This window comes from Dendropsophus ebraccatus, chromosome 12 (genome assembly GCF_027789765.1).
Source record: "Dendropsophus ebraccatus isolate aDenEbr1 chromosome 12, aDenEbr1.pat, whole genome shotgun sequence".
In the NCBI taxonomy this organism is placed as follows: domain Eukaryota; kingdom Metazoa; phylum Chordata; class Amphibia; order Anura; family Hylidae; genus Dendropsophus; species Dendropsophus ebraccatus.
Window position 1 is genome coordinate 38,158,286 of NC_091465.1, and position 220,896 is coordinate 38,379,181.

At 41.5% G+C, this 220,896-nt stretch overlaps 1 protein-coding gene and 1 long non-coding RNA gene across 2 annotated transcripts; one reads left to right on the forward strand and one right to left on the reverse strand.

Annotated features, from left to right (window-relative positions):
- The first annotated feature begins 49,698 nt into the window (after positions 1-49,698).
- SIK2 (salt inducible kinase 2) lies at positions 49,699-174,621 on the forward strand. The gene is made up of 15 exons (XM_069946971.1): positions 49,699-50,467; positions 94,121-94,237; positions 95,483-95,546; positions 126,766-126,927; positions 142,074-142,198; positions 144,054-144,177; positions 151,106-151,326; positions 152,975-153,127; positions 159,893-160,057; positions 166,206-166,449; positions 169,491-169,775; positions 169,928-170,079; positions 170,798-170,911; positions 171,816-171,907; positions 172,582-174,621. Exons 1-15 carry the CDS (start codon positions 50,333-50,335, stop codon positions 173,138-173,140), a joined length of 2,712 nt encoding a protein of 903 aa, XP_069803072.1. The 5' UTR covers positions 49,699-50,332; the 3' UTR covers positions 173,141-174,621.
- A 20,268-nt stretch (positions 174,622-194,889) lies between these two features.
- On the reverse strand, positions 194,890-206,096 carry LOC138769155 (uncharacterized). Its single transcript, XR_011359217.1, has 3 exons — positions 205,976-206,096; positions 198,133-198,203; positions 194,890-194,977 (listed from the first exon to the last, which is right to left on the reverse strand). It is a non-coding gene; the product is annotated as an uncharacterized lncRNA (long non-coding RNA).
- Between the last annotated feature and the right edge of the window lie 14,800 nt (positions 206,097-220,896).

Consider the following 220,896-nt stretch of genomic DNA (forward strand, 5'->3'; position numbering starts at 1 on the left):
CACTGGGTAGGATAATAATATTTAGGAGAAAAGCTAAATCGTACCACAATGTACAGGAGCACAGAGGAAACCTAATACTACATTGTGTCACAGAGGGGAGCTAATACAGTATAGGAGAACAGAAGAGCATAATAGTATATGAGGGAGTACAGGGGACATAACTACTGTATGGGAACAAAGAGGGGCCTAACTACCATATGGGAACATAGAAGGGGTCTATTATATGAGGGCACTAAGGGAGCATTATTACTGTTTAGGGCAATACAGATGGGGAGTTTGTATAGAAGTGAGGAGGGTGCTGGAGCGAAGGGTCTAAAATGTTTGTTCAGCACATTCTCCAGAGAAGATTAAAGAAGAAGTCCGGTGAAAATTTTTATTAAAGTATTGTATTGCCCCCCAAAAGTTATACAAATCACCAACATACACTTATTAAGGGAAATGCACATTAAGTGCTTTTTTCCCTGCATCAAGGCTTCACTTCCTGGATAAAATGGTGATGTCACGACCCAACTCCCAGAGCTTTGACCTCCCAGAGCTGTGTGGGCTGTGGCTGCTGGAGAGGATGATGGCAGAGGGACACTGAGGGACACAGGGCACTGGACGGACACTGAGCATCCCTCTGCCATCATCCTCTCCAGCAGCCATAACCCGCACAGCTCTGGGAGTCGGGTCGTGACATCACCATTTTATCCAGGAAGTGACATCACTATTTTATCCAGGAAGTGAAGCCTTGATGCAGTAGTAAGTGCAGGGAAAAAAGTCTTTTTTATGTTATTGGTGATTGGGGGGGGGGGCAATATAATACGTTAATAAAAAATTTCGCTGGACTTCTCCTTTAATGACCAGGAGAAGTCTTAATGATGGCCATGGTGAAGAAAAAGAAAAGTAAACTCTGATTAGAGTGTCACCTGTGAGACACCCAAAGAAGCATCCCCCCCCCCCATGAGTCACTGGATATAACTGCACTGTAATCCCTTATATCCCTGCTAACTAAGAAAAGTGAATTTTTGAATTTGGACTATTAAAATATAATGTTACTGATTCCACACAGTGATCGCATTCAAGAAAAAAATTGCAGGAAAAGGAGGAGGCTTAAAGCCTGGGTCTGCACGTCACACATTTTCTTGACCGGTTAAAGAGGTTATCTAATGACGTACATTCCTATCATGTCTCCAGGATGTGCCACATATGTCCATAGAGTGTTTGATGATAACATTTTGGTTATGAGCTCACCCTACTGCTAAAAGGCAATCAGAACCTAAACAACAATTATACTGTATGTCAATATGATTGGCTCTCTTACAGAATGGTTTGCAACACATCGCTCATGTCTATCATGTTTCCCATGACCCTGTTTGATCCCGAAACTCTGGTGTGAACAGAGCCTTAACATATTAGATGTAATGTGGCATACAACTAACAAAGCAGTGAGTAGGTATGCATTCTGTGCACATCCTCAATGACGTATTATCGCAGTGTTCTTCTCTTTAATGTCATGTGAATCAAAGGAAACCTCTCATACAAAGATAATCTAATAACAAAGGAATGTGCAGCGCTATCACCAAGTGCACAAACATCACATTCCTGATGGATTATTCCTGACATGTCTGCGCAAACACATGAACTTACCCCACTTCTGATACAGCCAAGCAATAAATCCATATTATTCCATAACATAAATATTTAGCTCTCCAAAGAAAACATTCCATGTATACTTGTTTTATTATGTGAACTAAATTACCAATGCATCATAATCCTTTAAGAGTTGCGGCTATTTGTATAAATATAAGTGTAAAATGGGCCAACTTAGAGCCGCAGTCATCCATCAAGATGGTTTGGCTTTTTTGCAGTCCATTTTTTTTTATCCGTTTCAAACAAAAAAAATTATCAAAAACGGATGAAAAAACTGATACATTTGTGAGCATCTGTTTTGAACCCTTTTTTTCCGTTGACTTCCATTTAAAAAAAAAAAAAAGAAGCAATCAAAAGGGTAGGGTACAAAAAAACGTGGTTGACCACATTTTTATGTACACTTAAAAAAATGGGAAGCATTTTGATCTGTTTTTCATCTGTTTTTTTTTGTTTTTTTTATAATGGAAGTCAATGGAAAAGGGACCTGAATGGATGCACACAAATGCATCCTCTTTTTCATCTGTTTTTCATACGTTTTTTGCTTAAAAAAATAAGATGGAAAATCAACTGATTACAAAAACGCAGTGTGAAGCCAGCCTTACAGATGTGGAGTGTGCTAGTATGCTATCTAAATGAGTCTTACAGACACACAGCGCTATTTTTCACTTGCACACCAGTACATAGAGTATATCTGACAACAGATGGCGCATTAGAGTTCTGTAATACCAGGATCTGAGTGGAAGTGCCTATGTATCTTCACAGCACACCAAGTGGCAAAGTCACATTCTAATGACTTATTCCCTTTAAGAAATTAAGATTTCAATCCTATCTTATTGTTATACATCCTACCTAAAGTAAATTTAGTAAAAAAAATCCAAGAAAATATTAAACACCAATGCTAGATCATCTTGTTTGTCATAAGGGTCTTCCTATGAGAGACATGTGATGGATGGGTGAAGTGATGGATTAATCATTAAATATGGAATAAAAGTTTAATAGTCGGTCCCATTGGACCCCCCCACAATTGCCTCCAGGAGAGGACATGGATTCAATATCCCCCTTAGATCCTAGCTACAAATGGAAAGACAACAAAACATAAATGTATATGACTGAAAAACCTTAATCTCTTTAGTGAACAGCCTGTTTGGGCCTTTAAGGGGTTATCCTAAGTTTAAAGCTTGTTGCTTTTAGGTTAGACTTTTTTTTTCTCAGCCTCTCGATATTGCTTGTGCGTTGTACTTGCAGTAGTGTCTATATTCCATGCATGTCAATCAGGCCAAACATCCTTTTTTAGCCATTTATATTACCCAATTTATGCGCACATTTTATAGATACCAATTTTTTGGTAACTTATCCTTCTGGAAGAGTTTCTGGCTTGGCCTATAATCCCCATACAATCCTTATAGGTGAAAAGATTTGAAGGGAAGCTACCTCCAGTAGGTGACAATTTTGGGGGAAGTCTTGTCCTCCTGGAGAGGAGCTACTCTGCCTATTTTTTTCCATGGTGCATTGTATCTCTTCAAGTAGACACATAACTCCCTTGGTGCCCTGCTTGGTCACTGTAATTTCTATAAATGATCGTATTTTCCGGCGTATAAGACGACCCCCAACTTTTCCAGTTAAAGTATACAGTTTGGGATATACTCACTGTATAAGACTACCCCTCTTCCAACACACACCAAATAAAAATTAATAAAAAAACATCAGAAAGCAGTGAGATCTGAGAGGCAGAGAAGGAGGTACAGTAATAACGGTAGGATACGTGTCAGGAACCAGACAGCAGGACAATACAAGACAGTGACCCCTGACGCTGAACCCCGCCCACTGTCCCTACCTGCTTGCCGCAATCCGCCCTGAGATGGTGGCGGGCAACTTGGCGGCGGTCCCTGTACTGGCTTGGTGGGACACAAAGACAAGACAGACAGACAAAACACAATAAAGAATGATCGACATTCCGGGTCACAACAATCGGGCAGCGCAGTACAAAAACACAATCCAAAAAGCAAGGTCAATAAACAGGCAATATGGTCAGGGGCAGGCAGCTAGCAGGAATTGTCACAAATACAGGCAAAAGGGTCAGAATAAATATAGCAAGAGTAACAGCACCAGGCAGAGACAAGCTCAATATCCGGCACTAGACTGAGCCTCAGCCAAATACTTATAGGGAACAAGGAGACAGTTCCAGACCCCTGTTGGACAAGGCTCCTGGTTCCAAACAGAATCACCTGTGGATCAGAACTGGTAGCAGTGTAACTCCTTAATAGCCAGAGCACACAGCAAACGGGTGGGGCTGAACACAATACTAGAAATAGGCCAGTGTTCAGACAGGGTTCAGGTTACTGCACAAGACATACAAAACACAGCGCCATCTCAGCCGCGCAGCACGAGCTGAGGGGCGCACGGAGTTCATCCCAGGCACATTCATGACAATACGGGTGGATAAGACAAGATAGATAGGGTAGCCAGATGGTAGAAAGTGCTGTGTTTTTATGGGCACAGTGCTGCTTTACCATATCTCTTTTTTCCATACCCAGGACGCCTGCAGCTCGCTCTACCTTTCATGCGGTTGCTGCATACAGTGGAGATGTGGCCATTTTTGAACTCCCCACACCGTATGCGGCAACCACAAATTCTCCAGTCCAGTTCAGAAGTTTTTCAGCACCCGCCCTATAAGATGACACCTGGCATATAAGATGACCCCTGATTTTTGAGAAGATTTTCCTGGGTTAAAAAGTAGCCTTATATGTAGGAAAATAAAGTAGATGTTTGTGGACATATTGTGCACTGTAATCCTGCGCACCTCCAATGCCCATCAGCGTTGTTGTTTTCTTTTTCCATACTGTATGGACTCATTTTTACATATCTGTACAAGCATACACAATTTTAACTATACTTGTATGGGGATTTTCACTACTTGTATGGAGATTTTTTCATTATTGGTGACCTGATTGCCCCTTGTGTTTTGAGCAGTACTACTATATATTAGAACACTTTATAGCAGCTATTATTATGTTAGAATTGGATTGAAGTCGAAAGAATAGAATGCTGGGATCGCATTGAACCATAGCCTGAGAAAAGGGTAGAGAATCTATAACTCCAGCAGAGGATACACCTGTATGTATTTTCTAATAACACTTCAAAGAGCAGCTTCCTAATCCTCTCTACCTAGAACACAGAGACTTTGCCCATTACTGTCTGGCCAAGACTTCAGAGAACATAATAGCAGAGCAGGTCTGGTCCCATCCTGGTAATTAATGTCTCTGCACATCATCTGTCCAGTGTCAACATTGGATTTTACCGCACTTCAGAGAGACGGAAGGATGAGAACTGCTAATGTAAAATGCAGGCGGAAAATCTAGACGTGTGCCTACTGAGCAGGCTGAGCGCAGCGACCAAGGGATTCATGAAGGAACAAAATATTTCCACAAGGTTGTTATGTGCACATTACTGACAAGTGATTAACAGATCACAAGTCGCTCCTATGTGAGTATTGGAATGCTGTTTTCTCAGTACATATCCAAAGAGTATGACCTCACCAACCATCTTCTATCTATCTATCTATCTATCATAAGGTTAATGTTTCACTCACTCAGAGGAGAGGCCACGGCTTTCCTCAATGCTGCCGTTATTATCCATCCTGCCTTTCACTGCTCTTCTCCGAGTGGGACCTCTGGTACTGAATAAAGCATGCATAGATGCATTTGCCTTCTCCCTAGACAAACCTTGTTAGCAGTCTTCTCCCATTGTTTCCTGTCCAACCAATAAGGATACAAGGTTTCTGTAAATAGAAGGGTGTTGTACTGAGTACCAAGTTTCTTTCCTTCCTATTTCCTGACCTTGTCTGTCTATTTGCAGCCTGTCCTGACCTCCTGACCATTTACTGTTCAGAGAGAATTCTGCCTGCCCCGACCTCGGGTTGCCTGACTTTGCTATTTGTCCTCAGCTTCTGCTAACAAAAACTTCAATAAACATGGGACCCAAAACATAGACTCTCACACTCGATGCTCATAACTAGTGTTGAGCGGACTTGCCCAACTGTTTGGGTTTGGCAACGTTCTCCAAACCCAAATGCTCAACATTTGACTCCCGATGACTGGAGAAGTTGGATGTTTATAGCTGTATCCATATTTTCAAGGACTTCCTAGGGCGACATCTAACTTCTTTAGCCATTAGGAGTCAAATGCCAAGCGTTCAGTTCCGGAGAACGTTGCCAAACCTGAAGAGTTCGACAAGTCCACTTAACACTACTCACAATGCATGAGACCTGTTCTACTGATGCCGGTGAAGGACCCCGCTGTACCAGAGTCCAACGACCTTTCCCCATACTTAATCTAGACTTCTAGAATTTAGCTAAAATTCTTAACAATCAACTTAGCAAAGTAGTTTTATTAGAGATGAGTGAACTTTTGAAAAGTTTGGTTCATCCGGTTTGCAAAATTTCAAGTTGCCGGTTTGGTTGAACAGGTTCCGGCCTGTTTAATTCTGTCCCTTGCTGTGTGCTTTTTCTTCATCTGATGCACTGGTGATGAGACAATGAGATGAGACCAGCTAGTGTAAAATAGTCAGTTGTACTGCACTCTTTGATGCTGTGAACACTAATCTTCCGAGCTAAAAATGGCCACTGCCAAGATTGCCATCAACCTATAGTCATCACGTCTATCCCCTTTGTGCCTCCTGAATGGTTATGGTGAGTTCCTGCTGGTACCTTGTAGTAATGCAAGATCCACCGCTCCAATGTAATAAAAGAATGAACTTTACATGCGCATGTTTTTATTATTTTGTATCATGTTTTAGACGTGGAAATAAAGTTCATTCTTTTATTACATTGAAGAGGTGGATCTTCCATTACTACAAGGTTCCTGTTACCACCTGTCGGCACCAGGTGTGTCACGCTACCTGCTCCTTTCCAGGATACCACTTCTTAAAAATGGGCCAAGTACAAGCTACAATGGTGAGCTGATTACACTTTGTTCCTGCTTCGTGTTCCTGCTGGTGCCAGACGTCCTGGTCATGTGACCTCCCCTTCTTCTCCCTGTTTTACGGCAAAAGTTTCAGTTCCATCCGAATCAGAACTTGACCCTTCTGACGGTTCAGTTTGCTCATCTGTCATCTCAAAATTTTATATTTGATCCATCCTGATCAGACAGGCTTCATGCCTAAAAAAACTTCCAATATTAACTTTGGGAGACACTTCCTCAATATAGGTGCCTCAAAATGTGATTCACAAACTGACCTTGTTGTCTCTAGAGATGATCGAACAGCGATGATGTTCAGGTTCGTTCGAACTCAAACCATTGGCATTTGACTCCCGCTGCCTTCCCGTTCCGTGGGGAAGGTGGAGACAGCCCCAGTACTGCCTGGAAAACCAAGCGGTACTCGGGCTGTCTCCACCTTCCCCGCGGAACGGGAAGGCAGCGGGAGTCAAATGCCAATGGTTTGACTTCGAACGAACCTGAACATCATCACTGTTTGATCATCTCTAGTTCTCTCCTTAGACACTTGTAAAGCATATTAACAATGGTAATAATCATTATTCCACCACCTCCGCTTACTTCACTATTTCTTTACATATGCCTACATTTGCTGCTGATCTTAAGTTCATCATAATTATGCAGAAAACATAAGCTCTATAAAACCATGTCATCTTGGCAGTGAAGTGCATCTGCCCTCATAGCATTGACTCTAATAAGCAAAGTTCATGTCTGTGTGTGGTCTCCACAGAGGAATCTCCTGGGCCTTAGTCCTCCTCTGCTAACGTCAGCCGTGTTTCACAAGGGCTGATCTGGAATTCCAATCATATTTCATTTGCTTCAAGGTAAATACTGATTGATTCCCTGCTTGTGGTGGCTGCTTTCCACCAATGACCTCGGATAAGGTTTCTGTTTCTTCATGGCATCTTTTATCTGTCTGCGCAATGTGAGAGGTATGATCTTTGATGGGATACAGATATCACCTAGTCAATATATCCTTGTTTTATCACATATGATTACATAAGTGGCTCCATTAAGTCCATGGCCATTGATGGAGATGGTTTTTTAGATACTCTGCAGAAACATGGTATTGGGTCACTTCCTCATTATAATGGTATGCTGGGCTGTATATACAGTATATAATGGTATGCTGGGCTGTATATATGTAATGGTATGCTGGGCTGTATATATGTAATGGTATGCTGGGCTGTATATATATAATGGTATGCTGGGCTGTATATATGTAATGGTATGCTGGGCTGTATATATGTAATGGTATGCTGGGCTGTATATATATATATATATATATATATAATGGCATGCTGGGCTGTATATATATAATGGTATGCTGGGCTGTATATGTATAATGGTATACTGGGTTGTATATATGTAATGGTATGCTGGGCTGTATATACAGTATATAATGGTATGCTGGGCTTTATATATATAATGGTATGCTGGGCTGTATATATATAATGGTATGCTGGGCTGTATATATGTAATGGTATGCTGGGCTGTATATATATAATGGTATGCTGGGCTGTATATATATAATGGTATGCTGGTCTGTATATATGTAATGGTATGCTGGGCTGTATATACAGTATATAATGGTATGCTAGGCTGTATAAATATATATATATATATATATATATATATAATGGTATGCTGGGCTGTATATATGTAATGGTATGCTGGGCTGTATATATATAATGGTATGCTGGGCTGTATATATGTAATGGTATGCTGGGCTGTATATATAATGGTATGCTGGGCTGTATATATATAATGGTATGCTGGGCTGTGTATATATATATATATATATATATATATATATATAATGGTATGCTGGGCTGTATATATGTAATGGTATGCTGGGCTGTATATATATAATGGTGTGCTGGGCTGTAATGATCATGATCATTATTTGCGACTGTCATTACGAAATAGACAGACATCTTTTACTGCTATATAGTGTCAACATAACACTACTATATACAGCCACATATGACCACCATATACTGCCAAGATAATACTGCCACATATTACCCACTACCATATAGTGCCACCTAATATGCAGTGTATGATAGCATGGTGCTACAGTATTGCTTAAAGTTACAAGAGCAGAAACTTACCAGCTATTGTAAGTAGGGTTGCTTCTGCCATGAGGCCAAATTTTTTTTTTTTTTTGCTCAGGTGGCAGATTTGAGACGCCACATGTTCTATAGAGTGGACATAAATTATACTCTTTACTACACACCACTGACTTCATTGACCCCATCACCTGCAAATAATAGACTAGACACAGACTAGAATGCTAGGAAGTCAGGACTGGTAACACTCTGCAGGTATTGTTATATGCTTCAACCATCACTGCACTACAAGTGATCACTACCCCTTTATATGGAGCACAAAGTGTAATGGTAGTATGACCATGAATAAGATCACCATGAGGAGTCACAATGCATTGACTCTTGTATATGTCAGGTACTTTTATTCTTGGAAAAGCAATAAAGATTAAAGAATTGGTTACACACTGGTGGAATTGGAAAGTTTGAAAGTCTTTGTCTTGTCCTTACTAAGGATGGAAGGTAATGATTTAACAGGTTGATTGTGTTTGCACTTATTATTATAAGCCACAGTTTATCTGCACACACACGCATTACTTATGATTTTCAATAGGCTTGGGGGGGGGGGCACCATTTCATGTTTCGTCTCAGACAGCAGAAAACCTGGAATCAGCCCTGCTTGTAAGACTAAGTGTTATCAGGTATTGTGTACATGTCCATCCCTTAATAAAAGTAATACCAACATATACTGTAGTGCACATCACTGGCACCCCCTCCCTTATCCTTGCAATACCTCTCATAAATTTTCACCTTCCTACTCCTAATGAATTATTTGTACATTTGCGGTATAAATGAGTAAAGACAAGTCAATGTTAAAATATGCTAAGAATAATCAACTCCGAAACACAGTCACTGAGATGATCTATGTCATTAGCTATGCAGTGCATGATTCAGTCATGAATTTATATCTGCAAGGTGACAATTTCATAGGTTTCAACATAGATTTTTTTATCACTTCAAAAATGCAACCAGCAGAGGGCGCACTTGTATTATAATAGATCTCAGATTACAGTGCAGATTACAATGCATGTATATTCATCACAGTGTATTTCTGTAGCCAGTACATCATTGTAATGGCCATCTCTGTGCCATACCAGAAACCTTTTTTTCCCGTTTTTCTTTTTTTTTTTTTCTTTTCTTAATTTGCTGTGAAAATGAGTAAACATGTGGTTTATGTGGCCTATTTCCGGTTGCTATGGAAACTATTAGAAATTTAAGTGGAGAAATGTGAAAGTTGTTACTGAACTGTATAGATTCATATCCTAAAATTCCACAGTTCAATGCATCGTTATATTATTGTTATCGCGTTTTAGAATAAAGTAAAAAAAAAATCTTATGTACATTAGAATTTTACTAAACATGAAGAATTTGCTTCTAAATGTTCCAGAATATATTCATTAGCCTATCCTCTAATTCTATTCTTCATACTGAAAAAAATCACTTTATAGCTGGTATACAATATATGAAGACCATGTACAATCGAATGGTCATGACCCTATAGACCTCCTCACTCTTCTCCTGCTCTGCATCTTGTATCCCATTATGTACATTGGATGGAGAGAGAGATAGAGAGGAGGTAATATAATCTATATACATAATATATACTAGGTCCTTTTCAGCAGAACCTTGATGGACTCTTTTCTTACACTCTTGGGCCACTGACGGCAGTATGACCAGTTCTACCCCAATGATAGCACAGCCTAAGGGAAATAGTAAAAGGTGCACAGACTCCTGACTTTAAGGTAAATGGTTCACTATTTGATTTTTTGGAAATTTGATATATTAGTCATGGATCTAGATATTGTACTATGATATCACAATATTAATAAGCCCAGCACTATGACATCACAATAATAATAAGCCCAGTACTATGCTATCACAATATTAATGAGCCCTGTACTATGACATCACAATATTAATGAGCCCTGTACTATGACATCACAATATTAATAAGCCCAGTACTATGCTATCACAATATTAATGAGCCCTGTACTATGACATCACAATATTAATGAGCCCTGTACTATGACATCACAATATTAATGAGCTCTGTACTATATAACAATATTAATAAGCCCAGCACTATGACATCACAATATTAATAAGCCCAGTACTATGCTATCACAATATTAATGAGCCCTGTACTATGACATCACAATATTAATGAGCCCTGTACTATGACATCACAATATTAATGAGCTCTGTACTATATAACAATATTAATAAGCCCAGTACTATGACATCACAATATTAAAGCGACTCTGTACCCACAATCTGACCCCCCAAACCACTTGTACCTTCGGATAGCTGCTTTAAATCCAAGATCTGTCCTGCGGTCCGTTCGGCAGGTGATGCAGTTATCGTCCTGTAAAAACAACTTTTAAACTTAGCCCCATGCTAAACGGGAGTATCTGTGCCCTAATTTTGCACCATCCCTCCTCCCCGCCCTCCTCATCATTAGGAATGCTCCAGGCAGATTGCCTCTTATTCCCCACTTGTGGCAGCCCGGCACATGGGCTGGATCGTGCAATGTTCAGCATGGAGAAAATGTTCCAGTCCCAGTACTATGATATCACAATATTAATGAACCCTGTACTATAACAAAACTCTATACAATATTCATGTATAGACTATTACCCAATGACATCACTATGGTCTTTAGTAAACAGTGACAACATTTCTTTTTTCATTGACATTATCATTGTCCTTTTCACTTTGCTCCCATGCTATCACAGCAGAAAATCTTTCGCCTATGACTAGAGATGAGCGAGTAGTGAAATATTCAAAGGGTTGAAATTCGATTCGAACAGACTGCTAAGTGTTTGACTATTCGATCAAATATCGAATCCCATTAAAGTCTATGGGAGAAAAATGCTTGTTTCTTGGAAACCAAAATTTGACCACTTGGAGGTCTCCAAGTCCACCATGACACCTCAGAAAATGATGTAAACACCTCTGGAGTGCAACTAGGACAGCAGGGGAAGTATGCCTGGGTGAATCTAACACGTCAAAGTCGCAGCATTACGCCACTATTACAGCCTCTCAACTATACACTGCAAAGACAACATATTTTTTCTATCTAAAGTGGAAAAAATACATGGAAACCTTCTTTCCTCTAAATTAGCGTGGACAGAAAGCCACATTTGTATATGCTATGCTGTGATGTATAGTAGCCCTAACAAGGGCTTTGGGGGTCTTTCCTGCCTACAATATATTAAGATGCTCACTGTCCCTAATGCAATGTCTCTATCCCTCACTACTTGTAACACATACTGTAGGCTGCATTCACACGTTACGTGAAGTTGTTCCTGATCACGAATCCGTGATCATGGGCAATTTTATAGCCCATTGCTTTCTATTGGGCCATTCACATGTTTTGTTTTGTTTTTTTACAGATCCGCAATCCGTTATGTGAAAAAATAGTCATAACTCAGATGAGATCACGGCACAGATTCCCCTATAAAAGTCTATGGGGGAGATTTATCAAAGAGTGTAAAATTTAGACTGGTGTAAACTGCCCAGAGCAACTAATCACAGCTCGGCTTCCAGCTCTGGTGAAAGGAAAGAGGAGCTGTGATTGGTCGCTGTGGACATTTTACACCCTTTGATAAATCTCCCCCTATGAGATGTGTTTTTCTCACAGATAGCACCGATCTGACTTCCGTGCAATCCATTAAAAAACACGGATGTGATGTAATCGGCGTAATTTAAAAAGGTTTAAACAGATCCTTGAAAAAGATGGAAACAGATGCAAAGCGGATACAAAACGGATGGTTTTTCACGGATGACGGAGGTAGCTAGCGGACTTCATCCATAGACCTTGAAAATCACTCAACGTGTGAATTCAGCCCTAGACTGTAGGAGCAATTAGATTAACTACAGCCAATTCTTCACAGTGAGGAGATGCCTGCTGGTCTGTGAGAATGAGCTGCAGATGCGGTGGTAGCCGGCCTATTCACAGGGAATCACTAGATATGTGCTGTGTACAATTGTAACCCTAACATGAGCTATTGTGGTCTTTCCTGCCCAGAATCGGCTAAATCCTCACTGTCCCTACTCCAGCCTCTCTCCCTCTCTAGGTCCAAGATGGCATCTGATGACAAGCAGGAAAAGCCAAGTTCTTATACCCTGGAGGTCACATGAGTAAGACAGCCAATAAATGTAGATGCTGTTCTCACAATACCAGTGTGCTCCTAGGGCCTGTCACACACCCCCTGCATAGTTATTGGCTAGAAAAAGGCGCCAGGCAAGGTGGGAGGGGAAATGAATTTTTACTGCGTGATACAATGTTAAACAGCCGGCCATCGGGCTGCAGGCACGTTCTTTTTTTCACAATTAATTTGCTTTCACCAGCAGCTGTGCCCGCAAATCAGTTAGCCATTCACTCCAAAGCAATGTGCGGCCGCGCTGCACATTGCGTTTTGTGAACAGCTGATGTTTCCAGATGTTCTAAGGATCGGGCGTTAGAATAATGATGTGAGAACACAGCAGGCGGCATTGCATTGACTTCAATGTAATGCCGCCCCTGCAGTAAAGAACTGACGCTGAGGCAATTGCAATCAGTGTCTGTTCTTTACTTAAACGCTGTGTGAACCTAGACATAGGCTAGGTTAACACAACGTCAAAAACGTCCGTTTTTATATTTGAAAAAAAAACGTCCGTTTTTCAATGCATTGTGTGCATTGGACGTCCGTCCTCCCATTCACTTCAATGCATTGCCATTGCAGTCAGTTAAATCGTGGCCATTTTTTTGACGTTGTGTGAACCTAGCCATACACAGTTAAATCAGTTTAACTATTGGGCGTCAATTACACATTAAATAATTTTTTTTTCAGAACTGTATGTCCACATTCGTCACCTTAAATCCACAGGAAATGTGTCTGTAGTGCGTCTGCAATCCGTATTTTTTTGCTGATCCACAAAAAAATGGGAAAATGATAGGTAAATTAAGGTGATCCCTAATTTTTGAGGACATTATGGATGTACGTATCTGTAACGCCCATAAAAAATGCAAGTCCCTTAGAAGTCTATTGGCTTATTGTTCCACAATTACGGTCCACACTAGGACATGTCCTATATTTTTGAGGAACAGTTTGCAGAGACATGGATAGCGGGAACAGGCCAATAAAGGAGAAGGAGAAGAAGGAGGCAAGTTTGCTAAACGAATGTGTTTGCAATGCCCTATTACACAGGCCGATATTAGGAGCAAGTGAGTGCCGACCTGTCAGGCTCCTCTTTCTCTGCTCGCTGTCGGTGCCTGGACGATCTTTTACATGGAACGACGGCCAGCAGACATCAATCATTGTCATTTCTATTCAACATGCTGAAAGACAACGATCAGCAAACACTGTGCATGTCAGCTGATCATTGCCTTTCAGCATGAACTATTACACTAAGCGATTATCGTCTGAAACGGTCAGTAATTGGCCAAATACGGCCAATAATTGTTTTGTGTGATAGGGCCTTAAGATGCATCTTCAGTGTAGAGAAGAACAAGGAGGTCCTGGAGGTAATGACATGGCCTCCACAGAGCCCCGATCTTATCATTGAGTCTCTCTGGAGTTCCTTCCAATAGTGATACTGTACTCAACACCAAATATTGATTTATTACATTTTTTTCTGTTCGTTCATCTTGGCTAATTACTAACGTATTAACACTTTGAGCATTTGTTACACCTGCCTAACACTTTTGCACAGCACTGTATATGTGTGAGATATTGGAGAAATTAGACAGGAATGAATATCAGTGAATGCCTCCTCCGTAGAGTCCTGGGGAGATGTCATCACTATATTAATAATGGATGATGAATAATCCAATTTTCAGAGAACACTCTTGTAGGGAAGTCTCTGGATGAGTTTCCTGATCATAACATCATATGGACTGATAGCCAGATGATTGCTAGAGAAGAACTCAAGATTAACTCTTTAATATCCAAACATACTTTGCCCTTATTTTTCAACAACAACATTTGTATCCTGATGGCATTATTTGGGGGTACTCTAGGGGTTTGAATGAGGAAGAAAAGGCTGAAAGAAATTGTATCTGCAAATTTGCAGCATAGTAAGGTTAGTTTGTTAAAGGGGTACTCAGGAGATTTTTTTTTTTTTTTAAATCAACTGGTTTCAGACAGTTACATTGACTTGTAAATTCTTTGTATTTAAAAATTCTTAGTACTTATCAGTTGCTGTATGTCCTGCAGAAATTGGTGGAGTCTGTCACAGTGCTCTCTGCTGACATCTCTGTTCGAGACGGGAACTGTCCAGAGAAGAAAAGGTTTTCTATGGGGATTTGCTGCAGCTCTGGACAGTTCCTCTCTCCGACAGAGGTGTCAGCAGAGAGCACTGTGTCATACTGAAAAGATAACGCCATTTCCTGCAGGACATACAGTAGCTGATAAGTACTAAAAACTGGATTTTTAAATAGAAGTAATTTACAAATCAGTATAACTGTCTAAAACCAGTTAATTTGAAAGAAAAAAAAATTGCTGCAGTACCCATTTAAAGGAATTTAATTCTCAGGTCTGGGCTATTAGCTATGACAATGATCTATTCCCTTAGAACGTCTGTGCAGGAACCGTGCATCCTGGGCAGAAGTCATCTACGTGGAAACCTAAAGGTAAATACTGGTAAATATTTATTTGGTTTATCACATGTGCAAAAAGTAAATACTGCGCATAGAAATATTTGGTGATTTAGACAAAGAACGCTGGAAGGAAGGTTTGTTTCAGGACACAACATCACAGCGACAACATGACGACTAAGGACGGCTTCACACCTGCTTTTGTCTCCTCTGCCTGCCATCTATTTGGCAACAGAAAGGAACTGATTCCATTAAATTCAATGTTTTTTTTTTTTTTCAGTAAAAAACTAAAGTACAGTTAAGTCTATGGGGATGAACAGGTTCATTTTAAACGGATGACACAAAACAGATATGAACATAGCCTAAGGCTGGAATCACTCGTACAGTTTTTTGAGTGGATGGAACAGGGTGGAGACGTAGAAGTCCATCCTTGGTATTTCTCATTGCTTTTGTACTTATTTTTACCTTTATTCTCCGAGTACTACAACAAGAACTACAAATTGTCCACATTGCTAGCTATTCTATGGCACCCTATGCCCCAGGCGAAGGTGCACACAGTGGAATCATAAGCATCTGAAAATACACAAGATCACAACATAATATCTATTCACTGTTTTAGAGTTTTATATAGCACATCTTACTTAATAGCATGTAATATAATTGCTAGTTCTGTTGAATGTTTCTTGTGTATAATGTCCTATATTGTATAGTGTTGTACTGTAGTGATTATATTGGGCACTTTCAATGTAATAAATGAGTATTGTAGGTAATTATTGGTGGCTGCTGCAACCAATTAAACACATTTACATTATTTCCTATGGGAAGACACTGCTCGGTTCTCAGACTGCCTTCCGGAACAAATTAAGTTTGGTACCACTGTAATTAGGCTGGGTTCACACTACGTATATTTCAGTCAGTATTGTGGTCCTCATATTGCAACCAAAACCAGGAGTGGATTGAAAACACAGAAAGGCTCTGTTCACACAATGTTGAAATTGAGTGGATGGCCGCCATATAATGGCAAATATTTGCTGGTATTTTAAAACAATGGCTGTTGTATTGAAATAATGGCCGTTATTTACTGTTATATGGCGGCCATCCACTCAATTTCAACATTGTGTGAACAGATCCTTTCTGTGTTTTCAATCCACTTCTGGTTTTGGTTGCAATATGAGGACCACAATACTGACTGAAATATACGTAGTGTGAACCCAGTTATGCTGTAAATAGCCTAATACTGTGTGTTACTCAGTACATAAGATGTGAAGCAAAATGGTAAAAGATTGTTCATATATGATCATGTAAAAACATCTGCAAAAGGGGAAACAACTCCATATTAATGCCTAATATGGATTAAAGGGAATTGATCACTTCAAAAATGCCCAGGAAGTTATACGTATGGTGTAATGAAGCCCCCTGTTTCCAGACATGTAACTGACACCTACAGTATGAGATACCCCCCAAAAATGAAGTTTGTAAATGTACAGCGCTGTATGCAAATTATCCTCAACTAGTCATGTGGGTGTTTCTGGTCACGGATGGCGCGCCCGAGTTTTCTGTAAATCTGCCTCTCTGGGAGTGCCAGTGCTCAGGGACGGCCTGTCTGTGACATGAAGCAGGCTCTTGCATTGAGAATCACACCCAAAAAGGGGCGGCAGTAAATTGAGCATGCCATCCTTGACTAGTTCAGTGCCGTGGAACACCCACATGACTGATTGAGGGTAATTTGTATAAGGCACCAGTCATTTACAAACTCCGTACTGATTGGTTCCCTTTAAAATGGGATGTTCTAAAAGTTTCTGTAGGTGTAATGTGTAGGTGTTCCAGTACCTTTGTCCATATAGAGTATAAGCATATAGGCATTTTTGTCTGTGGGAAAGCTTCAAACAATCATAACACCCCCTGCAGCTGCCATCTATGAACTTACTGATTCAGGAGAGGACCGAGAGACATAGCGTAATGTGTAACTAGGTATCTGCGAGTATCTGTGACTTTATTGATAGATCATGCTGATAATATTAACCAGGCTTCAGGTTATGGAGGAATTAACCATAATTGTCCTTCATCTCCTTTCCTGTTCCTTTCATGGTGCCCATCTGTTGTCTAAACAATGGCATGTTCTATCTGAGCTCCATCTCTATCTGAATCGAGATAACAGGATAGATATGAGGCTGGCTTATATTGTAATGGAAGGGTTGATTCATCCAAATGCAATATGAAGATGCAATCTACAGGTAATTTACTAGACAGTATATCATTATAGTGCTGCTTCATTTGCAAAAATATAAAAAACAGGAAGGGGTAAAAAAAAAAAAAGGGATTAGATTAAACCAGATCAGATTTCACTTTCCTGAATGTAATAATGTGGATGAATGAAATTTCAATGTGGTTCCCATCCGTAAAGCCCTGAATGGTTTATTCATTGATTCTCATTGCAGCCAATGATAAATACAGGTGTTACTATTGGTTACACCCTTCGCAAAAGTCTGTACTTATAAGTGTAAGTGGTAATGTAGCAGTACCAAGGTTTTACCACTAGATGTCGTTGTTCTAATTATTTGTATCCAGATATTGCACAGCTGTAAGAACTAAAGGGTTATTGTTTTGCTTATGTACCACATGGATCTGTACACCAATGAGAGTTCTTTCTTGTTCTAACCTATCACCTTTTTCTTTACTTCTTACACATGCACTCCTCACCCACTCACAGCACAGTTTACACATGCTGTAGGAAGGAAGTCACATGGGTAGAGGAAGTGTGAGGTCTTTTGCCTTGGATTCTATAGAGGAAGGACACAAGCTAGGACGCTCCCTACAGCAGTCAAGTTGGGCCCTGGCTGCTACCAGGTCCCCAGTGCAAAAGTTGTTGTGGTCTGGATATGTGAGACCTAGACACAGTTTTCCCTCAAGCAACCTTAGTACACACTATGCAGTGTTAAGTCACTACTAGAGAGGACAAGTCAGGGATTATCCAAACCCACGCCAGGGACAAGAGGAACACAGTGCAGGACAGTATCCACAAGCAGTAAAGGAAATGATCCAAATAGAGCAAAGTTGCTAGAAGCCTATGCACTCTATCTCAGCACGGGTGTAATCAGGGAACTCTGACCACTCTGCTGATCCCAGGTAACAAGGTCTGGGGCTTGTGTCACCCTCTAGGATGGGTCACCCGACACTGGTGGGCAAAAGTTGTTGTAAAGACCAAGGAGTCAAAACATGGGCACAAGTATTCTCTCTACTGTAAAGTATTCTACTTATTCCACCTCTAACGTTCTGGCAGAGCACTACTTGGGTTGGGACTCTCTTGACATCCTCCTCTCTACTCTTCTGATTTTTTTTACCTCTCAGCACGCAACCCAGCCAGCATGGCTGTATCACTCTTTTAACTCTCAGCACAGATCTGGACTCTCAAGTACTTATCAAGACGAAAGTATACTGTACTTTCCTGGATCAAGTATCTTCACAGTAAACAAAAATTATATTTATTTTAACGGGACTCTGTGGTTCTTCACCAAGCACCTACACAGTAATCACAGCTTCCTTGAGTTATCTCCCCTTTCTGTGGGTGGCAGTACCAATAGTCTGGGTGGGTCACTACTCTACTCCGGACCACCGTGATAACTGCCCAAGAGACCTCCGAACAGCCCGGCAGGTTACTGTCCACAGGGGAAAAAGGTATAGCCAGCCCACTCAAAATAAAAGAAGGTTTGCCAGCATACCTCTGTGCCCAACCGGCACTGGTGTCACGACAAATTACCAATGGGCAGGGCTATACCTCGGACAACCACTGCACCAATGGAGTCACGATATTCCATTTAACTTGTGATCGGCCATCTGACCCTGCTCACCGGCAGAGCGGTCACCACACTATTCCATTGGAGTGACTGTGTAGTGGGGTTATGTAGCCATTTGCATACCTGCTTTGCTTTTATTGCAGTTAATTAAAGGAAAACTATCAGCAGGTTAGAAGCATCTAACCTGCTGATATGTCCCTATAGTGCACAGGGCACTGGGGATAAAGGTAAGTTTTCTACCTTCATCCTCCACTCAGGTTTCATGATATTCGGAGTACATTCCCTATGCTAATGAGGCATTTTGGTGCACTGGGGGTGTACACTGACTGGCTTTGCTGATATTCATTAGATGAGGTGAGTCAATTAGAGGTGGATCAGTGCACTAGGGGAGACTTATTAGCATACGCCTAATATTGCAGAAACTACGTCAAGGATGAAGGTAAGAAACACCACATGCGCTATAGGGAGATATTAGCAGGTTAGATACTTCTAACCTGCTGTTTTCCTTTAACAAGACAACATACCTACTGCCCTTGTCCAATGCAGACACAGACTCTGCCTATCATTCAGGCCGATAGAGAACAACAGACAGGAAATAAAATGGGGTCAGAGTAAGGCTAGGTTCACACAATGTTTAACAGTGTCCGTTGCAGCCGTTAAACAGCCGGCCGTCGGGCTGCACTCAGCCTGTTCCTGCAGCCGATACCTCTGTATCGGCTGCAGGCACGTTCTTTTTTCACAATTGATTTGCGGGCACCGGCGGCTGTGCCGGCAAATCAATTAGCCATTCACTCCAGTGCAATGTGCGGCCGCACTGCACCTTGCGTTGTGTGAACAGCTGATGTTCACAGCTGATCAAATAATTGATAGGCACATTATTTTAACGCCCGTTCTAAAGATCGGGCGTTAGAATAACGATGTGAGAACACACTTCAATGCAATGCCGCTCCTGCAGTAAAGAACAGACGCTGAGGCAATTGCAATCAGCTTCCGTTCTTTACTTAAAAAGAACTTTGTGCGAACATAGCCTAATGGAATAGAATATAGAGCAGGGGTAGGGAACCTTGGCCCTCCAGCTGTTGCAAAACTACAATTCCCATCATGCCTGGACAGCCAAAGCTTTAGTTTTGCTACAGCTGAAGAGCCAAGGTTCCCTACCCCTGATATAGAGGAACAGAACACCTCTGCAGGAACTAGCATGCTAGGCATCTGACTGCTCACACAGCTTAGGAAAGTGGAGCTGCCCAATAATGATTAATAAATGATTGGTAAAAGAAGGATTTGGATGTATGTGCTGGCCCTTTAGGGTGCGTTCACACGTACAGGATCTGCAGCAGATTTGATGGCGCAGATTCAAAGCAAATCAATTCTGGGCCATCAAATCTTCTGCAGATCCTGTACGTGTGAACGCACCCGGGGGCTCGATTCACACGTTGTAACAGTGCGGCTGTATTTGCGGCTGTAATTGTGCGGCGGTATTTTTGGTGGTTCGTGTGTATGCTTGGAAGTATAGGATATACGGCTGCACAGTGCACACTATGTATGAATCTACGGCCCTATCGTAAACGGACCCGTAAAAAATGAACAAGACCATTGTTTGCGGCTGAATATGCGGCCGTGGATTGACAGGCGGTCCGTACGGAGTACTTCAAAAATAGCCGGCAATGATGCCGAATGCCGATGCCTCTAATAGTTAATATATTAAATTAATCAAACACATTTTCTTTGTAATCAAGACACTTTCGTTGATCAATAATTTATTTCTAACGAATCCATCATTTTGCAATTAAATATACTGTTAAAAAAAATATATATATAAATAAATGTATATTTATATATATATTTATTTTTTGACAGTATATTGAATTGCACAATGATGGATTCGTTAGAAATAAATTATTGACCAACGAAACTGTATTTATTTCCACGAAATTGTGTTTTATTCATTAAATATTAATTAGTACAGGAAGCTCTATAAGCCGTTAATTCATATGCCGGCAAAAGAGCATTCTGTACTAATCATCACTTTACTTTAATGAAAACATCAAATGTTTCTTCTAATTATGTTGTGACAATAACATTGTTAGAAGAAACATTTAGAATTATATGTGCGCTCAGCTGATTGGCTGTTCGGCTGAGCGCACATATAATAAGCCGGTCCGCAGTACAGTGACTTCATTGTGCTGCGGACCAGCGAAGAGGACACATCGGGGTGAGTATAGAGCTCTCCCCACCCCCTCCCCGGCACTGCACCCCTCCCAGCAAGGAAGGGGGGGTCACTTAACCCCTTCCTTGCTGGGATGGGTGCAGTCTGACATCAGTCTGGCCCCAAGGGGGTTAAGGGGGATGCAATACATCCTCCCTTAACCCCTTGGGGGTCAGACTGTAAGCAGCGATCTGTAAAAATGCTGCATACTGTAAGGAGCACAACACCGCTCACAATGATGGGTGTTGTGCTCCTGTTTGTGTGTTTTTGTGTGTTTCTCCCTTTTTGTTTTTCAGATATCGGTATCCTGGGGATTACGTCGGATTCCATGGACTACGTCGATGACCAGCGTTTTTTTAATGTTTTTTTTAATAAAATGGTCAATGAGGGGTGTGGGGGTGTTTTTATTTGAATAAAAAAATTTGTAAACTTGTGTCTTGTCTTTATTTCTTTACTTTATAGACTTAGTAGTGGAAGCCGTCTAATAGACGGAATCCATTACTAAGTCGGGGCCTAGTGTTAGCCGGTATAAAATGGCTAACACTAACCCCCTATTATTACCCCAGTACCCAATGCCACCAGGGGTACTGGGAAGAGCCGGGTGCCAGTGGTCCCGGAGCGTCAAAATTGGCACTCCTGGACCGGGCGGCAGCAGGCTGGTAAGATTTAGGCTGGGGAGGGCCTAAACCAATGGCTCTTCCCACCCTGGTGTTACCAGGCTGCTGTCGTTTGGTTTTTAACCCGGCTGGTTATAAAAATAGGGGGGACCCTATGCGTTTTTTTTTTTAAATAAATAAATAATTAAAAAAAAACGCATAGGGTCCCCCCTATTTTTATAACCAGCCGGGTTAAAAACCAAACGACAGCAGCCTGGTAACACCAGGGTGGGAAGAGCCATTGGTTTAGGCCCTCCCCAGCCTAAATCTTACCAGCCTGCTGCCGCCCGGTCCAGGAGCGCCAATTTTGACGCTCCGGGACCACTGGCACCCGGCTCTTCCCAGTACCCCTGGTGGCATTGGGTACTGGGGTAATAATAGGGGGTTAGTGTTAGCCATTTTATACCGGCTAACACTAGGCCCCGACTTAGTAATGGATTCCGTCTATTAGACGGCTTCCACTACTAAGTCTATAAAGTAAAGAAATAAAGACAAGACACAAGTTTACAAATTTTTTTATTCAAATAAAAACACCCCCACACCCCTCATTGACCATTTTATTAAAAAAAACATTAAAAAAACGCTGGTCATCGACGTAGTCCATGGAATCCGACGTAATCCCCAGGATACCGATATCTGAAAAACAAAAAGGGAGAAACACACAAAAACACACAAACAGGAGCACAACACCCATCATTGTGAGCGGTGTTGTGCACCTTACAGTATGCAGCATCTTTACAGATCGCTGCTTACAGTCTGACCCCCAAGGGGTTAAGGGAGGATGTATTGCATCCCCCTTAACCCCCTGGGGGCCAGACTGATGTCAGACTGCACCCATCCCAGCAAGGAAGGGGTTAAGTGACCCCCCCTTCCTTGCTGGGAGGGGTGCAGTGCTGGGGAGGGGGTGGGGAGAGCTCTATACTCACCCCGATGTTGTCTCTTCGCTGGTCCGCAGCACAATGAAGTCACTGTACTGCGGACCGGCTCATTATATGTGCGCTGAGCCGATCAGCCAATCAGCTGAGCGCACATATAATTCTAAATGTTTCTTCTAATAATGCTATTGTGATAACATAATTAGAAGAAACATTTGATGTTTTCATTAAAGTTAAGTGATGATTAGTACAGAAAGCTCTATTGCCGGCATATGAATTAACGGCTTATAGGGCTTCCTGTACTAATTAATATTTAATTAAGAAAACAAATTTTCGTTTAAATAAATTCAGTTTCGTTGGTCAATAATTTAATTCTAACGAATCCATCATTGTGCAATTAAATATACTGTCAAAAAATAAATATATATATAAATATACATTTATTTATATATATATTTATTTTAACAGTATATTTAATTGCAAAATGATGGAATCGTTTACATTTAATTATTGAACAATAAAAGGGACTTTATTAGACAGAAAATGTGTTTTATTAATTCAATATATTAACCATGAGAGACATCGGCTATAGTGCAGAGGATCGCAAACCCCGGTAATAGCAATTCATGTAAACTGTTTCCCTGCTTTCCCAGATGCATCCAGAGGTGTTTCCATCACTTTCTTAACATTTTATTTGTTATTTTTAGTTGAACCAGATTTCCAAGTAAATGACCGTATGTTTTGAGCCGCATGTCTATTTTTTCCCACGGCCGGAGTTTCACCCGCACATTTACAGCCGCATAAAAAATAGAGCCGCACAGTTACAGCGTGTGAATCCAGCCTTAAGAGGCAGGAAGGCAGCGCACGCACACTATAGGCAGAGCAGAAAACAGCAGCACAGAGGAGGCATGACAGCCGGGGGGTATATGGCCTGGAGTGTGAACAGTTAAAGGATCGTAGCATTACAGCGCACACATCATTGGCAGGACTAGTGTGCTGGCCTCATCCTTATAATAACACGTTTATTTTACTACTGCAAGAAAAAAAGTAAGGAATATAGTGCTACAAATGGAGTCTCTGCTGCTAATGTATGCTGTCCGGCACAGCCAGGCATCACATTTGGCTGTAATATATAGCAGAATATTGTTGCACAGTCCCAGCCAGCTCCCTCAGCAGCCTTCCTCCCCATGCCCCTCCTTGGGCGCTCTCTCCTCATTCCCTGTGTACCCAATTAACATATTAATACACATAAATTACATATTAATTCACACTGTTCAGTTTATTCCTCATTTTCCCTCAAGCAGACGTTCTTCCCCCGGGGTCTCCTGTAGGCACAGGCGTACTTTGCTTTTAGGTAATTTCAGATATTTTTAGTAGAAGAAGTAGAAAGACAAGTAGTTGAAATCCACAGCCAAGACAGAAAAATCTCCAGCGTGTTTGAGGCCTATATAGCCCATGCTCCCAGCATCAGTAAGATTCCTTATACAGTGGTGCCTTGGATTACGAGTATAATTCATTTCAGGGCCGTGCTTGTAATCCAAATCCACTCTTAAACCAAAACTAATTTTTCCACTAGAAATCATTAAAATGCAGACAATTGGTTCCACACCCCAAAAATATGATTTTTGTATTCTGAATAACATGTAAAACAAATTAGACATTTAGAAACAGCTGAATATTTCATATTATAAGTTACTGTACAGTATAGCAATCAGCATTTGGTGTATAATGTATACTGTGTGGATAAACCTCTAAAAACAGCATCAGTTTGTCAGAGGTCTGTGTGGTCACATGACAGCAATGGGTAAGGGGTGTGTTCAGCATGGACCAATCAGGAAGTGAGAATCAAAGAGCTGTGCAGGAGGACAGTGACGGAAACTTTTCTATACAGCAGTGTGAATGGCTGAGTGTAAGTGCAGGCACATTATAGCAGCAGTGTGTATAGCCGAGTGTGAGTGCAGGCACATTATAGCAGGAATGGAGATGATGGGAAACACAAGGGCTGACAGAGACTGCAGGGAGCTTGAAGGAATGAGCAGGGCAGATGTGGGCACATACATGCAGAACTCTGTCCAGGGAGAGAGGGGTTACAGCAATGGAGAGATTATCTCCACAGTCCTGTCCCCTGATGCAAGCCCCTGCCTGAAGTGGATCGGCTATGATTTGGAAGGTGAGGGAAACTTCCTGGGTCAGAGTACAGTGCTGTAGACCCCGCTATGCAGACCATTCCCCTTCCCCACTCCCCCTCCCACCCAGTACAGGGAGCTCTTACACCAAAGCAATGCTCTTAAACCAAGTTACAATTTTGAAAAACTGTGGGCTCTTCTTGCAAAACGCTCTCAATCCAAGTTACTCTCAAACCAAGGTACCACTGTGTATGTTAAGTTGCTGATCATTCTGCCTTTTGCCTATGGTAGAGGCTCTACAATATATAATAATGGATTAGGCCTCTACAATATAAGCTGATACTGTTCATAGCACACCCATGTTCTCAGAAGGAGAAACATTGGCAATGGGCTGAAACGCGCTGGCTTATTAGACAAGCGTCTCTGGAAATGATTTTAATATGCTGGCATGTATGATATCCAGCTTGTCTTGCAGTTATCATTGTGAAGTAATAAACCGCTGGCCTCTCCTCACCATTAGCTTGTTAACCTTCTTCCCGCCGCTGATTACGCCTCTTTGAGTTCGGTAATTGGTGATGACTAGTTTGTCCTCAGAGTTTGATTTTTCATGATGGCATTTGTTTGTGGGAAAGCAGATGTTCAGCATATTCTTCTCCTCTATGATATTGATGGCAATTGTCTTCATTTTCAGCTTTGTTCATTGTTTGTGTTATTGTTACTATGATGAGCTTGTGCCATTACTATATCATTTCCTGCATTAAGCCGCCGTCACTTTGTGTTCTTGTACTGGTGATTTGTCACTTTTGCTTCACTTCGTGTACAACCCAAAATAATGCTCTTGTGATTTCCTGTGATATCTATCATGTAACACTGGATTGTTTCCTGCAATTCTGTTACTACACACACATAATATTGGTTTCTAATTCTTACTTATGATAGTTTCAATACGGATAACCCCCACCCATTTTTTGTCCTTATTTGCCATTCCATTTACACACCTTTCACACACGCACACAATAAATTACTTTGGCTAATAAATATACACATTAAAGGGGTACTCTGGACAGCAGCTGCTGGTGTCTTGCAGGAAGTGCAGTATTCTTTCCAGCTAGTACTCTCTGCTGCCACCGCTGTCTGTGTCAGGAACTGTCCAGAGCAGTAGCAAATCCCCATAGAAAACCTCTCCTGCTCTGGACAGTTTCTGTCATGGACAGAGGTGGCAGCAGAGAGCACTGTGTCAAAATGGAAAGAATACGCCACTCCTTTATTCCCTTACTATGGGCAGCCATCAGGGCAGTACTGGCTGTCAAGGGACTGGGCCCAGACTAGAATCAGGGGAGCCTGGCCAACCCAGTCCTCCCTGCATAGAAGCCCCTGACAGCTGTACCCACATACACCGCACCTTCCTGCCTGCCATCCAGCTCACTGTCTCTATGCAGTAAGCGAGTAGACAGCAGCTGACTATATAGAGACAGGGATCAGGGCAAAAGGCAGGGAGGTGTAGACACAAACAGGGCCCCCCTTCTCACTGCCCCCGGCCCCTCACCCCTTCACTTCCTTCTCTGTCTGCAAAGGGGGGAAGGGGCACAGAGCCGACTGTAAAGAAAAGAGCTGAAGCTGAGCTCTGCAGGACATGGACCCCACTGGAGCTTTCCTGCAAACAAAGTTAGTGTCCTGGTGTGTGCATGTGTGTCCATGCAATGTGCATCTGTGTGTATGTTAACAGTATGGATGTATATATGTAATGTGTTTACTGTGTGTGTGTGTATGATGCATGTAATGTGCACAGCATGTATGTTGTGTGGGTATGTATGATGCATGCAGTGTGCACAGTATGTGTGTTGTGTGTATGTATAATGCATATTACATCAGATTTTCCCCTCGATGGCAGAAGCAGGTGTGATGTCCCACTGCGGGTGTTTTTGTCTCTCCTGTGCACCTCTCAACAAGCTTCTCACTTTAGGTTAAGTGGTGATGAAGGGTACTTTGAAGTTTCACCACTGGGTGCCAGTATTTCTTATATGTCTATGTAGTCCTATGTATTGCACAGGTAAGAAGGTTCATGGGTTAATGTTTACTGTGTACCATGTGCTTTTATTGACCTATGGGAGGTACTTTCTACTTCTAATCAATCTCTTTTCTTTTCTCTTATGCACACACTCATCCCCACCACTCACAGGATAGATTACTTAGCCTCTGTAGGAAGTTAGTTACTTGTTGGAGGAAGTTTAGTCAGTCTTATCCAGATTCTCGTGGAAGAAAGACACACAGAGAAAGCGTACCTGCTGTAACCAAGACAGGACCTGGCTTGCGCCAGGAACCTTGTCCAGGACCAATAGTGCAGTCAAGTCTAAGATACAAGTGTGTACAGAGGTGGCTAGATAAAACCAGTTCTTGTACTATTTCTACAAAAGCTAATATGCAGTGCTAAGCACCTTAAGGGAGAAGTGTCTAGGAACATCCTAGCCCATGCCGAGAACCAGTCTAAAAAGTGCAGGGCAGAGGAACTAGCCTGGATAGGACAAAGCTACCAAGGAAGGTCTACGTATCCTGTCTCACAGTGCAGGTAACTGGGACACCCCCAGGAACTTAGCTTCACCCAGATAACCACGACTGGGGCTTGTATCACCCTAATAGGACGGGTAACTCGACACTGTAGGGCAGAAGGTGGTCAGACTGAAGTCTATACATGGGTAAAAGTAACTTTTCACTGCAAAGTATTCTCTACAAGTTCTGGCAGAGTACATGGCTACATTGGGTTAGGACTACCCCTGCAAACTTTTCTCCTCTACTCTCTACTACTCTCAACTTTCCAAGCACTGCTACAACTACGTCTCTGCTACTCAACTTCTCCAGCACCTCCTCAAGCACAAACAATTTTTAAGCACTAAAGTCTACGTGAAGATTTATCCATCTTGCTAAAGTATTGTACTACTGAGAGACTTTACAATTAAGTTGTTCTATTTATGATAGCACTGGGACTCTGTCATCTTTCCTATGCACCAGCACCCACACACACCAACCGCACACCTTGGGTTATTTTTCCCTGGACTGTGGGTGGCGGTACCGATAGTCTGGGTGGGTCAATTGCCACTCAGGATTACCATGACAAGAACCCAAGGAACCCGAACAAGCCTGGCAACACAAAGCAGGTACCAACATCACACCTGTGTGTTGGACAAGCACTGGCGTCACAACAATACAATTTTTGGCTGAGCTGTAACAGCAACACCTGTACCTCATCACACAGGCCCGTGGCTATTTGGGGCTAAACTTTTACATATTGCACAAGCATGTCAAAAAGTTAATTATAATTTCTGCAATGCGTAAAGGTAGAGGTGAGCAAATTTAGCTTGTTATTACTGTAAATTCGCTCATCTCTTCTTAAAGGGTACCTGTCATAAAGTTGATGTCTCCGGAGCGGCATGCAAATGCAGCTGCTGCTGGGAGATGGGTTAAAAAAAATTATTTTAATTAATGAAACTGGTGCATGGAACTCAGCTGGCGTGGGACGTATCCAAAGCACCCCAATCGTCTAGCGGCATCTGCTTCTCCATGCCTCTCCATAGACATCAGTCAAACATTTGTCCCACATTTTTGGGATTATTGCTGTTAATGGGGGGCCCAGACACTTTGGCTGTATAGGCCCCCAATATTCCAAATGGCTGCCCTGCCTTTACCATACATTGTACTGTATTTTGTCACAGAGTTCCAGCACAGATTGTACACGTAAAATTTTACAAAAAAAAAAAAAAAAGTATTGGTTGTTTAACCGCAGCTTGAAAACTTAAAACTACTTTAGTTATTATTAAAGGAGAAGTCGGGCCTTTTTTTAAATCTGGCAGCTGGCAGGGGCAGGGGGGAATCCGATCAGGAGTATAAACTTACCTTTCCCCGTGCCTGTGGTGAGCTGCGTGTCCAGCCTTGGAACCTCCACTGGGCTCCGGGATCTGATGGACTGGCTGCTCAGCCAGTCAGTGACTGTGGTGGGATGCTGCTCCAGTCACCGATTGGCTGAGTGCCCAGTTCATCAGCTGGGACAGGCAAGGCCAGTCCCGCCGCTCACTGCGGGCACGGGGAGGTAAGTTCATACTCCTGATCAAATTCCCCCTGGCCACTACCGACTGCCAGATTTTAAAAACGGCCAGCCTTTTCCTTTAACCTCTTAACGACCCATGACGGGTATACCCGTCATGCGGTCGTTAAGAGTAAACAGAGAGGGCTCCCAGCGTGAGCCCTCTCTGCAGCGCGCGGTCCCCGGTTGCTAAGTGCAGCCAGTGACCGCGTGTAGTAGCCGGCGCGGCCGATCGCCACGGCCGGCTAATTAACTATTCAAATGCCGCAGTCAAAGCTGACAGCTGCATTTGAATAGCAGCTGTGCCCCCTCTCCCTGGTGTCCAGTGGGGGATCTCCCCCCCGCGATGCGATTGCGGAGGGGAGATCCGTTCTAATGAGCCGGCCGGGGCTCAGCGTCAGAATGACGCTGATCCCAGCTCGGCAATCTATTCAGATGGTCTGCAGCAGACCATTATAATAGAGCACCGATCTGATGGATCATTGCTCTATTATATACACAGGATTGATCTCAATGGGAGATCAGTTCTGTGTATATAGAAGTCCCCCAGGGGGCTTCATATTACTGTGAGTGAAAGTGAAAAAAAGTGTTTTTATTAATAAAAAATCCCCTCCCCTAATAAAAGTCTGAATCACCCCCCTTTTCCCATTTTACAAATAAAAATAAATAAATAAATAAACATGTTTTTTATCACCGCGTGCGTAATTGCCGAACTAATAATTAATCACATTTCTGATCTCGTACAGTAAACGGTGTAAGCGCAAAAAAAAATCCCAAAGTGCAAAATTGCGCATTTTTGGTCGCATCAAATCCAAAAAATTTTTAATATAAAGCGATCAAAAAGTCGCATATGCGCAATCAAGGTACCGATAGAAAGATCACATCATGGCGCAAAAAATTACACCTGACACAGCCCCATAGACCAAAGGATAAAAGCGCTATAAGCCTGGGAATGGAGCGGTTTTAAGGAACGTATATTTGTTAACAATGGTTTTAATTTTTTACAGGCCATCAGATACAATAAAAATTATACATGTTACATATCGTTTTAATCGTAATGACTTGAGGAACATATATAACAACTACGTTTTTCCATAGGACACACGGCGTAAAAATGAAGCCCCCCCAAAGAAAAATAATTGCGGGGTTTTTTTCAATTTCACTGCGCATATAATTTTTTTCTGGTTTCGCAGCATATTTTATGGAAAAATTCAGCCTGTCATTGCGAAGTACAATTAGTGACGCAAAAAATAAGGGCTCATGTGGGTCTGTAGGTGTAAAATGCAAGTGCTATGGCCTTTTAAGCACATGGAGGAAAAAACGAAAACACAAAAACGAAAGTTAGCACGGTCCTTAAAGGGTTAAGGCATTTCACTGAAACAACAAAAACAGGCTGGTAATCAATATTTAAAGGGCCAAAAGCAGGTAACCGACAAATAGAAAACAGACAAAAGTGAGACAATAAATTTGCAGATGTAAAATAATAATTGTTACATAAGAAAGGCCGACATTTATCCCATTCTGGTTATTGTAAGTTCTCGTTCATTCTACCATCTCATGGTCCTGTATTGTACAACTTGTACAGAGCCATAAAACAACAACCTTAGAAGTCTGTGTTTCACCATTGTACTTCCATATAAATCTGGCAGGAAAAATAAACAGTGACATGTTTCAGTGGATGCCATATTTCAGAGATATTCCTCCCTAGAGGCGACGCTTTGTGTGCCGCCATACAAGCTTTGTGCACACGGCTCTGGAACGAAAGAACAACATTAGACTGTGCAAGCGTCATACATAAAATATAAAGAGGAATCATATTTAATAAATGTAAAGTTTAGCTTTCTATTGTACACTTTATACTATGAAGGGACTTTATCATTCCATGTAGTATATTGTTATTCTTAGATAAAAACATGGATATGTCCGGCTGATTTATCAAAGTAATGCACCATCTATAATAAATCCTTATCTAAAATGATTGTCTGTCTAATGTGCGCAGCAATTTAAAAAAAAAAAAAAGTCACGTGGAAAATTTTGCTTGAATGCAAAGATATACAGTATATAAAAGTGAAGAACAGTCATGGGAACGTATTCATTCTATAAGTCACTAATGTGGCCAGACAGTGGAAATCCCACATGCCTGACTTTTCTCTCCCCCAACATAATCTATTGGGGAGAGTAGGGAGACCCCCATATACTTTAGAAAGTTTGCTGAACCTGCTGAAGTAAATGGGTTCAGCTGAATTTTGTCGAAAGTCTATTGGTACTTCAGAGAAAACTACGTTTTCAGATCAACTGGTGTCAAAAAGTTATACAGATTTGTAAATAAATTCTATTTAAAAAAAAAAAGTCTTCCAGTACTTATCAGCTGCTGTATGTCCTGCATGAAGTGGTGTTTATTCCAGTCTGACACAGTGCTCTCTGCAGCTTCCTCTGCCCATGACAGGAACTGTCCAGAGCAATAACAAATCCCCATAAAAAAATCTCTCTTGCTCTAGACAGTTCTTGACATAGACAGAGGTGGCAGCTGATAGCACTGTGTCAGAATGGAAAGAATACACCACTTCATGCAGGACATATAGCAGCTGCTAAGTACTGGAAGGTTTGATTTTTTTAAGTAATTTACTAAACTGTATTACTTTCTGAGAACAGTTCATTTAAAACTATATTTTTTTCTCCAGAGTACCCCTTTAAAGGGAACCAATCACCTCCAAAATGCATATATAGCTTTTAAATTTTCTGTGCTGTTAGAGCCCACAGCACACTTTCCATACATGTTTCTATATACTCCCTGCCTCCCCCATGTAATCCATAAAGTAACTTTATAAAACTGGCGCCCGGTATGCAAATTACATCAGGTAGTCACCTGGGCGGTGTTCGGCTAGATGGTAGTCACAGTCAGTCCGGGTCCCCTGGGCGTTCTTCGGTGGTAATCACACCCCTCTGGGCATGATTCAAATCACCCAGTAGCTCCGACGTCACTCGGGAGCGCGCCGGGCGCGACGTCGGCGCGCCTACGTTCTTACGCTGCCGCACATGCACAGTACAGCCGCTTCCATTCAGGCTGTACTGTGCCTGTGCAGAATAGCCTCAAACTCAGTGTGAGCCGGAGTTCAAGGCTATTCTGCACAGGCGCAGTACAGCCAGAATGGGAGCGGCTGTACTGCGCATGCGCGTCGGCGTAAGAACGTAGTGATGTCAGAGCTACTGGGTGATTTGAATAACGCCTAGAGGGGCGTGATTACCACCGAGGAACGCCCAGGGGACCCGGACTGACTGTGACTACCATCTAGCCGAACACCGCCCAGGTGACTACCTGATGTAATTTGCATACCGGGCGCCAGTTTTATAAAGTTACTTTATGGATTACACGGGAGAGGCAGGGAGTATATAGAAACATGTATGGAAAGTGTGCTGTGTGCTCTAACAGCACATTTAAAAAGCTATATATGCGTTTTGGAGGTGATTGGTTCCCTTTAAGACTTCTATTGTCCATAGAGAACATTATTGTGACCCTCAAGCTATACAGAACACTTACATAGACATTATTATTAGAAAAACAAACCTTGGTGGTAGTGCATTTTACTCCCTAGCTCACAGTGATCTCTGTCCAGGCAGCTCCTTTTATAAGTCAATGGGGCTGCTGGGCCATGTGATTGACAGCACTGAGGGTCTCAGCAGTGAAACCCTGACTGATCACAAGTTTTGACATGTTCCTATAAGATGTCAGAACTAATGACAGGTAAGTATGCTTTAAACATCCACTTTCCATCATATCATCAGCAAGTTATTTGTAAATCATTTCTAAATGGGATTTTCTTCTTCTAGTCATCTGGGGCCATCTTTTGTGTCAGAACAGATGAAGTGCTCAGCAGATGAAACACTGAGCAGTCTCTCTGATGCTAAGTGTCTATTTAAAGTGACAGGCAACTATTTACAAAGGCTCCTGCACTGGAGAATATAAAGTTACCAGTGCTGCCATCAGATGGAAGTATATATAACATAGCTGTCTCTACTGACAGATAGCTCATTTCACTCCGCCATGAAAATGTCTGTTTTTCTTGGCTGAGCGGGCATGTTGTGATACTTAGTACTGCTGCTTGTTTCTCGGGATACGAGATATGAGCTGTGATTTCCATTGAAAATGAGACCCACAGAAAAATATCTAATGTATAGGGTCAGCATATACATGCCTGTCCAGAGAAGTGGCAAATCCCCATAGAAAACCTCTCCTGCTATGGACAGTTCCTGTCTCAAACTGAGGTGGCAGCAGAGAGCAGACTGGAAAGAATACATCACTTCCTGCAGAACATACAGCAGCTGATAAGTACTGGAAGGACTGAGATTTTTTTTAAACAGAAGTTATTTACTCATAGCTTTCTGATACCAGTTAATTTTAATACTGTTTGCTATTTCTCTCTTCAAGGGCTCACAAAATATCCAAGGGAAGAATGAATAAGATGTATTAAAGACTTAGATAAATACACATTGCATATGCTACTTCTTGATACTAGAATGTCTTCAGTTTATTAAATGGATGGGAGCATCTACCAGAGTTTTTGCTTTCCCATGATTTTCCAGCCATATGTGATAGCTGTGGCCTCACTTCTGGTAAAGGCTTTGGAATCACTAAATAACTGCTTTAGTGAGTGGAGCAGAAGGACAAGAGCTGTGATAGTATTATCTGTGGCATGTTGTGACGTGAGAGTGTGCTGGAGATAAGGATGGCTAAGGAATAATTCTTCTTTTTATCACAGATAAAATAGTACATTACTCTAGCTTACCGCTTGGATGACAGAGAAGACATTTTAGCATGCATTAATACCTGCTACAATAAGCCTATGATTTCCTAATGAATTCTTTTGACTTCAGAGCTGAAATCTCACACCAATTTAACAGCTATAAACTCTATTTTTTCCTTCAACGTGTAATACCTATAAGGCATACCTCCCAACTTTTGCAAACAGCAAAGAGGGACATGTGCGCCACGGTCCCCATAGCCACGCCCCCATAGTGACCCTCCATAGCCACGCCCCCATAGCGACTCTCCATAGCCACGCCCCCATAGCGACCCTCCATAGCCACGCCCCTACAGTCACCACATGCTGCTGACTGAATAGTGCCCTATACAGTATCCAATCCCCCCAAAAATGCCCTATATAGTATCCAATCCCCCATATAGCGCCCCACATAGTATCCAATCCCCCATTATAGTGCCCCACATAGTATCCAATCCCCCATAATAGTGCCCCACATAGTATCCAATCCCCCACATAGTGCCCCACATAGTATCCAATGCCCCCATATAATGCCCCTCATAGTATCCAATGCCCCATATAGTGCCCCACATAGTATCCAATGCCCCATATAGTGCCCCACATAGTAGCCTATGCCCCCATATAGTGCCCCACATAGTATCCAATCCTCCACATAGTATCCAATGCCCCCATATAGTGCCCCACATAGTAGCCAATCCCCATATAGTGCCCCACATAGTAGCCAATCCCCCCATATATGCTCCACATAGTATCCAATGCCCCCATATAGTGCCCCACATAGTAGCCAATGCCCCCATATATGCCCCACTTAGTAGCCAATGCCCCCCATATAGTGCCCCACATAGTAGCCAATCCCCCATATAGTGCCCACATAGTAGCCAATGCCCCCATATAGTGCCCCACATAGTAGCCAATGCCCCCATATAGTGCCCACATAGTAGCCAATCCCCCATATAGTGCCCCACATAGTAGCCAATCCCCCATATAGCGCCCCTACATAGTAGCCAATCCCCCATATAGTGCCCCACATAGTTGCCACTCCCCATATAGTGCCCCACATAGTAGCCACTCCCCATATAGTGCCCCACATAGTAGCCAATCCCCATATAGTGCCCCACATAGTAGCCAATCCCACCATATATGCCCCACATAGTATCCAGTGCCCCATATAGTGCCCACATAGTAGCCAATGCCCCCATATATGCCCCACTTAGTAGCCAATGCCCCCCATATAGTGCCCCACATAGTAGCCAATCCCCCATATAGTGCCCTACATAGTAGCCAATCCCCCATATAGTGCCCCACATAGTAGCCCATCCCCCATATAGTGCCCCACATAGTAGCCCATCCCCCATATAGTGCCCCACATAGTAGCCAATCCCCCATATAGTGCCCCACATAGTAGCCCATCCCCCATATAGTGCCCACTTAGTAGCCAATGCCCCCCATATAGTGCCCCACATAGTAGCCAATCCCCCATATAGTGCCCACTTAGTAGCCAATGCCCCCCATATAGTGCCCCACATAGTAGCCAATCCCCCATATAGCGCCCCACATAGTAGCCAATGCCTCCATTTGTGTGGCCCGACCAGAAAAACAATAAACCAGTAACTCACCTGTCCTCCGGTCCCAGCAGCTCCTCTCCCGGCAGAGCGCGCACTCCCGTCATCCTCCGGGGCGGGCAGCGGGGTACAGAGGCATTGACTGTACCGGAAGTGATTCATGATGAAGGCTGCAGGTCACTTCCGGCCCAGTCAGTGTCTCTGTACCCCGCTGCCCGCCCCGGAGGATGACGGGAGTGCGCGCTCTGCCGGGAGAGGAGCTGCTGGGACCGGCGGACAGGTGAGTTACTGGTTTATTGTTTTTTTGGTCGGGCCACATATAATGCGGGACACTGGATGCCGTTCCGGGACTGCGGGACAGAACCCCGAAAACGGGACTGTCCCGCGGAATCCGGGACGGTTGGGAGGTATGATCTAAGGAGTTAAATAATCTCTGATCCCAGCTGGATACCGCTCTGATCCCAGCTGGATGCCGCTGCATACCATCCTCACATTGAAACTGTACTTTAAAGGGTGGAAGGTTCCTTTGAAAAGGGTTAAAAAACTTGTCTGAGGTATGTCTATAGATAAGGACTTTATTGCACAGCCTGAGCCCAGTCTAATGGAAGTGCTGATCTCCTAGATCAGGGATGGGGAACCTTTGGCCCTCCAGCTGTTTTAAAACTAGTTGTGCAGAAGCTGGAGGTTCCCCATCCCTGATCTAGGAGGGCCGAAGGTTCCCCAGCTGGAGGGCCGAAGATTCCCGATCCATGTCCTAAATTCATGCTCTAATATTGAGCTACATGGCTCATTATCGGACATTCATAGCTGAAAGAACAATAGCTGGATTGTTTGTGCGGCCCTTTACTTCTATCACTTGTCATCCGCACCTTCCTTCTTACAATAGAGGGATGTGCAACAGATGAACAAGGTTTTTTTTAACAGGTAAAACCTACGCAATCAGCAATGCAAGTCTATGGGATTACCAGTAAATCTATACAGCACTAACTTTAGCCAAGTGAAGAGAATAAAGGAAAAACAGCGTTCACCCACCAGGCCGGCCGAAAAGTGCACACACAAGCATTCCCCGCTTATCACGCTATAGCTTGTAGGATGAATAGAGACTGAATTTGTTCACAGGTGAGTGCCGCTTTTCTTTTATTCTCTTCACTTGTATGTTACTGAAGCAGAGCACCACCCAGTAATGCCTGAGCCTGCCGTATCCAGAGGATTATCTCTGTTAGCTGGGCAGAATGCACGTAAGCTAGGGCAGTGCTGGGAGTGCTACTTGGACCACCTTGATCAAGAGATCAGAGACTGAACACCCAGACCCTGACTAATCAAAACTTTTTACATGTCTCTGCCCATTGTGTTTCCAATTGTTCCAATTCACCCTGCAGTGTAACTAACATGTTACCTTTCTTTTATGTGTCAGTAGGCTAAAGGCAATACCTAATATGTACAGTATATACATTTTTTATGTTTTTCTATTGATGTAGCTATAGGTAGGCCTATTTTCTGCTAGACAAAACAGGGGATAAGTGATAACTATATATATGTTTTGGTTTTTAACCCTTACAAAATAAATCAGTTTCTACAGGGAAAAAAAAATTGTGAGCACATTTTTACATGTTATTAAACCTTATTTAATTATTTTTTGATCTCACTATGTGGTTTTACATTCAGTATGAGTATAGTAAAACATAATTGCCTGTATTCTTTAAGGAAATGTATATGGTATATGTGTCTATTGTGACCAGCTTATGATGTGATTTGATGTCAAGATATTGTATTGAATTGGTAATATGGGATATTGAAGTTCTTAAAGCATTACTGTCACTTATACTTTACATACTTTTATTTGGTATATACTGTAGGTACTCCTGAGGAAGAGGACAGATGGGCCTGAAAATGTGTTGTGCTTTTTAAGTTTATAGAATAAATGTATTGTTTTATATGATACTTATGTACCTGTCCGTATTGTGACCTGTGCCTCTGCTTACCTGCAAAGTGGAAGGAAGCTTTGCTTGGTCTATATCCTAATTTGCACATAGACTGTACAAACGGGCCAAAACCACTCCATTCTCAAGAAGAGCACTCAGGCTCATGATAGTCTATGGACATTGTTGAAGTCTATGGACTTTGTGAAAGAAGTGGTTACACCTGCTCTCAATGGTGTGAAAAATTGAAAACTAATCAGTTTTGACCTCCTAGTTTACAGTCTGCCCCTGGATGATGTAGAAATATGTAGAAGACGGCACTTCCGTGGCGGTGGTGCTCGAGGTGAGAAAAATGTTCAGATGTTAGGAAGAGCCCGGCACTCACCAAGTAAATTATGCTTCTTTATTGTAGTGTAGCAAACATATGGTACAAGGACGCGTTTCGGCCAAGCATGGCCTTCATCAGTTTAGGGGTGTATAATTTGTTCCGGGACCATGCTTTTAATCCAAATCACTCTTAACCAAAGCAAATTTTCCTATAAGAAATCATTGAAATGCAGACAATTGGTTCCACACCCCAAAATAATGTTTTTTAATAATGTTTTTTTAATAATGTTTTTTGGCAAAGCAAATAGAAAAAACATTCAGAAATAGCTGAATGTCATACTATAAGTTACTGTACAGCATAGCAATCAGCATGAGGAGTATAATGTATAGTAAGTGCATAAACCTGAAACAACAGCAGCAGTTTGTAGATACAGGATGGAACTGCAGATCTCTATAATGCAGGAGCATAGTACAATGCAGGCTGCAGGGACTGCAGACTACAGGGAGCATGAAGGAATCAGCAGGGCAGATGTGGGCACATACATGCAGCACTCTCTGTCCAGGGAGAGAGGGATTAAAGCTTTAAAGAGATTATCTACACAGTCCTGTCCTCTGATGTAAGCCCCAGCCTGAAGTGGATCTATGATTTGGAAGGTGATGGAGACTTCCTGGGTCAGAGTACAGGGCTGTAGACCCCGCTATGCAGACCATGCCCCTCCTCCACTCGCGCTCCCACCCAGTACAGGGAGCTCTTAAACCAAAGCAATGCTCTTAAACCAAGTTACAATTTTGCAAAACCCTCTTAATCCAAGTTACCTCTAAACCAGGGTACCACTGTATTCTGTTAGGGCTGCAAAGGACAAATTTATGCTTTAGAAACCTTTAAAAACTTGATACTGGATATCAGATGCCTTTCATATTTGATGTGGTGTAATAAAAAGAAAATCTGCCATTAAACTAACAGGATTCACAGAAAATTGTAAATTAATATCATTACATTTATAACCAACAACAAATTAGCATTTTAGCCAAGGACCTGTTGATGTATAGTATAATGTGTGGATTAAAATACTGGGTCACTAACACCCATCAGGAGCCACTCCTTTGGGTGTTGGCAATTGAACTTCTACTGATGCTTCATATTCTGTAAACTTTTTAGAAAGGTCACAGTTATAAATATCCTCCTGTGTATATTCACCGACAGCTATGCTGGGAGGTCTGATAAACTACCTGTCCTATGTGATAAATCATTACATGCTAACAAATATAAATATATCTATATCTATCTATCTATCTATCTATCTATCTATCTATCTATCTATCTATCTATCTATCTATCTATCTATCTATATTACAATAATAGGATTATTGTATCTCCATTTTTAATCATCTATCTATCATTCTTTATGTCTGTCTTTTTACATTCTATCTGTACTAAATGGGGCTGACAGGTCACAGGGTTTGGAGGGCAATGCTATTGTTTCCCTCACCATTTCTCCTTGCCACATACAGTTGACTTTAGGAACTGGGCCTTCCATTACACACATATACATTTGTATAGGGCATGCTCGGTTGCTCTGCCCTTGGCCGGAGGTGTTATATCAGTGTACCTCAGATGGTAATGTCCAGGAAACAGGAAGTTTTAGGTTAACAGCTCGATGACTTTACTTGTGCAGAATGCTTGGTGGTTACATCTTCTGTATCCACAGAGGCCCAGTCTTCTAACACAACAGGGCTGTACTGGTGGGGACGTTAGCCAGGTTAATCCTCAATACTTGCTAGCATGCTCGCTAGATAAGTCACTAGTAGTTGGTAATAATTAAAAGGGGCTGGTCCTTGGGGGGGCTGGCCCTTGAGACACCTGAACTGAATTGATAGGCAGACTACCGCTCCATTCATTATCTATAAGAGTGCCAAAAAAAAACTATGTTGCAGCGCCCCTCTCTATACTGTTTCTCAGATGGGGATAATATCACTTACTATATTGCTTTATTCAATAAATAGGGTTTGAACGCTAGGCTCAGGGGGTTCTGAGAAGGTCACATAGCAAACACAATAAAAGTTTTATATCTCAGGAATAGGGTGCTTAATAGCCCAGATGTATCAAGGTGTGTGAAATAGAAACTGTTATATCTGGTAAAATGATTGTTTGCTGTGGGCAGTTCCCACCAGTTTCCACACTTTGATGTGACTTGGCCTATAGTGTTTGAAGCATTGGGACAGACTTATGAAATTGTGTAAAATAGAAACGGGTGTGAACTTTCCTTAATAACAAGCCTAATCCTAGGCCAAATAAGCCCCCTAGATTGCCCACAAGTCGTCCTGTGTAATAGGAATTGCTGATGAATAAAGGAAGCAACTGAGCCAGTTTCACTTTACACCATGTTTAATAAATCTCCCCCATAGACTCTGAATTACCTGTTTTAATCTATCTATCTATCTATCTTTATTTATTATCTATCAATTTTATATGTATGAATGTTTGTCTCTTTATCAGTCTGTCCGCCTGCCCTTTTTCATTATAGGGTTACGTGTTTGGGTTATCTTCAGTCTTTTACGATGTCTTTTTGTCTTGCCCTCAGATGTCGCCTTTGAGTACCCAACTGTACTCTGTCCCCATGCCTACTGAGAAGCGTGAGGGATTACAGAGTAATATAGAGACTTCATTACACCACACTTCCTATGTTCATAACATTAAAGGTAACCATGCAAACCATACAATAAACATTGCCTGAAATCTTGCTCATTTTCTATTTGAAATGTTTGTATTTGGGAATTTGCTATAGTATATTTAAAGATCAGTATTTTCTGCATCTGATAACAAACACACAATAACATATGATTTATATGATACAGATGATAATATGTTTATACATTGTAAAGACAAGAAAGCCTTCATTTCTTATGATCAGGCTATGTCCCGGTTTAGTGCATGTACACCGTTCCAACATAATATCAATTTAAAGCAAATGTACCATCAGGTATATCGCTTTGGGTTTTATGGTGGTGGTGTGGTCCTGTTTTTGGACCACCGCCCGGTTTCCACGCATGGCGCTGTTTTTTTCGGAAGTACTGGCTCACCGGCCCCCAGTGTGACTAAACCCCCTCTCTGACACAGCCCCATTGATTCTATTGCAGAGATCGTCACATTGGGGGCTGATGGGCAGGAACTGTATAATCATCATCAGTAACTGTAATGGTAGTTTCTGTCTCTGCCCTTTTGCAGATATCATTCCACAGGGAGGGGAAGACTGAGCTGTGAGCTTATTCTTATAATCACAGACAAAACAGGAAGTTTCAGATTAGTTTTAGGCTTAGTGGTCAGATGAAAAACTTCCAGATATCAGGAAAATAAAAAAATATTTATTAAAAATGACTTAAAAATAGGTTTAACATATAGGGCTTACTCTGGACTGGAGCACCCTAAAAACACTGTGCTCTAGCCTAAGGCCTCAATGACTTGTCCAGTGATTTTTAAGGACTGTGACTTAAGTAATTGCATCAGTTTTTTAATCCGTGTTCATTTTTTTTCACTGATGTACATCCTATGACCCTAGTATGTATTCCACTATGTGTAGGCTTCCCACTTCACCCCCCCCCAAACACCAATCAATAGAGTTGTATTAGGGAATGTGACAAAGTATAAATATTCAATTTCTAAGACAATGTACCAACAATATTCCAAATCCCCCTTGAGCCTGAGGGACTGTACATGTCTCTGGTAATGGGCCATGTGGTCTTATGCTCTTGCTATACAGACACAGATACGATCAGATAGCTGCCTGCCTAGACAGCCATGTGATGAAAGATCAGATGGGTCAGGAGGAAAGATGTCTGTGTATCTCATAATCTCAGAAATAAATATTTATCTGATGTTTCATTCTTCTCTATAAAATGATCTCAGTGCTACTATTCGCCCATAGTGAAGGGTATTAAAATGTTATGGGGGCATGATCTCCCAGTACTTGATCAATAAAATCAGTAAAAGACATGACAAATAACGCAGATTACCGAGAGATCCCATTGACCCGTGTACAACCACAGCAACATGCTACTACAATGGTGCTCGGCTTAATCCAGCTAATTGGCCAAAAGGTATCAATATCCTGATTTCCACCGAAAGCTAGAGACCTGGGTTATGTCAGTCACTAGAATCCGGATTCCTTAAAATATTCTAACACTGGTGTTAATGGTGACTAAATAAATGATGAATGCTCGCAAACCTGTGATATTTATTTATGAGCTTCCTTAGTGTAGCATTTGCCTTGTAGACATTCGTCACCAAGCTACCTCCGTGCCACCAAATAATCTCCTGCAGAGATCAGGGAAAGTACAAATATTAAGCATTCCCTTCAACCAGAATACGGCTCAAGGACGTTTTACAGATTGTAAAATATCTTTTCTGTAATTCCTTTTGTGTTGTTATTGGATCCAATGAAGCCCAAGCAGACAACACACAGTGGGGATCAACTATTTATCATATGTATCAATTAAATTAAAATATACATTTTGGCAGATGATACTAAATGCTGTAAAGTAGGTAACAAAAAAAAAAAGGACGGTATACTGTTACACATGGATCTGGAGACAAATGAGGTTAAATGTAAGGTTATGCACATGGGACAGGGGACATCTTACTAAAGATTACTTACTAAATGAGGAAACACAAAGAAAAAATGTCAATGGAAAAAGACTTTGGAGTTTTAGTTGTCAGGAAAATTAACCGTAGTAACCAGCGTCAGGCAGCTGCCACCAAGGCCCATAAGATAACAGTGTGCGTCAAATGGGGCATAGATGCACATGAAGAGGATTGCTCTACCACTGTACACTACTCAGAGCACACATGGAAAATTTTTCACTGTAAAAATCCCAATACATCTTATACCTTTGGTGGCCACACCCTTGCTTATTGGTATAAGGTGTATGGGGTTCTCTTTACTGTCTATCAACAGATGATGTTGATAGGGGTTGGCCGTGATGGAAAATCACTGCTTGGCCCCTTTGCTCTAAGAGAAATAACCTGCAGTCAGAGCACTTTGCCTGCGGCTTAAAGGGGTACTCTGGTGAAATATAATTAAAGAGGACCTGTCACCCCCCCGTGCCGGGGTGAAAGGCTCCCCACCCCCCGTTACAGCCCCCTATACTCACCTCATCCCGCCGGGTCCTGCTTCCTGATCCGGTCGGGTCACGGAGATATGAGCGCCCGAAGCCCGGCGCGCTCACAGGAGAGTCCGATGCCCATAGAGAATAACGGAGCATCGGACTCCCCATTCGGGGGGTCGGGAGCCTCTCACCCCAGGGTGACAGGTCTCCTTTAACCTTAAATGAAAGGGTTAAGTCAAGTTATATAACTTTATAATATTCTTACATAATGGGTTCCTGCAGTTTGTTCTTATTTTTGGTCCCTACTCTACCCCACCAGAAGTTGCATATTGGAAGCCACCATTGCATATTTTGTCCACCATTTTGTGATGTGATGTCACTAACTGAGTTCCTCTGTCACTGGTTTGCAGATTCATTTGTCCCGGCTGCCCTCTGATTGGCGGCGGACAAATCACGCCATGGCTGTGCACACACTCACAGTCTCCCACATGCAGAGATGATAGCTGGAAGGGAGAAGGATGTTTATCGGCGCATGCGCGGGTAAGCAACGGCCCGGAGCTATCAGCTCTAGGCTGATTCCTTACCTGTGAATGTGGGAAAGTCAAAGCTGCTACTGAGTCACACTGTGAGAGGCAGTGAGGACAAGATCAGCTGTGTGCTCCGGGCCGACTTCCTACCAACACATGCAACAATCAACATCTATGACCCTTGCAGCTGTCATCTTTCATGGGAATGACAGCTGCAAGGGACAAAGATGTTGCTCAACACATGGACGGCTAAGAAATTGACCTGGAGCTGATAGCTTATAGCTCTGAGCCGATTCCTTACCTGTACTGGTATCCATCTCCCTTCCAGCTATCATCTGTGCATGTCGGAGACTGTGACTGTGTGAGAGATGAGCAAATTTGCCAAAGTTCGGGTTCGTATGAACCTGAACTATCGGCTTCTCATTCCCGATGTCTGCAGCCTCCGTGAACAGGGTGGATACAGCCTAAGGACCGCCTGGAAAACTGGGATACAGCCTATGCCAATGTGTGTATCCCAGTTTTCCAGGCGGTCCGTAAGGCTGTATCCACACTGTTCACGGAGCGAGCAGACAGCGGGAATCAGAAGCCTATAGTTCAGGTTCATACGAACCCGAACTTCGGCAAATTAGCTCATCTCTAGTGTGTGCACAGGGACAGCACTGATTGGTCCACAGTAATAGCCAATCAAAGGGCAGCTGCGACAAAAAACTCAGCACAAACAAAAATCACTAAAGCCAGTAACGGAGGAACTCGGTTAGTGACATCACATCACAAAATGTTGGACAAACAGGGGAGTTTCTACTGGTTTGTCTTTTATGTTAGCTTGTGAGTTTCCCCTTGAACATAACCTTCTCCACTGACGCCATCCTTAACATGGGTTTGTGCAACGGTGCTTTCATGTCACATTTGTGGCATTCTTCCATTATACAAGTAGATCACCGAGACAGCTTAGCACTGGGATCTCTGTTCTTTATTTTATATCATGACCCATGGTAAACTCTTTAACTTTACGTTGTGGATGGCGAGTTTCAGATCATTCACCCAGTATGAGTACCTGTTTTACTATGAGTACTTAACTGTTTCTTATCGGTTATTGTCTTCCGACTTTATATGTTTATAAACCAAAAAAACGTTAAATAAATAATGTAAAAAAGAAACGGGGGTTGACAGTTGAGTGGAGGGCTTCAAATATGCAACCTCTGGTGAGGTGGAGTAGAGGCCAAAAATAAGGACAAGCTACAGGAACCCATTATATGAGTATATTGTAAAGTCATATAACTTGACTTAACCCTTAGAGGACCGGGCCAATTTCAATTTTTGCGGTTTCTTTTTTGTGCTTAAAAAAACCATAGCAGTTGCATTTTTTCACCTAGAAACCCACATGAGCCCTTATTTTTTGTGCCACTAATTGTACTTTGCAATGGCAGGCTGAATTTTTTTATAAGTACACTGCGTAACCAGAAAAAAATTCAATGTGAGGTGAAATTGAAAAAAAAAACACATTTCTTTTATTTATTTATTTATTTATTTTTTTTTGGGGGGGGGTCGTTTTTACGCCGTTCGCCCTGGGGTAGAACTGACTTGTTATATATGTTCCTAAAGTTACGATTACAACAATATATAACATGTATAACTTTTATTGTATCTGATGGCCTGTAAAAAATTCAAACCATTGTTAACAAATATATGTTCCTTAAAATCGCTCTATTCCCAGGCTTATAGCGCTTTTATCCTTTAGTCTAAGGGGCTGTGTGAGGTGTCATTTTTTGCGCCATGATGTGTTCTTTCTATCGGTACCTTAATTGCACATATGCAACTTTTTGATAGCTTTTTATTACAATTTTTCTGGATTTGATGCGACCAAAAATGTGCAATTTTGAACTTTTTTTACGCTTACGCCATTTACCGTGCGAGATCAGGAATATAATAAATTAATAGTTTGGGCAATTACACACGCGGCGATACCAAACATGTTTATTTATTTATTTTTATTTATAACATGGGAAAAGGGGAGTGATTCTGACTTTTATTAGGGGAGGGGGCTTTTTAGTGATAATAACCCTTTTTTTTTTTTTTTTTTACACTTATACTAGAAGCCCCCCTGGGGGACTTCTAGTATAAGCACACTGATCTCTCATTGAGATCTATGCTGCATAGATATGCAGCATAGATCAATGAGATCTGCTGCTGCAGCCGGAAGCAATCGAGTGCCAAGCCAGGATCAGAGCCATTACGGCGCAGACCCGGACGGAGTAAGATGTGTGGATGTGTGGATGTTGGACGTTGTCCCGGAGGAGCAATCCACCCCACTAGACACCAGGGATGGCTGCATTCAAGTAATCGGATGCAGCTGTCAACTTTGACAGCTGCATCCGATTACTTTATTAGCAGGCACGGCGATTAAACCGCGCCCACTAATAGCCACGGTCCCAGGCTACGAGCGGCGACGGGGACCGTGGTGGTTTAGAGCGTGGCCCCGCTCTGAACACATGGAGGCGGCCCTGGACGTACGGGTACGTCCAGGGTCGCCTAAGGTTTAAAGTATCACTGTTGCATTTTGTTGCAAGAAACTTTGTAATTGGGTTTATTAGGCAAATATGCCATTATCTGCATTCAAAAAGACTTTCCCCAGGTCCTCCCCCCCCTCCTCTCTCTCATTTACTGCTTATTATCAGGAAATCTCGACTCTTTTACATCAGTCGGGCCCTGTGTAACCTATGGAGAGGGGATGTTGGAGGTGGAAGATTAGTCGCCAGCAGAGAGCAGAGAACAAAGGATTACATAGTGGGAGCTGTGTGAAAGCCGGTATTCAGAGGTCAGAGAGGTCAGTGCTGATTTCAGAGGAGATAGCCCGGTGATGTAGCTGTAAATTAACTCTTTGTTGCCCTGTTTTGGTGCCTCATCGTCCTCCAACTTGTCCCCTCTCCTCTCCATAGAAAACCTTAAAGACAGGGGGAAAGCTTCAAACTGCTTTTTCATTATAAAAATGCAATTTTCGGCTAATAAACCTTATTACAAAGTTTCTTAAAATCGCCTTTACTATTGATTTCTGCAAAAAAAATGTAAATGACAGTAACACTTTAATCAATTCATTGAAGGTTAATTTTATTTTGCCTTGCCTTGCCTCTCCCCTCAGCCATGCTGAATATTCCTGTGTATAGGGCGGACAGGAAAGATAACGAATGGCTGAACGATTGTTCAACTGTCCGTTATTGAAAGTGTATGGTCACCTTAAAGTGTACCTGTCACCATGGGGGCTTCCGGATTAGAGGTGAAACCCTCTGCCAAACTGGAAGTTCAGGTCTCCATGGATATGGAGATGCAGTCAGAGAATAATGCGCACAACCCCCATTAGATCTAATGGGGGTTGTGCACATTATAGTCTGATTGCGACTATTAGACATCGAGCTGTAAACAATAAGAAGGCTAGGGCAGCATATCAGGAGTAGGAGACAAGTTTGTTAAATGAATGTATTTCTTTATGCATTAAAGGAAGCCTGTCATACTGCCAAAATTGTGGGTCCATAACAGGTGTAATATGCAGACATGCTCCCTTACAGAACTAATTTTCATTATATGGAAAGGCACTATCCAAATGATGACCATAAAGCAATAAAATAAAATATGTATTACCACTACTATGATGGAAGTTTAAAAAGAAGACAGAAGCTTCCTGGTATCAACACAATGCATTATCATAAGGGATTTGCAAGGCTTGCTATAGACTATACAGTGAATAGGTGTTTGGCCCCCCTCAGGGACGTCTAGACGACCCTCGATATTGCATCTTTGTCACAATGACTAGTTGTGTACCTTGCTCGAACCGCTAGGAGACTTACCGTTGTTTCCATGTTTTCCAGGCATCGCTAGGGCTGTCTCTATCTTCCTCAGCCAGTGGGATTTGACAGCTAAGTGATCAGGTTACGTGCAATCCTGAACTTACTTTTAGTTCGCTCATCTCTAGAGATAACCAGTAACACAATGTATAGAGCATACACCTAGAGGTAAATGATAAGTGGTTTTGTCCCTGTATATTGTATACATAGTTGGATTATAATGAGGGCAATCTGGGCTACCGCCTGGGTCCCTGAGCTCAAGGGAGGCCCAATGAGAAAGCCCCCATTAAAGCGCAGCTGCTAGTTAACAGCCACTTGTCCCGCCGCATAGTTACATTATGCAGTGGGAGAAGTAACAACACCGCCACTGCCCTGTGTTCTGGCCCTTTAACTGTGAGCGTTCTTAATGGCCGCTCACAACTAAATGATGCGTCTGCGGCACCCTGACTGGCAGATAGAAGAGCCATTGGCTCCCCATTCTGGAAGTCACTCTTGTGGCCAGAGGCAGCATTACCACCTTAACATTGGCCACAAGAGGCGGCTCCCTCCCCCAGCTCCCCGGTGCATGAGTTACATGCAGGCAGAGCGGAGAGAGGAAGATGATGCGACGACCTGCTGGCTCAGAAGACTGGTAAGTATATGTCTGAAAATCATAGCTTCTGTACAAGAGTAAGCGCTCTTCTAGGATATGGTAGCGTGATTGGATAACAATTTGATTTTGTGCATGAATTAAAGGAAAAGCCTAAAAATAATGAATACTCTCGGTGGGGAAGGTAAGAACATAAGAACAATGTTATTCTTACCTTCCTTTGCTCCCAGATTTAGCCGTGGCACGGGGGAATCCCACCTAAGACTTTTTTATTTTTGGCTCTGTGCTAAAATGTCATTGGGGGTCACCATGCACGACAGCCAATCACTGACAGGGTGCTGGTGCCGGACAGCGCCCCCATCAGTGATTGGCTGCCTTGCGTGATGGCGCGTTTGACTAATGACATCCTGGCATGGCGCCACATATAAAAAAAAAATGCCTCGGCCAGGATTCTCCCGTGCTGCAGCTAAATACGTGAGCCAGGGAAGGTAAGAATAACATCGTTCTCATGTTCTTACCTCCCCTGACTCCCTCCGAGAGGATCAATTATTTTTGGGCTTGTCCTTTAATCTGGAAAAATGTTTTCTTTGAGGTCTGAATTTCCAGTATTTTTTAGATTCTTCTATATCTAAGACAAATGAGAGAAATAAATTAAAATGAGCCGGGTTTTCAGGCATAACAAATTATGTCACAAGAAAGAGCAACTAATCATGTAAATAAAGAGCTCTCCCATCGCCATACTGACCAGAACATGAAAGAGTTAGGAAGTAAAAAGGCAATAAAAAAACAAAACAAAGATGAAAAAAAAAGTCCCTGTCCTAAAGGGGTTAAAAGTGTATGAAGGAAGCTAAAAACATTTATTTTGTTATAGGTGAAAATTAAAATTTTATGATTGTTCTACATATAGTTAGAAAAACAATAAAATGGTCCCGGATCTGAGGGGGTTAACAGCGGATGAACTAAAGTGTTGTGGATCTGAAGGGGTTAACAGTGGGTGAATTAAATAGTTGTGGATCTGAAGGGGTTAACAGTGGAGGAATGAAAGTGTCCAGGATCGGAAGGGGTTAAGAGTTGACATTTTTAGTTAGTTTAAGGGTCCATTTACACAGAAAGATTATCTGACAGATTATCTGCCAAAGATTTGAAGCCAAAGCCAGAAACAGACTATTCACAGAGATCAGGTCATAAAGGAAAACCTGAGATTTCTCCTCTTTTCAAATCCATTCCTGGCTTTGGCTTCAAATCTTTGGCAGATAATCTTTCTGTGTAAATGGACCCTACATGTAGATGTCCCCCTATGGTCTTCCTGGTACATTCTGAAGCCTGGAACTAACTAGTCCTGGCTATTACCGTAAAACATGGTATATAAGATCACTGCAATTCCTAGTGCTGATGGTGTGACTCCATTTTAGTGAAGCTCCCTGTACAGCGCTTCTCTCCTCAGCAGGCAGATAGCGGTGGGCGTTCCTGTAGTAGAGACACGCCCTGTTTGTCTGCCACTTTATTACTGTGCACATGGTAAGGTTTGGTACTATATATACATACAGGTGATTTCCATGACTGGTGTATGTGTAATGACTGTAGCGTTGTGCCTCCAGTAGATGGCGCTGTGGCGTTGGACTTGCTGATATTTCTACCTCGTCGTCTGTGTATTTTGCCCACATTGTACTTTTTCTATACTATAGTGTGCCTGTGCCGGTGTGAGGAGCAGCAGCCGCAGCCGTCCCCCCTGCCCCTGAGTGTGACCTCTGCGCTGCTGCCGGCTGCGGCTCCCTGCTCGCGCGCGCACTCCCTCTCCCGCTCCGCTCTTGATTGACAGCCTGTGCAGAAGGGCTCTTGACGTCAGAGCTGGCTCCGGTTGCTAGGGGCAACCCATTTGGCAAGCGAACTGTGAAGAAGGTAAAAAAAAAAAACCCGAAGCCCCGCCCAGGAGACCTCCTGCAGCTCTGACGTCAATGGACATCAACCCTGAGAACATGATGCCTTGTGCAAGCAGCAGAGCCTGGTAGAGGCGCACACTGGCTTCCTGCACAGCTGCTGCCTCCTCCTCCTCCTCTCCCCGAGTGTGGTGACCCTGTGCCCGGCAGCACACAACTCCTCATGCACAATGCCTGCTGCTGCTGTACACTCCTGTCCTCCTCCTCCATGCCACTGCCTGCAGCAAGTTCAGTGAGTGACTACTTGTGCTCCAGCCTGAGCTCTGCCCCCCATACCCCCTTGCTGCCCCTCATACCCCCCTGCTGCTGCTGCCCCCCATACCACCCTGCTGCTGCTGGATGGGTAATGGACCTGGTCTATTCTGGATAATCCTGCAAACTACAGGACAATGACACCTCCAAGGTCTCTGTGCATGCTCCCTGGGATTTTCCTGCTGGACTCCTGAGCTTCCCCCCATCAGACAATTGGCAGGGGCTTCTCTGTATATTTTTGGACAATGCATTGTAATCACTAACTGGAAATTGTTTCTTTGTATCAGCAGCAGCAGCCCCCCTCTACCTGCAGAGCCCCCCTATATACTGATGGGCACCCTGTGTGGCTGGCATCTGCTGCAGAGTCTTCTGGTGCCCGGCCTCATCCAGGGGGTGTGATCGCTGCCAGTTGATGTCTTTTGCCCCTTTGTCATTTGCCTCTCTGGCCCGGGTCCCAGCATGGTCATGGCGGATTGTCAGAGGCATGTACAGAGGGGTCCTGTCCGGGTTGGATTCTATGACATAGAACGCACTTTAGGGAAAGGGAATTTCGCTGTGGTGAAGCTGGCCAGACACCGCATTACCAAAACCGAGGCAAGTACCCCAGAATCTCAGGGGGGCACTATATGGTCACCCACCTCTGTCGTGCCTTATTGCCCTGAGAGCCACAGGTGGCAGTCATGTCTTCTCTTTGTCTTCGGATACGTCACTGTTTTTCTTAAATGTTCGGTGTATTTCACCTTTTATTTATTTTTTTCTTCTCGAATTGACAACCATATGGTGATCAGCCATGTATTTATATGCTTGGTGTAGGAAAAGAGAATCCGGCTGCTGTTTCCTTACTCTTCTTGCTACCTACAAATGGGCGGCGAACCTCAACAGTGGTTATTTTTTATCACTTCTATAGAGCCAACATATTCTGCATCGCTGTACGCACAATGCCCTTCTATTGGTTTCATATTCACACATGCACTTATATCACTTTTATACGCACTTGCAATTACATCTGTTACATATGCACATGTGGACCTAGAATGGTTACTTATATGCACACTTATTATGGTTACTTATATGTACATTGCACTCATCAGTTACATATACACACATGCATCTATAATGGTTACTTATACGCACATGCACTTATAATAGTTACCTATATGCACACTTATAATGGTTACTTATATGCACACTTATAATTGTTACTTATATGCACATTGCACTCATCAGTTACATATACACACATGCATCTATAATGGTTACTTATACGCACATGCACTTATAATAGTTACCTATATGCACACTTATATCGTTTACTTATACACACACTTATGATGGTTACCTATATGCACATGCACTTATAATAGTTACCCATATGCACACTTATAATTGTTACTTATATGCACATTGCACTCATTAGTTACATATATGCACATGCACCTATAATGGTTACTTATACGCACATGCACTTATAATAGTTACAGTACCTATATGCACACTTATAATGGTTACTTATATGCACATGCACTTATAATAGTTACCTATATGCACAGTTATAATTGTTACTTATATGCACATGCACTTATATTGGTTACTTATATGCACATGCACTTATATCGGTTGCTCATATGCACATGCACTTATAATGGTTACTTATATGCACATTGCACTTATTAGTTACATATATGCACATGCACCTATAATGGTTACTTATATGCACATGCACTTATATTGGTTACTTATATGCACATGCACTTATATCAGTTGCTCATATGCACATGCACTTATAATGGTTACTTATATGCACACTTATATGGTTACTTATATGCGTATGCATTTATGTTGGTTACATATACCCACATGCACTTGTATCACCTATGCACGTAAATTGGTTATCTGCATGCACATGCGGTTATATAGGGTACTTATATGCACTTATATTGGATATGCACACACACTTAATTGGTTAGGTATACACAGTTACACACATGTATGTCACATATAGACTTATAGACTCATGCTAGACTGTCTTGAACTTAGCATTAAACTAGCCAACTTTATGGCAGGAGCCCTCTGTGCGATAAGTGTAGTGAGTGCATTTTACTAGATATGTTCTACACTATTCCTTATGCCAGCTCTTGGCTTACTTTACTCCAATATTTAGCGCCGAAGGAATGGTGCCCGCCAGTAATAAATGTGGCACATGGTTCGTCTCCACAAGACATTTAGAAAGTGTCTAAAACACATAATAAATTTGGCGCATGGCATGCACTCCAGTATATCTACTCTTGGCATGTCATCAGCATGTTGTGAGTGTGGGAGAAATTGATAGTAAGCTCAGAAGAACATATGAGCCAGACATGCACCCATGGTAGTGCCCAAAAACATTGATAATATTCTTGCCACCCTTAACCAGCAGAGTATACCCATGTGTGGATATAAATATTTTCCATCTTCACCCCTATAGAACCATGTAATACTCACTTCTTTAGTCCAACTCTAATGTGATACTGGTGCCATCGGTGCCCAGGTGGTGGTAGCGTTTCTTGATCCCACGGCCTGGCTGGCACAACATGGTATCATACTAATGTCTGTCTCTCCGGCCCAGTTGCACAGTCAGGGATGTACTAACACATTTAATTCTGCTTTATTTCCCAATTTCTAGGTCACGGTGTGTCTGTGACACGCTGAGGCTGAGCATTCCATTCATAATTGTATCTACACCAGAAAAAGTCCCTCTAAATGGGCATCTCTGTATACCACCAGCCCAGGAGGGTATGCTAACAAACAGTGTATAACATACACCTCTATATATCATAGGCACATTGTCTTCTGGAATAGTGGTTATGTGCTATTTCCTCATTTTATGGTTTCTTTTTCATTTTTATTTTCACACTTGTAAGTCACTTTAACCCCTTTAATACCTGAGGTATATTTAGCTATTTTAGATTGACAGAGCACACAAGAAAAAAAGTAAAAATTATATAAATATGTTATTTGTTATAAAACAGATATTGGAGCACAATAGGCCCTCCCATATGTGCTGCATTTTATCCATTGAATTGTTATATATATTTTAGTAAAGTCTCTTCTTTTTATAATTCAGTATCCAGTTTCTCCAGAGTCAATAATTTATCACCAGTTCACATGTCTAATGCTGATCATGACACCTATCTATCTATCTATCTATCTATCTATCTATCTATCTATCTATCTATCTATCTATCTATCTATCTATCTATGTAATCATCTAGTCCAGAGGCTAACCTTGGCTCTTCAGTTGTTGCAAAATTACAACTCTCATCATGCCTGGGCAGCCTATTAGCTTTGGCTGTCTATGCATGATGTGAGTTGTAGTTTTGCAACAGCTGAAGAGCCAGGGTTCCCTACCCCTGATCTAGTCTCTATTAATGTAAGGCAGTGATCTCCAACCTGTGGCTTTCTAGTTTTGGCAGAACTACAACACCCAGTATGTCTTACCCAACTTGCAGCTCTCTAACATGCTGGGAGTTGTAATCCTGCCACAGACATAATATAGTTTCTATGTCTTATATCATCTGTGTATGAATTGTTGTCTTATCTAACCACCCATAGACCCCAATAACATAAGTCTGCCTGGTGGTTGTATAGGGGAGTGTTTTATAGATGGATGGCGTTACATGAGTGCAGCATTGCCCCTGTACCCCCAGAGTGTTCAGTACAGATAGCAGAGCAGGTTGTTCTTCTAGCTTCCAGTAAGAACCATAGCGAGAGGCCAGTCTGTACATTAATTTCCTGTTGGGAGACAAGAAGTGTTGCTTTTTTCACATTGCGCAAGTTTACATGACCCTGAATTCAGGTCACGTTGGGTTTCTCTTTTTTTAGTTGCGCATATATCTTAAAGGTTTTTTTGGAAAGACTTTCTGTATCCGCTGCTGTGCTTCACTTAATCCTTATTCATGGTTTATATCCATGTCTACATTGGAATGTGTACAGAAAATATATTGCACATGTGCGTAGTCTCAGAGAGTTTTATGCACTTTTTTTTTTTTTTTTATTATTATTATTATTGCATGCTGCATACTTTCTAGTTCTAGTTTTGCGCCATTTACTCTGTATTATCAGATAGGGCTCCTATGATGAAGATGCTGTTACAAACTCATTTTGCATTAAGAGTAATTCAATGGGTCTTTCTGCGCTTCTATGTGAAACGACAAAGAATACATTGTGAGCTCTGCTACATTTAGAAACGTAGGCAGAAAGTGCAAGGATCTTCTTAATGTTCAAATCAATATTATCTGTTATTTATATTGCGGTAACCTATTCCCCCTCAATTTACATAGGATGTAATTTCTATAGTACAGGTGTAGGGAACCTTGGCTCTCCAGCTGTTTCAAAACTACAACTCCCATCATGCCTGGACAGCCATAGCTAAAGCTTTGTTGCAAAACTACAACTCCCATCATGCCTGGACAGCCAAAGCTAAAGCTTTGGCTGTCCAGGCATGATGGGAGTTGTAGTTTTGCTACAGCTGGAGGGCCAAGGTCCCCAACCCCTGCTATAGTGTTTCCATCCTTTATATGACAATGTTCTGCAGTCTACAAGGAGATTAAATGCCTTGTAATGTCCTCCCACAAAGCTTATAAGTTTGGTTCATTTGACCGACTAGACGTGTAGGACATGAGCCTCTCGCATTGAGATAGTTTCCGAGCCATTTGGTTTAGTATCACTTTTCATTTCCTACATTGCCGGTGAGTTGTGAGCCATTAGGATGATCACTCCTATGTGAACAAAGAGACTCTGTGCTGCTGCTTCTTCTTAACTTCTGTGATAAGGTTGTGCTGCTCTGTTCCGGTATTATATTTCTACATGTTTAATGATTATTCTGTATCGCTAGATCAGAACTAAGTATCCGAGAGGTAATCTTTATTTAGGTGGCACGTGTAGTAATAGTGGGCCAGGCTTAGAACAACATGGCCAGTTTCTTCTACAAATAGTGCCACTCTAGTTCTTAGTTTGAGTGCTGGTTTGCAGCTCAGTGCTATTCACTTGAATAAACTTCAACTGCAATACCACACACAACCTAAGGACAGGGGTGGCGCTGTTTTTGCAAGAAAGTAGCTGTGTTTTTTCTAATTATGGACAACCCCTTTAAAGTCTATCTATCTACATAGAGATTGTATACAATTATCTTATAATAATAAAATTTCCAAGTTTGTTTGATTATGGTACATAGGAATGAATTATATTATGATGGCTAAACAATGCAAAGTTTGGTGTAGTTTATAGTGCGAGTCGCCATAGTATCTAAAACTGATAATGGATGTGGTACAAGTCTGTGTTACAAGTCATGCCAGAATTCTGGTACAGCTAATCTGCCCCAGTGCGTCTCCTCCCCTCTATTGCAGCAGACAAGATGGTACTTTCTTACTTCTCCTGCAGAAGTGCCATGCTACTGCTGAACTTCTTTTCCGTTTGTGACAAGCAAGTAAAAAGCTACAGTATTTAACAGCCAATCACTATGCAGTGACCTGACAGTGACTTGGCATGTGCGTCCACCAACCTAATAGGTGGACATGCACGTCACTGTACACTTTGAACACTAGGTGGTGCTATAGAGTGCAAGATGTTACAACATGGAAATGTAAAACTTTATCAATACTTATGATTGGAAATGAGTGACCCGAACCATCAACTTTTGAATCCCGCTGTCTTCCCTGTCCTTAGGAAAGGTGGAGAAAGCCCCAGTCCCTCCTGGAAAACAAGGATACAGCCTAGATCATAGGCTGTATCTCTGTTTTCTAGGTGGGACTCTGGCTGTCTCCATTTTCTGCAAGAACCAGGAAGACAGAGGGATTCAAAAGCCGATAATTTGGGTTTGTAAGAACAGGAGCTTCGTCGGGCCAAGACTTTTAAATATTGATAAAGCATATATTTGGATACCTAGTTTACAGCTTATTTAAAACGGATACATAATTCACTCAACTACAATATAGATACCTGATAAATATAATTGTCCAACATGAGTAATACAATGACGACAGTGTATTAACACCTTTCTATAGATCACTGTATTGTCATCCTCACTATGTAGGTGTATATTGCACATACGCTATGACTCCACAGATAATAGTGGCTCATAGTTGTAATGTATACATAGTGATAGTGTTTGGATGTTGGATTTGATTTATGAACCAGATCTGATCTGCGGTATCATATAAGTTAAGCCATCCATGATGCAGTATAGTAGAGCCTTATATGAACAGGATGGAGGCCACTTTTCTCATAGGTATACATGCAGAATATAATTTAATAGACTGTACTATGTGTATACAGCAGTATAGCGTATGTATGTGTCATCAATAATCTGTGTGTTCAGCATGTAGTGTATCAGGGATGGGCAGTATGCACATTTCTATGTGCGCTTCATGGAGCTTAGACAAAGAACAATGTACTATTACTTATAGTAGGGGATGGAGTATAATACAGCTGCTCTTATGACATAAGTCAGTGAAGTGGTTAAATGCTATTTCTACATTGGGCAATCGAGTGTCTCCGCTACCTGACTACCTACATCTTCATACCAGTCATAGCTGTCTATTGCTCTGACGTATTCCAGCAATGCCCAAGAGGAAGACAGATTGCATTACACCCAGCTGCTGCTACAATGTAACGTATCTTGATCTTCCTTTGTTTCTGCTTCCTTTGGTAGACGGTGGCGGTTCTCAGTAAGATAACGGATAACCTTTCAGAGAGCGGGCAGTGCCCTTATATAAGGAGGAAAAGCTGAACCTATGGCTTAAATTTGACATAAATGAATAGTACAGGAAACTTTGTAATATATATTGTCATTGAGAAGTGCTTATCAAGCTTTTTTCCGCTCTTCAGATTAAACTTACATTCCCTCTGAAAAAAAATCAGCTCAGTTCCTTCCTGTATTTACCTGATTACCATTTTACTGAGGGATTATGTTACATGCTGCACATACAAGTCTATGGAGGGAGATGGGGGGGGGGGGGTGATTGGGGAGAGACAGAGGCAAACAGACTTAAAAGACTACACCAAAAGCTTACTGTGAGTATTGGACCCCGGGGTATGATTCACAGCTTAGACTTTTTAGTACGGCTCTTTAATGTTTTCTATGCTGCTGCTTCTTAAAGGGATTTTCCAAGCAAAGTTTCTTGATGACCTATCCTCAACATGGTTCATCAATATTAGATGGGTGGAGTGCCAACAACTGGAACCCCTGTGGTCATCTGGTTGCCAGAGTTCTGACATATGTATGCACAGTGAAAACAGCAGGAATGAGACAGCTCTGTACACTGTGTAGTGGTCCGGCTGGGTTACTGCATCACAGCTGCCATTGAAGTGAATGAGGATGGATCTGAAGTAACTCAGCTTGGCCATTACACAATGTACAGAGCTGTTTGCTCCCGACTCTGTTTCACTGTGTATACGTCTGTTTGATTTGCTGCATCTGGATACGTTGGATGTGGCATCCAACTTCTCCAAATGTCAAGCGTTCAGGTTCGGAGAAGTTGCCGGACCTGGACAGTTTCTTCACGTCCGCTTAACACTAATAAGCACCCCACCCATCTGCTATTGATAACCTATCATGAGGATAGGTCATCAATGCATTTTGCCTGGAAACCGCCTTTAGGCTGCATTCACACTACGTATATTTCAGTCAGTATTGCAACCAAAACCTGTGGATTAAAAACACAGAAAGGATCTGTTCACACAATGGTGAAATTGAGTGGATGGCCGCCATATAACAGTAAATAACGGCCATTATTTCAATATAACAGCCGTTGTTCTAAAATAACAGCACATATTTGCCATTAAATGGCGGCCATCCACTCAATTTCACCATTGTGTGAACAGATCCTTTATGTGTTTTTAATCCACTCCTCGTTTTGGTTGCAATACTGACTGAAATATACATATACTGACTGAAATATACATATACTGACTGAAATATACGTAGTGTGAACCCAGCCTTAAGGTGTGTATAGAGACTATCTCCATCCAGTAGCCCAAAGTCAACAGAAAATTAGAGATGAAGCCTGCAGAGGGAAAAAGTAATGAAAACACCATATACTAGTAATATAATAGTCATACATTGTGCTACTACTTGCGCTGTTTCTGGAATAAAATATTCTTTTATTTGTACCCAAGACATATGCTGTCCCCCCCCCCCCCCCCCCCCAACCATGCACTAATGTCACTTGAAATTGGGTTGCTTGTAATTTTCATATGATGGCTGTCCAGACTGAAGATTGCTAGAGGTGCTGCACTTCCTTGTGGTTAGATGGAAAATTCATGCAAAGTACATCAATAGATCAAGTTTAATTTAGTCATTGCTGACAGTGGATTGTGATAGGGTCACCGCCTGCTTTTTTGTTGTGTGTTAAGAACAGTGCGAAACCCAGCAACAGGCAGACACAAGTGATAGTAATTGTATCAGTGGCTAGTAAATAAAAGATATACTCCTATACGTCATACAGGCTTGATTTATTTTACCTGGCTAGTGCATAGACCTTGGGCATTGGACAGCCATTTTTTTTCCCCGCCGTTAAAGAGCCGTAAGGGCTGCTGTTTTGCAGGAGGGGTTGTGTTTTTAATGGCACCATTAAAGGAGAAGTCTTATAAAATAAAAAAAAATACAGGAAGGCTGGGGGTGCAGTAACATAATAAAATATACTTACCTATCTTTGCTAGACTCCTGCAGCTCCTGGTGCTGGAACATCACATATCCCGCAGATGGATTGCCTGCTCGACCAATCAATGACTGGGGCATGACACAGTGGCTGAGCAGGCAATCCATTAGCAGGGCTCAGGGCCATGATGTATGGAGAAGCCGGCCAAAGAAGACCACTGGTGTCTGTTCCAAAGACACGAAAGTCACAGGGATGGCTCAGTATACTTTATAAGGTTCATGTCCCCCCTGCCTTCCTGTATTTTATGGGAGTCCCTCTTTAATTTTACCAAATAACACACAGGGAAATGTTTAAGGCTATGTTAACAAAACTTTTTTTTTTAGTTTTTGTGGTAATTATGACCATGGTTTGTTTTTTTTTTTTTGTTTTTTTATAATTACGTCTGTAAACAATAATTATGATCATTTTTTACGGCCGTTTTGTCGGGCCAAAAAAAGAAGTGTGAACATAGCCTAATCATTTATTTGTGGTTTAGAAAGTAAAAAAAACAATTCCACCAAGTTAAAAACCTCTTCATTACATGCGTAGGTACGATTACAGCAATGCCAAATTTACAATTTTTAAAATTTAATATTTTACTACTTTAATAAAAGTAGTTTTTTACTGTCATATACTGACATTCTTAACTTTTTTTTTTTTTTACAGATGAACTGTAATTTTATTGGTAATGTTTTAGGACATGTACAATTTAAAACAAATATATATAATTGTATTTTTTTTGGGGGGGGGAATAATTTTTTTCGCATGATTGATTAATTTAATTAAATTCTTGATTAATTCTTACATTTTTTACATGATAAATGGAAACAAAGAAGTGTTATGATTTTTAAAAAATATTTGCTTATTTTATATATTTATTTAAAAACTATATATTTGAAAAATTATTTAAAACATTTTCTAAACTTAAATGACTTGCTGACTGAAAGAGCCGTGTAATATTGCCAGCATCTGCTGCATATGGAACCATCTCTGCTCCTAAGCCTGTTCTGTATTCTTTGCACACATCCTCCATAAATGTACAGCTCATGCCGTTGAGTAAATGTAGAATAATAGTAGAGGAGGTCTGTACTTCTGTTGACATGTAGGCTGTGCGAACAGATGTAAAAAAAAAAGAAGAAAAGGCTGTATTTTGCAAAAACTGTTGATAAATAATGAGCATGTTCATTATTTGAATGGTTGTAGTTGGCAACAGCAGTTATTCAATAGTGTGTGCACTGTCAGACAATTTCCCATTGACTTTAATGTAGCGAGTTATTAGGCCATGTTCCCACTGCGTAACACACCAGCTGTTCTGTGACCCAGCCGGTGTTTGTGAAGATCATCCCGGCCGGTACTGCAGTACCGGCCAGATTATCTTCCTTTGTGCTGAATTATGTGCGCTCGCATCCCAATTCACCATAGCCAACAATGGGGCATGCAGGCGGAGCCGCACGCTTCATTTTGTGACTTGTCAGGCTTGTGCAGCCGCTATTTAATGAATAGCGGGCGCACTAAACTGACATGTCAGTTATAAGTGCGGCCGCTAGGGATCCCGGCCTAAGTGTATACTATGTGTATAAACTCCGGCCAGTATTCCCTCTAACTACACTGCACATGAGTTTTGAATTAATCGCGTCCATTGTTGCAAATCGGCAACCGTGGCCATGATTAATTCAAAACTTACGTCGTGTGAACATGGCCTTGCATTGGAAATATGGCCATATTTTACGATGTGTGAACATAGTCTTAGGAAATTTTTTAATTATTAACACAAATAGTCTTGTGTATTAAACAGCAATGCCACAAAAATGTCTGATTATTATTGGTGCCCTTATTTATTGGTAAAACCATAAGTCATTCTGCTCCTTTCTCAATTGATAATTGATAATTGAACTTGAAGTTCTCCGCATTTACCTTTGACCATCATTCTCTTAGCAAAAAAGTCCCTTAGTGAAGTGCAGGCATTATATGTACATATGTCTACAGCAATAGCTGCATTGTTCATGCCATGTGCCATACGTGAGCAAGACCCACGTGTATCCATACAGCAAAGATTGCATTGTGTAAACTGATCCGACAATTGCTATCTTTAAGCTTAGTCCCAACTACGTGCTGTTGCCTAGTCATCTGGAGCTCTAGCATCTTGACAGGTGGTTGTGTCTGCTTTAGGATATCGAAAACCTGTTTGGCTCATTAGTAAGTGGTACTTGATGTACAGAAATCTAAAGGAAAGACACAGAAACAGAGACCTTAGCAAACTGGTTCTCCCAATAGATGACAGAATGTTCGTAGAACACATGATAAGTTAAGATTGTTCACCCCCCAAAAATGTTCTTTCAAATTAACTGATGCCAGAGACTTTTAATTTACTTCTATTAAAAATCTCAAGTCTTCCATTACTTATTAGCTGTTGTATGTCCTGCAAGAAGTGGTGTATTCTTTCAAGTCTAGAGAGCAGGAGAGGTTTTCTATGGGGATTTTATACTGCTCTGGGCAGTTCCTGTCACTGTCAGGCTGGAAAGAATACATAAATTCCTGCAGGACATACAGCCGCTGATAAGTACTTGAAGTATTTTTTAAATAGAAGTAAATTACAAATCGCTGGCACTTACTGGCACCAGTTGATTTAAAAGATTTATTTTTTGTGAACAACCCCTCATTTATGTCATGCATGGTAGCTGTCATTACCTTTTTTCCTCCTCTTTCCTTAATTGAAAAAAGGAAACCTATATTTTTAATCAATAAGGGTTGAGAGCGGCGTGCACAATATCCTGAAATCACCTGTATGGGAGCGGGGTAGAGCTGCATGGAATTAGGAACACTTCATAGGCCCAGAATTTATTTAATAACCTCGCCGTTTTTATAATTAGCGATTTTGATTTGCGATTAAATTACCTTTAATTAGCAGCTGATAGAATTTTCCGATCTGCCTAAAATTCTTCTTTTTTGAGCATCAGGAATGATGTGTGTTGGGTTCTTAGACAGTCGGTAAGTCTCATGTTCACACCGTGATCTGTGGTATTCGTCAAGTTACCATTTAAGCATGATGTATGCCGGGCAGTGCGGTCATTCAGTTTGATAGGCTGAAAATAGACTACTAGTAACTACATTCTGTCCATTTCCCAAATGTATACATTGATTTTGCGAGACTCATAATCACAGTAGACCATGCTTTTAGGTTCTGCAAAATAAAGGTTTATGTACGGGAAAATACCCCTATCGAAAAGACTTGTGAAAGGATAGTTCCAGCTTCCAGTAACCACCATGGGTTATAGTCAGTGGCAGAATGTGAAAGACTCAAGATTACAGTAAATAGAATTCATCTGGAAAGATGTGAATTTGTGTTGATTTGCAGTGTTTTACCATTGAGGAGCAATAGCGGAATCCTCTTATCACCTTTTATACTACTACTTTATCCTAATCATGGTGGAACATCATGTTCCTAGTGAATAAAAAGCACGGACAGGAGAAGCAAGCAGCATTTCTTGGTTACCGGAGTGCTTGGCCATTAAAGTGAATGTATCACCTAGATTATTATTATTATTATTATTATTATTATTATTATTATTATTATTATTTTAATTTTATTTTATATGTATACATTAGTCAGTTATTTAAAATTGTTCCTTTTTTCCTGTTCCTTTGTTTGGTTGTGACCTAACTTAATTTGAAGTACATTGTTATTACGGCATCCATATTAGTTCTTCTTTATAGCCATTAGAAATGGCTGTGGATTAAGACAAAATGGTCTGGCGCTGATACTATTAAAGGGGAACTATCAGCAGGTTAGACAAATCTAACCAGCTGAAAGCTCCCTAGTAGACACAGGGTGCTGAGGACGAAAGTATGTCTGTTACCTTCCTTCCTCCTCAACGCTGTTCCCATGCTGATTATTCTGAAATCCTCTGGGGGCTGGGCTCGGGGGTGGTAGCCCCCAATGCTCCTAATGGCTTACCAGAAGGAAGCAGCGCAGGAATGGTGCAGAGGATAAAGGTAACAGACATACCTTCATCCTCAGAGCCCTGTGCCCACCAGATTGCATTAGATGCGTCTCACCTGCTGATTGTTCCCCTTTAACTGCAATGGGAGAGTTTTCAGGGCATGCTCTGTGACCTGTGCAGAGGTCATCCACACTTATTACAATACCAGAAAACAGAACAAAATTTTATGCCCATTGATGTTACACAACATTAATGGGCATGTCGGACTCAACATCAATATCCTGTTTGATACGTATAATGTAGAGCACAGCAGATGATGCATATATTTCCCTGTTTTCCTTGTCATTGCTGCTCTCTGTTCTCAGTCTCGATAAATTGTTTAGGAGCAATGTATAGTTCTTGCACAAGTGTCATGTCTGTCCACCATCGCTATGCACTGGCACAAATCCAACAAACTTTACAAAACGAGACTAATTCCAAAATGACATTGTATTGATGGCCCTTTGTGTATTGTCTGCTGTGTAGTACTTGAGGTATGCAAGGCCGAAAAGGTAAGCTAAACTATGGTTGCTATGGACAACAAGGACACCATTGTTCTAAGACAGCTTTGTTTTAATGTAGAGAAATGTGCAATGCCAGTTTGTAAAATCATATTAGAAAATACTCATTGTATAAAAGGAGTGGGCAAAACTATGGACAGGAGTCCAATAACTGAGCTCTGCACACAGTGGGCCATTTTATTCTTGGATCTGTAGTTATGGGGGGTTCTGGGACTTAAAGGGGTCTCCCTTTATGCTTGATACACCATTAAGGTGGTAAGTGTCTGATCTCTAGAAACCCCCCCCCCAGCAATCACAAGAATAGGAATCCCACATCCCTCATTTGATTAACACTGGAGTTGTACTTGGGAATGTCCTCAACACAAATACATACAATGCCCATGAAATAACAACTATGCATACCTAGTTATATAGCTTTATGATGTGTTTTCCCTCTCTTATTCTTACTAGAAATGTATGATTCAGTAACCAACTGGGTATTACCAAATGGCGGCATGTCCCTAATCTGGCAGCATCCAATCAGAGCTGATACGCCCCCAATTGGTAACACCAGGTTGTTTATTTAGTCATAAAGTTCCCACCCACCTGACTACAGTGAAATCCCTGTGTCTCGTGAACAATGGGGCATAGCAACAAAACTAAACATTGTTGGAATCTGGCAACAAATCTAAAAAATATATATTTATTTTATTTAACCCTTAGGCGACCCTGGACGTACCCGTACGTCCAGGGCCGCCTCCCCCCATTCAGAGCGGGGCCGCGCTCTTAACCGCCGCGATCCCGGGTGCCGCATGTAGCCCGGGATCGCGGCTATTAGCGGGCATGGTGTGATCGCCGTGCCCGCTAATCAGGTAATCGGAGGCAGCTGTCAAAGATGACATCTGCCTCTGATTACCGGCTGCAGCACTTCCCTGGTGTCTAGTGGGTGAGACAACGTCCCGGAGGAGCGATCCCTGTACCTGATGCCAGCCGGGGACCTCTCCAAGATGGCACCGTCCCCGACTCGGCTGCAGCAGCCAAAAGCAAACGAGTGCCGATCTCATTGATCTTTGCTGTATAACTATACAGCAAAGATCTTAATGAGAGATCAAAGTGTATATACTAGAAGTCCCCCAGGGGGGGCTTCTAGTATATGTGTAAAAGTAAAAATAAAAGTGATGTTATAAGTAAAAAGCCCCCTCCCCTAATAAGTCAGAATCACCCCCCTTTTCCTATGTTATAAATAAAAATAAATAAATAAACATGTTTGCTATCACCGCGTCCGTAATCGCCCGAACTATTAATTAATTACATTCCTGATCTCGCATGGTAAATGGCGTAAGCGCAAAAAAATCCCAACGTGCAAAATTGCGCATTTTTGGTCGCATCCAATCCAGAAAAATTGTAATAAAAAAAGCGATCAAAAAGTCGCATATGCGCAATCAAGGTACCGATAGAAAGAACACATCATGGTGCAAAAATTGACACCTCACACAGCCCCATAGACCAAAGGATAAAAGTGCTATAAGCCTGGGAATGGAGCGATTTTAAGTGACATATATTTGTTAACAATGGTTTGAATTTTTTACAGGCCATCAGACATGTTATATATCATTTTAATCGTAACGACTTGAGGAACATATATGACAAGTCAGTTTTACCCCAGGGCGAATGGCGTAAAAACACAAACCCCCCAAATAAAAGAAATGCGTTTTCTTTTTTTTCAATTTCACCACACTTTGAATTTTTTTCTGGTTTCGCAATGTACTTTATGCAAAAATTCAGCCTGTCATTGCAAAGTACAATTAGTGGCGCAAAAAATAAGGGGTCATGTGGGTTTCTAGGTGAAAAAATGCAACTGCTATGGCCTTTTAAACACAAGGAGGAAAAAACGAAAATGCAAAAATTTAAATTGGCCGGGTCCTCTAAGGGTTAACCAACCACAGGTCCTGCCCCATAATCCTTTTATACTGTATTGGACTCCACCACGTAAACAGTGATTTCCCATGTATAGGCCATCATCACGGAGGGGCTGGAAGTAAATATTTTGTTGTCCCTAATAATCTTCAGGTTGAGTTCCTCTCCTTCGGCCCGCAGACCTGTCAGTAGGCAGCAGTTCCTCTAATGTTATCTGTTCATTTTCATTTTTAATTCCTTTGTCACTTGACAGACGTCACTTGATGAGACGTAATCCTCCCGTGATTGAAAGCGTGTTAAATACACAGATTAAATCATGTCTGTTCTGACAGAACAGAGAGGACTCCTGTGTGCAATGATATAGCAGCGGTTATTAGACAGGATCTTCATCTGTCCATCACAGTAAGAGACCGCCCTGTCAGAAAAATAAATTATGCATTTATATCTTTTATGAGTTTCCTTAATGTCGCTCAGTAAAATTCTTTGAATCTGACATTTAAATAATTTGAAAGGTCTGGTAATTTGGCACAAGACTGCATTTTTCAAGCCCAAAAAAAATTAAAAATAACTTAAAGGACCAAATGTAAAATTTCTTGTAAACTATACAAGTGGTTTCATCTACTTTAGCATGATCATCCAGTAATCCAGCATATTCAATATGTTGACGGATTAATGGAATATTGTTGTTCTCATTCTGAGCTATTCTAGTCCCCCTGGTCCCTAGCCTAGCGGCCTATAAATATAAAACTGGAAGTCCAAACGTGAAGTGGTTAATACTTCCCATTTCTGGAGCTATTTATACCCACAGTAACAAGTACTACTGGAAAAGTCTTTGCTGCGAAAAAAGGAAAAAATTCTGAAAAGAACATTATTCACTTTAAAAATAACCACTGAGTCATGGAATTTCTTTTTGCACCTCTTCACGTTTGTGTTCCATTGTTTTACAGCCGATAATATCAGTTCATCCGATACCTCCTTTACATAGCGGACGGAAGAAACCTGAGGTGTTTAATACCTCTTTTATGTTTTATCTTAACATTGCAGATTCTCATTGTGCTTTCTGATTTTTATTGGCCCCATGGTCTAATGGCAAAGTACATGCTACTGTGCTAGTCAATAATAATAATGTAAAATTCTAAAGTATATGTTGCCCCTACTGGAATATGAATGTATATAATATATACAGGGTGGTCCAAAAGTAGGTGGACAGTATGTGTAATAGAGTTGCCCCTAGCAACTAATCAGATTCCACTTTTTATTCCACACAGACTCTTTGGAAAATGAAAGGTGGAATCTGGTTGGTTGCTAGGGGCAACTGAGACAGTTTCACTGTACACCATGTTTGATAAATCTCCCCCTTCATAATCCTATTAGACATACTGTCCACCTACTTTTGGACCCCCGTGTGTGTGTGTGTGTGTGTGTATATGTATATATATATATATATATATATATATATATATATATATATATATATATATATATATATATATATATTGTTGTGAGAGCTTAAAGGAGCTTTAAATGATGGCATATTTCTATTATATGATTGATGCCTATGTTTATATTTCAGTAGCCACAATATTCTGGGTACATATCACATGTATATGGTCATATATTACACATTAAGTATTATTAGTTTTATGCAACATGTGGACTGTACAATAGGTAAGCTACATGATATTGTAAATATCTTTTCATGTACTAGTCTATGTTATCCATACCTTCTCATGGTGTAGTGACTTACGATTTGATATGGATTGGTTGTATTTTTTTTTTTTTACTAGCAGTTGCAATAAAGGATAGATATAATTATGTGTGGTTTCCTTCTGCTTGTTACAAGAATTGATCTATTTTGAGAACCTGATGCTCACTTCGGAATATGTGAAATCCTTAGGGCTATTGTTTATACCATTCTTTGGCTTATTACACAGTATTGCCTTCCTTTTGGGAATATCTCCGTACTGTAGGATTACATACAGGACACTCCTCAGATGCTGTGCTAGGATTGTCTAATAATCTAGAATTTTACATCGTTCTGGACATACAAAAACTATGTTCAAATGAAAATATTGAATATTAAAATAAATATTTATTAAAAGAGTTCACTATGGCCACAATAAGCAATAACCAACTCACTTCTACAGCATGTTATGCGGATAGCACTTTGATTTAAATTTGAACAGTGTAATTCTTCATTTTTCCTGCAGTGAAATTGAACACTTTTTTTTATTTGTTTACTGAATAAAGCTAAGCATTTCAGGGACCTTACGAACCTGGATTTTCTATAGACATCCACTTTAATAATCTTTTAAATTAATTTTAAAACCTTGAATGTTCATATTCAGCCCTATAATTACCGGGCTTGTCATTCCCTGTGTGTGCTTATCTACTGGTGAAGTGCTGAGTTTTGTACCAGTGTGTTCAGTGTTTTTATGTTCTTAGTACATTCACAATGAAGTAAGAAAACATCATTGCCAGTTTGGCCTGGAGCAAGCAAAGTTTTTTTTTTTGCTTTTTTTTTTCTACATTCCTAGTGGATTATGTGAAGTTATGGAAATTAGGCAGAGGGTGAAGCGAGGCCTTAAAACCCCTGTCCTATATTGCAGCGCATGGTGTGTTTTTTTTTTAGTCTGGGGGGAGAGCATGCTGGAATGTAACACTAAATGTCATGTTGTAGAAAGAGAGATTCCACTTGGCTTTCAAATTGTAGCAAATAATCAAAACCAGCATTCAGTCTATTAGAGGCCGTGTCAGCGCTGTTTAGCATAAATAGATACATTATTTTAGGGCTACAATGGCGCCTTCTCTGTATGTATTATTGAGAAAGTTTCCACGCGTACAGGAAACGCTGAATGATTTTATATACATTAAGCTCTGCTCAAGAGTTTTGGACCATAGAGCTCTTTCATTACAGAATACAGATGGATTGGAATATATCCTGATTAAAATTGGTCTGTTACTGTATTTACTTTTCTTCATTAAGTCCTAATGTTTTTACAGTTTTGCACAATAAAATAAAAACAAATGACCCTTTAGCCAATCACTGATGGAGGCGGGAGACAACTTCAGTCAGTGATTGGCTGAGCAGGCAGTTTCTACCAAATCAAGTAGGTAGTAGCAGGGTAAGTGCGGGGACTTGATGATGTCAATCTGGGAGATGGTCCTGGTAAATTACTTCCATGAGATGTCTACACCTCGAGAAACATCCCAAAAAAATGCTTTTTTCTGTCTGAATTGCATCGAATTCAATAGGTAAATAGTTTGCATGTAGTTTCATTCTACGTTAACAGCTACATAATGCTACGTTTTCATGTATGTTTAAAAAAAAAACTGCTGCGTTTTTTTCATTCGTTTTTCCATCCATGTTTTGCAAAAATGAGAGGTTTTTTTTCATCCATTTTTGAAAAAAAAAACGATGGAAAAACAAATGGAATTGTGTGCATCCGTTTTTTTGCAAAAATGGATGAAAAAAGACTGATTGCAAAAACGTAGTGTGAACCCAGCCTAAGACAGGGGACATAATTTGGGCCATTTGTGTTGTAAAAAATCTGCCATTTCTTTTTTGCTCAGTTCATGGTGCATAAAACATCTGGTTTTGCCATAGCCCATCCCGTCTTGATATTAAATTGGCCCGCTGCACCTAATCTCAAATTGAGGATAAAAATTTTGCTAAGATTGGGACTTCTTTTTCCCATGGTAATAATTGCAACCATTATGTTGCCCGCATAAGAGACTTTTTTTTTCAAAAAAAATAAAAATAATATATAGGATCACACATTAGCCACATTTTTGCAAACAGGTCCTATAAATTTTTGAACCTGTGGAACTGGGATGCAGAAATTATTTTTCCGACCACTAAATTATGGTCCAGTTCCTAACTTGTGGTCATATTTCTCTATAACCACATTTTGGGCAGCGTGAGCTATCTTAGTTGTAGAGAACTAAGTAAACTGGATAGAGTGCATTAAAATATTCAATACACAAAAATTCTAAACCCTGCAGGTATGATTTATGGAGACAGCCATTATACTCATGTTAATGCCCATATTTGTTACCAATCAGTCCAGTTCATTCGAAGTATTATATGTTAACAGTGCTCATTGTGTAGCTGTTAAACAATTACCGATTCTCTGTTTTGTCCCCTATGTGGATCACTGTGTAATAAATTCAGGTGTCTGAGGAGTTACTGTTAAAAGCACAACATGCTGAATTTTTCCCCTGAGGAAGAATGAGCTCAGCAGTGGAATCTGTCCCTAGTAATTTGCTGTATGCGTGTTGAAATGAGACCAAAGATAACAAGAGGGCGGTTGGCTATTCCCAGAGAGGATTCACAATGTAGGGTAATATTACTGTGCTTTTCTTTTTATTTTCCTGACCGGCTCGAAATGCTAGTTATTTTGCAATAATCTTGCAAATGGAGGCTGTTATTTGACGAAAATCTGAGCAGTGTTTAGTAGGTTTGGATAGTTCACCTTCTGTGTAAGTGTTGGGTACGCTTGTTGTTGTCTTCAATTTAAACTATAATTGGTGCAAAGAATTTTAAAGGGGCTTTCCACTTTAAAAAAAATAAATAAATAAATTGATGTTTGAGTATAAAATCAGTCAGGGCTGTAGAATGTCTTACTACCGGCCTAGGGTCCTTATGTGCCTTATGCTCTACCCCTAGGCTTAAAACGAAACTATATTATATATTATATTATAAGCTTTAGCTTATCATCTGTTAATCAAAAACAAAAACAGATTTTTTTTTTTTTTGTCTTGGGCAAATATGAAAAAAAGGTATATACGTGTCTTGTGCATATACTTTGACCCAGCTCTGGCAGATGTGACATAGTGCCCTTTGATGGAATAGGGTGCCATACTTGAGGCCACCGCAGTTGTGTTGTTGAAAACCATTGGTCTACATCAGAGATGGGAAATCTTCAGCACTGCAATGGTTACAAAATTACAATCCTCATCATGGGAATTGTCATTTTGCAAAAGCTCGAGGTCCAAAGGTTTCGATATCTTTGGGTAAAACAAAATTCTTCTGTAATACATCATGGATACACTTTGGGTCTGGCCACACAGGATGGAAACATCTGCTGGTAAGTCCATAGCAGCAAATCCATGTATATAAAAAAATTCAGACAAAAATCCAGGTGCCAATTTTGCTTAGGAGCCGCATTGCTTGTGTAGAAAAATCCACAACACTTCTGATAGAGCCAGCCATGCATTGTCCTTTCCTATACCAAGCCACACACAGTTAATAGTGATGCAGTGCTGCCTCATTCTCCGGGAATCAGGGAATTATTCGCACAGGCTGGGAAAGTTCTAGCAGAGAAAATTCTTTAATAGTTTTGTGACATCATGATTAGGAAATCTGTTCTTCTAATCCTTCACCTCATCTGAACCTTTCACAATGACATAACAAAAAGTGCATTAAGCATTTCCACTTTGAAAACAGATCCTGTATAAACAGGTTGAGTATTTGCAAATAGGAGAGGTGTATCCGGAAACCCAGTGCGGTGTACTGTAAATGTCAGCTGACGTCAAATGTTATGATGCATTCTTTCTCCTGAACACATTTATTCTGAGTGAGCTGTCATCACTGAGCTATGGCACTGAGGTGGTGTCTCTAGCTGTCTATCAAACCAAACTACCAGGCCCTATTCACTCATAGGAATAAAAGGTCCAGTTGTTCACCACCTCCATCTTATTACCCAATGGGGAAAAATACCACAGCAGTGAGAAACTGAGCTTATAGTCTTTAGGACAATGGCCCAGATTTACTAATACCGGATTTACTCATTCTTAGACCATGCAACCTTAGACTAGACAGACTAAAAATGCACCAGACTTTTTACAGTGGCTCAGGCTCTTGGATAAAGCTTTCATGTCTTTTAGGCTGTCTATGCTAAGTTTAGACCAACTATTAACTGGATTAATTTACTCCAAAATATAACACGCTACTAAGTCCTTGTCTGACTCCATGGCATCCCTGTCCAATGAAGGGTTGTTACCTGAAACTACACTCTACTATTTTGATCACCCCAACTGAACTGCTAACTCTTCTTCTACTGTACAGTATTATTGGTGGATTGGGGGTTGGTCACCTAGAAGGGCATTGTACTGTACAGTGCTTCCTAATGCCCTGTTACTGTACATTTCTGGCGAAGTTTTGGGTGTAAAGTCACACACATCCCTTTCTAGAGAAATCATGTCTCTCAATCAAGCCATGTCCCCTTGGCAAGCAACTATACACCATGATGAAGGCGAATTGTGCTTTGTGTCTTGGACCCCTTTTTCAATACTGCAATATAGTTTACTGATAAATCGGTTAATAGCAACAAGCTAAGGAACGTTTCCTATGTTGCTCTTTGGGCCCCTATGCTCTTAGGAGTCCCTGTGAATCTGTAGGGAGCATTGCTTTTTCTGCCATTTCTTCTGTATTTTGTATGCTTCTGCATTCTCAATTGTAATTATCAGATTTTAAGAGCAAGTTCAGAAAACCCTTATAGTCTACAGGGAAATGACGGTTACAAAGCCTGTTACTATAGTCTGCTGGAATCTAAACTGAGGGCCGGTGATGGAGCACTTGTCTGTTACTGCTATGTAAAAGATTTTGTAGCCATTAATATTGTTCCACTGGATTATGTATATGCGGCTATTGGTCTCATCTTTATATACGCCCAGTGCACCTATATAGCTTTACTACCTCCAATTCTTTTAATGTAGCCTCCTACTCATTTAACAAAAATAATGTTAGAAATTTTGAGCTATGTTGTGGACTTAGATTAGTTATTACAAAAAAATAGATGAGGTATTAGGCCCTTTACACTCATCCGCATAATAAAGTTTCCTTTCATAATCTGTATCAGTCTGTCAGCTAATATATCTATATATCTATTTCATCAGTATATATGTGTGTGCATGTGTTATTGCTATTAACTTTTCACAGTATGAGACTATAAAGAGATACCATATGGCAGCACCCTGCGTGCCTATGGTGCCGTACTATGAAGCCACAAGGACTCCACATTTCTCTCTACAAGCTGCTTGTTGAGCTATAACATAAGGATCCAGGAAAATATAATAAAAGCTGTATATACACTAGAAAAAAAAGATAAAAAAAAAACCAATATACACACATAAAATTTTCATCTAAAGCCTTGTCACATTTTTGGAGGACAGGTTGACCTACAATGGGCTCTGCATAGGAATACATTGTAAACTGCAGCATGTATTTTTAGGTGCTTATTTCATGTCGCTTAATTTGGCTGAAAATGCCTCAAAAATTCAGGATGTAGATTGGTCTTATTGGGACTAAACTGCACCCAAAACTACATGATCCAATAAAGATAAAATACATGATAGAAATACAAGGCTGACCTTGAAATTTCTGCTGCATATTTTCCCAAAAGGAAAGATACACTGTGTGAATATAACCTTAGAAATATTGGCGTTTACACAAAACCTATTTTTTGTTAAATACTATTTAATAACTTTTTAGGCCATGTTTTTATTGAACGCCACATCTTCAGCTGCACTCCTGCCTGTAGAGCAGAGCTAACCAACCTGTGACTTTCCAGCTGTTGCAGAACTACAACTCCCATCATGCCGGGACAGCCAACTTGTAGTTTTTCAACAGCTGTAGAGCCACAGGTTGGGCAGCTCTGCTGTAGAATCACATTAGTGTTGCAGTATTGAACAGGTAGGAACGCAAGGAACCAATGAAGAATCGATTGTGACATTGAAAGCCCAGACAGAGCACAGTCGGAGGTTGAGCCTTGTTAATCTTGGCAGGACGGACTGTGGCAGAATAAAAGCTGTTTACTTTGTGCAAATATTTCTCATTTTTTTATAGGCATCTCAAACTCCACGTTTATTTGCTCGCCCTTATTTTATCTACTTTCATCAGCAATTACATAAAGCGCATGTTATGTGGCCAGCGCTAGGCTTTCAACATTAACTCCATGGATACCTGGGGCCCGCTCAGTGTTGTCCGAGCAACATGCCTAAGTACCTTCTTCATGGAGATCTTCGCAAAGTAGGTTGGGGGCTTTTTAGTTGCACAAAATTATTTAGAGAAAAATTTTTGGGAAATTTATGATAACAATAAAAAAGGTCAAGTTATGGCCTTGTGGCTGCAGAACGAGCAGTATTAATGTTACCTATATTATAGAATGGGTATAAGAAAAGATGTGTTCATCACCTTCTCTACGCAATATTAAATTACACTTTTGGTATACAGCCCTGCCCAAAATAGTCAAAGGCAAAGATTGGAATTGGCCTTGTGACGTAACCGAAATATAAAGATTATTTCTGAATTTATTTATGTATAATTATAGTTTGGTTCAGCCATGCAGTACCCTTCCCAAATTGTACAGTGATGCAGTGCACTGTGTGCAGGGAGCCTGTATTTCATCACTGTAGTGTACACTAAAGTGCTGTTAGTTGCATATTACAGAGCCACGTGCTTCTAGAACAGTCATGTCAAACTCTGGCCCGTGGTGCCATTATTTTTGACCCGCCGCGCAATTCAGAGTTTGGATTATATCTGGCCCGCCATGGCTACATCATGGCATATCCTAGTGATTAACTACCACTTTGAGAGATTGTAATATCCCTTTGGTGCTTACTGTATAGTTTACACATGAAAGTTCGGGTCACACTAGGTAAAAATGACGTCTGTCTTTCAGAATAACAGCCGTCGTTCAGCAAATAATTTTCAATATTTCAAAAACATGTTATATACACAATGACGGCCATTGTTATGTAAGAAGGCCGTCATTTTTACGTAGTGTGAACCTAGACATAAAATGCAGTCTTTTTTTAAAATACATGACTAATAACTGGTTGTGCCAAGAATGCATGTCCTCGGCTAAAGGGGTTATCTGGGGTTAAAAAAATTATATGTCTAAGGTTAGTTAAAAAAAAACAAAAAAAACTCTTTCCATTTGCCTGCTTTTAATGTACCTCCATTATTTAACAAATTTTTACAAATTTTATATGCTTTTTTATGGTTTTGTTTTTGTTTTTTTACTCATTTGGTAACATGTTTCACAGTGTGGTCAGTGTTGTAATATTTTTTTTTTTATTTTTTATTTTTTTTTTATACCGCTCCTGTGTATATACACAGTATACTAGGTTGGTTTACGGATAAGAGTGTGAGGCGTCTCTCCAAAACAGTTTTGTGTCACGAAGAAGGTCATTGCCAAAGAACATTAGATGACAGGAAAGGATTTGTCTGGGTCAAGAACTGCTTGTCTGTGTAATATAGAAGCTTCTCAGTGTCTGGAGCATCCTGGATTTAGAGCGACAAGCTCACGTAAACAGGTTCTAGTAATAAGAGGCTGAAAGCGTCTAAGTTCTAGGTCACTGTGTCTTTAGTTTAAGAGCGACCGCGGCTTGGTTGCCTGTGACGTGATACATTAAGGCAATGGCATGACTTAACGCTTACTTTAATCATTTGTCTGAGCTAGGAGAGATCTACAGATAGTGAAGGGCAATAGTGTGAAAAAACTCAACTAAATAAGGTATTTGGGGGATAGCAAAAATGCTTTTATACAACCAAACTAAGGATAACATTTTTTAGGACATATGGGGGAGATTTATCAAACTGGTGTAAAGTGGAACTGGCTTAGTTGCCCCTAGCAACCAATCAGATTCCACTTTACATTCCTCACAAATTCTTTGGAAAATGAAAGGTGGAATCTGATTGGTTGCTAGGGGCAATTGAGGCAATTCTACTTTACACCATGTTTGATAAATCTCCCCCATAATGCTAATATTTTGTGACCTCGGACGTGTCGGAATGGGGACTATGCCTACAGTGTTTGTTTTAAACGTAGTCCACATGTACTGCTAATATATGTTCATATACCCTTCTGTGATCTGTATAGGAGGAATGGGGAACCTTTGGCCCTCCAGATGTTGCAAAACTACAATTCCCATCATGCCTGGACAGCCTTTGGCTGTCCAGGCATGATGGGAATTGAAGTTTTGCGAAAGCTAAAAGGACGAAAGTTTCCCCATCTCTGCTATATAGGCACGAGATGCACCCATAGTGTGAACTTATATCTGTCTGGACAGGTATATGTAAAATAAAACGCTTACTACCTTGAAGCCACAATGTCTAAGATGACCCAGCCTTACAGTCATATGCAGCAAGCTGTATGGTGGCACATGGAGTCCCCTGCAGTTATGTATGCAGAACCACAGACTCTTAAGAGTACAACCGTATGGTATGCCCCAGGGTGTCATGTGTCCAAGATACTCTGTCCTAAAGGCAATGCTTCCAGGGTGTCTGGAACGTTTTCGTTGGATGTAAATATTTCTTTCCTGTTAGGTCATATGAAAAAAAAAAAAAAATGAATTCTAAAGCCATATGGAAACTTTGGAAGTTGTATGGAGCTGTGAAATGGCCTTGTAAGTCAGACCTGAGGGTAAATTTATTATTATTATTATTATTATTATTATTATTATTATTATTATTAGTTATATTTTTTATTAAAAAATATATAATAAGAATATATTTTTTAATAATAATATTTTTTTATTACTTTATGGTAATTTTTGCTGTCAACCGCAGCTGTGTATACTTCGATCCTCTGTGTATACTTCTATCAGTTACAACAAGCTCTTATCTAATAAGCGCATACACAGTCTTTGCTGTTTTCTAGCATTCTAGGCTCACTTATGTCATAGCAACTCTTATAACAATAAAACACCAATAAAGTACCGCCTGTCAGGGTTGTCGTTTTATTGACAGACGTCAAATGTGCATTGAAAGGTTTCCCTTTACTGTTCCAAGTAAATGCAGCTGAAGAAATACTATTGTATCACAGTCTGGGCCAAATGTCAGGTTTGCTTTGAAATGGCGTCTGTATAGTCACATTTCACCATCGAGAACCCTTCAGAGGGTGCGTTCCCCGTGCCTCTGTCTGCTAAACAGATCGTCAAGAAAGTGATACCTACATCTTGCATCACTGAGTCATGTGGTAAATCAAAAGTTATGTAATGTTACCCCAAGTGTCCGCGATAACAGAAGTGCTCTCTATAGGCTGAAGAGTGGTGGTTAGACATTGGCAGCTATGCAGGGTATATAGATGGCATGCTGTCGTTTAAGAATTGTGACCTTTTGTAGCAGTCTATTAGCGTTCCTTTTGTTGTCATTTATAGTTGACGTTATACTGTAGTTATATGGAGTCTTTCTTGTTTATCTATGTTACATGGTAAAGTTTAGTTTTTCGTTTGTTATAGTTCCTATAAACTAGAGCACTTTCCCCAATCCATAGCATACACAATAGATTTTAAGGGGAAGTATAGCTTAGAAAGCTTATTCTTATATACCCTACCAGGGACTTATGAGGTGTTAGAGGGCTGGGGACCCCTTTTTAGGATCCCCATCTCTTGACCATATTAGAGTTTGGTTATAAAGGGCGTCCGTACGTAAAGAGTAAAAAGTAGTATTTATGAACTGCTTACCTTGTCTGGTTGTGTAATACACAATATAAGCATGGACATAGAGATGAGTGTACAGTGCTGCTGTTTGTCCTGTACAAGGGTATCTGGAGGAGATACAAATACAAACATATCCTAGGACCTTTTGTTTTGCACACTACTTAAATCATACTTTAACCAGGTAATAACACATAGATTTTGTTTGGCATCCTTACAACACATTTCTACATCAGCCAGACTTCTTCATCAGATACATACTAATGTCAGTAACAACAACATTAATAATACACATAAAGTGTGTGGTCCGGCAGATATGAGTCATGTGTTTTAATGACACTAATGGGATCTAAGTACCCTTGTGTTTTGTGTATATAGAAAGTTGTTGTTACTTACATACCCGAGGAAGATGCCAGGCATAGAAACACGTTGTACAGATGCCAAATACAATGCCAAATCAAATTCTTTTTTGACCACATATCAACTGGTTGAAGCTAGGTTTATGCTATGAGAGCAGAACAAAAGAATTTGCTCACATTATAAATGGGCATTGTGTGATTTTACATTCCCCTGTAGTGGTGCTGCAGGGAAATGGAACAATGGCAACTAGGTGATACTTAGTCATCAGTTATTAAAGGATCTTTCTTCTCCACAGCGAATAACCCAATGTAAATGTCAGGGAAACAAGGATTTATTTTCAGTCAATGTCCAGTCCTTAGAATAGGCCATAAATATCTGATCGCCAGGGGTCCAACACTTGGCACTCCTGCTTATCACCTGTATGACAGAGCCAGGGCGTCCATTGAAAAGAATAGGAGCTGAGAAGTATGCGAATGCCACAGCACTGACGAGTTTCCAGTTGTCAGTCCCCCACCAATCAGATATTGATGGCCTACCTTGGGCATAGGTCTTAGGCCTTAGGGCATAGGTTTTTGCAAACCTCTTTAACACTTTTACAAACTTATTCGTTCTTGCCTGTCAGTCTGTACTTGTGGGGTCCCTTTTTTGAGTTGTTGTGCCATATTTTATTCTTTACTTTAAGATGTTTGTCTTAGCGTCAGGTTAGACTTATGTACATCACCAGGAATTATTTTTATAATTTTAGATGCCATTTTGTCTATATATGAGGCATGGCCACACCATTTTGGAGACTTCCAAAGAGAAAGGACAACTGGGTGATCTCCCAGCTGGGGACCCCCAGTGAGTAATAGTTGGAGCAAGCTCTACTAAACTTTTTCCCATTGAGGGGTGACTCCCATGTATACATAGAATGACGCTAAAAACTGTGCATTACTTTACCTATCAGTGTACTGAATGGAGATGTGATACAATTGTGTTGTAAGCGGTATGTAGGTCTAAGGAATTAACCTTGATGCTGAGTGATCTACATTGGATGATAATTAGGTTAAGAGGTGAGTAAGCTGTTAAGGATCCTTACCCCTTTTGACCGAGAACAGACAGATATCCAGACAGGGATAATAATGGATCAACAGAGGTTAGTGTCATCTGGAGCCGTCCTGTCTTCATGCAGATTACCATGTTAGAAATCAGGAGCGTATCATCCATTTATATTACATTATTCAGGTTAACCCTCTTTCAGCAGATAAGGAAATGTGTAATTTTTCAAAAAGCCGGTATAATAAAATCCTACAGCTGTAGCAGAAATCTGGCGACATCCCTCCACATGTTCTCAGTAGGTATATTCTCCTATAGCAGATTTGTTGTGGACACTTCTGCGACTGAAAATCTGTTCCATACATCTGAATGTTTTTTTTTTCTGCAGCATGTGCATGGATGTCTTTAATACCCACTGAGATTATATTTCTGCACATTTCTGCAATAATTTGCTGCATGTGAACAATAGAATTTGCAGTTGTGATAGGTAAATAGCGTCTTTGTTAGCATTTTCTTTTTCTTCCCTACTGCTATATCACCGCTTCAGTGGGCATCTAGCACCATGGGGTTCCAGCACCATGTTTGGTTCATGGTATGTACTTTGTCCTCAGTGTATTATTACACGGCCGTTGAAGGCCCGTTCAATAATATAAATGAGCACTGATCTGTTAGATCGGTGATCGTTTACTGGGCCTATTACACGACTCTACAAATGTTTAGCAAGGGCTGCACGGACATCATTAGCGATATCTGTGCAGCCCTTGTCCAAACAGTAAATATATTACCTGTCCACACTCCCGGTCTTCTGCACTCCACATGCTTCCCAGTCCCGTGGCTGCAGCTTCAAAGTGGCCTGTCTGAGCTGACAGGCCGCTCAGCCAATCACTGTCCGGGACTGCTTTGACCAGCATGCAGAGCGCCGGGAGTGTGGAGAGGTAATGTATTAACTGTTCGTTCAATGAGTTTTTCCATGATATTGGCGAATTATCGCTCCAAGTAATAGGGCAATTTTCTTGTCTTGTCTCCACGTTAACTATGCACAGGCCACAAAATGGACATAACGGAGATGCGTGCTCATGTACCTAACCCAACTTCCAAGTTGAATGTTCCAGGTTTGATCTTGTCATATTTTTCTTCTAGATGTGAGCTAGGTTTGTCCTGTGTTTGATGCAAGGCTTTCAGTCACGTATCAACCCCAGAAGGTTGGCAGGTTTCTCTGAAATGCACGAGGAGGAAAGGTTCTTCCTCAAGGGCATTTGTACATGATCCCAACCGTTCCCGTGCCAGTACACAAGCGTCACATTAGATATGTGACAACAGGGTGGGTTTCCATGAGAGAGGTTAAAGATTTGACAGATCTCCTTTACTGCTTTTCCATCTCTTTCAACGAATCTGGCCTCATACCGGTGAATAAGTACAAAAGATCCGAATGGGAAAGAGAAATGAGAAAACACAGCAGAGATTAAACAGGATGGTGTTTGAAATAAATATACAGTACTTTGTAAGTGACAACCCTTACGTGTCCTGTGATACTACCATTACTAGCATTTTTTTTTAGGGGTCATGCTCTTTAAATGCAGTCTTAAAAGATCCATGCTGTTTTCCTTAGAATAAGGTCAGGTGATTTTGCGTTTTATCTTAAAAAACTCTAAGTTAAAGGGAACCTGTTATCACTTTCATATTGTCTGAACCATGAGTCATTAAGATGATGCCTGGCATTTTTGTAATTGGGGAAGGTAAAAGCTACTGGGAACCATCCAGATGACTCACGATTAGATAGATAGATAGATAGACAATAGATCGCTCTCTTTCCAAGAAGCCAAAATGACAAAGCTGAAAATTCGTTGAATAAAAGAGATCATATTATTACATGGATTAAATGTTCTTGAACAAAGGTTTTCAATGTTTTATTAGTAGAGTCCTAAAATTTTCATTAACAATTATGGTAGAACACTGACAAAAAATTCATAGTTGGGGCCACAGGCCAAACACTGATGTTTGTGGTGAGGTTCCTGTCTTTTTGTACTGTTCTTGTCATGTTCTCTACATTTCTCTACAGTCAGCAATATGTTTCACAGCTAAGCATGAGTGACTTTGCTTCCTCAAATTTTACCTTTCTATATTGTAATTAATCAAGCCGACACCTATACAATTGCACTTTACCGTACCATGCAAGAAATGATGTTTAAAGGGGCTTTCTGCTTTTCAAATTGTTTAACATGTCTGGAGAGCAAGGAAACCCCCCTCCCTGCTGATTAAAAAAAACCCAGTATTAAAGGGGTTTTCCGAACATCTATTGCATGCCCTACTTCTGGGACCCTTCTTATTGTGACAAACTGTTAACATTGCTTCTCAATGAATTTTTGGGATATAAAACGTAGTTTTGGGCCTTTAGGGTACTATACGATAATAAATGTAAACGAGCGCTGATCTGCTAGATCGGCGCTCGTTTACTGGGCCTATTACACGGCCCGATAATCGTTTAACAAGGGCTGCAGGGACATGGTTACCGATGTCCTTGCAGCCCTTGTTTAAACATTATACATTACCTGTCCATGTTGCAGGGCTCCTCAACCTCTGTGCTTCTCCCCAGGTCCTGCACGCTCAAGCTTCAGAGTAGCCTGTCTCAGCTGACAGGCCACTCAGCCAATCACTGGCTGCGGTGGTCCCGGTCAGTGATTGGCTGAGCGGCCTGTCAGCTGACAGGCCACTCTGAAGCTGAAGCGCGCTGGCCCGGGGAGAAGTACAGAGGAAGATGAGCCCTGCAGCCTGGATAATGTAATGTATAACGTCAGCCGCCGGACGTGCACCGCTATTACACGTAGCAATGCGCAGTCGGTAGCCGTCAATTATAGGTCAGAACCTATATCAACGACCAGCCGATCATCGGCTGATCGTTGTCTTTATTACACAGAACGATAACGATTATCCTTCCGTGTAATAGTACCCTTACACAGCCTGTGGTATTACCTTGGAACCTACTAACCACTAGTTTGTATATAGTAATGAGAGCTGATAGTGACTATGCAAGGAAACTAAAGGATGCCCTGTAAAGATATACACAGCATGGAGCTAGGAGATAAGGAGGAGCAGCCGCACCGTCTAAGCATCGGCCACTGAAGATAAATGGGCAGATTACTGCCGCATAGAACATCTGCCCACTTGTGAACTTTATCTAAAACTGGGTACCACCTAGACTTTCACATTGGAATGTGTTATTTTCCATTAATAAACCATAAAATATTCACAATTGAAATCAAATTAGGCAGTACATAAAGTCTCCGACTCAAGTCATATTTCACTTTCTTAATGTTATACCTTGGGATTTCATGGCTCCTTGAAACGTCTTATTATAGACTTTACAGTTCTGCCGTAGCTGGAAATGAATCTTCAGCCATTAACATATCAGTATGTTGCCATTACGACAAATTCCTCTAATCACAATGTTCTGTGTTATGTCCAAGAGGCAGCGGGTAGAGGGAATAAATAGGCGCCTATTACAAAGCATTGCGAATCATTAATGCACGGCCCTAGTATATAAATAACAGACATTGGATTGTTCATCACACCTCCATTCAGATACCCCTGCTGTGCTTGGCATTTCATACAGAATGAGACTGCTCGCCTGTGGAATGACTAATCCTCTATTTATTAAGAAAAAGCCTTTTTATTAACTCCACAATTAATAAAAATAAATCTCCTTTAAGCCAAGAACAACCATGGATATTCATTCAACTTTCCCTCCTGCTTTATTCTTTTATGTTCCCCCTCACTTCTCTAAAAGAAAAAAAAAAAAGAAAAAAAAAAATATATATATATATATATATATATATAAATTTTTGCCGGTTAAGCTGTGAATTACATTGCAATGACATTGGCATTTTTCAACATTATTCTATTAAGTATGGGTTAGAAGGTGAACGTTTCATACTAATACATGCTTGGTAGGTTAATGGTGGTATTGGTAAAGCTCACGCAGAAGACTCGTATTTATCTTTTTAAATGGCCATTTACTGGAATAGGCATAGGCCTAAGATGATGGCTGTATGCAAAGTTCTGTCTTAGAGGCCTGTGCTAAGCTGCTGTATGCATTCCTTCTTCGTCCTCTGCATGATTGAGATACAAGGGTCAGTGTCTTATAAATCAATCATGCAGATGTGGGGGAGGCATGAATGCTGCAGCTCAGCACAGCATCTATTACACTTAAGCTGAGAAATAAAACCTTATTTTACTACTGTACAAACAGCAGACAGTTATTTGTTTTATCTTCCTATTAGTTCTGGGCATAATACAGAGCTGACAGATTTCTTATTAGCTGGCCTGCATGATCATCTGAGGAGGGGCCTCCTGCCTCTTCAGTTGTTAGCGGGAGAAAAGGGCCCCAACATGTCCGATTCTTTCATTCTCCAGGAGATAAGACGCTGCCACCATAGTTGCCTGGCAGTGACTTTTTCCTCTCTCCCAATTCAGAATACATGCACAAAGCCAAGTTACAGACTTCTGTTTGAAGTGTCTTGTAGAAGTGTTCAATATTGATTCAGTATGATCACCTTTTTAGAGAAATAGTTACAACCCCTAGCAAAGAACTTTGCCTTTATGGCTCCAGATTGTGTGTGTGTGTGTGTGTGTGTGTGTGTGTGTGTGCTACCATGTGGTCAATGAGAGTGGGATAAATAGAAGAAAATCAGACGGTAGGATTCATTTTGGATTCTGATGTGCCCTAATTTCCCTTTGATTACCCATGCAAAGTATATACAAGAGCAGGGACTCCTGTCAAAGGGCCCTATTCCACAGTAACGATAATCGGCCGGATCGGCCCCATTTGGCCCGATTCGGCCGATTATCGTTCGGTGAAATAGAGAGAACGATCAGCCGATGATCGTGTCATCGGCTGATTGTTCATTTAGGGCCAGACCTAAAATCATCGTTCCCCCACCGCGCATCATTACGGTTGAATAGCGGTGCGCGGCGGATGACCGACGATTTGAGAAGAAACAGCAGCAGCATCATCATACATTACCTAACTGCAGGGCTTCTTCTCTGCGCTGTCTTCATCCCCGGGTCCCACGCGCTCTATCTTCTGAATGGACGGTCAGCTGACAGAGCGCTCAGCCAATCACAGGCCGGGACCGCCGCGGCCTGTGATTGGCTGAGTGTGGCCTGTCAGCTGACCGGCCATTCAGAAGATAGAGCGCGGGGGAGGAGACGGAGCGGAGGACAAGCCCTGCGGCCAGGTAATGTATGATGCTGCAAGGGCTGCAAGGACATCGGTAACTATGTCCTTGCAGCCCTCGCTCAACGATCATCGGGCCGTGGAATAGGCCCAGTAAACGAGCAGCGATCTAGAAGATTGCCGCTCGTTTACATCGTTGATCGGGCCCTCCTCGGCCCGTGGAGTAGGACCCAAAGACAGAAGTCCCTGCTCCTGTACAGTAAACTGATTGGCTGGATGCAAAGTGCTCAATCAGATGAATAAAGTGAGCGGCAGCTGGTATGCATACAGCATCGCCACTCGGTGAACAGGAGCAGGGACAAAGCAAATCTTAAAGTGGGTTCTGTCCAAATATAAAAAAAAAAAGAAAAAGTTCGGAATCATTAGAATCCACATTTTATTTTATCCTTTTTGTGCAAAATCTTTTTACTCCTCTAGTTTGGACAGAGAATTAGCATGCCCATTTATAAGTACATTTCCATTTTGATATTTGAGGGGAGAAGCCCTTTAAAAAAATTTTATTGAATACATTTGGGACCTGCTTCAGTAATGTTTCCCACCAAATTTTGAAAAAATAAATTTTATATATATAAATACACCGACCTATTCTCTACCTAGGGTGTATAAACAGGCAGATGTCACACTGTAAAGTCGTGTTATGCCACACGCTCCAACTGAATTGGATCAAAAAATAGCTTTTATGTGTATAATTTCAAAACTGTAGAAATTCCATGTAAGCTATAATATAACTGTATGGACCAGGGGTGCGGTGTGCATTACAGCTATAGTGACAGGTTATCTTCTGCTTTTTACTGCATCTTTATGATTCACCCTAGAATCTGCATAAAATGAATTCTCCTGAATTCTCAATAGCTCCTGGGGAGTATTTCTAAAGCCGACTCCTAGACAGCTCGTCACACTACTGCTAGTGAGTAATGTTCTTCCTGCAGCTTGGCTATCGCCGCTGTGGATCTTGAAAACAAATTCTAAAGGAGTCCAGAATTAGGTTTTAAAAAATAAAATTTAATAATAGAGATAAACAAAACTGCTTTATACACACGTCCCATAATCTACGGATCCGTATTTTCGTATTGGAGTTAATGCACATAGACAACAATGTGCACTAATTCGAATACGGAAATACGAATCAGTAGATTACGGGACGTGTGAATAAGGCCTTACAGTAAGTTACACAAACCCGAACTCTCTGCTTTTGAATCCCGCAGCCTGAGGAAGATGGATGCAGCCCTAGGCCGTGTGAATGGTGTTCTGTAAGTTGCAGTATTAGTATTGAGGTCTGGCTCCTATGGTCTATGTGCCTATGTATTTTATTTATTTATTTTTTTTACGTATGACATTCCTGACAAGATGAAAATATATATTTCCCACGTTTCCTGTTCCCTCACAATGAAACAGCTCCGAACAGATGCTTTGCATTAGGAATGGTTAATAATATCTCTTTGTTGGTTATTTTAGTTTTATGGCCTCTTATTTCTGGACGCAACAGAATACGTTGTCCACTCCATTAATGATCTGCCCGGGATGACGAAATGTTTATTCCCATTTTAGGCCTCTATCTCATCTCTGCTGTAACCTACTGAGGTCACAGGAAGTCATCATTTTCCCAACACTGACTTGTTAGCATTTCACAACAGTGGAACTTGGAATTCGGCGCTCATTTGTTTTCCTTTACAATAAACTGCTGGAAGTTGGAATCATTTTATTGCCTATATCTACATTTTGCATAGTTACGTGTTATCAAAGACAACTTCAAAGACAAAAGTAGGGAGGAAATTAAAGGGATTGTCCAGAATTAGAAAAAAACATGAGTGCTTTCTTACAGTGAACACCACATCTGTCCACAGGTTGTCTGTGGTATTGCAGCTCAGCCACATTCAAATTAAAACAGGGATGGCCATTCGGCCCACCAGCCCGGACAGCCAAAGCCATAGATTTGGTGGTCCAGGCATGATTGGAAATTTTAGTTTAGCAACAGCAGGAGGAGTGTATGGATAATTTGATGAAATAACAATACCCCGTATTTTTTTTTTAGTACAGATCCATTTTTTTTTCAATTTATTATTATCATTATTTAATTGTTAAGCCCCAAAAGATTACAGACTAACACACTTCTATTTTTTTCTGACAATGAACTAAAAAATGGAATTCGCAGCTCAAAAAGAGCAAAAAAAAACAAACCATATATATATATATATATATATATATATATATATATTTTTATTTATTTTTTTTTAGCTTCTTTTTGCTGTTAGATCATTTTTGACCCTTTGGGGGAGATTTATCAAACATGGTGTAAAGTGAAACTGGCTCAGTTGCCCCTAGCAACCAATCAGATTCCATGTTTCATTCCTTACAGACTCTTTGGAAAATGAAAGGTGGAATCTGATTGGTTGCTAGGGGCAACTGAGCCAGATTCACTTTACACCATGTTTGATAAATCTCCCCCTTTGTTTTAGCTGTTGTTTCAGCCTTATATCATGCCCTTGTTAGTACACCTTTACGGAGTACAGCAAAAACTACAGCTCCAAAACAGCTGTTTTAATTATGGCAATATTTTTGGCTGTTTGTGGACCAAAATATAGGCCAAGTTATTAAAAAAACACTTGAACAGAAGAGCATTTACTATTAATTTCAGTAGAGCTTAATAGTACAAAATACAGAATCCTTTGCCCATTGTTGTGCCGTAAAGCAGACTATTGTATAGCCCCCAAAAATAAACGGGCAACAAAACTGCATGCAAACATAGCCTTATCATTTTGCCCTTCTGGTTCACATAAACAATACTTTTATGCCTGGTATATTTTGATGTATTATATTCATGACCCATTGGTAATGGGGTAACATATAATACCAGTTCCCTTTAGTTGTATGCTATACTTTGCCAACAGTACATGGTAAGTGAATGTGCAGCTTTAGTTACTAAGGTCATTAGAAGTATAGCAATGTCATCATGTGAGCCCAGCAAAACCAACATAAAGGAGCCAAAGCAAGTCCTAACAAAGCCCTGTTGTTTGTTTTATTATTATTTATTAACCCTCATTATTTAACCACAAGGCCTTTTCTCCTGCTTTTGGCTGGCTGCTCATTTCGTTTTGGAAGCAGCCGTACCGAGAGCGTGAATGAGCTGGAATGTAATGATTGCAAGGCCGGCTTAGCTCCAGACTCGGAATCAAACCATTGGGACACGTCCTTGCTGTAGTCACTGTGCCAGGACTTTAATGTACTGGAGCAAACAGGCTTCATTTCTGCAACAACGTAGGACATGTATTTAGGCAACATGCTGCTGATTACTGGCAAACATTCCCACTGCAGGAAATGAATTCATTTGGTCTTATTGTTCCTCTGTTCTCATTGGTATATTCATAGGTAGTTGCTGCAAACCTTGAATGCAGATCTTCAAAACTATAAAAAAAAAATATATAATTTTTTTTCAGTATTCCTACTACTTTACATATTGGGCAATGACTTATAAGAAGGAGGCCCAACAGTACCGGAAAGCATCTAACATCAGAACCGGTATAAGGTGCATGTAAAATGCCTCGTGGTGCAGTAAAAAAATAAAGGCATACTCACCTGTTCTGATGCCTCTATTGTGTCATGGCCCGATTCCCGCTTCTCTTTTTTTTTTTTTTTTTCTGGTTCCTTTAGACGTTTTGTTGGGGCAGGGAACCACAGCTCAGTCCAGTGATTTGTTAAGCAGAATTTCCCTGCACGAACAGAATGTTAAAGGGACCAGAAAGAAAAGAACAACAGCAGGGACTGGAACCTGACAGAACAGCATTAGGCAGAGGATTGGGGCAGGTGAGTATTCATCTTATTTATTTTCACTGTACCTCAAGACATTTTTCTATAAACAAACAACCTGGAAAACCCCTTTAAATATTAGGGGACAGTTGAATGATTGATTATCCATTTGGCAATTATCATGCTAAAATTTAGGGACAAAGGGTGTAATAGAAACATTTGAAAACCACAGAACATTTTCTGGTTGGATACCAATGACCATGTTTTTACCATTTTTAACCGCTTTAATGTATATGTATTGCCACTCATTTAGTTTACTTCTGCAGTTGAAGTACTGTGTCACCTACAGTATTAATCCCCATGACCACATTGTATTAGAACATAACTGAATGCTTCTTGAGGTTCGTCTGGTTTCTTTTTTTTTTTTTTTTTTTTTTATGTTGTCATAAGAAATGCACTTTGTCACATAAACCTTCCTTATAAAGTTGCATGATGGTACGATACATGGGGGTCATCTGTTTTATAGTATATACAGCAATTTACCTTGACAGTATCCCAGAGTTTGCAGACAACACAGAAAGATGTATTGATTTTTGTGGCAAACGAAGATGGTTTATTTTGTTCTATAAGGAATGACTGGTAAAGACAGACCTTTAATAGCAGAGCCGAAACCAAGATGTCACCTAAGTTGTAGCAGATATGGATGGGCATGCCAGATAGATGGATAGCGGCATTGGATGGTAGATGTCAGGATAATAAAGAATTGAACATAAAATGGCTGTGTATACTAGGTGTGTGTGTGCCAAGAACAAAATCATTCCATCTTCCGTCATTGAGACTGAGACAGTGATACTCTCTAGATAACAAGGACGCGGAGTGTAAGATTAGAATCGGCAGCCAACCTTCAACACAAGTTGGGGAGGGGGAGGGGGCTTAAAAAGGAAGCAGAACTGGGGGTACACCAGATAGCATGCAGATATATGTATGTGAATGTATTTATGTATGCATGCATGTAGATATATGTATGTGAACGTATAAATATGTATGTATGCACGTATGTGGCCTAAAATGTGTAGCAAACAAGGCTTTGTGGTGTTAGAACACTTCTCCCTTTTTGGGTGGCTTGTATAAAATATTTATAAAAACCAAAAAGTTAGTTGTTCCTGGTGCCTCGTGGCCATTTAATGCTTATGATCTGTGGTCGTTCAAACATTGTGTATCCTAAGTGGTTGTCTGGCTCCTTTACTGACAGATGACAATTCTGGAAGCTTAGATAAGGTAGACTATACTGTATAGGAAAGGATGTGTGCCCCTCAAATATGGCTGCCTTCAGAAAAGTGTGTGTGGGGGGGAGGGGAATAATTAAATAAAATATTTAAACAAAACTTGGGCCCAGATATGTTTAAACTTCTTCTTCGTCTTAGAATGCGGCAGATTTTTCAAGTGTATCATGCTGTTTAATAGGTCACTTTTAAGTTAAGCAAACCTCGAGCATGCTTAGGTTTGTCTGAACCCAAACAGTCGGCATTTGATTACCCGTGGCTAAAGAAGTTTAATGCAGTCCTAAGGCTGCCTGGAAAATATGGATACAGCCCCCTGCAGAAATAAAAAACTGAGAAAAAAAACAGAACTTGGTGTTAGGGTTTAATTTATGTTTAGACTATTAGCTAACTTTAACTGCAAACCAGTTTCGGACCGTTTTTGGCATGTGTTGCATATTGAAGGGGTATTCGCCAATGCATTTAAACTTGTCGGGCTTGTGGAGTGAAATATTTTTACAAATACATTCATTTCCCAAACTTGTTGTTGTCTAGGTTACCGACCACTTCTCTGTTCTAAAGGCAGTGGCTATTGTTGGACATACTGTAACTAATGTCATGTGGGGCAGTTCTTTGTGGGGTTCAAATTACACCAGAATTCTTTCAGATAATGTATAATAATGTATAATATTACATTTAATTAACTTCATTAAGGAAATTAAAAAAAATTCCCAAGAGATTCTATTTCAATGGATTATATTATCCGCTGTTTTTCTTTGCATTTAGTTTGCATAATAGTTTTCATTTGTTCTTTTTTCTCTTCCATCTTCCACACCTCTAAGTAAATATCCGATGAAAGTCAGTGTACTTCTATATGCTTTATGAAAGGGTAATTGCAGAAATAAAAACAAAAAGAGCGGGCGCTCCCTAGAGCAGGAACATCTGGAACCACAAATATTGGCACAGCAGGCACTTCACAAGTGGTCTTTAACCTTGTAAAGTTGTGCAATGAAGGCACAACAATGTAGAACACTCCGTAAACAGTAAAGTTCAGCACAACTCCGATGTCACCCAGAGACTTGAACTCTGGATGGTGGGAGTAAATCCTCCGTTCCAGACAAAATTCCAAAAAAAAATAAAAAATTGCTTCCTTGTTGGGTATCGTGTCCTTCAATGTTAGAAGTATAAGCTGGGAATGCTCCTCACTTGTTCTTTATTGCTCATGAAAGAGTAATTGTACTTTCTAACCACATTCTAATGAGAAATTTGCTTAACCAGAGTTTAATTAGACATTTAGAGGACGACGAGAGGGAGTGGCCAAGGAAGCAAATGAACAAGAAAAAAACCCTACCTTCTTCTCTGTCTTGTAACTAGGTGTTTAGCCAACCTGGCCACATTTGGTGATCTGTTTGCCAACTGGGCTATGAACAATATTTGACTCCCTCTGATTTTCACTATGCTGCGCTCATTCTACAGCCAAAAAAAATCACCATCTTTAATTCTATTCTTAACTAGCGTTGAACGGACCTGTCAAACTGTTTGGGTTCAGCAACGTTCTCCAAACCGAAACACTTGGCATTTGATTCCCCCACAGCTTCTTACATTAGGCGCCACCTAGGGCTGGCAGGAAAATACGGATAAAGCCTATGGCTGTATCCATGTTTTCCAGGTCTCCTTAGGGCGGCATCCAACTTCTGCAGCTGCGGGGACTCAAACGCTTAGTGTTTGGGTTTGGAGAACGTTGCCAAACCTAAAGAGGTTTTTTTTGTTTTTAAAAAGAGGAAAGTATAACAGTACAGGTATGCAATACAGATTGTTACAAAAACAACTGAGCACACAGTTATATTATGAAGATATGCATCTCTGATAGCCATGCAAATTCAGTTCTCCTAAATACCTGTTAAGGAGTGGGTTAGGGACGGCATGTTGAAGTAGGAGGGTTACGGAGGATAGGGGTCAATGGAAAGGGAGATGAACCCAAAGAATTTGACATGTCTGCTTAACACTATTCTTAAATTCTAAATTCACATTATCTGCTGCCCAGCATGTGAAACACAATCCCCTCTGACACAGGAAGGGAAAGGGGTAAGCAGTTGAGGTGAATGGTATATGAAGTGTCCCACACTTTATAAGGGGGAAATACCCACCTATTTAGAGTACACAAGCAGGAAATAAATACTAAGAGCTTGGTTGTGTGGCTGCATGTGAGATTTCATTACAGAGTAGTCTAAATGATATGCCTTACGCCAGCTAAACCATGTGCCCAGAAGTTTTAGACCAGAAAGCCCCTTTATTTGGAAACTTTTAGGATTCATAATTGGAAATGTTTAGTCCTGACTTGGCATGACTTAGTAAACTGCTCTACCTCAGTATATGGTTATTAGTCATTAGGTCACACTAAGTAGAAGAAACGTCAAAGAAGAAGGATCTGATCTGTATGCATTAGAAATGAGGGCCTGACGTCAAATGGATTGTTGCTCTCTGATGACTTCAGTCTTGTAGCTTGTTATTTTCACATCATAAAATAATTTATATAATTTTTTTTATTCTGTGAGCTCTATTTGGGGTGTTATGCATCGGTTGGTTTTATAACATGAAGTGTGTTGAACGTCTATGCTTTCTCGATTCTCAAAGAGCTAAAAAATGAATGCTAGCTGGCCTTACTCCCCCTAAGTATTTTGAGCCATCTGCTGTCTTTCTAGCAGCTGCCATTCCTGAGTTACAAGTTTTTCTAAAAGCCTGTCTATATCCAAGATGGTGCCAGCCAGGAAACTACATTTCCCATCATGCATCTCCTTGATTGTTCCATTTGTGTACTTGCCCCCTTTGCTTTCTTTCCTGCCCATTGCTTTCATTACTATTGCACAGTAAACACAGGATTGTTTTTTTCACAGATTTTGCATCACATCACCCCAGTATATCTTTCATACTGGCTGATGATGTAGCAGAGCTGATGCGTGCATGGTCTAGATATGTGCTGCATAATAGGCATCTGTTTACCGGAGGTGTAGTGTAGGTTTAGATCTCTGCCTGCGGACTGTGAATAATAATATTCTAATTCCAGCCAGACTCTTAAGAACATCCATAACACTTACAATATAGAGAGCTGAGACACAAAGACCAGTACATATGCCTTTGTTCACTGACAGCAAGCAGAGATAGGACTATACTTTTTCATATTACAGAAAACTAGGCTCAGGGACACATGTAAGTCTATGGAAGTAGCACAGGTGCATGGGGGTCATGCAGATAATGTCTCCTGGGGATTGGGTTACCAAGTTAATAGACAGCTAACCTGACCTTTAGAGAGGAGATCACACGTCCTGTGTCTGCAAAGGGAGAGCGGAAGAGGAAGCAGCGTGTTGTCAGAGTAGACACAGAGAAGGATCGTTTAAAATATTGTTTTTGTTAGCCGGATAACCCCTTTAAAAAGGTAGAGGTATAGCTACATTTTAAAGCCAAAGTATATGGAAAAGGTAAATGCTATATGAACCTTCAGTCAATCGAAATTATTGCATTAGGATGCACGGAAGCTTGGTCACTCCAAGGACTTCTAAGAACTTTTTATGATACAATGTATTTCAGATGGGTTTTTATTATTCTGTTTCTTTGCATACTGTGACTTCTGAAAACATTGAAGGATATGACTTTATAGGATTTGGGGCAAAATCTTTCTCAACGTACCAGATTGAGACTAGTACCGCAGGGTTAAGAAGAAACTCACTAGGGATAAAGAGTGAGTCCTGGAGGAATAGTGAGGGAGTAATCAGGTGGTCTCTGTGGCAATCCCTCTGCTGTCCCTGCCAGCTGTCACTGCATCCCCGAGGAGATGAATATAATTCTGAGAAAGAGCTTGAATCATGAAATGTCAGCAGCTTTATTCATTGTGAATGTGCGCGGCAGCCCAGGCTCATTGGATGCTCAGCGAGTCAGCTAGGCTTCCATACAGCTAGAGGAGGTTGTTATTCTCGCTTGTAGGGGCTTATATGCAGCTATAGGAATCCGTGCAGGATTGTGGTTGCACAATATAGTTAGAATCTATATAGATGGATGTATAGTTACAGTCAATGGAAATCTATATGACTTTGTAGATATAAGATTATGTATTCTTGGGTAAAAGTGACTATAGAGGTCCATGTCCAGCTAGAGGAGGCTATTCAGCAATGAGAAACGAGATGTATGTGCAAGCAGAGGAGGCAGTGATTCCTTCTGTATATGAGGCTATGGATACTCACCTGGACATAGTGCAGGTTGGTCAACTTTGTATATAGGGCTACAAAATGTCCTTAAAGTGAATCGTTCAGCTTTATTTTATGCTCAGAACTGCAGACATGGGCAGATGGCTGATAAAACAGATTATACCTTTCCATTAGCTGATGGCTGTTTTTAAAATTACGCACTCAAGTTTTCCTTCTTAGTCTTAGAGGCCGGGCTGAGTTGCAACATGGTTCAGTGCCGGAAATCATATCCTGTATATCAGTCATGCAAGGTAGGGAGGGGTGGAGGAGGAAGGAGGTATGCATGCTGCAGCTTTTAACAATTAGCCATTAACGATAAACGTTTGCAAACAAGATTGTTTAACCATATTACACAGAACGATCGTTGTTAGTTACGATCGCTACAACGAACGTTTACTCCATCTGATCCCAGCAAAAGGAGGAACAAGTAGTGAACGAATGCCGAATTACAGAGAACGATCACCGATGATTTTAAAGTCCGATCTAAATGAACGATCAACGACACACAAACGATTTTTCGCTCATTGCCTGCAATTACACAGGACGATTATCGTTTAAATTCTAATTTAACAATAATCGTCCCATGTAATAGGGCCTTTAGTTTATGAAGCCAAAAAACTGTATATATATATATGTTCCTGCACTGATGGGGCTTCTGTATATAGTGAGGGCAATCCCGCACACATAAGTGTGCGGGACTGGAGGTAATGAGAGGCAGCTGTGATCCCGCAGCTGCGTTTCATTAACCCCTTAAACGCCGTGATCTATAGCAATCGCGGCATTTAAGGTACTCAGTGACAGAACAAGCATCTGTCACTGAGTGATGGGGACTGAGTGCAGCGGTCCCGATCACTTGTGCCGACAGGCAGGGGTAAGCCTCTTACCTCCGTCCTGTCAGATGGGCGATCCATGTATAGAGTCTGCTCTCAGGCAGGCTCTATACATAGATTGCCGATAACACTGATCTATGCTATGGCATAGCATAGATCAGTACATGCAATCTAATGATTGCATGTGTTACAGTGATAAAAAGTGTAATAAAAAAGTTTTTAAAAGTATTTAAAAAAACCTTATAAACCCCCTACCCATAAAAGTTTAAAATACCCACTTACCCATTATAAAAATAAAAAGATTATAAAATAAACATATTACATATCGTAGCGTGCAGAATTGTCCGATCTATAAAAATATAACATTATTCTTCCCGCATGGTGGGTAGCGTAAACGGGGAAAAAAAACACACCAGGATTGCTGATTTTAATAAATTATATATCAGAAAAAAAACAATAAAAAGCGATCAAAAATTTTCTGTGACACCAATATGATATTATTAAAAACTAGAGATCATGACACAAAAAAATTACACCCCAACCAGCCCTGTAGGTGGAAAAATAAAAGCGCTCTAGAAGGCGGGGAGGAACATTGCATTAATCTGACCAGGACTTTAGTGCATCAAAGGGCTCTGTCTTGAAGGGGTTAATCACAGTGGAGTACAGTCATTTTTACTTATTGGGAAGTTGTATGGAATTACATTTTACCTGCTGCTTCTCTCTATCGGTGTATATATAATAAAGTATATACTTTCTATACTGTTACTAATATAAGGTATTATAAAGTACATTTTATGTAAATATTTTGACTAGTTCTCCTAATATTGGTACTCCTCTGTTTATATTAATAGTAAGAAAAAAAAAATATATGAATGTCAGAGGACGTCTCATGCATGGCCGGTCAGTGTCTTACGCAAGTGAAGATCCATGTCAGGGTGTGATTTGCAGGCACATTTTGTGATGCTGTTAGAATTAGATTAAGCATGAATCTCGTCAGCCGGATAACACTCGCTATTCTGTCCAATCTGCAGGTGGCAATAAAGATTATTGACAAGTCTCAGCTGGATGCTGTAAACTTGGAAAAAATCTACAGAGAAGTACAAATAATGAAGATGCTGGATCATCCCCATATTATCAAGCTTTACCAGGTAAGAAGAAAACATGGCACATAATGCGGGACAGCGTCTTATTTAAAGGGGACCTGTCGTGTTGGAAATGCAGTGCAATCTGCAGGCTATAGAACAGGAGGAGCTGAGTAGACTGATACATCATTTCTTGGGAAAAGTTTCAGGATAACTTGCCATATATCCATGAAAATCTCTGCTCATTCTGGGCTAATTAGTCAAGTGGGCAGTCCTAATCAATGATTGACAGCTTCCTGTGTATAATTGTGCGTGTAAAGTCGGTCACATCAACCTGCTCAGCTCCTCTTGAATTTTAATGGCGACAGGTTCACATTAAAGTACTATGGGAAAAAGGGGAAAAAACAAGGCAGAGCGCCTCATAGGGTGACACAGTATAGCACCTCAAAGGTAAATGCAACACACATCCAGGTTTCAGCTCACCTGGTCTCAGCTCACTATATAGACGTATGATAAACCAAGGAAATATTGGCCGCTGATGGAGGTCATCCACCATAGCCCAACTGGGTACAGATATCCAAATGCACAATCCAAGTGAAAAAGAACTGAAAGTTTCAGAAAGTTATATAGATTTGTAATTTACTTCTATTAAAAATCTCAAGTCTTACCATACTTAACAGCTGCTGTATGTCCTGCAGGAAGTAGTGTATTCTTTCCAGTCTGACACAGTGCTTTCTGCTGCCACCTCTGTCCGAGACAGGAATTGTCCAGAGCTGTAATAAATCCCCATATAACCTCTCCTGCTCTGGACAGTTCCTGTCTCGGACAGAGGTGGCAGCAGAGAGCACTGTGTCATACTGAAAAAAAATAAATCACTTCCTGCAGGACATACAGCAGCTGATAAATACTGGAAGGTTTGACTTTTTTAAATAGAAGTGAATGACAAATCTGTATAACTTTCTGAAACCAGTTGATTTGAAAGAACAATATTTTTGCCGAAGTGCCCCTTTAATTCCCTTGTAACGCCACAATCTGTAGGTACTCACACATTATAGTATTCACTTAGAACCATGTAATACTGATTATCTCCTCCATAAAAGGAGACGCTTGTCCCCCCTCTAGGGACTGTGGGGGCTCTCTATGACATCTCTTTGCCGTAATACAGTATATTAACTGATGCCCTTATGAGACAACTCCTTATGATTTTTTTTTTTTTTTTTTATGTTTTTAGTATTCCATTTTACTAATTAACTACTTTATTGCATTATATGATTATAAATCTTATTATTATAAATTTATTTGCTTTATTAGGTTATGGAAACCAAAAACATGCTTTATCTTGTAACGGAATATGCCAAAAATGGAGAGATTTTCGGTAAGTGAACTGACTGCTTGGCTGTATATTCCATGCTTATTATTGACATCAGAGTGTATAGAAATATATACATACAATTACTGTAATGGCGACATAGCTGTATGTAATGAAGATAATAGGGATCATCCTTAGAAGCGGCTATGCTTTATAGATCCGTGTGCACTTAGAGTATAGTCTTTGTACTCCGACAGTGAGCAGTTTATATTACTATTTAGACATTTAACATTTCACACATTTTTAATCCCTAGAGTTTGCTTGCTCCCTCATTGGATATCACAGTAATCTGATGCTTATAGAATGTAGTGACTTTTAATGCAGTCCATCTGCCACCCTATATATAACCATTGTAGACCAATCTAGAGTACAGCTGCATGTTTTACATCTCTAGCAAATACAAAAAAAAAAAAAAAATTTTTTTTTTTCCGTATTTGGGTCACCTGTGTCATAGCTAATGCTAAGAAATAACCACAATCACAGTGACAATATTGAAACAGAACGTTATGGAGATACAATTTGGAGAAAATACAATTGTCTAGATCAGTCTGGGTTGTGTATTTCACCACTCTCTATTGGTAACTAGCACCACATTATTCCAGCATTCAGGTTTTCTCTTGGACCCCTTTAACAAAAGCTTGGGTGCCCTATGCAGAAACAACCTGGGCCTGCCCCCCAACCCCCATTGATGACACTGGCTACCAGGTCTGCGCAGAATTGAGACCCAGGTCTGCACCTTTTCTTCATGCTGCATACAGCAAAGATGATTTTTATTATTTGTACACGAGTTCGAGGTTATTTCTTAAAGGGAACCTGTCCTGCTGTCCTCTATATGTTGGCGCCATTTTATAGACAGGAGGAGCGGAGCAGATTGATATCTAGTTTTGTAGGCAAAGATTATTTTTTTGTATTATGTATTTTGTATTTTTTTTTTCTTTCAAATTACCTGGTGTCAGAAAGTGCCAGAAATTTGTAACTTGCTTATATTAAAAAAAAATCTCCAGTCTTCCAGTATTAATAAGCTGCTGTATGTCCTGCATAAAGTGGTGTATTCTTTCCAGTCTGACACAGTGCTCTCTGCTGAAACTGTCGTAAGCAATAGTGAATCAGTTCTCCAGACTGGAAAGAGTACACCACTTCCTGCAAGCGTACAGCAGCTGATAAGTACTGGAAGAAGGCTTGAGATTTTTTAATAGAAGTAAATTACACATTTCTGGCACCAATTGACTTGAAAGAATTTTTATTTTGCTGGAGTACACCTTTAAGTAAAGATCAGGCACAACCGATCCAGGCAACACCCCAGATTAAAGAACAACTGAACAATATCATTCTGATGTTCAGAAAACAATACTTGGTAAATATAGCAATATTAACCCCTTCACGTCAGCCATATGGCTATATATGTTTCTGCTGCAATAGTCGGGGAGCAGAAATGTATATAAACGTTCCTGACTGTGAAGAGGTTTTAATGTGTGTAGGGCTGTTTCAATGCGATTGGACCTACACACATTACAGCCCTCAGACCCAGGAATGACAGGCAGCCGCAGTCCCACAGCTGCCTGTCATTAACCCCCTTAAATGCTGTGATGCACAGCGATCACAGCATTTACGGTAATCAGTGACAGGACAAGGACAACATGTGCCACTTACCTTCATCCTGTCGGATCGGCGATCTGTAGATTGAGTCTGCTCTCAGGCAGACTCTATAAACAGATTGCTGATAATACTGATGAATGCTATTCTATGGCATAGCATTCAAGCATTCATCAGTATACAATCAGAGCATTGCATATCTAAGTCCTTTTTATATGCCTTTTATATGCCTAAGTCCTTTATAAGACTTTTATATGCAATGCAAAATGTGTAAAAACAAAAATAAAAATTTTTTAAGACATATTAAATAAAAAAACCTAATAAAACACTCCAATAAACATTTATATTACCCATTTTCCCATTATACAAATAAAAATATTTTTTTTAAAAATTAAAAAATAAACATATTACATATAGTAGCGTGCAGAATTGTCCGATCTATTAAACTATTTTTAATATTGTTCCCACAAATAGCATAAATGAAAAGTGGGGAAAAAAAAACCACCATGATTCCTAATTTTAAAAATTATATATTAGAAAAATTTTGGCCCAACAATGTATGCAACTCAGACGTGAAGAAGTCGTGTCAATGTACAGAGTAACAGTCAAGAAAATGAACGAGTGACGACTTTCATTGCAGAGGTAGATGTCAATCACCAATAAGACCGCCCACTGGACTCTTAGAGTCCAGTCACACTGAACCTTTGACTACAAAACTATGTATCTGTCAGCTCTATAATATAATGATAAGATACCATGTTCAACGTGACAAGTTTTTTTCCAGGATTAGAAAAACATAGCTGCCTTCTTTAAAAAAAAAGTGTCACCCCTGTCCTCCGGCCGTGTGCGGTGTTACAATGTGATTAAGCCTATAAGCCTACTATAACTGAGTTACTTGGCTGTCATCTTGTTATCATCATCCCCTGTGGGAAGAGTTACATGTACACTAGCTGTAAGCCCTAGGACTGTGCACACTATCATAGTATCAGTTTTTATGATGGGGACGCAATCTATCTTCGCTTGAATTCTCTATTACTGTTTATTGCACAAACTGAAATGGAAACTTTTTTTTTTTTCTTGGTTATTTCCCAAGAAGTACTAGCCTACTCTATGCCAAGAAATAGAATGTCATTTTCCATGTCTAGGAGCCCCCTGAAAGGCGTTCTGTTTGTTTTCTACCACGATTCTGCTTCATTTGAGGGATCCAGGAAGTCCTACTGACGTTGCTCCCTACCTGACTAATTCATTCCGGCTTAATTGTTTTAACATTTGCTTCCTGTACATCTGAGCTTGGAAACAGGGATTTTCTTCTGTGCTTGACCTTAAATGCTCAGTGTGTCTTTATTCCACTGGAGATTCCCGACCATTTCCATTTGTTTATGCCGTTTTAATGTAAGGACACTCCTGAGACTGTCAATGATAATAGGCGAGCTGCCGCCACACCACTCATATATTTTATTTTTTTTTCACTTTGATAGGATTTTTTATTATTATTACCATTATTTCCTTTGCTATAACGGCATTTAGATTCCTTTTTTTTCTACGTGTCAGTTCTCTATTGAATAAAGGTTACGCCTTTCACTGTGCCCCTTCTTGATGTCCCCTATTACTGCAAAGTTGTGAAAGAATGTTTCTATTGTATTAATCTAAAACAATTCCTGTAACCTAAGGCCTACAAAACCTGATCGCACAGGGATTAAGCAATATATAACACACAAGTTACGGTAACCCTCGGGAAGAGTGTCCAATGAAAATGTAGTAATAATAATTATCATAGTAGTGGTAATAATATTACAAATATTAGTTATTATTAGTAATAATAATGATAATAAATATTATGTTATGTGTTTTGTTTAATAATTTGTTTAGGGAAAATTTTAGAAAAATTACCCTTGGATACGTTGCCACTCCCCGATTTACAGAAATTGACATGTGACTAGGCAGCGATCTGACAGTGTGCATATTGTTTCACCTCTACCATCAATATAAATGTACGAGATACAATACAGGGATTATATATATATACTGTTTATATGTACAGTGGGTGGTGCTGATAACAACACTTCTCTGTGTAGGCCTCCTCACTAGGATGAAAGCCAAGACATGGTGTGATCCTCCACATCACATGGAGCTCACTAAGTAGGATTTTGTGGATAGGAATTTGACCCTAACCTTTTGAAGAAGTTTCAGTTTTTGCCTGAAGTTACGCTTTAATTGCTATTAGGACATTCTGTAAAGCTAGCCATAGTCAGTTCTTATATAGATATCAGCTAAATGCTCTATTGGCCAACACCTCTCCTATTCTCCCCCATACACATACATGCATGGCTTGGGTGAGTTCCTATGTGTACTTAATGGAGGGTGCGTGCGAGAGCTGCTGTCCCTGTTCAGATGGAGTTCAGCATATACCTCTACTATATCTAATTTGAGATGGCCAGCTTTAGTACTGGGAAAATTTGTTTCTACAATAAAGTAGCACAACAAAGCCATTTTTCACTTTTGCGACTTTTTGTGACACCAATTATACTTTGCAATGGCAGACTTAATTTTTCCATAAAATATGCTGTGAAATCAGGAAAAAATTAATTGTGCTGTGAAATTAAAAATAAAGACTATTTTTATTTTATTTTCCTATAACCAACTTGTTATCTATGTTCCTCAGGTCCGTACCATTACAAAGATATGTAACTTGTATAACTTTAATTTTATCTGACTGCTTTTAAAAAATTAAAACTTAGAAAAAAAATCGAAATGTTCCTTAAAATTGCTCTATTACCATCTTTTTAACACTTTTATTTGTTGGTCTATGGGCTGTATGAGGCATAATTTTTTGCGCCATGATCTGTTCTTACTATCGGTACCTTGCTTGCATATATGCCACTTTTTGATCACTTTTTATGACAATTTTTCTGGATTTGATGTCAGCAAAAGTCTGCAATTTTGCGCTTTGGCATTTTTCCGTGCTTACGCCGTTTACCTTGCAAGATCAGGAATGTGATAATTTAATAGTTTGGGCGAATACACGATATCAAATATGTTTGTTTATTTATTTTTATTTATAAAATGGCAAAGGCAGGTGATTCAAAGTTTTATTAGGGAAGGGGATTTTTTTAATGAAAGAAACTTTTTTTTTTAAACACATACATTAATTTGAAGCCCCCTGGGGGACTTCAACTGTACTGATCTAACAGAGATCAGTGCAGTATGCATATACAACACTGATCTCATGCTGCAGCCCAGAGGTATGGATCGCCGAGTCGGGATCAGTGTCAGTGTGACGCTGAGGCCCAGCCGCATAGGTTGAAAGGATCAACCCTCCTCTATCGCACAGAGTGCGGGCAGGGGGGGGGGGGGGTTGATCTGTCCACTAGACCACCACGGAGGGGCTATAGGAGGCATTTAAATGCATGTTGTCAACTTTGACAGCCACATTTAACTGACTTATTTAGCGATCTCGGTGATCAGCCTGCCCCTGCTAATAGCTGCAGTCCCTGGCTGCTGATAGCAACCGATAGTGGCGAGATTCAGAGCGGTTTCATGGCGCGACCCCTCTCTGAATCCCTCTAGCAGACACATGACGCATGCATAATTTTTTTCATATTAACCAGTTGTTCAAATTAAAATAAATGAATACCTAGATTTATATATTTAGTCATTCAATGTGTAGTATTAGCATTGAGACGCTGTGTGCAGTTTCAGATTGCAATAAGGAAAAACAGGGATACCATTCAGTGATCAAACAAATTTTGGGAATGGTTGCTATGGCAGCTGCTGTGGTCATAAAGGTTTTAATAAGAGTTAAAATTAATTTGGGGGGGGGGGGGGGGAGTCTTTTAGCGAACCAGAAAAACAAACATTTGTAATTAAAAACTTGCTAGTTCATTAATTACCATGAAAAGACAATGAGACTGGTGGTACAGAATATTCTTATACGTGTAACTGAAAAAACAAATGAGAAAATATGTAAGGGAGATTTTTTCTTCATGTGGAAATCTGGCTCATAAAATGTGGAAAATGGCACCTGTGAGCTGTGACCATTTCAGTAATAGTAGAGAGGGCAAATTCTCAATGCAGAAGGGTATCCAGCACTCAAAAAAAGTGCAAGATTAAATTGTCTTCATATAGTTATCCATTAAAAGTAATGGCATGCTGAAAAAAACATACAGATACAGATAAAGATAAAGAAAAACAAAAAGATAAAGATGTCTTAACGTGTCTTAGGCTGTATTTGTAACTTTGAATAAAAGCGATGTCTGTGCAGCCCTTGCATTGTAGTAAAAATAATAAAGATTTGTACTTACCTCTCCACGCTCCCCCAGTGTCCTCCAGCCTTGTTCCTGTGTTCCCTGCTCACAGCAACCGCCTGATCCCATCTCTGAAGTGACAGGCCGTTCAGCTGGCTGAGTCGGGGGATGTCTCATCCAGTGATTAGCTGAGCTTCCTGTCAATTAGGGTTAGGATGGGTTCAGAATGCCAGAGGTGGCTGCGGTGAGCGGGGAACACAGGAACAAGGCTCGAGGACACTGGGAGAGCCTGGACAGGTACAGTAACTATACTCTTTATTTTTCCTTTACCCTAGCATCAACCGGCGGCCGCACATCACTATTACATGGAGCAGTGCACGGCCGGCTGCTGCTGATTTTTAAACAGATTATGCGTCCATGTAGGGGTGCCCTTACAGCTTGAGTCTGGGTTCACACACAGTATATTTCAGGCAGTATTTGGTCCTCATATCAGGTCCTCAAAGCAACCAAAACCAGGAGTGGATTAAAAACACAGAAAGGATCTGTTCACACAATGGTGAAATTGAGTGGATAGCCGCCATATAACAGTAATTAACTGCCATTATTTCAATACAACAGCCGTTGTTTTAAGATAACAGCAAATATTTGCCATTAAATGGCGGCCATCCACTCAATTTCAACATTGTGTGAACAGATCCTTTCTGTGCTTTCAATCCACTCCTGGTTTTGGTTGCTATGAGGACCTGACATGAGGACCAAATACTGCCTGAAATATACTGTGTGTGAACCCAGCCTGAAACTTATTTGTGTGTCTTTTCTGTGTTCTGTGTCTTCTTTGAATGCTGCAATGCACAACCTCCTCTCCCACACATAGGTTGGGAAGGCGCAGATCTCAGGTGGACAAAAAATAAGTCATAAAAATTGCTCAATGCGTTTCTGGCCAGTCTGGCCTCTTCCTCAGGAGATTGATATCTGACAACAGATTCACATTATATAGACTTGGTGTAAGAAAGCCTGACTTCCTCTAACATTATTATTCTAGTTATATGCATACTAGAGATGAGCAAAACCGAGCTTGTGGCGTTGTCTCAGCCTGTATGTGCGAGAGGAGGTTGTGCATCGCTATATCATGACTGCACTTGACATGCCAATTCTTTGGGTGAACGGCGGAATTCATGGCAAATATCTTTGAGTCTATGGGACGGGCGGAACTTCAAGTGGAGGCCTCACGGCGGAATCTGCTTGAAGTCTTCACGCATATTCTGTAGAGTCTTGGGCTGAACACGATGGGTTGTTCTAAGAGACCCTAAATTGTGTGGTTCTATTGTGGATGTTAGAGTCTGGTGCCGTAGAACCACAGGGGTGGGGGTAGCTGCATGTTCCATGTGTAACCTATAAGCAATAAAGGCAGCTGTATTATAATCATCTAAAACTAAAAACCTGCAGTTACATAAAAAAAAAAAAGTTAAGTGCTCCTATAAGTCTGAAGTTAAATAGGTCAATTTACCCTACAAAAACATCCACAAAATGTCTACCTTCAACACATTACATTCCCTCACATTACAGGTTATGTTTTCACAAATTGACATAAAAGGCTGGAAGCCATTTAATTCACATTACGGCAAATAGGAGTTTTCTCTGAACCTCGTCGAGGCTGGTTTCGATTTTTAGCTACCCACAGCATGCCGTTTTACTTATTGCTTCCATCATTTTAGCGTGAAAAATATGCCGAAGCTTTTCCCTTATATGTTCAGCGACTTTTGCTGTCTACAGCTAAGCCGGTCACCGTAACAAACTCAAGATGTTGTAATGCACAGTCTACAGCTGGAAGTATTGTCTATCGATAGTTACGGGATATTTTACAGGTTTATCAATCAGCTTTGTGTGTTCTTTAGAGCAAGCTGATTTATTCTATGTCATCTAAACGTCATTGTAAATTATATTTTCCTACATAATATGTGATAAAGTAACATAATAAACAGCAGATATGCCAATAAACAGGTGTCTGAAGGATAAAAAGTTTGTGCCTAAAACGCGTGGTAATTGCCCTTTAAGTGCGGCATGATTCGTTGGAGGCGATCTAATTGCTGTTTGATCGGCGTATACCACAAATTGCCAGCTTACGCTCCCCAGAGTAAATATGGGCACTGCGGTTTTGTTGCTTTGTTTGAGTTGTTGAGTCATTTTCTGGCGCTACGTCCGATCAACATCTGGAACAGACGTTTACATGTATACATGTAGCTGCCCCCAAAATGCCAAGAATGATGTCTTAACCCCCCTTCTTGTAAAAATATAATTTAGCCGCAGTGTAACATGCAACGTCACAAGCTCTGTGGGTGGAAGGAATGGGTTAAACATCACATTTTGGCCCATTGGAGTTGCATGTGTACCTCCGCTTCCAGTGTTCTTTCAGGCTGACAAAGAACAGATCCATCATGATATCACTACCTTTCCCACGTGTGCACTAGATCAACAGCTGTCAAACTTAAGAAACAATTTCCTCCTCTTTCCGAGTAGTTCCTGCCAGTTGCTACAAACTTGCTCTTTTTCTTTCTTCGGCTGGGTTCTACATGTTTATCTTATATTGTAACATTGGATCCTGTTATCCTCCAGTACAAAGTGGAGGAGGAAAAGGCTTCTGGAACACCTCAAACGCCTCTCACATTTCTTTCACAGGTTTGTAACAATTTATACCGTTTTGCGGTAGAACAGACGAGTATTATAAAGCATTTTGCAGTTGTAATTCTCTTATCCCATTGACCTTAGTGTAATGCCAAGAGATTACAGCCTGTGCCGGGGGAAGGGGAGGGGGCTTACTTGTTCCAATGACTTTAATTTATTGACTTCTATTTGCTTTTTCTCTCTGATTTTATTTCTCAGCCGGTTAGCCTTGCATTAATGTAATGTAGGACTAGCGAGGATTGGGATTTCAGCCAGCCCTGATGGGTTTTGTATACTGGATGTGGTTATATGTTGATAGGATAGCACTTTGCACATATCGCTTCCTTATATGAAAAGACTGACGCTACAAAGCAGGGATGCTGCTATCTACATGGAAGGTCCATTTACTGACCCCCATCTATCAGGCATTACAAAGATGAACCACAAATTTCTTAGGTCACCATACATTTATATATATATATATATATATATATATATATATATATATATATATATATATATATACACACACAGATCTGTTGGATCCCCAATTTTAATTAATTTTATTAGAATCGGTTTAGTAGGAGCAGCCCTTTAAAGGGGCACTCCAGAGGTTAAAAAAATTGTTTTCAATTCAGCTGGTTTCAGAAAGTTATACAGATTTGTAAATTACTTTAAAAAAATATCTCCTGGCTTCCAGTACTTATCAGCTGCTATAGGTCCTGCAGGAAGTGGCTTATTCTTTTCAGACTGACACAGTGCTCTTTGCTGCCACCTCTGTCCATGTCAGGAACTGTCCTGAGCAGTGGCAAAATCTCTCCTGCTTTCGACAGTTCCTGCCATGGACAGAGGTGGCAGCAAAGAGCACAATGTACTCTGTGGAGTACCCCTTTAAGAAGAAACTTTCATGGTTTGAATATATTTCTTATATTCTTTGTAGCATGTACAACAACCTGGACTCTGCAGCCCCATATCTATATTTTTGCACAACTTAAGTTTTTGATGTCTACAGATATACAAGCATTGTGCTTGGCAGTTTGAATAGATGGCAGCTGGCAGGTGACTACCCAGTACTTTCTCCTTTGTAGACCAACATAGTGACCCAGTTCTCTCTCCTAAATTTTTTCAGAGAACTGTTTTCTTTTGTAACTTTTTTTTTTAATCTGTGGTTTGTAAGTGCGAGAAGTAAAAGGAACTCACTTTGGAGTTTTTTTTTTTATAAATGGTAATATTAGAATTGTACTTTTTGTTGTTATTTTTGACATTGGCTCAGGGAACGTTCAGGATGTAAAGTGAAACGCTTTTCTTTTGACTCTTACTAATAAAATGTACTTGTTTCACATAGAAGCTACAACTGTTCTGGAACACCCCATTCTTGCTGTTTTTCATTGCAAAATGTTATGTAATCATATTTGTTAGTAACTTCATGTTCTGGATTAAAGTAGCAGCGTTGGCATATAATCCACTCGCTTGTCCAATCGTATTTCTAAACTGTTCACACTTGGCCATCACTCAGGATATTACTCGTACTGCAGGCTAACCACTAATGAAGTATTTCTGCTTTCAGCAGAGGCTTGGTCAGCTGCAGGGAGGGTTTTCTTCTTATGGTTCAACTTCTGTGTTCACTCTTAACCACCGGCCTGACAGAAGTTAGATGGGACTTGACATGATAATGATGTACAAAAGTTAGTGCAGCTACAGAATAGTGGAGCAACCTTCACCATTTGCATGAGTGCACTTTTGCATCTTAACTTCTTCTGCTCATTGTTTCAGAAGACCACATTATAAGTTTAGGTATAAAATAACATCACCATGGCCGCATTAGTGTGTTGGCTCCTATTCTGCCCATATGGAATGGATGCTGGACATGGGTCCAATGTTATTATAGAGCAGAAGTTACATCTCTGAAGATGTACAAGAGTGCTTTACGGATCATACTGTGCAGCACTCCAAATAGAATCTCCAAGGTAGAAATATAGGGCACCAAGTTTATGGTTGTATAGAACTTCTCAGTCTGATTCTATGCATACTTTGATTGTGGTTGTTGTTGTTGTTAAAGAGTTCCAAAAGCCCAGCAAGTGTTCCCCCTTGATTCAAAAGCCCAGCCATGTAAATTTCAGCACTTGCCTGCAATACCCCTGTGCTTACTTCTATCTGCCTCCAGCTACTTGGTTAAAATCTAGGGATGGTACGAACCGAGTTAACCCTCGGTAATTCGGGCGGATCCAGCGGGAGGACCGCCATAGGCTGTATCCCAGTTTTTCAGGCGTTCCTCCCGCTGTATCCGCCCGCTCCACGGAGCGGGCAGACAGCGGGAATCTGCTGCCGAGCGTTCGGGTTCATACGAACCCGAACCTCGGCAGGTTCGGACCATCCCTATTAAAATCCACTGGGCTTTACTCTCAAATTTACCTACTGAGATGAAATTCTGTGGGAGTGCACTCAGCACATGTACGGTTCTTTCGGCATCTTTCACCTGCCTCTAGGGCTAGTCTGATCTGTAAAAAGCCCAAGTACAGACCAGTCATTGAGGCTGCTGGTAGAAACTCTGCTCTCTGTAGGTGAAAGTAAAGGCTAGTGGATGTCAGTCAGGCTGCTGGAGGCAGATAGAAGTGAGTACAGGTGCGTTGCAGGCAAGCCATTGAAATTTATATAGTTGGGCTTTTGCATGCAGAGGGAACACCCCCTGGGCTTTTGGAACATATTTCCATGTTAATAAAACACATAAAACAGCTATCGCGACACTGGAGGACTCACTCTGTAAAAGCAAGGTATGTGTGAAATTAGACTTAAGTCCAGTATAACCACTGACAGGTCCTCTTTAAGTATTGCTACTTTTGCTGGTGTTTCACTTACCTATCATGAAGTTGTGAGTCCCTTTCATTTTGCTGTGTAGCCCAATGAATTCTAACTGTGACCCTGAGTATCTTTTTTTCCTGACTGATGCGCCAGAAGATTAGGGATGAAAACTGATACTCGTACAGAGGTTACTCATGAGGTTACTGACGGTACTTTGCCTTTGGCCTCTAAATAGAGTTCCTTACCTTTAAAGCCTGAATTCATATGACATTTTATGGAACACAGACTGCATAGAATGTATATCTAGAGGCATAACAAACTCCATGGAATAACAGAAGCACCATATTTTTCTACAGATTTGTTATATTGTCGTACACACGAGTTCTAAGGCTTTAGGCATGATGAAGTGTCAAACAAAGTTCAGAATTTCAAGTTTCATCAATTTCCTAGAAATTTGTGGTTTCCAAGATATTAAGACATCAATGAATCAACGAGCTGACTATGATTATAGATGTATGGCTGCCTCTTGCGAGCAGCTTTCAGGTGCACTGTCAGCAGTACACATTTACGAGCGGTTCCAGGGAAATTAATGGAACGTTAGCAGAACTAATTCAGGATGGGTTTGCATTGTGTTTCGTCGAGCAGTCGAAGGCTTCTGCTGTATTGTGTTCCAGAAGGCACACTATGGGAGTTGAAGCTGTCAGTCCTGTTGCTTGGTGGTGATTTGTTCTTGGAAATTTTCAGTGTTCTGTTTTGAGGTGACGCACATGCATTGGCAGGTCTAATACCCATGTGTGTTAAAAAATAACTTGATGTGGTAGGAAGGAGCCTGTTATTTTTAAATAGGCAGCTCCTCCTAGGATAGATCTGAGTTCTCTGCATTGGCATGTGTAAACAGTCGAGATCTGGATAGTCTCCAGGGGTAAAATAGGGACTTTTTTTGCCCGGTAGTATTCATACACGTAACATAAATCCGTTCGATGATAAATAATAGAAAATTTATTGCAACGATCCAGAAAGGTATTGAAATTCTGAAGATATTTTTCCTTTCCTATTAGGCTCCATTGCAGATCCCTTTATGCTGGCATTTTCTGGTGAAACAATGGGCACACTTGATAGAACATGACAGATCTCATTATAGGTCTGTGCTGGTCTGATGGGTACTGTTATAGGGCTTGTGCATCTGTAAGCACCAGCCCTATATGAACCATGATAGGGGAACAAGCTCTGAAACTCAGATTGACTTCAATGTGTACAAAGCCATGTTATTGGGGGCCCTAAGGGTACTATTACATTGCCCGATGGGGGCCCGATAATAACTGTAAACGAGCGCCCATCACCGACCCCGGGTCCCGTGCACTGCAGCTTCAGAGCGGTCCAGGCCAGTGATTGGCTGAGCGGCCTGTCAGCTAAGACAGGACGCTCTGAAGCTGCAGCACGGGACCCGAGGAGAAGCAGAGTGCAGGAGGAGCCCTGGACCATGGATAGGTAATGCATGCACTTTTCAAATCGTCAGCCGCCGGCCGCGCACCGCTATTGCACGTAGCGATATGCGGTCGGTGCCCGATAATTATAGGGTCCGAACTTATATCAACGATCAGCCGATGATCTTTGTCATCGGCTGATCATTGTGTTAATTACACGGAACATACACGGAACATAAATCGGACGATTATCGTTGCGTGTAATAGTACCCTAAGACTGTGTTCGCACATGCAGTAGCACAATGTAAATGTGTCATTTAATTGCCGTTCTGCATAATTTCATTGCCTTACTGCATCGCTTCATTGCCATTCAGCCATTCTACATTGCATTAACGCAATCAATGTGTGTGAACATACCCTAAAGATCAAGGTCCAGATTTATTAATATGTTCCAAATAGAGACCAACGCAGTGATCACTGATCAGACAATGTTAGACTTTAGAGACTCCCGCAAATTTATTCATAACAGAGGAAGGCAGAGTTCTAAGAAAAGATCCAGAATTGTAATTTCATGGAAAATACACTTATATACTAAAATAGACATAACAGGAGAGATAATAGTCTCTATAAGTAGAGGTAATTATATAACTATCTCTAGTAACAGAGCTAGTATAATGGCCGTTCTATAAGCGGCCAGTGTGCTGTCCTGCTTTAATAGCTGGAGTACTCTCATCTACTCTAAACAACCATCCTCTCATCTAGGGGCACATAAGCTTCAGCATCACGCAGTGATCAGATGATATGTTATTACTCACTACCAGACTGACAAAACAGAACTGAGCAAACCTGGAAGTCGTGCTGAAACATGCCCCTTACCCAACCGTGTTTAATGGAATCAGCAGCAAGTGAGCAAATCCAGTAACTCTGTGTTCTTGGCACCAGTCGCCACAGCTGGGCTGATGTCATTATTCATGCCGGTCCTTAATGACTCCAAGATGAGTGCGCCAATAAGGCGCTTATTTCGTGCCGCAGCATTACTGCCATAAAGATAGTGATTTTTTAACAGAGGGGAAGCCACTTGATGTCATGACTTAATGTTAAAAATAGTTGTACAAAAATTGTTCAGATCTAAACTGTATTTATGTTTTATGAGTGATCATTTCTAGGAACAGTTCTCCTGGTGGGGTTACGAGCACTTTTTACAGAGCACAACATCGGAATATTCTAAAAGTGAAGGTCACCTACTATTACTACACTATGGCAAAACTACATGTACTCGTCTTGCTGCAGTTGGAGATTCATGACCAAATAAAAGCTTCTGGCTAATATATAAGAGCATGTGCAGGATTTACTGTAGGTAAGGGATGGGGGTAAAAAAAAAAACTGCTGCCACACCCGGACCACAGTAGTTAACGTTATACTGTTACTAAATAAAGCTGACCATTCACAGACCACAGAGGGGAGGGAATTCTCTCCCACTGTGGGCAGGCCGGACTACCTCCAGTGCTTGAGCACCGTCCGGTAACCGTGGAAAGAACGGTGCCGTACAGGGGAACCGTGATTCGAAAAACGGACTGTGGCACCGGCTTCCCCATGACGGCGCCGTTCTATCCCTGTGTCAGGTTAAAGAGGACGTACCTGGTGGTACATCCGCTTTAAGCAAACAAAGCTATCAACATTACATTAAGAATTTATTCAGCACAGAATTTTGAATTAATTTAGATTTAAAGGCGCTCACAATATGTGGTATGTTGGCGGTACCTGAGGGCTGGTGATAAGAACATATTCAGTAATTTAGAGCACAAAGCATTCTGACTGACCTCACTCTAAACTTCTTCTTGCAGACATTGAATGGGTTTTGTGCCAGTTTGGCATGTATACCTTAATTGTGTTAGGAGATTTAGTGGCCAACAATAATACTGCACCCATGACTCGCTCTGTTCATGTTGATCGCCTCCATTACCGACATGTGTCACCGATAAAGTTTCTTTAAGCGGAACAAGAACTGATGTATGTGACTCAACCTGTTGGCTCACAACTTCAGCCTAAGCGGACCCTTCAAAATGACTTAAGAATCCGAGAGATGGAAAAATATGACATGTACAGTAGCAATTATTAGTCTGAGAATGTGGTATATTCCATTTAAGATATTTATTATAGCGCTTTACTTTCCTACTTAAAGAGACTATGTCAGTAGGTTTATAGTGTCCTATCTCAAGGGTAGCATAAAATAGTGACAGAGAAGCTGAACAGAATGTTGTACCACTTACATTGTTCTCTGCAGCTGATCCAAAGATATCCCCCTGAACAACATGGACCATAAGTAGTCATCTCTATTATGTGCACGAGCTTAGTAGTCCTCAATATTCATGAGAAGCAGAACTCCACCCACCAGCTGCTGATTGGCAGTTATCTATCCATGCTGTGTATAGGCAGTCAACTGTCAATCAGCAGCTGGAGGAGGGGTGTGGCAGAAATAAAATTTTCCTGCATATTAGGAGAACGGATGAACAAAATCATGTAAGTAATACACCGATCTGTTCAGCATTTCTGTTACTAGTTTATGCTGCCCTCATTTAAGGACACATAAACCTTATGACAGAAGAGGTTTCTGTATTCATGTTGCTAAATCTACATAGCCTAGAAGTGCTGCCCCCTGTGTAGTGAATAAGGGTGACTAATGCCCTTATGTTGTCTAGTGACGGTTTGCGTTCATGGAACTATACCTAATTTTTCGCAAATTATTTTTTGCATACACGATTATCTGTATTTGCCCTAAAGGGTAAAAAAAAACACTGAGTTAGTTCATTGATACATTACCTAGTTTGATTTCCCCCTCCGGTTTCCATGATGAGTATACGCTCTCTACTTGCCTTATATAATATTGTGTTGATTAGATCATTGAACGCTATGTTTCCCAGTAAGCTGGGAATGGCCTCAGGAAGTGGGGTATTGAACAATTTCCAGGAAAACAGAGTCATCCGTGTTCTGCCGGACTTGTCATAGATTGTATAAGAGGTATTGGCACAGTTTCTATGACTACCTACTACTTCAAGATGCAATAAGCTTTTTTTTTTTTTTTTTTAGTTAAAATTACAGGAGCTGTAACATAAACACATAAACAACCATTTTACTATATGAATCCTAAAAAATGTGTGTTTAAAAACAAAATAGGCTTCATTAAGGGGTTCTTCCATTGATCCACTAAGCACCTCTAATGGCTAGTTCACATATATATATATTGGCACACAGTATTTTCTTCACTGCTGTGTACTACAAAAGCACCAGAGGGAAACTGATGACACAACTAATCCTATAGTTTCTCTGCCCGACTAGTGGACAGTGAACAGCGGACTGTGCACAAAAAGGTTGTTCAGGCAGCTGGTTAAGCAACTGTTATGTATCGGACCCTTAAAGTGAGTGCTCCATGGGAGAAAAAGTGTTTTCAAAGCATGTTGTATTATGGAGGTATGTAAAAGCAGTCATATGGCACATCATAAATGTTGTCCATATAAAACATGGCTCCTACATGGAAAACACTACAGAAAAATGCTGAACTACCTATAGTTTTTTTTTCCTCTCAGTTACTTATTATTTTTATATATACATATGGTCATACCAAAAACCATCAAAGTGACTTGAAACTTAAGTAAGACCACAAATCTGCCTAAAATTTAAGAAAGTAGTTCAGAGAGTATCACAAAGACCACATGGAGGAAGATGAGTGTAGGGCCACGCTTGCCACAATCAGGGGCCTACCCTGTGTTCCGAAGGGTCACAAACACAGCCTCACACTTCTCTGTATGTGAGGCTTTTTAGACTATTTTTCCAGGATGGGAGATATTGTTTTTCCTTATTTGTAAATAACTTAATTTACCAAAAGTGACTCCTTTCCCAAGTAAAACCTGCTCTAAAGTCTTGGCCACTAGGTGTCTCACTTCTCTGCAGTCTGATGTCCACTGTCTGTTGTTAGGGGAAATCTGTCTCAGGGCAGTTGTCCCTTGTATAAATATGAATACCTACTGCTGTGTGTCCACAGTTTTCACCGGAGCCTGTGTGCCAGACCACGTACAATCAGAGAGGTGGTAAAGGTTTCTGTTTTATTTTATTACATTTTTTTTTTATTGTGGCTAACCCTTATAAAGACGCAATTGTAGGTGGTGGAACTAGGAGACTGTGTATTGTCACATTTAAGCAGGGTTTTCCTTATGTTATTGTAAATCTTTACTGACTCAATACTTACTTGACATCTTCACGTCACAAATACTTCTGCGTAACTCTTCCTCCCTAAGCAATCCGGATGGCTCCTTCGTTTGACGCCCGGTTTATTAATTACACCACAATTTTAAAAAACAACTTGACTTCTTGCTTAAACGCTCTTCTTCACACATAATTCTGCTGGCAGCAGGGTGGGGTTACCAGCCAGTTTTGAGTTGTGGCCAACTGTGAACAAGCAAACAGAAATGTAATTTCCCATTGACTGAACATAGTCCTGGCAGTACATCTGAACTGTTTTTGATTTTACTTCATCCCTGTGTCATTATTCCTTTCTGCTTTGTATCCATCTTCCCGTGCCTGTCAACAGCATCTAACTCACCCTGACATGGATGGCTTACAATGCTATACAAAAGTTAGAACACTAAGTAATAGTCGACTGAACGGTATGAAAACAATGCAATTCTAGGAATATGCAGGAGACCTTTTCCATAGATGTTGCTTGGTCTTTAATTAGTTGTGTTGCTGATAACTCCATGCCATAGGGGTAGACAGAAAATTCAACTGGTGTCAGAAATGTATACAGATTTGTAAATTACTTCTATTTAAAAAAAAAAAAAAAAAAATCTGTTGTATTCCAGTACTTATTAGCTGCTGTATGCCCTACAGGAAGTGGAGTATTCTTTCCAGTCTGAGGCAGTGCTCTCAGCCGCCACCTCTGCCCATCTCAGGAACTGTCCAAAGCAGATGTTTTCTATGAGGATTTTCTACTGCTTTGGACAGTTCCTGTCATGGACAGAGGTGGTATCAGAGAGCATGTCAGACTGTAATAAATATACCACTTCTTGCAGAGCATACAGCAGCTGGTAAGTACTGGACGATTATAGACTAGAGATAATAAAAAAGAAGTAATGTAGAGATCTATAATAACTTTCTTTCTTATTATTAAGGCAATATAATGGTTGCAAAAAAGGTCATGGTGTAAGCAACCAGATTCTTGGCATAACCTGTTTATTTTCCTAAGTTGGAAACTTGCAAAAATTTTTCAAAACTAGTATTTCCTAGGGGTTCTAAAAAATTTTTTTTAAGGATCCCTTTTAGTTATAACTTTCAAAATCTAAATGAACAATATGTGATATAAAGTAAGTTTTCAATTTACATTTGTTATTTTTTTTTTTTGTTATCATGCTGTAACACAAAGCTGAACTTACCAGAAATCCAGGAGACTAAACTAAAAGGAGACTAAACACATGAAGTCCTGGTCAGTACAGAGAGTCACTGCTCAATATCCATCAATCACATGACCGCCTTTTCTCTGAATGCAGATGATCTGGGAAACACAGGACTTCCTGTTTTTAGTCTTTTTTAAAAAAAGAGACTAAAATACAGGAAGTGTCGTATTTTCAATAATAACTAAAAAAAATAATGAATGTAAATTGTGAACTTGCTTTATTTTGCATATACTGCTGATTTAGATTTTGAAAGCTATAACGACAGTGACACTTTAAGTGGATTCCATAACTTGGCTATGTATTTCCTATATTTGTATATGGGCAAAATCTTTACATAGTCCCCTGGCCCAGGATTGGTGATCCAGGCAGTGGCCCTGAAAGCGCAAAACTCTATGAATTTGTGGTTTATTAAGCAGCACAATCTTCTAACACTTTCTTTTGATGACCTGCTGGCTTGACAGCGGAAAGTCAAACACTCCTAGCACACTGCTATATTCATTTTTCTGGTCGTGCATCTGTATGCCTAAACCTGCTCAAGTCAAGTAAGGATTTCCTGTGCTTGCAAACATAAAAGTTTTTTTTTTCTTATTAGCACAAAGACAGCGCTGTCTCCCATTGGGTATGGCTTGTACAGGTCAGACCGTTAATGCTTAGTCACCAAAGTTTTCAGACCGTAAGCTTTTAGCCAGAAGTGTGTCTCATTGCTTTACGAACCAGGTTGAATGTAGAGTTTCCTAAAGCCTTGTGTACCGTTCTTTGATAGAGCCCTTTATTAACGGAATCTCATTCAGGGAGCCTCTGAAGTCTTTGAAAACTTTGTTACGTAAAGAAGTTGTGGCTCATTAGTTTCTGTACCAAGCCTCCTAATCTCCGTTATTTATCTGTTTCCTGGCCAAAATCTATACTGTGCTCCATTATAGTCTTTTCACAATGAATACAGACTGCTAATCTTTACAATCTCTTGCCCCTTTTATCACGCTACTATGATGGTGATGAAAATAACTTTGAGAGTCTGCTTTACTTTCCAATCTCACAGATCCATTTCAGCAGTACACAAAGTCTATGGCTGCATCCACTTCTTCTTCTTCAGCCACCAGGAATCAAATGCAGAGAGTTCGGATTAACCCGGGTGTGCTCGATCGTCTCTAATTGTCACTAGAGATGAGCGAACCTGGTTCGGGTTAGAGTCCATCCGAACCCGAACGTTCGGTATTTGATTAGCGGGGGCTGCTGAACTTGGATAAAGCTCTAAGGTTGTCTGGAAAACATGGATACAGCCAATGACTATATCCATGTTTTTCACATAGCCTAAGGGCTTTATCCAACTTCAGCAGCCACCGCTAATCAAATGCTGAACGTTGGGGTTCTGATGGACTCAAACCTGAACCCGGTTCGCTCATCTCTAATTGTCACCTGTCAGGGTTCAGTCAGTCATGTAGCCAGGCCATCTTTAGCCATCGGGTAGCCCTTTAATTTCGTCAAAGCCAACTAGCGGAGTTTTTATTGACTGGACATCGGCTGATCACTGGCCCTTTTACACAGGCTGATTATTGCCAATGAGTAGAGATAAGTGCACTCAAGCATGCTCAAGTCGGATCACTCAGAAGTTTAAAACTGGTGGCTAAAGAAGCTGGATGCAGCCCTAGGGAGTCCTGGAAAACATGCATGCAGCATATGGGGTGCTTATAAATCATGCTTATCTCTACCAATGAGCATTCCTACCAGGCGATAATCTGCCCATGTTAAGGGACTTTAAAGCATACAAAGTCCTCTGATCCGATCGTCTGTGAATTCCGCTCTGCGGCCAGAAGCTCCGATATCCATGAATACAACCAGGCTATGATTGTAATGTGTGTGACCCTCATTCTTATCCAGTTGGGGTTCATGGATACCCAAACTTCTGTCTCCAGAGGGGAATTTGCTGCCAATCGGACGAGCTGACTTAGAGACAGGTATGCTTTAAGCAGTGTCTACCAAGGTCCATTCTCTGTAAGTGCTGGCATAGGTTCCAGCAAATTCCTTTAATGAATCTATAGACCCCCATTTACCCTACCAAAGTGTCATTTTGGCCTCTGTTTGTGAGCATGGAATAGCACAGACTTATTCCATTTAGCTGGATCCCCAAAATGAAAGGATTCTACATGGTATATTACGGTATTTAATGTATGACTTTATGTATGATGGATACCAATAAGTGGCTGTATGCATTATATAATGTATACATATGGCGGACACTGCCCACACTTTGGCCAAATTGTAAATTATCATTTTATTCTGAAATAAAAATCTAGAATGTTTCTGGGATTGTCATGACTTTTTGTAATTCATGACTATTGTGAGTTGTAGTCCTTATGTTAGCTGTATAAAGGCAATCGGCACATATCACATAAGCAAACCATTAGTTACACAGCAAGAAGTGAAATGCAGTATATAGGAAGCGCTCTAGGACTTGGTTCGGGCGTTCTTTACTATATAAGGTTGGTGCTCATTTTTCTTTTTAAACTTCAAATTGTAATCTCTAGTGTGACTTCAGTGTTCTCCCTCCCTCAATTGCTAAATTCCCCTGCCGGACGAAGAATAAGTATCACAAGCAGATGCCAAGAGCTTGCCTGCGTCATCCACAGCACTTTGTAAATATTCTGTTCATAGGACTGCTAACAAGCCATCATTTATCACCTCCCTGGTGAAGTGTAACATGAGAGCAGTCCTAGCTGCGGAAAGTCACGTTCAACCCCTTCCAGTGTCACAGAGGCCAGTAGCACATTACTCACTAATTCTAGGGGTCCGAGTGATCAGCCCATTGTCCTGACCTTTAGGGGCAAATCGGGCAGTGGGGTTGAGTGGTTGTGTGGGCAAATTTTACTGTTTTTTTTTTTTAAGTAAGATGTTAACTGTAGATATGCTAATCCATAATAGTCCTGAATGCCTCTCCAGGTATCAGTAAAGTTGATTGTGTATTACTGTAGAGGATACAAGAGTTGTGTCTGGACACTGATCAGCCATTACATTAATACCACCTTTCTAATTTTTCTAGATTCTGTCAAAATAATTTTGATCCATATAGGCCTGATCTCCATAAGACTTCTGAAGGTGTCCAGTGGTCCTGTAGGTAGTAAGGCGCAGCCTCCATTAGTTGGGCTAAATTTTCCAGCACATCTCACTAGTTCTTGATCAGGTTATGATCTGGGAAGGTGGAGGTTAAGTCATCACCTTCAACTCTTTGTCATGTTCCTCAAACAACTTCTGAACAATTTTTACAGTGTGGCTGGAGGCATTATACTGCTGTACTTAGTCAATATTTAGGAAGGTCATACATGTCAAAGTAACATCCACATAAATATCAGGACTAGAGATAAGCGAAATTGCTGAAAGTTGGGGTTCGCACAAACCCGAAGGAAGAAAAGTTGAATCCCGCTGCCTGGAGAAGGCGGATGCACCCCAAGGACTGCCTGGAAAACATGGAAACAGCCTGGATTCAAATGCCGATTGTCCGGATTTGTGCAAATCTGAACTTTCGGCACGTACACTCATCTCTAGTCAGAACCCAGGGCTTCCCAACGTTGCTCGGAGTGTTAAAGGGGTTAGCCCCCCTACAAAAACATGGCCACTTTCTTCCAGAGACAGCCCCACTCTTGTCTCCAGCTTGGGTGGGGTTTTGCTGCTCAGTTCTATTGAAGTGAATGGAGCTTAATTGCAAACAGCACCTGAACTGTAGACAAGAGTCGTGTTGTTTCTGAAAGAAAGTGGCCATGTTTTTGCACTGGATAACCCCTTTAACCTATACGGCTGTGTTTTCAAAGTAATATTGTGCTCCATTGAAATTGATGGGAAATTGACCGGCAGTGCACAAACAGTATAGAATAACAGCCGTAATTCATTACAACTGTCAATATAATAAACATCTCCATTGCTGATTTTGCAAACAATGGCTTTTGCATTGCTTTTGCAAACATTTTTATTTAATACAGCCGTATCTTGATATTATTTTACTGTGTGAACATAGCCTTATACTGCCTACACCAACTTGCCTTGCCGTCTGTTTCGAACATGCTCTGACCCCAGTCGCCTAGCCACCACTCAGATCCGTACACTTGTCCAGTTTTCCTGCTTTCAACACCTCACGTTCAAGAACAGACTGTTCACTTACTTCCCAATATATCCCAACCCTTGACAGATGGCATTGTAAGGAGATAGTTGAACCTAAACAGGGCACATTGTGTGTCACTACATCAAAATACGCCACCTAAAACCAGTTTCAGATTTCTGGTCCTATCAAGCACTCCCACTAAACTGGACTTACTGTAGATCCCATAGGGTTTTGTGGTGGTGATAATGTGATAGACAGTGCTACATAGCAATGTGGATTGTAAGAATATTATCCGTGCAATATAAAAAATCAGTATGTGGTTTTTTATGTAGAAATTGAGTTGCGGAACAGATCTTAAAAGGGGTAGTGCGGTAATTTTTTTTTTTTTTTGCTTAATTAACACACATTACAAAGTTATTTAACTTTGTAATCAGTGTTAATGAGCTGTCTGTCCCCGCCCCCCCCCCTTTCCCCCTCAACGAACACCCCCCCCCCCCTCCCAAAAAAATAAATAAATAAAGAATACATACCAAGTCAGTGTTGACCCGTTCTCTTCTCCCGGGCTCCATCTTGGGTCGATGTCGTCACAGCAGTGGGGGTGGGGGCGTTCCTGGTCTCCTTCCTCTTCGCTGTCTTCCACACCAGTGAATGGGAGAGGAAAAGGCTGCTGGTGCACATGCGCACCAGCAGCCTTTTCATTGGCTGGAACGCATCACATGGCTTCCAGCTTGCTTAGATCTGATTGGCTGAGCTTGCTGGAAGCCGTGTGATGCGCTCCAGCCAATGACGGCGGGAAATTCAAATGGCGATCGTCACTGGAGGGATGGTAAGTATATATTCTGTGTGTGTGTGTGTTTTTTTTTTGTTTTTTTTTTGGGGGGGGGGGGGCGGGGCACCGGAGTACTCCTTTAATTCAGGATATGAATTTTGGTTTCAGTAATGTAGATATATTTTCCCCCACTGACTTCACAGGGGAAGTCAATATCCCCAAAAAGGCCACTGGCTAGGTACCAGTTTTGAATGAGAAGACAACAATGATTGTAGGGATGCTCAATATTTTGAGGGTCATTATCAATCATGGCCTTTATTCTATACGGTGTGTGTGCCTTGCCGTCCAATTTACTATTGACTTCAATAGATCACATTATTATATTGAAAATATGGACATATTTAAATCTCAAAATGACGTCTGTATTTTGGTATTATTTTACATGTGCTTCTATCTCATATATATGTCAACTTTACAAAATGATAACTTTTCTCAAAAGTAGACGTCGTAATCCTGTCTGCTTCTGACAACAGTAAAACCACATTAGCCCATGTATACACAGATTTATGGGCTGTTTTTTTCCAGCTGTAAAATGGACAGTTTATGGGTGAAAAATGAAAAAGTTATTTCTTAACTAATGGGCTCTATTGAACTCAATGGTAAAAACTGCGATTTGTTTACACATGTATTTATTTTACAGCTGTCATTTTTATGGCCGTAAAATAAACCTAACAGTCCCTTTTTTTTTTTTCTCGAGCCCCAATAAGACTTAAAAAAAAACAGAACCAGGAGAGTTTGGAATTTGAATGTTAGATTTTGGTGGATAATGTTACATAGGGCATTGCGTCATTATATGTTGCATACCTATATATATGAATAAAGACTGTCTGGGACTGATGCATTTGCACAATTGATACCTTAGAACCTTTAATATGGAGTTTTCCCCCGAAGCAGTAGGGTTAATGGCTCTGTGAAATCTGCTTTGTGTATGTGCTGCCTGTTAGCTGCAGGAATGCAGGTGCGTATACCCCTGGGTCTGAGTAATGACTCCAAAACATACTGGGACATTTAGCAGAGATTATTCCAGCGCTGACGTGGTTGCCTGTATCACTCAACCAGCTCATTAGGAACAGCTCAGAGGAGGCTTGAAGGTCAGCAGCCTCCAATAGGACTCTCTGTTAGAGAATGATTGTAATTAGGAGCTCTGCTGAAAGTAACATTAGCCTGAATCCCCGGTTCCTCTCAGAACGCTGCTAGTATTACTATTCCCCTTTTTTTGCAAATTGTGCTCTCAATCCAGACATGTTTTGTGAATTTCCACCCTCGCGTCTTGCTCTGTTTGTCTGTCTCCATCAGGAATCGCGAAAGGAATGTGAAGCTGCAAATGCAGTCTGTCCAATGTAGCCGCTTAACAGGGAAATAGAAATATTCCAAAACCTGTGCTGAGATGAATTCAATGAATGATCGTAGACTTATTCATCTACGGTAGCGTCTCACTATGCAGAAGCCAGGTGGTCGAGATGTATGATGGAGTTCACAAGATTTTCTAATTGTTGTTATTCTCCGCATGGTCTTGCAAGCTGGTTATTAGCACAGTCTTGAATAGATCCCATGTGTTTATATTTTATTATAAGATCTAGGATCCATGAACATTTCCTTAAAGCCCAATATATGGACGATCCCCCCCCCCCCCCCCCCTAAACTGCTAGTTACCGTTGCCTTGCCTGAGGCGATCGATGTTTGGTCCCGGCACTCGCTTCTCTCCTGGTGCCAGTATTTGGTTAAAAATGTGCTGTGTCAAAGGGGTGGGGCCCAGAGCATCCGTGCCCTAGGCCTGCAGCGCCTCTCTTCTTCTTTGCTGCCTTTCACCTTCTTAGCCATGTCCCTGGGATGGATTACCTTGAGCCGCTGGAGACAAGAGAGGCGCTGCAGTACTATGGCACAGATGCTCTAGGCCCTGGTCTTTCGACACTGTGCTGCCGAAATGTAATACCTTTTTTCACGCAAATACATGGATCCTGGGACCAGACATGGTTCGCCACTGGCAACGCAACTGTACCAGTAGTTTGGTTGGGGGGGGCTGAAATTAACAAATGTCTGTTCATCCAACCTACATGTGTAGGACGACCTTCATAGACTTTATATACACAACAAAGCCATGTACATTGAGCATTTGCCATGGTACGGAGTCATATACTTTCTACCTTTTGTATTGCACTATTTGTGTTTCTAGAGGCATCTGATGAAACATGTCCATATGAAACTTGAGTTATACTACTAGCCCATAGTTATGGGTCTGGGTTCTGCATTATGGATCTGTACAACACATATATGTAATACATTTCAGTCTTACTGAATAATACCATTTGGAAGGCTGTTCACAAGGCTGAAGTGTTAGCTTGCTTTAACACAACAAGGTCTTAGATGCAAGTCAATAAAACTATTATTTGTCATGGAACGTCAAGATCATTGATATGAAAAATCAGCTTTTTTCAGATTCTTTTATGGCCATGGAACACCACAGGACAGACACGTAAACATTAGCCCTGCACCCTCGCCATGTGGAGTCCATGTGATTTTACCATGCCCAGAGGGATGGGTGCAGTTCAGCATGTGGTTCCTTGGATGTCAAAACATTTCTCCTTGTCACTTATGAAATACAGTTATGAATAACACATACTTGAATGAATATTGTCAGTGAAAATATAAATATAATTATAATGGCAATATTCACTGTACACAAACTATAGAGATAATCGAGGTCTGGGAATACATATAATGCAGGCTTTAAAGGGAACCTTTCACCAAGACAATGCTATCTAATCTATAGACATCACATTATAGAGCTGGAAGAACTGAACAGATTGATATACACTCACCGGCCACTTTATTAGGTACACCTGTCCAACTGCACGTTACCACTTAATTTCTAATCAGCCAATCACATGGCGGCAACTCAGTGCATTTAGGCATGTAGACATGGTCAAGACAATCTCCTGCAGTTCAAACCGAGCATTAGTATGGGGAAGAAAGGTGATTTGAGGGCCTTTGAACGTGGCATGGTTGTTGGTGCCAGAAGGGCTGGTCTGAGTATTTCAGAAACTGCTGATCTACTAGGATTTTCACGCACAACCATCTCTAGGGTTTACAGAGAATGGTCCGAAAAAGAAAAAACATCCAGTGAGCGGCAGTTCTGTGGGCGGAAATGCCTTGTTGATGCCAGAGGTCAGAGGAGAATGGGCAGACTGGTTCGAGCTGATAGAAAGGCAACAGTGACTCAAATAGCCAACTGTTACAACCAAGGTAGGCAGAAGAGCTACCTGAGGCAGATGGGCTACAGCAGCAGAAGACCACAACGGGTGCCACTCCTTTCAGCTAAGAACAGGAAACTGAGGCTACAATTTGCACAAGCTCATCGAAATTGGACAGTAGAAGATTGGAAAAACGTTGCCTGGTCTGATGAGTCTCGATATCTGCTGCGACATTCGGATGGTAGGGTCAGAATTTGGCGTCAACAACATGAAAGCATGGATCCATCCTGCCTTGTATCAGCGGTTCAGGCTGGTGGTGGTGGTGTCATGGTGTGGGGAATATTTTCTTGACACTCTTTGGGCACCTTGGTACCAATTGAGCATTGTTGTCATAAAGCTAGAATCATCTCAGACTGGTTTCTTGAACATGACAATGAGTTCACTGTACTCAAATGGCCTCCACAGTCATGTGGTGGAACGGGAGATTCGCATCATGGATGTGCAGCCAACAAATCTGCGGCAACAGTGTGATGCCATCATGTCAATATGGACCAAAATCTCGGAGGAATGCTTCCAGCACCTTGTTGTATCTATGCCACCAAGAATTGAGGCAGTTCTGAAGGCAAAAGGGGGTCCAACCCGTTACTAGCATGGTGTACCTAATAAAGTGGCCGGTGAGTGTATATCTTTGTGGGTAAAGATTTGATATAACTTGTTACATCTTAATTAAAATCTCTGTTCATTATGTGTTTAGGAGTCCAGTAGGTGGTGTACCTCAATAGACTGGACACTTTAACATGAATACTGAATATTTTCCCATAAAGATCTATATTGATTTGCTCAGCTCCTTCTGCTCTATGACATGATGCCGATAGCTTAGGTTGCATTTTCATGGTGACAGGTTCCCTTTAAAGGAGAACTGTGGGAAAATCTAAAAATCCAGGGCCAGCAGGGAGTGGAGGAACATATATACATCCCGATGCACCCGTATCACAAGCTTACTGACAACCACCGGTCTCCAGTTTCCTCCAGCTTCCTGCATCATCACGTCCAGGCGAAAAGTACCCGCTCAGCCAGTCAGTGATTAGTCACTGACTAGCTGAGCGGGCATTTCTCAGCCGGGACGTAACGTTGCAAGAACTAGAGCTGCAGGACGCTGGCCTATTCTGATGATTCTGTGGGGGCGTCCCTTGCTGGAACTGGATTTTAAGATATTCCCGGAGTTCTCCTTTAAGAAGCCACAGCAGCATTTAATGGCAGTATTGAGCAATCTGAGCTGTGAATTAAGCCTTGGAGTAAGATTTAATACTTAGTGCATAAAAATGGACATACCAGGCGAGCATATTGCGGTTTAGAGTGTGTGTGTGTGTGTGTGTGTGTATATATATGTATATATATATATATATATATATATATATATATATATATATATATATAATAGGGATCCACTACCAGCAGGTTTATTGTATAAGGCAATCACGGTGCCAGACTGGATCTCTCTTTGTGCTATAAAATCTAATAATTAGCTTGTGTACTTTCTTTTTTTTAACATTCTGCTCCCCATCTCTATATCTTGGGCAGTTTATGATACCGTCAATGCCTGTATGTAGTAGTGCCATGAAATAGCTGATCACCTGTCTGCTTAGCTGCTACTCCAGCAAGGAGGGTATATCTCTGCATACTGGTTAATGAAAAGTTATTGAGAATGCTGAGTGCATCTGTCATTTTCTATGGCATTGTCACGGGCAGTACAGTATAAATGGTTTTCTGTAGCTTACTTTCCTATGAAACTGCAATACAAAACTCAGACAGAGGGCCCCCTGGGTACAGAGAATAAACAGTTTAATTCTTTGTAAAGAATATCATCCCGTCCATCCAGTTCACCACTTACCATGGCCCAGAAACTGGACTAAAAAACACTGCTCCTGTATCTACAAATTCCAGCAGGCTTTGACAGATACCTATTCCCCATTGCCAATAAACTGTGTGACACCACCGCATATGTATACCTTTTAGAATTAGAATTATCTAATAGCTTTTATACCTGGCGGATCTATTAAAAGTAAATCCATCACCTGCTCAGAGCGAAGTTCTCATCTTCCAGGACCGAATTAAATTTTGTGAGACTGTGGCTAATATCCATTCTCTGAGAATTAATACTTCATGAATAAAAACCGGGTCTCATGAATATTAGCAGCGCAGCGCCTTATTTTATGGCTCTCATTATTTGAGAAGTGAGGACTATAGGGCCGCCGTCCCCGTGTAGGAGATAATTGCTCTGGAAGTTGTGGTGACGGCTGCATTATCTTTATATTATTTCAGTTTATGGTTTAATGAACTGTCTGTAATTATTATTGTAACCGGAGCAGCTCCCGATAATTCAGTCCCTAATTACCGATATTCAGCTGGCCAGGAGTTTGGATTACAAGGTATCTGTTTATGTAAATGGCTAAAAATGACTTTAATAATTGGTAACAATTAACCTGCCGGCCAAGAAGGGTTAAATATTTACAGCTTTGGTTTTGTCATCTGTTTTTTATAATCAAGGTCTATTTACACTGTCTCTCAAAAGGGATGTTGAAACATGCTATGGTGCACAGCAATGGGTCCAGTCACTTTAAGGGCCCAAATGTAGTCAGCTGGTGCCGTTCGGGCCACTTCCTGCTCCTACACGTTTAATAGCACAGCAGGTCAAGCTATATAGTACAGCAAAATAAACGTGTACATGTGGAAACTCACCCCCTGACATTGTTCAGGCCATTTAAGTGAATGGACATGCTCCTTTTTTGACAGTTTGCTGATGTATACCTCAAATGAACCCAGTATACCATATCTTTATGCATGACAAGGGTTTGTAAAAGGTCTTGTCCACTGTTTGGGAGACTTAATTGTTACAGTACGTGTACACTACTAGATTTTGATGCTCGTCCGCGCGCATCTCCAGCTGTGCCATAGACCCTATTCTATGCCCAGGCGTATTCTGCCGTCCGCCCAAAGAATTGACAAGGCAATTGTTTGGTTAGACGGTGGAATTCATCTATTCATAATATGGGGTCTGTGGCACGGGTAATGATGCGTGCGGTGGATTCCGTAGTGTGCACGTACCCTTAGACTTGTCCAAGAAAAATTCAGATTAGTGTCCGGAACCTTATGTAATCAACTGGAATCTAGAGATTACATGTCAGCAAATGTTTAGAGGGACTTCCATCTGGATGTTTGTGTCATATCCACTGATGGATGTAGGTTCCACCACGAAGACTTGCTTAAAGGGGTTATCCAGGCCTAGAAATACATGGCGCTTTCTTTTCAGAGAACACCGCTCTCCAGTTCGAGTGTGTTTTTGCAACTGCCATTGAAGCAAATGGAGCTTAATTGCAAAACCTCACTGAAACTAGACACAAGAGTGAAGTGGTGGTGTTTCTGGAAGAAGACCAAGCCAATCAAGATCACGCCAATCCCCCCCCCCCCCCCCCCCCAATCCAGTCTGGTTGTGGCCACTGAAGGTGGTTGTGAAACCAAAAGCAGAACATACCTACTGTATGAGCAAACGTTATCCTGGGGCCTGGTCCAGCCTGCATTCACTTCTCCTATTATACTTCTTCCTGTATTAGTCCTTATAATCACATTGATGTTGGACACTTCCCCATTGGTGGCCAAGTCTGAAACCTAATGTCTATTTAGCTCCAACACAAATAATAACCATTGTTAGTTCTGTACAATGTGTGGTTTTCAGAGCCTTCTGCTTATGTATGAATGAATGACGACTAACAGTATTCAGTGTAATAACACAAGCATGTAGATTACCAAGGTAAAATGGGTTGTCCCACCACCAACATTTATCCACTGTTCACTGACAGGATAGGTGATAAATTTATGATCATAAAAATCAGGGTCATGAGTTTTTTGCGTATTACTTGAGTGGCGGTGATTGCTGTGCAGTGCCACATCATTCACAGTCTATACAACTGCCAGAGATAGACAGGTATATTGTTGTGCCATCTCCGTTAGTCCTTTGACAGTGAATGGAGCAACTGTGCACTATGATGTGACCACAAGTTGGACAACCCCTTTAAGTATCCCTGTCATTTAAAAAAAAACCTTTTGGCCTGCCAAAATGGGGTGTTCAGACCCCCACCAGTCATTGGAATGAGCCAAGAGAAGTGTGTGGCTGAGCACTTTTCCCTCATCTTGCTGTGATCTCTGGTTCCCTGAGGGAGATGGGCTCCACGAGCTTCATGGCGAAAGCTCCTGAATGGTCCTCCAAGCAATGCAATAGTACATCACTATTTTGTTGCGTAACGTGCCCGATTTGGTGATAGATGTATCTCAAGGTGCCACAGGAATAATAATTATAAAAAAAGATTGAAGAGATATAAAACGTTTCACGTGTAGGCTTCAGCTTTGATTGAACCAATAGCCTCTGACCCCAGCATAACCCTTTAAACAAGTGACCCATACTTTGACATGTTCTACTAATAAGTTTTCTAGCAGAACTGTCTGTTGTGATAAGAATGTGAATCAGTCAGATTTCCTGGAATGAAGAAGCTCTTCTATTCCTGGAAGATTGCCAGAAATACACTTCTATTATGGAAGTCATCATTTCTACTAACCCTGTTATCCCAGTTCAGACTATTACAAATATGTTTTTGCAGTTCGTTTTACGTTCTTGTAAAAGTACCGTAGAATATACAAACCAAAAAAAAAGGATAGAACAAATCAACAAATACTGGTGACTGCTGTCCAGGCATGCTGGGATTTGTAGTTTTGCAGCAGCTAGAAAGCCACAGGTTGGAGACTACCGATATATATTATATACTGTACTATGTTTTCTGGCTACTGAGCAGCCAAGTCTTCAGTCATCAATGAATGTCTTGCCACTGTCATGTCTGAATACTATAAGGAATGTATAGCTTCATGTCACTTAAGGTATTTTAACTCTTTCCTCCACAGATTACTTGGCGAACCATGGACGTCTCAGCGAGTCAGAAGCAAGGAGAAAGTTTTGGCAGATCCTCTCTGCTGTGGAGTACTGCCACAGCCGCCATATTGTGCACCGAGATTTGAAAGCTGAAAATCTCCTACTAGATAATCACATGAACATCAAGATTGCAGGTAAACTCTTCCTTATACATTTGATCTTATATTGTATACACAGAGCTGAGATTTTAAATATTTTAGTATGAACTATACTCATTGACTGAAAAAACACATGGATGGCGAGCCAGCTTCCTAGAAGATCCCCAGCACATTTGCCCACAGATGCAGCAGCTGGGCCTTGTAGGTAGATCTTGTTGGTTGCTGAAGCTGGCTCATCATAAATTGGCACTAAATCTGGAGACGGGGCAGGCCAAGGAAGCGTTGTAATCTGGAGGAGACATTCCCGTGTGTGTGAGAATTATCCTGCTGAAAAATGTCATTTGGAAGCCCTTCCCATTATTACTATGGATGAAGACAATGACTCCCCAGATCATCACACCAGCAGGGGGCAGTATGTAGCTCCACCACAAGGCCTCCATACTCAAACCTGACCATAATCGCATCCCAAACAGAACCTACGTTCATCACTTAAGACAATATGGTACCAGTCTATAGCAGTCTAGATTTCTCGTTCACACCACCACAGCAGACAATGGCAATGTTGCCTGTCTGTCAATGGCAGAATATGTAATGGGAGCTGTAACACCAAAAAATTGGCCTGGGTAAAGATAGGTGTGTTTAATGAAGTGCCACCTGTGCCAAGATGGTGGACAAGGAAACTGGGATCTGTGATTGTCAGCTGATAAATGATTTTCTCTACGAGTGGTCCTGGTGAGCCTATTCCCGCTCCTAACCACTTCTCCCAACACCTCCTTACAGCTTACATATAATGGCATAGATAACGGGCAGTTCTTCTCTCAGTCCAATGATGCCGCCCTCCCTTGAAGTCTGTCAACTGGACAAAATGTCTTTGAGTGCATCCTAGAGATATGTCTAGCAGTCAACGATCTCTCATAAAGTAGTGTCTGCTCGGACCACGCCTGTAACCACTTACATATCTACTGAGACATAACTGCATGCCGAGTTCTATCTAGGTGCATATTGTAAGTGAGGGTATGTTTGAGTCGACCAGCTCAAATACACTAATAATACTAATACCATAATATTATAATACAGATGTGGCTGACCCGAGCTTGGTTATTGGCATAACACTTCACTTACCTGACGTAGTTTGCATGTAGCTGAGCCTCCATCAAAGCTGAGAACCACTTTCCCTATAAATGATTCAAGGAGACTTGTAAATGGATTTATGGATTGGTAAATGCACACAATGTTCTGTGATGTCACCTCTTAGCTTTTGATCTATGTAGGATCCCTGCAGCTCCGCATATTGTCTCGAATCTATGGGAACTAGCAGTGTAGAATGAGTTTATGAAGTGAACAAGAATATAAAAGGGATGAGAATGAACATAGATTTCTGCAGTTTGTCGAGTCTTCTTTTGGTCTTTCTCCGTTAACCTTGGGATCCTTCTCCCTTGTTTTGGGGTATTGTGTATTGTTCTCTTGGAGTCATCTTAAAGTGGTTATCCAGCATTAGTAAAAAAACAAAACAAAAAAAAACAGACAATTTATTTCACGAACAGCTCCTGAGTAGGGATGGTCCGAACCCTCCGAGGTTCGGGTTCGTATGAACCCGAACGCTCGGCATCAGATTCCCGCTGTCTGCCCACTCCGTGGAGCGGGCGGATACAGCGGGAGGACCGCCTGGAAAACTGGGATACAGCCTATGGCTATGGCTGTATCCCAGTTTTCCAGGCGGTCCTCCCGCTGGATCCGCCCGCTGCTTGGAGCGGGAAGTCAGCGGGAATCATTACCGAGAGTTTGGGTTTGTACAAACCCGAACCAAACTCGGTTCGGACCATCCTTACTCCTGAGTTTGTGGGCAGGTTTTGCAGCTCAGTTCTATTTAAGTGAATGGCGCTGAGTTGTAATACCATACACAACCTGGGGACAAGGGTGGTGCTTTTTTATGTAGAAAGCAAGTAGGTTTTGTCTTGTCTTGGATAACCCCTTTAACAGGACACCTGCTCCTTGGGTGAGGAAGAACAGTCCTTATTATTCTTTATTTATAGACAGTGGTGGAAATTTTTTAAGTCCATGTAGATTTGTGTATGGTTTACACCTTTTTCCAAGTGTAAACCATGATAAATAGTGCAGCACTCCCCAACCCCCACTCCCCCGTCCACCCATCAGGCAAGGGGGCCTACATCTGCTGTATGCCACGAAAAGGAAAAGCGTAAACTTCTGCGCCTTTTTTGTTACGTATGCCAGGGGCGCATGTTTGACAGATGTGTCCCAATTAGTCTAAACATGAATGGCGTACATCAAAATTGTTGACAATGTTTTCAAGCCCTTTTATACACATCAAATATAAAATATTTTACATGTTTAAACCATGACTATACGTGATAAATTGCACATGGCTTTGCCATGGAATTTCGCTAGGAAGGTGTGAACCTGGCCTTTTCGTGACTAAGATACCAGTCGGGCCATATTCTGTCTTTGTAACCCCAAAGGGGTCACTTACTTTTTCTTGTAACTGTTGGAGTAGTGTTCCTTTACCCTTTTTGTCTAGCATGGCAGAGACGTGTAGGTAGCAGCGAGTAGTTTGCATTTTCTGTATATTCCATGTATGAAATTTACAACCTGGAGGCTTCCAGTACATAAAACTGTAGCTGTAAGCAAACATTAGTGTCCTGGTGGGATTCCTGCAATTAGCTCAGTCAGTCCTATACATTCCACACCTATATGTAATAAGAATAATGTGTTCATGTCACTACATGAGACCTTGTGATAATGAGTCAGGGTCACCGAGATGTTCTGACGTGTAACATTATTGGGTAAGCGTGCAGCGCTGCCGCACACATGGGGGCGTAAAGTGAGAATCCAGCTTTGTCATGGGTGATGGTGTCTGCTCACTGTCTCATTACCTCTATGTGCTTTCGCTGAGGCGGCAGTTTCTCTATTCACTAGTGACTATAGATATATGTAGAGATATTACACATCTGAGTAGTCCCGCTGTTGGTTAGTTTTATCTATACAGTCTGCAGATATCCCTGTAATACAATACCATACATTGGCACCATACAATAGAAGGTGTTGTATCTATGGCATTGCCATGTGCCTCCAGATACTGATACAAGGTATTCATCTGTTCATGGACTGAATTAATCCAGTCAGGCCCCTTCAGAACAAAACTTTATTGTGCATTATACTTAAAGGGGAAGTCCAGTGTCGACCAATTTTTTTCAATAGAGCCGGACAGGAGTTGGCTGCACATAACAACATGCACCTGCCTCCCCGGCTACAGTGCAGGGGTCCGCTGGCCCCGCTTCGGTTCCTGTTCCCCTGGGCGCTTCTTGGTCTGAGCAGGGACCTGGGTTGTGATGTGTCAGTCTCGCTCAGCCAGTCAGCGTCCATAGTGGGGTCCCGCCTTATGTCCCTCCCTCCCCGGCTCTTTAAAAAAACGCCAGACTTCTGCTTTAATATGGACCTTTAATAATAAGTATTCCAGCTCTGTCAACAGCAGTTTGTCGATGGCGGCCATGTATTTTTCAGTCTAATGCTTATGATGAGGGAAGAGGTATGGGAATGGTTTGACCTGTTATTGAGGTCACAGTGATAGTCAATGCACTTAATGTACTTAGGCCTTTATCTTGGCTGCTGGTGGTGTTGAGTGAAGCTTTTCTCATGAGTACTCTTTATGCAGGCTTTGTACAGATGGATTTGTGTGTTACCGCAGTTTGTGTACACTGGCTTTCCTATTGTTAAAGGAAGGATCTTACCCGGCCTTTAGTCAAGCTTACAATTTCTAGATTGTAGTTGTATTAAGGATCATACATATGGGCACCGTGCCTGGGTGGTCCTTTAGTATATTATTATATAGAATATGTACAACAATGCAAAAATTATAGAAAAGTCATACAATGTATAATAGAGTTCCTCTGAAGTAGTGACCCCCCAATCTGTGGCTCTTCACTTATTGCAAAACTACAATTCTCAGCATGCCTTGATGGTCTATGGCTGTCTACTTTTGTAGTTTTGCAACAACTGGAGACCCACAGGTTGGAGGTCACTACACTAAAGAAACCCTAATAGGACTCCTAGGAAGCCTGTATACAGCTCCTAGTGATCTCCATAGGAAACAAAGATGGCAAGTTTACGTAGCAGCATCCGCCACGATTTTTGCTTTATTGGTCAGTCTAGTAGCTAGGATTCTGAGCTGACTGGTAATCAGACGTGCCTTAAGAAGCTATAGCCACTGAATAGTGAGCAAGTACAGAAGAGGGGAGGTATGAGAGTTATATATAAGACATTTAAGCCTTTCTCAAGCAGTGATACAAAAGTTGATTAAATATTGTATCACTGCTTGAGAAAGGCTACCCATTGAGCCGAAACGTTGCACTGCTGTGATTAAAAGTGGATTCTTCTTTTGGGAGTGCGGTCTCCTCCATCTTCTTCCATACTACATACGAACCTGGGTCCGGACCCGGACGTGCACCCATACCTTCTTACCTCTGGTGCTGCGGAAGATTTATTTTTGTAACAAATTTAAGGACTTAACCAAAAGACAAAATGGATATACTATTAGACAAAGATGGCGCTGGCCAAGATGAGGTGTGATCGAGCGGACATATGCCCAAGATGTAAAGAACAAGGAATAGACTACATTCACATGCTTTTAAAATGTAGGGAAGACCAGCTCTTTTGGAGGGATGTGGTGGATTATTTGGGGAAAGAAAAGGGTCGGTTTTACCATATAATGCACTGACTTTAATTTTGGGCTCTACGGTACAGACTATATCCAATGTTCAATCAATAGCAAAATTTACCTTTTTAGCTAGATTGCTGATTCTTCAGATTTGGATTAACTAGAAACCCCCTAATAGGAGGGAGTGGCTAGAACAGGTAGCGAGGGTTCAGGCTTTTGAGGAGATACACTCCCGGAATAATATTAGAAGTAAAAAAAAAATTTCAGAAAACCTGGGCACTGTGCCTCTCAGAATCTAGTATTATTTAAGGACAATTTTTTTTTTCCACTTTACCCTCTACCCCCCATGAGAGGGAAGATGGGTGGGCAGGGTGGGCGGAGGAGGAAAAATAGTGTGTATTTTTATTCAATTGTAACTTTGTATGAATCAGAATGTTTTGAAGAACAAAAAAAAAAAAAGAAAAAAAAAAGCTATAGCCACCATTTTTTGAGGGGCCATAACTCATTTATTATGTATATAGAATAGCAAACCCAGCAGAACGTCCTCACCCATGAATCACCGAGTTCTATTTTATTATACACAAATGAAAAACGTGGACAAAGGCACCTGGAATTCTCTGCTCTTGTGTGCCCTACAGAGCCATGAAGCATTTGCTTTTCCTATCTGTGCGTGCACCTCCTTATCTGACTCTTGGGTCACCTTTCTGATGTCTGGATAAGCACTCGAGGATTACTCTGATTCATCCAGCAGCTGCCTTCCCTCCACTTTCATTAGAGGAGTTTTTTGTAATTACGGCTTTATGCAACTCCTGATGCCCAGGGAGATACCAGCATACAGCTTCCAGAACCAGAGTTATATTACCTAACATCAAGCTGAAAAGGACATATAGGAGGAGCATGTCAAGATGCCGCCCACCTGTCAGTTATCTGCTCTTGGGCCAATCTAAAAGCTCACCATGCGCCTCCCAGATGTCCATTTTAGTAGGATGCTCAGCACAGCCCCTCTACATAGAGAAAACAGGAACATTTGACATTCAGAACATTCAAATTAAGATAGATAATGGCCGGCTGATGATTATTGAAGGTGTATAGGCCCAAAGAAGTGAGCGAACCTCAAGCATGCTGGAGTCCATCCGAACCCGAGCGTTCGGTATTTGATTAGCTGGGGCTGCTGAACTTGGATAAAGCTCTAAGGTTGTCTGGAAAACATGGATACAGCCAATGACTATATCCATGTTTTCCACAAAGCCTTAGGGCTTTATCCAACTTCAGCAGCCCCAGCTAATCAAATGCCGAACGCTCGGGTTCGGATGGACTCCAGCATGCTTGAGGTTCGCTCATCCCTAATAAGCACCTTTAGACTAGACAGTCTAAAAGGAACCAGAATTATCAGTTGGACCCAGACACGATAAATGGGGCCCAGTATAACGGGCCAATCACTTCACACCCAGCCTTGCTGATCTTCCCATCTTGTTACAGCAAAAGTGGACCCCAACTGATCAAAACAGCTCTGTGACTTGTCTGAAGCTTTTTAACGTGACCATAACACATTTTTAGTACACCATAAATAACAATTTACAGATGGCATATTAGATTACATATTAGTAGAGCGACTGAAGAAACAGCAGGCGTAGGATAGTGTCTTACAAGTGCCTCACAGCAGCAGTCTATACAGTCTTTTCCACTCTTCACTTGTGTCTCGTGTGTGAGCTGGAGGATGACAGCTGAATAGAGTCTCGTACGAGGATTACAGCGTCATCGTGTTCTCGTAGCTAAGAACAGAGGAGGTATGGAGCTGAGTGACTTTGCACTTTTAAATTGCATCCTGGCAACATGTTATCCAAGTGACAGTAGAAACCAAACAATGTCAATGTCTATTGAAAGACTAGCCAGCCTGATCTAGCCGCAAAGCTAACGGCAGAGATGGAAAATAGAAAGACGACCACATAATGAGAATGCAGTGCAAACTGTGCAATTGTCCAGGAGGAAGACATGTCATACAGGATATGGGTTTCTCCGCGTTCATACAGTGAAAGCTGGTAGCAATGCGTGCACATATTTAGGAGCATTCCTTTCATCTGGCATCCGATTATCCAGAAAGTCTGCTATTGCGGCATTTGATTATTGCCGTACAATACTGTATGAGAGAATCCAAAGAAATTCTAGTTAGATGATAACGTTAAAGTTTCTCTCCACAAGTGAGTTTTTTTATACTAGAATATACAGTGAAGATCCTTGCCTCTTCAAATTTTTTTGTAGTCCAATCTGTTTCTATCTGTATAGTCTATTCCATCTATTAGAACATATGCTATGGTTGGCTGTTAGAGTAGGAATCTTCTTGCAGAAGGATAAAATCACACGATGGCTTTGGGGATCGGAATGAATATGCTATTTTTCTTCTCCATATGTGATCTCATGAATTTGGGGAAGGATGGTGTGTGAGCACAGACATACTCAGTCCTGCTTTGTGCAGCTGCTCATGCATACAGCTGTGTGCGAGTGAATCAAGGTGAAAGTGACTGCTTTCCTCCAGCAGCTCCCCCGATAGCTGGCTCCCTCTCGCTGATGGACAGCTCACTCGGCATTGACGTCAAGAACAGCTCATTAACATTCACGGCATGAAATGGGTCAGATCTGACAATTAGCTGTCCCAATCTCTCTCCTACCTTCCCGTTATCAGCATCGTCTTCCCGCCCAATCATCCGCTACCTCCACATTACCATAATCACAAAGGGGAGCGCAGCACAGACTGCTGGTAATTAGGCGCCTAATAATTAATCCTACATGTCCTCCGCTGCTTCCCAAACCGGGGACTCTCCATAGATCATACATACAAATGCTAATTAGGCCTGTATAGGCCGCGTTAACCCTGTATGTGCTGAGTGCTTGCAAAATGAGACGTTTTTTTTCTTTTACTTTTTTTATTATATGAAACTGAGGCTGTCACATAACTCTACTTTAGGATACATTCACATTTACCGGATCCGCAGTGTATTTTCTGCAGCAGATCCGCAGCAGATTTCATTTAAATAACTGAACACAGCATCAAATCTGCACCATCAAATATGCTGCAGATCTGCTGCGGATCCTGTAGGTGTGAACGCACCCTAAAGAATAATGCTAAGTACCACCACATTTGTATAACAATTCGACGTATATTTTTCAGATTATTTTTGTAATTATAGAATTGGTCTGAAATGGAACCCTGGGATTTGTAGGGGAAAAAAAACAGGTTACGTTTCTCGCTGGTAGCCTACCTGTTTGGGATCAGCCTTGGCATCCCTTATGTGTAGGAGGGCTTTTCTACAGCCTTAGATGCCACATATTTGCTTTGCAGTTGTTGGTTGTTGTTTTTTTGGCCATTTTAGTTCTTATGCACCAGTAAAGTATACTTTTGCTCCTAGATATATGTATATGATGGTTGGGGTAATTTATCACTCCCCCACTAATCCATCTGTCATCTGTATAGCTAGTAATATTCTTGTACCCTGTAAATTTTATAGAGATACACTACCCCCTTCCCAAAAAAAATAAATAATAGTAACACTGAAATCACGTATCAGATCTTGATGACGGATCGAAGTTCAAAATCTTTGATATAAACTAATTTCTTGGGAACAAAATAACATAGGGTCAATGGAAATCAGAAACATCGTACAATTTTGGACTGGATCCTAGAAATAAACGTTTTTGAAATATTATATTACAGGCGGATCTATGTGGGTGAATTTCTTCAGTAGTGACTTGGTAACGTGTATGTACCCCCACAGGCCTGTATGTAGTACCAACAAACGTGTCCCTAATGTGACGTGTGTCCCTGATAAGACGGCAGATGTTTTCTTGGAGAATCTCCTCCTACACCTAGCTCAGGGTATCAGTGGGCTCCTGTATAGTCTGTGGCTCTACTTGGCAGCTATGGATAACGTCCCACAATATCTCAGTTGGATTCAGGTCTGGGGAACATTAGGGTCAGCCAATGACTTTGTCATCCATGACTTCCCTACACACCCATGTGAGGCCAGGAACATCTGTGACGTCCGTTAAAAAAAATTGATCTCATAGACTTCTATTGGTAATCTGTGGCGCAATCACAATCAGCACTAGCACATGTTTTTTTTTTTTGCTTTTTTTTTACGGAACCATTTACAGATCAAAATGAAAACAATGTGAACTAAGTTGAACCATGATCACGGACAGCTTTACTTGACATGTGAATAAGGCCTTAAGCACAAAAAAAACCTCCTTGTTCAGTCTAATGTATTCTCAAACATGAGAAATGCGGTATTCTCCATGTGACCAGACTTCTTGCCTTAGGTGAGGACGTTCTGTGTGATCATGAGTCACCACTCAGTTGAGAGAGATGTCAGCAAATTAAATTGACCCGTAAGCACGAGCCAAAGAACTTGCCAGGTTTCATTTGGCTGCTGGATGTGACGCAGTTTCATCATATTCTTGGACTCTGTTGTACATCTGGCTGACATGTCCAATAAACATGTGCATGCCAAGAAAAATCACAATGGTATGCACAAATCCTGTATGAAATCTGACCCAGAAGGTGCATAAGGTTAAAATATACGGGATTGATTGACAGCTTAAGACAATGTGATCCATCAGCCATGGTCCCGAACCTTAGATTGCTTACTGTAAAGATATTTCTATAGTGTAACATATGTAGTCAATTTATTCTAAGAAAGGCCCGTATTGTATGATTTGGACTATACATTGTACTACTATTGGTATGTAATATACGATGTATAATGAACAGGGGTTGGCTTATTTGTTCTCACGATTAGATTTTAGTGTATATACCCAGTCTTTCATGTCTTTTTTTTTTTTTTTTTTTTTTGACAGATGTGCTTTAATTTTTAGTAAAGATGAGCAAAACTACAGTAAGTGCCATTTAGAGAAACCCAGGATGGTTGGATTTGACTCCCAGTGGCTAGAAAAGATGGATGCAGCCCTAAGGCTGTCTGGAAAATGTGGATACAGCCTATGGCGAAACAGCATTTCTGCATCTCTAATTCTTAGACAGTCACTTACAGCAGGATACTCTTTCCACTGACTGTACAAGACAAAAAAACAACAACATATTTTAAGCCACAGGATTTAACACAATTTATTACATTGGCATCTTTCATTATTATAGTGTTCTCAGTGAATGCTGTCAGTGTCCTAGCTATTGATAAATTGGTAAATTATTGACTAACGTGTTTCTGATATCAAATTGTTTTTTCTTTTAACTAATTTTTTTGTCGGTTACTTGTTTCACCACGATTACTAACGTCTTCCGCCAAAAAAATCTGTAAAAACTGGCACACCCAATCATTTTGTGCTTTAAAACTGAAAAATGGGAGTGTCCTTTTAAAACCCTCAATAACCTCCATTATTGAACAAACCATCAGTTTTTGATGGCTTTTCTATTCTTAAAAACAGCCACTTTTAATGTGGTGGGAGGATCGGATTTTTGTTCTGTCATGTGAAAAACCCGACAAATTTACTAAGAGCCATTAGACACATTGATAAATCTGGCAGTTTGGGAAACTTAAAGGTTGATGTGTAGGGTTTTCAAAAACCTGACAATTTTAGGTAATCATTCATAATGGTTTTTCAACGCGTCCTTAAAAGTTGTTGATTGGTTGGTTGATTGATTGTTTGCCATTTGAATACCAGTGGCTGAAGAAGTTGTCACAGAACGGCTGGTGTTAGTAAAGATTATCCCAGCCAGTACTGCAGTACCAACCAGATGATCTTCATTTGTGCTGAATTGGGATGTGGGAGCACCCGTGTATACTAATTCACCATTGACCTGTCAGGCCAATGTCAGGCTTGTGCAGCCGCTATTCAATGCCTGTCAGGCTTGTGCAGCCGCTATTCAATGAATAGCAGCCGCACAAAACTGATATGTCAGTTGTTTGTACGGTCGCTAGCGATCCCGGCCAGACTGTATACTATGGGGGAGATTTATTAAACTGGTGTAATGTAGAATTGTCTTAGTTGCCTCTAGCAACCAATCAAATTGCACTTTTCATTCCTCACAGATTCTTTGAAAAATTAAAGGGGGAATCTGGTTGGCTGGTAGGGGCAACTAAGACAATTCTACATTACACCAGTTTGATAAATATCCCCCTATGTGTATACACTTAGGCCGGGATTTCCTCTTACTGCAGCACAATGTAAGTTTAAGAAAAAATCACGGCAGTTGTTGCAAATCGGCAACAACAGCCTTGATTAATACTAAACTTACGTTGTGTGAACATGACCATAGGCTGTAAGTTTTTTAGGCAGCCTTAGGGCTGCATCCAACTTCTTTAGCTACCGGTAATCAAATGCCAAACAATCGGACTCGACCATGCTTGAGTTGCGCTCATCTCTATTGACAACCCTTATGGGTCATCCAGTGCTTTCCCTCTATATAGGAAAACTCCATTGCAAACAAGGATTTGGTGCCTCACTCCTAAAAAGGAAATTATGAAGTATGATTGTATTGGGTTCGAATGGCGGTGGTAATGGTGTGAGCTTTATTATATTATATATATATATATATATATATATATATATATATATATATATATATATACGCTTGTAGAGCTGGTAAGTGCTCTTTCTCAAAGCAAGATGGATGCTTGTTGTAGAACATAGAGCAGAGCAGGAAGCTGTAATGTAAATTATACAGTATTGTGACTGCTGCACATACGGTTATATACTGTAGTTTCTTTGGAGATATTTTATTCCTTTTTATTATGTGATGTTTTTCATTAGGTGTTTGTCATGTGCCTATAGACGTGGTATGCTTGCTCGTTCTATAGCTTTCTGCCTGTGTTCCTGGGCTGACCTCCACGTCTGATGTAATGACTTGGAGCGGTTACAGCTACATTCATGTGAGGCTGCTAACCGCATGGCCTATGGTTAATCTTGTGACTGCTGGCAGGTCAGCAGCCTAATGTAAACAGCTCACCTACCTCACGCAGAGCTTGGTGCCAATGACGCTGACATCGTGGCTAGCATGGCACACATCAGCATTCATAAAGCCGACATAGGCCACATTGCAGTTTATTAGAGTGCATACGACAATGTGCGTCCTAATGTTTTTATAGCAAGATAAAAGGCTTGAAAAGCGACGTCAAGATTATTCGGCTACATGATGTCTCGCCATATGTTTTAGAAGGAAAGTTCAAGTTGAAATCTGCCGTAAACCATATAGTGAGCTGCAGTTTTTCTGACTAAAAGAGTGGATTTTTCTGGGTTCTCGTTTTAGTCGTACCCATGGTGAGATTGCAGATGGAATAGAGGGCCCCTTAGGAGCTCTAGAGTTTATGATGTCACAGTAACTAGATGGCAGGTTAACCAGGGCACTTTCCTCAACGGATGAAAAAAAGGATTGCAAAAACGCAGTGTGAATCTAGCCTTACTTATTCATTTAAGGTGTCCCTGTTAGTTCAGTATGTCTGTATATGTATATATAATATATCAATCTGCTCAGCTTCTCCAGCTTTATACCATGATATTCTGCAGCTAACCCTGAACCTTCAATGTGATGATTCCTGCGTGTGCTGCATAAGGTTTTGCACGGTTTAATGATATTATATACTTGCTTTTATGCCTATTTATTATATGTAAGAATAATCTTATATAGATGGGGCATGTGTTTGTTATCCTCCAGCAATTGTAGTATTAACATTTATTCTAATAAATTACCCTAACCTTAAGTATAGTTTTGCAGTGTTTTTACTCCCAGTGATGTTTTCTCTGTCAACAAAGTAGTCACTGTGCTCATTCTGGAGCGACGTCTGAGTGCTGGATGATAGGTGGAGAGATATAATGCCCTGCATTGTATTTCTATGAATAATACAGAGCCTCCCAAATGGCCCAGAATATTGTCCCCCTGACCCCTCAGGTAAAGTGTTTACAGTGTGCGGGATTGGTCCGAGCAGTGACGTTCCTGCCCAAGTTCGGGAACACTCTGTTCTCTGTGTAGCTTGTATTCCCCATCCCAGTAATTACAGATTCTTCTTATGTAACCTGAGTAATAGAGGGAGGTTGACTGGGTCAGTATTCTGCCCCTAGAAATGAGACGGCTCAGTGTGCGGGGAGGGGGAGACACATTTCTGTCAGTCTGTCCATCACAAAGCCTCTGCTGTAGATTAGCGTGCGACAGCTCCACAGAAGTAGAGGGATCCTGACCGCACACTTCATCAGGGCGTCTCTTCTGTTTGCTCGCAGGCCACATGGCATTCACATGTCTGTGAGCAAGCCAACAATGTTGATATGGTTCAGTCAGCACCCCCATCAGTCCACAGTAACACAGCTGCTTTTTCAGTTGCCGCAGGTCCCCGGTTCACCCCTGTCCGGTGATTACTTTTACCATACAATTGCTATTGAACAGATATATAACAAGTACATGTAGATTGTCGTTGTATTCGTGCAGTCCTACAGTCCATGACTAACTTATACGGACAGTAAGATAAAATAATTCAGAAGACATCAGCGTAGTGTTATCCGCCACCATTAGATTTCACATTACTGTAGTAAATTGGATGTAGTATTGCCGGATGAACATGAATTACCACTCTAACATGAGATACAAGTCTGTATTGATCTCATCACACACATTAGATTAGAGCCAGATTAAGCTGCCTTTTACATGGCAGACAGCTGATCGACTCTATACAAGCCGTACATCTATAAATTATCGGGAGTGGACGGCTGCCCGAACAAGCACTTGATCATTTATGTGGTTGTTTATTTCCATCCTTGTTGGCAGCTCATCCCCTATGTCCCCTGGGAGATGCGCTGCAGACAAATTATAATTTACGGGGTTGGACATTTGCTTGTTTGTCGACTAATCGCTAGGGTGCTCTTATACGTAGCGCTAGGTGGCCATGGCTAGTGTTTGCAATACAGATATATGCTGGCCAACACCTGGACTTGGCACTTGGAGCAGTGGTTATGCCCAGTGTAGCCCACAGTTATCTGTTAACCGCAAATTTAGCCATGGGACCTGGTGTAAGCGTAAGAATACCCATAGGCCACAAGGAAAACTTGTTTAGAAATTGATGCCGAAATGAAGCAGAAGGGACATGGAAACAGACTCGAAATGTTGCAGATTTGGGTGGAAATACAAAGTCCTGTGCACTTCAATGGGTAATCACCATGCGGGAACATAATTCTATTGAAATCCACGGAAGTCTGATTCCAGGTAGAACTAGAGGTGGAATATATACGTCAAAGTGGATTCTGCCTGAAAGTAGTATGGACCATATTGTATTTCAGCATGCCCAATCCTGAGGACAGGTGTGGCGCTGTGTTCTAATAATCCTTTAAAGGGGTTATCCAGTGCTACAAAAACATGGCCACTTGCTTCCAGAGACAATACGACTCTTGTCTCCAGTTCAGGTGTGGTTTGCAATCAAGCTCCATTCACTTCAATTGAACTAATTGGCAAACCCCACCCAAACTGGAGACACGAGTGGTGCTGTCACTGGAAGAAAGTGGGCATGTTTTTGAAGCGCTGGATAACCCCTTTAATTCCACACAACATAAATTGCTCACCACTAAAATAATCATGCATATAACCAGTCTGAGCATGCATGCTTGTGGAGGGCTTTGGATGGGTAGCTGTTGGTAAAGCATGGTCAATCTGTATCGTAGAACATCTCATCCATTTCCCAGGCCCAGTAATCTGTTGTTTGCCCAAATCCACAGGTAAAACCCATCCGTTGTGGACCATTCAAGGTGCATTTTGTGGGTCTTTACCCCTGTATAGAGATCTATGCTGCAGTCAGTTTGGGTCATTGAACCTGTAGTCGGGTCAGGTCGCCAGTGTGAAGCTAGAGACATCTACATTATTCCAGGCCTGACTGACTCCCATGACTATAGCGATACGATCACTATTCTAGGTTTATTAGGCAACAATGACATCACTGGTTCCCATGCACAATGTTATGTTGTCTGTATTAGGGCAAAGCTGAATTATCCATCTGTTTTTTGTAAAGGCAGGCTCCAGCTCTTAGTAAATGTTCCTTTCATATTTGCCTGTTACAGTACAACAATGTAGCCCTAAGGGCAGATGTCCAGACATAACGTCTATTGTATTGAAGGCTAATATGATTACGCCATAGGACTTGTCATTTGATTAGAAGACCCTTCTGTGTACATTGGCTGACCTTTACAGTACTTAACCGGGTTTAACATAAATAACTATACATTAAAACATCTAACTTTGTAATATTCTGCAAGTTCAAGGTATTGTCAGTGAATGGGAGCGCTCTTCATTCATAAACAGAAAACCACCTAGACTTAGTTCTGCTTACAGATGGCAGCGATCTGTAAGCTAGATACACCAGACCCTACACAATTATTAGGAATAATGTGATACAGCTTATCAGTCTAGGCTATTTAGCTTACAGAGCATTGCAAAAATAATTTATCTGTCAATAATTTATTCTTGTAGAGTAATAAGGATATTTCTTTGCAGTTGTGATAGTCTTGTTTTTCTTTTATATCCTTACAGACTTTGGTTTTGGCAACTTCTACAAGACTGGAGAACCCCTAGCCACATGGTGTGGTAGCCCACCGTATGCAGCCCCGGAAGTGTTTGAGGGACAGCAATATGAGGGACCTCAGCTGGATATATGGGTACTATATATGTGTGTGTGTGTTGTTATATGTTGTATGGACTTGTTAGAAATACTCTCCATGGATAGCTACAAGGCTATAAAACTATACCGTACCCCATGAAGGATATCTAGCATGTAAATATTTATCAAAAACGTAGGGCCCATTCATATCACGTTTTGCAGTGGTAAAAGACAATGGCTCATGGTAGAAGTATATTTTGGGACTGGGTTTAGTCTATTAAAGGGGTTATCCGATATTAGAAAAAATATGTCTACTTTCTTTTAAAAACAGCCCAACTCTTGTCTTCAGTTTGGGTGTTGATTTGCAGTTAAAGGAGAAGTCCGGCCTCCAGGGTTTTCTATTTAAAAAGACAGGGGCATGGGGGAAAGTACTCTCCAGCACTGCAGACGTCACGACCCAGCCGATGGACTGGCCGCATAGTCAGTTAGTCACTGGGGTGGGACGCCACTCCGGTCATTGATTGGCTAAGTGGGCTGTCCATCAGCCAGGACAGGCATTTTCCTCCAAGTCGTGAAGTCATCACAACACGGGCCTCCTGCGGAGGTCCTGGGCTTGTCGCATGACACAGAGGTAAACCATGCTTCACTGTTACTCTCTTTTCCTGCCCTTGCCACCTGTGAGAAGTTAGCCGGCCGGACTTCTCCTTTGAAGCTCCATTCACTTCAATGGAATCGAGTTGCAAAACCTACATCCAAACTGGAGACAAGACTCGTGCTGTTTCTGAAAGAAAGCGACCATGTTTTTTGTAATCCTGGATAAACCCTTTTGCAGGTGACCTAACATATACCAATTATGTACCATGAAAACAGGATATAAATAGAGCTTTAAAGAAGTTTCCTGAGGATAATTTTAGTACAGTTGCTGCAAAAATGATGAAGAAAAAAAATCTAAACAAAATATACATCATAGAAAGCAGGGAAAAGCAGAGAACACCACAAAGTTGCATTGGCAATAGGAATCGAGGAAGGTGAGTGTTTTTTTTTTTTTATTTCAGCAGAGTATTAGACTTTAAAACAAATGATATATATAGTCCCCAAAAAACCCTGTAATGTATCCATACCTGTACAGTATAAGGCTATGTTCACACAACGTATCAGACCGGCCGTTCCGTGATCCCGTTTCGTGATCATTAATAGCGGCCGTTATTTGTCCTTATTTTTACATTGTGGGAACATAGCTTAAAACTCTAAGAAGGTGCAACAATATATAAAAGGCCACATTCACATCATGGTAATGCACGCTGCAAGTATACATCAGGATACCATGCAAACATATGACGTAGCTAGGGGCTTCAGTAGTCTAAACATAGTCTACTCTTTTAGTCCGCTTTATTTCAGCATTTATTTTATTTGTAGCATCCACTTTTATATGCTATACATTAAACCTATACAGACCTACAGCTACTGTAATCATAGTAGACTTCAATTCAAATCCCCTTTTAATGGTATTCTGATGGTGGTGACCATTAATATGATGTGAATGGGCCTTAAATAAGTTACTTTGTTATAATTTATTTTTCAAAAAGAAAATAATAATGCAATTCCCACACAATATAAAGACACAACCCATTTGTTAACATCCTAACTATCCCTTCAAATTGTGCTAATGCTGGGTTCACACTGCTGCATTATACCACCTTGGATTAAGTTACTAATTCAACTTTGCCACATACTGAGCTCAGTGATCTTGGTAAAATCCAAAAAGTTATGTAACCGCGAACAGTTTTGAGTGAATCTGCGACGCAAGGCCCAACTCAGACACAGAGTAATAACATAGAGATAACAACAATGGTAAGATTTCTTCTCGAAGAGCCATGACTATACTGATGTCTACGGTGACTCTTCTCTTGCAGAGTATGGGTGTGGTGCTCTATGTCCTGGTGTGCGGTGCTTTACCATTCGACGGCCCTACGCTCCCCATCCTGAGACAGCGAGTGCTGGAGGGAAGATTCCGAATTCCATATTTCATGTCTGAAGGTACAGTTTGCCTTTCATGAATAATGTACGCTCAAACTACGGTGATTCATACCATGAAGACAGCGGTTGTTGTTGTTGATACGATTATGTAATGTAATAATATAAGTGCTCTGTTACTCCTGTAATAATATGTCTCACCCACCTCCGTACCTGCGCCACATCCCATAAGAGGATCCCTGTTCCGGTGATATGATTCCTGCTCCCATTGTCAATTAGACGCAAATGGCTGAGAACACTGAATGGTTAGGTGTGTGTTGTCTGGACAAAAGGAGTAATTTTACCAACACCAGCAATGTAATGGCACGTGTATGGCATGTCATGTATGTAATGCATACAATACTATACGCTAGGGTAGGGAAACTTGGCTCTACAGCTGTTGCAAAACAACAACTCCCATCGTGCCTAGACAGGTCCAGGCATGATGAAAATTGTAGTTTTGCAACAGCTGGAGAGCCAGGGTTCCCTACCTCGGCACTATGAGAAGCTTGGGTGTTCCATTTTGACAAGTGTGTCCAGCGGAAATGTAAGCGACATTTAGGTTATGTAACACACAAACCTCAGTATATGACACATGAAGATGCTTTGCGTTGCTGTTTTCATAGACAATAAAGAGATTTGTAGTTTTTCTTTTTTTTTTCTTTGCCCTCTTCTTTCTCTTATGTGTAGATTAAGGTCCTTAGAGACAGGTCTCTCAGAAATAAAACCACACCTTGCTGGGAAGATGCTTATAAGTAGTCTCCACTGCCCTCAGTAACCTGTAATGTGAGGTTGAGAACACGTGGTGTCTGTCTAAAGCCTTGATTCAGCAGTGTTTGTCTAGCCCAATATAATTACGAGGCAGACAAGATCTTCATATGCTTCATAATAAGAAGGCGGCTGCCGGGAACTAAGACGTGGGATGAGAAAACTCAGGTGTCGGAGAATACACAGGGTGGAAGTGTCAGGTGACTCCATGTTTGTTCTTCTTCTTAACTACTGCAAATTAAGATGATCAGTCACATCTTTGTCAGGATCTCACACCTGCATAGATTGTAGTTGTAGAGGATTATAGAAAAGAACTTACTGGGCCCCGACATTGTGGAGTCAAGTTCCCCAGTCAGCTGGACCTAATGTGCCACCACACTCCAAATACTAGTGTGTTCTATAAGGGTTAGGCGGCATTCACACGTTCAGTGTTTTTCCTGGTCCAGGAATATAGTCGGCTAGCTACCTCCGTGATCCATGCAAAACAATCTATGGTGACATCTGTTTTGCATCCGTGTCCGCTGTTTTCAAGGATCTGTTTAAAGCATTTTATATTACTGATTGATTATTGATAAATTATTGATTATATCACATCCGTGTTTTTCATGGATGAACACAGATGTCACATCCGTGTACATGTTTGAAAAACAAAAAAATCTCATTGATTTCTATGGGGAATCCATGCAGTGCTTCCGTTACTGGTTATGACATGTCCTATTTTTAAACTGAACAGATTGGAGATCCGTGAAAACACCGAACATGTGAACAGCCTAGTACAAAGCAATGGGCAATACATTTGTCCGTGTGCACGGACAACTTCACGGAACGTGTGAATGCAGCCTTAAAGAGGATGTACCATCAGGTACATCCTTTTTAATCTGACACAGGGATAGATCGGCGACGTCACGGGGAAGCCGTTACCACGGTCCATTTTTTGAACCGCGGCCCGATTCCCGTGTACGCCGCCGTTCTATCCACAGGTCCTGGGCCGGAGCTGAAGCACAGGAGCAGGCCGGCCCGCCCCCGGTGGGTGGAATCCCCCGCCCCTCTATGATGCGGCTCCATTGATTCTTATGAAGCCGCATCATAGAGGGGAGGGAATTCCCTCCCACTGGGGGAAGGCCAGCCGGCCTCCTGTGCTTCAGCTCCGGCATGGGATCCGTGGATAGAACAGTCTTCCCCGTGACGGCACTGTTCTATCCCTGGGTCAGATTAAAGAGGATGTACCTGATGGTACATCCTCTTCAAAGCGGCACTATCAGCAGGTTCGGACCAGTTAACCTGCTGACATGAGCCATCCGATCTATACCCCGGGATTCCCGGGCTGTACTTCTTATTGCTCTGGGGTTGCGGTATACTGGCGTATTCTGATAATTCCTGATATGATAATTAGCGGGTTCAGAGCATTTGGGGCATTCCCCAATGCATCCGAGCACCCGCTCATCCCGCCTAGCCTGCCCCCTCCTGGCCCGCCCACTATACATATTCATATATGCATAGGTAGGCCGCTTGTTATGCGGATGGGGAATTATCGGGAATTATTAGAAAACTCCATTATACCAGACCCCACAGCAATAAGAAGTACAGCCCGGGAATCCTGAGGTAAAGAGCGGCTGGCTCATATTAGCAGGTTCCCTGGCCTTAACCTGCTAATAGGCTTTTAAGGAAGGGCCATATGCAGGGTATATGCAATATTTACAGTGACAGAGAAGTCTCATCTACACACTGGAAAATATTCACATGAACATTGACTGGCCGTGTGTTTTTTCTATCTGCAGCATGTCCATTTTAGTGTCAGGTATGCTACAGATGTATAGTAGACAGTATCCATTGACTTTAATGGTAAAGTCAAGATGCACTGTATTGTGTCTACATGTAGCCATACCCTTAGAGATTTGTGTAGTAGGTATATAGAAACATACTTCTTCTTCAATTCCTTCTTCATTGTGGACTAACAAGCATACCTATAGCTTTCTGTAGCATTTCCCACAATGCTGTGCCCTTGTGATCTTAGTAACTGGATGAGCACTAGGGATTTCCCTCCTCCACATCCTCTCTTAAGCAGCACATTCCCGGGCGGACAAACCTTTCAGGCACCACCGTCTGGGCTCATCTGCTTGACGTTGCTGTAGATGAAATGTATCTTGACAATTAAAACACTGCCGCATCGATCCAGTCGTGTGTTCATATGTTTCTATCAATTTACAAAGCATCTTTACTTTGGTGTTTTGTTTCTGAACGTCATTTAATTAACTTTATGTTTGCAATCAAAATCTCCCTCCTGGGATTGTGTGTAATAATGCTGGCGGAATCACAATGATATCCTGACTTAGGAGCCTGACTTTCTATGGTGAACAATCAGGGATTTGATGTATGTATGTACACTCACCTGCCACTTTATTAGGTACACCTGTCCAACTGCACGTTACCACTTAATTTCTAATCAGCCAATCACATGGCGGCAACTCAGTGCATTTAGGCATGTAGACATGGTCAAGACAATCTCCTGCAGTTCAAATCGAGCATCAGTATGGGGAAGAAAGGTGATTTGAGTGCCTTTGAACGTGGCATGGTTGTTGGTGCCAGAAGGGCTGGTCTGAGTATTTCAGAAACTGCTGATCTACTGGGATTTTCACGCACAACCATCTCTAGGGTTTACAGAGAATGGTCCGAAAAAGAAAAAAACATCCAGTGAGCGGCAGTTCTGGGGGCGGAAATGCCTTGTTGCTGCCAGAGGTCAGAGGAGAATGGGCAGACTGGTTCGAGCTGATAGAAAGGCAACAGTGACTCAAATAGCCAACCGTTACAACCAAGGTAGGCAGAAGAGCATCTCTGAACGCACAGTACGTCCAACTTTGAGGCAGATGGGCTACAGCAGCAGAAGACCACACCGGGTGCCACTCCTTTCAGCTAAGAACAGGAAACTGAGGCAACAATTTGCACAAGCTCATCGAAATTGGACAGTAGAAGATTGGAAAAACATTGCCTGGTCTGATGAGTCTCGATTTCTGCTGCGACATTCGGATGGTAGGGTCAGAATTTGGCGTCAACAACATGAAAGCATGGATCCATCCTGCCTTGTATCAACGGTTCAGGCTGGTGGTGGTGGTGTCATGGTGTGGGGAATATTTTCTTGGCACTCTTTGGGCCCCTTGGTACTAATTGAGCATCGTTGCAACGCCACAGCCTACCTGAGTATTGTTGCTGACCATGTCCATCCCTTTATGACCTCAATGTACCCAACATCTGATGGCTACTTTCAGCAGGATAATGCGCCATGTCATAAAGCTAGAATCATCTCAGACTGGTTTCTTGAACATGACAATGAGTTCACTGTACTCAAATGGCCTCCACAGTCACCAGATCTCAATCCAATAGAGCATCTTTGGGATGTGGTGGAACGGGAGATTTGCATCATGGATGTGCAGCCGACAAATCTGCGGCAACTGTGTGGTGCCATCATGTCAATATGGACCAAAATCTCTGAGGAATGCTTCCAGCACCTTGTTGTATCTATGCCACCAAGAATTGAGGCAGTTCTGAAGGCAAAAGGGGGTCCAACCCGTTACTAGCATGGTGTACCTAATAAAGTGGCCGGTGAGTGTATGTATGTATGTACTCTCCTCAACATTGATATTGAAGTACCAAGAAGGGAAAATCACAGGATTGATAGACATGTAAATGATGATGAGGTTATAGCTGTCGGAGGAATGTTTTGCCATGTCGAATGCCCTTAAGGTTCTATTACACAAAGCGATTATTGGCCATATGGCCGATACAGCCAATAATCACTTTGTGTAATTGAAGACAACAATCAGCCGACATGCACGATGTCAGCTGATCGTTGTCTTTCAACAAATCATGGATCATGATAGCAGCGATCTGCTGCTGTCGCTTTGTGGAATAGGAGCGGCGGCAGCAGACCACCGCTATCTTTTATGGGCTGCCCAGATGATCCAGCGATTAAGCAAACAAATCATTATGGTCCACTGCTTTCAGCTCCCTCTGAAAATGCTGACCAATGATGTCTATAATGTGCTCAATGGGAGACAAGTCTGGAGAGACTGCTGGCCATGGTAGGCCACACAGGGTGCTCACAGTATTACGAACAACATGCGGCCTGGTATTGTCATGTTGCAAAATGGCTCCTGGGACACATTGGAGAAATGGCTATATCACTAGTTCATTGACCAAATCTATGTAACATTAGGCTTTTTTAGTGTAGCTCTGCTAGTGTGTCTTAAGGTGGCCCAATTCCCATTTTCCCCATACACAGAAATGTTCCTGTATTCTCTATGAGGAGTGTTAAGCAGCCCATTCTCCCTATAAATGGTTGAGCGTTCCTATATTCTCTATAGGGAGTGGAGGGGTAGAGAGCTCTCATTGCGGCTTATCCCTCTATGAACAAAGGGGTTGGGTGATGATTTTTCATCACACCAGACCCCTATCACCACTGACGTCATTTGTTGGTGGTTGCTTAGGAGAGCTAGATACACCTTAGAGCAGCGGGTACAGCAGACTAAAGTCTAAGGTCTATGGGGATCTTTAGTAGTCCAGACATTCTCTTATCTGGGTGGGATATATGTTCCTTATAGAATAGAATAATACAATGGGGGACATTTTGGGAAAAGCAGATTGTACCCAGTTGGATCTTGAAAAAGGTCATAGCACCATCTAAGATTCCTGTAGAGAATATTAATCAGCATCATCATGTATTAATAATAAGATAGAATTCTGTGAGATATGCCAACAATCCTAGCATGTATGGCTTCAGCCCATGCCCCATCCATTAAAGAAAGGCTTGTATTTTTACACCTACCCTATTGTGGTTTTCTACCCAACCGTAAATACTAATGGGACTGAGGGTGTTATAGCCCCCAGATGGTAGGTATCTACTGTCTTAGGTTAAAGGATCCTTGAGATAAGGCCATCAATATTAGATCAGTGGCTCTGACCCCCATCTAATATTGATAGCTTATCCTGAGGATTCCATTGACTATTATAATGTGGTCTGTCAGGGATATACAGGTTTCAAGTGTTATACTGTGCTGGCTTCCAGAGATACTAGAAACACGGTGGAACTGAACCTAATGTGAACATAGTTTAACATCCTAAAAAGCAGGTGCACCAATAACAAAGCCATAATGGTAAACTCATTGAAAGTAATAAAAAAGTGTTTACTGGGATTCCTATAGGTGTAACCAAATGTCTTATCCATCGTCTGTCATTGGACCTAAGGCGAGCCTTCTGAGCTCTGCTACATCTGCACGTCAGACTCTTGTGGTTTGGTGGCTTTCATCATTACCATTATTTCCTGTAGAATTTCGGGAAAGATTTTGGAAAAGTTTATTTTTTCTGCGTTCAGTAGAGTACGTGACTTTATTTTCGTATGCGTCTGCGATCTTACCACAGTCTCCCTCGTCATAGTATATGACAGACAGAACTGCTTCTAGGTCATTCTTATCCCTATCCACTTTCCCTCCTTCCTGTCCGAATGTTTACAAGTAAAGACTGACAGGATTAATAATGGAAACAAAGCCATAATCTTTCTCCAGATTCTTTGTGGTGGAAACAAAGACCTCAGGCTAAAGCTGTGACGTATGGAGATTCATTAAACTGTGATCCCCGGAGGCGCACTATCTCACATTTAACCCTTATTCTCATGTAGTAACATGTAGCCTGTCTGTCATGCTGTCTGATATCTACTCCAAGGTTAGGAACTGAATGTAGAAGTACAAGCATTACATGAATATCATTTATAATCTGTTAGTAATTGACAGAGCAGACCCATATAAAGCATCTGTCTACCACAGCAAAACACAAAATTTATAGTTGTGTCATCTAATGGACATTTGTGGACCACAGCACAGGTCTGTTGCTCCCAGAGGTGTAATATGAAGGTCTGAGGCCTCAATTCAAACAGCACCCCCCCCCCCCAACCATGTGCCATCTATAATACTAGTGCCCGCCATATGTGGCAGAGGGAGTATTGGGCAACCAGGGCACAGATGTGGTTGTCACCGCTACACCCCTATATCTATACTCACGGTAATAGAAGCAGCATTTATTTATCTCATAGTTTGATATGTGGGAATCCAGGGAACGTTCACGCAGACTTGAGCATGTACACGTTTTCCCATATGATGTTAACCTAAATGTTTTTCGTCTTTTTTTTTCTCTCTAGAATGTGAGCACTTGATTAGAAGGATGTTGGTGCTAGAACCTTCAAAACGTCTTTCAATTGCTCAAATCAAGGAGCACAAGTGGATGATGACGGAGGTTCCCGTGAACCGCCCTGTCCTCTATGCACAGACTCATGAGAAGGAAGCTTCTATTGGGGAACACAATGAACAAGTCCTAAGGCTCATGCACAGCTTGGGGATAGACCAGCAAAAGACCATCGAGGTACAGAAGTGCGATCATTGAATTCTGTGGCTAGACTTAGAATGGTCACGTAAAAAATTATATTTTATTTTAAGTTAAAAATAATGTCAATTTGTCTGTACAAAATTACTTAATAATACATAAATTAATGGGGATATCCATACATAACGTACTCCTTCCACTCAATTATTCTAAAATCTAGTTTGGCCAGCTGATATACATAATATTATTTCTGGTCATTTTGGTTTTCTTACCTAGTAAACTCTAGTCTCTACAGATTTCTCCGTATGTTTGGAGGATGACTGCACACAGTCCCATAGGGACTGTTGGTCTTCTGACAATTGCTTTTAGGCCCTTATCATGCTCTTCGTTTTGTGTAGACTATTTTTAGGGAATGGCTTTGTTGTCTTTTAAAGGCCCCCATACACTTTAATAAAAAAAAGTTGGCCAATTCAGCAAGACTAGACGACTCTCTAATATGTATCGGGCTTCATAACTCTCCAGTTAAAGATGATGTTGGGGGAAACAAGAGTCAGACATGTTGTTTTCTAGGAGATATACCACCACCAGAGCTATTTGGAAGCAGCATAGCATTCCCTCTCCTCATTCACAACTCATGCATGTTTGGCCTAGCTAAATGTTCATGTGAATAGGAGAGAGCTGTCAGCCAAATTAAAGTTCTGCCAACAGCTGTTAAAGCTATACGGGCACTGGGCACCTTAAAGGGGATCTGTCAGCTTTGTATCATGGCCAGTATGTTTATGTGAAGAAATCATGTTTTCCTTCTAAGCTTAAGTCTTTAAGGCCATGCTACAGCATGCCTCTTTCCACTTCTCCCTGCCTTGCATGATTCGTGTACAAGGCGCAGTGCTGGAAGCTAAACCCTGTATACCAATCATGCAGTGCAGGGATTGGTGGGGGAGGGAGTAAGCATGCATCCTTCAGTTCAGCCCAGCCTCTGATTTTATACCTTTTGCAAACAGCCACCAGGTAAGAGAAAGGTATCATTTGTCATTTCTCTGCCCATATATGCAGCTCTGAGCATTGTATACAGCTGACCGATTCCCTTTATGGCAAGGCTTAGCTGGTATACTCAGAAACCTCAGAGTGTGCCTCATATGATCCATTTAAAAGACTCCTAGGACTTTAGTGTGTAAATTTACATTTCTAATCTAGAAATAAAATAAAAATAGTGTTCTATGCTGTTTGGTTGGTGCATTCACTTGTAGGTTTCACAGTCCGTTTATTTCAGTATGATGGCAAATGAAAAGTGATCAATTACTTGAGTACTTTATCTTACCCAAACAGGGATTAAAGTTGATTTTATGTCTATAGATGCAACATGTTAGTTTACGAAGTCCTGTAATTACAGCAGCCTCTACCTTTAATGCAAGTATTGGGTAGGAGTCTACTACTAGGGAAGTAAAAAGGAAAGAAGAGTGACAAGTCCAACGTACAGTAATTAGGCAGTTCTGGGGCTTTTGGAGCCTAGTGGAGATGCACTTTAGTAATTGTCCATCCATCTTAGCAGGTCAATGCTACTAAATGTGCACTGATGAGCTTCTAAATAAACCACAACAGGTCTCTTCTTGGCGCTGTCATATACGTAACAACTAGTGGAATGAAACTTAAAGTTCAGCCCCTAAAATTATTGCATGTTTACTTGCAGTCTTTACAGGACCGAAGTTACAATCACTTTGCTGCCATATATTACCTCCTGGTGGAGAGACTAAAATCTCACAGAAGTAGCTTCCCCGTGGAGGCCAGAATCGACGCACGACAACGGCGACCAAGTACTGTTGCAGAGCAAACAGTTGCCAAGGTAACAATGTTTCTGTGCTTTGGGGTGGTTGACTGATTTGCTGCAAACTAGTATTAGGCTATGTTCACACACAATAAAATAAAAGCTTACTACGTCATTTCAAGTGGAAAAAAAAACACATAACAGCCATATTTTGTAAAAGCAGGTGGTAAATAATGAGCACGTCCATTATTTTATACGTTGTGTGCACTGCCGGCCAATTTCCCTTTGACTTCAATGGAGCGCATTATTATACTAATAATTCAGCCATATTTTGCTTTTATTTCACTTGTGTGAATATAGCTTAAAGGGCAAAAAAAAACATGTTTGTGGAGTTTCTGAAAAGTGGTACAAAAGACAGAAAGCAGAAGAGTTGCTTCATGTCCTTTCATAGGGGCTTCTGTAAAATTATGTCTGAGATGCGATGCACCGCCATGGGGATTGGCCCCAATTTACATGATGTAAATGAATGTTTTCTGGCATCCAAACTTGGTTTCTAAGCCTGTTCACAGAAAAATTGTATGTTGTGTTTTTTCATGGTGCTAGGTTTAGATATCTGTGTCACTGACATTTTACAGGCTAACCTGAAAGAAGCAGAAAGCAATGCTGTCACTCACTCTGTAACCCCACCCAGTGCAGTGCTTACCTTGTAAACTATGAGGACCAATAAAAAAAAAAAACGGCAGGCAGCTCTTCATGTATATGTATTATTTTATATCAGTCATCTTTTTAATTGTTATGCATTTCCTTGTACATTATACCTCCCTTACACAAAACGTCAACCTCAGTTTTAGAGAAGGCTCGGCGCTCCTGATCTGCAAGACGTTCATACTGTGTGAAGTCATTGTGGTCAGATATTTGTGGTAAATAGTAGCTATTATTGTCCTGTTCACTTGAGATGGAATAATGCTAATACCTGTTCTGGTTATGTAATGTCTGCCTGTATGGTAATATTAAAGGAACAATCCTGTGCATTGTTATTAAGGGGTGGGGCGTGATGGAAACTATTATAATTAGAACTGAGAGTGACAGATTTATCATATTATTGACTGCACTCTGTACAGGCTGACAATGGCGCTGATGTGTCACCGTACTGCCGGAATACCACACCACCGAGAAGAATGCGTGCTTTCTGTGCATTCCTGTGGATGAATGCAGTGCTTGTGCTTGTGTTCTTCAGAGAGAATGACCTAATGTATATGTCATCACCAATACCTGCATACTGATACCTACAATGCGGAAATATCTGTCATACATTCGGCCATTCACACTGCTATATGGAGCATTATGAAGTAATGTGGTCTGACAGATGATATAGCCAATGCAGGGGTGAAAGGTATAACATTGCCATCATCACGTTGCACATTGATATTCTCCAGAGCTATAGCCGTGTAAGACCTTGGATGGTTTTCGCAGTATAGCATCTCGGGATGGCCAGTTGATCTAATTGGTTTGATATCGGCACCGCTGATACGTTTTCCTGACATCTTTGCAGGCTCACACGGGAAGCAGCTTCATGGGTCTTGGATCTGATGATCCAGGTGTGGTCATTGATATTTTTTTTCTGGGCTGTGGGCCAACGTATCACATGTGGTGAATGATGTAAGATCGAGGTTGGGTACAACCTCACCCTACCTGCTATGTGAGAAGAAGCCAGGGCAGACGGGGACATGAGACGTAAAGACGTGTAGCCCTCGTAGACCAGTCGTTTTCTTATAAGAACCAGATGGCAGGATGTACGTTTCCTTGTCCATTGTAAACATAAGTGGAGCTAATGCCTCCGGTCAAGAAAAACATTGAGTAAGGGGTTTCTGTGAGGTAAATGACTCTTTAAATGCCCTCCTGTTTGGAATTTGTTCGTTGCCATGATGTCATTGGCATAGTTGGGTGGTTAACAAAAGATAGCCTTGTCTTAAATAGTCCATTCATATTGTTAATGTGGCACCAGTGGTTATTTTTAATGGAACCTGACTGCAGATTCATTCAGACTCCTCTTCACCACGTACAGTGCGAGTGTAAAGGGAGATGGGACACTGGACACCCATTCTAGTGATGGTGAGGGTCCAGCTGTGTAAACCCCCAATGATCACACATTTATCATATATCCATGTGCTTAGATGATAAATGTAATTGTAGAGAATTTTTTGGGGTGGAGGGGGGGTTGCACTAAATAGTGAAATATTCAGATCTTTCTAGAATACAGTGTCATATAATTTTATCCTGATGTTAAAATGGTTACCCTGTAAATACTTATAAACTATCCCCTGGGTTAGGCCACCAATATATTACATGGGATGGGTTCTGTTCCCCAGCACCCCCGTCAATTTGCTGTTTGAAAAAAAGTATATTCTTCAGATGTAGCCCATAAACTTGGTGTGAACAGACCCTTAGCCAAGGCATGATGGTACTGTGATTATCACAGCACAGGTTGTTATTATTTAGAGTTTATTCATTCATACAACCAAATTATAGAGTGTTAACATATTTATTTTATTCTTTAATTACCAGTGAAAGTTAATGAGTGACGCTGCCTCACACATTGGCCCCAGTACAATATAGATGTGCTGGACAATTTACCAACACCGTTCTCCTATGCTCCATGTGATGCCACATTTTCTTACATTGACTGGTTACTAGTCAGAGGAGATGTGTCTCTTTGAGTTTTATAAACCATACAATGCTCCATGGGAAAAAGAGTATGCAAACTAGCTATAATGGAGCTTGCACTACACTGCCACCTACTGGAGGCAGTTTCCCTTCAAATTAATGTTCAACCCTTAGGGTGCGTTCACACGTACAGGATCTGCTGCAGATTTGATAGCGCAGATTTGAAGCTGCAGATTCAAAGCAAATCAATTCTAGGCCGTCAACTCTGCTGTGGATCCTGTACATGTGAATGCACCCTAAGGGTAGCTTCACACACACCGTATCATAGCAGATTTTCTGCTGCAGATCTGCAGCAGATTTGATCTAAATAACTGGACACAGCATCAAATCTGCTGCAGATCTGCTGTGGACCCTGTACGTGTGAACACACCCTTAGGGTGCGTTCACACCTACAGGATCCGCAGCAGATTTGATGGTGCAGATTTGATGCTGTGTTCAGTTATTTAAATAAAATCTGCTGTGGATCCGCAGCAGAAAATCAGCTGCGGATCCGGTAAGTGTGAACGTACCCATAAAGGAATTATATGCCAATGTAGAGCACGTTCTCTTTCTTGCGGAGGAGAGCTGCTTTGTGTGCACCTTCAGAATAGCATTGTTATGCCATGTTTACACTGCAGTGCATGTTCCGCATACATGGCAAGAAAGATTCCAAACATATCTGGTTAGCGTATCCATAGATTTTGCTTTCCAATACAACAACGTCCAATAAAAGACTGAATACTATGCTGAAGAATGTATACTATGCAGAATATATGTTTTTACAATGGGAGTGGATGGCAGATGGATATAACTTGATAGTATACAATAAGCCATATGTTTGTCTATCTATTGGGATATCTCCCTGGGCCTGTAGCCTACAGATTAGTGTTCCCGAATTTCCCCATCCTGCAATGTAATCCAATTTGGTGACTTCACTGAAGTTTATACAAGCGTTTCTATAATAAGTTGCTTACTATTATTATATATTTTGGGGTGTAAATTAGGCATGACTTGGTAATAACCCGCATTCCCGGCACATCCGCAATACTACACGGCCTATTAACCATGCCAACAGGAGTTAATGCCCTGTCAATACCAATAATTACTGAGATATAACAGATAAGGCGCCGCTCGCATAGCATCCTGAACAAATCATCGCTGTCAGAGAGAAAGCAGTAGCCCAAGCTGTCGCTGCAGGACGCCATGTGACTGCCAGCGCCAGGATAAACTCAGCTATTTGCATAACAAGTTCGTTCTTGCCGTCCTGTCTCCAAACAATAGGGTTACGTAGGAGCTGCTGTCCCTTTTGTGCTCCTTAAGCCATTCATGAAATATTTTGGTCTTATCACTGTTTTGGTGCGGAGAGTCATTATGACCTTGGTGAAGGTCATTGTCAGATAGCGCTGTCTCTTCTATGGGGAACCAGCGCTCTTTATTGACGTAATATTCTAATTGTTTTGCATTTTTTTCTCTCTGCCAGGAAATCTTTTGCAATAATAATTATGTATTTATGTATAGTCACAAAATACCTTCTGTTCCACAGAACACCATTGATAGCGTAGAGCAATGTGTTAGACGACATACAATGGAGTAAATACGCCTTAGGCTATTATTTGTGCCTTATTTATGATGGGACAACTGCTGACAAGTCTGTAATTTTTCTCCTTTGTCATTACAAAAGGAGTTTGGTCTCGTAGTCGCGCTTAATGCTATGTATTTCTCATAATGATATACTGTACGGAGGAGCTGACTACAGTAACAACAGACCAGACCTGTCGCAGAGCTGGCTTATTTACATGCTGGTGCTGTATTTTCACTAATATAATAATATGACCATTGACGAAAGTGGAAGCTTTTATACAATATGCAATACATACTACCTGCCTCTTTTTTATTGGAGATTTTTTTTTCTATTATGTTAAAGGGAAACTGGAGAACAAAAAAATATTTTCAAATAAAGTGGTGTCAAAAGTTATACAGAAAATTACAGTAAATTAAAAAAATACTTGTCTTTCAGTACTTATCAGCTTCTGTATGCACTGCTGAATACTGTGTAGTCTATAGTCTGACACTGTGCTCTTTACTGCCACCTCTATTCATTTTAGGGACTGTCCACTGCAGGTTTTCTATGGGGATTTGCTACTGCTCTGGACAGTTCCCGTCACAGCCAGAGGTGGCAGCAGAGAGCACTGTGTCAGACTGGAAAGAATACACCACTTCCTGCAGGACATACTGGAAGTCTTGGAGAACTTAAAATTTTTAAATAGAATTAAATTTTAAATCTCTATAACTTTTTGACACCAGTTGCTTTAAAAGAAAAAGTAAATTTGCTGGAGTACCCCTTTAATTTCCAATGGGCACTTCATAGTATACATTAGAATACCTGTAGTCCGGCAACACAACCCTAAAACATGATGCAAGTGAGGCCTAACATATAAACATATACATATATATTCTCCTGGTTATGACTTTGTAACTTTGACTATGTCCTTGTTAGATACTTTGGGTTTTGCAAATCAATTATGAGGGTCTTTATACTGTGCATTCAATTTACTGGTAAATTTTGAGAGAAAATTCTTTAAAAAAAACAAACCCTAACCATGTTAGATGAGGGGATATAAATGGATGTATAGCTGATTTAGCACGGCAGATGCAGAATTTCACACATTTAGCTGATAATATCATGGCATGACTGACTTAATATAAGTTTGAATACTTGACCTTTAGTTATATGAGTCAAAGCTATTCCTGTTTACCAGCAAATGTTGCATGGAACGGGTCTGGATATATTCTGTAACATATGGAATGTACTTGGCATGTCATATGTTACAGCTTATGGCTATATGTCCTCATATACCTCCTCCTTACTAACTTTATTGAATTAGCCGTACAGATGATTTCATGAGAAAAGTTTTGCAGACAGTAAATTGCTGCAAAGTGGCAGTCTTTTATAATCATCTTGTTTATAAGTCCAGATTTATTTTTTATTACATGTTTAAAGTGCTCAGAGTTTTTGTGATTCAGAGCTCCATATCTTCTGCCTAGACAGAGAGTTAAAGGGGTTGCTCAGCAAAAATCTTTTTCTTTCAAATCAACTGGTGTCAGAAAGTTATATAGATTTGTCATTTACTTCTATTAAAAAATCTCAAGTCTTCCCATACTTATTAGCTGCTGTATGTCATGCAGGAAATGTTTTATTTTCAGTCTGACACAGTGCTCTCTGCTGACATCTCTGGCTGAGACAGGAACTGTCCAGAGCAGGAGAGGTTTTCTATGGGGATTCGGCCAGAGATGTTAGCAGAGAGCACGGTGTCTGACTGAAAATAAAACATTTCCTGCACGACATACAACAGCTGATAAGCATGGGAAGACTTGAGATTTTTCAATAGAAGTAAATTACAAATCTATATAACTTTCTGATATCAGTTGATTTGAAACTACTATACAGAAGCTTGTCTATATACAGCCGCCACTCAGGGAGAAAACATCTACATGAGACTTAATGGTAGAATAGTATACAAAAAACTCCTGAGCGCCCCTTAGTGGCAGCAATAGATAGGCAGTCTTTCATCATTAAAGCTGTGCATAGAAATAACATAATTGGAACACAGCTCCAAGCACTATAAAGTTATACATAAACTGATCAACACAGAAATGTGGACCCTGTTGGGCTGAAATAATAAGGTACTATTAACTGTTTCTGTATTAGCCATAAAGAAAAGTGTAAGTGCTTATAAAATAGACATAATTTCTTATTATTTAGTAATTCTTTATAGTAAAGCTCGGGCCTTATGGGTTATAAGGAAAGTTATAACCAGTTTATTTAAGTCTGGTCTGTCTTCCAAAAATTCTGACCGGCCCTTTGACCTTCTGTTGTTATTCAGCTTTCTCCTTCGCTATCCCGCTGGTAGGATGTTGTCTTCTTGACAACATGATGCGTGTAGGAAACAATGCGTGGCTTTAAATCGATCACAATAAATTTAGTATATCTTCTTGCAAACTGTGTTTTTTATGTTATTTAAAGTGATGGTACCATTTTAAAGTTATCAATAGCTTTTTCATACATCCTTTTGTCATGTCCTGTTAATTGTTATTAATACTGCTTGAAAATACTAAATGTGTCCACCTTTGTTTATACAGACCAGTACGGTGGTGTCTCCGGTGAACCTCTTGTCTCAAAATGTACGGATGATGAGGACACCAGTTCTCCCAGAAACCTCAGCGGTGGAGCCCTTCTCTTACCCTCAATCCAGCTGCCAGGCTGATACCACATTCCTAGAGGAGGAGGCTGTGAACACACCAACGGTAAGTACCTATCCTAATGTCAGGAGCGCACCATCTCATGCTGGGTACTACACTATTAGAAATTACTGAGCAATTTGAACAAGAATGTTTTGGTGTGAAATATCCAGTTTTGATGCAGGGGGTTGTATTTTTTAGACTTAACCCAATGGGTCAAGTTACTGTACAAAGCACTGTCCAGTCTTCCTACTCCTACATTGAGAGAAACAGATGGCTGACCTCAGGGAGACCAACCAAACGATAACACTGCTAGCTGCTAGTGAAAGCGCTCAATGCAGTGAAATCCTTGGTGCATTTCCCCCTGGGAAACATGAATATGCAAAAGGAGAGCCCGTGGAGCCTCAATGAAGAGTCTTGAAATACAGGACTAGCCAGATATGCTTCCAGGAAGGACCTAGCAAAGGGATAGCTCCCGTAAGGAAACCACCAAAACCACCATATTAAGTGGCCCTATAAGTCAATGTAATGACAAGGGAAAAACCAAGGCCAGGTGTCCATCCACATACAGCTGTTTCGGGGTGTTGCCCCTCATCAGTGTGGAGCAGGATTCTTGCTAGGTGGGAGCAATGCCCAGCAGAGCCATAAGAGAAACAAATTGCTGATCTCAGGGAGACCAGCCAAACAATAACACTGCCGGCTGCTAGTGAAAGCGCCCAATGCAGTGAAATCCTAGGTGCATTGCCCCCTGGGAAATATGAATATGCAAAAGAAGTGCCTGTGGAGCCTCATTGAAGAGTCTCGAAACACAGAACTAGCCAGATATCCCTCCTTCCCGGAGGGATATCTGGCTAGTCCTGTGTTTCAAGACTCTTCAGTGAGGCTCCACGGGCACTTCTTTTGCATATTCATACTCCTACATTGGACCTTGCTGGTTTGATCTTATAGAGTCCATACAAGAGCCAGCTCCCTGTTCTGCCTGCCTGTACATTAATACATTGCTGGTGGCTGAGAAACCTGGTGGATTCAATACTCATTGGTTACTCATTTATTGAGCAGTTAGTTGGGCTAGATTATCCCAGTGTCCTGTCTCCCCATCTAGTGGTTTTGCTTGGATGTCACATCTCCATTCCAAGAACCATCTTATGAAAGTTCACTCTCACGTTGGAACGTTGAAGGTGATTAACTGACTAGGGAGACAGAGTAAATTTGAAAGTGGAACTGTAATATCAGAAGGAGGAAATGTTGGCTATGTGAGTGAGGTATACAGGAAGAGATCTACCAGAAACCTCAAGAAATGACGGTGATATAACCGCATACAATAAAGGGTGATGGGCTAGGGATGCTGAATATTTTTGTGATAGTGTGCACAAATTCAGAAAGATGATGAACCCAAAATGAGAATATAAAGAACCAGCTGCAAGACCCCTATAACATTGGCATCAATGTGACCACCACAACAGTGCCAAACAGCACCCCCATGATAACAACAATAATAATTAAAAAATACATTTTTAGATTTTATTCTTTGAGTGGAAGAATGTCATGGTGACTTTTCCTCTCATAGGGAAACAGGTTTACACTGTACAACCAAATGTTACTTTTAACTCTTAGCTTTGTTCTAAACCACCACTGATCAATACAAAAGTCACCTCAGGATAGCATAGACCAATGTGTCATGAGGTAGAATCATCCCTCAGGTCAACAGTCTATACAGTATTTAAAGGGGTTATCCCAATAAAAGTTACCCTATCCACAGGGTGAGGGCTAACTAGCTGCTTGGTTGGCTCCTGACAACTGGCAGTCCCACTGATCATGAGAACAGAAGTCAGTTGTCTGTTAAGTGAATGGAGCTGTAGTGAGCATGCTCAGCCTCTACTCCATAGACAATGAATGGAGCTGTGGCCAAGCATGCGCACTGATCCTCCATTCTGGATTTTTGGTCTCCATTCTTGTTCAAGGGATCAGACCCCTACTGATCACCTAGTTATTCCTAACCTGTGGATAGGGAATCATACTAAGGGTGTCTTCACACGTACAGGATCCGCAGCAGATTTGATGTGCAGATTTAATGCTGTGTTCAGTTATTTAGATCACATCTGCTGCGGATCGGCTGCGATACTGTATATGTGAAGCTACCCAATAAGTGTATATGTATATACATGCGTACACACACATATAATATATATATATATATATATATATATATATATATAATATTTCTTGTGAAGAATTATTTTTATTATAGGCAATACGTGAAGGTGGCACATGCCATGAAATGTGCTTGTGTTAGTAAAGTGTTTTATTACACGCACATGTTCCAGCCTAGGCGAGGGGGAGGTTATGATAGGTGCATTAACGTTGCAGCGATGAACAATCACTTGAGGAGTCGTGATAGTTCAGCTTCAGAAAATCTCAGCCGAACCACTGAGAGCTGTAAAAACAATGTGTAATATCCTGTATTTTTAGCTTCACCGCGGGGATCCTCTCAGAAATGTGCTGCTGCTTCCACACACAGGGAACGGCAACATCTATTATAAGTGCACATGCACCAGAGGGATATTAAAAATCATTCTTTTTCATGTTAACAAGATTAGCGCCGTCTGGGGAGCCTATGGCTGAAGCAAAGATTACTGGGCAGATATATGTTGTTATGAACGGTTTAAAACCCCCATCATGTGTTCACGGGCATCTGTGACCCTCTACTACATATTGTGCATGTAGCCTGTGGGCATTATATACAACTTATTACTCTCCCATCGAAATAATAGCATTATGTTAGAGAATTATATATATAAATATATATATATATATATATATAGATATAGATATAGATGTATATGTTAGGTGGACAGTATGTGTAATAGGGTTATGAAGGGGGAGATTTATCATACATGGTGTAAAGTGAAACTGGCTCAGTTGCCCCTAGCAACCAGTGAGATTCCAAAAGTCTGTGAGGAATGAAAAGTGAAATCTGGTTGCTAGGGGCAACTAAGCCAGATTCACTTTACACCATCCTGTCCACTTACTTTTGGAATACCCTGTACAGTGTCAAACTATTATAGGAATATTAACGGTAGCAGCTACTTTAGGCCGGGTCAAGGTGTAGGCACTGAGTAGGACATGGACTGCAGCTGTCAGGCCATGCTGGGGGTTGTAGCTTTAGCTTTAAGTTATAATCCTAAATGCTTTGTCTAGCGCCGTGTACATTAGTGATGAGCGAACATGTCCGTAAATGTTCATATATTCGTACGAACATGACGCTAATTGCTGGTGTTTGCCGATCTTGAACAATTTGTTAGATGATCGGAATGATTATAACGATCATTTTCGAACATATCCGAACTTGCGAACGTACTGGACTGTGTAATTTACGTTTTATGCTTGATAATCTGTACGCATGTGTGTAACTCTAGACCGAAACGTATGCTTCGTTATTTGTTTGTGAATATTCGGCAAACACGGACCAATCACCATCTTTTCTTTTTTTTATGTTCATGTTCGGGATCTAAACCGAACATCCTGATGTTCGCTCATCACTAGTGTACATGTCTATCTAACCACACGCCTTCTGGCAATGGAAAAGTGACATTTGGAAATGGTTTCATCAGAAGACGCATACAATCTCGGTGCCATAAGGGACATTTTAGAGTTAATTGTTTAATTTATGTCCTCATAACATGCACATTCCTCCTGTGAGAACGACACAGCACGGACATCCAGTTAAAGGAGAAAGCAACGTGCACTGACATTATCACGGCCGGAAAGAAATTAAACTGCATAGGAGGCCCCCTCTGGTTTTGAAGTTCATAGGATCAGCTGCTCACAGATGCAGTTTTCCTCTGGAACGATTTCTTAGTCACATCCTGGAGAGGAATGATTAAATTCCCAAGTCTCTGCCACCATTTCCTGCATGGTTTTCTTTTAAGCTCCTTCCTTGCCAAAGGCATTGTTGTCATCTCACTGATTTGGGGCTGATCTGATGCAAATCAGGAATTTTCAGCGTAACATTTTTTCTTTCCCTTTTTTTTAATTATATGGCTATATACATTTGCATGGCTGAACAAGTTGACCTGGGGGCTCACACGATACCATCAAACGTCTTTGTGTCAAAGTCATTAGTCTTTGTTAGGAACACACAGCGCACGTCACATAGGCCACAGCCATTTTTGGAGGGACATATAGCAAGAACTCATAAAGCTTTAACATGCAGCGAACAATTGAGGCAGGGTTTATGTTCTTGAGAAAATTCTTGTACAGATGAACAATAGTAATGGATTCCAGCTCTTATCTTTAAGATTCAAAGACGTGCCTGCATTCACTCTGCTTTCTGCCGTTGACGTTGTCATGTTCTCAATTGATCTATATGGTGGCTTAATGCAGACAGACACATAGAAGTATTGTATGGTGGTTTATTTAGACACAGAACAGCATTATTGTGTTGGCTTTACATAAAAGTATTAGATGTGTATTTATTTACGTATTATGAAATGAAGTGAATGGTGACAATAACTGATCATTGCAAAGCATAGCCTCGAGCTATGCATGTAGCTTAAAGGGGTAGTCCAGAAAATAATCTTTCAAATCAACTGGTGCCAGAGATTTGTAATTTCCTTTTATTAAAAATGTAAAGTCTTCCAGTACTTATCAGCTGCTGTTTGTCCTGCAAGGAGTTCTATTCTTTCCAGTTTAAAGAACAGGAGAGGTTTTCTATGGGGATTTGCTACTGTTCTGGACAGTTCCTGACATGGACAGAGGTGGCAGCAGAGAATGCTGTGTCAGACTGGAAAGAATACACCACTTCTTGCAGGACATTCAGCAGCTGATAAGTACTGGAAGAGGTTTTTTTTTTTTAATAGAAGTAAATTACAAATCTCTAGCACTTTCTGGCACCAGTTTATCAGAAAGGAAAAAAAAATTGGTAAACAACCCCTTTAAAAAAAATAAAGCTTGGTGTTACCCTCCGACACTATACAGAATGCATAAACAAGGGTTAAGTTGCGCACAGAAAATTGGATATTAGGAACTTGCAATGCCAACATAACTAAGATTATCACATATTACATATATTGTTGGAGGATTTTACATTAGATCAGGGATGGGGAACCTTTGGCCCTCCAACTGTTGCAAAACTACAACTCCCATCATGCCTGGACACACTTCGGCTGTCCAGCCACCATGTTAGTTGTAGTTTTGCAACAGCTGGAGGGCCGGAGGTTTCCCCATCCTTGCATTAGATGGTGGCGTACACCAGTACACACCCATCACACAGTATCACCAGTATAAAAAACAGATCACAGCACAATTACAGAGAGATCAGTTACACAATATTACGTTACACTGTCTATATCACCTGTCAAATATATGAACACATCAGGACATGATGTGGTATATTCATTTATAATTCATCCATAAAAGCTGTAAATGGTCACTGTGGTTGCAAACAACCTCCCCGCATTTGATACACTGTGCAAAATTGTACCTCATTTACCAAAAAATAACTTCCTACCCCAGAAAACAAAAACCCCATAAGTCTTGACTTACTGGGTATTTTACTTCTCTGTTGTTCACTGCCTGTTAGGAGGATTCCATCTTTAGCAACAGAGAGACCAGGATGGAACATGGGAAGTGGGGGCAGGGCTTAGATAGGGTATATGTATGCATTCTGAGCCTGTCTGCATCCTTCAGAGGATCGGTGCTCCCCTCTTATCTCTGACCACCCATAAAGTTCTGGGCAGCTACCTCTTTTATAGCTTGTCATTATTGCCAACAGCACTTTACTGCTTAGACCAGGGCTGCTTTTGTGATGTATCCCTACCTTGCTATGATGCTTTTGCTCTAATTATTACTGCTAACATAGCTTTATGCATTGATAACTCAACTCTCTTCGACACCTATAGCACTCTACTGTGAAACATCTCTCAGTAAAAGTGCCAGCCAGACCACTTTTTCCAGAACTATGTTACAGTATAGCAGAGAGGAGTAAGTCCTGTGGTTTGATTTACCAGACATATAAAAATTCAAGTCAAGCTCTACTCCCATTCTATTGTTTTTAGGAAATAATAAGAAATAGTTTTGCACCATGTAGAGATTTTCCTGGAGAGCAATGAGAGCACTAACATCACCTTGTCACCACCCTAAACCATGTTTTTCAGTATGCTAAGATTTTATGAATATATCTGATTTTTCTTTTATTTTTTTGCTCTGTTAACAGGTTAATGGCTGCCTGATGGATCCTCTACCCCCCGTAGTAATGCGGAAGGGTTGCCAGTCTTTGCCAAGTAACATGATGGAGACCTCTATTGATGAAGGAATTGAGACAGAAGATGACTCTGAGGATGATCCGGCTACAGCATTTGCAGCATTTCAAGGCAGGCGTAGCGGGCAAAGACGACATACTCTGGCCGAGGTGACCAACCAGTTAGTGGTCTTGCCCAGTGTGGCACCAGACATGGAAGGTAAGGCTTTAAATTACTTATGGTTTTGAGAAATTTTGAACAGTAAGTTCAGTCGCTTAAGGCATCCCAAAAAATTAAAACAACCTTAAATGCTTATTGGATGGGGAATCAAATTACTGGCTCTTGGTACTTAGCAAATAATGTTATGGAGGTTGTCACATGATCCTTCTAGAAGAGTGTTCCCCACCCTGTGGCTCTCCAAATGTTGCAAAACTACAGCTCCCATCAGGCTCTGACCGCCTGACCCCCAAAAGATTAGCTTACCATAAGAGGAGCAGGTTCTTAGAAAGGGGATGATTATTTAAAAGGGCTCTCCGGACAATCCCTACTTGCTACAATGGTTCTTTAAAATCAGTAATCTGTAATCAGTATTTGTGCAGTAAGTGCTTAGTTTTCTTGTAGCACCACCACAAAGAAGTTAGTGCTGTTAGGGTATGTGCACACTACGGAATACCGACCGAACACCGGTGTGGATTCCGCAGCTCGCACCCGCTCGTGGCCTCTGCTGGCCGCGTGCATCTCCACGACTTCCATAGACTCCATTCTATGGTTTGACAAAACACAGATTGAAGCCTATGGGAGCCGCGGAGATGCTCGTGGCCTCCAAAATGGGGGCTGCGGAATCCACTTCGGGTGTTCCGTCAGGATTCCATAGTGTGCACGTACTCTTACACCATTTTCATTGGGCTGTCTGTGTAAAGGCTCCCACAGACCTTCAGTAACTGACGTCCGAACCCCCGTCCATCTGTCAGTTATCTCCTTATAGATGGCCGAGCATTCCTATGTTTTCTCTGGGGAGAGGAGGGGGAAGCTGCAGCCACAGAGCCCTGTCTCTCTGTCGATGGACAGTTGCCATAACCCCACACATCTTATACAGACTGCTGAACCCGCCGTGAGCAGCAGATAACTAAAGTATAAGGTGTATGGGCACCTTAATGTAAGACAGCTCCTCCAGAGCGTGAGACGCTCCTAGTAACCTCTATCCACTCTGAAAGAGAAATGAAGATTGTCATCAGGGGCCTTCCTCCTCTAAAAACTCAGAATTCCATCATATTTTGTATGAAAATGGGTTTTCTATGCACTTGCTGCATATCCAGTCTTTAGTGACCAATTCCAGGGAATCATATGACATCCGGAATTTTAACAGTGAGACTCTAAAATTGACAAGAATGGAAGCTTGTTGTTGGTGAGAGGCGTAGAGATATTCGTCACAGCTATTATAATATTTCAGGCTTCATTTACATTCAGCTTTTGTAGTAACCTTCAGCTTCGCATCCCTAGTCAAGGACTGCTTTATAAAAGTGCATCCTTTTACTGATTTGCCTTGGAAATCTTGTACAGACCTCCAGTCATATTTAAAGAATAGATTGCCTTCATTTGTCATAGACAACAAATTCATCTAAACATGTGCAATGAAAACAAAGTATGTTTGTGTGGAACATAAATCTTACAATAACTATGAAACACATTGAAAACTTTCTACAGTGGGACTTAAATAACAACCTCACATCCTGCCATGACAAGTAGTGCTGGTCATTTTAGTGTCATGTATTTCACGATGGACTGCCTACACAATTGTGCGATTGTACACAAATACTCAATAAAAGTAGAGAGGGACTGCAGAGCAAAACAATCCCTGGTTTGGATTTCAGTGGCTTTTTAAATGCTTCTTAAAGTTAGTTAGGGTGTTGTAAAAATAAAAATGAAAGCATACTCACCTGTCCTGATCCCCTGCTGCTGTTTTGATAGCTCCTAGTTTCTGCCACGTCACTGCTTTGTTTTGTCTGTAAAGCATCACCCCCACAGGAAGTAGTCACCCAGTCACTAGCCAAGCCAGGTCTCTCCTGCAGGCAGTTCCTGCAGGAACAACTCTTTACAGAAACCATGAAGCAGTATGGAATGGACTTAAAGCCATCACAGCAGCAGGGGATCTGGAGGAAGTGAGTATGCTATCTTTTTAAAGTGACTCTGTACCCACAATCTGCCCTCCCCAAACCTTCAGATAGCTGCTTTTAATCCAAGATCTGTCCTGTGGTTCATTCGGCAGGTGATGCAGTTATTGTCCTAAAAACAACTTTTAAACTTGCAGCCCTGTGCCAAACTGGTGTGGCCTAGAGTGACTATGCATTAGGCTGGCACAAACCTCTCTGTCCCTCCTCCCCACCCTCTTCACCATTAGGAATGCTCCAGGCAGATTTTTCCCTATTCATCAGCTGTGTGAATACTGAACATGGGCTGGATCGTTAAGGCACCAGTGCAGTGTTCACTGCAGAGGAATAGGAAAAATGCTGCCAGTGGCATTCCTAATGATAAAGAGTGTGGGGAGGAGGGATGGAGAGGTGGTGCAAGAAAAGGGCACAGACACTCTTGGCCCGGCAGTTTGGCACAGGGCTGCAAGTTTAAAAGTAGTTTTTTAGGACAATAACTGCATCACCTGCCGAACGGAGCCCAGGACAGATCTTGGATTAAAAGCAGCTATCCGAAGGTACAAGCTGTATTGGGGGGTCAGATTGTGGGTACAGAGTCGCTTTAAAGCTTCATAGCACCCTGACCCTTTTATTTTTTTCTGTGGCTAGAATACTCCTTTAGTATAGAAACCTTGGGAGAGATTTCTAATAATGTCTAGTACTTACACTGTGTAAGCCTAGACTAGAAAGATTTATAACACATGCATTTGGTGAATCTTCATACTGTTTAGTTTATGTTAAGACCACCTATTAGTTGTTTTTTTTAGTCTCAAATCTTATCACAAAAGACTAAAGCCACATATCTTTTCCCCTTTACGCCCCCTTGTTGAGCAAAGCACAAAAATATCCAATAGCCATAACAAATGTGATGAGAATTCTGCTGTGATTAAAATCATTTATGTGCCATGTTGTTTGCCACACTTGCTTTTATGTGCTTTTCGTAGGATGATGATACATTGGTAAACATATATTGGTTTAGTTGATTAGATATCACATTGGTATACAGGGACTATGATAATTCACCATTGAATTTTACCATTGTACACTGTGCACTCATCTTACCTTTTATTGCAGGCAAACTTTTTACTATTGGGAACAACCCATCTTTGGGAAGTGTTGACTGCGAATATGATATGGGATCTGTGCAGAGTGACCTCAACTTCCAGGAAGATGCTGGAGTTCTTCAGGAAGTGGCTATGGCTAACCAGTCCGTCACCAGGCTCACCCCACCATATATAGGTTTACGACCTACCAACTTGGCCATGCCAGCCATGTCTTCTCAAAAACGTGAAGCACACAATAGGTCTCCAGTCAGTTTCCGAGAAGGAAGACGAGCCTCCGACACCTCACTTACACAAGGTATTGCAGATTCTTAGTTCTGTTATCTCTACTTCATTAAGCTCTGGTAGACCTTGGTTGTACATGTTAGGAAACGCCGTCAAATATTTTCATCCTTTATTGGTATTCATTGATGGACTTTTCTATAACTATTCCTTATTATGTGACCTTAGGCATCGTGGCATTCCGGCAGCACCTTCAGAACTTGGCAAGAACCAAGGGTATCTTGGAGCTTAATAAGATCCAGATGCTGTATGAGCAAATGGGCCCTACTGAAGATCCAAATCTTACATCCCATAACCTACAAGATCTCAATGACCCCCAGGTATAATGGAAACCTTTTTTGGGAATGGCTAATAAATATGTATAGAAATCGTGTAATCGTATCATCCATACTTGGCCGATTACCGGCCTTTACAGACAATAATCACTTTGTGTAATAGCTAATGCAGAAAGACAATGATCAGCCGACATGCACGATAACGATAGTGACGGTCTGCTGGCCATGGCCCTGTGCAATAGTAGCGGCAGCAGATTGACGCTATATTCTATGGGCTACCTGGACGATCTAAAGATTGTCTGGGCAGCCCCTTCCACATGATTTCATAAATTGTAATTTATTTAGTAAGCTCATTAGCTGTAGTTAGCTCATTGTCTTAATAACTGCTTATCTGGGGCAGACAATTCCACTTAGCATAAAAACAGACTAGTAGATTGTAAGAAGGAAGAAAAGATCTTATTTTTCATTCCCGTAATTTTACATGGAACTTTTACTGTAAAGCCGTGTCTCTTGGGTGTTTGCCAGGTCTAGTGTGCCATTGGAGCATTAATGCAGCACCCATTGTCTTAAGCTTACGTAACCACTACAGGTGCTGTACACGCCTGGTACCTTTCCTACTGAATGATATGCAGTCTGTAAACACTATACACAGTATATCATAGACTCCTATTGAAAAAAAACATGATTCCTTCTATGTAGGTTTTAGGGTTTCTACTATAGTCTGTAATTTGTTTGTCACATTCATCTACTTTTGTTTCCGCAGCCTAATCTCTCTGCACAACTCCAAAATATTTCAACGTTCCCTAATAACCTGCAACCTCCACTACTGTCAAGGCGTCAGAGTTTGGAGACACAGTATTTACAGCACAGGCTGCAGGTAGGGGGTCACCTATATCTAGAACACAAGGGCCCAGACTGATCAAAGGGTGTAAAACATGGGTGTCCAAACTGCGGCCCTCCAGCTGTTGCAATACTACATTTCGCATCATGCCTGGACAGCAAAATCCAAAGCTTTAGGTTTCCGGGCATGATGGGAATTGTGGTTTTGCAACAGCTGGAGAGCCGCAGTTTGGAGACTCATGGTGTAAAATATACATGGGTATAAACTGCTCACAGCAACCAATCACAGCTCCTCTTCATTTTACTGCTGACAGCTGAGCTGTGATTGGCTGCTGCAGGCAGTTTACATTAGTGTATACTCTTTGATAAATCTGACCCATTGTGTTATGATTTGTCTCTTCTAAATGTTGCATCTCAAATTATCTAGGCAGGTTACTTACAGAAATTTGCTCTGATGGCTCCACAAGGGTGGATTCACACATTGCAGATTTTGTTGCTGAAAATCAGTTCCATTTACATTTAATAGGATTGTTTTAGTGGCAAGCTTGTTCTTTTTTTTTTTTTTTTAAGCAATTTCCATATAAATAAATAGGACAATGTTTAAAACCACCCTAATTTTGGTCACTTTGTGGCTCTAGAGTCATAGTTTGGTCAAGTACAGTTGGTGACCTGCTGTTTAACCATTGTAATTCTAGTTACTGACTGTGATTTAGGTTTCCTGGGTCTCTCTTCATATAGGGTATGTTCACATGAACTGTATACACCCCAGTTTTTATATAAAATAATTATAATAGTTGGATGAAGCATAAAATCTGCAGCATATATAGTACATGTGAACATAGTACCTATACTGTCATAGGGCCCTGCTCACCCTTTTCGGGTTCTTGTTGACCTGTCTGTGACTTATGACTACATCACATTTTGTCTTTCTTCTTTTACAGAAAGGGAGTCTGCTAGTAAAAGCTCAGAACAGCTGCCCGCTGTATTGTAAGGAAACACCCAGAAGTCTGGAGCAGCAACTTCAGGAACACAGGTGAGATCCAGTTATTAGCTCTTGCCTACGCCTGCTTTTTAGGCTGGGTTCACACATAGTTTTTTGGCATAAGCATATGCTTTAGAATTCTGCAATTGTTTCAGTGAAAATATATGCAACAGTTCACATGATAATTTATAGAACATATTTTTGGGGCATGCTATTCAGATATGTTGGAATAGGAGACATATCACATCCGACATGCCCAACACTTGTCCCACTTGACGTCACCTATGGGGGAGAGCAAGGAGGCCCCCATACATAAGAGTCTGCGTCTCCTGACGTTGGGTTCCTTATGTGTACTTATATTTAAAAATCTCAAGTCTTCCAGTATTTATCAGCAGCCGTATGTCCTGCAGGAAGTGGTGTATTCTTTTCAGTCTGACACAGTGCTCTCTGCTGCCACCTTTGTCCATGTCAGGAACTGTCCAGAGCAGTAGCAAATCCCCATAGAAAACCTTTGCTGCTTTGTACAGTCCCTGACATGGACAGAGGTGGCAGCAGAGAGCACTGTGTCAGACTGGAAAGAATACACCACTTCCTGCAGGACATACAGCAGCTGATAAAAGTATTTTACAAATCTGATTTGTAGTAGTTTATTGTTATATTGCTTTTGTATGTGTTTTTCTTTTGTTTTTCTCTAACAGTAATCCATTTTCCTTTCGATCACACAGGTTACATCAGAAGCGGCTCTTTTTGCAGAAGCAGCCACAGCTACAGGCTTATTTCAACCAGATGCAGATAGCAGAAAACACTTATCCAATGCAAGGGCAGCAGCTCCCATTGTCTCACCAGGAGTCGGTGCAGCAGAATCAGTTCAGCCTGTCCCAGCCACTGAGTCCAGTATTGGAGCCCGCATCGGATGAAATGCAATATGATCCATTCTTAAGTCAGTATCACAAGCTTCATTCCCAGCAGATGCAACACATGGTACAGCCCAACCAGCCACAGGTCCTAACCCAAGTTCATGTGCAGCAGCCCCCCTTACAGTATACCTACCAGTCCTGTGAATTACCTGGGGTGCCAACACTTGAATCAGAATATACAAACCAATGCCAGTATTCAGTAGACACAAGTCAACAAAGTGGAGTGGCATTGCATGAAACCCAAGTTAGTCCAACAGGACCCGATCCCCAAACATCTTACAAAACGTTGAACCTCAATGAGCCTTATGACTGTGAGATGATGGAAACTGTTGACTCCCAACACAGTGGCTACGTTTTGGTTAACTAGTCCTTCAAAAAATTACTGTATTGTGACAGTAGGTTTTAAGATGTAGGAGAAAGTTTACTTGTAACTACTTTTTTCTTTTGTCGGAACGAAGAAGTCTACTTGATAAGGAATCTAGCTTACGGAGCAGAGTTGCATCGATGGATTTCTCAAGTCTTTCATGTTACAAGTCCTGTACACTTGGAGAAAAAGGCGTCCTCCAAGGAAATAATGGGGAGAACATTTTATGGATCTTCTAGCAGGGAAGACACGGACCTCTCAAAAACACCAAACTTCTGCTACTAGATTAGCGTGCAGGTCCTCCAAGGACCTGCAATATGGAGCTGTCGTAAGACAAAGCCCCATTGAAAGCAATATAGTTTTGTTTTTGTTTCGTTTTCTTTTCTTCAGGAAGTGATCCTAATGTTGCAATCAAAAACTTCTTGTAAATGGATTCTAGAAAAACTTCTAATGTAAGCTACTGAGATAGGCAGCAAGCACCTTCCCAAAACAATATGGAGAAGCAAAGAACTAACTCTAGTGAGCAGATACTACACTACTGTTTGGAGGTACATGTCACAGATGGACCTCGGCAAAGCAAAGAGACTTGGTGCAATGACCTCAATAAGAGGCGGCACCACGTGGACTCCGTTTGCTCAAAGCGAAAATTGACTGAACAGAAAATAAGCTTCCCATATTTCTTGGACAACGTAGGTTTGAGATCTTAGATTTGGCAGTAGACCAGGCTGTGTCGTACATGGGTGGTAGAGACTTTCTGTAAACATATAGAAGGTTTCTCGAGATGACACAATTGTTACGAAACTGTCACTTTTTAGCATAATGAAGAAATAATAATCTTGACTGTGTTTTCAGGTCACAGTAATACCATATGTTGCTGTTTGTCGACAAAGCTTTGTACATTTGGTAAACTATTTAGATTTTAGTCAGGAAAACTCGAAATGAGCTACAAAAACTGTGTGATGTGTGATAGTTTTGTGCCTTTTATGGGTTCTTTTTCATAATAGAGTATACCTTTCTTTTTTTTTTTTTCTTTTTTTTTCCGGATGAAAACCGTTTTAGACCATCCTCCATTTCTATCAATGCTACATCCAAAGTCGATTCAGAGTTTGTGTGTATGTACGTCTGTTCCACTGTGTGGAAAGCAAAAAGCGTTTAATTCAATGTTTTGATTGCTCATTTGTAGAAAGAAAATGTTTTAAAAAAGTATTATAGCAATATTTAATTCTATTTAATGTCATGAACTGTTGATATTAACCGTGACAATTGATGTTTCATGAAGAAGCTGAATTGAGGGAGTCGTCGTACTTTAGCTACGCATTTATCAGATGAAAGTAGTATTCGATATAGGTTACACTAGCTATAGACGTAACCTAAGATTCAGTATACCTACCAGATCACATGTTGCACTTTCTATAGAGTTGAGGTTTAAGATAGCCATAATGTTCTAGATTGTTTCGTTATATTGCCACCTTTTTTTTTTTTTTTGGAAAAAGAAGACAGGACAGTAGTATTAACTTGCTTTCCCCCTCTCACATGTAGAGTATATAGGCTGTGTGCATTACGAACCACATAACACTAGCATATGTGTATACATCTTTGTGCAATTTTTTTAGAGACATGTCAAACATTTTGATCAGTCATGGTCTGGGTTCTGATCCATAGAATGAGCGTGAAGAAACCCTAGTGTTCCTTTCCCTGTCTCTCTCTCTCCTCATTGCATAGTCCTTCTATAGAATCTGACTGAGCACATTCTACCAATTTTTGGGGGTCTCAACCCTCAGGCCTAGACCGAGCAAAACTTTTGACATGTGTCTATGATATGTGAAAAGTTTTTTTTTTAAAAATGACAGCAACACTTTATTAAGCATAAAACTGGCCATACACACTGGATAAATTTCGGCCAAAGCTGCCAGTTTTGGCGGGACCAACCAACCATCTAATGTGTATGGGGTTCTCCTGACTCTCCACTAAAGGCAAATGTCAAAGGAAATAAAGGTTGGGCATTTGTATTTTAACTGCCCAGTCTTTTTTTTCTTGGGGAGATAAGCTACCAAGAGAGTTACATAGTTACATAGTTACATAGTAATACGGTTGAAAAAAGACACATGTCCATCAAGTTCAACCAAGAGTCTGTGAGCATCTTCTCCCTGCTCTCCGTAAAATATCTGAGCGTGCATGTGTTTGGGGATTGATTGAGAGAAAGAGAGCTTTTCACTGTCCACTATTTAATGTGCCTGGATAGCATATTACAAGAATGCATCTTTGGTTTTCTGGGTCCTAAGATCGCCACCAATTACTCGAATCTAAGAGCTAGGACTCAAAAGGATTACTCCTCTTGGTGGAGATCCCAGGACCCAGAGACTTATCGGTACCATCTTGTGTCATGTTCTGAGATGCATACAAATGTTGTAAGATACATATTGAAGGGGATGTTCCAAGTAAGAAGGAGAGGTCTGTATTTTTTTTCCTAGAAGCAATGCCAGCCTTCTCCATAGGCTTATGTCTACTATTGTAGCAAACTTAAAGGAAACCTGTCATCGCATTCATGCCGCCCAAGCAAGCCATCATGATGGTCCGCAGTGGCTTCTCCCCACTCCGCCAGCCTTAATTGATAGATATTTTCCTCTTTGGGTATAGGGAGAGATCTATCAATCAATGCCAACGGGGCAGACAGAAGCCACCAGGGACCACCTTAATAAATCGTGGTTTAGGCAGCAAGGTAATGATGGATTCCCTTTAAGTAAATTGGACTGAGCTGCAATACCAGATTACCCTTTTGTCTAATTCAACCTCTTTATACTAACCACAACCCTAGGCTTTCCTTTTATTACTGACATTGACATAAACAGGACATATATGTAAAGGGTAGCTATTCTTCAAACCTGATTCATTATTTTTTTTACAAAGGTTCTAAACCCAAAGTAATTACCTCTTTTGAGAAGGAGAATGGCATGGCCTGACTGCTGCTAAGCTACTTTCTCTTCTTTGCCGTCTGCACAGTGCCAATCCAGCTTGACTGGTTACTATCGCTACACTGCCGATAAGTGTCAGCCGTAATATAGAGTTGTCGGGTAGCATATTCCTTAGTAACCAGATGTTTTACTGTCTGTCAGCCTATACTGACACTGAGCTGAGGGCAAAGAGGCCTGGCAGCATTCACGTTCACAATCCTGTAAATGTAGAACATGGAGAGAATATTTAAGACAACCAAATGGTCAGAATCTTGCAAGGTACAAAGAACCAAGTTTAGGATTTTCTTCTTTATTTATGAAATCACACATTTGTTCACGTCTAATAATTGAATGTGTTTTATTTTTTTGTAAATAAATGACAACTTCTTGTAAACCTCGCCAACTAGGACTATTCTTATTATGGAAAGAATAAAGGTGCATCATTTCATTTTTCTTTTGTTTTATTTTATGTTTGTCACTTTAAATCCTTATATGTTTAAAGAGGACCTATTGGAATTGCAGATTTCATATATATATATATATACACACACACTGCAATTGGACTATGGAGTACTATTTGCCCAGGAGGCAACAATGAATCTTAAGCATTGGTAGTAGCTTCCTAGGAATGAGCATACGAAATGGAAAACAGGATTCCCCCCCCCCCCCCTTAAAGGGGTTGACAAGACTAAGGGTCCTATTCCATGGGCCGAGGAGGGCCCGATCAACGATGTAAACGAGGGGCGATCTGCTAGATCGCCCCTCGTTTACTGGGCCTATTCCAAGACCCGATGATCGTTGAGCGAGGGCTGCAAGGACATCGGCTGATCGTTCTCTCTATTTCACCATACGATAATCGGCCGAATCGGGCCAAATGGGGCCGATCCGGCCGATTATCGTTGCTGTGGAATAGGGCCCTTAGAAAAACATGCAATATAATTTTTCAATTGTGTTTAACAAATCTGTCCAAATAAATTTTTTTTACAATTAAAACAAAATTAAATTCTGGGCTGATAAATTGCTCAGTATATCTTTAGGGGGTGGAGCCTTGTATTTCTAATAAAGTCCCCTGCAGTTTCTTCTAGGGGGAGTTTGGGTGCTTACCACGTACTATGTATAAACAGAATGCTGTAAACACCTACTCTTCCTATAGTATTTTCTGTGGTTGCATTTTACTACTAGTTTAAGGTTTTGGTTGATGTAGGAAATTAATCCGCTCAAAAATTTGGACCTAAAATTACATGGTATTAAAATGTGGACGTTCAAAAGATACAAAATAGTCAAGTGCATCCCCCCCCCCCCCCCTTTTATTTAGCTTTCTTTTCTAAATGGCACAATAGTCCAACATTCTGGTGGTAGCAAAAATTTTTACACATAAAAGTTTCCTGTGGTGGGTGTCAGACTGGCAAATCAGGTCAAGGAATATCTAAGCTCAGTAGACCCTTGAAGAACAATAAAATGATGAAAATACATAATTGTTAGGTTTCAAGGTCATTGTTCCTAATGCTACTTAATGCCATTTAATACTGAAACAGCAAAGGATTGTACATAGGTTATGTTCACATTTGCATCTATTTTGTTTTTAACTCCATTGCACCTAAAATAAAATGCAAAATGTTATAGATTTAAAAATATATGCCGTTTTATGTACACAGCTGCTATCCAAACCTGTGTGCCTCCATGGTTATAAATAGAGATGAAAGAACCTACAGTAAGTTCGGGTTCACGCCTATGGCTGTAGCCATGTTTTCCAGGCTGCGGGATTGAAGCTAATTGATTGGGTTCTCATGATCCCGAACTTACTGTAAGTTCGCTTATCTTTAGTTATAAACTAAAAACAAACCCTCTATAGTCCATCCATATGATCATAAATTATTCTGTCTCCCCTCTGCTTCTTACTCACCTTCAATATAAGTCACCCTAAAGTGAATGTACCATCCAGTCATAATATCGGCATATAGAAGAAGCCTGTGGCAACACCACAGGTGGATGGTTTTTACCAAACTGTGTTTTTTTTCCTGATTTGGTGTTAGGTTGGTTTTTCTTTTTTGTCATATTCACTTTTGGGTGATCAGTTTTTAATACCATAATAAACGTTAAGTTTTAGTATATTCCCCAGGCAGTGAGCTTTTTTACATCGCTTTGGGTATTTTACATGAATGGATTGGAGTCTATAACCGAGCACTGGCCCGGCATGAAGCACTGGAGGTGGGCCCGGTGGCCCCCAGTGTGACGATTTCCCCTGTCCTCTGTGATGCGGCTCCATTAGAATCAATGGATTGACCCTAGTGCTTTATGCCGGGTCGGTGCTAGAGAATAGCCCGGTGTTGTGCGTTGGAACCGGACGGCAGTTCAAAAAAAGCACCGTGCCACCGGCATCCGTGTGCTGGCGCCAATCCATCCTTGTAAAAACACTCAAAGCTGTGTACCTAATGGTACATTGGCTTTAAAGTAGTGAATGCATGGAAGAAAGATTACCTGTAGGATCAGACTACACGAGAATTTTTTGTAGTCTGTTCCCATGGAGATGCAAAGGTCCGTAGAGAATCTGTATATACAAAGAGGTAGGACATTTTTAATCAATGCTACATCATTTTCTATTTTAGATGCTCCGGAGAAAGTAAAAACTTGGTGCACATACCCTTCAAGTCAAATATTTTGTACCAGCGATTAATTGACACATCTTCAATCTCTTAATATGATAGTGTTTTGTATTGTAAGCAATACAGTAAAATAACTTATTTATTTTACATTTCTTGGTGTATTCAGGGGAAGGTATCAAGTCATAAATACTTTTTTTTAATTTGTATGTAGGTTATTTTTCTTTCATTGGTTTTCATACATAATGTGAAATCAGTTCATTGATGCTTTTGCCCAAATGATTGGTGAATGAGAAATGTAACTTTAGTAAGGAGAAACATAAGCTCTTTTCCTTGTTTTAGAAAATAAACAAAAATAGTAAAATGTCATTTTATGAGCTCTGGACTTCTCATTATTAAAGTGTTGTCATTTCCTAGACAGAAAATCTGTTTTAAATTTCATTTTATAACAGTTTTTGGGAAGGAGGGCAGATCACAATCACTAATGCAATTGGGACTGTTCAATAAGAGGTTGGATACATTGGGTCCTACATATCCCAGTTGTCTCCAAGAAACAGTGGCTTTCTGACCCCACAGTACACGATTTGTATTGTTTATTCTGGGCTAAATAGTCATATGGGCGGTCTTATTCAATGATTGACAGCTTTTACTTATAAACACAGCTGTCACTAAGCAGGATTGCCCACATGCTACTTGAACCAGAATAAGCAACGATTTACATCTGTACATACCAAAACATTACCCCAAACTATATCAATCTGTTCAGCTCCTCCTGCTCTTGTCCAGGCATACAACATTGATTTCCTATTCACAGGCTATAATACTTATTTGTTAGCTGATCAGATCCTTATGCAGGTCAAAAAAGTAGACTTTATCGGCCACACATCATTGAATTGTAAACGAGGAAATTAAAGGGCCACATGAACGATCCGGTGATAGTACCTGAAGATTTCCTTCATCCCATAGATACAATTAGGGAGTCTAAGGGTACAAACCCACTTGACGTATTTGCTGCGTGAATCAGTCTTAAAAATAAGCAGGCAAAACGCAGGTTGGCTTTATACAATTGTTCTGCGTTAAAATACGCAATTGTGTATTTTTGAAGCGTGAAGCTACATGCGTTTTTCGCACAGGTTGTTAACAACTGATGCTTTGCTAACAACAAGCTTCACGCTTCAAAAATACGCAATTGCGTATTTTAACGCAGAACAATTGTATAAAGCCAACCTGCGTTTTGCCTGCTTATTTTTAAGACTGATTCACGCAGCAAATACGTCAAGTGGGTTTGTACCCTTATGGTGCGTTTACACAGGCAGATTTATCTGACAGATTTTTTTAAGCCAAAGCCAGGAACAGACCATAAACATGGAACGGGTCATAAAGGAAAGACTGAGATTTCTCTTCTTTTCAAATCCATTGCTGGCTTTGGCTTCCAAAATCTGTCAGATAAATCAGCCTGTGTAAACGCACCATAAAGGGTCCTTATAAATAATCATTGTCAAAACCTATCATTTCTACTGATATTGCCCTCGAAAGATACCCCCCCCCCCATAAGCAGTAATAAAATTAGATCCTCTTAGTCTTTTGTCCTACTATTGCCTTGTAAGCATAATAAAATATATCAATGTTAAAGGCTACATTTTCTACCACACAAGCATATTTTATTTTCACGTCTGTCTCTATAAAAAAATAGAAAATCATCGGAGAGGATAAGTTGCAATAATTTCTATTTTCATCTTTTATTTGTAGATATCTCTGGTGGTAACTGGGTCACAAGTGTCTTAAGGCTTCTGTCATCTCTAAGTACTCTTTTATTGTCACTTCCGGGGTAGTTTGTTGGAATGTCCTCATTACGGTGGTCATTTGACTGTTTTTGCTCTCAACGCACAAGGGACATTGTCAGTTACAGTATGTCTACATTATTGCAGCAGAAATGGATAATGTGGTTTGCATATTAATAAAGATGTTTCGGTATAAGACTATTGTGGTACTGTCTGTCATTGTAACAGTACTTTGTACGGACAATACAACTACATGGCCAGTACCTTACTGGTTCACTTTTTTTTTTTTCTAGAAAAACTAGTCTCCCATGATGGTGCCAGGATTTGCCATCCAGTACAGAAGAGTCCAGTCTTTCTTTTCCTTCATTCCTGTACCTCCAGTACAATACTTAAAATAAGAATAATTAATGGGATAATAATAAAAGTATCAACCACAATAGTAATATTACTGTTATAGTTCACCATACACCATTAAGAATAGGACAGGGAGTTGGCAAGGCAACATGGAGAACTAAACATACTGTAGCAGTAGATAAAGCCAATGGAAAGGGTTAATCTCTTTGGGGACATTTATTAAGACCGGCGTACTCGTACACCGGTTTTAAATTAGACCCTGTTCCCTTTTCCCTGGCCAATTCACTAAGAGGCGTGCGCCCGACCCTGTGCAACAAATTTACACCTGCTATTGACAGGTGTAGATTTGAATCATGAACTTGTACACAGATGGTTGAGGTTCTGATTCAGCTGGAATGGAGGCAGATTTTTACATGGCGAGTAATCGATAAGTTAGTGGTGATCTGGTAACAAGGTTATGTAAGGAAGAACAGAGCATGAACTATGCAGCTTGAATAAACTGGTTATACCATACACACATAGGTTATGCTAACATCAGGCAGAGACACTGTGCAATTTCTGCAGCAGATCCATTTTGTGTGAACATTTCCCAACACTCTATGGACAAAAGTATTGGGATAAAGCTCTTAATCATTAAATTCAGGGGTTTCATTCAGCCCCATCGCGTGTATTAAGGTGTATAAAATCATGCCCCTACCAATGCCATCTGCCTTTACAAACATTTGTGAGAGGATGGGTTGTTCTAAAGATGTGACCAATACCAAAGAGGTACAGTAATCGGCAACAAGTCAGTAAATGAAATGTCTTCCCTCCTAGATCTTCGTGGATACCAACTGTAAGGGGTATTATTTAAAAAGTGGAGGCATTTAGGTCCCACCGCGACTAAACCACCTATTGAAGACCATGTAACACTACAGGTTGCCAAATGCTATGGAGTATACTACCAAAAAGTTACCAACACTCTACTGACTCAAGAACTGCACATCTGATCTTAAAGTGTCCTTGTCACTATATAAAAAAAAAAACTTTTAAAATTCAGTGGACATGTGGAAAGTTTTAAGAAGTGTTCAGACCCCACCACCACCACCAATCAGTAGATATAGGCGGGAGGAGTGAATGGCTAAGCACTTGAATCCCTGTTATCTCCAAATCACTGCATGATATAAGCCTCAAAGACTTATATTGGTTATATCTCTTGTCTCTTGCAGGGTGCTCATGCCCATCTCCTTACTATATCTAGAGGGGTCTGAACCCTCAGACTGCAACAGACTAAAACTTTTGACATGTCTCTGCCTGACCACCAAGCACTAGAGATGATTGAACATCGGGAATTGTTAGGTTCGATCAAACTCTAACCTTTCGTCAATTAATTCCCGATGCCTTCCCGTTCCGTGGGGAAGGTGGAGCAAGCCCGAGTACCTCCTGGAAAACGGATACAGCTTATTACCTAGGCTGTATCCCTGTTTTCCAGGCGGTACTCGGGCTTGCTCCACCTTCCCCACGGAACGGGAAGGCATCGGGAATCAAATGACGAAGGTTAGAGTTTGATCGAACCTAACAATTCCCGATGTTCGATCATCTCTACCAAGCACAATGCCAAATGTCAGATGGAACAGTGTAATGCAAACTGCTACTGGACTCTGGAGCAGAGGAAAATGTTCTATAGAGTGGAGGATCACAGTTCTCTGTCTGGCAGGCCGCCAGTCTGGACCAGTCTGTGTTTGGTCAGTGCCAACAGAACATTACCTGCCAGACTACATTGGGCCAGCTGTAAAGTTTAATGGAGTAGGGGTTATGCTATGGGGGTGTTAGTTGGCTTTGGCCCTAGTCCCAGTTCCAGCCCTGCCTGGTTTATTTGTTCATATATTATGTGGTTGAGTTAAGCCCACCAGAATGAAAGACAATCTCCAAGAGAAGTCCTGAGCAGGGGGCCTTCCTTTATGACGCTTATATGCTCTAATATGGTACACGGACAGGAGCTTACACTGGTGTTAATAATAATGAAGCAGAAGTTACAGCAGGGCCAGAGTTTTGCCATTTATGACTTGTACGGAAACTTTACTGCAACAATACAAAAATGGCAGTAACAGGAAGTGCAGCCGTATTGGTTGCCACTTTGGAATTAGAATACTTAGGAATGACCTAGGAATTTGATAGTGTTGCTCTATCCAGGGATGGGGAACCTACCTACAATTTCCATCATGACTGCACAGCCAAAGCTTTAGCTAGAGGGCTGAAGGTTCTCCATCCCTGCTCTATATGAAGAAGGTGTTTAGTTTTAAGACTTTTTACCTGGATGGCACTAACCGATCACGCGATTCACTAAATGTATTAGGTGTCAACATAACAGTGGCACATGCAAGTTACCTGTAACATGACTTCTGCTTCTCCTCCTCCATTGTCTCCTGTGGTGTATCCTTTTACATTCCCAGTACATCCTACATCATCAGGTCATTCTGCCTTCATTACCAATTTATCACCTTTCACAACACAACCGACCATCTACACTAATGTTAACCGTAGTGTCAGACTCTAAACCTGACTAAATCCCACTAATACTCTACATAGGCCATATGTTTCCATGTCAACAATGGGGCATGCAGCACCATACAAAGCTGTGGAAACCAGCAAATTCTATACAAGCAAAGATGAAAAAAAAAAAACAGCAACTTAGTATGCTGCTTATGCTATCAATGTTACAATCCCAGAGAACCCCTTTAAATTGTAGTTTGCTCTGGAGGGTTGATTAACTTTGGGATAAGTTAAAGGAGAAGTCTGGGCAAAATCTATTTTTAATTATGTCATAGCCCAACAAATTATACAACTTCTCAGTATACACTAATTTTAGGAAATGCACATATAGGGGGAGATTTATCAAACATGTTGTAAAGTAAAACTGGCTCAGTTGCCCCTAGCAACCAATCAGATTCCACCTTTCATTTTCCAAATGTGTGAGGAATGAAAAGTGGAATCTGACGGGATCGTGAAGCAGGGTAAGCTTCAGTGCGGGACAGGAGAGAGACCACTGTGATGATGTGACATGTGAATTATCATCCCAGTGATCTGTCTCCCCTCCCTGCACCAGAGCTGTCATCATGCGGTAAGGCTAGGTCCACACTATGTTTTTGCAATCCTTTTTTTCCATCCGTTTTTGCAAAAAAAATGGATGGAAAAACCGATGCAGTTGTGTGCATCCGTTTAGATCTGTTTTTCCATTGACTTCCATTATAAAAGAAAAATGGATCAAAACGCATCCGTTTTTTTTCACCTACACAAAAGTAAGGTCAGCTACATTTTTGTGTACGTTATCAAAATGGATGCGTTTTGATTCGTTTTTTTGTATATAATGAAAGTCGATGGAAAAACGGATCAAAACGGATACATACAACTGCATCCGTTCTTTCCATCCATTTTTCGTCCGTTTATTTGCAAAAACGGATGAAAAAATGGATTGCAAGAATGTAGTGTGGACCCAGCCTGAGAGAAGATAAGGAGCAGCGATGAGGGACACTGGTGAGCGGAGTCACGTAAAGTGAAATGCACGGGAAATGCACATAAAGTGCTTTTTTCCCTGCACTTACTACTGCATCAAGGCTTCACTTCATGGATAAAATGGTGATGTCACGACTAGAGATGAGCAAACATTGGAAAATCTTAGGTTCTATAGAACTCAAACCTTGTCGAAACCTTCCGCATTTGATTCCTGATGCCTTCCTGGTCCGTGGGGAAGAAGGAGACAGCCCCGGTACCACCTGGAATTCTGGGATTCAGCCTAGGTAATAGGTAATAGGCTGTATCCCAGAATTCCAGGCGGTACTCCAGCTGTCTCCTCCTTCCCCACGGACCAGGAAGGCATCAGGAATCAAATGTGGAAGGTTCGACAAGGTTTGAGTTCTATAGAACCTAAGATTTTCCGATGTTTGATCATCTCTAGTCACGACCCGACTCCCAGAGCTGTGGGGGCTAAGGCTGCTGGAGAGGATGATGGCAGGGGGAACAGGGCACTGGAGGGACACTAAGGGACACAGGGCACTGGAGGGACACTGAGCATCCCTCTGCCATCATCCTATCCAGCAGCCACAGCCCGCACAGCTCTGGGAGTCGGGTCGTGACATCACCATGTTATCCAGGAAGTGACTTCACCGTGTTATTCAGGAAGTGACATCACTGTGTTATCCAGGAAGTGAAGCCTTGATGCAGTAGTAAGTGCAGGGAAAAAAGCACTTTATGTGCATTTCCCGTAATAAGTTAGTGATTTGTATACCTTTTGGGGGGCAATACAATACTTTAATAAAAATTTTGGCCAGACTTAGGCTATGGTAAACTAGGGGTAGTTAGAAGAGGGTGAAATTTGGTAAGACATAGAAGGTGCTTAGTCTTAAATTTGGGAAAGATATGGTAGAGGCTTAGACTAGAGGTGATATAGAGGGGACTTAAAGGGGTTATCCAGCTCTACAAAAACATGGCCACTTTCCCCCTACTGTTGTCTCCAGTTTGGGTGGGGTTTTGAAACTCAGTTCCATTGAAGTAAATGGAGCTTAATTGCAAACCACACCTGAACTGGAGACAACAGTAGAGGGAAAAGTGGCCATGTTTTTGTAGCGCTGGATAACCCCTTTAAGATTTGGGTGAGACATGTTATAGGCTGAAAAGGTGCTGATATTACAATCATTTTAATGGCATCAAGATAGGTATTCTTTGTCATGTATCCCTACTCAATGTTAGACTCCAAGTTGAAGTCTTATGGTGCATTTACACAGACAGATTTATCTGACAGATCTTTGAAGCCAAAACCAGGAACAGACTATAAACAGGGATCAGGTCATAAAGGAAAGACTGGGATCTATCCTATTTTTAAATCCATTCCTGGATTTGGCTTTCAAAATCTGTCAGATAAATCTTTCTGTGTAAACGCACCCTTAGGGTCCATTTACACAGAAAGATTATCTGACAGATTATCTGCCAGAGATTTGAAGCCAAAACCAGGAATGGATTTGAAAAGAGGAGAGGGCTTTCCTTTATGACCTGTTCTCTGTTTATAGTCTGTTTCTGGCTTTGGCTTCAAATCTTTGGCAGATAATCTGTCAGATAATCTTCCTGTGTAAATGGACCCTTAAGCCCCATTCACGCTATGGAATCGGCGCCAAGATTCAGTACGGAAACCCCCTGCACCAAATCCTGCCTTCTGTCTCTTTGAACGGGAGGGCTCCCATGCCCCCACTCTCCATGCCACTTCCCGTCCCCATTCAAAAAGGCAGGATTCGGCCGATTCTGTAGTGTGAATGGGGCCTAATAGAAAGTCACCTTTCCAAAGTGGTGTGAGAGCTATTTTGCATATTCTTTTTTTCCAGAATTCTTAAGGAGTATTAGTATTCCTTTGGTCCCACTTCAATGGCAATATCTTGTTTGTATTATTTCTTCTTATTTGTTAACAAAGATCATTGTGACCAATTATTATGTGAATGAGCTAAGCAGGAGGATGACTAGTGAGTGTCCATGGGCCTTTGCTGGAGGTGTAACCAGGCCTTGGGCAGTGTGACCTGGTCTAATGACGTCAGGAAATGTTTATGGAGTAAGAAATGTTCCAGAGATGTTCTAGAGAACTACAATAAAACTAACAGCTGAGCAGATCATAAGGATCTATATTTGTCTATATCTCTTTTCTGATGCCTTCACATGAACACGGACATGTCATTTCTGACCCTACAAAAGTAACTTTGAACACGTTACCAATAATATTTCATAGTTAAGTATTTTATTAGTTATAAAACAGACGTATCATATGATCTGCCCCAGAGGATCACGCTCTAACTAAATGAAAGCCTTGCTTGTTAATTTTTTTGTTTTGTTCTGTTTTTCAGAATTTCAAGGTCTGAGCTAGGGGAACCTGACTTTATGCTTCTAGTCTGGGTGAAAAGGGAGCCTCCTGTGCCAAGTAATACAGACATACAGGACATATGAGCTACTGAGCTGTCATTCACAATGAAAGGAAATTAATAGATGGGGCATACATGCCATATGGGATTGGAGAGCAGTAGAGCCCATCTGAACCATCTACACCCACATCCTGGCCTCAATTGTGATTTTAGCCCTTGTTTTGGGTTCACTATTCATTTACAGCTCAGACTCTTAGGCTGCATTCACACGTTCCGGAAAGTTGTCCGTGCTCACGGACAATTTTACAGCCCATTGCTTTCTATTGGGCTATTCAGATGTTCCGTGACTTCACGGATCCGTTAAAAAATAGGACAAGTCATTACTCGGAACGGATGCACGGAAAGGATTCCCCATAGAAATCAATGAGATCCGTGTTTTTCAAGGATGTACACGGATGTGACATCCGTGTTCATCCGTGAAAAACACGGATGTGATGTAATTAATGTAATTTAAAATGCTTTAACACAGATCCGTGAAAAAAACGGACACGGATGCAAAACGGATGCAAAACGGACTGTTTTGCACGGATCACGGAGGTAGCTGCCGGACCACTATCATGGACCGGGAAAAACACTGAACGTGTGAATGCAGCCTTAGGCTGCATTCACACATCCCATATCTGCGACCACAGCCAATTTTAGGGACCGTTTAAGTGAATGCAGCCATTCACATGATCTGTGCCACGACCTCACCATGATCCGCACTGCGAAAAAAAAAGGCAATGTCGCAGCACGGATCATCCCCCCCTCCCCCCGCCGCCCAGCAGCAGAGATGACAGGAGCGCATGAAGTAGGCTCCCGTCATCGCATCTGTTGCTCCCTCACCTTGTACTCTATATCTCCCATGGTTCCATACACTTTGTACCTGTACTGGCTCACCCAACACTTATAGGCACTTTTTTGATTCTTTGTACAATGAACTGCCTCTTGTGTCATCCCCAGTCCTAGTCTGTAAGCTCTGGCGAGTACTGGTACATAGGGAGAGACAACCGTGCCCCCTGCAAAGTTTGCCAGCTAACTGTGGTGTACTGTGATGTACCAGTTAGCTTTTTATATGTGATTGTGGACTGTATAAACAGTACCAGTGGCTGCAGTATGCTTACTTTCTTACTTTCCTCAGATGGCTTGGCGTACTCAGCTTGCCAGGCATCCTGAACACTTTACGAAGCATAGGGAGAGAAGCCAGAGGATTTATAAAGATGTCCAATTCAATTGTCAGCGTTCCCCAGAAGGTCCCTTTAAGTACAAGCTTCTTAGATGGAAATATTCCTTTAAACTCCTCTTGCCGTGCATATCTCCGTTACATTGCTGTGAAGTTTAATTCAGTATATAGTGGCTGTATGGAGTGATAAGTAAAGGCATTTTTCCAGCAGTCTCAGCGGGCACTTTTCAGAGGTCTGTTTGAAAACCGTGCCCTTGACGTAATCATTATTTGATGCCCTGACTGTTCCGGACACCCAGCTCCTACTGGGTTTCTTATTAATAATGCAGGGTCTGGTTTATTTTTGCTACAAGCCTGGTCAGTGGATAAGATTCCTGCATTGACGTCAGCCACGTTAATAATACCCTCAACTCTTGTAATCACCTGAATATGGTTAGAAGATAGAAATCTTTAAAACGGCGCCGCAAAGCGAACAACAGCCATTCTGTCAACCTGATATTCTTGTAAAAGAAGCAGCTTAACATGATGTGATTGCTGAGGAAATATTACATTTCTGAGCAAATACTTCTGGGCACTTAAGCAATACGGCCCAAAAAGGAAGAGTTTGTGTAAAAGTTTTGCACCAGTATAAATTTTAAAAAAAATCCTCAATTTTCCCTTTTTCCTATCCTAGTATATAAGCCTCCATTGTCTCAAAGAGTAAAAGTATGATCCCATAATAGGAAATTAACAGACTTTAAAAATAGCGTTTTTTTTTTACAATTTTTCTTATCTCTAAATATTACTTATTTTAGCATTAAAGATAAAAAATACCCCATTGACATTCTTACATATAGTATTTGCATAAACAGCACATATGGATGAGCGGGTGATACATAAGTGCTGCTTATCTCTTTCTGTCGAAAAGTTATGTCACAGATCAATTTTCTAGAAGGTTCCTTTTCCCAGGTCCCACTGTTGTTTAAGAAGAGGTTCTTCAGCAGCTGCAGCACAGGGTCTATTATATAATATGGTGCCCTGGCTGCAGCAGAAAAGGAGGGAGGATCATCTTAATACATTGCACCCCCCCCCCCCCCCAAACTTCCCTATCCTATAGAAATGCACTTGGTCTTGATAGTACTAATGTACATCTGTTGCACTCGTATGATTATTTATGGGGTGTGTCCAGAGTTAGGCATTTATAATGAAGGTTAGGCTATAAATCATAAAAAAAAAAAACTTTTGATGTCATAGGTTTTGGTCTAGGTGGTGGTCTAAGTGCTGAAACCACCAGTGATCGCTAAAATGAGGGGTCAGAAGCGCCCAGCGGGGCACTGTGCTCAGTTTTCCAGAGATGTGTGTGCAGTGTATGGATTAATCATAGTCACCTATGGTTCTGGACACCGCATGCTTGGTATGGAGCTTGGTGTATTGGTGCCCAGACCCCCACTGGTCAAAACTGATGACAAGTCAAGTTTTACAAATTATTCGAATTTGGCGTGTTGTGGATAGATTGATTGTGGGGCGTAAAGGCCCTATTACTCAGGGCAGATATCAGGTGGAAATTTCATCAAATGCTCGCTCGTTGTCTGATCGCTCCCTCAGAAATAATCTACTGTCAGCTGCACAGCTCCCCATGTCAGGCTGGGCTCACACTGCGTTTTCACTGGCCGTTTAACGGATTTGTTTAATGAATTAAAAAAAAATCAGATACAAAACACATGCATTTGTGTGCATCTGTTTGGATCCGTTTTCCTTCAATTCTAAAAAAAAAGATCAAAAAGCATGTTTTGTTTTGTTTTTTTCATGTACACAAAAACGTGGTCAACCACGGAAGACAATAGAATAAATGGATCTAAAGGGATGCACATAAATGCATCGTTTTGTTTTTTTTCATTCGTCTTTTTCTGTTAAATAAATCTGTTAAACGGAACGCAGTGTGAACCTAGTCTTATTGGGAATGCGCAGCTGATGGCTGATTAAAGCCATGAAATAGTCTTTGTCCTGTCACCACGTTAAAGTTTCCTCAGGGACATGGTCCTACTCTAGCATTTTCACACTAACAATGGCCTCTCCTGGGCTAACATTAAGCCTACAGATAGGATCCAAATAAGCTTGTTTATAGCACCCTTGGGACATGGGTGGGGTGCAAGCCAACAGAAGGTAGCCACACACCCCACATACAACAGAAAAAAAGGAAAAATTGACAGCACTCCTATGCCTCTGTTCACATTGCAGGCTGCACGCAGTATGTGGCTTAAGTACAGACACAAAAAAAACAGAAAGTGTAACAGCAACCTACAAGTGGAGGCAAATCCAGGTGCCACTCAGAATTAGTGAGCATTTACTGCAGCAATTAGCCAATCATTGCTAGTTACGGGCGGCACCTGGACTTGGCACTACTTAAAACGGCAAGGCCAGCTGCCGCCTGCGAGAAATGGCGGCCACAGGTTGTTATTGACGCATGTAAGAGCAGTAACATGAAGGAGCGCACAGTACAAACAAGGCCAATAAAGTGCAGTAGCCCTTAATCTATGCACAAGAACATAACACTAATGGACATAGCAGTGCATGGTCACAAGGGTCAGAGTTGGTCTAAACTTGGTCTTCAGATACAGCTATTTTATCAACCAGCCTGATACACCTTGGTAAACCTCACGCATTTGAGTACTGCCCAGCTGAGCTTGCATTGTCTAAACTGCGCTAAGTATTTGGATGGTATGGTATATACCATCCAACTACTTAGCGGTAGTCGTGGTAATAAACCACAATGTCACTGCGCCGTGTGAATAGACCCTTTGGATTCTGCAGTAACCTTCAAATTACTGTTTATATAACCCATTGCACCACCGCCTGAGTATTAACTTGTCTGCATAACAAAATGACTTTGGCAGATGTGAAATTGGTTACAGAGTCCATAGACAGACAGTGAAAGGTCTGTGTTTGTCTCTAATATTGCGAAGGACAGGAGCAGATGGCGCAGCCAGAACGGATTAATGATGACTTGTCATTAAGCGCATAATGAAGTAGCGTGGTCTATGCGGCTGTTGGGGAATCCCACAGTGACTTAATGCAGCGGCGTGAGAAGAGAAAGTCATAGGGAAAAGTGTTTACAGCCTTTAGCAATGGTTCAATGAGGCCGTCTCACTTTCAGCCTGTGAATAACAAACTAGTTCTAAAATGGGATTATTTCTAATTCATCGGTTCTCAAACCTGACCTTGGGTCTTGCAAACAGTCCTGTTCTGTGGATTCACTCACAGGAGCTAAGAATACTTGTGCCTCTATACGTCTTGTAAGCGTCAGATAAGGTGCGTAGGGTCAGTAGGCTGCCTAGAGGCATATTTCCTAGCCATTGAATGAAAACTGCTTGGAGCAATGGCCTAAATGTGAGATCCATAGTCTTGAAGAGACAGTGTAAGAACAGGGACTGTGTTTCCCAGATTTCTTTGGTGCTTCCATTGCTGAATCACATAGAAAGAGGAGTAGGCAAGCATACAGATGGGAGCAAATGCTGTCTTTTCACTGTCTGATCAGTGGGGGTAGTGGCATAGCGTGAGACCCTCATGCACCAGACCCAAAATTGTGAGGGGTACAAAATATGAGAAATATTAACAACTCCCAGATCTTAGGCCCCATGTACACATCAGGAAAATGTATCCAGATGTCTTATGAGGAAATATGGATACATTTTTGGGCCCATAGGGTTCAGGTCAGAAAATTATAGATCCTGTCCTATTTTCATCTGCAACTCTGGCATCAATGCTCCATAGAAGCCTATAAGAGCATCTGAAATTCAAGACAGCTCCGGGTGCACATCCGGAAACTGTCCAGAATTTCAGATAAGCTTCTAGCCAGTGCTGTGTGCTTCATCTGGCCCTTTAACTGTATGAGCTCCTAATCAAGAGCCCATACAATTAAATGTAGTGCTGTGTTTGACAGGACGAGGAGCCATTGGCTCCTCACGCTGTCAATGGCTCTTGGGCCAAATCAGCATTATGTCTCTGGCCACAAGAGCCTGCTCCCCCCCACCAGCGTTGCGGCACACAAGTGACAGCAGGTGAGTATGTTTTTTTTTTTCTTATCAGTTTTTATTGTCAGGAAATACTGATGGTTTCCTGGAGCCTCCTGAAAGACTTCCTGATCAGTTTTCCCTGCTTATAAAGTCTGACACAGCAAGAGACCTTATACAGTACTTGCTGGTAATGCATACACTGTATGCATGGCCACTCTCTTTACATTTGCTGGGCCAGGTTAGGGAGGTGCAGTGCTTTCTCTTCCCCATGCTACACCATTATTAAGCGGAGTACGGATACTAGACCCCCCATCTAACCAGAAGTTACAGATCTGCTTTAGTGCCGCATCCCCTACAGTCACTCTCTGTACGTAAGGTGCTCCCAGTAAAATAAGAAAAGGGTAGATAGAGAAGTTTCGTCTAAGCTTATCTACTCCCCGATTACAACTTTTATCAGCATATTGATGGTGTCCTTACACATACTGGCAGTAAAGAGCAAAATATGTGAACAGACTTTATTTTGTGGTTGTGGTAAAAAAAAAAATAGGGCCACATGCAGACACCACAGAGAAAACCTGGTACACTCCATTAAAGTAAATAGTGGCACCATTGGTGTCTTTCATCTATGCTGGAGCTGAACAATAGAAAAGGTAGCACTTTTTGACACCCAAAAGTTTTGCAATGTAAAAGAGTGAAAAAGCCTGATGACAATTGGTAACAATTCTGCGCCCGTATTGGAATAAATTCTGATCACAACAAAAAATCCTGATCCTATAATACTTGTATATTAATTGATTTACAAGGATTGGTGGAGCAACTTTTATTTCCTCTACCCAAGCTTCCTCTTTCTGGAAGTCCAAACACATTAGAGGGAGAATCAGCTGCAAGGAAAACTCTTCATTTCAGGGTATTGATGTTGTGCAGTGGCTCAGAGCTGAAAATGGAATGCAATTTGCATTGATCTGGATAGTCACCGAGGACAGGAAATCTGTAAATGCAGTATACATTTTCTGCTTACAGGAATGTCACTTGTATCTCTTGCCCTGCAAGATGTGATGTTAAGAGGTTTTCAGGGTTACAAAGTCAAAATGGACAAATGCTAAGTTGTCCTTCTATAACCTTTCCTTTGTACAATATGTTTTCTTTTGCACATTTACCCAAAAAGCACACAGCACTATTTCTGTATCCTGTATTTCTGTATTTCTGTATTCAGTCATTACACATCTGGCCGAAGACAATAATAAAGCAAATATTTTCTATATTTGGCAAGCTTACTGTGGCCTGTATTTTATATATATATATATATATATATATATATATATATAAATATATATATAGAGAGAGAGAGACAGAGAGAGAGAGAGAATCAGCAAAATATATCTTGACACACTACATTATTGCAGTCCGCTTTTTTCATCTGTTTTTGCAAAAATCGGATGGAAAAACGGATAGAAAAATAGATGCAATTGTGTGCAATCCGTTTTGATCCGTTTTTCCATTGACTTCCAATATATAAAAAGGATCAAAATGGATGTGTTTTTTTTTATCGCACACAAAAACATGGTCCACCCCGTTTTTGTATACGCTAAAAAAACTTGTTTTGATCCATTTTTTATATATATATATATATATATATATATATATATATATAAAATAGAACTCAATGGAAAATCGGATTACACACAATTTTTCTATCTGGTTTTTGCAAAAATAGATAAAAAAATGGACTGCAAAAATGTAGTGTGGCGTTAACCTTACTTTCCGGAACAACCAGCACGATTAACACTTTTTTAATGTAGCTCAAAGAGAGCAAAAAAAAAAAAAAAAAAAAAATATATATATATATATATATATATATATATAAGGCCTTTTTCACACATTACGTAAATTTATCCATAATTGCCGATCCGCAATTACGGACAAATTTAGGTCACATTGATTTCTATTGGGCTAACACACTGTCTGTAGTTTTACGGTGCTACATGTTACGCTCTGAATCCTGAGGACAGCAGTGCACATGTAGTCTTTCTGGTAGTTCTGCCTTGTCCATGGTATTATTGCTGTTTTCAGTACAGATCTCCATACTGTTAGATAGAAGGATTGCTTTTTGCTTAAACTAAAACAACTCGGGTGTTTTTTTAGATCAAAGTTGCTGCATGTGCTGTATAAAAAGTGCCATTGCTTTACATGGATTGCAGAGACCGTGCGCCATACAACACAACGATTCTCAGGCCTTCACCTGGATTCCCAGAAAAAAAAAAAACGAGGCAGCCTTTAGAAAGCGTCTGTAGCACAGGGCTACAAATAAGGGTACCGACAAGAGGCTCAGAGATGTTTCCCTTTTATATAGAGAAGTGGATGACTCAAATGTGCTGCATTCAATGAGAAGAAGATGACAATACAGTCTGAAGTACAGAAAGTATAAGAACAGCATGTGATGGATGAGAAATCTTACCTACTAGCTTTCTCTTTATTTTTCTGTACTCCTTGTGCATTTTACATATTCGAAGAAAAAGTATACCATTGTAAGCTGATAACATTTGGATCATACAAGTAACAAGAATAGGCATTAGTACCTACTACAGACAATTGCAAATTCTATGGTCTGTTTTGTGGCCAGAGCTCTTCAATTGAACTTCGATCACTCCATAGTTTAACTCTATATTGTCTCCCATTTACCACCATCTTAGAAAGGAATTATGAGATTCTAAGATGTGTGAATAAATAGGTCTGGACACAATAGCCAAGTGGAAAAAAAAAACAGTTTACTGTAGTAATAAAGACAAATACAAAGACAAAGCAAGAGGTCATAGAAAGAAGTATAATTTAGTTATACATACTGAATACAGCTGTCCAGGGGCAGACCCTCAGTTAGATGGATATCCAACACGCACCTGGTTGGAGAGAAGTGTCTTTCAAACTTGAGCAGCCACGTTACACACAAACTATGACGACCTTTCTGTCTTTTTAATGTACCTGGTTTTCTTCTCTCCACCCCTTCTCAAACTTTTCAAAAAGAACCTTCACATCCCCACTTTAGATTGGACACTTGAGAAATTGGTTCCTAAGCAGACAAGTAAAATAAATAAGTCATTAGAGATATCGAACTTCGGAAAAACTTAGGTTCGATCGAATTCGAACATTTTTGAACGTTCAGCATTTAAATTACCGATGCCTTTCCGGTCCGTGGGGAAGGAGGAGACAGCCCAGGGGGGCGTGGCCTGCAGCCTGAGGAGACAGTCGCACATCCCGAGTGCTCCCGCTCAACCCTCCGTTCATCAGCGACTTTGACCCTGACCCGCCTGCTTTCTTCTCCCTTTTTGGGCCCTACTTGACCGTGAGTGTTATCCACTGCCCGGACACTATGTCCTCTCGTCCGACTCAGCCGCAGAGACGGCAAAAGATCATATGGGATCCCCCTTACTTAAAACAAGATGGCGCTGGTTCCCGCATGAAGAAGACACTGACAGATCATGCCGATCTCCACTCTTCTCCTCCTCTTATCCAGTCCGCACCACCAAGGAGTGAAACTTCTGGCATCCCAGTCCCCACACTTCCCCCTTCACTCTCGGGGCTTAACTTTGAGCAACTAGCTGTCACTACCGACTCTATTGTGCCTGGAACTGTGCCGCTGACGGGGACAAAGTGCACTCTATCTGAATCTTCGGGTCCGACGCCAGCCATTGCGAGTCACTTGGGCTCTCCCAGCAAGGACTCCCCCAATACTTCAGAATTGCTGGCCAGGAACTTGCCTACGGATTACTCTGATCTCCAGGGTTACCCCACTTCTGACACGTTGCCGACTGCTTCTACTACCGTTACTAATCTCTCTCCAACGGCTCCGGTGTTTGTCAGCAGTAATGTTCAACATGGCCCTGGCGTTCCTCACCTGCTGTTTACTTCACCTTCAGGAGGTAACTTGTCACCCTCTACCGCTGCCTGGACTTCTATCCTCTCTGCTTCAGCACAAAATAGTGCATTTATGCCTTTTTCTACCCCCTTCAACTTTTCTACTCAAGGACTCAGCCATAAACTTAGATAAGTTACAACCATCTGATACACCGATGACTGAATCCTCTGTTAGGAAATTGTTACTGTCATTCAGGGACTCTCTCCTATCTGGAATTGACCATATCTTTCAGTCACTCTGCTCTTCCGTGAGAGCTGTGGAGGATAGAGCATTGGTGGCAGAATTGAAGCTGGGTGAGCTCCTTAATTCCCACAATCAGATGTCGGACTCTTGTAAGAGGTTGGAGGAAGAGTTACAACAACTAAAAAGCAAAACCATGTTTCTGGAGGACTACGTCAGACGAAACAATGTCAAACTTAGGGGAATACCCGAATCTATCCCAGCATCAGAATTGCCATCGTTCATCCAGAAGTTTATTAAAACTGTTATGCCTAAATGCGCAAATAAAGAACTGGTTATAGACTGGGTCCGCAGGGTTCCCAGACCCCGACATCTCCCGTTGGATGTCCCGAGAGACGTTATTACGCGCATTCATTTCCTTCATGTGAAAACAGCGTTTTTAAATGCGACTAGAACAGCGGATAAACTACCGGATGAATATCAGACCATATCGGTGTTTTCTGACTTGTCGCAAGGTACTTTAAATTGGCGCAAATCCTTTGCTCCCTTTACAAAAATATTGCGGGACAACCATATCTCATACAAATGGTTTTCTACTACCCATCTCATTGTGTCTAAAGGGAACTCCACATACAAACTTACTAGCCCTGAAGAGGGGATACAATTGTGGCACTCATGGCACCCGGGATCATCAACAACCACCAACTGACGGAGGAATTATTTTAACTATACCTGTCTCCTTCCCTCTGGCATGGGCTGGACTATGTACCCTCCACTGCGGCGTGGCTAACACCTGTTAGTCTTTGACGCTGCTCTGTTTTGCTACTTTTATATCATAGTCATGTGAATAATTACCTGCGATGATTATCTGAGACTTGTGGCTAATTATACATATTCAACATAGTTTCTAGCAATATTCTAACTTTTGAGGATTCAGCACCCTTTGAGCGGGATATAAGGTTAGTTTGTAGCACTACTAAACCATTGCTAAGGAGGCGTGGCCAAGTCTACTACTAGTATATTTATGTTAGTGTGAAATAGAACGGTTACGCTCTTTTTGTTTCATTGATATTTTGTAACTAGCACCTTTAGATGTATAGTATATGCAATATTATTTTTCCACAGTCACTTATGTTTCCTACAAACATGACGGACATTAGGAATAACTATGTTACATGTTTAACCTTAAGTGGTTATCAATCCTCTTGCTTTTTACTGCTTATTTTCTGGCATGTTTTTCACTGTAAACCTGCGTACTTATTCTCCTGCATTGTGTGTATAGCATATCCCTGCATTCTATAATTTTGCACTTTATCTTTATCTTTCTTGTTAAAACTTAAACTTTTAAAATCTCAAAAAAAATTTATTGAAACAGGAGGAGACAGCGCAAGTACCGCCTGAAATTCCGGGAAACAGCCTATTACCCGGAATTCCAGGTGGTACTCAGGCTTTCTCCTCCTTCCTCACGGACCGGGAAGGCATTGGGAATCAAATGCTCCCTACTGCAGTCAACAGTGGTTTGCTGCTGCCCCTACTATTACACGCGAGCTGGGAGCAGTAGAAGTGGCTGTCCAAACGATCCTTAAGATGTTTGGGCTGCCCACTGCAATCAACGGCGATCTTCTGAAGCCGCTCCTATTACATGGAGTGACGGGCAGCAGACCATGTCCTGTTACACCAAATGATTATCGGCCTGAACAGACAGTAATTGGTCAAGTAAAGCCAATAGTCATTTAATGTAATAGGGCTTTAAGAAAGCAAGCATAGTAAGAACACAAATAGCCCTTTACATTCCATCCATGGTTAGTGTGTAAGATAATTTAATGTGATAAAATAATTTGATTTTACTCTACTTTACAGGCCAGCAGCATATGGAGTGTGCACAGCTTCAGGTATCTTTATAGAGTATTCTCTATGGCACGGTATTAGTTATTCTGACCTAGAAGTACCTGAAAGTACAGCACCACTCCTGTCCTCAGGTTGTGGGTGGTATTGCAGTTCTGTATGGAACTGGGCTGTAACAAGAGTGGTGCTGTTTCAAGAAGAAGCTGGGCATGTTTTTCTAAGCCTGGGTAACCCCTTCAAATGAAATCTAGGCAAAATCTTAAAAAGATATCTTTAAGTCTTACCTTTTTGCTGAATTTGTCTTGTTATGTAGGAGTATATCTGTCTGGAGTGGCTTAGGGTATTTCCCTTCATTCTGTGGGCGGCAGAAAATACAGCTAAGTTCACACATTGCAGAGTTTCGATAATAACCTTGACACCTTGGTAGAAGTGTTGATGGGTTGAAGCTTTGTGTGGGAGTGTATAAAGCATTCACTTAAAATGTGCCTATAGCACTTGACTTTTATATCAGTACATGTGTCCCAGAGTTGTCTATCCCAGGCCCTCAACTATTATAGGACTTACACCATTCAACTAATCAATATGACTTCTACAAATCCGTTTTTCATAGATATATTGCTAAATACATCGGACTAAAAAGTTCGCCAAAATGTTTTTCTTTAAATCAACTGGTGCCAGAATGTGCCAGATATTTGTAATTTACTTCTATTAAAAATCTCAGCACTTTTCAGCTGCTGTATGTCCTGAAGAAAGTTTTATTCTTTCCAGTTTGGAGAGCAGGAGAGGATTTCTATGGGGATTCGCTGCTGCTTTGGACAGTTCCAAACATGGACAGAGGTGGCAGCAGAGAGTACTGTGTCAGACTGGAGAGAATACACCCCTTCCTGCAGGACATACAGCAGCTGATAAGTACTGGAAGACTTGAGATTTTTAATAAAAGTAAATAACAAATCTCTGGCACCAGTTTATTTGAAAAAATTTGGGGGGTGAACTATCCCTTTAAGCTTACTGTGCCTCTGTGCAAAAACAAAAAAAAAGCTTATTTTCAAACAGAAGGGGGGGGGCTTATTTCAGTTGAAGATCAGCATGTAAAATGACAAAACTAACACAAAACCAATATAAAAAAACAATGGGCCACATGTATCATCCGGCGTACGGATGATTTTTGGCGGAAAGTGCCGATTTGCGTATTTTTTATACGCAAATGGCCGATTTGCGAATAAAATATTCGCAAATCGGCACTTTCCGCCGAGTACGCCAGGGGGGTGGAAAGGGGGCGTGTAGTGGGCGGAACGGAGGGCGCGGACTCAGAGTCCGCGCGATTTACCATCCGTTCCGCCTAAATATACGCCGAAAACCTACTCCAGTCCTCAGCTGGCGTAGGTTTTCGGCGGTGCGCACCGGCGCGCACGGGATTTATGTAGAGGCAATCCGCCTCTACATAAATCTCCGTAGCGCCGGAGCTGCGGGGGCATTTTTTTTTAGTCCGGCGTAAAAAACGCCGGACTTAATAAATGCCCCCCAATATCTATATATAGCTGATAATACCAGCTACGCACAGATGCTCTACAGAGTATAATCAAGCTATGAATACACTACAATTACATCTAGTGACTCACAGGTGACTCGTTCACTTTCCCTTTTCTTCTCCATCTGATTTATTAGGCTGTCATGATAACATCTTCCGGCCATGACCTGTCTCTGCAGTGTCTGCTGCCCAGATATCATTAGCTCTTCACTTTATCTGCACAATGCCCATCTTATATACACAATGCCCACCTTATCCACACAATGCCCAACTTATCCACACAATGCCCACCTTATACACCCAATGCCCACCCTGCTGCCCTTTTCACAAGTGTCCTAAAGCTGCAAAAAAGTGACACACGGAAAGTGCCCCCCCAAAAGTAACAGTGGAAAAATGCTGGTGGGCATGATAACATATATGAACATTTTTATTTTTTTTTTAAAGGAGAAATATTTATACAGATTTATCAAACATGGTGTAAAGTGAAACTGGCTCAGTTGCTCCTGGCAACCAATCAGATTCCACCTTTCATTTTCCAAAGAGTCTGTGAGGAATAAAAAGTGGAATCTGATTGGTTTCTAGGGGCAACTGAGCCAGTTTCACTTTACACCATGTTTGATAAATCTCCCCCAATGATTGTGTTTTGTGAGAGTTAACAGATAAAAATGAATATCCATGGGACAATAAGCAGGTTAGACATATCAAATCTAACCTGCCAATAGCTTCCTATTGTGCATGGGTGGAGCTATGTCTCTTACCTTAATGCTTTGCGCCGTTCCCGTGCAGTTTTAATGAAACCCTGTGTTTGGTAAGGCCATATGGAGCACTGGGCAGATCGGTGCTCTGGGGCAGTGCTTCAAGCAGCCTTACTGGACACAAGAGTACATTAAACCTGCATGGGAACAGCGCCAAGGGTGAAGATAAGAGACATAGCTCCACCCACGCACAATAAGGAGCCATCAGCAGGTGAGATTCATGCAGTGGCGGATTATAATGTGGGCGGTTTGGGCGGCCGCCCGGGGCCCGGGGTGCCAATGCCACGCCACCCACATTATTATACTAATGCCCCTATTCCACGAGTCGTTTGGAGGAGCAAACGAGCGCTATTAGCGCTGGTTTGCTCCTTGTTCCCCGCTCGCTGCTGCCGCTATTCAACGCGGCTGCAGCGAGCGGGTAAGTGCGGGAGGGGGCGGCGGGGAGCTGCGGGGGGGCTGCCCGGGGGATCGCTGAACGTCCGGGCAGCCCATAGGATATAGCAGCGTCTGCTGCCGATGCTCCTATTCAACGGAGCGACGGCAGCAGATCGCTGCTATATCAGTCGCTTGTTTTTCAACATGTTGAAAAACAAGCGACTGCAACGATCAGCCGACATGAACGATGTCGGCTGATCGTTGCACTCTATTCCACGGGACGAATATCGTTCGTAGCGGCCGATATCGGCCAAATACGAACGATATTGCTCCTCTAAACTACCCGTGGAATAGGGCCTTAAGGATGTACTTACTACACAGCAAGGGCTCCTGATGATCATGTTCTGGCGCTGGCGGCGCACTATCCCTGGAGTCCACCGCGGCGCCACCCCTCTCCTCGATTCCCTGCCAGGCAGCGCCTGCCTGGTAGCTGAACTATGGGAACTCCCCCTCCGTCCCGGGCGTCACTTATCTCTCTGAGTCTTCTTCTCAACGCTGCGCTGTCTCAAGGCCCGCCCACCTGGAGCAGCATACAGCCGCAGCGTACGCACGCAGGGCAGGGGTCAGAGTGTCTGACCCCTGCACTGCGTGCGTACGCTGCGGCTGTATACTGCTCCAGGTGGGCGGGCCTTGAGACAGCGCAGCGTTGAGAAGAAGAAGCACGTCTGCCTGGCGTCAGCTGCCTGAGCACCGAGCACCGCCGCACATGCCGAAGACGACGAGCAGCGCAGAACAGCGTAGGAGCCGCCAGGCTCCGGTCCAGAGGAGCAGCCTGTGCTGTGCCCGTCTAACATGTAAGTTAGCTTTCTTAGGCACTGGGGTGGTGGGACCGGTCCGGAACATGGACCATTTAGGGCTGGGGGGAGGAGAGGCTGCCTGGCAGTGAAACCAGCGGACAATGATTATTGGGGCTGGCTACTTAGGGGGGCCAGATGGCCCCATATGTTAATAAAGGGCAATAAAAGAAAACCAACATGTTAGTTGGGGGGGGGGGGGGCTGTGACCTCCCTTATAAGATCAGCCCCCTCCTCTCCTGACATTCTCTGTGCTGCTGTGACCTCCCCTACAAGATCAGCACCCTCCCCTCCTGACATCTTCTGTGCTGCTGTGACCCTGTGACCTCCCCTATAAGATCAGCACCCTCCTCTCCTGACATCCTCTGTGCTGCTGTGACCCTGTGACCTCCCCTATAGGATCAGCACCCTCCTCTCCTGACATCCTCTGTACTGCTGTGACCTCCCCTATAAGACCAGCAGCCTCCTCTCCTGACATCCTCTGTGCTGCTGGGATCCTGTGACCTCCCCTATAAGATCAGCCCCCTCCTCTCCTGACATCCTCTGTGCTGCTGTGACACTGTGTCCTCTCCTATAGGATCAGCACCCTCCTCTCCTGACATCCTCTGTGCTGCTGTGACACTGTGTCCTCACCTATCGGATCAGCCCCCTCCTCTCCTGACATCCTCTGTGCTGCTGTGACCCTGTGACCTCCCCTATAAGATCAGCAACCCCTGCGGGGGGCCCAGGTTGGGTGGACAGCTCGGGGCCCAGGGTACATTTAATCCGCCACTGGATTCATCTTACCTGTTGACAGATCCCCTTTAATCACATTGAAATGATTGGCTTATAATACTGTAAAACAAATCTTATAGTAAGTGTATCTGTGGTGTCCCACTGCGGGTGTTTCTATCCTTTACACCCCCCTGTAAAAGTATGTACTTGTTTGTAGTCTTGTCACAGCTGTAGTATTACCAGACATGACCACTAGATGTCGCTGTATCGTATAACTAATGTCTAGAAGCTGCACAGCTGAAGTATCCTATATTGTTTGTGTCCCAGATTCTGTTATCAAGTAGTATTTCTCCTTTCTTCTCTCCTATCCTCTCTTTTCTATCCCGTTTCTCTATTGCACTCTTTCCACCCAACCACAGCGCATCTTGCACGCTGGTTGCGAAGTTAGTCCCTTGGGTGAAGGAGGAGTCTTAGCTGAGCTTTGGTGGAGAAAGGACGCAGCTCAGGTAGCTCTCCACAGTGGTTCTACCGGGGCCCTGGCCCTCTGCCAGGTCCCCTCTACAGTTCAGTCTTAGTCAGTACCCCGCATGGGTAGAATGCAGAACAGAGCGCTCTAACAAACCTTTTTTTTGAAGCACCACACACAAGCTGTGTGATGCACTGTTAAGCCCTTCAAGAGAGGACTAGCCAACAGATAACCTCAACCCACGCAGAGGACTAGGAGTCACTACAGTGTAGGACAGTATCCGCAAGAAAGCCAAAGAGCTAGGAACTGATCCGGGTTGAGCAAAGTTACTAAAAGTCTATGAACTCCATCTCGCAGCGCAGGTGTACTTAGAAAATCCTAACCATTCCGCTCATCCCAGGTAACAGGGTCTGGGGCCTGTGTCACCCATTGGTATGGTTCCGCCAAAGCTAGTGGGCATCAGGTGGTGTGAAGACTATAGGAAAGGTCAAAACACAGACACAGGTTGTTTCTTCTTCAAGTATTCTTCTATGCACTCCAACCTCCCGGCAGAGCACATTACTACTTGGGTTGAGACTCTCACGGCACTCTCCTCTCTACTACGCTACCTTAGTACAACCTTATCCACTCTACTACATCCTACTCAGCACTTATTACACAGAACCGGTGGTTCTATGTTCGTGTATTTATTGGAACTGTATCAAGTGCATTTCAGGATTCGTTGTATTCCCTGCTAGTAGTAAATCAAGTCAGTGTTATCACCTGAGTCTGTGATTACTGGCTACCACCTGTACAGCACTTGCACTGCAACCTTGGGACATCTCCCCTTTCTGTGGGTGGCGGGTCCTATCACTATTCGGAAGGGTTAATTACACTGCTCTGGCTATCTGTGACTTTATCATCCGTGACATAATCCCAAGGGACCCTGCAGCAACCCAGGCACTGGCATCACATGACAAAACCCTAATGACCGGCTGTATCACGGCCATCCGCCACAAGTAGTGGCGTCACACTTCCATCTAGCAAGTGACCGGCCGTCCCACCGCTACAACATCATCCGGGGGCTCACCACATATCAATCTACCCTACAGCTGCAATATTTTGTAAGGTGTAAGGCAATGGTTGACTGTCAGTATGCATTTTTTGACGTTTCTTTTACTTCAAGGTTTTTTTTTTCCTGTCCGTACTGATGTTGGGCCTGTAGCTTCAGTGACATATTAGTGAGATTGGCAATGGAATGAGAAATCAAATCTGAGTCAATGTTATCTGACAGGCCACTAATAGAGACTTCATGTATTTCAGGTAACTCATACCTTGGAGAGAGCTTTCAGATAATAGTAATTTAATTTGCATGTCAATTCGGGAGCCTGGTTAACGTATAAATTACCAGCTGCCACTTGTAAGTAATCCAGTAATCTTGCGATGTAGCCTACGAGCACACATCCCCACCTGATTATCAGCATTCACATTTATATGCTGCTAAGTGTTTGGCACATGCCTGCCTTCTAGGTCGAGTGTCTTGGCTGGGAACTTTTGGCATGCCTTACCCGCTCTCGGATACGTTTTCTCACTCTACCTCATTTCCTAAAAGAGTTGACAAGAACATTTTGATGCCAAAATTTAATTAGACCACTTCCTTGGGAATAAGGAAAATTTCACCCTATTTATTGGCACTTGCTAAAGACATATTAATGACACATCTAGTGCCTAGTGGCGGATCTCTTTACTGTAAACTACTAATTGCTTTATACCCAAATGCCCACGTTCTCATAAAACATAGATGAGGGCATCAATTGAGGGATTAGGCAGCCATTTTTTTTTCCAAAAAGATTGCTCTTCTGTTTTTCTTACTGGCTTACAGTACTTCGGGTTTTTTTTTATATATAGGCTTCATGGTTTGTTTGTTTTTTTGTTTTTTTTTTAGCAAATTGGCTTAAAATGTTACCTTTAAGCATTTCACATCCATAATTCCCATAAATGATTGTTAGATATCTAGACAAGGGCCGCACTAGGACTGTGAAAGAGCCTTTCTTTGCAAACTCCACCAGTTTATATCCAAAATGCTGTAACAGTCCTTGCTCCCCATCACTCTACTTCTGTGTCAATATCAACATGACAGCCGAGACTTTGTACCACAGTTGCTAGTAGAGTAATGTTGTACCATGTTAGCCATAGAAAGCAGTAGAATAGTGAAGAAATCAGGGGATACCTTATAGAGGCTGAATTAGCCTCGAAATGGTATCACCTGATTTTTTTTATTATTTCAGAGACCCCAGTGATGTGGCCTGTCCCATTAAGCATTTAGAAAGAATTTAGATCATTTCTCCACAGACATGGAAGTGAGCAAGGATAACCTTAAAGGGGTTGGCCATGTTAGAGCAAAATTGTTTAGTAAACAGTATTAGTAACTGTACTCACTGCACTTACTGACAACAGCTCCCTGTGTACCTCATAGAGCTGAAGCTAGACTTCCCTCCTTCAGGCTGGGCTGCCCTACTTTGTAGTGAGTCTGTCCATAAGATGGCCAACATAGAGAAGCATGTGACCATGCCCCGCCCCCCAGTGTCCACCACTGAGCCTGTATATGCCAATGGAGAACACTGTGGGTGGAGCATGGTCACATGCTTCTCCATGTCGGCCATCTTATGGACAGACTCACCTCAAAGCAGGACAGCACAGTCTGGAGGAGGGGAGTCTGATTTTAGCACTATGAGGTACACAGGGAGCTGCTGTCAGTATATACAGTGAGTACACTTATTAATATTGTACACTAAACAATTTTGCTATAAAGTGGGCAACACCTTTAACATTTCCCCCATCTAAGCTCTGGACTAGGGGTCATAGAAGAATCAGTGCTATATGTTCAAGGGAATAGTTTAGAAAAATAATGATCTCATACCTTTACCTACAGCAGCCCAAGGAGCGCCCACAAAGGCAAGCATCTCTTTGGATGGCCGTCTTTTCATAACATGATCATTATTTGCGGCGCTGTCAAAAGACGTCTCCAAACAATCATTATGTGAACATAGCCTAAATAAGATTTACCTATAAGGATAGGCTTTCTCACCAGTGTGCCAGTACAGTAGCATAAATATTTAAAGAGCACCCTGAGGTGCTTGGCCAAGCGTGGAGCTTAAACAAGCACTATGCTCAACCGAGCATACTCGCTCAACAGTCCTTGCCTCTGATTTCCGACATTGAAATATTATTTCATGTGAAGACAGCCTAAGAATAAGTGCTCTTATGTATGCCTTACTAGGTATAAGTTAGATGCAGTACACTTGTATGCTATACAATTACCCCCAGCATTATTATACTGTATATTAAATTCCTATTGTGTTCTGTATACTGCACATGGGGTCCTTCATTCCCGCCAGTACCCTACAGAAGTGTCTGCTGTAGAGGACATCTGTAATGCACCGTCTAACAAGTTACCTTTATCTCCAAGTTGAAACAATATGGTGTCACTGTGGCTGCAGCCGGCGTTGTCACAGAGATCTATGAATGACTCAGTTTAATTATTCAGCCAACAAAGCCGCTGTCTGATGCTGGGAATGCAGGCCGCTATTGTAATACAGGAATGATGGTTATTATAAGTATATGAAATAGGTATCCAAGGTGCAGCTGGGATTTCAACAAGCCTGTTTTGCATTGAATAATTCTGCTTTGTTGTACAAGTTAACCCCGCATTTCTCATACACTGTAGCCAAACATCATAACATAATTGTCTATTAGTAGTGAAAGGGTTAAGCGTATGACGTGCATGGGTTCGTTATTCATGCCCATCTAATTGAAGCTCTATGCCTTTTTTTGAAGCGTTGTCATATAGAGCCCATATGTTCAAAAATATACAAAAAGCGTGATTCACTGTGACCACTCATTCGTACGTCATTAGTAGGTAGAGTTGCCGAAAGCTGACATTTCTGCGCGGTTGCATAGCAACTAGGGCCTATGTACAGTTCATTGATCCCAATGCAGCAAGGCTGGAGTCTAAAGGGTCATCCACACTCGGCTTCAAAAAGATCTGATAGGATCCGGCTATTGTGGCCAAGCCCAAGAGAACCCTGTTAGTGGTTAGGAAAAAAGAATTGCAAACTTTTATCCATCTAGTGTAAACCATTGATACTGATATATATGGTTTACGCTAGGGGCCTGCAGGAACAGTCTGCTAATTGTTGCAGTAATCTGCTAATCTGTATGCTCCAATCCCCAGAAGAGCCAATAGTATAATAAATGGCAAGAATAAAAGACAATTACCATTGATAACTGGTGGGGGGGGGGGGCTCTTCAGGACCTATTAAAGGGGTTGTTCACAATTTTATTTTTCTTTCAAATCAACTGGTGTCTGAAAGTGCCGGAGATTTGTAATTTACTTCTATTAAAAAATCTGAAGTGTTTCAGTACTTATCAGTTGCTATATGTCCTGCAGGAAGTGGTGTATTCTTTCCAGTCCGGAGAGCAGGAGAGGTTTAATGTGGGGATTTGCTACTGCTCTGGACAGTTTTTGACATGGACAGCAGAGAGCACTGTGTCAGACTGGTGAGAATACACCACTTCCTTTTCTAGTAATCTTTTAACACCTAGGCCTGTAACCATGACAAGGGGGCATCTTCTACATCTAGAGGAAAGAAAGTTTCACCATTAGCACAGATGCGGATTCTTTACTGTAAGAGCAGTGGAACTCTCTGCCACATGATGTCATGGTTGATTCATTAAATACGTTCAAGGGAGGCCTGGATGCCTTTCTTGAAAAATATGATAAAACAAGTTATGGGCACTAGATTACATATAATAGGACGCTGATCCAGGGATTATACTGATATTTGGAGTCGGGAGGGAACTATTCTCTTGCTATGAGGCAATTGTCATGTGCCTTGAAAGGGTTTTTTTCGCCTTCCTCTAGATCAACACAGTAGGGTTAAAGGTTGAACTCTCGTCTTTTTTTTTCCAACCATAGGGTCTATTCACACATCATTTTTCACGTCACAAATTTGAGTCCGCTATTTTTCATCAGCAATTCGCAAATTTCCATCCGTATTGCATCTGTATTTTTTTTTTGCTGATCCGCAAAAAAGGAAAAAGTGTGGTTAATAAGAATCTAGTCACTATTTACATATCACAGATCCATATTTTTGCGGATGCGATCCCATAGGGTTCTGTTGGAGTGTCCGTGAAGGAATTTCAGTCTGCACTAGGGCCGGTCCTTTTTTTTTTTGCAGTACAGATCACAGCCCTGCACACAATGGATGTGTGAATGGGGTCATTGAAATACATTCTATCAATTTTCTGTTTGCAATTGTGGATCCGCCTATGATGACCTCTGCCGCCACTGATAGTGCCCAAACATGGCTTTAGGTTTGGCCTATTGGTGGGGTTGTAATAAAGTTTACCTGTCCTTATAAAAAAAAATTTGGACACGTTATAGAGACATGTCACAAGTTTTGATCGGTCCAGATCTGAGTGCTCAGACCCTTACCTATAGGAAAATGGTAAGCTGGAGCATATCCTTTCCCCACTATGAATCCAAAAAATAGGAGCCCATTATAAGTGGTCATGCTGCAGCACGTCTTCTCCTTGCTCTATCTCCCGATCGATACGTGTCTGAACACTCAGACCTTGACCGATCGAAACTTTTGACATGTACACTTTAAGTCTATGGAGCCAGATAATTTGTGCCTAACATGTAAATCCATACTGCTACTATTCCAAATGTGAATTGAAATATGAAATATATAATTTTCCTATACAGAGTAATTTATCCTTGTCTCTATTAAATTTATATCTTATTCTGCAAAAATTAAGTTATCAGAGGGAAGATAAATAACTAGTTGGTGGCCCAAGTATAATGGTAATATGACCATTGCATGTCAGCCGTGCAGCTCATTGGATCTGCCAAAGTTGTTCACAGATGCTCAGCCTGAGGATTTATCTGACCTGAAAGTACAATGACATGGCCCGTTTTGTGGTTAAGGGCTAGATTTCCCTACAAATAGACACTTAATGTTAATGGCCAATTTCACACTATCCTAAAACCTATAACTTCTTTAAAACCTTGTCAAACTTCCCATCCAAATTACAGATAATTGACTTAGCCCTCAGTAAGTCCGTGTAATTGAATAATCATCATCCCCTCTTATTTTACAGAGATTTGGTCTTAAAACCTCTCATAATCCTGATCAATGCTCAGCAAATTACTCCCTGAACAGTTGTTGCTTCTCCAAGTTTAAAATTTAATGTCTGGCCTGAATTTTGGCTTTCAGAGGCGGCTCTGTATAAATGAGGTTTTCTGATCTCTCCTCCCTCCGCCCTGCGGATTCTGGCGGCTTTTGTCGCTAGCTTCTGAGATGTAAACCACTACAGGGCCACCTACATATAATGTGTATTAGGGTGAGCAACAGTACCTACAAGGTTGATCTGTGATATCAGGGAGACCAGCCAATGAAGACACTGTTGGCTGCTGGTTAAAGCGCTCAATGCAGTGAAATCCTAGGTGCATTGCCCCCTGGGAAACATCAATATGCAAAAAGGTCCACCGAGCCTCAATTTCGAGTCCTAAAACACGGAACTAGCCAGCTATCCCTCCAGGGAAGGGCTTACCAAAGGGATGGGTCTTGTAGGTTGAGCAGATGAGGGGGACGGAGGGCCCCTCAAATATTTGTTGGTGACAGAGTACCCCTTTAAAGCCCTGTAGGCACAATGAAAGAAAGAGGTTACTTAGCAATAGATAAATTAAGCACTTAAAGGGGTTATCCAGCCTTCAGAAATGTTTTCTTCCATAGACAACACAACTCTTGTCTCCAGTTCAGGTGTGGTTCGCAATTAAAGTAAATGTACCACTAGGAATTACAAAATAAGATTTCTATACAACCTCATTTACGCCGCTGAGCAGATTCTAACTGTGACGTCTGTTCACTGGACCACTTCTAGAGATCTTCTCCGCTATGTAAGTATTCAAATGTGCTAGCTTGGTGCGCTGGAGGTGGGCCCGGGGCCCTGACAGCACAGATATCTAAAGGAGGTGTGTCACTGAGGGAAGGGATATCGGTGCAGTGAGGGTGCTGAGCCCGCCTACAGTGCACCAAACCAGCACATTTGCATACTTACATAACAGAATATTTCGGAAACCAGGCATCAATCAGATTGAAGGACATCGCCGTTAGAATCTGCTCAATGACCCTGATAAGGTGGTATAGAAGTCTTTTTTTTGTGATTCCTACTGGAACATTTACTTTAAGCTCCATTCACTTCCATGGACCTGAGTATCAAAACCCACCGAAACTGGAGTTGTGTTTGATTGAGCCCAGACTGCAAAAAGAAAAAAAATCTGATATGTCACTATATGGCCCATATTTACTGTCCAAGTTTCAAACACTTTTATAGGTCTCGCTTTCTATGGGTGCAGGTGCTTAACATTCCATGGGCCGTCCATGCATTTTGCTGTCTGCTTTTTCGGTGAATCTAAGGAGGCCTTAGAATAAAACATTTTGTAAAAAAAATCATGTTTAATGTGGTTTAATATCAGGTTTTGATTATGTCCACCCTAATGACTTGTGGTTCAGGCAGCATAAAAGTGATGACCACTTCCAGTCAAATATAATTGGTGGGGGTCCATAGAAAAGTAATAGAGCATTGTCCTGCACATACTGCATTTATTTGGAAACTATTTTCTTCCATTCCTATGATTGGTCTGGGCCCAGCAGTCAGACCCCCATGATCAGCGTGTTTTACTGTGAATAGCATGTGGAGATGAAGGGGGTATAGAAAATTGTATTTAAATAAAACACAAATCACCCCATGACATTCAACTTTCTAATACAGTGGTTTCTCAACATACAATATTAATTTGTTCCAGGAGACCAAAATGCCATACAAAACTTGTAATTGGTTCTGAAGCCCTAAAGTAGGACAAAGATGAAAATTTAAAGAAAAATAAGCAGATAAATAATATGGATAAAGCAAATCCTCACAGCAGTCAGAAGGAGTTACTGGAGACTGTAAATTATTTTCTATGTAGAGGACCAGAGCATTTTCAGGGTCCTGTACAGATCACACAGGGTCCCAGAAATATAAAATGAAGCAGCCCTAACCTGATGCCTAAAGGAGCAGCTCATCCTGGCACAGGTTCAAAGCAGTACAGGACATGTAATATCACACTATACTGTAGAGAGGAGATACTAGACACACACAGCAGTACAGGACATGTAGTATCACACTATACTGTAGAGAGGAGATACTAGACACACACAGCAGTACAGGACATGTAGTATCACACTGTACAGCAGAGAGGAGATACTAGACACACAGCAGTACAGGACATGTAGTATCACACTATACTGTAGAGAGGAGATACTAGACACACACAGCAGTACAGGACATGTAGTATCACACTATACTGTAGAGAGGAGATACCACACACACACACAGCAGTACAGGATATGAAGTATCACACTGTGCTGTAGAGAGAAGATACCACACACACACACAGCAGTACAGGACATGTAGTGTCACACTGTACTGTAGAGAGGAGATACTAGACACACAGCAGTACAAGACATGTAGTATCACACTGTACTGTAGAGAGGAGATACTAGACACACAGCAGTACAGGACATGTAGTATCACACTATACTGTAGAGAGGAAATACTAGACACACACAGCAGTACAGGACATGTAGTATCACACTATACTGTAGAGAGGAGATACTGGACACACACAGCAGTACAGTACATGTAGTATCACACTGTACTGTAGAGAGGAGATACTAGACACACAGCAGTACAGGACATGTAGTATCACACTATACTCTAGAGAGGAGATACTAGACACACACAGCAGTACAGGACATGTAGTATCACACTATACTGTAGAGAGGAGATACCACACACACACACAGCAGTACAGGACATGAAGTATCACACTGTGCTGTAGAGAGAAGATACCACACACACACAGCAGTACAGGACATGTAGTGTCACACTGTACTGTAGAGAGGAGATACTAGACACACACAGCAGTACAGGACATGTAGTATCACACTGTACTGTAGAGAGAAGATACTAGACACACACAGAAGTACAGGACATGTAGTATCACACTGTACTGTAGAGAGGAGATACCACACACACAGCAGTACAGGCTGTGCAGTATAACTCTATGCTGTAGAGAGGAGATACTAGACAGACACAGCAGTACAGGACATGTAGTATCACACTATACTGTAGAGAGGAGATACTAGACACACACAGCAGTACAGGACATGTAGTATCACACTGTACTGTAAAGAGGAGATACTAGACACACACAGCAGTACAGGACATGTAGTATCACACTGTACTGTAGAGAGGAGATACTAGACACACACAGCAGTACAGGACATGTAGTATCACACTGTACTGGAGAGAGGAGATACTAGACACACAGTGTGGTGAGTCGCTTATGACAGCTGCGACCAGTCACTCACTAGATGTTACTGTGTGACTCCACTAATGTGGTGGTTGGTCGGGGGAGTATAGCTCACCCAGGTGGTATGTTGTTGTGATGCCAGTTCTAACTCAGCACACAGGTATGGTGGCATACCTGCTTTCAGTTTTTTGTGACTGGCTATACTTTTCCCCAATGGTCGGTGACCTGCCGGGTTGTGATGGGTCCCTTGGGTGCTTATCACGATGGTCCGGAGTGGAGATATGACCCACCCAGACTGTCGGTACCACCACCCACAGAAAGGGGAGATGACACAAGGACGGTATAGCTTGTGTGTAGGTGCTGATGCAATAAACAATAGAATAAATAAACTTCCTTTTTACATAGAAATCTTCTGTGATACAGGTGAATAATACTTGACTGATACAGACTTTACTTCACTAGATCTGTACTGAGAGCTGTTGAGGCAGAGCGTAGAGTAGCAGCACTGACTTGGTTGCGTGCTAAGAAGAGTAGAGAGAGCTCAGAGGAGTGGAGAGGAGTAGGTTGTGAGAGCCCCAACCCAATTTAGTAATGTGCTCTGCCGGAACTTTAGAAAAAGTAGAATACTTGAAAAGAATACTTGAAAGAAGAAGAATACTTGTGCCCGTGTTTTGACCTTTGTCGCTATACCACCTTTTTCCCTGCAGTGTCGAGTTACCCGTCCTATCAGGGTGACACAAGCCCCAGTTCTAGTTACCTAAGTTGAGGTGAGTGTCCGAAGTTATCCGGTTTCACCTGCGCTGCGAGATAGAGTACGTAGGCTCTTGGCTACTTTGCTCTATCCGGATCAGTTCCTTTGCTTTAAGATACTGTTCTGCACTTTTAAAGATTCTCATGGCGTGGGTTGGGGTGATCTTGCTTTAAAGAAGAGAGTCTCTGTGTTCTCCATGCATGTCTGTACATTACAGGTGATCTGTCACGGATGGGGAACCTGGCGGAGCCAGGTCCCTGGCTATCTCAGCAAGGATGCCTGATCTGTGTGTCTTGCTCCACTGAAACAGAAGTGAACTGACTAAGTGTGGATGTACACTATCTCTCCCCATTTGACAACTTCCTACAGGGTGTAAGCAACAGCTCCTGTGAGTGGTGGAGAAGAGAGTGCGAGAAGAAAGGGGGATAGAGATAGGTAGAAGGGAAGAGTAACTCTCATTGGTGTGCAGATGACAAACAAAACAATAACCCTTACATGACTACCGCTATGCAACATCTATACATGAATATACATACTACTGACATCTAGTGGCAAAACTTATACATGACTTCATTACCACTTTACTTTTGAGCTACCAGGCTTTTGTGAGGGGTGTTAAAAGTAACAACACCCGTGGTGGGACACCACACCAGCAGTACAGGACATGTAGTATTACACTATACTGTAGGGAGGAGATACTGGACACAAACACAGCACTACAGGACATGTATCACACTGTACTGTAGGGGGGAGATACCAGACACACACAGCAGTACAGGACATGTAGTATCACACTATACTGTAGGGAGGAGATACTAGACAGACACAGCAGTACAGGACATGTATCACACTTTACTGTAGGGAGGAGATACCAGACACACACAGCAGTACAAAACATGTAGTATCACACTCAGGGGCGGGCTGGGCCGAGGGGCAAGGGGGCATGCGCCCCCGGGCCGGTCTTCCCCACCAATGAGTGGTCCGCGACCCGTGGCCGACCCTCTGCTATAATTGAGACTGAAAAAATAGCGAGGCCGGCCGCCGCGCTATTCCCTCAGTCTCTTCCGGGCCGCCTGATCCCCCCAGGAGCCGCAGACGTGCCGCGCGCAGGCACGTCTGCAGGCACCTACATCAGGTCCCCATCGGGGACGTCACTTCCCTGACGTAGCTTAGGGGGGCTATTCTATTAGGGGGTATGTACAGGGGGGCTATTCTATTAGGGGGGATGCACAGGGGGGCTATTCTATTAGGGAGGATGCACAAGGGGGCTATTCTATTAGGGGGGATGCACAGGGGGGCTATTCTATTAGGGGGGATGCACAGGGGGGCTATTCTATGAGGGGGGATGCACAGAGGGGCTATTCTATGAGGGGGATGCTTAGGGGGGCTGTTCTATGAGGGATGATGCACAGGGGGGCTATTCTATTAGGGGGGATGCACAGGGGGGCTATTCTATGAGGGGGGATGCTTAGGGGGGCTATTCTATTAGGGGGGATGCACAGGGGGGCTATTCTATAAAAGAGAATGCACAGGGGGGCTATTCTATGAGGGGGGATGCTTAGGGGGGCTGTTCTATGAGGGGGGATGCACAGGGGGGCTATTCTATGAGGGGGATGCTTAGGGGGGCTATTCTATTAGGGGGGATGTACAGGAGGGCTATTCTATATGGGGGGATTGCACAGGGGGGCTATTCTATTAGTGGGGATGCACAGGGGGGCTATTCTATAAGGGAGAATGCACAGGGGGCTATTCTATAAGGGAGAATGCACAGGAGGGGCTATTCTATAAGGGGGGATGCACAGGGGCTATTCTATATGGGGGGATGCATAGGGGGGGCTATTCTATATGGGGGGATGCACAGAGGGGCTATTCTATAAGGGGGGATGCACAGGGGGGCTATTCTATATGGGGGATGCACAGGGGGGCTATTCTATAAGGGAGAATGCACAGGGGGGGCTATTCTATAAGGGAGAATGCACAGGGGGGCTATTCTATAAGAGGGGATACACAGAGGGGCTATTCTAAATGGGGGGATGCACAGGGGGGGGCTATTCTATAAGGGGGGATGCACAGGGGGGGCTATTCTATATGGGGGGATGCACAGGGGGGCTATTCTATAAGCGAGAATGAACAGGGGGGCTATTCTATAAGGGAGAATGCACAGGGGGGCTATTCTATAAGGGGGGATGCACAGGGGGCTGTTCTATAAGGGGGGATGCACAGGGGGGGTATTCTATAAGGGGGGATGCACGGGGGGGCTATTCTATAAAGGAGAATGCACAGGGGGGCTATTCTATGAGGGGGGGATGCACAGGGGGGCTATTGTATGAGGAGGGGATGCACAGGGGGGCTATTCTATGAGGGGGGGATACACAGGGGGGCTATTCTATGAGGGGGGTAGCTTAGGGGGGCTGTTCTATTAGGGGGGATGTACAGGGGGGCTATTCTATTAGGGGGGATGTACAGGGGAGCTATTCTATTAGGGGGGATGCACAGGGGGGCTATTCTATTAGGGGGGATGCACAGGGGGGCTATTCTATAGGGGGGATGCAAAGGGGGGCTAATCTATAAGAGAGAATGCACAGGGGGGCTATTCTATGAGGGGGGATGCTTAGGGGGGCTGTTCTATGAGGGGGGATGCACAGGGGGGCTATTCTATGAGGGGGGATGCTTAGGGGGGCTATTCTATTAGGGGGATGTACAGGGGGGCTATTCTATTAGGGGGATGCACAGGGGGGGTATTCTATTAGGGGGGATGCACAGGGGAGCTATTCTATAAGGGAGAATGCACAGGGGGGGCTATTCTATAAGGGGGATGCACAGGGGGCTATTCTATATGGTAAATGCACAGGGGGGCTATTCTATATGGGGGATGCACAGGGGGGCTATTCTATAGGGGGGATGCACAGGGGGGGTATTCTATAAGGGGGGATGCACAGGGGGGCTATTCTATAAGGGAGAATGCACAGGGGGGCTATTTTATAAGGGAGAATGAACAGGGGGGCTATTCTATAAGGGAGAATGAACAGGGGGCTATTCTATGAGGGGGGATGCACAGGGGGGCTATTCTATAAGGGAGAATGCACAGGGGGGGCTATTCTATATGGGGGATGCACAGAGGGGCTTTTCTATATGGAGAGATGTGCACGGGGGGGCTATTCTATATGGAGGGATGTACAGCAGGGGGGCTTTTCTATATGGAGAGATGTGCAGCGGGGGGGGGGGGGGGGGGTTCTATATGGAGGGATGTATGAGGATGTTGCTGGAGCAAGAAGCCTAAAATGTCTGTCTGGCAGATCCCGTGTTGAGGAGTCCTGGCCAGAGAAGCCTTCATGATGGCCGGAGCCAGATGGAGAAGAAAAAGAAAGTAGGCATCTTCTCTTCATGCAGAGAAGATGCCTACTGTGAGTCACTGAATGTAACTGCACTATAATCATTTATAAGGTCTTATAACTTATCAGGGGTGTCAAACTCCGTCCCTCCAGGTGTTGCAAAACTACAATTCCCGTCATGCTTTATCTGTCCAGTCATGATGGGATTTGTAGTTTTGTAACAACTGGAGGGACGGAGTTTGACACCCCTGATAAGTTATAAGACCTTATAAGTTATTATAGTGCAGTTACATTCAGATAGATAGATAGGAAAAAGAAGTGGTGTGGAGACAGCATCCATCCAGTGAAAAAAATATTTTTAGTTTATTTTAAGCCATTGCATATAAAAAGATTGAGAAAGGCTCAGGAGTGTTAGAGCCGAAACGTCGGTAATCTTTTTATATGCAATGGCTTAAAATAAACTAAAAATATTTTTTTCACTGGATGGATGCTGTCTCCACACCACTTCTTTTTCGCTATTGAGTATCAGGTGTGGGCCCACCTGACGGTGACTGTCCATCCCTGGGAGGTTCCGCTGTTCCAACCTTGGACTTTACTGTGAGATAGATAGATAGATAGATAGATAGATAGATAGATAGATAGATAGATAGATAGATAGATAGATAGGAGATAGATAGATAGATAGATAGATAGATAGATAGATAGATAGATAGATAGATAGATAGGAGATAGATAGATAGATAGATAGATAGATAGGAGATAGATAGATAGATAGATAGATAGATAGATAGATAGATAGATAGGAGATAGATAGATAGATAGATAGATAGATAGATAGATAGATAGATAGATAGGAGATAGATAGATAAATAGATAGATAGATAGGAGATAGATAGATAGATAGGACATAGATAGATAGATAGATAGATAGATAGATAGATAGATAGATAGATAGATAGATAGTAGGCTATCTAGCAGCTCATTATGTATCTTCGATTACACATGAGATCACGACGAGCTGACACATTTTAATAGAGAACCTTCTATGGGGATGATCCTGGTATTTGTACAGTGGATGTTAGTTAGCAATGGCGGTGGTGAAGGGGTTGTGATATTTGTTTCTTCTATACTGGTATTATTGGTCTGGGTATATACTGGATCTCAGTTATGGTTTGGTGGTATTAGTTAGTATAGGGTGGTAATGGTTGTGGTCACAGTGATAATATATGTTTTTTATATACTGGTGTATTTGATTTGGTAACGGTATATAACGGTATATAACGGTGTCAGTTCTGTTCTGGGGTCTCATCCACATACTGAGCCCCCACAGAACTATGTATTCTGATCTCCCACAAAGCCTCCAGTACACAATACACCAAGAATCCTCCAAGTACAACAGCTGCAAACACTACAACTTCCAGCATTTACTGACAGTCTGCAGCCCTCAGGATATGCTGGGAGTTGTAGTACCTCCTCTGATAACAGCTGGTGCTGTAGAGATTCAGGGCTGATGGTTGTAACATGATAAGAGAACCAGAAGGGCAATGTAAATGATTACAGGGTCACCAGGTACACAGCATGGTACCTTAACCCGAGTGCATTCACACAGACAGATTTAGCTGACAGATTTTTGAAGCCAAAGCCAGGAATGGAGTTGAAAAGAGGAGAAATCTCAGTTTTTCCTTTATTACCTGTTCTCTGCTTATAGTCTGTTCCTGGCTTTGGCTTCAAACATCTGTCAGATAAATCTCTCTGTGTAAAGGCACCCTAAGGTACTATGCTGTGCACCTGAGCTAGGTTCCCTTTAATCCAATAGATATATATCCTGAGATAGCTCTCATTACATACTATATAGCATGTGAGAGACCACTAGGTTTAAAGAAGTACTCAGGGGCTTGAGACATTTCATCCGGAGGTGAGACAATTACAAGGGCTTTTCGTGGCTGGGAACACTGGCCACAATACTATAATTCTGTGGCGCATGTGGTATCTTCCTTTCCCGCACTTATTTGGGGAGGGTAATACCAGGTAAGGGCCAGAGTGGTCCTTGAAGGATGGGCCGCTAGCCTGCCAGTCAAGGGCCAGTGCCGTGTGCTTGCCCCCCAAGCTAAAATCTGCCAGCCAGCCCCTGATCACACTATACTGTAGAGAGGAGATACTAGACACACACAGCAGTACAGGACATGTAGTATCACACTGTACAGCAGAGAGGAGATACTAGACACACACAGCAGTACAGGACATCTAGTATCACTGTGTACTGTAGAGAGGAGATACTAGACACACACACAGCAGTACAGGACATGTAGTATCAAACTGTACAGCAGAGAGGAGATACTAGACACATACAGCAGTACAGGACATCTTGTATCACTGTGTATACTGTAGAGAGGAGATACTAGACACACACAGCAGTACAGAATATGTAGTATCGCACTGTACTGTAGAGAGGAGATACTAGACACACACAGCAGTACAGGACATGTAGTATCACACTGTACTGGAGAGAGGAGATACTAGACACACACAGCTGTACAGGACATGTAGTATCACACTGTACTGTAGAGAGGGGATACCAGACACATACAGCAGTACAGGACATGTAGTATCACATTGTACTGTAGAGAGGAGATACCAGACACACACAGCAGTACATGTAGTACCACAGTGTACTGTAGAGATGAGATACTTGACCCACACAGCAGTACAGGACATGTAGTATCACACTGTCATATAGAGAGGAGATACTAGACACACCGCAGTACAGGACATGTAGTATCACACTGTACTTTAGAGAGGAGATACCAGACACACAGCAGTACAGGACATGTAGTATCACACTGTACTGTAGAGAGGAGATACCAGACACACAGCAGTACAGGACATGTAGTATCACACTGTACTGTAGAGAGGAGATACTAGACACACACAGCAGTACAGGACATGTAGTATCACACTGCACTGTAGAGAGGAGATACCATACACACATATGCTACTAGACAACCAATTAGTCCATGCACTTCAGCAATACTGGGTTGTTGTTGTTTTTTTTTTCCAAATATTTTTATTAGATTTTTCAAATTTTATCTATAACAATACAGTTACATATCAAAGGAAGACATAAATAGGATACAATATAGTAAGTTTGAAAACAATTTTGCTATAAAAAACAATAGAATCTAAAGAACAAAAATTAATGCTCTACAGGATGGAAAGAAATGTAGATAAAGAATCTCTATCTTTAATATAATTAAGGAACTCTGAGTACTCCTAGGGTGCCCCTTGCCTCCGCCGTCTGATACCAAACAGTATTACAAAAGTGTTTCATAACAGCTTCCCTCTCCTCCTGTGACATAACCTTTATAAGAAAAAATTTTCATTTTTTAATGAAATTTTTTGTGGAAACATCTTTGTTGCGGATTGCATCCAGCATTTCCCAATGAAGATGAAAAACATAACTGAGTAGAGTTAGAGGTATGGATTCATTCCATGTATTCTGAATAAAGGTTTGTACTAATTGCCAGTATGTCTGAATTTGAGAACAAGACCAAACACAGTGTAATAAATCTGCGCTAGGTTCTTTACATTTTGGACAATATGTCAAGAAATCATCTGGCATGGTGGAGTAAGAAAAGTTAAAAGCGTAAATTGCCTTATGGAGTAGCCGGAAGTGGATTTCCCTCAATTTCACACTGGGAGTGGCTGCAGTAACATATCGGATGCTATTTAGCAATTTTTGTTCCAAATTATCTGTTTGTATTTCTGCAGCCCATTTCCGGAGAAAAGGGGGAGGAGATTTGTGTAAGGAATCAACACATATCCTAGGGTATATTTGTGAAAGAGATAAGGTGGGAGAAGAATTGGAGCATAGAAAATCAAAATCATTAGTTTTTTCTGCCTTCGCACAAGATTTAACTCTATTAATAGCAAAAGAACACAGTTGTTCAAATAAAACCTGGTGATGGGGAGGGATATCATACATGTCTCAAAATTTTTCCCAAGATAACAACTCTCCCTTATCTGAGTCCAGTAAGTTACTTAAGTGAGTGATTTGTTTTTGTTTCCATACCATATAGTCAGGATTGATGTTACCATGTAGAAAGAGGGGATTGTCCCATAATGGGAAAAACTTAGAAAGACTAAATGGGGGTTTATACAATTTTCTTAAAGCTTTCCTTGTGGCCACGGTATCAGCGATAATAACATTGTGTTTTAAATGTGAGGGTAGTTCTGAAATGGAGAAGTGAAGAAGCGAAGCCAAAGGCCAAGGAGAAGAAAGAGCAGACTCCAAGGAATAATTAGAAAAGAAAGAAGTACCGTTAATCCAGTCTCTGATGTGTCTGAAAATGGAGGCCAAATTATAGAATCTGATATTAGGTAATTGAGCACCACCTTTATGTTTGGGAAGGCTGAGAGTATCATATGCTATTCTTGGTCGTTTTGACCTCCAAATAAATTTGGTAAAGGCTGATCTGAGTCGAGAAATATCCTTATGTTTTAGTAGTAAGGGGATCATTTGTAAGGGATACAATAATTTAGCAAATGACATCATCTTAATAAGATGAATACGGCCTAAGATTGAAAGGGGTAAATTTTTCCACCTATCAAGTTCTTGTTCTATTTTTTGGAAGATTGGGATATAATTTAATGAGTAGAGAGAAGAAGGGGTATGCCCAATTTTAATTCCTAAATATAAAAGGTGTTGTTTTGCTATACCTATACCTTCAGGGTAAATATGGGGAGCCAAGTGTGGTATTAAGGGTAACAATTGGCTTTTAGTAATATTAATTTTAAAACCAGAAAATGAGCCAAAGTTTTTCAAGATTTTTAAAACACCAGGGATGTGTGATGTGGGATTTTCTAGGAATAA

Excerpts from the sequence above, each read along its gene's own strand:
- SIK2 (XM_069946971.1), top strand. The coding sequence starts at position 50,333 with ATGGTCATGGCGGATTGTCAGAGGCATGTACAGAGGGGTCCTGTCCGG. Across the intron at positions 95,547-126,765 it reads CAAAAATGGAGAGATTTTCG|ATTACTTGGCGAACCATGGA; the intron begins GTAAGTGAACTG and ends TTTCCTCCACAG. Across the intron at positions 170,080-170,797 it reads AAGATCTCAATGACCCCCAG|CCTAATCTCTCTGCACAACT; the intron begins GTATAATGGAAA and ends TTGTTTCCGCAG.